This window comes from Argiope bruennichi, chromosome 6 (assembly GCF_947563725.1).
Source record: "Argiope bruennichi chromosome 6, qqArgBrue1.1, whole genome shotgun sequence".
NCBI classification, from domain to species: domain Eukaryota; kingdom Metazoa; phylum Arthropoda; class Arachnida; order Araneae; family Araneidae; genus Argiope; species Argiope bruennichi.
The window spans coordinates 134703173-134991530 of record NC_079156.1 but is presented as its reverse complement, the minus strand read 5'-3'; the positions used below and the strand labels follow the sequence as shown (position 1 = coordinate 134991530).

Here is a 288358-nt window from a genome sequence, read left to right as displayed (position 1 = left end):
TCTAACGTTTCCATCTTTGCGGCAAATCTGACCGAGTTATAAAGCCTTGAATATCCTTATTTTAGGACAATAAAAAATGTAATTATTTTAGATTGATCAATCTTGGGGAAACTCAGGGCACTGATTTTGTATCTTCGAGGCAGTCAATGGAGTTCCGCATTTTTATAAAACAGTGACATTCAAATTGTCATAATTCACTCAGTTTTGGTCACAAAAGGGCGAACTTTTTTTTTATATAATGTAACAAAATATACATAGAAAAATTATTAAAAGCATGCCTCATATTTAAGTCAACTCAACATGGGAAAATAAACCAAACCTTCATATCAGTGGGAAAAGGCTAAGATGAGGTATTAGGAGCAACAATGTAAATGGTTTCAGTTTCTCTTCAGTAATAAAATACAATGTTGTAAAATAAACTTAAAAACTTTTAAAAAAATAAAAAAAAAATTATATGGCAAAAAAATTTTCATCATTAAAAAGATAATGTTTTGAATTTTAAGATGCTGTACAAATTGTTTTTCTGCTATAATATTTTCAGAAATTATTTCAAAAACACCAAAATTTCACAAATTTTAATTAACTGAAAATTCAAAAAATCCCACCGAAATTTCAAATTTCCGCACTGAATATATGTGCAAAATTTGGTTGTTATAGATCAAACGATTTTCCCTGTACAGTACCAATACAAACACACACAAATTTATCTTTATAATTAGTGCAGATTATATGCATTATGTAATTTAAAAATAAATTGTTTTTTTTTCTCATATTCAGTACCGGATGACACTACTCATGTGAAATTAAAAATTAAGTAAATTGACAAGTTAATTTCTAGCAAAATTATGTATAGTCATAGAGAATACAAACGTGTAGTGCAATTTTGAACTGTGTCACTTGAGAGGGTGAATAAAAATTCCATAACAAAACTTCATCTTTACAAACATGAAATGCATTATCTACTAATAATAAAGCGTATTATTAGTAGAGCGATCTCTACTAATAATAAAGATCAATATGTGTTTGCGTGTCTGTATATATGGGCGTTGACGCTCTATTAATCAAACCGTAAGACATATAGCTACCAAACTTACTATGTTGGGCGGATGAAACGTGCACTTCGGAGCAATTTTTTAAAATTTCATTTAGAATTTTAATTAATTAAAAATTAAGCAAGTTCTTGATGTTTTTTCCCCTCGATAACTTTCGAAAATATTACAGTATAAATGTTATTTTTATATATTCAGAAATTTTTTTTTTCAATGATTGTAATTTTTTGCAGTATAAATATTTTTTTCATATTTAATCAATTTTCTAAAAATATTTTAGGCACATTTTCCTGCAAAAATCTTAAGAATTCTGAGCAAATAGTAAGCGTATCAAGAATAATTATACAAAAGCATAAGAATTCTTGATGAACACCAAAGTTATTATTAAATTTGCAAAAAAATGTTCAGTTTTCGTTTTACTGTGCGAATTATTATTCTGCCCTTTAAAAAAATTATGACTGGCAAAGCTGATCTCAGGAAAATAAGCAATATAATTATCTAATTCTGCAAAAAAAAAAAAAAAAAAATTCTGAAAAATTTACATTTAAAATATTTTTAATATGAAGAAAAATGCCAATTTTTGTTTTGCTCTAGGTTAGAAATTAGATTGTATTGTTAAAAGACTAAAAATATCAAAGTGCATCCACGATGGTTAGTGGCTTTGGCAGAAAATAAGGAAAATGCATAGTAAAATGAATAGAATCATAGAAGTCTTCTAATATAATATTTATTATAGACTATCTATCAAAATTTGAAGCTTATAAATAATTTGCTTAAGAAGCTATTAAGACCCAGTTATGTAAAGTATTTAATTGAAAATTTTAGCGGTCATTAACGTTGGCTAGCCAGTTATTAGGTGACTAGTATTAAATAAAATGTTGCTATAGATATAACTCAGCAATAGAATGGAAATCACAAATAGAAATTAATGCTAAATAGAAAATGATTAAAACGTGTTTTTCACACGGATTAATAAACCAAACATACTCGTAAATTTATATATAATTTAAAACATATGCTTTAATTTTTAATTCATGAATACACATAAGCTAGCCAACAAATGGACAAAATACTATTTGTAATAAGTAAATAGGTCACTATACTATTTATTTCAGTGACTTAACAAAGATTTATGAAAATTCTTTATTTGGTACAAAAAGAAAATTGAAATGCAAGAACATTGTCAGAAATAAATAATTTTTAGGACTTATATAAAAAAATAATTGAAAATTCATAGATCATTATTGTCGTTTATTATTAGGGAGCAATTTTTCTTGTTTTTATTTCCTTTTGCGAACTTTTTATATAAATCCGAAATCCAGTTGATTTCAGATCCAATCGATATATCTGCCCAACAATTTAAGCGTCCTTGCTGAATTAATGATCGTAAGTTTGTTTTATAATTAATGATTTAATGATCGTAAGTTTGTTTTATAATTAATGATTTAATGATCGTATGTTTTATAATTAATGATTTAATGATCGTAATTAATTTCAAGTTGGAAAACTTTCTTTCTATAAATGCTAAAGAAACTGAAACTGTCAAGAGAATCCGTAGATGAATATATAAATTTGAAATGCGTCTTATCTGTTACCACAAGCCAGAAATTTAAAATTTTCATGGTTTTATTTTTATTTTTAATTTTATTTTATTTCCAAAGGCATTCTTCAATTTTCTCACAAAGCATTCAACTATCATATTTTCATTCAAAAAAGAAATCGGATTGGGATTTTTTCCCCTTCTGCAAATTATTTCACGAAAAAAAACTATATTATTCCAAATGTTCCCATTAATGACATATGGATAAATGCGTCTTGTTAAAATGGTGATTAATAAATAAAAATGTTGATAGAATATCCATATCTACGATAATAAAAAAAAGTTTTAAAAATTAAAAAAAAAAAAACTTATTTTTGTGAGCATTTGAGCTTGCAAAAGTTAAAATAAAATTCTTAAAAATAAACTTTCAGGATTACAGGAGAATTCGAATTAAGAACAAATATCTTGTTTTTGAATAAATTCAGTGCAGTATAATAATTTCATAAATTCACATTACCTAGTTAAAAGGCTTTTATTTAAAAATTCCTTTATTCAAATTTTATAGAAAACACCACTTTTATAATGAACCAGAATCCAATGCATAAAATGCTAATTATTTTTTAAAGAAGAAATGCCTTGAAATTTTTATTTTCTGCTCATGAAAAGTTTCGCCACAGATCCATTAGTAAATAGCATGTTAAGTGGACTAGAAGTTAATAATTTCCGTTGCTGAAGAGTTTTAACTTTCTGAATTCTTCTAAATTGTAAATTCTAAAAAAAGATAGAAACAATGATAGACAAAAAACTGGTAACAATGATGGAAACAGAAAAAAAAAAAAAAAAAAAGCTGATACAAAATTAGTAGTAACATTGAAAACGGCTTTGAGCTTTTTTTTTTCAACAGTGAAATATATATTGTTGCAAAATACGTTTAAAATATATTTCAAAAAATTTATTAAATATTGTAAAAAAAATTGTATGATAAACAAATTTGGTATCATTAAAAGGATATATATATATATATATATATATATATATATATATATATATATATATATTAATTTTATAATGCTATAAAAACTATTTTTCTACTGTAAACTTTTAAAAAGTTATCCCGAATAAAGACCAATATTTCGCTTAATTTTTAATTAATTAAAAAAATTTTAATCACTCTGAAAAGCACATTTTTACCCACCAAACTAAATATTTGCCAAATTTGATTGATACATGTCAAAAAGGCTGGTTTGTAAAGTCAGCACATGTACAGACAGACAGAAGCTTTTTCCTTATGTTTAAGTATCAAAATTTAGTTAAAATACCAATACATTTTCTCACTAAACATTCTTGCCAGCAGGCTTATGCGTTTTTAGCAAAGACTAATCACTCTCTAGCCCTTTCTTCAATGAGCAAGAATGATTTATTGGACGTTTAACTCGTACGGAAATGTCTGGTCCCAATACCCTTCTCGTGACCCCCCTTTTTTTCCCCTACTAAATAGACAAAGTAGCTGTAAATTTTATGTTACGAACATACAATACCCTTCGTAAAAAGACTACTAGGATTCTTTTATGTTTGTTAAGGTCCATGGCAAGGCGGAAGAAAAATTAACCCTGTATGCAGGAAATAAGAAAGAGACCTTATGAACGTCGCCCAATTGGAAGCAATCGACTAAAGACCGATCCTGCTTAATTCTTGGTCTTATACTCAAGAATGTGTTTGATATTGTCGATATTAAACACCATTTTTATTTACTTTATTGCTGTTGTAATTAAGGAAAAAGAACAATATAAAGATAGATTAAAATGAAACCTAAAATATTATTATACTACGATATTTCGAATTAAAGGTTCGAATCACCTTAATATTTATATTTTGTAAAATTTCTATGATAAATTTGAAAAGAGAATATAAGTAGTCTATAGAAAATATAAGGATCTCTTTGATCTGCCGTCAAAGACATTTTTTTCCTTAATCTGTTCTCTCCTAGCAGATAACAAGTGGTCAAGATCAAATTACATGATGTCATTGATACCGGATAAGATTAATGTATTAATCATTGGAAGGAGTAATAGGATTTAATTGAACAAAATTAAAACACAGTGCCTGAAAATTTGCCATTGTAGGATATCCCCTTTCCGAAAACTAAGAGAACTGCTCCACTTCGGGCTCCTTCATGGTTTTTTTTTTCTATCATTTTTCCTGATAGGTTTTCCAATATCCTTCTATTGATAGCGTTTGTAAAAGTCATAACAATAGTTTTTGATGCAAATTTAATTGAATTTTTTATTTCTTAAGATTTGAAGTCTGATTGGAAGAATTTACTTGATAAAATCAAATATCATAAATCCCATTATGGGTTTGAAGGGGTTTATACATTCCAGCTTATTTTCATCAAATAATCTACAAACAAGTTCATTACATTTTCAGAGAATAAAAGCAGATTATTCAAAGAATAGTAGTTGATCAGAAAAGATATGTAGAAATTTATAGAACAATTAAAGGTCCATGCTACACACTCAACATTAATATAACAATATAGGCGCATACCCGGCTGCTGAACATAAATGCTAAATAGAGAATCAGTCAATAAATAGTAATTTTAGATTTTAAGAGGAGTCGGTGCATAATTAAGCAGGTATTCCATGTATGACATAGCTAGAGCCGAAGAAGAAACATGAGCTCTAATGTTAGCTGACTATTTAATATATAAACACCACGTTCCCCAATGATAAGTAGACTGTTTTGTTTCACATTGAAAACACATTTACATTATAAGGATGATTATTGTTAGATATATACTTTGGAAACGAAATCGAAATAATTAGGGATGTACCAGCTGCTTTCGGTGACCAGCTGGTCTGTCCATCATACATTTAGTATTACTTTAATTATGTCAATTAAAGTATTTGCAATAAATTTAATTTTTGTTAAATTAATGCATGAATTGCAAAAAAATAACAAATTATATATAGTTGTAAATTATTATAAAAAATACTGTTTATGAGAATTTTTTTTAATACTTAATTTTAGTTTAATTATTCTTTAATTCTTAGTTTTTTAGGAGAATTACTGTTTAAGCAAACTATAATATATAAATAATTAACATAACCTTCGAAAAGAATTATCTTGCAGTTGATAGAGGACTTATTTAATGATTGAGCTAAGAAGTAAATATATTAAAACTAATAGAAAGTTAATTTTTAAAATTGCTTTTCATTAAATGATAGAAAAAAGCCATAAAAAGCTGATCAAATAAAAAAATCAACTGCATTTTATTAGGAAAAAAAAAAAAAAGATGATGCTCCAGTTATACCTAATTTTTAATTTTATGTTAACCTAAAATAAATGAAATAAAATAAATAAAAAATAAATAATAGAAATGAAAATAATAAAGTAGATCTGAATCTTCATCCAAAATATTATAGAAAGCCAAGATTGTAGATTTTAATTGTTTAGTTTTATATTATCTTTAAAAAATTAAAATGACAATAATATGCGCATAAAATTGTATTGAATATCACTGCAATGTGCTCATATAGAAGTATAGTTTACTAAACCAATGAAAAATATTTTTGAAAAATAAGTTTAAAAGTATTTTGAAGAATACTAAGATCAAAAAAGAAAAATATTGAATGGAATTAAAAAAAAAAAAAAAGATAACTGAAAAACTAATTTTTTAAAAATTTAAAATGTTTTTGGTCAGTGATATGTTTCGAAGTTATAAAGAAAATGCTGGAATTTTGTTAATTTTTTATTGAAATTTTAATTTAATTTTTGAAACAAGATTTCTTAATATTGCTATCTAAGAAATAGCTAATTGCCAGCCAATAAATTTTATTAAGCTCTAAGTCCAACAACCTGCCTCGAAAGATGCAATTTATTGATGGCATGCCAGCCTATAAATTTTATTATATTAAAAGTATGAATAATTTTATCTCATATTTTTTAACAAAGAAAAATCGTTCAGCTTTGATTGAAAAATGAAAATGATTTGTTTTTCATTTACGATATTGCTAAAAATCCAAAATTTAAAAATTTGTTAAAATAAAGACTATCATAAGATTTTATAATTAAAAAGATATATGTCTAAATATACTTTTATTTTAAAGATGAATTAAAATCTTTTTTTTTTAATTTGGAAACATTTTCGAAAGTTATTGCAGAAAAACTTCAAACTTTTTCGCTGTTTTTAAATAATAAAAATTAAAAAATTGCTCTACCAAACATTACACTTTCCTACCCTAAAAAACATATTTATTCTTCTCTGCATACACAAGCGCACGCTCTCTTTTATTAGAAAAAAAATTTGCATATAGTAAAAAATTTATATATATATATTATATGGAGAGTCCTTGCAGTCAAATGTTATTTCGAATCGCAATAACATAACATTTATTTATTCAAATTTCGCATGAAAATATTTCTATTATTTTCGACTGTTGGTGACGTTTTCTTTCAAATGAAAAATAATTATACAATAATAAAATAAAAAATAATAAATAAATACATTTATATTTTCAATATGTTATTTAATAAATAATAATTTTTAACAAATGACTTAAAAAATTCTTAATAAATAAATACATTTTAATAATAATAAAGAATTTATTTACATCAAAATCAATTTAAAATAAAAAAAAATTATGATGAATTTCTGAAAGAATTTGAAAGAAACGAGTAAAGTTTCAGAAAGAGTAAAAGAAACGAAACAGTTTGACGATTCCAAGTTTTGGCGGAATAAAATAAAAAACAAAATCGCGTAATAGGAAATGAAAAAGATTGGCATAATTCGCCACAAATGTGCTTATTTGCCAAATCTTATAACCCCTATTATAGCTAATCTTGCAATTGGGATAGTTCTTGTTAGCGCCTATAGATGGCTGTAGACTGCTGGCGCCGTTTACAGGCACTAATTGGAACTTAGCTTGATCCTTCCAATACGTCCTCCGGTTAACTCTACCCACACTCGCGTATTTGTTTACATACATACACGCAATCGTAAAGAGAAGTTGAGATGTCCTCATAATTCTTGAAATAATTGAAAAATTTTCTCAAATGGTCTTAATATAAGCTATGATATATTAATCAATTTTCGAAACGTATGATATTCTTATTTTGTTACGTTCTAAAGTTAATATTCTAATAAGAATCTTTTTATTCTATAAAGATACTTATATTCTGTCTTTTTACATCAGTGGCAACAGGGAAATTTTATTTTGTTTACTTTTTCGTCATTACTTTTTCTTCCTTTCCAGGATTTTCTGGTTTCACTCGAGTAATAACCGGTCACCGGTAAATAAGGTCAGTTTTCACGTGCGATTTATCACGTTGTAAATTTTCTGTTGTGGATACTCTATCGGATATAGTTTGCCTTCAAAATGCTCTTCCTGTAACTTTATCTTTGTAAATTAATCATTCGCTCGTGAATTGTGAAGGCCAAAAGTCCATCTAGTCTTATTCTACTGCTGCAATGAAATTCTTTGAAGGTGCAGATGTGTTTCCATACACATGGCTACAAATAGCGGATATATTTTGGGTCCGCTATCCAAATCCATACAGCAAGCATGTTCGAACTGAAGATGTTTTGTTTCGGCAGGTGGAAAATGGAGTGCTACATACGAAAAGGCTTCTGACCAAAACTGTCAGGTTTTCTACCTTTGGTTATAACATTTCTATTAAAAATGAACCAATCATAGAAGAATCATTTATTGACCCTAAAAAACAAACAATTCGTACTTACACTTGGAACGTCGGTACATCTATTGCTCAAATCAAGGAAGAATGTTTTTATAGAAAGAAAGAAGAATATAATACTGTTGTCGAAAGGAAAGCTTGGATTGAAAGAACGAAACTTTACCTCCCAAGTATAATTGAATCATACATGATCAGAAGATTCCAAAAGAATGTCCAGAAAACCTGCAAAGGATTAGAATATGTTCTTGCCAACAGGTTTCCATCAACGGCTCATGTGGAGATCAAATCTTCATCATTCTTAGATAAAGATAAAATTCGTGAAAAAGCAAAGAAAGCTAAAGAAATGGCAACACCAAAAACAGTTCCTATAATTGTTGCTTAAGATATAACAAAATATTTGGCGAATTTTCGTTGTTGAATTTTTGTTCATTCTTGCTCTATTTCATAATTTGACTTTAATTAACCTAAGCTATTCAATCTGTTTTACTTGTTTCATGTTCTTTTTAATCATTCACTATGCATGCAGACTTGTGTATAATGTATCCAATTTGTTACATACAGCTAAAATGAAGGAAAATTATTATATTTAACTAATTTTGATACTATATTTAATGTGTTCAAAGATTTATACAAGAAATAATTATAAATTTATTATAATATTAAAAATGAAATATAAAAATTAAACAAAACCCAAATTTATTCACGAAAAAATGACTAAAATTGGCTATAACCTTTACTGATTGATACATGTTTTTAATTTGACTGTTTTAATGAGATATTTTTTAAAGGAAATTCCTTAATTAATTGATTGATTAATTTAGATTACTTTTACATTAATTTGATTACTTTAGTTTTAAAGTATTTGGAAAAAATGTAAAAATTGCTTTGAAATAGATGTAGAAGTTGTAATTTTGCTATTTTCGTATGGATTAATTAACATATCTTTAACTTTAGATTTGTAGAGAGGAAAATGTTTCTTTAACTTTATAATCACGCTTTTTACATATTTGAATTATCAAAGCTTCGATCAAATTATCTACTGTAATTCTTTTTAATCCAGTCACTGCTTTCTATGAAATACCACACAGTAAGCAACTGTATCAAAATTGTCTGTTACAAGATACTTTGTACCATGAATATCCAGGGCAAAACACTCTATATCTGAACTGACAGGGATAAGCTTATATTGATTGACATCACATGACACTACTGGTACTAGTTAATAGTATTTTGTATTATGTGATATCTGGCATCTAGAAAGCTGGGTAAGATGCTCTGAATTTGAATGACATGGATAAGCTTGACACAAGCATATTTCTGGATCATCCTTATGGAAATGATTAATTTTAAAATTTAATCTTGATATAATTATTGAAATTTTAAAAAAATTCCAACTACTAATGAAAAATTAAATTTTACTTAATACTTTACAGAATTAGGTTTTACATCTTTTATTATATTGCTAAGCACTCATTAAAAGTATTTATCAAGCTGTAGTTTCAGTGAACAAGAAAGTGTTTCTATAAAATGCCATTGTTTTATATTGAATTAATACTAATATAAATAAAATATTTCATAAATTCCTTAAAACCATTTTCAAATAATATTGCTTAATTCCCACATAAAATAATTTATGTGGGAAGGATAGGAAGAATTAAAATAATTATTTTATGTTCATATCAGATATATTTAGTATTATAATTGATGTGGTTATGAGAAATCTTTTATGTAGTAATTTTTCAATTTTATAGATCATCAAATGACTGACTTTTTATTATTTGATGGATGTAATGATTTCTTTATATTTGATTTGATTAGTAAGAGCTTTATATTTGTTATGTTTGTATAAATTTTTAATTGTATTATCTAAAATACTTCCTAGTATCTACTGGTCATATAAAAATCATGATTTTTTTTCTTCCAAGGTAAGGAATTTTTTCTTTTCTGTCATAAAGAATTATTTATGAATTTTGAGACGAAAGTTTTTGGCTTTTTATACGAAATAACTTCTTAAAGATTGTTGAATTTTGGATAAATATAAGGTGTTTAGTTCTTGGATTTTTATGTAGTTAATTTTATCTATAAGGGGAAAAGCTAGTCATTAAACTTAACTCTTAATTTTATCTTCTCCAAAATGTCTGAAAAAGAAATCAGATATTCCAGCAGCGCCATCGCATTAAAGCAAGGCATTTAGGGGAAGAAGTAAATGTCTTAAAACTTGTATACAAATAGCATCAGGGTAATAAAAGCGATATATATTAATTTTTTACTTTAAAAAAAGTTTTAAATAAAAAATTGTAACATTTAAAATATTAGCTTTAAACATGAAATGGCCTTAAAAATATATTTTTTTCATAGAAATTTGTTGTTTCTTTAATCTGTTTCATTGCACATTTTTATGAAAGAATGATTACAGCCACAGCAATTATTGTTTTTTATGTTTTCCTTAATAGAATGGTGATCATTATTATGACAAAAGAATAAGCTGCTTACTTCTTTTCTTGCTTTAAATATTCTGATTTTTTATAATGGCTAAAAGGGTGAATATTTAAATAAGTAATATGTCTTTGTCTTAAGAATAATATCTTAAAGATCAATTTGTTTCTTATTTTAACCACCCCCATATTAATAATCCAAATGAAATATTTAACTGGGTTCATCAAAGCCAAGAAGATTTAATGGAGCCATTTTTGCTATTCTTATAATGTGGCTGTTTGACATAAGGAAAAAAATCTCGATATTATTCTTTTTATACTGAATTGGGATGATTACAGATTTTTTTAATGATATTGGAGATGAATTTAACCATATGATAAATGAATGTGTTTCATTTTATACATTGATATATAATATGCAGATTTGAATTTAATTATTATGATGTGAAAATATCAGTATTTTGTTTGTCAAATGTTTTTATTGCAGTTTCATTTTTTTTACTTACTAGTAATTTCATAGTAACATCACTTCTTGTTATTCTACTTTTCTCTATGTTTAGCAAATATTTTGATTTAGAATATTTGGACCATTAATTTTTTACCATTCTATGGCCTCTATGTTCTTTGAATTCTAACATGTTTTTGAAATTGTCTAACATTGCTATCTGTACTGTCAAAACTAATAATACTTATATATTTTTAAGAGCGCTTATAAACGTAAAGGTGCATTAACACCATGTTATATAAATGTCTATAATATATGGCTTTCATAATTTTTTTCTTTCGGTTATAATTTGGTACTCATTTTTAGGCATAATTTGCTTCTGTATATTCATAGTTTTAATATAAGTGAATTTATATTAAAACTACAACTTGTTATAAAAGGCTAAATCATTCCATAAAGTGCCAGGTTTTATTATCCATTTTCTGCTTGTTTCGGTATGTATTCTCTAACTGTGATTTTCAGCCATTTTTACACTTTATTACCTTTCATAAGTTTACATGTAATTGGTTTATTCCTGCAGATTCAACTGATACATAGCTATTAAATAATTTTAAAATAATAAAAAAAAAAATTCAAACATAAAAATGGAGATCAATTAATTTTCATAGTATAAATATTTGATTATCTTTGTTATTATATTTGAGATACCGGCCAATTTCAGGAAGGTTGATCTCCCCGTTTCTGAAGAAATTGCATGTATCTATTACAAGTTAATACATTACACAATAATAATTACTGATCTCTTGGAGCCATCATTCTTACTATCATATTTAAAATCTTTTTAATTACAATAACTGATAAATAAATTTTACCAATTGTTGTTTATCATGTTCATTTTTCTTTAAATGAGACTGGGTCTCAGCTTTGGGGCCAGAAGATTATAGATTCCACATTAAGTTCCATTACTACATTGTGTCTGTAGACCTTCAGCATATCATATATCCATTGATATTAAATGACTTTCCACTAATTTGATGTGGAAACTTGAAAGAAGATTCTGGTTCTTGTATTGTCTTCATCTTCTCACTATATCCAAAATTTTGAGCTCCATCAAAAAATACATGTAAAAAAAGGTTTTTACATGAGGGCCATTTTTTTTCATTGATCTTGCCTAATAATATTATAACAGGATTTAATTATATTATTTAATTTTTGAAATCTTTTAAGATTGGTTGATTTTTTAAAAAATTTAAACATATATAATCTGCTACAATTGTAAATTATAGTAAAATTCATTTTTACCATAATGTAATGCTTCATTTGGAATTGTCATTTTTACTAATTTGTTAAATAACATTTGCAGAAATTTAATTATCAGTTAAAATTTACAAATAATTTTTGCAATGTTTCTTTTAACACTTGATAATATTGTTGACTATTAATTATATTTTTTCCCCATATTGTCACAGAATGTGTTGTATTTTGAGCTTAATATATCTTATGTTTAAGGGACCACTTTTTTAAAAAATTAAAAAGCAAAGGAATAAACTAAGCACTAAATCTTCAGCATAACTATCAAAATATGTCATCTACTTTGGATTGCTTGATTGAAAATCTTGTACAGCATAAATATTATTCTAAAAGTAATAAAATGGCAATATCTTAGAAAAAAAATTCTTTAAAATTACTGCATTTGTACATACAACTAAATCACTTCAAACTATAGAGGCATATTCTATATCCTTTGCAAAATAAGTTTCTTGCAATAAGCCTTGCATCAGTCTGTGGTATGCTTTATGCTTTGCCAGGGATAAGGCCATCAGACAGTTTAATGTACATTTAGAATAATTTATCAGACTTGTATGCAGAGAGCATACAAGTCTAATTTATATACATTGTAAATTTAGCACAAGTTTTAACATGGAGGAGTATCTAAATTAGATGTGGTTCTTTTTATTCTTATTATTATTATGAGATATTTAGCTATCATTGAGGTACCTTCCTCCTCTTCTTTTTTCTTAAGGGTTCCTTTCTATCCCTGCACAGACGAAGTAGTACTTGGAAATAAGATATGTCAAAAAAATAAAACTGGAACAAACTATATTTTTAATAAAGATCATAATGATTCATGTATTATATCCTTTGATACCAATCATGCTTTTCTTCTGAAAATTTCTAAATATTTATAAACAGTACTGTAATTTTACTTTTAAAACATATGATATAGTTTCTCATCTGAGTTGCAATTATTTCTTAAAATAGTACTTATTTAAAATATTTTTAGAAAATTGAATATTTTTATGTGTGTTATAGATCTCTTCTATCCCATGTATTTCACAAATGAGTTTGTAACAGAATTATAATTTGTGTTTGTGTGCTTGTTGTGCATTCATTGTATTATAAGAATTTGAACATGATTCTGTTTAGCAAATGTATTATCGTAAAATTTAGAAAACAATTGGAAGAAAAATTATAATTGTAATCTGCAATTTTTGTAGTGAGAAAAATACATTAGTCACTGGTAATGTGTTGTTGTCACTCTGGTATTCCCTAATTTTTGTGGAATAAATATATATTATGGAAATTTTGATGTGTTAATGAATTTAAGTCCAATCAGTAGATATGAAATGTGCTTATTGTATTCTTATGAAGAATTATTTACATTTTGCTGAGAAATTCTGTTGATAAACTTGGAGGATTCTCAGTAGATATCAAGAGGAACAAAAATTATAACGAAACATGATGCTGCAAATAATGTTTAAATAGTAAAAAGTTAAAAAAATATTTAAGCAATTTGTATCTTTAGAATTTATTTTTGAATCATTAAAAGGTAATTTATTAAGATATTTTAAGAAATATCTATTGAAATTAAACCATTTGAACAGTAATAGTGTCTGCTCATAATATGCACTTTTATTGAGAATACAATTTAATAATGCTGCTGATTGCTTTATTTTAAAAAAAAAAATTCGAAATGAATATTTTTAAGTTATTTCACAATGGTCTGTAAAGCAATTTTAATTTTCTTTCATTAAATTTGAATTATCAAAATAAATTTTACATACATACTTTCATAACTTTAATGTTTTTTCGACAAATTGTTCATTTGCTGCTTTTCTTCTGAATGTCTACTAACAATGCTGTGAATTTTACATAGCAGTGCTTTTATTCTTTGGAAGGAGATTTAATTTTATTAATGTTTAAAAAGTATTAGCACTTGAAAGAATTTCAAAAGAATACTGTACAAATTTTACATGTATATACTTATTTATATCTTCCATCTGACATTGAAAAGTATGTTTATTATTTTCAAAACATTTTACTAATTCTAAGACAGTTTCCATTTTCATTCCTTTTTTAGATTTATATTTATCAAAATAATCCTTACTGTATTGCAAGTCAGCAAGTTGAATTGAGACCATAACTAGAGATGTGGGGTTTCCAGGGCAACACATGATACCCAATACTACCTCTCCTTTATTGTTTCACCAAACTTTAATATTTTTTTAGTTATGAGTAATCATTTTTAATTATTAGAATATAATTATATGCTCTTTAATCAGATAATTTTTTTCAATATATGTCTGAGTGATTATGGTATATTTTTATCCGTACTAAGGCAAAAAATAATAATTAGAAATCTGAATTTACCTGGGGTATGAAAAAGACTCAATGTAATTAAGATAAAATCCTTATGTGAAAACTATTTTATTTCATTTTTACATTTATTATTCTTTTATTCTGTTTTCTAACTGTTAAGGAAGTAAATTCGTTAATACCCATTTGGGAGAAGAGTTTAAGAATTGAGTCTTCTTTGTTACTGCAAAGTCTTGTATTAATATCAGTTTTGAGAATGGCTACAGTCTTAAGGACCTTTAAATGTCTGATACTACCAGTACATACATCAGTGAAATTCAATGAAAATGAGTAATTATTTATCGTCAATTCTGCTAATTTTTTTGGCAGTATTAACATTTTCAATCCTTTCTGTAAATGACATCTTAACAAAGGTGGAAATTTTGATGGTCCTTCCTTTCGAATTTTCTCTAGGGAATCAAATAACTTTTCATGAACATTTTCTCTTTAAAAAAAAAATCCAAAATGAACTATATACTAAGTATCAAAAACATTCTTCATATCTTGAAACAATAATTAAGTATCTTATTGAATAAAACAGGGTTACACTATAATATGATTATGGATCTTTTCATCACTCACCTTCCCATAAGTCGTCATGATTTTAACTTTCCTAAATCTACTCTGACAACACATAATACTGAACTATTCTAAAACAATAGATATCAAAATTCCTTCACATTTGGTAATATTAAACAAATCATCTAGAAATCTATATGCTGATAATACAATATACTAAAAATGACCATATTTTATCTAAAATTAGATCTCAAAACAATTAAATTTCAAAAGTTTCATAAAAAATTGACTCAAATATTAATACTCAGAAGATTGTCAGTAAAAAAAAATAAAGACTATTTTGTACTAATATCCTAGGTCATTTTTAATAATGAGAGAAAAAATAGAGTCAGTATCTGAATGGGGGGGGGATAAGAGATTGAAGAATTGTTAAGCTAATTAATACTTAATTGGCTTTAATTAAATTTGGAATTAATTATTATGAATTACTTTGAAATTAAATTAGAAAAATTAGGCTTGCAACTCGTCAGTAAACCTTTGCCGTCGCCTGTGATACCAAGGAGTATATACCGTTTATATTATAAACTGAATTCTGACCAAATAATACAGACAACTTGAAAAAATAATTGCCACTTTTTTTCCATTAAGAGAGTACTTGTTATTAAGAAATCAGAATTCATATCATGGTAAATAGATGAAATTATTTTTCTTTCCAACTCTTTTAGTCAAATCATGTCAATTATGGGCATATGGTGCCATTTATTTGCAACCAGGAGAGATACTATAAATATTATATGGTTCTAAGCTATCTAATGGCATATCAAACGAATGAATATTGCAGTTTATTTTATTATATTGTTCATATTTATTCAAAATTTTAGACTCAGAATGATGCAATTCTGCTGCATTCTACAATTCGGACGATCACCTTTTTTGAAGCAACGTAGAGTTGTTTTGTTAGTAATCTCGCATGAAAAGGTTGTTTCAAAATAAATTTATCAGTTTTCAAAAAAATATTTTATTTTGGAGAAACTAAAATGAGAGTAAAGAGGAGCCTAAACACTTATCTATAATTGATTCTACATAAATAATTGAAATTAGATTTAATTACAATTCCACTATCAATAATCATTAATATGACTTCACATAAAATAGCACTACACTTCGAATATCAAACGAATGCGTATTTTGGTTTTTAGGATTTTTAAAAGTGATAATTGTTTTGAAGATATTGAAATTACACAATAATGAAGTAAACTACCAAACACTGTCGAAATTCTAGACATCAGCAATGTGTTATAACGGTGCTGATGTGTATTGCTGAATTCTGCACTCTAGCAAAAACCTCAAATGTACTTGAAAGTAGAATATTGGGATTTATAGCATCAATGGCTGTTATCCCCTGTTTCCAGACGAAGTTTCAGTCAGTTAGCAGTAACAAAGCAGTTCCGCTGATGCGGTTTAGTCCATATTCGAGATTCTGAAGTTCCACTGAAAAGAAAAGGTACAATAAGACGGACAGTTCCAGCAACACGGAATGGTGATAAAAAATTAAAAAAAAAAAAAAAAAATAGAGAGAGAGAGAGACAAAAAGACCTCAACAGAATGTGATTGATAAAATTAATCGATATTCAAGTGCTTCAATTCTTGAAGAGAAACTTGCAGATTGGTTTTGTTTGCAGTTATTTTAGCCAAAGGAGATATCTTGTTTATCTAACTGTAGAAAAGTCCACAACTTTTCTCTATAATGTGTATACTTTTTGCGCGAACGAATTATGTGTTCAATATCATTAATGCTATTACATTCATGACAAAGGGGATCATTTTGGAGATTAAAACGATTCAACAGTCCTGGTGTTTTAATTGTTTTGCTGATTAGTCTGGTCAAAACAATAGTTTTTCGCGATTGGATGGAGATATTTTTCAACGATGTAAGCGTAGAGTAGCTATCTGTAAGCATCAAGCGATCTTTTGTAGGAACGACGAAAACATCTAGTGTTTCAGAAATGACTAAACTTTCTGCATTAAAAATGGAATTGTTAGGATGGATTCGAAGCATGAATTTTTGAATAGAGAAAAAATCAGCAGTTAACTTAAATTGTTTTTGGTGCATCAGTAGTAATAATAAAATGATCGGGAAAGAAATTTCGAGCGCATTTATTAAAGTAGTTATTGACTTTAATCAAAGGTAGATTTTTATTTTGAAATTTAAAATCCATAAGAAAAATTTCGAAGTGATTAGAATTAGTCGATGCATTTTCAGACAGGGTGATAATTTGACTGGTAGAGACGTTTAAATTCTTAAGAATAAACGAAATTGGTTTATTGTCTTTGGTAATTAATTGAATTTCCCAATTATTATGGGAGTGCTCTGTTAGAAGCGGGGAATGTAAACCATTAGCTATTTGCTTAATAAGAAACTGGTAAGCTAATAGTTTGATTTCTTTCAGAAAGAATTTCCTGAGAAGTAATTTTCAGAAGAACAATATTTGGGGTACATTTTGGGAAGCCTAAAGCAATTCTCAAAGCTATAGTTTGAATAGTGTTGCATTTGCGTGCTTTAAATGGGGTCAATTCATGGTCACGTGTCAGGTACCAAACAAACCGTTCTGCGCATGTCGTGATGTCTGCCGATAACGTTGACGAAACCATTGTTTAGTAAATATTACTTTAGCCGATCGATTATTAAAAACTTCTGCTTTTTTTTAAAAAAGATATTATTTTGAATTCTTTTCTCCAAATTTTCTTAGTTATATAATTTTATTTCTTATATTAAAATTTTAATTAGTGTTTTCAATGGAATTATTGTTTTTACATAATTAATTAACATCGGTTTTTAATTCGTTTGGTGCCGCTTTATTCTTTCCTCCCCCCCCCCTTTTTTTTTATCCGAAGGATACATTTTGACAAATGACTGGCAGTGTTTTTGAAAAATTACATATGTTCTTTTTTACATATTATTTAAACATACATATTATTTAAATATATTTTTACATATTATTTATTGAATGTTGATTCTTATGAATATAGTTCCCCTAGTTAGTTCTTTTTAAAGATAATTATTAGTCTTAGATAAGTTAATATTTTAAAACTTACTAATAAAATTATTATATTTTTTTCTTATGTAATTACTTTTATAAATATTGAGACTTTGATGTTTCCAAATTGCTCAGAGGAAAGAACATGAAACTCAAATTAGTATATATTGAATAAATTATGTTTACAATTTCAAATTATGAAATGTAAAAGGTATGGATACCTTTTTTTAAATCTAGGCAACTTATGAATAAATAATTTAATTTTAATTTGTCGAAATCATTAAAGGAAAACAAACAAAATCACGCTTTCATAATTTTTATTTATACATTACAAATATATATAGAGAGAGAGACAGAGAGAAATAAAATATATGTGATAATTATTTGAAAAAATATGATCAAATTTATGTTTCAATGTACTCACTAATTCAAAAAACTATTTACTATTTATCAACATTTATTTTTTCTATGCACTTAGAAATAATATAAACACAGTATGACAAGAATGTCAATGTAAATGATGAAATCAATTTTATTCAACAGAAACATCCTAGATATTAAAGAACAGTTTTTTTTATCACTAATAAAAACATAATGGTGAATAATATACTTTTAAAGCAGAACATTTATGAAATTTTTTTAAATGCTAAAGTTACAATGATAAAAATTACATTGAATGAAATCATAAAATAAAACAAAAACATACAATACAGTAAATTTAATAAACAAGAATAAGGTCATATATCGCACACCTAGATCTAAACAGGTATTAACTCAAAAAAGCACTTTTTTCAGAAAAGACGAAAAACTGATTACTGTGTCCCTGTGCACTGCATGAGTTTTCTTTGTTGATTTATGCATTATATATGCAGCTAGAAGAAAGATATTGTAGGAATCTTGTGTTTTAATCATGTTTTGGGGCTGAAAATTAGATTTTTATAGTTATTTCCCTATTGCTTTATAATGTATGTATATTTGTTTCATTATTTTTAGTTGAGCCCTTGTTGGTGAATTTAGTTTTTAGTTGGCTTTCTTTTGAAAAGGCAACATAAATTTAAAATGTAATAGCATTTTATATTATTTATAATTAGTCTAATTCATAGAATGGTCTGTAGACCAGCAGTAGGGGTATATTGGAAGATAAATTAGCAAGAAAACACTAGAAATACTGAAATCAATCAATATTTGTTATTAATAATACTATAAAAATTAATTAATGACAGTCTCTTATGTCCCATTTAATTATAAAAGTAATACTAAGAAATAAAAGTTTCTTATAAATTTTAACGCAACATAAAAAATACAGGAACCTGACGTTCTATAAAAAACAATTTTATATGCACATAAAAAATCACATTTGATTTATATTTAAGTATGACCTTTCTCTGTTAATTCTTAGTATTATATTTTAATAATGTCATTATTACAGAACGATACTCAGGACTCTGTTAAAACTCAAAAACACTCAGAATTCTGAGGTCAACCAACCATAGCTATAAAACTGTTTTTGTACTTATTTGAATAAAGTTTTGAGTATCGTTGTGTACTATGGGCATGACAATAATCTATTAAGATAATCTTGATTTTTAACTTTAAGTAGATATTTTTTTATAATCTCTGCAGATATCGGCCAATTCTCTTGTTGTTTGAGCTCTCAAGTAGTGAGATTCAATCCTTGGAATAGAATTTATAAAATCTATAACGCTCTGTTTAATTTGTGAGTCAATAATTGGACGTGTTTGCCTTTCAAATCGGCTTGAATAACTCCTGATTCCGTTTTCTTGGAAAGTGCTGTTTTTATCGCTTTATAGCTCAAGTCAAGAGTGGATTTGAAAAAGGGCTTGCATACTCTAATTTTGGATCCATTAACTTCAAAATAAAAGGCGGTGTTAAGTGCTCTAAAATCTTGTGTGCTTGAGTATCGATATTTAGGTTTTATTTGTTGCTAGTCTCGTACTACAAATTATCTCTGTCTTTCAAGATTGTCGAGTCCCCAAAATGCATCAAATAGCTGTTGTCCCATTTCATCAATCTTATCTTTGCATTTTAGCCGATATTTTTCTCCACAGGGCGGTCCAACTTTTCTCTGTGGCACTTGTTTCTTCGATTTCGAGAAAGACTGGTAGGCTTTGCGAGAATCTCTTAGCACTTTTTCAACTTTCGATTTCCACTTCGCTGGTTTACGTATTCTCTTTCTACTCCTTTCTTCTCTCTCCTCGGGCTTTTGGGAATTAGTTCCAGCAACCGTAACATTTTGAGGGTCTACTTGCTCAGTATCATCTTCAGTGTCCAACGAACTATTAGATTTCGATGAATTCAAGCTGCTACTGCTAGTGCTGGACGACGTCAACGATGCAATAGAAGGTACGAGATTGGATGGGGTCTTATTTTTGTGAACCAATCGGAAATTAGGATCTTCATCGGAGTCTTCAATATCACTTTCATCGCTTCGGAATGGTGAAATAAAGTAGTTTGATTCACCAGTCTTTTGTTGTTTAAACGTGCTCGGAATAGAGTTATCAACCACGGATAAAGCGGCATGAGTTTCTGTAGAGGAGACTTCATCACTACTTGATGACATCTTCAAGTCATCTTCCAGAGTTGCATGTTGAGTAAATATGATAGGAGTGATATTGCCTTTTTTTCCCTTTCTAATACTATATTTATTAAAAACCATACACGTTTCAGTGTTTGTCTGAAATAGAAAATGTTTATTTCACTAAATTGTAGGATCCTGCGCGTCAAATAAATTAAAAAAGCCATCAATATAACGTTTTCGATCTCATTAGCGATGTTGTAAAATTAGACTTGGTGGAGCTCATCTAAAGAGATCTAACTCAAAAATTAATCAGTAAAAAAGGAACAAACGATGTAATTGCTAGAATGAAAATAAAATTATATTCAGATGAAAAGACTCCAATAGCCAAAAAGGTAAATTTAACTTGTTTTTTAAAGAAATATAAGAGTTTCAAAAATGACTCAACAAAACAGACTCAACTATAAATTCAAAAATGTTTCAACAATACGGCAAGAATTCTAAATAAAAATAAAAACTTTACTCACCCTGCCAGCAATACTGGTTCAACTCAGAATGTTGCATTAATTTACTCAGCACAAACCATCAAAATGGCGAGAACTCAAAAAATACTGCTTCAAATTTCGACAACACGGGTACAACTCAAAATAACTACAATTTGTTTACGACAGGCAAGTGCGCTCTGCTGATTGCAACTAGAGATGTCCTGTTGCGGTGGAGAGAGAGCGAGGCTGGCTAGTTCAACAAAAGGGGCATTTGTCGCTATCTAGCGTCGAATAGTGAAGATCATTTTTAAATCTCTTTTATTAGTCGGTAGGTATTGAAATAAGAAATTTGATGGTGTGCATAACTCAAAAATTAAGATTTTTGAGTTAGCTCCCTTTAGATCTAGGTGTGCGATATATATATATATATATATATATATATATATATATATATATATATATATATATATATATATATATATATATATATATATATATACACAGAGAGAGAGGAGTTAAACAGGAGATAAAGAGGAGTTGAATGAGACACTTTTTATGCTTTCACAGAATTTTATAATTTAAAATTGATAGGTTAAAGAAATAGAAAAAAAAAAAAAAAAAGTGAAACATGCATGTAGCAATGAAGTTGGGAATAAAAATTATATAATAAATGCTGATATGGAAATTGATTTTCTATGAAAAGACCTTTATTTATTAAAACAGAAATCATTGAGGTGCACAGTGTTATAACAGAATATTATGATAACAGTCAATTTCAGTTTAAATACAATAAACTATTGATATTTCATTTTTAACAATAGAAAAGTTGTTTGATATAAATTCACTTTGAATCCATCACAAATCTGCAAATGTAATTAGAAAACTAGTAATATTCACTTCCATCTAAGTTTATCATTATAGCGGTTGTTATTTTTGCAACAGGAGTTTGTTTACTTAGATTAATTAAATTTAGATAAAATTTTGTAAAAAAAAATTGCAATGTAATATTCATGTAAACATTTTAAAACCTTCTAAGCATATTCAAAATTAAATGCCATGCGCAAGAAGTACATGACATGGGACTTTTACGTCACATGAACTGACCCCATTGAGTCTCGGAAAACCTGTTGATTATGGTGCAACCATAGTAAAATATGGTGAAAATGCTATTATTTGTGATATTAATAATATCTTTAGTTCTGAGGGCATGTTTTTTTTATGCCAATATCTTGAGACCATTTTTTTAAGTGCATGATTTCTAAGGTTTTTAAAGATTCATGAGTTTTGATTCCTTTTTTAAAAAATGAATACCAAGAAATTTAACGTTTCATTCCATTTTAAATAGTGTCCCGCATAAGAAATGCGTGAATAAGTTGCATTTTTTTACTTGGACAATTCAGCTCTTGCACTTTTCTCTGGAGTAATTTCTAGTTTCCAATAATTGCACCACTTGTATATGTTTTCTATTGTGTTTTGTATTTTTTCGATAATGATTTCCCAGGTATGATGGTTACAGAAGACAAAGATATCATCCGCAAAGAGAGTACATTCGACCACTTCTTCTATGGTTTCATAGAAGTCGTGCATAAAAATAACGAACAGAATTGGTGAAAGAACACTGCCCTGAGGTAACTTCAGTGTGCTGTTACTAGAAAGGGAGTGCCTTCAGCGAATCTGGGAAGTTCTGGATTGAAGGAAGTTGGGCAACCACTTTGCCATGTTGCCTGTTATGCCAAGTTATAAGCATTTAAAAATAAGGATGTCTATATGAACAGAATCATATGCACTTTTGATATCGAGGTTCACATCAATGAAGTATTTTTTATTTTATTTTTTGTTTGTGAGCTTCTGTAATTTTTGCCTGTATAGTGTAAATTGCAGTTTGGTTATCTCTGATGGGTATGAAATCATGTAAGCTATTGTGTGTTACAAGTTAGATAGTAATTAATGCGTTGGGTGAGGATACTTTCAAAGACTAAAAAAAACTGAGGTTATTGCAATGGGCCGATGAGAAGAAATTTTGGTTTTGTCTTTGCTAAATTTCGGAATAATTAGAGCACCTTTCCATTGTTTGGGGATGTCGGATGAATCAAATTGGTGTTGAAATAGTTTCAAAATAATTTGAAGTTGAGATTTTTTAACCAGATGGCTGGGATGTTATCAGCTCCAGGAGCAGAGTTTTTAGTTTTATGGATAGCTATCTCAAGTTCCCAGATTTCGAATTTACTGTTGAGGAAGGAATTTATTCCAGATAAATCCAAGGAAATAAGTTCCATATTTGTATTTTGATTAGAAAAAATCTTTACAAATAATTCAGTTTGATGAGCAGGATCGCAAATATAGCGATTGTTTTGTATAATAATTTTGTGTGTTTAGAGTTCGGATTTGTGTGATTCGAAAGTTTACTTAGAATTTTAAAGAACATTTTTGGATTACGAGTTATTGTGCAAATTTTTTCCCAATATTCTCTTTTAATGTGAACTTTTTGTGTTTCATCCAATCTGTCACTGAAATGTTTCTGATTGCTTTTTTCCGAAAGTACTTATTGAGTCTTTCATAATTATGGCAAGAAAGATTCTACCAAGGAAGATAAGACTTGTACGACGATAGTTTAAATGTAATATTTTGGGTTATTATCTTAGTTGTATTCACCGTAATTCCTTCAATTCAACATTGGTTGACATTATTAAAAATTCCATGTGTTTGTTGTGTGATCCTCGCCCAATTAATTGTTTTTAAGTTGCTATTGATACTTACTATAACTGACCAGGAAACAACTATCAGGTTATGATCGCTATCGAAAGTTGAATCCATTACATAACAAGAGGTTTAATTATGAATATAAGATGAACAGAGAATAAGATCTAAGACTGAGTTCTTAAGGAACTGTGAGTGGGAATAGTTGTATTAGGAATTATGAAACGAGAATAAGTTAACAAATCAACGAAATCGTTACTCAGAGCCGATGAACGGGAAGCTCCCCAAAGATTATGGGGCAAATTAAAATAGCCGAAGATGAAAGTAGATGAAGTTAGAGAATTAAAGAAGTGTTTTGCTTGATCTATATCAAAACCTTGTGGTGCATATAAATTAATAATGTTGAATTTGGTATTCTGGAAGTGTACTTAGACTACCAAAAGTCTTCTCTAATATTGTTGAGGATAATTTTTCTCGACATGTCAGCAGGAATGCCAATAAGAAGACCACCACCCGGTCTATTTTTCCTGTGTGTACGGGAAAAAAAAATTTCGGAAAGAAAAAAAAATTTTTTTTCGGAAAGAAAAGTCACTTTATAAACCCAAAAGGGCGAGGTAGAAAAATAGGGGATTGAAAGCCAAAACTTTTTCCCTTTAATTCCCCTGCAATTCCATTGCAGAATGGTTATAAAAAAGACAGTTAAAAGGATAATTAGAAACTGATTTCAGCTTGAGACTTTAAAAAGGACAAAAAGCAAAAGGGATTCGAAAAACAAGAGGCTCGTAAATTCAATTCAAGCAATTCTATTATTTAGGAAAACGAAAAGCAAAAACATGAACAAAAAAGGAAAAAGAGCAAAACCCTTCCAAAAAGAAAACAAGTTAAAGTTTTTTTTAAAGTTAAATTTGAAGATCCGCCTGCATCCCGTTGCATCAGAATGCCTATAGTTTGAGCCACAATCTTTGTTGTTGTTGTTTTTTTCTCCCAAAGAATTTTTCATTCACCTTGATTAAACATAACATGCTGGCAACATTTTGCAGTAATTTTTTTACAATTTTTTTGAAAAATTTCAAGCAGCATATTTGTTTGTTGTTCTAATTTCCCTGAAATATTTTTGACTATAGCTTCAAATTTTTGGTTTACTGTTTCCTGGATCTCACTCACAGACATATTTGTTTTGACTGCGTTAGAATAACTTGCTTTTGAGGATTGTTGGAAGAGACGTCTGACCTCTCCAGTCGTTAGATGGTTTCGACATTCAAATTCTAGCATTTGCCGTTCTCTGATGTAATGGGAAATAGATTTCGATTTCGCTGAGTGCGAACCCTGGCAATTAATGCACTTTTCGAGACTTTGTCATTGGCCATCACGTGTTTCACCCCAATGGCATTCTAGTTGGATGAAAGGAACTGCGATATTTCAGACATTTTCTAGGTTTATCATTAAACTTCTAAATTTTTTTGGTTTGTAAGCCAGATCTTAATGGATTCTGATAACGCGGTTCTGAATATTGTAACGAGAACAGGGAAAGAGTCTCGAGTCGAGTTAGATTTAACAAATCTTCTCATTTCAGACATTTCTATATCATTATTGCGTGTTAGATCCTCAGCCGATTCTTCAAGAGAAGTTTTAGTGGATATGTCAAAAAGCAGGTTGTGCAGGTTCATATTGTTGTGTCGGTTTATATGCTGTTTAATGTAGGATTGAATAATAAACGGGTTTAAATGAGGGATTTGGGATGAAACATCTCTGTTTTTCACATTAATTTCTTCATATTGTTTTCAGTGAAATTCGAGGAATAAGTTTATTAATGGATTTTCCACTCTTCAAGAAGTTTTCATTAGAAGTCGGATGCATTTTAATGCTTGTAGAAATCTGCATTACTGTAGTGATAAGTGAAGAATCCGAAACAATAAATGTTGAGTGACTCTGTTTAACAGAGTGTAGACTTTGTAGCTTTTAAAAAGAATAAGTATATATATATATATAGATGGATAGATAAAAATATATAGTCCCAGAAGATAAAAATAAAAAGCCGAGAAAAACAAAATTATTTGGAAAAACCAAATTTTGACAGCTTGCAGCAGGAAACCAACGCAAAACAACCGTTGAATTCAAAAAATTTCTTAAGTTCCTCAAATTGATGTTCAGGTGTATTTTACTAGCTTATACTACAGTAAGAAAGAAATAAGCTTTGCCAGTGATCCTTTGAACTATAACTTTAAAATAAATTAATGCTTTGTAGAAAATTCAGAACAAACGAATGATAGTTCAACTAGAAAATGATCGCTGATAAACGTATCATTGTGGACTGACCACTTAATTTCGTGAAATAAATTCGGCGAACAAACTGAAAGGTCCAGCTATGAGGAATTGCACTATCTTGAAGTATGTAGGTTCAAAGGTATTTAAGATGCACATTTTGCTGGACGAAATCCAGTCTAGAACCACGTTTGTATTTTGACTAAACCTTTGGCTCCCAAGGAATTGGTGATGAATTTTAAAATCGCCCACACTAATAAAAGTTAAAGAAATTGACTTGAAGAGATTTTCCGAAAACTGGGTTCAAATTTTTCATGAGGAGAATAATTGTTGATGATTAAATTGAAACTGATCTCTAGGAAAACTCGGATTGTTTGAGCTTCCATATGAGAGGGGGGGGGGCAGTAAATTTACAGATAAAGAGGAATTAGTTTAGTTATATTAACGTCCCGTTTTAAAACAACGCGAGGGTTATTTCGGGACAGGTAATGAGGAAAATCTTTGTTAATATCTAGAAGACCCACAAAAGAGGAGTTGTGTATCTGTTCGATACAAAATTTTGTTGGGGAGACAGTAGTTTACTGAGGGATTCAAGATTTTTTTTTTTTTTTTTTTTTGAATAGCAATACTTTCTACTTAAAAAAATTAATAAATAAAATATAACATACTTTTTTTCACAAATATTTCATTACAAAGCTCACGGGAATTCCATTAGATTAAGTTCACCATGACGGACGATGAAAAACAGAAGAATATTAATAGGAATCGATATCTGAAGAAACAAAGGTTTTCGCCGAATAATTTGAAACTTCGTTCATTAATGATGTTAAAAAAGAATAGTTAGTTACTAACAAGAAAGGAGTCTGTAGTGACCATGAGTTCTTTGTCTCTGAAAGGTGCATACACCTTAATGTATGATTCTTAGAAAATATTTAGTTGGGTGATCTCTGGTCTTAAAATCGCTACTTCCTTAGAAAGATGACTGTTCAATTCTCTAAGATTATTCTTCTCTTGTTGGATTCCAACCAATATTTTATTAGGATTAATCTCTATATCAAGTTTTTTAATCACATCTATAAGGGTTGCGATGATTCTTCTTTAAGTTCCGTGAGATCCGGATTAATCTGGAATCCGTTTTGATTTGAAGCCCTTTTAACAATTTATGATGCAAGTGGGGATTTGCAACAATTTTATAAGTCTTGTTATTTCCGATGATGCAATATTTGTTAATTCTTTCTTTTTCTTTCACAGATATTTGGCAGAACTGGTATTCATTGACAAAACGATCCAAGCTATGACATTTAAAACAATTTTTACCATTCTGCGCACGACTTCATTGGAGCCGCATTTGAAACATCTCTGATTTTTGGAGAAATTAGTTTAGAAATGACCAAAGCCAAAGCATTTGTGGCAAATTTTCGAATTACCCTGGTATTCTTAAAATGAAACAAAAAAAAATCTGATCTTTTCGTGAAATGCGACTCCCGATTCCTTGACTAGTATAACTAAGTCGATTCTTGGGAGGTATAGTGGATTGATATGAGGGAGGATAGAACCTGGGAACTTGTGGTTCGCAGTCCAGTAACATGACCACGATGTACTGTATCTATAATAAATCTGATATTCCTGGCCCTGAGAGAAATGGTGGTTCTAGCCTTATCTTCTTCTGAAATATCTTTCAGAAAGATATTTATCCTTCTGGAATCTCTGATTGACCTTTCATTGTATTCCTCCGTTTCCACAATACCATGTTTCGTCAAAATAAAGGAAGCGCCACTTCCTATACGTGAGTGGTAAAAAAAAAAAAAAAAGAAAGAAAGAGGGGGAGTCACATTTACCTACAGGAGTCTGGTAAATAGAATAGACACACACACACACAAAATAAAAAGCCACACACTTGTAGCAGCACATTCAATGATGAAACAATGACAAGAATTGAATTTAAAAAAACAACAACTCTACATTGAATCCATAAAGTACACAATTCAGTCAACCATTGAAATTCATTGGCACTCTATGAGCAGATTAACTGATTCTTAACCGATTATTTCATTTATCTTTCATTATTGGGGGAAAGTTCCAGTGCTATTTTTTCAATAATGAAACAGTTTTCAAAAAATGACAAGATTTACACCGAGATTGCTACTAGTAACTCAGTCCCATTCTATGGTCTCATTATCAGTATTAAATAATTTTATATATATATTTGATTTCATTAGGGTACTCCCTTAGTAAACTGGATTTAAAAGTCATACCTTTTATTAAGTAAATTAAAGAGTGATTGAAGTTATTAAATATATATGTGAGGTTAATAAATTTTTGTAGTATCTTTGTGTCCTTTCTTTGGATATTAAAAAAAGGAAGTAAATTCTTTCTAACTTTTTTTTGGAATCTCTTAAAATTTCTTCTCTATAAATCAAATTTCTACGGTAATTATTTTATTGTCCTTTTTCCTAAGATGTATTTCAATATTCACAATGTATGATTGGAATCGTTTCGGACAATGTTATGTTTTGAAACCGAAAGAAGGTTGAGATTTTGTATTCTGTGTTGATTTTTCGTCTGTTATAGCGTTGATTATAGTGCGTTATTTAATTATTTTAACTACCCGTTTTTTGCAAGGTATGCAATATTCTGTTATATATCTGTTTTAAAGAAATGTACGAAATTTCTTAAAATATTTTGCTGTTTTTAACATTATTATATATATATATTTTAATATGATTTAAAATTTAGCTCATGTTTCAAAATATTGCTTTTATATTTATAATTCTAGCTGTTATCTTCCCTTGTCGTAATATTGCTAGCAAAGCTTTTTCAGGTATTTCCTTACGTAGTATCCTTTTAACACTCCATTAGTTCGCATTTTTTTCTCTCCCCCAAACAAATGTGGTTGTGCTGTATCCAGCAGATACACTAATACGTATTATTAACAAGAGTAATTAATATAGCTTTGTAATAGAATAGTAGTAAATATACAAGCACAATTTTAAATAGACACAAACAAAAATAATAAATTTTTTTCCCCAAAATAAACTATTAAGATAGCAAAAAATAGTTTTCTCTCAGACATAGCATCATCTAGTTATCGAAAAAAGGAATAATCGTGTATATGTCAGATAAGGTGCGACTGATGGAATATTAAAAATGTTGCTTGAAAATTTTATAATTAGTTAATCAAATCTCTTAGTGTTGTTCTGATATATTATTCTTTCAAAAAATTTTTTTTTCATATATCAACTTCTAAGGATTATATAAGTAGAATTTATAATATATATATATATATTTATTAAACTACATTAAAGAATGTTTTAGCTACCACTGTCAACTATTCAAATAAGATTATCTATAAAATTTGTTTATAAAATATGAACTATTATTTAGTACTGTTATATTAAAAAGTATCTCGGAAGATAAATTATTCAAACTAAGCTAAAGTAAACCGTTCTATTGAAGTATCAACATTACATCTGCTATGAAATCTGAAATAGAGTAAGTTATGCATTTTGAAACCAAAATTATCAAATGTATAAAACATCTAATTTAATATAATAATTTTATTGCATTAACATATGGATTTAATTCTCTGTTTCAGACATTTACACTTTTTTTCTTGCAGTTTTACAGTTTTCTATTAGCAGATTTCTCATTGTTAAGATTATAATATTGAACACTGATAATTTAATACCTGCACAGAATTAATCTGTTTGACTTCTTATTACATGGAAGATAGTTCTGAGTTTCTTCAGTCGTGTGCTTATAAGAAAAAACATGATTAAGTAATTCCGTATGACAGGGATGTGTAAATATTTTTGGGGAGCTGCTTAAAAAATAAAATAATAATCTAACATAATTAATAGGAATAAAATTGAAATAGCTAAACAGTAGTACACAGTAAAATTAAATCAACATTACGGAATAAATTATCTTCATATATTATTTTTAAATACTATCAAGCATTAAAGAGTTTTTAATGAAAGTTTCATTTTAATTAAATAACTAATTTATAATCAGTTAAAAATCGATATGTGTTAAAGACAGGATGTGATTCTTCCATGAATTTGTGGTTTTCTGCTTTTTTTTTATAGATCTTTTTATCTTTTTCAATTTTTAAGAAATCTGGAAATAAATTGTATAAAAAAAGGAACTATCCTAAGGTTAAAATGGATAGAAATCTCTGCATAACATTAATTCAGCAACAAGGAACACCAGGGCAGAAGTTTTTAGCAAAATAAAATGTTTATGTTTAAAAATTAAGTCCAAGGTAATTGCTAGTGTTAAATTTAAATTGCAATGAAAATATCTGGCAATGCTGTCAAATTTTAGACAAAATATTCATCTTAAAAAGTAAGTACCAGGTCTCAAAAATTTCAGCCATATTTGAATCTTGTACACAAAATGAAACTGCTTGTGACTGTGAATATTCAATCATGTCAATAAAAAATGTATAAAAAAAGTAATGTGTTTGAGTTATACCACGAAGGTTCAATGACTGTTAAAGAAATATTTCTAAAATAAGCTAGTGAGATATGTTTACAATAAAATACTGGTTTTCCCCTCATGTTTGTTGTCCTATATATATTTAAATTTATCCTGGACAATATACTTCTTCCAGTACTAGAGAGAGGATCTCGGCAAACTAGATTCAACTCTGAATTATACAAACTCTATAGGTAACAACAGATAACACTGGTTATCCAGAACAATAGGTTAAGATGGCTTGGCCATATCTGGAGAAGCCCTGAAAACAGCACCCTCAAAATATCCACTTTTAAAAATCCTGTGGAATCCTAGGCCAGAGGAAGACCTCCAACTAGATGTCTGGATGATGTGGAAAGAGGCCTGAGTATTCTGAGGGTAAAGAATTGGGAAGGAGTTGTGCAGGATAGAAAGCGCTGGAAAGTGTGCATGGTTTAGGCAGCCAAGGTCTGAAAGGGGCTGTTCTGCTCTGGAAGAAGAATATACTTATTAAAGTGTCTTTTGGAAAATTATAATCATACTTTTTTTTGGAAATCATACGCAAATTTTCATACTTTTATAAATGTTTTGAAATGAATAAAAAACTCATTTTGGATATAGTTTTTATAATTTTTTTCTGTACATTAACTAATTCATATTTTTACATGTTTTCCACCTCTCATTGTTTCATCTAACTTTTGGGATTTTGCCTTTTAATCAATTGCATTCCTTTGAGGGGACAGTTATATCAAGGGAATTTCAATAATAAAAGTCCACTGAGCCATTTCCCCCCAACTCTCCTGGTTATAGTTAGAAAGATACTTAATTGCAAATTCTGTAATGTTTGATCTTCTGTTAAATTTTATTTCCTTATTTTCTTATATCTAGTGTTAATTAACTCTTTGCAAAAATATGCTTTTTTAATAATTTAATAGTTTTTGATAATTTAAATATTATTGAAACTGTAAAATAAACACAAAAAAAATGTTTTAGTATATTTTTTATTTTTGTTTATATTTAAATTTTTTTCTTTTCTGTATCACTATCAGCATCGTAAATAAGGCATGCAGAAGTGATTGATTGGATTCAGATGATTTTGTTTTTTAAAATTAATAATATAATTAAATTTGAATTTCTGAAATAAGTTGTATTCTATAGAAATCCAAATCACACAAAAGATTTTCCTCATTTCCTTTACTTGCTAATACCATTAAGCATAAGAAAGAGCCTCAGTAAAAGTTTTGTGCCAAGTTCTTAAATAATAATTTTTTTATCAACTAATTTTATGTATTAAAGATCGATGTATTAAAAGGTTATTTTATCCTTATTGTTGCCATTCTTATTAAGTGAAAATATATAGATATTTGAAGTATTTATCTTTCAAGATATTGCCTTCAATATTCAGTCAAATTTTAGCATCGTATATACATCAAAACACTAACAACATGAAAAAATAAGCTTCTGTGCCTAGTTTTAAAAATTGTTTTGTTGAACTGATGTGCTTAATTTTAAAAACTTTCAAATATAAAATGTTTGCTTTAATATAATTTATATATAATTCATTTTTACTTTAAGGATATTAGTTCTGAAAGTATCTTTATACTTAGCTAATATATATAAAAACGAGTTTTTTTAAGAGCAGCTTAAGAAAGTGAGTAAATGAAAGAAATTCCATCTAGTATTGTCTAAATATTGTGTTATTAAATTCATGTAAGTTTTATTATTTATTTTCCTAACTCTTTTAAGCTTTTGTATTTTTAGGTATTAAAACGGATATCTTATTAATGACATAATGGAATGTTTTAAAGCGTTATGCTTCATATTGGTTCTTGTAGCTGTTGCTGGTGATGAAGAAGGTAACTTCCAAATTTGAACCCGATATTATTTAACTTCGAATAATTTTCAATTCTATTTGCTGTAATTTTTATCTTTATTTATTTTAATTTTTCACAGAGGCAGATGTCACTGTTGAATTTAGTTCTCATCTGACTGATAGACCTATTGAAAATGCCAAAAATGCCAGCATTGTTACATCAGATGAAATTGAAACTCGTGTTCCATATGACAATGATCACCAAAAGCTCTCTGCAGTCTATGGCATAGATCCAAATACTTCAAGTCTCTATGAAAACTTTGAATTATTAAATACCGAAAATAACACTGTGCAAGCAACAGAAACCAATTCAACTTCTAATGCAACTGACACAAAGAGTAAAATGAAAGTAGAATGTACACCTAGAGTACTACCTGAAAATGAAGTTTGTATATATATATATATTTTGAATCTCAAAAAAACCTTTTCTTTAACATATTGCATCCGATTTCACATTACATTTCAATGTGAACTTACACATGTAGTTCACTCTTCAGTAAAAATCTACTAAATATATATTGTTACCTGACCCATGCTGCAGTGGGTCAGGTAACAATATATATTTAGTATATATTGTTCAAATTATAATAAACATGAAAGTATGTTTTCTGCATGCAATGTGTTAAAGGCATTACACATACTATACCTTTGTATTTTAGTATGTTAATATTTTTAAGTTGATACATGTTGCATAAATTGTGTGATATTAAAATCATGTAAATAAATGAAGTTGTATGAATTATGAAATCCAGTACTCTACAAGGCTGACCATTTAATCTAAAACTATTAAATTAAATGCATAATTGCTTGTTTGATAGTAGGTACACAATTAAATAGGATTTTTTTTTTTTTTTTTTTTTTTGCTAAATTTTGATTTTTAATTAAAAAGCAGTTGAAATTATGTTTTTCAACAATGTTAAGCATGTTATTGCATAAATCTATTCTTGCATTACTTTCAAATTCAAGGCATTAACATTCCACTATTGCTAGTTTTATTTCTGTGAATTCAATTTTTTTAAACACAATTTGTTATAATGTTTTCAATGTTGCAATGAAATTTTAATTGTTAGCATTATTTCATTGAAAATACTGTGATAATAAATTATTCTCTTTAGACATTAATTCTAAAACATAGTTTCGACTTTCTTCTTTTATTTACATGATGATTCTTGTGTAATATTGTTTCTTTAACTGTGTGATGTCGAAATCATTATGCTCAAACTGTAATGACTGATGGAATCAAGCTTAAAATATTATCATGCAATATTGTATATACAAGCTGGTGGTACATATAATATACCATTTGAATTTCACTCTTCCCACTGTACTAATTTATTATATCCCTAATCAATTTATGTAGAGTTACTCTCTTATCTGATTTTATCATGCTTTTCATAGTGGATGCTTTAGTAAATCATAGTTAATAAGGGATTGCATGGATTAATAATGTCAGTGATGGACTAAAGAAACAACAGATCTAATTTTCTTATATTTTGAAAATTAAGAAAATACTTTCTTGTTTCTGCCTGCTGTCATTCTGTCTTATCTCATCATAATCAATGTTACTATCTGACATGGGAGCATTTAAGATATCTTCCCAGATGTAGCTTTTCTTCACCTGGCATTTGGCTTTAGAATCGGAGATATTTTAAGGAATTTATTTAATAATATTATTATTTAATATTATTTAATTTAATATTTATAAGGAATCTATTTAATATCATTTTCTATTCTTGGTTAAAGTTGATGAATTTCCACCTTGGGAAGTTATCAAATTAAGTTTTACTAATATTTTTGTGCACTTGCCAAATTCTATTATATCCAGTTTAGTATTTAAAAGTTTATTTCATAAACAATATAATGCATTGTTCATAAACATAAAAACAACAGTATTTATACTTTTTTTTTTTAGTATAAACCTGTTTTTACTGATGAATATCATGTAAAAACAGCCATTATCATTGGAAATTCATTTTGTATCAGAAAGAATATACCTATAATCAGAAAGGCTATAATGGTCAAAGACTATATGTCATTTATTTAGCTATATGAAAGGTGGTCAATTTTATTTTATTTACAGATTTGAAAAGTGCTGCAAAAGTACTAAGTATCTTCCTTTTAACCATCTTTTAGTGCTGAAATGTGCTGAGAGTTCAATTATTTAACTAACAAACATCATTTTTTGAGGGATTCATAGTCATTCAGTTTTTTTTAAAAAGTATTTGAGTAGAATAACCAATCATCCAACGCTGATATTTGAAGACTTTGTCGCATTAAATAGTGTTTGCTGTTTGTATATTAATTACATGCCAATAATTAATGGCCAAAAATTGTTACTAATTCAGTCTATTTTAACTAAGTGGCATGTTATTAACACACAAGCACCTAATGTTCTACATGCCACCAAGAGTTGATGGTGAAAAAAATGCATTTGGGATAAATAGCAGTCTAATAAATTTCATGCATTCCATTTTTCTACCAGGCATTTAAGGTATTTCCATATATTTCAGGAAAAGAACTATCTTATTGATTTGTTTCAGAATTGGCTGTTTCCATCTTGCACACAAACATTTACTTAATTCAAAACCTCCTACTAGTTTGCATTGCCAATGCATTTCATCAGTAAAATATATTTTTATGGAATATCAATATTTTAGTATCTGTAGACTTAAACAGTTTGGAGCAGTAACATGACCTTAAGAGACTTGATTAGAGAAAACCTGCATCTAAATTTTTTTCTGTTTCTAATATATATTAGTTTTGGAAACTCATTTTTTAATCTTTTTTTTTTAAATTTCTATCCTATTTTATTTCTATTTTTGTATATACTTTATTTAATACATTGTGATCAAATGTGCCTCTTGTGCCAGAAAACATAGCCTTTCCTGTTTGTCGTAAAGTGGATTTCTTTTGTTCATGATATGAAGAAAGGAAGATTATATTTGAAAAATTCTATAAAATTTTGTTTAAAAAAAGACTTGTATTGCATTTTCTTGTTGACAATATGTAGCAAAATTACTGGCAACATTTAAATTATTATCATTTATTAATTTTGATTTACTTCAATACTATTCATTAAAATTCTTGCATAAAAATATTATTATCATTCACTTTCATAAGCTGCGATTCTGCTCTGTGGTTATTTGTATTGCAAACTTTGATTGTGGTTTCTGCATGGGATAAAAAATGTTCTTTTTACTTTTGATTTATTATTATTTGTATTAACAGCCAATCTTATTAATCAATATACAACTAATTTTTGTTATTAATTTTATAATTTTTTTTTTCATTTTAAAAATTAGAATAGGCTTACTTATATATGAATTTAACCACTAACTTTTTTATTTCCTTTACTATCTAATAAGATGACACCTTTTATTTTGGGAATATTTTCTTATTTTGATTCAAATGGAAATCCATTGAATGCTTGACTTATTTATGTATTCGAAGTAATTTTAATATTGAATTATAATCGAAGTAATTTTAATTTTGAATGGTTTATTTTTTACTTACAACTATCAAATTCGATAAATCGATGCACATATGGCGTACAGGCAAAACAGTTAAGCGGTTAAATGACATTTTAAGTGAATTTTAAAATGTAACATTTTTATTTAGCATGTATCATTCTACACATTTTCTTTTCAAACATATTGTGTGAAGATACATGATTTGATTTTTAACCAACTTGCACAAGCAGTTCATAGATGCATGTGCAAAAACAGTCCTCTGTAACTTGCAGTGAGGACACACAAAGAATTCCATACCTATAGAAATCGGAAAAAATTTTATACTTACTAAATGAATTAATTTTTGACATAAGATTGTGCTCCTGTAAAATGTGTTCTGATAAACAGTCTCAATCGAAAAATTACTAACAACTTCCATGATAGTTGCCTGCTGATGTATGCAACACATTGGGGATTTTTTGACAAAAATATTTCGACATGTTTGTACATTTTCCCGCAAGTAGATAAAAATATTTGTATTAAAAGTTTTTATGTATGAAAAAAGTTACTTTCAATTAATACTTAAATTAAAAGGCATTTAAAATTCTAAACTTAAAAAGAGAAATTTAAAAAAAAAACTAATTCTTAAAAAAACATTTAAAATAGTCGGAATATAGCAATTGAAAATAAGGCAAATGGAAATGCCTTTTTAAATTTATACATAAGTTTGGTTATTTGAGCTTGATTTCTTTTTATGTTTCAAACTAATTTAATTTATTGATATATTTTTATTTTATAATTTTAGTGCTATAAGTAAACAAAAATGTAGAAATGTTTGCTGTAAGTAAACAAAAATGTTTGTTCTACATTTACATTTTGTTCGATTGTTTTTTTTTGTATGCCCTCTATAAAAATATTAAATTATACTTAGGAAATACTTTTAAAAAAAACTGAAATGCTTATTTTTTGCAATTTTATTTTAATGTCATTTTTATTTCATTTCCATGGTTGTTTTCTTTTTAAATTTTAGAGTGAATTTATTCTTGATGTCCTTAAAAAATTTTTTAATCTTACCAAGACTAAGTGTTTTATAAATACATATCTTACTTCAGGTCCCAACAGTTACAGTAGCCAACAGTAGTACATTATTAAAAGTATTGGCACCAGTTGCAAACAAGAACTCAACAATTGGGGATTGTGTAGTTGTGTTGTTTTACTCTAATCAGTGTGTATTCTCTGCAAGAATGGCTCCCCATTTCAATGCCTTGCCTCGTGTTTTTCCTGATATAGCCTTTTATGCAGTTGATGTCATAGAAACTGGAAAGTAAGTTCTTGTGTTGTCTTTGAATTTATAGAATATTTATAATTTAAAGTTTCAGTTATTTCTGAATTCAAAACTATTGCTCATAATGACCAAATTTTCTGAGAACATTTGAAGCAACATTTTTTTTTTTTTGGGGGGGGGGAGGGTGTAAAGGGATTAGGGGTTTCCCAAAAAATTATTAATAATTAGTATCCTGAGGGTCATTATATAGAGCAGGAAAAATGCTTTGAATGAACTTTAAAAACATAGGAATGTTGTCAGCCAAAGTAAAACAATCAGTTAAGGAAAGATGATTGTATCATTATTAAGTAGCAATAAGATATACATATAACATTCATTATTGAAATTTTTTTTTTTATTTCCCTAAAAAGTATACATATATTGTCCACTGTTTTTGAAATAAATATACAGTACTGTACAAATTAATTGGGACAAACATATTTTTTAAGAAAATTGTTCCTTTCTCGAAGATTTTCTGCCTGAAAACGGTTTCAACTGCATTTTCTTACAATGTGTGACTGCCCTTGACTAGTCTAAACCGGTTTGACCCCGTGATCAGGACATATTGAAAATTTTTCCCTTCAGTTGCTGTAAGAAGTGATCGCTTTGTGTGAATTGTCTCCTGACGTGTATTTAAAAAATGGATATCACTCCCAGAAAAAGAACTAGAATTGTTACCCTTAGTCAGCATACTTCTATGACTATGAGGGATATTGCTGCAGCAGTTGGAGATGGAAAATCTAGTGTTTCTAGGATTATTAATCAGCAAAAGAATTTTGGGACAGTGTCTCCAAAACAAAAGAGTAAATGTTGACGCAAATGTAAGATCACACCTCAAACAGACAAATTTCTTGTATAAAATAGTACAATGCATCCTTACAAAACAAGTAGAGATCTTCAGAAAGAATTATTAGCTACTGGTTTGAGCATGGATTCATCGACAGTTCGACGAAGGCTTATTGAAGCTGGGAGATTTGCAAGAAAACCAATCCAAAAAGAGTTATTAACACCTGCAGTGAAGAAAAAACGTTTGGATTGGGCCAGGATATTTCAATCCTGGACTGCACGAGATTGGAAGAAGGTTGTATTCAGGGATGAAACGCATTTTCTTGTGCAGGAGTTTTGACCAAGATTTGTCAGGCGAAACAGTGGAGAACCCATCAGGGAACAACATCTTATTCAAACAGTTAAGCACCCTCAGAAACAGATGTTTTGGGGTTATTTTACTTCTGGAGGAGCTGGCAGCTTAGTACCAGTTGAAGCTGGCAGTTGAAGGGAGGATGAACTCTAAACAATACATATCTCTAATAGAAAGTAAAATTGTGCCTTTGATGCAAACGTTCACTGATGGTGTTGGTTGCTTTCAACAAGATCTTGCTTCATGCCATACTTCTAAGCTAACAACGAATTTTTTTCAAAAACAGAAAATAGCGGTTTTGGATTGGCCTGGTAATTCTCCTGATGTAAATCCCATTGAAAATTTGTGGAGCATTGTAAAGAGACATTTGAGTAAAGTAGACTGCTCGGCAAAGAAAACAATGATTGAGAATGCTATAAAAGTTTGGTTTCATGTTGACGAGATCAAAAATTTATGTTCTAATTTAGTGGAATCCATGCCAAACTGTGTACAGGATCTCATTCAAGCTAGAAGAGGACATATTTTGTATTAGATTGCTATACCATGCATGTAAGTTAACCTATACTAATTAAACAACATTTGTGAAAATTTTTGTGTTTGTCCCAATTAATTTGCACAGTATTGTATATATATTCTTTTATAAAGCAAAATCCCATTAAATATATTTGACAATTTTAAGTCATTCTGACTAGAGTTCTTAAATTTAAACATTTTAAAATTAGAACTTTGATTATCCTTGTACATAGTGAGAAAATTCTTTTCATTAGGCTAATGAAATAACATAATATAATTTTATAAAAATGAAATTACCATCAGTAGAAACCTGAATGAAGAATGTCATTATAGTTATCTTTGGAAGAAAGGTATAATTTTATGAAAAATTATGGTTTTTACTAATTGGCATTTCTATACTAGTTAAGTTATAAGCCTCTTAAAATGAAACTTTATCAAATCCAAAATGCATTTTTGTAATTAAGACACTCTTCTAATAATTATATGTTTAAAGAATTTGCAAAAAAAAACAAAACAAAAAAACATGAAGATATTTATTTTTAGTTGATATTGCTGGTATTACCTGATGTGAAGAATATTTTCTTGTCTAATATTTTTAAAGTAAGAAGTCTTTTCTGAAAATATTTTAGTGCACAAAATTCTCTTCTCAATTTTATTTTTGTTTAAAAATAAGAGTATCAATTTGCAATGAATGTTTTTTGAATTCCTTATCTTCTTGAAAAATTAGACAGCATCAAATAATTTTTTTTATAATGTTTATGAAAGTACTTTTTTCTTGTAAATATACATATATACATTTTTTTTTTTTTAATGTAAATACATTTTATGAAATGCTAAACAAAATCCCCTTGATGTGACTACATTATCAAATGATTTCTGAAAATCACTAAAAGTTTATTTTATCATTTGTTATTTATAATTTGTAATGATACATAAGTTCAATTAAATATTGCAAATGGTAGCTTGGAGCCAATTAAAATGATTAAAACAACTACATTATTTTCTTTTTATTGGAACAGTAATGGAAAATGTTCATACTAATAAAGATAAAGTAATGCTGAAATATTTGGAGGTCTCAGATTTAATGTTATATAATAAAATTCATTAATAATTTGTAAACTATAAAAATCCTATTACTTATTAAATTTTCTTCTAATTTTACTTCTTATAAAGCATAATGAAGGTCTTGGTACAGATTTCAGGAAAATTAATTAATTATGCTTCAGGACAATTAATTATTATTAATTAACTATGCTTCCATGTCTTACAAATTTGTAATGTTGCTTCCCAATTTAGTAAGTTTCCCGGTAAAAAAAAGACAGTTTCAGAGATAGCTCTGATGGATCATGAGTATATATTAGATGAATGACCTCAGTCTTTCTGATCATTTAAGGAAAAATTTGATTACAAAATAGAATCTCTATAATAAATAGGTCCATTAGAATACAGGTTAAGATGGTCTTTCAAGAACCTTCTTTGTCTTGTTACAGAAATTATAAAAAACTGGGAGGCAAAAATGAAATCAGTCAAATATGGAGACAACATTGAGTCATATTCTGAGTAACCAATTGAGTTATATAGTTAGGAGTAGCTGCGAAAAGAGAAGTAGCTGCATTTTCTCTGAATGTTTTGTCTGTTGCAATTGCTTACTACAGATTTGTTGCTTGTATGCTGCTATTTACTAAAAGTGCTGTTCTTGTGTATGCTTCAGCCATGTTTCATTATATATGTGTTTCATGTCTTTTTGTAGAATAAAATGTCATCTTAATTAATAAGCCTTTTAAATTGTTTCTCTGTACACTCACTGTACCAGATATCTTCAGATTAACAGATTAAAATTTTCTATAATATATGTACAGGGAATATTATTAAACCAAATTACTATTTATGATATTTTTGGAAATGGCTTGAAACTTTATTTAATATATAATTAATATATATCACTTTAAAAGAAGTACTATTGTGAGAATGGGAACAAAATAACTAAATGATGTTATTTGTTTAAACAGTTATTATTTTTTAATCGTTCTTACATGAGGTTTTTTTTTTCTTCCCCCTTCTTAAAGCCTTTATGTTCGATATGGATTGGTATTTGTTCCTAATGTGATGCTGTTCCACAATTCCAAACCATTTGCAAGATATAATGAGACAGCTTTGAATTTAGACCAGTTTGTTAAATTTATTAACAAATTCACAGGTAATTATGCTTTGTATTTCTTTTTCAGTCAGTAATTTATTGCTTGTATTGTTATTACTATGTGTATATATAATAGGTTAAAAATTTTTGTTTTAATCAACATATTGGCAATATACCTAGTTTAAATAATTTATCCTAAAGAATATTATTTGTGGTTCAAATTAACTGAAAATTGTTTTTATTTAAAAAATGTATTATTGAAAGATTTATATTCTTTCATTTAATTTTTGACAAATTAATGTATTAGACTGTTTTTCTTTTTTTATATGTGTTCTTAATGTTTTAAAGAATTATTGTTAATTATAATAGCTTCCAAGTTTACTTATTGATTTTTAAATTGCACCAAGATTGACAAGCTCTGTTATATGTAATGAAATTACATTGGTGATAAAATCTGGGCTCTGCTGTGAGGCACAAATATTGAATTACTTAAGAGTTGAATACAATTTTTACTTTTATTATCAAAATCTGTTGAATTGTTACATATGCATAAAATTTGTTGCTTATTTACATTAAAAAAATATTAAGGTTTCAAACATCAAATTGATTTCTTTAAGTAGTAAGAGAGGGTTCATCACATAAATGGTTGAAATTCATAAAAAGATATGAGTTGACAAATGGAGCAAAATTTTTGCTAATATTATTAAAAAGAACAAAATGCTTAAAAAACATTAATATTTTTAAAATGTATGTAGTATTCTTGGTTCCTTTCATTTGTGATAAATCTTACATATGGTGATAAAGCTGGATAAAGGAATGGGATCTTGGGTGATTTGAAATCAATCCTCATAGATTGGAAATGACATTTTTCTAGTTGATAAGTATTGTATATTTTTTATGTGGGTGACCAAAACCTGGAAATAATCCTATTTAATATATAGGTTTAAAGTGACATTTCTGAGAATGCACATATCTAAATAAATAAAGTATCTGTTGATTCGGTGATTCCCACAATTTTTCTAATTCTCAGCACCCTTGGTGAATCTAGATTTTTTCCGTAGACATCCTCTCTGAAACTCCAAATGGTGCATAACTTAGATAAAAAAATAATAATAAATAAATAAATAAAAAATAATATGCATAGTAATCATTGAAATAAACTTATTGATGATAACATGGTTTCTCAAATCGTTGAATTAAACTAGAATCAATTCTTCTTTATTAAAAAAATGGATTTAAATTTTACTGCACTTTAACACTTAGGAGTGAGCATTTGTTGTTTATTAATAATCAGCCTAGTTAGTTTCAAGTTACTTAATTTTGTTTAATGAATGTTTACTAGATAAGTTAACTAGATTAGCAGCAGTAAATACAGATAGAACTATAGCATTAAGTGGATCTTGAATCCATGAAAAATTATTTATATCATCATTTTGAAAATATATTTCTCTATGATAAATGTTTGATAAAAAAAAGTCTGTCCCTATAAAATGGAACTAGAAATGTAAATAAAATTATTAACATCTTGCCCCCCCCCCCCCAATGAGGAAAGAAAGTCTTCCTACAGTGACACAATGTCAACTTTGGAAACCATGATTTTAACTCTTAATTGTTGAATACTGCCTACATTTAAACTGCTGACTGGGACCATTTTTTATTTGATATATTATTTATGATATTTCTACTAGTTTATAATTTTATATGTGTTTAGTGCAATTGTCTTTTCACTTCTGTTTGAATGTTATACAGTGCTTTATAGCGTTTATTTTACATTTGCAGGTTTAACACATAACGGAACTCTCAATGTAACATCAGCTGATATGATTGGCCCAGTTCCTTCTACTTTAACTAAGAGAATAGATTATGTTTTAATATTGGCATGGGTTTTCACTCTATGTTGTTTTTGTTTTGGCTTTGCAAAATCTTCCTTTTGTAAATGCACAGTTGAGTTTTTCAGGAACACTTGGTATGAAGCTAATGCAACACAGCATGAGCATGAAGAATAAAATCTTTCTGTCTGGAAAAATTTTCCAGTGAATAAGCATCTTTTACTTTATGGTGAAATCATTAACCACATGTTGAAATCATGTTAAGTCTGTGATACTTTGTATGTTTTGTTATAAATCTTCTTGACGATTGTTTAATTAAAATGATAAATTTATTAAAACCAAAAACGTTTATTTCAAGCCATTGTGAAGTTATTATCTATTAATCTTTTCCCCCAGTTAATAATATTCATACAATATCATATGTTGTGAATTTTTCCCTTATGAGGTACAAACTTTTTCTTGTATTATATTGCTTCTATTTTATTTTAATGTGGTTTTTCTAGAGAAAGTGATTTAAATCTTTTAAAATGTACTTAATAGATATTAATATGTTCTGTTTAATTACTTGAATCTTGTTCTATAAGTTATTGCTTTGTTATTATTTTAAATAATAAAGCATATTGGCCATTATAATTTAATAATTCACGTGGTTTGTTTTGTATTTTAAAATTTTATTTCTATAATACATTTTTGCTTTTTCTCTACTGATCTCTTTTTCATATTCAGAGTTTTGTTTCAGTTGTGTAAGTACTATGCAAACTTTTCATTCTTTTTCTTTTTTCTTTTTTTTATGTATAATCCCCCTTCCCCTCTTAATGTGTGGAAATTAATCTTGATTTGAGTATAAAAATATAATGTCGTAGGACTTTTTATCTATCATTATTTTAAGGCTACTCGTAATATCTTACTGTCTTCATTGGTGTTGATATCATTTTTTGCCTTTCTGAAAAAGTTTATTTGCTATTTTTACTATATAATGCATTTATGTAGATTTTTAAAAAAATAGTTGGTGTTTGTTAAACATCATCAATTTTTGGGGTTAGGGAATTTATTCTATGTGACCAGAGAGTTTTAAACTATTCATCAATTTGGAAATTCTAATGGTATTGATTCCATTATAAACTCTACTTTAGTATAAACAAAAATAATTAACCAAATCATCTTAATAAAATTATTTAATTGCAGTTTTATTAATGAACATATTTGATAGGCTTTGTGTGTGTATGTGTACCATTATTTATTTTTGTTTTCTAATATGTAGTGTATTTAGGATTCCAATTTTGTTTGCTTGTTCATTGTAAAGCTTCAAAATAGTTTTGTATCTAAATATCAAAAAAATTTTAAGCTTGACAAAAGCCTTTGATAGAATAAAAAATTTTCTTGCTACTAAATATGACCTTTCATGCTCAAGCTATTTTATTCTAATTTATTATTTTTTTTAAACTTCACTTTGAGAATTTTTATATATGACCACTGGCATGCAGTATTGTAGGCTTCTGATCATATTTGATTTCTGTACTTGCTAAGTTATGAAATGATATATGGTTTATTTTAATTTCATCACCAATGTGAAATTAACAATATATATACAATATCTATAAATTTCTTTTTCTTGTAAAAGCTATAATCATTGCAATCTAATGACATCAGTCATTGTCATCCTGATATTGTATCCCTCTTATAACAATTCAAGCTGACAACATATGGGGAGCTATCTGTGACCCATCACTAATGAATGATGATGTCATGTATATTTCTATATGTTTATTTGCTGTAAAAAAGAGCTCTATGAAGATAAATAATAAATTTAAAATTTTGTTTTAAATAGTGATTTTTTCATTTTATTTTTCTCAATTGTCACCAGAAAAACTATTCTGTCGAAAGGGCATGTGGTGTAATTGATTCAGTAGACTACCACATATAGTACACATCCACTGAAATCTGAGAAATAGACTTCATCTTGTGCATAGACCTTTAATAAACCTGTCATCTACATTCAAAATACCAAGAATCTCGTTAGTTATAGGACAAATTTAATGATTGTACTTGAAGTAGACCTCCAATGAATATTTTATTTAAGTATATGAATTATTTCTAAATGTGCTTAATCATATTTAGAATTATTTAATGGATGCAATGAGGCTCAACTTTTTCCTTTTTTTAATTGTTTCCTCAATAGAGAAATATCTTAACTTTGTCTTCATTTGAATATTTTTTTCTTGTTACTGAGAAAAGTGTATGAAGAAGTGCTTTGTAAATACTTATTGGTTCAGAAAATGTCACTGTACCGAATGTTTAGAACATAAAGGAAAATTATGATATTTTGTTATCATTTGATGTTACAATCCATTTGGAGCAAACAGTTCACAGGTTAAAAAATGAAAATTACCTTTTTTCTGTTGTACTTCGTTTGCATACTTACAGGATGTAAAAATTTCTTTAAATAAAATATTTTTGTTTGAATAAGAATATTTATTTAAAAAATTTATAAACATTTTGAGTATTTGATTTATTCTTTCTTTTTATTCATGATAAGGCATTGTGAAATCCATAATGAATGATATTATTGTGGACTTAACAAAACAATAAAGAAATCATCAAGTATTTTTTTTAATTAAGTAAATTATTAAATATATATTAGGAATTTGAACACTTGCTAGTATTTCTTAAAGCATATTTTCTATTTTGTTATCGGTTTATTCAGATCTTTATTGGTATAATGTAAGTTCCACTATATACATATGCAAATCATATCATTATTCTTTTATAATTTTGGTAATCTTAAAAAATCCTGTTTGAATTGTTATGGAAAGTTCTACTTTATTTTATTGACTTTGCACAAGTGTAATCAGTTTCCAGCAAGTTTAACTTTAAAAATGTCGATAAAAATTTAAATATATCCTCTTTTTATTGTGCTTTACCTAGAACATTTTTACCTGAACAGGGGAAAATTTATTACAATTAGTGCTGATATATATTAATTTCTGTTTTTATTAGTGGTTTATTTTTACTGCAACAAGTTTTGTTATATTGAAATCTTATTTACAATGATGTGATAAATTAATATTTTTATTTCCCAAGCGTTCTAGTATTATTTTTTCATTTTATTTTAAAACATGAGCCTTTGCTTAGTTGTAATTAAAGTGCAATGAATGAGATAAGATATTTCTCAGAGAAGTAAATTGCTATTTCTGTATGATGGTTTGAAATGACTCCCTCACTTTTGTTATAGTGTCATATATATTAATAATGCACTGGAATGACTATGTTTAATTTGCATATGAAAATCCAATGATTAAATATGAGCTGTCGGAAAAATGTATGTTTCAGTCATTTACCACATTCACATATTAGGTTGCTTCTGAATTTTGTCGAATTCTTCCATAGGTTTTCATTTCAAGGATTGTCTCTACATCTCGAGAGCTGCAATTCGACTGCCTGTTTTACTATTCAGCTAGTGATGACATCAAAAAGTGGGAGCACCATCTCATGAAGAATGAATTCCCCCACATGCTATGTTATAATATTATCTGCCGATAAACTGCATAGAAAAATTGAAGCTTTTTTCCTTTGTCCGAGACAAAATTAGCTTGCATCATTTCAGCATTTTTAAGAAATAGATGATGTTATTCGATGATTTTTGTAAGTGATGACAAAATTTTAATGGAGATTTTTGAAAACTACTTTTAATTTCTAAAAACGAAAATAAATCTTTCTCCAAATTTGGAAGGTGAAGAAGAAAGGCGTAGAACAAAAAACATTTGAAGTTAGAGACTATAAGTATTTTTTTCAGCCATTATCACTTAACACTAGATTTACAGTAGCGTTCATTTGAAATAAAAATCGAATTGAATTTAGATTTTTCATATTAATATATATATATATTTTACTTTCCATAAAAAAAAACTTCTGAATATTACTTAAATTTATTTTTGTTCGTTTTAAATAATTATTTTTGTCATTATAACTGTGTAGACGAGCAATTACGGCTGTCGGACACTAACCATATCAAAAAAAAAAAATCATATAATTTTTATGTCTTTCTTATAAATTTCCATATGTTGATAAAAAAACAGATGCGCTTGTTGAGATGGAGGTTTGTGTATTTCACAGAAGCTTAAATAAGTGAGGAGAGAAGGGAGCAAAACATTTGTTTGGAAGTTTCGCGTGGCATCTGACTGAGCATTTCCTTTGTGTTATTTATTTTATTTTTAAACATATACTGATGTACCTAACTTCATTTCATTTTGAATAATTTTATTGTTTTTCTGAGCTTAGTATTTTGTGGCTAGTATATCATATCGCATTTCTTTAGAAACAATCTAACAAGAAAGTGAGAGATGCTGAAAGCGTTTGAAAATCTTTTTGATAATAATTCTGATTCAGAAATGGAACCTGATAAGTTTCATACCGAAAGACATCCGATTTATCCGACGAAGATTGGATCGTTCCTAATTCTGCATCAAATGAATTCGGGTCATGTGATACGGAATCTCTTCACGAAACAACAAATGAAATTCATACCAAGAAAATATTCAATTACCAGCTGCTAGTGCGTTTTCAAGAAGCGAAATCTGTAGTGATATTCAAACAAAAGGAAGTAGTATAGAACCATAAAAAAGAACTCGAGAATGAAGAAGACGCATTTAAATTGTTAAAAATGATAGAGAAAAAGAAACAGCAAATGATCATTTTGTTTGGAAGATGGGAAATATTTCGTCAAGTGTCACAGGAAGACTTTCTCACCAAAACATCTTACGAGCAGTAGCTTCGTATACAAGGTGCAAACTATTTGATGGCAACATAAGCAATGCATCAGCGAAGAAATATTGCGCCACATTCAACAGTGCACTGAAGAAGAAACCCGTAAGAAATCACAAATTCCAAATGGGTGTTTGTCACTCAATGAGTTGAAAGCTTTTACATCATTGCTGTATGCTCTTGGGACGTCGGCTGAAAAAGGATAATTTGTTTTGGTCAAAATAATGGTCAAAATCCTAGTGCTAGATATTATTCACTGAGGAAATGGCTTGGGACCGATTTGTGGAAATTATACAGTATCTACGCTTTGGTATGAAGTCAACTAGATCCCAAAGATCTTAAACATTCACCCTTCTCCCAAATGTTTCGAATACATTTATAGAAAATTGCTTGCTGTGTTATGAATCGGGTGAAAATGCAACAGTGGATGAACAATTGTTCCCGTGAAGACTCGATGCAGATTTATTCAGTATCTGACTAGATGCCCGATAAAGTCGGAATTGGCTTGCTACTGATGTGAAGTCAAAATATTTGTTGAATGGATATCCTTAGTTGGACAAAGATGAACATGCGGCCTTTCGTTTGATGGAACCTTATCACAACTCTAAAAGATACCCGACAGCTGATAATTCCTGCACTTCACTGAATTTAGTGAAACGAATGAGGAGAGCAGGATTAAGCTATGTTGGCCAAATGAATTTTTCAAAGAGAGAAGTACGTTATTCATTTTTTTCTTCTTTTTTTGAATAGAGATGAACTCCATTCTAGTAAGTTTGTTAAGCATAGCAGTATATCATTTACTTTTTATCAAGGGAAAAAAAAAGAATAAAAAAATTCTGCTCCTGAGTATCTTACACCTGACATTGAAAATCATATTTAATGAAAAAAATATACCCGAAGTTAAGAAATATTACAGATATACAAACGAAATATTAAGAAATAAGAATTGATGTTTGATCAGAGGGCAAGAAAATACTCACTGAAGTCCTCATCTAGACGTTAATAAATGCAAGTTGTTTAGAAAAAAAAAATTGTTGGGCTGCGGTAAATGTCTGGATTATTTACAAAGAGAAAATTGGATATATGAACATCAACCGCCATGATTTTATTTTGGACACGGATGAGGAGCATCGAGCGATGCTCATTTCCTCAAAGCTCCCCAAGATTTCTTCTACTGGAAAACGAAATTTATGATTGTCAGACTCTTTCCAGTAAGCATAAAAATGCTAGATAAAAGCATCAAAGACTACAAAATTTTGGCGATTTGTAAAAAAATATGTTAGTAGGCGTATGTAAAAATATGTTACAGATAAAATTAAGAAATCGGTTATCTACGTACACTGCCGAACTGAATAAACACATAATTCATTTATATAGCTTTTAACAAATTTATTTCTCAGTGGAAACTGTTGTGAGTCATTTTATAAAATGTTGAAAATTTAATGACAGCTAGAATAATTTTTGATTATTTCAGTTTTTTACTGATCTTCTTTTTACATATGTTGAAGATTTAAATACATTTAAAATAGTTTTTGATTGTTTTTTGTATGTTTAATTAATCTTTGTTTACAAATACTTATTTATTAAATAAATGAACTGCATACTTATAAATCTTAATTTACATAATATTAGCAAAAGGCTGGTTTTGTCTTTTAATAGGAACAAGCGGTCAAAATGACCGCTGATCGTGGTTATATGTATAAGCTGTAACCGCAGCCATTGAAAATCTGTCAGTGCAAAACTTGCTGCTTGTGGTAAGACGATAATTCGTATATTTTAATTATAATGTTCTATTAATATTGAATATTAATATATTTAAGATGACCAGGGATTTCAGCGACCAGCTGTTTACCCACCATAATAATAGCATTACTTTTGTACAGTTAACCAACTTTGATGAAGTACAAGATGAAAGAAATTGGGGATAGTACAATTATTGAGGCTCGGGGCTGTTTAAGTTTTTATTTTGCGATATTCAAATGGAGGACGATGGTGAGGTGACATAATGTCAGACATAAATATGTCTAGACATTATAAATTTTGATTATTGATGTTTAGACATTATAAATTTTCAAAAGAAAAATTTAAGAAATCGGTACCTTGATTGCGTTTGGGAAGATTCCATTTTTTCCTCTAGAGAAAGTGCATTGAAGTGCCTTACAAATATCTGTCAAAAATAGAGGGAAGACGAATATCAATGTCATCTAAACAAATTTCTCCTTTTCTCCTAAGAAATCTTGAATTTTTTTCTTCTTCTGATCCAGTTTGGTCTCAAATAAGCTGGATAGACGGCACTCTACTATGTCTACACATTTTTGTAACTGTTGTTTGTGAGGTTTAATTTATTGAATCAAAGCTGAATATTTTTTTATGTTTGAGGCTTTTTTTAACTTAATTTCTAAGCTTTATTCAATTATCGAAATTGAATCATATCTGAATCAGCCCAATCTACGTTTAAATGTAATGCTTTGTGATGGCGGCTTGGATTCGGAGTCGTGAACTGGAGACTTGATTCCCCAAAGGATTCGCTCTGTATACATGTGCTTGATGCTGGTTAGAACCACAAGAGAGAAGCAATCTTCTGTAGGTGTGATATGGAAGCTCAGGATACAGGCTGAACTGTCATCTTCTGTCCTTATTCAAATTGATGTGACGGTATTGAGGTAATTGCTCACATTATTGCAGGAATTGGATGGAGCCCTATCGTACTGAAACCACATGGTAACAACAACTGGAACATTGTCAAGTAATTTTGGTAATACCTCTTCCAGAAGGGTTAGATATGTTCTGCCGTTAAGTCGATTTGGGAGCAAGTATGGGCCAATAAGGAAATCGTTCACAATGCCCGGTCACACATAAGAAGAAAAAAAGTTTTTGTATATGAAATTTCATTACTATTACATCTTTTCACGCATATGTAGATTGTTTTTAAAGAGTTTCGACATTATTATCAAACTAAGTAAAAAAACATTTAAAAAATGCCAAAATTCATAGGATTACTAAATTGGTATCATTAAATTGAAATATTTTTAAATTTTGAAACGGTATAAAATTTATTTTCTGCTGTAATATTTTCGGAAGTTATCACAGAAAGGCCAAAAATGCAGCTTAATTTTTAGTTAATTAAAATATTAATTAAAATTTCCAAACAATCGCTTCGAGCTGCACACTCCCACCCTCTAAGGTATATATGGGCCAAAATTGGTCTGGCTTCTAGTGAGCCAATACACGCAAGCCCGCACATTCATCTTTATTATTAGTATAGATAATAGTTCATTTATACGATTTCATGGATATGAAAATAAATACATTCTGTCAATGTGGATAGACTGATTATAAAATTTGGTTCACACGTTTTATATTAAACAGCGACAAAAATGTAGGGAATAAAAATGGATTAGTTGAAGAAAAAGGAGGGGGGAAAAATTCATAAAGCTACTTGGTTCTAGATTTAAAAAAAGAAAAAAAGCATTAAACCAATTACAAACGGTTTTCGTTTTCCATACCTGATGAATAAATTTCATATTCATTTTTTATTCTAAAATTCACTTTATAAGCATAATCAGGTTAAGCATCTTTTCTCATCAAATTTTCCTTTCCGCTTGTTTTTAAATAATGCCACGGTAACCTAAAATCGTGAAAGGTAACTTTGACCTTAACCGTGATCTCCGTTTCGTTTTACAAAAGTCCGGGGGAAGGTCATCGACCAGATGCTATAAATCCATCTCTTTTTTTACCTGTTCATTTTTCATTTTTGACCTTTTTTTTTTTTCTTCTTTCGAGTGAAGTTAATCACATGTCGGTCATGTTTTGCTATTCCAAACAGCACCGACATTTTGGTTAAGTATCTCTCAAATTAAATCAAAAATTATTTGCATAAAAAAAAGATTTCAGCTGAATTTTAATTTTTAAGCTCCAACAATTGAAATATTCGTAATCTATTGGAATGGAACTCTCTCCATTGAGGGAAATTAATTTTTATCAAAAAATAAGAGTCCAACATTCATAAAGTCAATGACAGATATTTAAAATTTTCAAGAACAAAGAATCAATAGCTACAAAATATTATCCACTTTTAATGACCACTTATTTAGTGGTACCAGTGATTGAGATTCATATTGGATCTCTTAAGCATTATTTGATGCTTATGGTTACTTTAACATTGTATCTTTAAATTTCAAATGCTGATAGACATTTAAGATATGTTATTAAAGTAGCTTTGCATTTATTGTATTTATTATGAGAACATCCATAATGAAGTTGATTCATAAGACATACTTACTGTCCACGTCATCTATCATCTACACATTCTCCGTTCTCTCATATTTCCCCTGCCAAGTATGTATTTTATGTCATTTTTAAAATGGCGTGACGTATTTTATGTACTATTATTTATTTAACAATACGTTTGCTAAAGTAAAACCTTGATAAGAAGAATCAAGCAGTAGCAACCATAATCATTCAGCTTATTTTGAGGTATTTATATTATAGAAATACTCTATATAAATTTAAATTTTAAATTTATTTACAGGAAAATTTTTTATGTTTGAAGAAATTTTCAAAATTATTTTTCTTATAATATTCACTGGGTCTTTATCTCCACTCTTTTATCTTTTATGATCGTTATGTTAACCTTCAGATTTTTATTTAAAAAAAATATCTGCTTTTGAGTGCGTTTAGAGAAATGAGTTTAAATTTATTTTTATCTTCATTATTTCTTCTTTTTAAATCGGTAATTCAATTTTTAATCAATGATTGGAAATATTATTGAATTTTGCATCTCATTTTTTCTCAGATTTAATCTCAGATAAACACTTTTGGTATGAAATTAAAATGAGTCGATTAAATAATAATAAAATTCTGAGAAAATTGTAATATCTTTGAAATATATATTAGAACATAAATTCAGGAACTAGTTCATCAAGATGTTAGTGAAAAATCGAAATCGTGCTGTTTCATGTGTCGTTCTCGTCATCTGACCGCGGTTCAAAATTACAAGGACCCTCCCAGAATATCCTGAGTGTTGCTTTAAATTGGAAACGGTACATTAATGTAACTAAAAACTCAAGTAGTCACGTAACGGTAGGGCGTGAGATAGATCCCAAATCGTTAATGCACTAATTAATTAAATAAGATGCCCATTGGATTCAAAATTAATTTGAATGACTTAATTCCACTAAAATTATCGGGAAAAAAACTTAAAAAATTAAATTGAAATAATTTGCTTATTTTCATATTATTATATACAGAATGTTCAACACTAGTTAAGGGAAAAAAAGAAAAATTGTTGATAAAGATTTCTGTTTTAGGTGATGAACATTGAAAGTTACAGAATGTAGATATCTTTAGTGTAACCCTTAAAACTAATAATAACATTTAAACGGGGTATTTTTCTGTAGAAATCGCTTTACAGTTCTTATATATAGTGTGCACGGAACGCTATTGTAGCTTTGGATATAATTAGGGATGAAGAATAGCTCACAATTCTCAATAAAAAAAGTAAAGAAATTAACACATTTAAAATAGTATTATGGCTCTCTGAAGACTGACCATTTGACTAAGACAGTTTAAAGATACGCTATTGTGGTTTAAAAGAAATGACTATTCACCTAAAAAAGCTTTATTAAATTTTGGATCTCTGTTTTAAACTAGATACAATAACACTAATGGCTGACAGCAAAGTCATGCCACCGTACAACAGTTTGATTTTTAAGTATTTCTAAACTCCACTGATTGTCGCATCCTGCTTTATCTTTGTTTTTGTTCCACATCAGAAATCATTGGGGATGGTCATCTATTCTTGTAATGGCTAATTCTCAATCCAAGCTTTGTTTTTTAAACAAAAACAATCCGCTAGAAGACAGAATGTAGCCACTTACAGATAATGCTTATTTTATTTATTTATTTCGGACACAGCGTATTCGTTTTAAAGGAAGAAAACAAGACTTTTAAAGAGAATTAAGAGTTTGGAACAATGAAAATGCAGACTGTTAGAACTCTGTAGTAAAGCACAGTTAAAGGAGAATCGTTTGGCGTTGATCGTTAGAACAACGTAATAATTTACCAAACAAAGAGGTCAATGCATTTCATTGTCACTGCTTAAAAACCGGCATAACAATAGACATATATTTTTAGTTTAATTAGGATCATTTTAAATCAATAAATTTTCGGAGATCAACGTCAACGAACTCGTAAGCGGAAAGGAAGTCTTTTGCATGGGAATTAGAGCTTCCGAGAAAGAAAAACGAAAATAATAAAATAAATAAATAATGCAAAAAAATTCTAATAAATTTTATAATCAAAATTCAAATATATCAAGGAAAAAATGACTTCATTTTAATCTAGTATTTTACCAACCATAACTATTCTTAACCATATTGATGTATAAATCTTTTAGTATTTTTATAATTATTAGATATTACTTAAAAATTAATTTTATAGATGTGAAGTTGGAAAGTTAACTGCAATAAAAAATAGTTTAGTTTACAATGGTTTTATTTTTATAGATATAAAAAAGAGCTTTCTTTAAATATCCATTAATCCATTCCATAAATCTGTAAATATCCATTAGATGTGGTTTTTCGATCATTCATTTAATGAATTCGGTTTTACATAATGAAACAAGATCATAGGGTTTTGATTGCCTTTTTTTTTTGTAATTGTAAACAAGCTTGATAAAATCTGTTCCTTGAATAATTGTAAGTTTTTAGAAACTATCTGGAATTATTTCTTCATTATAAACATCTTATTCTTTATAAGCTGATACAGTATTCAACTTTGTCTAAGTTTTAAAAGCAGGTTGTATTTTGATATTTTCGGAAACAACAATGGAAGAAAAATTCAGAATAATATATTTGTATTAATAAATAAATCGGATTGAATTTCATGTCAATAGTGAAATATGTTGTTGTAAGATAAATTTAAAAATACTTTTAAAATTATTAACTAGACAAAACTGCATAGCTGGGAAAATAATTTTTGAGCTTTAAAGTATTTTATGCATTTTTAAAATTTATTTTACTGTTTTATATTTTCTGCCATTATGGTGGGAAAGCGTTAAAATCTTACTTCATTCTTAATTAATAAAAACTATTTAAAAAAAACTCAAAATCGATCCAAGTGCATATTCTTAACTTCCAAAATGTATCTGTTGTCTATAGTTTTATTTAGGAGGAGGTAGGAATGGTAGTAAATTGGTAGCTATAGTAATAAGGATATGTTCTGAAGAGCGTCAGTACAGGCACACACATACATTCTCCTTTGTTAATAGTAGAGTTTGAGTGTTTAAATGAATACAATATACTATTTCCCGTATTTCACAGAAAATGTCAAACTATCCTGTCTTTCTCCTCTAGTGGGCTAAGGTTGTATGCACATGTTAATTTCATATATACTAAGAAAAGCTGGATTTTTAAAGGAAAAGAAGAGATGTTTTTATTTTATATGACAATTAAAAATATTTTTTTATAAAAACCTTATGAAATCTCAATTGTCTTCTTAAAGTTTACGTCAATTTACGTGGTGCCAGCCATGACGGTTTCCACTCTGGTACCTCCTCTTTCTTTCTTTGGGTTAAAAAATACATCATTACAACATAAACAATCAATGTTTGACTTGTTTATATTGTGTTCATAGGAAGATGTTATTCAAAGGAGCTATGAAAGCCCCATCTAGCTGTTACACCCAGAGAGTGATGTGATGGCTAGCATGACAAAGCAATATTGTTTTCTCTAGACCGTTGATAAGAGTGAGCCTCATCGTATATGTCACGAGAAGGAGATTTGTGCTCCTCATATAAATTCTAACAAATTAAAAATTGCTCAATAATCTGTTTATTGAAACCTGTCGTTCTTCAATGTTGAAGTGCTTTTTGGAAACCTTTTGCCAATGACTTCAATGGGATAAAATGTGAGTGAAATTGTGTTAATGCTGAAAAAATGCGAGGAATCAATTTGCAAATTATAACGCTTTCTACAATGACGCACTGAAATGACAACCGTCAATCAGTTAAGGATTTTGATGTAGCAACAGACATTAACCACCCCTATACCGTTGAAATGCTCTATGAATTCATTAGCTTTCCTATCAAAATCTTTCAAACCAACAATCTAACTAATGACAATATCCTTATTCTCCATTGAGCGGAATTTAAAAACTTCTTAAAGTTTCACATCTGGCCTACCTCCTCAATTTTTGCCAAGGCATTGATGACGAAGTGAAAAGATTTGCTGGTGATTTTTTTACAGTCATTAAAGAAATCCCTTAATAATCCCAGCCAACTCTCCATAGTAATTATTCTAGTAGAGCACGATATTGTACGATGTTGTTTGACATTTTGAATGCCGGACAATAACAATGTTATTAGACCTTTTGTGCTAATAGTATAGAAATAAAATGCAACAAGAAACAGACTATGACTTTTTGATGTTGAAAAGCAAAATAGGTGGTTTGTCCATATTAGCGAATCCGGAAAAATGATTCTACTGTGAAAGAAAATATTTCAATAATGTAGGAATTTCACAAAGAACTGTCCACTAATTCTTTGGAAAACCTAAATGACAAAACAAAAGTGAAAACATCACTATTATGGAAATAGAATTTTATGACCCCAATTTCCCGAAGAACTCGAGAAGATCTGCCCGTCTTTTATGTGACTAAAACTTTTCCAACAGCCTTACCACGCCAACCTTGACCCTGAACTGAATTTTGACGATCAAATTTTTATGTGAATTAACTCTTTTTCCTTTTTTTTATCTTATAAGTAAATATTAAATGAAAATAAAATCCGACATTTTGAAGCTGATTACAACAAAAAAGACTCACGCGACGTATTAATCCAATACAATAAAAAAATTGTAATATATTTTTTGTTATGTAACTCATTCAATATGTTTATAATTTATTATAATGAAAGATAACATTTACGAAATTTATTTGAATGATAGATTTTAATGTCTTATTCCTTGATTATAAACTTCCCATTTAGTCTGAAATCAATTTTAATCAGAACATACTTTTATGATGGCGTACTTTTTATTATTTATCGGTACAAAATTTAACAAGATCAAATATATCGAAACAGGTTACAGCAAAAAAGGCTCATTTGTCACAGTAATTCTCATCAATAAAAAATTTTAATATCTGTTGTTACATAATTCATTAATATAAAATATGTTTATAATTTATTATGATGATTGATGTCATTTACCAAATTTAATTGAATGATTGGTTTTATGGTTTTATTCTTTTAATATAAACTTCCATTTAGACTGTATTGAATTTTAATCAGAAAATACTTTCATAATGGTACTTTTTTTTTATTATTTATGGAGTACAAAATTTAACAAGGTCCAATATATCGAAACTAGTTGCATTAAAAAAGACTCACTCGTCACATTAATTCTCATTAATAAAAATTAAAAATAATATTTGCTGATATGTAACTTATTAATTACTACAGTATAACGTATGATTATAATTTATTATGATTAAAGGTCATCATTTAAGAATTTAATTGAATAATATAAATTTTAAAATATTTCATTCTTTGATTGTAACCTTTTGATTTAGTATATCTGAATTTTAATCAGAAAATATATTTGTAAAGGAATATTTTTTATTCTTACAGCATCTTTTATTCTTACTTTTTTAAATTCTTTTTATTTTTTATGTGTTTTTGTTTATTCTTTATGTGTTCTTTTTTTAATTCTTTTTAAGTTTTAACAGTATTGAGAAATTCCGTATTACTTAGTAAACGGGGCGGCTGAAAAGAAATGGCACAGTAGCCGCTTCATCTCTAGAACCGGGCAGAAATGAAACATAAACATTCGAACTCGAACTGGGTTGAATTAAATTAAATATTTCTGATAGTCGAATGAAAAAAAAATTAATTAAGAAATCTACATTCTGATAGCCCAATCTTTCCAATGAATTTTATTTTCCCTTTCCTTATCATGAGCGGGGATTTGGATTCATTTTCATTGGAAGATGGGACACTCAATCCGTTCCAGTTGGGATGCGGACACCTGTGGGGGAAAGGGGAAATTCAAGTTCATTGGCGAAGGTCAGGAGTTGAGGAAGGACCTGCGAGTGACCTGCATTCCGAGTTTATAAGATCCAGGAGAGTCACGTGGAGGGGAACCCACCAGATCAGCAACGACGGCTCGGCTGTTCACTCACTTCCCTGCCTCGAGGAAGCGGATATAAAGCGAGAAAGGTTAGTTCCATTTTATATCGACCGTTATTCTGTTAACATTCGTTCCTTCGATTTTAAAGAATTAATATTTGTATAACAATTTCTTATCATATAAATGTAATATTTTTATAGGAAATTTTGGTTATATTTAGATTGTCTGATATACTTAAAGAATTAATATTATTTATCATTTAAATAGAATATTTTAATAGGATATTTTGATTATATTTAAATTGTTCTATTCTTATTCGCTAGAGACACTTAACAAAGAATTGTTAAAGTAAAGAGCCACACACACAAAAAAAATGGATGTGACATGTGTAGTGAAATTTGGTTGATTATCAGCAAAAAGGACGTTAAAAACTCGATTTATCTAAAAATTCAAATTAAGAAATGTCAAGTGTAAAAAGGAGTACAGAAAAGAAAAGAAAAAAAAAAAACATAACATTTTTTTTTAATGTGGAGCAATTAAAAGTTCTTCTCAAATAATACGTAACTAATAAGTAAATAAAAATATTTTTTGAAAAATGAATATTTACTTTATTAAATAATCAAAAAAATAATAATTTTGTTATATAAACACGTAATTTTCATTAAAAAAAATGCAATACTTTTACGCATCACAAATTTCAAAATAAATAGTATAATATGCAATTATGCTTTCAAAGATTTTTAAGTGAAATTTTTTAACGCTTTTTTTTTTTTTTTAGTTGAATACATTAAACAACGCTGAATTCTTCGAGTGAATTTTGTGTCTTTAATAAATTATTCACTCTTCACTTAAGAAACTGATATTTTAAGGCTTTTCATGTCTAAATTTTTCATACCGATTGAAAATGTGATTTATGTTTTTCCATTTTCTTAATTAACTTAATTGAATTTCATTGAGAAGAGTTTTAACATTGATATATTTTTATAAGATGCTTAGCTGCTTTAAATAGTTTCATCATTTTTACTTTAACAAATCAACAGCTGTGCAATAAAATATCAACTATTTGCGGATTTCTGATTCATTATTTTATGCTAATCATAAAAGTATATTGTTTGTTTGGTAAAATCATACTTATTTCACTTGTTAATTTGCAAAGAAATTATTAATTTTGGAAAAATAAAACACTAAATTGTTTTAGTTATATTTTATTAAACAATTTTATTTCAATATGTTTTTATTTGGATCATTTCTTAATTCTTAATTTCATCCAATTTTTGGGAAATTTCAAGTAATATTTTTTTTTATAGCAGAAAGGTTGAAATACTTGATTTGGCAAACGAGTTTAAATTATTATTATCTTTTTTTAAATTCAATGGTACTGAAAATGACCTTCAGTTTCAAATTTATATTCTAAAATCGTCAATGTTTTTTCAAACCAGTTAATTTTTATTGGTTTTGGCCAGACGGAAAGAGAAATATAAATATAAATGAAATTGCATTGTAAAATCTTCTCGAATATTCTGACTCGAATTCATGATTCAGCTTTACATGAAGTTATTGTCACGTAAAGCATGTTATAACAATATAAAAGGAATCATCAATCGAAATTTCAAAAATAGTTTTTGCCATCCTTGAAATGATTTCACACATCGTCTGATTCATTTTCCCAAATCCCAAACATTTCTTCAGAAGAGCTTCTTTCTATAACAATGTATAAAAATATTCGAGAATCATTAATATATACAGAGCGTCTTAAAAGATTTCTTACGACTTTTAAGAATGGGTGGAGTGTAGGGTGAGAAGCCATTTTAGAGATAAAATATATAAATGCATACCCTCTTGCATTTATGACACAAGAAAAGGATGCATCAGATAAAAGGTACAACACAGCTTTAATGGAATACAAATTCATAAATGCGAAAGACACATTTTCAGTCACATTTCTGCCAGTTGGTCTCTAAGTACGATAATTAAAAATCGCAATTTATTGCAGACATAATATTTTGTAAGTCCTCTTTTCACTAAATGAGTGGATTTCTATCAATTTTGCATGAAATTCATCTGTTAGTCCGTCCATGTGAACACGATAACTCAGAAACATAAAACCGAGATGCACGAAACTTTGCATATGGATTTATTATTAATCCTCCCATTCCTAAGACTATTTTATTTCAGGTGTTACAGAATACTGGAACACCCGAGTTTCCCTTTCAAAGATAAGAAAATTTCCCTACCTTATCAAAAGCAGCAATGACAACCTATATTCTCAAAAAATTGTTGTACAAAATAAATCTCAGCTTATTTAATAATAATATTGATACATAATACTGATCGCTATGAAGAAAATATTTGCTCCGACATGTTTTGAGTGTTCTTAGAAAGCATCACTCTACCTCAAACCCATCTGTGCCAGCGTCTGTGACGAGCAAAGCACACACCACTGGTCTTCAATCAATCACACATAACGATTGAGGATGGAATTTTACAGTGACATTCGAGTGACTCGAATTCAGACGGGATAGTAGCTTCGTTGAAAGAGAGTTTGGGGCCTTTCCTTACTGATAGAATAAAATTTAAAAAAAAAATTTAAAAAATCGAAATTTGTCTATTGAATTAAAGAATCGTCTGATAACTCGAAATGAGCTATTTAGACAAATGGAATGGGATATGTGATCTTGTAAAGTGTCACTATTGGTCTGTATCTAATTTTGGACCTTGATCGATGGACAGAAAAACATTCAACGTCCGTTCTGTTTCCACATTGTGTTATGAATTATAAAATGCGACATGTTGCGTTAGCATACGAGAGAGTCGAGACACTCATTCATTTAAGACAATTTTGTTTAATTCAGTTGGCAGCAGTATTAATGCTCCTAAATTTACTTTTGTTACAGTTTATGTTCAGAGGAGATCGATTGTATGAATGTACAGAACAAAAGTGAGAATAATTTGTTTTGCTGTTATAAAGCTGAAATTGTGGGTAAACAAGATATATTTCCATTATGATTTACACTCATTTTGGAGATTTTGTATCGAATGCAATGTAAAAATACATTCGTTTCAAATATATTTAACCATTAAAAAAAATGCCCCAGAAAATTTTTCCAAAAGTGTATAAATGATAAAATGCAGAATTCTTTTTCTAGTGTAGAAGAAAATTGAATAAAGAATGTCAGAAAAGAAAAATTAATTTCAGAAAAAGCAAAAAAGGGTCAATATTCTCTCTCTCACACACATACACACAAATAATTATCTAACCACAAATGTTACATCATTTCTTTACCGCTGAAAGAAAAAAAAAAAAAAAAAACTGTATTTAGTCGAGAAAATGAAAAAAAAAAAAAAAAAAAAAAAGAGGCAATTACCTGAACATTTCGTTTTCTGCTCTTGCTAAACAACCTTTATAGTTCCGGTCTGGTTCAGCCCAATTTTGGCGGGAAAAAACAATCACATGCACAGTGGAATGTAAACACTGAACGGGGTACTTTTTTAATTCTTTCAAATGAATGTCTGATTATTTTTGTAAGATTTGCAGAATTCGTTACATCGTTGCCATACTTCCTAACTAATTTTGCACGTTCAATATAGGACAAACCACAGCACTCGTTTTTCGGTTCTTATTATGGGTCAGTGACGCAGTTTCAGTAAATCATTAAGTAAAACTATTCGTCGCATCGATGAGTTTCATTTCTATACGCTTCAAAATTTTTGTTGTAATTAAACTTCGTTAGAATATTTTTTTTTCTATATGATCTATATTTATATGATCTATTTGTAGCTTCGTTTAAAAAAGTCTTCTAATAAGCAACCATAAAATTATTTTAAGCACATATTCATTATATCCTGTCAAATATCATATGGCTCGCATCGAAATAATTGTCATCGCTTTCTTAAATGAAAGGACCTGGAAGTAAATTATCCATTTAAAAACATTTAATTCGTAGTTATTGGTAGTAGCATTATGTCGCTAACGATTAGAAGAAAACGTGGAATGAATTTTAAAAAATACATTTTTATTAACTCCTTCTCTCTACTTTACTTGTCTTCTCGATACCAATTTTCTAAAGATTTTAAACTAACAACCCGATGAGTTACAGATATTAAATTTTAAATATTATTCAGAACTGGATGATAATGCAATATTAACTCTCTTTATTTTCTATCTGTTTAATGTTTGTTCGGTAATAATTTTGTAATGAATTAAAAACTTTCATTAACGGTAGATGGCGCCCTGCCACATCGTTAGCTCATCGGAAAATTATTTAAAATCGATTGCAAAATTTCATATTGACAAGATTGAAAACAAAAAATAATCATTTAAATTTTTTTTCGTATACCTTAAAGTATACCATATTTTAAAAGGGACTAAAATATAAAATAATTTCTTCTAGCTCCATACAGATTCGTAAACTAATTAATATATTTAAAATTGGTTATAATATATTTTAACGTATTTATAACATATAGCACTGAAAATTTGTGGCAGCGAATTTTAAAAATTTATTTTTGTATTGTTTAGCATTTTTGCTTAATGTTAAGTTCGTTGGTTGTTGTGTGTCTTATGGCGCTGGTGTCAACGGATGATCCAAAAGTGAATGATTAAAAAACATCACATAATGTTGGCCTAAAATATTATAAAAGTAGCTTAAGTACTGTTCAATAAGCAAAGCATATCAAGTGCAGGGCATATTTTTCAAGTATTTATCATCCTAGGAATATGCAATGTTGTATAAGATGTTTTAAATCAACCCAGTTAAATGGGCTGTTTTTAAGTCACGGAAATCTTTTTTTCAGAAGAGTTATTGCTGTTTGAGAGATGTTTTTCCAGAAAAGGCGCGTTTCAACTGTTTCATTTATGTATTAATTTATTGCATTTTCAATTGCAAATGACGTAATTTCTTCGCCCATGAACCATGTTTCTAATACCATGAACTGAGAGGTTATCTATTGGCATGGGTTCAGCGCTGCAGTGCAGAGCAATGGATTCATTGCTATCAATAACTATCGTATCATTTGTTTTATTTTGCTAAGTTGGAATATTATCGACTTACATTGAAACTGAATTCGATATGTGAAAAGATAAGACTGTCCAGAGGGTTTATATATATATATATATTATCTTGTATACGAAATATAGTGAAAGTATTAAAATCATCAAAATATTCAAACTCGAGATTTTAACGAATCTTCTCGTTTTAGACCTCCCTAGTTTGAAAAATATATTTTTGTAAGATATCTCTCTCTTTGTCCATCCATTTGTGTGTGACAAAGATAACGCAAAGAACGCTTTGAGCTAGATGGATAAAATTCGGTCTATGGTCTTTACACTAAATTTGTAGATTTTTATCGAATTTTCAGCAAAATGTGTTCAGAGAAAGTCTGTCTGGCTGGCTGTTCGAATATAAGTTAGCACGTTTATTACAAAGTGAAGAGACCTAGATGGATAAAATTCGGTATACATATTTACCATTTTAACATAGACAACTGTCAAATTTTGAGCCGAATCCAATGAGAAAACGACCGTCTGCCAGTCTATACTGTCTGAAAAATAGTCTGTACTGTCTGTCAGTCTGTATTTGTTTGTGACAAAGATAACGCAAAGAACGCTTTGAGCTAGATGGATAAAATTCGGTCTATGGTCTTTACACTAAATTTGTAGATTTTTATCGAATTTTCAGCAAAATGTGTTCAGAGAAAGTCTGTCTGGCTGGCTGTTCGAATATAAGTTAGCACGTTTATTACAAAGTGAAGAGACCTAGATGGATAAAATTCGGTATACATATTTACCATTTTAACATAGACAACTGTCAAATTTTGAGCCGAATCCAATGAGAAAACGACCGTCTGCCAGTCTATACTGTCTGAAAAATAGTCTGTACTGTCTGTCAGTCTGTATTTGTTTGTGACAAAGATAACGCAAAGAACGCTTTGAGCTAGATGGATAAAATTCGGTCTATGGTCTTTACACTAAATTTGTAGATTTTTATCGAATTTTCAGCAAAATGTGTTCAGAGAAAGTCTGTCTGGCTGGCTGTTCGAATATAAGTTAGCACGTTTATTACAAAGTGAAGAGACCTAGATGGATAAAATTCGGTATACATATTTACCATTTTAACATAGACAACTGTCAAATTTTGAGCCGAATCCAATGAGAAAACGACCGTCTGCCAGTCTATACTGTCTGAAAAATAGTCTGTACTGTCTGTCAGTCTGTATTTGTTTGTGACAAAGATAACGCAAAGAACGCTTTGAGCTAGATGGATAAAATTCGGTCTATGGTCTTTACACTAAATTTGTAGATTTTTATCGAATTTTCAGCAAAATGTGTTCAGAGAAAGTCTGTCTGTCTGGCTGTTCGAATATAAGTTAGCACGTTTATTACAAAGTGAAGAGACCTAGATGGATAAAATTCGGTATACATATTTACCATTTTAACATAGACAACTGTCAAATTTTGAGCCGAATCCAATGAGAAAACGACCGTCTGCCAGTCTATACTGTCTGAAAAATAGTCTGTACTGTCTGTCAGTCTGTATTTGTTTGTGACAAAGATAACGCAAAGAACGCTTTGAGCTAGATGGATAAAATTCGGTCTATGGTCTTTACACTAAATTTGTAGATTTTTATCGAATTTTCAGCAAAATGTGTTCAGAGAAAGTCTGTCTGGCTGGCTGTTCGAATATAAGTTAGCACGTTTATTACAAAGTGAAGAGACCTAGATGGATAAAATTCGGTATACATATTTACCATTTTAACATAGACAACTGTCAAATTTTGAGCCGAATCCAATGAGAAAACGACCGTCTGCCAGTCTATACTGTCTGAAAAATAGTCTGTACTGTCTGTCAGTCTGTATTTGTTTGTGACAAAGATAACGCAAAGAACGCTTTGAGCTAGATGGATAAAATTCGGTCTATGGTCTTTACACTAAATTTGTAGATTTTTATCGAATTTTCAGCAAAATGTGTTCAGAGAAAGTCTGTCTGGCTGGCTGTTCGAATATAAGTTAGCACGTTTATTACAAAGTGAAGAGACCTAGATGGATAAAATTCGGTATACATATTTACCATTTTAACATAGACAACTGTCAAATTTTGAGCCGAATCCAATGAGAAAACGACCGTCTGCCAGTCTATACTGTCTGAAAAATAGTCTGTACTGTCTGTCAGTCTGTATTTGTTTGTGACAAAGATAACGCAAAGAACGCTTTGAGCTAGATGGATAAAATTCGGTCTATGGTCTTTACACTAAATTTGTAGATTTTTATCGAATTTTCAGCAAAATGTGTTCAGAGAAAGTCTGTCTGGCTGGCTGTTCGAATATAAGTTAGCACGTTTATTACAAAGTGAAGAGACCTAGATGGATAAAATTCGGTATACATATTTACCATTTTAACATAGTCAAATTTTGAGCCGAATCCAATGAGAAATCGACCGTCTGCCAGTCTATACTGTCTGAAAAATAGTCTGTACTGTCTGTCAGTCTGTATTTGTTTGTGACAAAGATAACGCAAAGAACGCTTTGAGCTAGATGGATAAAATTCGGTCTATGGTCTTTACACTAAATTTGTAGATTTTTATCGAATTTTCAGCAAAATGTGTTCAGAGAAAGTCTGTATGTCCGGATGTTCGAATATAATGTGATGCAAATTACAAAGCGAAGAGAGCTAGATGGATAAAATTCGGTGTACATATTTACCACCTATAATAGAGACACTTGTCAAATTTTGAACCAAATCTAATGAGGAATCAACCGTCTACCAGTCTGTGCTGTCTGAAAAACAGTCCATACTGTCTGACTGTCTATCAGTCTGTACTTTCAATAATTATAAACCCGGAAATTCAAAAATGCAATGATTTAAATATGTCAAATTTGATATGAGATTTTGTGACTACAAGTATATCAAATTTATGTATTATGTATCAAATTTTTATTTCAATCGGTTGGAAAAAATGCGTCTGAAACACAAATTCGATTTTCGAATAATATTAACCGCTCACCGAGGATTAATCGCTAAGGATGATAGATTCAGTAAAAATTGTAAATTCACGCTAAAGGGTAATATTTTTAACTACTGTAAGCCAATGCCATTCACGGCGTTTTCTGGAATGGTACATTTGTAAGAAAGTATACGAGACAATTTTAGTAGGCCACTCCAGCTGGTTTCTGTTGTAAAATCTTAGATTTTTGTTTGTTTGTTTATTGTTTTAAAACCCCTGACATTCTGTGAATTCATAATTGCTGAAGCCACAACTTCGATAGAAACAGGATTGAACTATTTCATTTGATAAGAAAGAGGTCAAAAAGAATATGCTTCTTGGTTACATACGGTTGTTGTGGGAATAATTGTAGATTTAATATCTTTCCTGCAGGTTTACCTTCGTTCTGAATGACAGCTGAGCATTTAGTCAATACCGTAATTTGAGTATAAGATGGATACGTAGGTCCTTTTATTAATTGTTTTGCTACAAAATATGATAAGTTTCTTTCAGTCTTCACATCCTGCATTCGTTCACCGTTTGCCTTTGGGGACAGGAACGTGAATTTGATGAATGAGGCGGCTGAAATTTGAAGCATTTTGTTTCTGCCTCAAATTCTGTATTGGTATGATCAAACAAAGAACATTGAGAACAGATCTTTTTTGCGTGGTATTTTTTGATATTTAAAACAACGCAAGATATTTGAAATATACGGAAGGACTTTGAAGTTATCTTTTTACATTTCGAGCTAACTGATAAGGGATATTAAAAATCAGGATCAAATGTTAAAATGATATGATTACAGTACTTTTTCTAGTGTCATTTGTTTTATATTTGTGATATTCTGATCTGCCAAACCTTACAAAATCTAAAATCCTAGAGCAAACAATAATTCTGTTTCAGAAATTACTTCACGTCACGAATTCAGACTTTTAAGGGAAACAATGGTAACGGGAATTTCAAAAAGTTGCTTGGCTGCAAGGAATGATTTCGTTAACATCACCGAGACTGTTTTGATTTAAAGATCTTTCGACTGGAATTTATGAGTATTTTTTGAGTGATTATCTATCCTAGATGCACGCGCGGGGTGGAGGAATCATCCCACAGGACGGGAGATTTGTGTCACTAAGCCTAACTTTGAAAAAAAAGTTTAAGTCATTATTGTTTCTACCTTTTTAGATTATTAGTCATTATTATTAGTGATTCTTCCTCTGACAAATTACGCTTTTTTTCCATAATGAATGGAAACCAAGGCTTCACGTAATGAAAAGATAAGTGCGCGAAATATATCCGAAAGCTTCGCCGAATACAATAGACTAACAGTAAAACCCCAAAAGACTAGTTTTACAGTTACACAGTAATAACAAAAAAAGAAGAAGAAAAGAATTTGGAGATTCTATCAAGTGGAAAGTTACACAACCTAGTTCTATTTACATTACTCTTACACCCCCCCCCCCCCGCAACAGCTGAGGAATGAAATACCAAAGGCTGGATATGAGCAAACTGAAGGTCAGGGTATAACTATATTTATTTCAAAAGTAATGTACACAGGGAGCCATCTGTATAGTAGCGTTTAAAAATTGTTTCAGCTTAAAATGCACATATGCATCATCCGTCCCCTAAGCTCGATTTCCAGAAATGCATGGGTGGTACGCCCGGCTGTGAGAGATGCACACATGACACGCCCGTCGCGAAAGGGTTTTAAATTCAACACGGTATATAATACTTGACTTGACAATAGAAATTATTTTTTATTTTATGGTACTGAAGAAATTCTAGAGATGATGAGGGATGCAAGAAAAAACCCGTAGGTGTTTTTTTTCCAGTTTCAATGTATCTCTATGCTTCGAAAATGTTTCATTTTAATAATGTTAAGAAATTGTTTTACTTTGTAATTATGTATTAGGTGTGAAATCCTGTAAAAACTGCAAAACATTCCATTTATTTACTTGAAATTAAAATTTTACATTAAAAATATAATTCCAGACATAAAGGTCGCCAGGCATTCCAGGCGACCTTTAAAAATATTTTTTAAACAAAGAAAAATCTCTGATTCTCCCTATGCCACAATATAGGAAAAAGGGTTTTAGAATACGATTATTTCTGTTACCTGCCGATAACTCCTCATATGACCTGATTTACAGGAAGCATTTTTCCAATTTATCGAATACTTTTAATTTCTAAATAAAAAAAAAGCAATCCACCATCTTTTAAGAACACAGAGACACATTTCTTTTTTTTTTTTCAACATTTTATCAACAATCTCATTTTTTTTTTTAAATTTTTCCCTATTCATTTCTGAAGACGGTAAGAATTCATGACTATAAGCAATGAACTGTAGAATAATAAAACCACCATTTCATCTGACTTATAAAATGCTCATAATTTAATCTGGCAACAGAAAGTAAAGAATAGTGCTTCTATTTTGAACTACTCTGATCTGGTATCTTTGACCTTCATACAATTTTCTGTGGATGGCTTTCTTTCAAATGAAAATGACCATTCTTCATACGCCCTACGGAATCGCCCTTCCACAGAATGCCTGAACGCTTGTAGACGGCCATTTAAATTACTATGCTTTACCTCGTTTGAAGACTAAATGAACGTCATGAATGTCAATGCGAAGCTTGGAATGACCTCAACCTCCAAAGGTACGTGCTTGTAAATGAGACTGAAGCCTAAACGATACCGATTCGATGGTCCATTTTTAGCTATTGTGGAAACAAACGTCCTTTTTTCTTTGATTTTTTAAAAATTTTTAATCTGAGAACGCACTTGACGTTCTAAATATTTTTTTTGTGAACTTACTAAATGCATATCTTATAAGTAAGCATAAAAGAAAATAGATCGTATAAAAGTGGAAAACACTTCCAAGTTCGCTTATTTTGTAAGATTTATAAATATATAACATTCGAAATATTTTTTAATATATGGATATTTGACAATGAGTACATTCAAGATTCATGCTTTCGCCAAAGGGACAGTAAATATCTTTAAAATAACCTTATTCTGCACTGAATTAATTAAAATCAGCTCAACTACATCGTTTCTGTTTGGCTGTTATAAATATTTTGTTATCATCAGTTGCACAGTTCATTAACTTCACAATTCAGTCAGTTTTTTCTTTAATTCTTTATAATCGAAGTACAGTTTTCTTGAATTAAATAGGCCTCACTTCTCCAGAAAGAATTTTATTTTTGTAGATTCACGTCATTAAACGCAGATTCTATTCTTCGTTTGCTGTGAAATATGTGTAATGACGTTAAGCAAAATATATAAATAAATAAAGATGTTTATTAACTTTTTCTTTGTATTATACATCCTTATTTAAGAACCAAATAGGAATCTTATGGATATACTTTTTTTCTAGTGATTGGCCATTAAACAATATATTTGTTTACAATCGATATCGGATTACAGTTAGAGCTTGTACTGAATGTTTCGTAGTTTGTTTGTTTTTAATTCAAGTTTAAAATCTTCAAACAAATGAAACTTTTGGGAGACAGAATAACTCATCCCTTGAATAAATTATGAAAATATGTATCTCTAGTTTAGTTTAGTTATATTAATGTCCCATTTTCAAAGCAACACTTAGGATATTTGGAATGGACCTAGTCATTTTGCAATGAGGCCAGGCGGCGAGGACGACACCTGAGCTGGCACCCCCTCTCCAAACTTCCACACCACACTAGCTGGAGGACGTTTGGCTCCGAATGATTTCGCTTGCACCAGACCTTCTTACACGACGTGAATCTTGTGAAATCGGCTATCCAGCCTGAAACCCACCAGTCCCGTAACCGAGAGCCTACCACCAGGCCACCGCGGTCCGATATGCATCGCTAATACAAGCACAATTGAAAAAAATTTTGACTGGTTAACGTGTATTTTCAAATCTCGTTGTAATTTTAATGATAAAACCGAATGGCTAGAATTTAATAGAATCCCTATTCAGAGCGTTGTGGAAGTAAAATAAATAAATAAATATTAACAATCGTCAGAACGTTTAGTCTTCGTCGTGTTCGTTTTAAAACATGAAATAACGACTGATTGAAAAAGGTTAAAAATAAAATATAATAATATTAAATTTTAAAAAGAGTGGAAAATACTGACACAGAGTTATGTTTAAACTTGATATTTCTTTGCCTTCTATTCTCTAATTGTATTGATCTTGAATATGAATGAACATTTGATAGTATCCTCCTCGCTCTTAGACAATTCTTAATTATAAAATGATTGAATTCGACGGCAATGGAATACTGCTTTAGTAAGGAAGTGTGCGGTTATTTTAATTGTTTATTCATTTTTCGGAACTTTTTGGACTTGTTTTTCAGTATTCCAAGATGATCCGCAGCATGGTTTGGCTTCTTACGATTACTTTAGACCGACCTGAATCAGTACATTTTTCTATTTTTTCGGTTACGAAGTATAAAGCAAGCATTGTAATGGTAAAAAAAATTATAATTTAAGATTTTAACGAATCTCCACGTTTTAAATCTCTGTAAGGTAGAAAATCCCATTTTTGGCATTATATCTGTCTGTCCGTTTGTCTGTGACAAAAGATAGCTCAAGAACATTTTGAGTTAAATGGACGAAACTTGGATGAAAAATTCCTGTTGTAGGTAATCATTATAAGATTTAGAGGAAAAATTAAATATCTTATTTAAATTTCACCCTTGTTGTTATAAATTAAACGATTAAAATATACGGGACGGAAAATTACAAAATAAATAAATAAATAAAGAATTATTTGCAGAACAATTTTTAATTTGATTTTGCCCTTCATTCTAACAATTTTTCTTTAAATCTAAAGAGCAGGGAAAACTTTTTTTTACTTCCATTTCTAACAGTTTTCACTGTTCCAGTTCTCTGGCCGATAATCCATTATTAATTTGTATTTTTATGAAATGTGATATTGATTAAATAAACATTTCTAATTAAATAAATATTTATATTTATAAATATTTATTACATTTTTAATATTTATTACATTTTATATGTATAAATATTTATTAATGAAATAAATATTTGACATGGTAAAGACATGCTTAGATAATTAATAATTTTCTGACAATCTGGAGCGGAAAATTTACTTTTATATTCTGTTTTTTATAATTTTTTTTTTTTACTTTACTTTGGATATTTAAATCTTACATACAGTTTTAATATCTCTCATTCTTTTCATAGAATTATTTAAAACAATTGTTACTGAAATTGTTTGTAAAATGTATAGCTTTTGTTTAAAATGAAAGGGATAAGAAATTGGCAACGTTCCATTTAAGGGAGAAAAATTGCATAAGGAACTCATTTTCGTTGTTAATATTATTCTTTATTTTCAAAATGGATGTGAAGAAATAAATTTTTTTTAAATATCATCTATAAATTCAAAAAAAAAAAACGCTTTGAGGATATATTACTCAAGAAGTATTTTATAATAATATTCAATACTATTAAAAATTTCTATTTTATATTACTGAAATAATTTTTCTGTAGATTTATCTACCCACATTATGCTTAGCCAATTTTCGTCTTAAAAAAACTGCAAAAATTAGTTATAGATGTGGATGGTTACAATAGGATGACAATTATTTTATTTTAGACTTGCTTGATGCGACAATAATATTAAATGAATCAAATGATTCAGTAAACTTTCAGGTCTAATTTTAAAATCTGTTTTTTTTTTTTTGTTTTTTTTAGAAGTGCAAAGGGTGCTTTTTTTTAAATCAGTTTTATTAAAATATTTCTGAATTATTTTGATAAACTTTTAACTATGACTTTATGAATTTCAGATGATGATGCTCGTGTTTCTGATTCTTCTCACTTCATGGACTGAATGTCTCCATGCTGATGTAGGGATGGAGCCTGAGTACTCCCCTGCTTCGTCACTGCACATCGAACCCACTCTGTATGCATCGGCATCCGAAATGTCTCCTTATCCGCGGCATCTGGACATTGATGCGCTGAAGAACATGCCGCTCGTCATTTTGCATTCTCGGACGCCCATCAAGCTGAAGATGATTCGAGGGGAGAATATGCAAGACGTTCACAAATCTCTGACACCGGAGAGAATAATCAAACTTTTGAAATCTGCGGCATCAAGTTATTCAGAAGAAAGTAAATCAACACCCAAAAAGGCATCCCTGAGAGAAGCCAAGAACATCCATTTTGACTCTTCTCAAGCTAGATCTCTCTTTTCGCTTCCATTGGGTGGCCATCAGAGTTTACTGCCATCCAGTAGCAACCTTTTTTCCAGGCCTTTTGTAGCTCATGAAACAGGGAGCGGTTGGCAACAACGTTTCAGAAATTCATTTTCGAACATGTTTTCATTTGCCAAACCTTTTAGCGGAATGGCTGCTACGAATAGACCAGTGTTTATGTCTTCACCTCAACCCAATTTTCAGATTCCTGGTTCTTATAACCCTTTCCAACAGCCATTTCATTCTTATCCCTCAGGCATGTGGAATCAGTTCCAACCAGTTCATTCATTCAGTTCAGGCGATTTTTCGACAGCTGCTTCTGTTTCAAATCCAGCAAAGCTGCAATTGGGTAGTTATTTTAATCCCTATCATCACAGTGCCATACATCAAGGTCAGTTGGGTGGCGATTTGGCGATGTCGGGAGCCCATATGATGCCCCACCGCATCGTTCCAGCGCCAAACCATGCTTTTGCACATTATGTTTCAACCGTGCCACGCCATAAGCCTCTTTTCAACAACGTAGGAGGATTGAAAGCGGCTAGCTTGGAAATACGAAATGCATTTGCAGATTTCACGGCTTCCGATGAGCACGGGCCGGAGGTGAGTCAGAAGTTTGGATCAGTTGGACACGTTATGAATAAATTTCTTGACATGATGGGTTTGGGAGCGGCTGGTGGAATAACAGATGATGGCGAAGGAAATTTTGGCGGTGCTGGAAACTGGGCTTCTATGGAATCGTCGCCAATTTCAAGATCCCTGGATTTTTATCCAGGATATGGAAACCAAGCTCACTTAGACGACATCGAGGATTTCCCTATCTTTCTCGAAGACATTACAGAACAGTTTCTTACAAAAATGAATTTAACGCATTTGTTGAAAAATGATACCAAAACTCCTGATTCAGATTCAAAGAAAGATTCAACAAAGGCAAAATCGTCGTCCTCCGATGTTAAAGAAAAGTCAAAAGATTCTTTAAAAATGAAGGAAAAACCTGCTACGAAAGAGAAAATGGCTAAACCAGATGCACCAACCCATACCGAAAAAGATTTGCCGAAGTACTCTGACTCTCTTTACGTTCCAGCACATACTCTTGAAATGATGCAGAATAAAAATAAGGATAAGGAGTCTACCTCGAAAGGTAATGCCAAACCAAACCCGAACAGCAGTATGAAGATGGATGCATCTTCTGATAATAATAAGAAAACATCCGACTCTGTTCCGGATGCTCCACTCGTTAACTACAGAGTACCGTCAACACTATCTACGGTTGCTCCTCATGATAGAATCCCTCCTGTTGCAGTTTTCAGCTCATTTCCTCCTAAATCTAGTGATGAACCAGCACCTGCGCCACCATCGTATTCACCAGCCATGCCATTACCTCAACATGAATTTGAGGACAATCCGAATAAACTCGTCGATGAAGATGACCTTCGCCCATGGGTTCCAGTCACCAATGGACGCGGGTATGTTGAAAAGAGGCCGAAACCCTTTATTGATATCACTAAAACTTCGGACCAGCCAAGAAGTTTAAAAATAGTGGAGCAAGTGCTTTCAAGTTCCTCGAGAACATACTAAAAATGCATTCCATTTTATCTAAAAACTTTATTTTTCTCTGGGAAAGGTGCAATTCGATTGCGATGATCATCCAGATAGATAATAACCATCGTTTGCATATCAGAGATCATTTATACTAGATATCTTTTCTTTTTTGCTGTGGACGAATGCTGCTTTGCATAATATTTATTAGGCATAACATTTTGCGAAGAAATTCGTTTATGTTTGTTCATTCATCAAGTTAATTCAATTGTGATATGATATGCCAGTTGAAAAAAAGTGTTAATCTTATGTTTCTGTTTATCATCAAGCGCAACATTTATTGAATATTCTCTGCTCTGTTTATCACCAAGCTCTTATCTCTTTCTGCTCTGTTTATCATCAAGCTCTTATCTCGCTCTGCTCTGTCTATCATAAGGTTGCTCTCATCTCTCTCTGCTCTGCTTATCATAAAGCTCTTATCTCTTTCTGCTCTGTTTATCATCAATCTCTTATCTCTCTGTTTATCATCAAGCTGGTTATCAAGTTATGCCGCTCTTATCTCTCTCAGCTCTGTTTATCATTAAGCTCTTATCTCTTTCTGCTTTGTTTATCAACAAACTTTTTTTTTATATCTATCATCAAGCGCTTAAGCTTTTTCTCAAGCTGTTTATCAAGTTATGCTACTCTTATCTCTGTCTGCTCTGTTTATCATCAAGCGCAACATTTATTGAATATTATCATGTCAATTTGGAAGAAATAAAAAACGTGTTTATTAATCTTTGTTGCATGTAATGTTACTGAATGTTATTACTGTTTGTTATGTAATATTACTGAAAAACTTTACTAGTTTTCAACTAAACTTGACTACTAAAACTAGTTTTTGAGTTGTTTTTGTTTTTTCCAGAGAACTATTACGAAATTTTTTTAATAAAACAGTTTCTAAATTCTTGAATAATTTTTTAACAATGAAATTTCATGAAAAAAAATTCGAAATTTATAATTTTTATATTTTGTATTACCTAAAAATTGAAAATATTTGAAATAATAATTGTACCCTGTTGAAATAATAAGCTCATGAAATTTGTTTCTTCATTTCATTTGTTCTTTGTTCAATATATTTTAAGAAGCACTTCAAAAGCACACAAGTTCTGGTAAGATGGATTAAAAATGATACTTTTATTAGTGTTCTAAAAAGTCAAATTTGTTTATTTTTTAACTTTTCAGAATCAAAATCTAAAGAAACTAGATGTAAGAGTGAATGAAGGAAAAGACGACGACAATTTTTGAACTAAAAGTAGAAGTAAAGATCAAATTTCAATGAGTAACAGTTTTAATCTTTTGCACTCGGATGATGACTTTCACTCACCATTCAAGACGGTGCATTATTTTGACGTTTTATTTGTTTATTTTTAAATTTTAATTATTAAAAATACCTGCAAAATGGAAAGAAGATGTAGAAAATAATTCAGAAAAATATAAATTAAAACAATTAATTATATATGTATTTATTTTTCGGAGCAATAAACTAGTCTTTGTATTAGGTGAATAATTATGCATCGAATCCATTTTCCGCGTGCAAAGGGTTAATAAACAAGACTTTAAAAGTTCACAATTTGAAATAAATTAATTCAAAATATATTTAAAACAAACCTTTTTATGAGTGCACTAAAAAGTAAAATGTGTTTACTTTTCACTTTTTAGTCTTTAATTCAAGTCTTGACTTATTATAAATAATATTTGAACTCGTACATGAAATGTTTTCTTTCATTCATTTAGATCTGGCGTTCCTCACAAATTTGATTTGAATAAACCATTAAATGATAACTAAGCTGGGGAAAATGCAAAATGGAGCATCGTCATCAGAAATATGCAAACTTTCAGAATTCATGCACGCCAGGAAATATCAGCGCAAAATCAATTGAAGAATTCCTTTTTTGCAAATACCTCAAGTTGAATAAGTAGCACTAGTCTAATTCAAACCTATCATGACCGCGATAAAAATTCGATTTGTCTAAAAATCCGAATATATAAAAAAAATTCGATTTAAAGATTAATAAATGAAAGGAAATGATTTTTTTTAAAAATCTATCAAAACAATTTTTGTCTCAAACTGTTGCCCACTAAAGTAACATTAAAGATTTATTTTTAATAGGTAACAGTTGTAGTAAACAAGACATAGATTTTTAAAAAATAATGTTAATATATAAAGAAAAAATAATTCCACAAAATGAATAACTTTAAGAATGATTTTAATAAGTAATTTTAATAAGCAAATAATATACAGTATTTTAAATATAATAATAATAATACAATAATTGTGCTGAAAAATTACAAAGCAAACACTACAATTCACATCTAATAGGATAAAAGATATTTAGCACTTTCTCTATTGTATACATTGCAGTAGTAAAGTCCTCGAATGCAACAATTGCCTAAAAAAATTCATTTATGGTCGCTGAAAAAGGCATTAATAGGTGCAATTCGAAATATATTTTTAAAAATAATGGGGATATTTTTTTGCAGTCTTTAATCGAATCATGGGCGAAATTTTAATTTTATGCTAATGAGAAGATTAAGGGATCAGAGAAAAATAATAAAATTGTCGACGAATTAGAATTACAAGGGGAGTTCAAATGAAAAGGTACGAAACGTCGTAACAACGTAAACGTTAACATATTTGCCTATGTCGCTATGGGAGAACGTAGCGAGACATCTAGGAATGCGATTGGAGTCTCCGGCGAAGATCGAAGCATGCGCGGGCGTCCACATTCACAGGAGAGAGGAGAGCCTCTTATAAAGAGCTCCGTCCAATTGACGTGGCATGTTGAATTTCTCGAGCACAGAAGAATCATTAACTCCGATGTGTACTGTGAAACACTCCGAAGACTATGCAGGTCCATCAAGAACAAAAGACCGAGGCTACTCACGGAGGGTGTGGTTCTGCTCCATGATAACGCGCGTCCACACGTCTCCAGAGTCACACACGTGGAATTGGACAAGTGGGGGCAGCTCGACTATCCACCTTACAGCCCGGACATGTCACCCTACGATTTTCATGTCTTTGGTCCCCTGAAAAAACATCTGAAAGGGAAGCGCGAAAGACGCGAACTCAAGGATGCTGTGAAGGATTGGGTCTCGTCACGGCCACAGGAGTTCTGGAAACAAGGAATCCTTCGGCTCGTTAATCAATGGGATCGTTGTGCCCAGGCCTATAGTGTATACTTTGAATAAAGTCTCCATTTATACCCACAATGTCGTTTCGTAACTTTTTATTTGAACAACCCTTGTAGAATTTTCTAACTAATGAAGTTCCACTGTACAAGGTGTCCATAAAAAAACTCTGGGTTTTTAAAAATCTTATCTAATAAACGTTATGAGTTTGGTCAGATTAATTAATTAATTTTGAAGAAACCATAGCTCATCAAATTTCATTCACCCTAGTTCAGTTGTTTTTTCAACATTAGATAGCATCGTATATCATTGACCTTGAAGTAACGTAGCAGAGGCTCATTTCATAGGGCAATACGATGACGGTGCCACAACAAAAGGCTCAGTATGTTATCTGGCTTATAGAAACTGGGTCGGTTACCAATGTACAAGGAAACTTTCGGCGTGAGTAATGGTGGTAATGCGCCTTCGAACAAACCAATTCCCCCCGTCAATGGCTACCTGCGTTTAAAGAAACGGTAAGTATATTAAAACGAAAGTCGTCTGGTAAGTCAAGAGTGTCTGAAGAGAATGTCCATAAAATCCTTACTTCATATCAACAAAATCCGAAAAAGTCATTGAGACGATGCAGTCTTCAGTTGGGTATACCCAAATCAATTGTTTATAAGCTGGTTCACAAAAGTCTAATTTGTCTAGCAGCGTACAAGGTACAACTTGTACACGAAATCAAACCAACAGACTAAAATAGGAGGTTAGAGTTTACTGTTACTATGTTGGACATGATAGATACTAATAACGATTGTTTAAAAAAATGTGATTTTAACTGATGAGGCCACCATTCCTGTAAGTGGTACTATGAATCAACACAATTATAGAATTAATGTTTCATAGCTGACTCATGAGTTCGGGGAACATCAACATAATTTACCGAAATTGAATGTTTGGTGCTGCCTTAACTAAGTTATAGGTCCTTTCATTTTTATGGAAAAATTCCATAAATGGTGATGTCTACTGTGAGATATTAGGGGACTATGCTTTCCCCCAATTGGTTGATATTGAGGCGAAGAAGGAACCTGCTTAATTTCATCAAGATGAAGCACTACTAAACTTCAGTTTGCGAGTACGGAAAGCATTGGATACTCGATTCGGCAACAAGTGGATTGGAAAGGCCTGGCAGATTTCTTGACTTCCAAGGAACCCGGATCTGACCCCATCAAATTTTTTCTTTTGGGGACATGTCAAGAATTTTGTTTACTCTGAGAAAATTCAGGATGTAAACCATCTCAGACAAAGGATAATCTTTTGTGTGGCGAATATCATTCCAGACAAGCTGGCCAGGACATGGGAGGAGATTGAATACCGTTTGGATGTGTCGTGCCATAAACGGGGCACATACTGAAATCTACTATATGATAAAAATCTTGATAAATTTACCCTTAAGTAAAAATCTATAATATTAACCCTTAACTGGGGAGGTAAAATTTTAGGACTTAATTGGATAGGTGTGGTCTACGAGACCGCATTTCATTTATACTCAAATTAAATTTTCTAATGAATGAATTAGTATAAAAAACTGCCAAAATATTTTGCAGACATTTTTCTGGATATTTAGATATGTTTTAGAAGTTTTTAAAAATATATTATCATAGAAAAAAGTAAATGCGTTGGAACATACATTTTCTTCTTAAATTACATGTTACAATAAATAATATTCTTGAAAAAACATATTACTTTTTCCTTTTTAAATCATATTTAATTTTACAGTATATGAAGACAATATAATGTAAAAATCAACAATTACATAAAAAAAAATGACAATGTGTAAAATTGACCCTTTTTTGTATCGGTTTGTATTTCTTGGGCATTTTAAACATACAGGTTAAGAACTAGTATAAAAATCAACCTATAAATTCTGCATATATATAATTTGGTATATTAATATATTTTATAAATTTTTCAAAATACATTATCACTAGAAATAATAATTATGTTTTAAAATACATATCAGAATCAGTTGAATGCGAACTTTCATCGAAAAACTCTTCTGTACAATTATCCTTATCACTAAAATCACTTTTTGCTTCATTTAAAAGTGTCTGGAGCACTGCTTCATAATAGGATCAGTAAATTGGATGATATTTCGGGGCCGAAGTTTTAGCGCCATCTGCTAAGTCTTGTTTATCACAAGGACACTAATAGGGAGGTGCGGTCTTAGAGACCACGCTTAAAGAAATAACTGAATTACTTAAAAAAAAGCATCCGCTGAAATCGGTTGAAAAAGTGCACGTGTATTGAAGGTCACAAAACAGGAAGCTACAGGGTCAATCCATTCAATTGAGCTAAAAATAGAATAGGGGTGACCGATAATCCATCGCTAGCGGTCTCACAGACCACACGTCCCCAGTTAAGGGTTACCCTAATTTTATGATTGAATTTAAAAAATTGCATTAAAACGACGAAGCTCTTTTATGGGCCCCTGTAAATCAAAAGGATTATTTTATAGGCGGCGGGAGTATATTTTTATAGCTTAGATCCTACAATCTAGACGGAAAGTAAGGATACAAAAACACAAAATTAAATTCCCATTCTCATACCAATCTTTTTATTCATCCTTTGCTTTATCCTTTTCCGATTTCCAGATTCTCATCACCCACTGTTTCGCTTTTTCCAAAAATTGTTTAATATTTCGAATTTCTAGTGTCTTGTTCTTCTTTTTGTCAACGGATATAAGTAAGAGTGACGAAATGGTGGAAGACCCAATATGTGGTTTGCTGGTGGCAGTCCCCGTGGGCTGTTTGGTGGTGGCAGTTCCAGTGTTCTGTTTGGTGTTGGCAGTCACAGTGTACTGTTTGCTGGTAGGAGACCCAGTCTGCGGTTTGCTGGTGGAAGTCTCAGTCTTCGATTTGTTAGAAGAAGCTTGGAGCTGATTTGAGGCCTCCATTTCACTATCGGAGTCGGATTCTGAGTTGGCTAGGTCTAGATAGGCATTCGCTAAAGAACAATTCTTATTTTCTATACTTTGTTTGACAAGCGTTGCTTGAAAGACCAAAGAAAAAGCACACAGAACCTAAGAATATTGATGTTATTAGTACTCATGATGGAAAAAAAAAATAAAAGGACTCGGTACCCTGAAAATTTTGGAAAATCGACGAAAATATCGATTTTCCAATTTCGAATGAAAAATTATCCTTGAATCACTGATTTATTAATCTGAAAATTTCAAAACAATCGGACAAGTATTTAGTGAGATATGGAAATATTTTTTCTAACGCGATATTAGGTGCCACGCTCACTTCCAGTGTTTATTTCAAACATATTTCATGTGCAAGTAACCAAGTTGTTCAGTTTTTTTTTTTTTATGAAATAAAAAGCAGGACAGCTGTTTGATACTGTAGAGGTTAAAACTTTGTCTGTAATTTTACTTCTTTCGCTTTTCTTTTCGACTGAATTTCTCACTGTTTATTATAATCAACTTAAAAATGACTCATTTTATTTGAATTTCAATCAGATGGATTTGAATTTTTGCTGTGTACTAATAGATATTTGATAAACTGAACTGTAGGTAGTTTAATAAATAGTTTGATGAAAAAAATGTTATCAAAATAAAAAAGTGATATTTAAAAAAAAATTCTATTAATCCTTATATATGATAAATGTCATTAATAAAAATGAAAATAATATATATTATTAAAATTCCTGACTTAGGACTTATAAATGCAACATTATAGCTCTGAGAAAAAACCAGCTTGATGCGAGCTGTTTTTATTGCACTTTTATTGTGCTGCAAAATTTAAAGCTGTTTATCTAAGTTTGCTTTTTTCCCCAAAAAATTCTGTCTGCTATACAATGTTAAAAGTCAGAGTTTTTTATAATTGCATGACATTTTTTCTGCTCGCTCTTAAATTCAAGCTTAATAGAATAAAGGATGGATTTTTAAAAAAATTGATTAGATTTTTTTCTAAAAATGTTCTAAGTGAAAAATTCTCATGTTTTCAAAAAAAAAAAAAAAAAAAAATTGAATAACTTATTTTATTCAAAAACTAATATAGATATCAAAAATTCCGATAGATATCAATCCGATCCTAATTCTGTTAAATACATTGTAAAGTCCCTGTAAAGAAATATTAAAAATTGTGTAAGAAGAAGCATTTTTGACGAAGGTCTAATTTTTTTAAAAAAATTTAAATATTTAAGTTTGTAACTTTTGAAACTTTGTAACTTTGTGTTTGTAACTTCTGAAAAATATTTTCGAAATTTAAATTTCTGCATAGTTACCATCTATTTATCGCAAAATTTGAAAAATTCGTCGGACATTGTGTAAAAAAAATTTTGTAGGTACCAAGTCCCCTTAAGAGAACATTTGAAGTTATCTCTCTCTAAATAAAAATATATATAGCTAGAAATTGTCTGTCTATATAATATTTTCAAGTATTTCTTTTAATTAAAATAATGATAACATGCTTACAAAAATGCATATTTAATATCACCGTAACATACGTGTAGAGAAGTGCAGTAGCTAAACCAATTTTGTAAAATATATGTGAAAAATTTCAAAAATAAAGGAAAGAATTGTAAGTAAAGAAAATTGGCCTCATTAGAAAGCTAATCTTTCTTTTAAAGTAATTGCTTCTGTGTAGTAATAGGCTTCGACTTAATGGAAAGAGAAGTATTAAAATTTCGATCAATTTTTAATTAAAATGTTGAATAAACTATTTTTAGTAAAAACACTGGCGGAACAAAAAATCCCAACACCAAGAAGGACCTGTACCAGATAAACAAAATTTGGTAGGCATGTTTATACATCTGAAAAATGACATCGATTCAAATTTCGCGCTTCTCGCATAAGTGTGGCGCTAATAGCGCCACTCAGAATTTACATATCAGGTTTGCTCTAAATGCGTGCTGTAAAGTTCGTGAGCGTTATTTATCTTTGAAATCTGACGCATTGATGTTAGCCAATAATGCCTTTAAGAAGACGAAAAAGCCATTATCAACAGCTCTTCGAGTTTGAACGAGGTCGTGTAATAGGGCTACGAGAAGGTAGATTTTCTTCCACCTTCATTATCCACCGCCACCTTCCACCACCCATTTGCAGAAAGACTTGGCCGGAATGTATCCATTATGAATGATTGTTGGGAGGAGTGGTCAAGGGATAATACTGCCTCAGGAAGACCGGGTTCTGGTTGGCCAAGTGACACTACTGAGAGGGAAGATCGCCATATTCGGCGTACGGCTGTGGCGCATCGTTCTGCGTTTGCGGCAGAAGTTCGAGCTGCAGTTGGTACCACAGTGACACAACGAACTGTTAGAAATCAATTACTTCAAGGACAGCTCCCAGCCAGGCACCCTGTAGCTTGCATTCCACTGACTCCAAGCCATTGCCGTTTGCGATGCCAGTGGTGCCAAGCCAGAGCTCATTGGAAGACGAAGTGGAGATCTGTTTCGTTTTCTGATGAAATCCTCTTCTGCCTTGGTGCCAGTGATGGCCATGTGTTGGTCAGAAGGAGGCCAGGGGAACACTGCAATCAAACTGTGTGCAGCCTAGACACACTGGACCTACATCTGGACTCATGGTCTGGAAAGCAATTTCCTATGACAGCAGGAGCACTCTCGTGGTTATCCCAAACACACTGATTGCAAATTTGTACGTGAGACTGGTAATTCAACCTGTTGAGTTGCCATTCATGAACAGCATTCAAGGGGGAGTTTTCCAACAGCATGACGCTTACCCTCATACCACTGTTGTAATGCAATGTGCTCTAAAGAATGTTTACATGTTACTTTGACCTGCAAGATCACCAGATCTGTCTCCAATTGAGCACGTATGGGATATCATTGGACGACAACTCCAGCATCATCCACAGCAAGCACAGAACGTACCAGTATTGGCAGAACAAGTATAACAAGTATAGAATTCCATACCATAAAGTGACATTCGGTACTTGTATGACACAATACATGAACTTTTGCAGGCTTTCATTCAAAATTCTGGAAGATACACCGGATATTAATGTAGCAACATTTCACATTTGAAAGGCATTTTCTTGAGCTTAAATTAACCTGTGATCTTGAAAATTTAATTAATTAAACATGTTAACTAGACAAATACTTTATCCAAATTTCATTACTCTACAATAATTTTTTTCTGGTGTTGGGATTTTTTTCCCCGACAGTGTATCTACGGCTCAAGAAATAGCAGCTCAACAAATTTAATAGCTTTAAGTTCAAGGATTCATTCTGTACAGCATTTCGAACTATTTGTCGATCATGCAAGTTGCAGTTTTCAAACAGCATCCACTTTTAATCGTCATGTTCCAAATGTGTAATTGTTAACAATAATTGTTTCATGAAATGAGCGGATCTATTTGGTGATTCACCATAGATATTTATTTTTAAAAAAATTCAATCATTTCTGGTTTTAAAAAAATTTATTTCGCGATAACTTTGGGAATAAAATGATAGTAAATTATTTTAAATGAAAGATATTACATAGTTTATATACGATATTCCATGAAAATGAATATATTTTTGTTGAAAAAACAATACAAAAGAAATTCTCTGGGGTAGTCGAGAAGAAACTAGAGCTGTAAAACGAATTCTGAAGCAAAAAATTAGAGTTTCTTATTTTTCCAAATCAGTTGGTTATAATGATCAGAAATTAAGACAGGTGTTCCTAATTAACCTATAATCTCTGAAATAATTGGAAACGTACTGGGATAATTCTGGGCGTCGTTGAAACCGAGGTGTGTTGATTCATGAATTAATTTGAATTAAAAAAAGCATTGTTTAATGAGCCCACCAGAAGGTGAAAGGGCACTCACAAAAATTATAGATTCATTTCCCTTTTCATATGACCATTTCAAAATGAGAAAGTTAGCAGAATTATTTTCCTACTACTTTGTTCTACAGGTTGCTTCAAATGCTTTTCTAAAAACTTTTAAGGTAGGACAAGCAAATGAAACTACAGTATATTCCTGGGTATCCGGCCTAATGTGGCTGAAGGGCAGGCCGGATAACAAAAAAGCCAGACAGGCCGGAATTTTGCTTCTTTACCAACCAATACCAGAAGAATTTTAAACCAAAATTCAATATTATAAAACGTACTTTCTCACTGCTTATTAAGTACTAAGCCCTCCATTTATCTCAATGTGAAGGCAGCAGCGGCCCGATGAATCATAGAGGTAGTTGCTGCTCCCTTGTCAACTTAAAATAGAAGGCTCTTTATTGGTAGTTTATATATGTTTATATACTGCACTGCACGTTTCAAGAATTTATTAGAGAAAAAGTAAGTTAAAGGATATAAACTGCTCACATTTCAACATAAATTCTGTAATGCCTAACTTAAATGCAGGAAACATAAACAAAACATTTACGGAAATCCTAGGTCTATTTCTTAAGAAATTTGACTCAAACTGATTTTGCTTTTCCCTAATAAATGATTACACAGATGTGAAAAGGTAATCCTAGATTTAACTCTTTATGCTTATCTTTCAGCATGATTTTTCTTACTTTTGTTCCATTTCCACCAGCTTGTACAACACGCCACTTTACAATTTCTACTCGATTTTTTTGCCAGTCCTCCACTGTACTTCCCCAACTCATAATTCCGAAGCTATATTTTTTGCTATTACACCAGGGTCTAGTCACTGTATTAGTGCGAGATTTCTCCTCCACAGTAAATACAACTTTTTTCGTCTATCACAAATTTTAAAATTTTCATTGTGGTACTTTAAAAAAACATTAAGCTTATTCCAAGAACAATTCAAGAATGCAGTACGTACTGTGCAGTAATAATCCTAAACAGCGGCAACAATTGAGAACCGCTTTACATTGACAAAACAATGAAAAAAAAAAAAAAAAAACAGAACGCTGCTCTTTTCCGTCACAATTTGTATTTTGCACACGTCACGTAGGAGGATCATAACAGACGCCGGCTTTCAATGCCTTTGTAATGTAGTCAATGCAACACCTTGTATTCTACATTTAATTACGATAAAAGAAAACAAGGCCGGATAGTCGCGAACTGGATACTCGGGAGAATACTGTAAATCATTTTCATTATAAAATATGGGATCGCAAATGTAACGGGCAGTCTCTACAGGGGGCTGTTTAATAACGAATTTAATGAAAGGAAAGAATACACGAAATGAAGTGTACAATACAGGTACATTATCTTTTAGTTAATTCTCTGCACGAAGATCTCTGTAGAATCCTCCTTTACGTTCACGTCTTTATAAAAATTCTTCTTGTCTAACCTACATATAAAGTTCGTGTCAATACTTTTGAATCACCCTGTATTGAAGTAGAATAGTTTTTAATGGAACTTAATATTACTGAATTAATTTAGAAAAATGGCTCATTTCATCTCGCAATCTTTCTATAACTTATTGTTATGTTTATTATATTTACACTATTTCAAAGCACTTGAGTTGTAAATGAAGTATTTTTAAAATATAAGGAATAAAGTAAATACAAAAACAATTCATATTATTCGTACGTCATTAACTAGATTTTAGGTAAATTAAGGAAATTCTTTTGATGTACTGGCAACGAATGAAAAGAATAATAAAGCAGATTAAAGATTTTTTTTTAATGGAAAAGAAAGTCGAAAAAAAATGTGAAGCGTTTCCTTACCAGAATATTCATAGTTGATTTTTTCGTCTGATATGCCACAAAATTTAAGATGATGAGGAACTTTGAAAGCTATGTAGTTGCTCTCGTGTTAGAAGCGTGGCACATTTCAACTTGGAAGGTTCTTCACAAACTATTTATGTGCCACTATTATTGGGAACGATCTAAAAGAAAACCATGACATTCGTTCCGCAAACAGATGGTTCAAGTTGTGCTAACCGATAATGAGAAATAAGGCGGAATACGTGCACGAAAGTCAGTCACGAATGTTTAACAAAAAATGAATGATCCCACATATTTTATTTCTGTTTACATAATTACGCCACTGTGAATACTTTAAAATATGTTGAAATCGATTTATCTTTATTGTCTTCATCTAGTTTACTATTAGGGCTGGGCGATGACGGAACTTCATCATCGCGATATACCGTCCAACATATATCGATATTTTTCGATGTATCGTGATATCATTATTTATTTATAGCTATTATAAGTTATATATAGCATCTCTTGACATTTTAACTGATCAGAACGACTCCAAATAAAAGATAGTTTCAGTTTATATCATTAAAATATTTGTTTTCTTTTGAATAAAAATAGTTAGAAAATAATTGTGTTAAAACACCCCTTTAATAAAATGTGCCTGTGCCAAAGCAATGTCTGCATATTACAATTTATAACATTGTATTTTTTCAACATAATAATTTTTATAACTTTTTTTACTGCTGACTTAAAAAACTTAAGTTCTTTCATTCTTTATAGGAAAAAAAAAAAAAAAGGAAAACAACGTAATAATGCTTTTAACAAGTAAAATTAAATAATTTTAATAAATCACGAATTCAAAATCTGATGTCTTCGAAAATTAATTTTGTACATGAATAAACGCTAACCGATAGCCAAAACGAAATCGAAAACGTAAATTAATTATGAATATCGATTTATTGTATCGCGATTTATCGTGAACTATTATTCATGGTCATGATTTCGATAGATCGATATTTTTCAAAAACTGGCATCAAAAAATATATTTTTCAAAAATATCGATTTTTTTTCGATTAATCGAAAATCGCCGCAGCTTTATTTACTATATGGGTATCATAAAAAATGTTTAAGTGTGAGTTTCTATTAGACTGTAGCTTACAACTGAATTCAGATAGTTCTAGAAAATACCTTTTACCTTTTTACTAAAAAAACATATAAAGGTTATTTAATAAAGAATTTTTTCAAGGTGAAAATCTTTAGGAGCAATACAGAAACGCATCTTATTAAAGAAAAATGTTGAAATGAACTTGAACATAACTAAACTTTTAAGTTTTCTTGTCAAATATTTTATCACATGCATTTTTAACGCTGAAGATAGCTTCTTCAGATATATTACTGAATTTTTGGCATTGTCTTGTTGGAACATGAATTTTTTTCTTTCGCATGTAAGGCCGTTTGTTACTGATTTCTACATTCAATCGATCAAATTTAATTTGGTTTACTTTAGATTAGTTATATTAACTTCCCGTTTTAAAGTAACACCAAGGATATTTTGAGACGAACCTCGTAATTCCGAACCGCTATCAGATGACGAAGACGACATCTGATCTGACACCCCCCCCCCTCCAAACGTCCGCACCACACCAGCGAGAGGGCGTTTGTCCCGGAAGTGCACTTGACTTTTAACGTGCACCAGACCCGCTTTCACGGTGGTTCTTCTCTAACCGAAAACCCTCCGGTTCCGCAGTTGAGATCTTACCACCAGGCGACCGTGGCTATTCAATTGATCAAATAATGCCATGTAATTATTCGCTATTGATAGTTTTACCTTTATCAAGACAGTCAAGGAACAAAATACCATGCGCATCCCAAAATATAGTTGTCATAATCTTGCCAGCTGACTTTTAAATTTGTGGTCGTTTTGGACGACTTTGAGTGCTGTCCACTCAAATGACGATGTTTTTGATTCAAGAGTATAGCAGCGGAACCACGTTTCATCCATTGTTACATACCGACGACGAAATCCTTTTTATCTCGCTTGAATGGCTCATATGGGCCGCGGTGGCAAGGTCTCGACTTTCGAACGAGAAGGTTTCAGGTTCAAGACCCGATTCCACCAACAAATCGCAGTATAAGCGGGTCTGGCGCATGCTAAATCATTCGAGGTGGAAAGTCCTCTTGTTGGTGTGGTGTGGTGTGGAAGCGTGGTGAGAGGGGAGATGCCAGCTCAGGTGTCCTCCTCGTCATCTGACCGCTTCTCAAAATGACGAGATCCGTCTCAAAATAGCCCTCGTATTGCTTTAAAACGGGACGTTAATATATAACTGAACTAAACCTTGAATAGCTCCAAACAACACTCTAAATCTTCGAAAGTTGTTATTTTTGATCTGGTGTGAGCAAACGTGGTACTCATTTTGAAAGCATCTTCCGCAAGTTCAAATTTTCGTCGAAAAATAAAAATGCACTATCTCCTAATATCTTTAAGGTATCAGCTATCTCACACAACTTTATTTTACGGTTTTTGGAACAACTGCCAATTGTGAGCAATCTTGAGTTCAGCATCATCGATGTTTGTACGATCGCGTTTAAATTCAGCATACCAGTGAAAAATAATTAATTTCTCTGGTGCAGACCCCCCATAACGCTCACCAAGCCATTGTTTGGCTTCAACATTATTTTTCGACATTAAAAATAAAATGTTTAATAAATATACGAAATTCCTTTATGTCCATTGTTTTGAAAGTACAGAACTGGGTCATTGAAACCACTTTCACCTGTAAACAAATTGTCAGAATGTCATGACATTTTGCATGTATCATTTGAAGATTGATACTTCCCAATAATCATGTGGGTCTGTCAACAGAATCGCCATATTTGTATCAGATCGCAGATTCATTGAGCAATGTGTTATAGCATCCAAAAGCATGCAGCTAATACACAAGTGCCGGTTTTTTTTCTAATATATTACAAAGCACAGAATGCTTGCGTGCGGATTCAATAACTAAAAACTTAAGCGTTTGTAGCCTTCATGATTTTGATCGAGGGTAAAATTTAATATGAGAGAGGAGGCAGGATTCAAACTTTTATTAGAGAGTATATGCAAGAACGTTTCGGGGAGACATATCATTCCCACTGTTTAAAATACTTTTACTTAACTCGCCGGTTTCATTTTTGAAAGGATGGAAATTTGTAATCCATTTTTATTTTTCATTTACTTTCAATTAAGGCAGAGTCTTGTAATTTCCCATTCATGTATCTTAGATGAAAATGCACTGTTATATTTTCAGAAATTCATTGTTAATTAAACGATTAATTTTATACTTTTTTATTTTACATAAGTTACCGTCATATCAGTTTCAGAAAAAAAAATTATTTTAAAATGTGATAATAATGAATCATAAATGCAAGAACCAAAGGGTAGGGAAAAAAACCTACTTTTCAGTGTACTAACAGAAGTGTGTTTTAAAAAACAATTTTGGTAAAACTTAATACAAATTATATTCTGCCATTATAAATAATTATAGTCCTTAAATATATGCCTAACATACGAGGTTTGCTTGACATCATTAAGTTATAGAACATTCTTTAAAATATTTTCCGAGTTTTTGAAAAAAACAACAACAATATATATTTCTACAGAGTAAATTTAAAAGATGCGTTAACGTTCTGTCTCATAAAAATGATAGAAAATACATTAATTCTATATTTCTGAAAAAATGTTGAAAAACAGAAAATTTAAAAGAAAAATAACTTTTTATCAACATGTTCACAGCTGATTTTGTTCTAGGAATGCAATTCCTTTCTGAGCTAATTTATGATTATGAAAACTTTGATTCAATCGACAATTTTTCACAGCATCATAATTAAATAATTGAGAAATAGTGAAAAAAATCCTGAAATTCATTCCGAGAAAAGAAGATTTAAAACTCTTAATTGGTTGGATTGAGATATTTGATTCCAAGAATTATTTCAAAAAATCAGTCAAGCTTACAAATAAGTCAAATTTTTTAAATAATTGTGATATACAAAAGCAGAGCCTAAACTAGTGGCAGATTTCTTTTATTTACATGGAGGTGATGTTCATACACTTTTATTTGACTTGCCTCCTTCGTAAAGAAGGGATCTTTTAATCGATTTGACATTCTAAAACATCATATGATCATATGCACGTGTTTCTCGTCTGGGAATATACTGTTACTGTGTAATATGCAGTAATAGTGTAATATATAATAATACTGTATCAACCTGATTCCTTGTTATCAAGTACGCACTTGACATCAATTTTTGGACTCGACTGATTTCGATCGGTATTTGCTGTGCACCTCTGCTACGCTATGAGAACGTGCGATCTTTTTTTTTTTTAACTATATATGTTACAATGAAAACCCGAAATCAGTCAAAACGTGAATTGACTAGGGAAAACGCGTTCTAACTGACAGCGTTAGTAAGAACCCGTTTTATTAGTGTTTTGACTGATTTATTACACAATATTATTTGTATCTTTCCAAAATTATTCTATTAAACTGTACTCAATAAAACAGTGTTTAAGGAAAGAACCTATCATCAAAGGAAAAAAAAAAGAAAAAGAAAAACGTCATTATTTACTTTTTAATTGTATTTTACTTACTTTTTAATTGTATTTTACTTACTTTTTTTATTTATACTTTATTAATACTTTATTTCACTTATTTATTTTTATCATTTCTCAAGAAGACATTTTGAACTTCGGTTTTTTTTTATTCCATCCCAGGAGGCATAATAGACGAGATGCGTCAATCTACAGAGCAATCTACAAGAGCAAAAGAGAGAAAAATAATTTTCCTGATGATTATATACTTTGAGATTTTGATAGGGATTTGTTTACACGAGTCGATTTTGGTAAGGGAATTATAGGGATCTTTTAAAAGAATGTGCTTGGCTGGACAGTTTCTTTTATCCCTTCACTAGGAGTGTGGGAACCGCCGACCTAAGTATTTTTGCAAAGCTTCAATTGAATGGATTAAATAGAAAAAGTGGAATGGGATCAGGAAAAAAGAGATCACTTTAGAATGAAGTTAATATGGGCTAAATTAAGCTAAAAAAATTAGGAAATTAATTAAGTTTAAATTTTATATATATATATATATATATATATATATATATATAAAGCCTTTCCTTTTTTTCCCACCCATGTGTCAATCACGTTAGGTTACCTAAGGTTACTGGCGCATTTTTAATATCTCTTCCGAAAATGAGAAATCCCAGAATCAGGACGATACTATAACGAACTGAACAAAATGTCAGCTGACATATAGTACCTACGTGATCCGTAGGATGAGAGTGATATTGTAACAACTTGAAACCTAATGTCAGGTTGAATAACACTTTGAAACGAAGTATCAGGATACTTGTATCAAAACGAAATAAAGTATTGGATCGTTGGAGTATCATTAAATCCTAGTCCGTTGTTCTGCTTCTATATGCATTTGTTAAGTTTTCTAACACACACACACTATCATTCATTGGAATCAAAGTATTTTCTAAAGAATTTGTGTATCTTTTCTTGCAATGTTTTTAAGATTACAAAGTGGCGTAACTAAGATGGGGCAGGCAAGACACGTGCCCTAATAACAGTTGCTAGGAGGCGCAAAATTAAGGAATCAATTAAAAACATTTTAAGAATAATTAAATTAATTTATATTAAGTTCTTATTTCTAAGATTTTTAAAAATTAAAAATTTTCAAACAATACTTTCCTAAATGGAAATAACGGCTTGTAAAAAGCTTACGGTTATTATCTTATGGCTTAGAATTTCTGGTTATTTTAAATATTAAACAGAATAAAATATAATAAAAATGTTATTAGATAACTTCGTTTTATTTATCATTTATTTTTTTGCGAAAAGCAAGGTGTAGAGATTTTAAATCTTTCGGATTTATGTGAAAGGAAATAAATTGGCTCTTCGATTTTCGCAAAAGTAACAGACGCTCGACAAACCATAAGTAGAGATTGTATAATTCTCAAACTCTTTCAATAAAAATATCATTTGTTTTCAGAAAAAGAGTCGTTTTTCAATTATCTAGTTAACAAAAAAAAAATTAATCAGAAACTATGTTATTACGAGTTTTCATGCATTTTTTCACTTTAAAAAGGCATTTATTGAGAAAAATTGGCACAATATATATCAAATCAAAATATTTTCCATCATTTTCTACTGGCGCAGGGTAGCCAAATATAGTTCTTGTGCCAGTAAACAAGAACTATCATTTTCTACAATTTTTTACCATTTTCGTTAAATAATTCTTGCAATGGATTGTCTTGGAATCTTTTTGGTCCTCCAGGCCGTTCTTTGTCACTGACCTCGAAATCCTCACTCTTAAATCCTCGAAACCAAAACCGGCAATTGGGATATGACGGAGCAGCATCACCATAAGTTTCTAAAAGTGTCTGATGGGCTTCGGCAGCAGATATCTTCGAATTAAACAAAAGAATCAATGAATGTCGAAAACGCAATTTGAAGCGTTCCATGAATGGGGTCTTTATACACCGAATAACTCGATAATACTATATGTGAAACTTTCAAAATGATATCAGTAAAGTAATAGAAAATTGCTAAAACCCAAAACCATTGTCGTTTATATAGATACTTCGCATGTTTACCAACAGATGTCGCTGATTAAAACACACGCAAGCACCTAATATTAGAAAGTGTATTTGTGATTGATATAACCGAGACATATATTTCAAGATAAAAGAATGAATGGAAAGTACTCATAATAAAACTAAATTTATCAATTTTTCTTATTAGGAACGTCAACAGAAAGCAAGTATTAGAAAAAAAAAATAAAAAATGTGGCACTAGATTAGGTGAAAGAGCCTTTATTTCATTGAACCTTTATTTTCATTCATTGAAAGCTGTATTAATTAGAAAAGAAGATCAAGAGTATTCTGAACCACTGAACTTTTGAAATTTGGATTAATGCTTCTAAATATGAAAAATCAAATAATTTTCATTAAAAAATATTTCACAGAGATTATAGGTAATAATAGCCTATAATATGATTAAAGATAATGTAGATAAAATACTTAAACATCAAACGAATATTTTCACCCTCCCTCCTCCCCCTCACATACATTTAAAACTTTATTTTCCTACTTTTATATTATGTAAGGCAGCTCTGTAGTTACTTTTGACCATAACATCAAGCCGCAAGCTGCGAAAAATCTGGCTAAGTAAAGTTTACATTTTCATATCTCAAAGCTTCAGTGCAAAAAAAAAAAAAAAAAAAAAAAAAAAGTGGGTGGGGGACCCTTTAATTCAGTTTTTTTTAAGTATAAATTTATTTCAATATTTAAAAAAAATGATTACACTTTGACATAGATAAAAGTAGAAAGGCGAATTTATAACATTTCCGACACCTAAAGTCTTCAAATTTTTTAGGAAATAATGCACACCTTTTTATGCATATAAATAATTTTTACTAAAATTATAACAAGTTACATGTCATAGACAAATTAATAATGCGCGAATTGTATTTTATTTTTTAATAAGATCTTTCAGTTTTTGTGTAATTACATATCTTTTTACTTTGTGCAATATTTTTAACTTTATCACAGAGTGCTGGATATATTATTAAACGTAATTAATTATAAATTTTAATAGGTAACGCTCGTGAAACAATTCAGCATGTTATAATAAATATAAGACTAAAAAGCTGAAACTAATTATTTAAATAAAAAAAAATTAATAAGTCACGTTTTCAAAATGGATCAAAAATATAAACTAATTTCTTCAAGCCGAATGCATATTCCTAAGCAATATAGATTTTTCTGAAAATTTGCTACTGAATTTATGAAATATATAATCGCAAATTTTCAAAACAATTTTATGGGTCTAGAAGAAATTATTATATATATTTTAATTCTTTTTGAAATGCGGTATACTAATTTTTTTAAAAATTTAAATAATTGTTATTCACTATGAAACAGCAGCTTTTGTATTTCAAAACAACTTCATTTTCCCCAAAAGAATTATATCAGAATATATTTACATTTGAAAAATTTCTTTAAATAATTTATTTTTGTACTAACAGGAAAAAATGCTGCAGGTGTTGCTACATCTTATAGCGAAATAAGGACACACAAAGACAGTTATAATTTCACAAATATATGCTTAGGATTCAAGGTGAATTAGGGTCTTGAGTGGACAAGAGTGAATTTTGCGTTTTGAATTCTGAACATCTTAGTTTTCTGAAATTAGATATGTTGAGCTCATTAGTTTTCCATGTTAAGTTGAAAAACTAATGAGTGGAAATGAAAATCTTAGGCCAGTGGAGTTTACATCCAAATTGAATTGAGTCTATGTATTATAAACATGATACGCATACTGAAAAAAGAACGCAAAGGAAATTTTTTTTTCTAGAACTTCTTTTATTTATTTTTATGATGTACACAGAGCACAAATTCAATTTTTGTCTTGAATTTATACAGAGAACATAAAAAAAGCGAACATTTTAATACTTTGTCGTAATCACAAGATAAAGTAAAACATAAAGTAGAAATTCACATACAGTCTTAAGTACTTCCAAACACAGTTCGAAATTCATTGAACAAATACACAACGAAATGCAGAGAAAAATCTCCTCTTCCAACATAAAACAGCTAAAAATCAGAGTGTGATCGTTTATTCTTTATACTGTCTCTCAAATAAAGTCTTTTATTAATACAAAATATAAAAAAATGCATGATTAAAACTTATTATTGTATTGGAAACACATTCATATGCAATAGATAAACGAATGAAATAATAATATAAACAAAATCAGACTTTTTTTAACTCAAAATTCTAGTTTATATACTGATAACAAAAGTAAAATGTATCTATAAAAGTCGTAAAACAACTTTATATATTTAAAAACAAGCTGCAAGATATAACTCTAAAAATGTAAAATGAACAGTACATACAGGAAAAGATATAGTTAACATTCAGTCTCACAATAATGAACACTATAATTCTTAGAGATAAACAATAAACGCACGTATTAAACAGAAATAAAATTTTTACAATTCATCTCATCGGATGACTGAATTCAATTGTGAAATTTCAGAATTGTCATAAAAAGAACAAGCTTCTTACATTCTGTATCAACGACTTTAACTCATAATAGTAAATAAAAAAAATGAGAGACAGATTTTATAAGTTGAGATAAGCAGAATTTTAATAAATACGGAATTTAATAATATACGATTATTTTCGGAATCTTGCTTGTTTCTGTCGATAAATATTAATTGAAAATTTCTTTAAGTGCTCGAAAACTGAGCTTGAAAAACAGCCCGATTTCATTTGTGCAAAATGATATGCAACATTCCTGTGTAGAATTGGATACGAAAGAATGTAAATGGCAATAAAGACAACATGTAAAATTCTTCACCTTAAAATGAGTTTCATAATCAAAACGTGTTCCAAAAAATTTATTATTTTGCTTCACTTCACAAAGAGTTATGTTTAAAAGTTTGTAAAATTGAGCATACTTTTAGTACGAAATTCATTTCAGTAGAAAATTTCAATAATTTAAAAATCTTCCATGTAAAAAACAAGCACCTCAGTCAAAAGCCACTAGTTAGGATTGAAAACAGCACCAACACTGTTAGTAAAACTTGGATTCCACATTTTCTGTCAGGCGATTAAAACGTGATTAAAAATAAATAAATAAAAACAATCCTTGTAACTTAAATTTACGTTCATAATTTTGTACTTAATAAGTTCCATTTTTTTCCCGATTCAATATCAAACGGTACTTTTAAGAAATTTCAAAGATTCACAATGCTTTTAAGAATCACATAAATTAAACTGAAGTGGCACGATAGCATTACATTTTTATAAGTACGAAGATATATTATCAAAATTTAGAAATGTAACAACTCTGTGATGGGTGTATCATTTCTTTTTTTAGATTCATTGACTGTCCTATGGACATACGATCCTTTTTACCCTGGTACAATCCATAGCCTGAAAGCATGAATAACTGTAATGTAATCTAGTCTACTCAATCCAACGGTCATTTACACATACATTGATTTCACTAAACACATACACTAAACAGGGCCCTGTAACATTGATTCTAAGGGTTTGAAGAAGATAAAAAAGTAGATGAGTTCAAAGCGTGCAGCAAACATGCCGGTTTGGAATCTGAAAACAGTACCGATAGCCCCAAGGGCGGCTCGTATATTGACACGGGGGAATAATAACAATTTATCTTCAGTTCAGTTCTACGCATAAAATTTAAATCCTTTAAATGAATCCCTAACAATTTTGTTTCGCTTTTAAGCGTTCATCTTTAGGACAAAATTAGAGGGGAAAAGGTCTGCTAATCTTCGTAGAGATGCAGGGAAAAATAAATAAATAAACAAATTCGAGGGGAGAATGGAAATTTCTTTTAGTCGTTCACGCACTTTAACAGACCGCTTTTTTTTTTTTTTTTCACACACTCGTTTTAAAAGAAGATTCGACTATTGGAAGAAGAAAAAAAACTTTAAAAACATCAAAATCGAATTATTAATTTTTATTATCTACTTAAAATTAATTTTAAAAGAAATAATCTAAGCTATATAGGAATGCAACACCGCTATGTTTGGTTATTCTAAATTATAACAATTCCACGGTTACAGCGCACGAGTCGCAACTGGGTTTATCCCGTCTAAAGTCACTTTTGTCCGGCATTATCGTTTTAAAAAATTTCGGTGGTCAAATCCATCAACAACGAGAGATGAAACTCTAATCACAACATTTAATAGATTTGGGTCGTGGTTGGTCCCAACAAACTCACAGGGAAAAGAGGTGGGGAAATCCCGGGAAAAAAAATCCTAAACGAATCGATATTTTCCCTAAGCACAAGATATAAGCATGAGCAATCGCGAGTTTGCAGACTAAACACAACGTTTTTATTTTTGTTTACGTACATGTACATTATTAACAGCTGCGATTGTAATCGGCGAGAGAGAAAAAAAAATTAAATGGTCGAAATCGATTGTTTGCGAAAGTGTTTGTCATTCACATTTAGAAAAAGATTGTTCGAAACGTGCAGATTGTGAAGAATGATATAACAGTAAATTGGAGTGGCATTACTTTGAATTGCTTATGTATACATACTATTTATTAATCCTAAATAAAATGGCAAAGAATTCCCATTAAAATGACTTTTTTATGCCAAAATGTCTGCTAAAAGTTAAATATTCGCTAGAAATCCGCGATAGAACAGAAAATGGACGAAGAGGCAAATACTAGCATTTTACCAAACTTATTGAACATATGCAGAATTTTTATAATTATCTGCCATCCTTCCAATAAAAAGTTTCATCAAAAAGCTTTTATTAAAAAAAGTGAAATATTTGAATTATTTGCATTTCTGGGCAAAAAGAATGAAATGCAAAAAATATTTTGAGCAGTTCCAAGTGAAAATAATCAAGTACTACAAAAAAACACACTTTCTTCCTTCAGGTTTTTCCGATTGGTGTATTTGCTATAAATACAAATATGAGCACTGGGTTTCACAAGATACATTTACCTGCAAATATCCAACAATATATTGTAGATGTCTTAATATATTAAAGAGTTAGAATTAATTCATAAAATATTATTATTACTTCCCAGCATTAAAAAAAATGAAAAATTAATTAGGAACTTATCAGAAGATATTACAAACCCATTTCAATAATAAAAGGGGGAAAACATTTATAAATGCAGAGAGAATGCAAATGAATATTCTTCAAAAGTTATTTGTAACTTTTAAAATTCTGACTTAATTCACAATGCAAATAATGACACAAATGTAAATAGAACAGGATGCAATGAAAATAAAAGCACACATAGATGCAAATTTAAACGAAAATCGAACACTTATGATGAAAATGAAAGGGCTAGACTTAAAATCGCCAAATTTGATGTATGTAACAAAAGTAAGATCTAAGAGTTAGCGGCCATCTTAACGACTGGCGGAAGTTCAGCACCAAACTTCTTGTTTTTAAGTCTTAACCAATGGTAATTCCTAAAAAATCAATGATCTCTCATGATATCTGAGCAGAGTAACCGATACAATTAACTCACAGCATATCACAGCCTCAACTTGTTAAGTGATACAGCAAAGGTATGGTGGTAGTAGTACTATTTTACAATGATTGTGGGTTTACTTCAGTGAAACTCAAAGAAACTCCCATCTTAACTGCAAATTCTAATACAAATGCACTCAAAAAGAAAATTATGTGAATAGTATGAATGTGACATGTAATTATTAATTACATTTCTACAAATAGAATAATAATAAAAAACTGGCTTATTTCACATGACACAACTGATATCAACGTTATCCATTTTTAATAATAATTAAAATTTCTTTTATAAATCATATGAATGATTTCAATTAATTTTCAGTGAGAATATATAAAAAAAAAAGAAGCTGCATGCTCTGGGTGACATGCTTTTAGGAATCGGATAACGTCGCAGCAGTCTTTACTCAAAAACACACCGAAATTTACAGTCCAAAAAAGTCCCGCGTCTCTCAGCTCTACGGTCGCCGCAGAAAGCAACTTTAGTTCATTTTTGCGTAATCTGGGTAGAAAACATCATTATTCCACAGGTGGCAGTTTTCATATGGCGTCATCCTGCTTCTGACAGATTCTCCAATCAGATTGATGAAATTGGATGGCATCAAAATTTCGCCCTTGAGTTCTGGCCTTCCCTTATGTACGAAACTGTAGAACAAGTCCTGAAGATTCTTCTGGAATGTGACGTCTTGAGGAGCCATCGGTTTGATGTATTTGTTCAGAAGTCCAAAGATGGCGGCTACATCTAAGCCGTGCACCGACAGCTTCACAGAAGCACTCTCATTGGAGAATTGGATTGGCTCACTCGGTTTGTAATCCACCAGGTACCAATAAGAATCTTTCTGAAGAGCATCGCCAAGAGCGTCAGTCAGTCTTTCGATTGGACAAATGGTTCGAATGTCGGAAACCTATAAGAAACCAACATAAAGCAAATTAAATAACGCTGTATATTGAAAGACCAATAAACATATTTTACAGCAAACTTTTATACTAAAGTGATATAAGCAGTTAATAACAATTAAGCAAGAATTCAGCGGGAGTTCCCCACACTTATCTTTTTAAAAGGCCATTTCTTTCTAATCATGATACATTAAAATATTTATGGACGTGAAATTATCATAAGAAAAGTGATTTATTTAGCTTATTAGCAAGATTTAATTTGATTAATTAATAATTAATTAACAAATCAAGGCCCATTATTTTGTGTGAAATAAAGAACTGGAGTATCTAAGTTACTGTCTTATTGAAAAATTTGTCAAAACTTATGCTAACCTACAATTCACACAAAGATTGATGAATTCGGTAAGAATCATACTTCCCGTGGCCCTAGAAAAGGTTATATAAAGTTGTCTTATGCTCTCCTTCGTCATATAACGAAAAGAATCGAGTATTACTTCGTCTACAATTTCGTTGTCAAGATCATTAGCGTAAATTTATCCATTAGCATCTTGCAGTTTTCAGCTATCACAGTCACAAATGCGACAAGAACAAATCGATAAATAATCTGATGTATTTATTCCAGAATTTTATGCGAATTTCAGTTCTAGTTCATGAGAAAGTAAAATTCACATGTTTTTTACATATAAAGAAATGTCTTACTGAATCTTAACGAAAGGACCGTATTGCAATGAATTCATCGCCAATGAGTTCCTTTAAAGGAAAATTTATACAATGGATCGCGAAGAAGCCTGTTAAATTTGCAAGTACAATTAATCATGCAACAGCAGACCCAACGCTTTGACATCGAGTTTGTCCTCAAGTTGCAAAAGATTGGCAACTTTTCTTAAGTTTTATACACTTTAACATATCTGTATACAAATAAGCATAACAAATGAAATCCTATTGCATCCCATTTTAACACCTATGGTTTAATCTTCTTTGATAGAAAAATACAATAAAGCAAAAATATTATGACTTATAATGACAACCATATAAATAATATAAATCGGGCTGTTATATGCAGATATTTACCATGGTGTGGAACTGTTGCAAAGGTGTAGACGAATTCTGTATGTAGAACTGCAACGCTGATACGGTGACATTATCGCTGATAGTCTCCAGCTTTTCGCTCACATAATCGCTGAAATCAGTCCAGCTCCACTTCTCCAGATCGTGCAGGACTTTGGATGAACCGGATTCCTGAGCAACAGAGCCTACAAGAAAAAAAAAAAAAAACGCGGAATTAAATAAAATATAAGAAGTGAAAATTAAATTTTGTAACATTAATATAAAACCATTAATCACATATCAAAAGTTTTAGAGAAGGGTGCAATTTGATCTTTAATGATTCACCCACATTCAACAATTAACTTGATTTAAAAATGTGACTGTGTTTTAAACAAAGATTTTTCTCTTTTTTCAAGTGTAAAGTAAGAAGATATTACGAACAATTTTGAGTACTTCTTTTGCAATAAAAGAAATAATCACCATCTTTTGTAACCAACAAACGGTGGTGAACAACATTCACAAAATATCTACAAGTGATTATCAAAATTATGGAAACACCTGTGAATAAAAGTGACATTTTTGAATGTGCTTCGTAAGCATTAATATATAATAATAGCCACCAGTTTTTTTTTATATATAAATATCAATGTATATATTCTGGTGGTATGTGTTAACTTTATTGAAGTTCTGTAATTCTTGGATTTTTTTCAAAGGCTTAAAATGTCGGACCTCTCAGATTTTCAAAGAGGCCAAATGGTAGGAGCCCCTCTAGCTGGAGTAAGTATGACTGAAACATTCCAATTTTTAGGCGTTTCTAGAGGTACGGTGCCTAAAGTCATGACAGCATACACAAAGCGCGGCAAGACAGGCTCGGCAAAGCAAAACAGTGGACAGAAGGAGAATCTCAGCGAAAGAGACCAACGGATATTGAAGTGGATTGTAATGTCTAAAAAGCGAACAACTGCTGCAAAAAATGACCTCAGAGCTCAATCTCCATTTGGATTCTCCAGTGTCAGTGATTACAGTTAGAAGGCACCTTCATAAACAGAATATTTATGGTAGAGCAGCAATTCCTAAGCCACTTGTTACAGATGTTAATGCTAAACGTCGTCTGCAGTGGTGTCACACTCACAAAACCTGGTCGATTGGTAAGTGAAAGAAAGTAATATGGTATGACGAATCATGTTTAACACTTTTCCCTACAAACAGGACGGTGCACGTTTGGAGGGCACTTGCACAAGCGTATGATCGTGATTGTCTCCTTCCAACTGTCAAGCATGGAGGTGAATCTGTCATGATATGGGCAGCCACGTCGTGGTTTTCTGCTGGACCAATCGTAACCCTGAAAGGAAGGATCCCTGGGGAGAAGTATAGAGAAAATTTAGCAGACCAGATCCATCTTAGGATGCAAACTTTGTTTCCTGCAAGAGATGGAATTTTCCAGTATGATAATGCACTTATCCATGCAGCAGGACTTGTCCAATCGTGGTTTAATAAATACGAGGATGAAATTAAACATCTGCCTTGGCCCACCCAATCACCCGACCTCAATACAATTGAATCGTTATCGTCTATTTTAGAGTGTTCAATACGGAATCGATATCTTCCACCAGCCTCTCTCCCAGAACTTTCGCAACATCTCCAGGAAGAATGATACAATATTCCTCTAAACACCATCCAACGATTCCTAGGCGAATCCAAGCTGTATTACATGTCAAAGGCGGTCATACACCATACTAATAAGGGATTCTTTATAAATCTAAGGTGTTTCTATTATTTTGATAGCCACCTGTATATCCAACAAAAAGAACATTTAAATTTTAAAAATGGGCATTCTTACCACTCAAATGAAAAGGTAATTTTATCTCAGTAAAAGAACTTTTCTTTTAAATGCTTTAGAATCGTGTCTTTGGAAATTCAATGTATTATGTAAAATATCAAAGATCTGATCTCTTGAATACATACGATACATAAAAACAGAGGTCGATTTTTGAAAAAGAAATACTGTACAAATCGACATTCTCATAAATGTTCGAAGTCGCAAGTCTTTGTAACCAATAAAAATATTTCTAGAATAATGGCGGATATAAACATTTTACCCTACGCAATTCCGTTTATGAGGCTTCCTCATGATAATGGGCTAATTAAGATAATGTTTTTTTTATTTATTTTTAAATATATATTTTATGAAAGAAATTACAAAAGAACCAAAATTCTTGAACTATTAACACTACTAAATGATTTTTTATTTGCCTACAAATAAAAGCATTTAATTATTATAAGCGATTATAAAAAAAACCCCGTTAAATTTTGAACAAATGAAATTATAATGAATTATTTTAGAGGATTTGTCATGCAGAATGTAAAATAATCAGTTAAATGAAAAATTAATATTCCAATATACTGTTAATAAATAATTAATGAAACTTTATTTAATAATGATTTTAGTAATTTAATGTAAATACATATTGTAGTCCTAATGTTTTATAATTAACACAATTTGTATTCTTTTGAATAAGTTTTTTTCCTGGCAAAGAGCTAATAATATTTTTGATTGACTTGTCCCCCCCCCCCAACAGAGCTGTTTAACTAGAAATCCAATTCTGTTTTTAAAAAAGTTAATAGAAAAGAGGCTAATAATAGGTAAATAAGTTTAATTTTAAATTATACCTTAATAAAAATAAGGTATATAAAGTTTACTCAAATTGTTTTAAAATTTACATGTTGTTTTCTCTCTTTATAATCTATGCATTATCTTTATTTTTAATCATCTAACATTAATTATTGTTTCATAATTCAGTTCAGTCTTCCCATATCATATTCTAAAGACATAATTTCAATATTTTCATATTCTTTAATTATGAAGAAATATTTTTGTAATCTCTTTGTGATATGCATTATTTTAAAGATGTATAAACAATCAAAGCTTCTAAGCACCAATATATGTTGGACATTAAAACTTGTTTTTATTTCAGGATTCATAATTTTAGGCAGTCTAAACTTTTCAATTTTCTGATATTTCTGTCAGAGTAGTGATCTCGAAATACGTACGACGAAGCATAGTTTTCTTCCTTTTATTAGAAGAATATTCAGAATAATACTAGATTCGTTGACGTGTAGTAACTCTGCAGATATCGGTATTATATTTTATACCCATATTTGACCATTTATGTCTACTGGGTCAGAGGCTTTATATACAAGAATTAAATTTAATTCATCAATCTAATGGTTCTAAATTTTATTTCTTTTTCTTATGCAAATAACTTATCACTAAGAATGGACAAACAATCACCAACAGAAATTAGCTCTGCACTTCATTTGCCTTCATAAAATGTAAAAGAGTAACTCTCAATAAATATTAATAAAAAAAAACTATTTTAAGTCATTGATTAAATAAAAGACTACAAGCCTCCTTTTAAAGTTTATTAAATAGATTCGCAACAAGTAAAATTTTCAGTGAGATTTATTTTACTATGAAATTTTCAATAATAACTTTGTTTTTTCAATTTATAATAAGAGTGGTATATTACAAATTAGTTTCTGCTACAACAGCAGGAAGAAAAATATTCATTTAAAGGACAATAATTAAAAATAAGATTAAAATGTCTCATGTATGATGTCAAATTTGGTCTCCCCCAATTTTTTTAAACGAAAATGCCTTAACATTTTTCTCTTTTACAGTAAAACATTGACGAACCCCAGAGAAACCGTTATTTCTTTAAGTTATTTTTTTCACTCAATTCTACGAATTATATGACATAAAAATGGATATTTCAGTATAAAAATGAGTATTCATTATGAGTATAAAAATGAGTATTCATTATGAGTATAAAAATGAGTATTCATTATGAGTATAAAAATGAGTATTCATTATGAGTATAAAAATGAGTATTCATTATGAGTATAAAAATGAGTATTCATTATGAGTATAAAAATGAGTATTCATTATGAGTATAAAAATGAGTATTTACCAATAACAACAGGTACTTGTTGAATATCACCCTTTTGCCACATGTGGTAGGGAGTATTGTAAAGTAGATTTCCTGTAAAGAAAGTAAAAGAAAAATATCAAAATCGGAAAATAATGTTAGCTTTAAGAAATAAAAGTAGAATAAGGCGTTTGGTTGATTTTATTATATGCGGTGATCATTCTGCGCTACTGGAATTCTTAATCTCTAGCTTCTGCTAATAATAAAGATGAATGTGTATACGTGCACTCTACAACACACATACACATAGTGTATGTAGTTATGTAGAGAATGAAGAATCCAGTGAAAATTTTAGTGTAAAACTGGAAAAAATTCTGAAAATTTTAGGAAAAAAATAGGGGAAATTTTAGAGAAAAATGGGAAAAATGCAGGGGAAAATAGGGAAAAGTGTTCAGAAACTACTTGGCCTAAACTACCAATTATGGAACAAATATACTTTGGAAAATGGAATACATGAATGTTGGAGCTTTTCTGCAATAACTTTCGAATATATGATTGCATAAAAATAAATTTTACATCATTTCAAAATTGGAAAAATTTATCTTTTTAAAGATTGCAATTTAATAGTCATGCGAAGTTTTCCTGAATTTTGGCAATTTTTTTTTAATATTTATTTTACTTGGTTTCTAACAATAGATTATTACACATTTGTCCTCCAATCGTTGCAATATCACGAAGGCTAATAGATAGATGAATCGGATCTCAATGATGCCATAATTAATGGTTTCTATCAAAAAAATCGCTTTCAGAATTAACAGAACATATCCAATAAGATAACAAGCATTTAGTACCTGATAATTTGACGGAATTTTGGATATGAAGTCATGTCTAAACAATTTAGTTGAAATTAAATTATAATCAATATATCCGACGAATCAGCTGGTCGTCAAAGGCGACTAGTGTTTAATATCTGTGTAATTTAAATTAAAAAAGGAAATTACAGTATAGCGAAGATTAGAAGACAGATGAATCAAATAATTACGTTTTTAAAGCACCATGAAATATTCCCCAATAGGAAAGTTCATATGCCTAATAAACAGAACATTAAGACAATGAAATTAATAAGGCTGTAATGCCTATAACAATTTGATGTTTAAACATAATTTTCGAATAGAATTAAGAATATGAAATTATGTTTAAGATATTTAATTGAAATCAAATACAATTAACACTTGCGGAGACCATCCGATCGTCAAAGGCGGCTAATCTTATGAATGAAATGAGAGGTTTTTATGTATTTTTTTAATTATGGAAACATTTAATGTCAAAATAGTAGACAATTTTATTTATTCTTTTCCATGAAAAGAGTTATGACTGCAATTGATTCATTTTATGTCCAAGAAAAATGTTTAAAAAAATTTCTTATGTCAGATATCTACATAAAGGTTCTTAAGTGGTAATGAGTGTGAATTGGATCAACAGGTAATATACTCAGTTTATGCACAAAATATTTAAACTTGTTACCATTTCAGATAATCAGTGTTTATTATAATGCACTTGGTCATTATCTGGTTTCATTTGTTATCATTTAAAATTGAACTAAATTCACTGCAATTCTTATATCTTGAATGTCTCTTAGAACTAAGTTTGCCTTGAGCAATGTATCCCACATGTTCTATACAATGTGGTAGACAATGCCATTATACGAGAGGGATAATTAAATGCATTCGCGAGCATTTCTTTCAAATATTAGTAACGAAAATTAATCCGAGATTTTATATATGAAAAATAAAGAAGGCATTTTCCATATTTATTTTTATAAAGAAAAATAAATATGGAAACTTAAATTATTAGGTACAGTTTTAAAATAAAATGTGTCCTGATACAATCTTTCAAATTATATAATTTTAAACTGCAGAAAAATCGTGCAATTATTACTAATTTAAAACAAAAGGAATATAAATTTAAAACAAATGAAATAAAGATTAATTTTTTTCATGCATGATTCTACTTCAGATTTCTTAATTATTTTTTTTTCTTCTTGTGCAATCGTTAGATATACAAATAATTATTCAGTTTCTCTATTTGATTTGCATCGTTCTTTGTATACATATAACAGGAATATCAAATATTTCAATATTCCGAGTATACAAATAATTTTCTGCTTAGTGATTTTTTTTTATTCGTTTTTAAAAATTAAATCTAATAATACCTAATATCGCCAATTTGAAATATGCCACTGTAAGAAACTTGAATGAATTTCTACCAATGCGAAATGAGCTCTTCTTATAGTAACCTGTTTCTTTAGCGACCGCCGTAAACATAGACATTTATCTGGTGATGTTCTCCTGGTGGACACACAGTATCCGAAAATTGCATTTTTGTATACATTCAGAGAAACTGTCTCCAAAAAGATGGAACTTAAAATACTTGATATTATATATAAATGACACATACTTTAAAAAAAAAAAGACTTTTGTAATATTTTTATTACCATCAACAACAACCATGGTTGGCTGCTGTTCTTCTTCAGAACTAGGCAGATCAATTGACCAGTCTGACGACCAGAATCCCGGAACCGCTGCCACTATTTCTTCAGAAGTCTTGTTTTGCAGGCAAACCAAAGTATCGCAGTTTAATTTCCTAGAAAGCGGAATTCAATCAAAATCAAAGTTCAGCGTCATTCAATGAGTGAAAACAATTTGATTTGTAAACATTCATTAAAATGGAGGGTAGCAGTTGAAGAAGTTTTCCTGTTTTAAAACGTCAGTATTTCACTTACGAACGGTATTTTTGAAATAACTATTAAGGGTTACTTGAATTTTAAAAGAGATAATAATGAATTTATTATAAAAAAAAAGAAATCCAAAATACTTACGATTAAATCAGAAAATTAAATATTTGCAATTTCTATATTATTTAGCACGGCATTCTCAAATGTCTTTTTAGCCACTGTATAAAAGTGAAGTCTTAAAATAAAAAAGACATCACGCGGCTATTTCCACAATGGTTATAATTTCAGTCCGAAACATTCTAAAGGGCCTAATAGAAGATTTTACAAATATACACTATGTAATTAGTCTTCTGCCACTTTGACTAACAGAAACTGCTTTGTGTTTTGAAAGAAAAATTATATACTACGAGTATTTACAGGATGTTCCTTAATGTTTGCATTTATTCTACGAAAGGTAATCTAATGTTTAAATTTTAGCAAAATTAGTCGATAATTACGCACTTGGTCTGCCATTATTGAAATCCAATGATATGAAAACGAAATGAGAAATTGCTCATGTTCATTAAAATTTCCAAGATACGTGTGCTTAGAAAAGGGTTTAAGGTGAAGTAAAAGATAAAATTATTCATTTCTGTTATAAAATAATTATATTAATGGTGCCAAATTTATAAAACATCAAAATGCCACTACCACGAATACAAGAAGGAAAAAATATCCATCTTTTGCTTCTTGGTAAAAGCTATCAATGTACCGAAATTGAAAAACATTAAATATCGTTAGCAGTAAATAAGCAAGACGAAATTTTTGATTCGATCCAATCCGACATTGTACTCATTCTTTAAAAACTCTAGCACAACAATATCATTGTTAATAGAATTGATTCGTTTCATTGTGCAAGGGTTACTTTTGGACTGAACGATCAGTATACGCAAGATCTGAAGGAGTAGTTGAAAGTAATAGTGGAAAACTTTCCACCAAACAATATTTACTGCCATGAGTTTTATATTTAATTTGAACAATTCATATGAAAAAATTGATGGCAATTTTCATTATCTAGATAGGATAATGCCTAATGTCAACGATTTTTGTTTGTTTGTTTATTTGAACGAATTGTTTTGCCTTATGCAAGATTTACACGGATTAGATGGATTATGTTTTTACCTGAGTATTCCTGAATTGTCGGCACTGATTTGCTCCAGAGTTCTGTTGCTGAAGCGGGCCGAGGGACCAGTCAGCCACATCTGGCTGAAGAGGCTCTCCTCTTTCTTAGCGGACAATCTAGAGGAGAGCAATGCGAGACCGGCAGTAGCGGCACCACCATGAGCCAAAACTGTGACCTAAAAGGGGAAATAACAGGAATACAATGAAAAACTATTAATGCTGTAAATGATATGAATAAATTTGAGCTACTCATAAAAATTCCCTATTTTATATTGAACCAACAAGCATGTTCAAATATAAAGAAAAATCTTTAAATATTTAGAACTCTATTAATTGTGGAATAAAAATGATATTTAAAATCAGTGGATTTGTCAAAAAGTTGATCTGCCACAACTCTGAAAAAATTTTTCTTTGAATGTATGAGCATTTTCACACAATAATTGTAGCAAGTTGTATCTAATGCAGAACTCGTGGTTGTAAACGCATCCAAACATTTAAAATATATATCTCGCCATTGGTTGCAATCCCAGTGATACAAGGTGTCTAGGAATTTCAGCGGTACTACTAGCAACTATCATGACATTATATAGTGAGACAATAGAAGCAGAAGACTGCAACTAATGATGAAGTTGCCCCTGATTTTCGAATCTTGACTATGACCGCAAGTTCTATTCTGAATTGAACATTATACCATCTCTTAACGTTTGGGCATGAATTTTGCAATACCTTGTGCAAAAATAAGTATGTATCTGACAAAAGAATATATCTTATCGCCTTACATCTAGTGTATAGTAAATTTCTTTTTCCAATTGAAAAAAAAAATTATTTTTTAACAATTCCGGAAACAGTAACGGATTTATTCAAAATCAAGGAATGGGAAGAATTTTAAAAACATTTAATTAATTATATTACCTTTCTAGGGTCACCGCCAAAATTTCTAATATTGGTCTGTACCCATTTCAGTGCTGCTATCATATCCATGATACCATAGTTACCAGAAGTCGGGGGTCTCATCCTGTTGGTCAGTAAATCTAAAACTAAGAAACCAAAAGCATTGGTACGGTAATTGATGGTAACGAAAGTGACATCCTTCTCATCAGCAATGGCTGTTGTTGGTCTCCAGTTAATATCATCAGATGAATAGCCTCTTAGAGGATGGTCGCCAGGAATATAGACAACTACGGGTCGCAGAACAGGTGGAGAAAGACTCGGTGTAATGATATCTAAATAGAGGCAATCTTCGCTCATTTGCAGATCATGTCCGGGAATGGGTTTCTGATAACAGATCGCGCTGGAGTTATAGGCTTCATAGGTTCCAGTCCAACAATCGTTGAAACTGGAGGGTTGCATAGGTGGCTTCCATCGCAGATCGCCCACAGGAGGCAAGGCATAGGGAATGCCCCTGAAAACATAAATTCCATTTTCTTTATAGCCCTTGACCGGCCCACAGTCAGTGATAGCAAGAGGTTCTCCAAGTGGTCCTCTGGCAGAATGATCAGATCCTGTGATGATGGATACCACACAGACTAGGATTAGAACCACCAAAATGCAAACTAGACTGATGGCGACTCGCTTCCAATAGACTCGTTTCTGGTCCACCTCTCGAACTTTGGAAGCCTTGCCATCCTCTCCCGAGCCGTCGTTGTCGTCCGTAACAGCAACAGTGACGTCAGTGCCACTGTCATTCTTTTCATTTTTCCCATCTTCTTCTGGTTTGATTTCGGCTGCCTTTCCATCCTTTGACAACAGTTCAGTGCCTGCCTCTACATCTTGTTTTGTTGCTTTTTTACGCCCAAAAATCCTAAAATGTAAAAAAGCAATTTAAATATATGCTAGGACTATTATGAATTAAATTTCAGAGATCTCAGATATTTATGTTTTAGCCAAAAATGCAAGCTGTAAAATTCAGCCAATCGCTAGCATATAAATTCGTACTTGAAAGCATTTTCAGAAAATAAGTGTCGATGGATGCATTTGCATTCATTCATTTCACATCTGTTTGTCCACTTCAAGAGTTTTTAGCAGTTTAAATTTATTTTCTAGAGTTTTAAAGGCCTTTTAACTTGGGCCGAGTAATTTATTATTATATCACAAAATAGCTTCATTTATCTTTCACAAAAGTAACAAGAATGCTTTAAATTTATTAGATTTCGACAATTTTTCGTCGCAAGCAGAACTGGACATCATAAAATCCGATGCCATTTATCTTCAGTTATTTAAAGCATAAATTATTTCCATAATCTTTTCTTATCGGATTAAAAATATGGCTCCAAATCTAAGAGCAAAACTTTTTTTCTATGACTCCAATGTTTTAAGGCAAAAAATAAAATGAAGGATTTATGAAATTAAAACATTAAACAGAACTTTTACTAAAAGAGATATTTGGCAAATGTTATTGAAATCTTTCAAATTAAATCAAATTTTCTTGAACGGTTTTATTCACAAATATTGATGACGAACATACTATTAAGATAATTTGCAACCCATTTTTTTTTAAATGCCTCTTGGAATCGCATGGGCTGCAGTCCATAGTTTCAGTAGCTGCACCCTAAAGTTAAATTTGCAATAAGGGCCTTGGTCACCGACTGTCAACGGATGACCATTTTGGTTCTGTCGTTGCCAATGATGAGGCAATCGCAAGCAACATCTGAATCAAAATGGTCATCCGCTGACAGTCGGTGGTGAAGGCCCTTTGTCCCGAAGTTATCGGCATGCACTTGTTTTTGAAGTCAAATATCATCTGGTGGTAAATTTTATTCTTCTGTTGCGACCAATGATTGCTGCAATGCAAATTTAAGAAACCAGAGTATATTTAAAGAATGTCGAAGTTTCCCAAATAGAGAGCAACAATTTTAGATGATAAAACGGACAATTCTACTCACTTCTGAAAGAAGCCCGGGGCTTTCTTTTTCGGAACGACAACAATCTCGTCATCTTGTTTCTCGGCCTCTCCATCAGTCTCGACCACCTTCTCCTCCTCTTCTTTAGTGGTCTTCTCCTTCTCCTCAGCCTCGTCTTCTTTCTCATCTTTCTTCACATCTCCTTTCCCATTCTGGGGAGCTTCTTCCTCTTTGGGCGAAGGGGTCTTCTCGATCTCCACCTCTTTTTCGCCTTTCTTCTCCTGTTCTTCTAATTCAGCAGTCATGGTTAAAGCAATTCAATACGACTTCACCAAGGAATCTACACGAAGAAGCAATGAATGTGGTTAGAATAGTTATGCATTTAAAAATGATTGATATTTCTGAATTGTGAGAAAAAAATTACTCTTAGTTCAACACAACTAAGTTTCATTTACAATATTGATAAATTATTGAAAGAAAAGAAAACATTGGAATAATGCCGAAGACAGGAGATATAGACAAACTCGCACACTAGGTTTGGTAGGTACCATATGAGTGAGGGAAAATAAATAAACAATTTTCCGAACATCATATATTCTTGCGCAGCTATTGATCGAAAATGGAGTGAAAATATATTATGCCCCAAGGTCCACTTATACTCTCTACACTACTGACGATAAGAAATCAGATATTGATAAAATTTCTTTTTACCGCCCTTTGGTTTCTTTTTCTTTTTTTAAAATTTCATCTAGCTTTTTTTTATCTTAAAAAAAACATGTAAAAAATCGTATTATCTAAAGAGATTAAATTCTTACCAAATTATAATTCGTAGTAAGACATGGTCATTGAAGCAATTTAATTTTTTTAATCTATCATTTCTTAGTCGGCGACAGAAGGAAATCGTAAATCTCATTACTCGATGTCTCCCGCACTGCAGAAGATTGAAGGAAATATCAAGAACGACTCTCGAAAAGGCCTAAATGTGTGAACTCTTACCAAATATCTAATTATGAGAGATCAGTTCGCATCCTGGTAAGGAGAAAGTAAAGTGGTTAGAGTGGCGCTTACAAGGACATTCTTATCTGCTAAATTTAGCCAGCAATCCCTACTTAAGGTTTTTAAGCACAGTTTTCAATTCTGTCAGATTATGCCGTCTACTCTTATTGGATTATTTAACAGTTTTAATAAAAGTTCCAATACAGCGTAGTACATTAAGCTTTTGGGACAGAAGATTTAATTTCCATCTAATGTAAAATTCTTTTATACAGCTGTGAGGTTTTAAATAAGTAGCTAACAAAATATTAATCTACTATTTCGTTCAAGTATGTTGTTTGAAATTCAAAGTTATAAGGATATTGAAGGCCGGGATAGCCTAGTTGGTAGGGAGTTGGATTCACATCCCTTGGGTTGTAAGTTCGTACCCCGAAAGCCAAAGACTCTCCGTGTACAAGGTGGTTGGTGCACATATCCACCAAAGCATGTATCCAAGTAGACCAAAGTCAAATAGGATAGAAATACCAAAAACAGCATTCGGATGAGCTAAGTTTTGTATCTGGCTTTCAGTGGTAATCATTGTTGAAAATGTATTAATATTTTATTTTATTTATTTGTTTATTTTAGAATGGCAACGTTATTTAAAAAATATTTTTTGCTGTCTCATTTTGTAGATGGCAACTTGTAGATCAATCCCAAGATGGAATAAACAAAGTTTGAATTTTTTACCGGTGGGATATCGTTTTTCTATTTTAATATAAAAAGCGAAAGAAAACGGTGTTTTTTCTTAGGCAGCTTTAACATTTTTTGGCGTCCGCGACAGGATTTTCTCGAAACAAAATAAATCAAGATGTTTCAAGCAATAAAAGGTTTTAAAAAAGAAGATCTGAAATACGTTGCGTCTGAAATTGGAGAAGACGTATCAGAAAATATTACGATAGTTGGATTAAAAGATCTTATTTTAAAAAGTTGTGAATATAAGAATGATCCAGAATTCGTTCAAGAACTTTTAAGTAATGTTATTTCGGAAAGGAAATTAAAAGAAGAAACCGAAAAAGAAGATAAAAGATTGCAGCTTGAAGCTGAAAAGGAAGATAGAAGATTGCAGCTTGAAGCTGAAAAGAAAGATAGAAGATTGCAGCTTGAAGCTGAAAAGGAAGATAGAAGATTGCAGCTTGAAATTGAAAAAAAAATAGAATTGGCAAGAATACAATCTCAAAATAGAGGTGAGTCATTTTCTGCTAATTCTACTGCTGATTTAAATAATTATAAGAGAAAGTTTACACTGCCTAGATTAGAATTTAGACAATTTGGCGACGATATTAAAGATTGGCTCCCATTTTGGAGTCAATTTGAGCAAATACATAAAGATGAGGATATCGCACCAGAAGACAAATTTCAGTACCTAGTTCAAGCAACAATTTCTGGTTCTCGTGCTAGAGAGGTTGTTGAAAGTTTTCCGCCAACTGGCGCCAACTATCAAAAGGCTATTGATGGTTTAAAATCGCGTTTTGGTAGAGAAGATATTTTAGTGGAAGTATATGCGAGAGAATTATTAAAATTAATTATTTCTGTGCAAACAAAAGAAACCTTTTCATTAACTTCTTTGTATGATAAGCTTGAATCATATTTACGAGCATTAGAAACATTAGGTGTAACCACAGATAAATGTGCATCCATTTTGTATCCTATGGTTGAATCGTGTTTCTCAGCTGAATTTTTAAAGGCGTGGAATCGTAGTAATATTTCCAGTATTAACTCTGACGCGAAAGGAAGATTGGATAATTTGATGCAATTTTTGAAAACGGAAGTTGAAGGAGAAGAAAGAATATGTTTGGCTGTAGCCGGTTTCGGTTTAGGAAAGGGCCAAGAATACAGACCTTTGAAAAAGAAACAATATAGCTCGGAGAATTTGAGAAATAAAGTACCTACAGCTATAGGTTTGTTAACGACTGCTGCAGATAAAGATGTAAAGAAATCTTGCGTTTTTTGCGGTGGTAAACATTCAAGTTCAGATTGCTTTACGGCTCAAAAAATGACTCTATCGGAAAGACAAAAAATAGTCAAGGAAAAACGATGGTGCTTTGCATGTTTATCGCCATTTCACGCAGTTAAAAGATGCCGAGCAGTTTTAAAATGCCTGATATGTTCTAAAAAACATTTTCCTATAATGTGTGATGTGCTTGATTCGCAAAAGATGTCTGTAGAGGGAAAAGAAGATAAACCCGCACTAGATGTTAATATGGCTAATTTTAATAAACACAGCCCTAAGATATTTCTTCAAACTCTCAGAGCTAAAGTGGTATCGGATAATAAACAGAAAATTGTGAGGTTACTTTTTGATTCTGCATCACATAAATCTTACATTTTGAAAAGTGTAGCTGAAGAAATGAATTATACACCCGTTCGATGTGAAAAATTGGTACATTCTCTTTTTGGTGGTGTTATCACTAATGAATTTAAACATAATTGTTATAAAGTAAAATTGAGAAATTTGATTGGAAATTTCGGCTGTAATTTTGAAGTTCTGGATCAATCTATCATTTGTGACAATATTAGACCGGTTTTTAAAGGTCCCTGGATAAAAGAATTAGAGGAAAATCAGATTAATCTAACTGATATTAGCGATACTTGTGAAGGCATTCATATTCTAATTGGAGCTGACGTTATGGGGAAAATGTTAACTGGCAAAAGAAAAGTCTTATCTTCAGGTCTTGTCGCTGTAGAAACTTTCTTAGGATGGACCTTAATGGGTAAGGTACCACAGGAAGAATCTTCGGAAGAAAACTTGGCTTTAACAGTGCTGTCCTTATTTGTAAATGAAGCTGAAATCACAAATTTATGGAAATTAGATTCAATCGGAATCAATGATCCTGTTGAGAAAAAATCTAAGAACGAGATTGATCTTCGGACCAAGGAGCATTTTCTAGAAACGGTAACAATTAATAAATATGGTCGATATGAGGTTTGTTTACCATGGTCTGATGATAAGTCACCTTTGCCCGACAACTTGGATTTGGCGAGGAAAAGGCTCGACTACACTACCTCAAAACTTATAGCTATGAATATGTATGAGAAATATGAAAATATTCTTCTAAATTGGTTAGATGAAGACATAATAGAGGAAGTTCCTACCAACGAAATGAACGCTTATGGTAATTATTTACCTCACCGTGCAGTGATAAACTAAGCAGCAGCACTACTCCAATTCGTCCGGTGTTTGACGCTTCAGCGAGATTAGCAAATTATCCATCTTTGAATCAGTGCTTGGAATGTGGTCCTAATCTCATTGAGCTTATTCCAAATATTCTTCTTCGATTCAGAGAGGGACAGCTTGGCGTTATAGCTGACATCAGGAAAGCTTTTCTGCAAATTAGTATTCGTAAAGAGGATAGAGACTTCCTTCGGTTTTTGTGGTGGGAAAATAGAGAAGAAAAGAAATTGAGAGTTTTTCGTCACACAAGAGTTGTTTTTGGGGTAAAATGTAGCCCTTTTCTTTTAGCTTCAGTAATTGAGTACCATATTCAAAAATGTGAAGGATTTGAAAAATCTTTGAAGAAAAGACTTTTGGAGAGTTTCTACATTGATAATGTCGTTACTAGTGTCGACAGTAAAGACCAATTAGATCGATTCATTGACAATTCTAAAACCTTGATGGCAAAAGGTGGTTTTGATCTTAGAGAATGGGAATGGTCTGGCGACTGTGAAACTAATTCAAAGGAAGAAACTCAGGTATTAGGTCTTATTTGGAATAAGAAATTAGACACTTTGAAAATTAACATGAAATGGCTGGATGGCATTAATGTGGAAAAAGTAACTAAAAGGAGTATGTTATCTACAGTACATAAAGTATTTGATCCTTTTGGATTCACTGCACCAGTGATGCTCTGTCCAAAAATAATGCTACAAAAGGCATGGACATTAGGTACAAGTTGGGATGAAGAAGTAACTGGTGAGCTTCGTAAAGAATTTCTACAGTGGTTTCAAGAACTTAAGCATTTGTCTGACATACAGATTCCTAGGTGTGTTCAAGCATCTTCAAAAGATATAAGCAACTGCACTATCCATACGTTTGTTGATGGAAGCAAAGATGCATATGCTGCTGTTACATTCCTTAGAATAGAAAATAATGGTCGAATCGAGCTATTTCTACTTGCAGCGAAATCTCGAGTGGCTCCGTTAAGAGGCACAACTATCCCAAGAATGGAACTTCTTGCGGCGGTGATTGGAGCGAGGCTAGCGAATTCAGTTGTTGAAGCTCTTGGTTGGAAAAATGTTACGATATATTACTGGAGTGATTCTACAACAGTGCTTGCATGGATATTACGAGAAGAAAATTGGTCTGTCTTCGTTAGGAACAGAGTCCAAGAGATAAGGAAGTTGAGTAATCCTACATCATGGAGACACATACCTGGTGATAAGAATCCGGCAGATTTACCTTCCAGGGGCTGCAAGGCAAAACATCTAGTCTCCCTAAGATGGTGGGAGGGTCCACAATGGATGAAAAATGCTTTTGAATTTCAAAACATTATGGGTTCCACCAACCATGATTGGAATGAAGAAGAGATTAGAAAGGAAAAGTCTAAGACGACTTTTATATTATCAAATAATGAAGCCTGTGGTGTTGCAAACTGGTACTACAGATATTTTTCGAACTATGATAGAATAGTTCGTCTTGTTGCATGGATCCTCCGCTTCATGAACAACTGCAAAAATATAACTGAGAAGAAGCATGGTGAATTAACCACTACAGAATTTCAGGAAGCAGAAATGAAGGTTTTATTTATGATACAGAATGAGTCTTTTCTCCCAGAAGAAGAAAAGAGATTAAAAACCCTACAAGTATTTAAAGACGATCTTGGCATCATCCGTTTGAAAACTAAAATTATTTATCGCAAGGACAGTGAAGATTTTCTTAAACCTATTGTTCTTCCTCCGAAGCATGAAGTGGTAAAGCGGTTAATCTATAATGCTCACGTTAAGAACTGTCATGCTGGAGTCCAGATACTATTGAATGCACTTAGAGAAAAGTACTGGATCCTAAATGGAAGAAAAGCGGTGAAACATGTGGTGGCCAATTGCATTACGTGTAAAAGATATAGCTCAAAGAACATAGAAGTTATAAGTCCCCCCCCCCTTCCAGAAAATAGAGTAAAGGATGCTGCGGTGTTTCAGATAACTGGCGTTGATATGGCTGGACCTTTATTCCTTAAAGACAAGAAGAGCTGGGTTCTAATTTTTACTTGTGCAGTGTACAGAGCAGTTCATTTCGAGCTTGTTACTGCTGCATCGACTGATGTTTTTTTAATGGCCTTTAGGAGATTTGTTTCTCGCAGGGGAAGATGCACAACAATATACTGCGATAATGGCTCCAATTTTGTTGGAGCAGCCAACTATTTAAAACAACTGGATTGGAACCGTATCCAAAAATATGGAGCAATAAACTCTATTGACTGGAAGTTTAATCCTCCAACTGCTGCCTGGTGGGGCGGATGGTGGGAGAGATTAATTAGAATTTTAAAAGATCTTTTGAAGAAAGTGTTAGGACATGCACGTCTCAATTATGAGGAGATGATAACGGTTTTGGCAGACTGCGAGCGTGTAATCAACTCAAGACCTCTAACTTACATTTGCGAAGAGGAAGCTATAAAACCAATTTCTCCATCGATGTTCATACAAGATGTGCATGAATGCAATCTTCCTGATATAGATGCTGTAGAGCAAAATTCTGTGAGCAATAGATTCAAATACAGACAAGCAGTGCTTAAAGACTTAAGAAATCGTTTCAGATCTGAGTATTTGGGTGCTCTCATACAGCGGAGAAATAAAAAATCAAGAAAATGTACAGTTACTGTTGGTGACATTGTTATGGTGGGAGCAGATAATAAAAAGAGACTTGTCTGGCCTTTAGGTCGTATCACAGAAATCATACCAGGTAAAGATGGACATGTACGACTTGTTCGAGTGCAAACTTCACAGCAGAATTTCCTGCGACCAATTCAAAGAATATATCCATTAGAGTTAACATCCTCTGATGACTTCTCCACTTCGATGACACCAGATGATTTGAATAAGTCAAATGACATCACCAAAACTTCTGACAGTACTTCTGGCAACGAGATGAAATTTAGTAGAGCCGGAAGAAGAATTAAATTGCCAGAGAGACTGAACTTGTGATTTATTTTGTTTTTGATTGGACATTTTCACATTAATTTTCATTTTTATATTTAAATATTAATTGAAAATTTGTAAAACGTTGCCATTTATTGAATCTCTTAACTGTGTTTAACTAATAGTATTATATTTTGATTATTATTTATAATCAAAAGGTGGGAGGATGTTGAAAATGTATTAATATTTTATTTTATTTATTTGTTTATTTTAGAATGGCAACGTTATTTAAGAAATATTTTTTGCTGTCTCATTTCATTTTGTAGATGGCAACTTGTAGATCAATCCCAAGATGGAATAAACAAAGTTTGAATTTTTTACCGGTGGGATATCGTTTTTCTATTTTAATATAAAAAGCGAAAGAAAACGGTGTTTTTTCTTAGGCAGCTTTAACAATCATTTAAACTGCCGACTTTGTATGGAGAATAAGCAACTCCTTATAAATACTCAGACGGCATACATGCCGACCTTGTTGCGAGAATCACCATCACCGTTGTTAATATCCTCGAGATGTCAATGCCCTCTAAATGATTCGGCAATCCGTGCATTGAAGTAAGAATAGTTATTTATTAGCTAGTTAGTAAGAATAATTAGTAATTATAGCTACTTAGTAAGAATAGTTAATTATCGCTAAATAAGGAATCTTTACCCTTTATATACGTGGCATAAAGGGTGGATACATTTTCGTCTATCCTTTAATTCATCTAAACAGTGTTGTCGACCACACATCTTCATGTGATTCTGGTTTGCGTTTATGCCATTTATGTTTCTTACCAGTTTGCACGCAGAATTTCGATTCATCCCATAATCAAATGCAATTTTGGTTAACTGGTATGCGTAGAAAATCACAAGCTATTGCATCACAAGTGGCTGTTGAGGGGACTTTATAAATTTTACAGAAGAACCCCATCAAAACTCGAAGTATTTTTCTAATAAACACTTTCGTCGCACAAAATAACCTTGAATGGTTTAATTTAATCTATTGTTATTTACATTTTACTAAGTGCAAACAAATCAATTACATGTAGATGACTTTAGGATCTATTCAGGGTTTTTCTTTTAATTGGACGTAACGACATGCGGTGCAATTTCTCTAAATGGGTAACTTAAGTTGTCATTGAAGACTAAATTATTAAAATAATCATGATAAATAACAATGACCTTTTTTTTTTATTTAACAGTACTTATTGGTACTTTTTAAGCACATTCAATGTTTTTACAATTAATTTTTTTTCATTGTCTCACAAAGATATTTAAAAAAATGACGTGAGGAATAAATATTTTATTAACAGCCTAACACTGACAGCACCGTTTATGAAAGTCACTTTGTGTCGTCATTTCCCTTCAATTATTTTCAGTCTAACAAAACCTGCAGCAAAACACGTCCTTAATCGAATGAAGAAGTGGATGTAAAACCATGCAGCTCAAAGTTCTGAGACAGTAAAGTACATAATCATTATAAACCTCAGAATAAGGACCAACATCAATTCAAGAACCGTTTTAAAGAAACCCAAACAAAAGAATATGCAAAATCTCAACCTTTCCTCCAACCATTGTTTCCCGTTACGACCTACGAACAATATGTGATAAGCAGAGATATTGAGGAAAAGTATTTGCAAAAAGTTCAAGTGCAACCTTAATGTCCACCCCTTGTTTCATTAAACGTCGCTGTCTCCCCGTGGCACGTACCATAATGGCCCTCATTACTAAACCATTCACGAAACGCTCTGCAGGAGGGGTGTTTCGCATACGGGAGAGGAGAACTAAACAATGAACCTTGCCGGAAAGGAACTTGCCCCAGAAGCCAGCTGTGATCGTAATTCTACCCTTCCGAGGTAGGGTAATGGGTCACTTGAGCTGCAAATTACCTTCCAGAAAGTTATTTCTGGCCGTGTGCACTGTTAGGGCATTTATTATTTTTTTATGGACAAATGTTATCGATGATTGAGTAAGATGAGAATTGACATAAAGAGGTTTCTGAAACCGATGCCCGAAAGGGTAGTTCCCCCCCCCCTCTTCAGAATGTGGGAACAGAGGATCTGACTTGTTAATGACGGATTTTGATGGCAAGTCGTTTGCGAAAAGAGGGCTTTGATGCCATAGCCGAAACTTCTTTTCAGATAAAAAAAACCTCTATAAATTCTATTTTGTTTTTAATCTGAGTATATTTGTACAGATAGAAATGAAAGGTAATCATATTATTGACTTAAGAGAAAAGGTTTGCTGCTAGTTGAGATCATCTTAAATTTAGACTCCTAACTCCGAACAAAATCTCGAAATAATGATAATGAATTCCGCTGTTATTTTTTTAACTACATATTATTTTAAAAAATCACTTTATTAGATAAAAGGAATTTGAAGAAGTTTCTTCTTGTTTACCATAATTTAATTTCTCGTCTTCCTGTTTCTTTTTCTAGCAAAAAAAAAAAAAAAAGTGATAAATAGCATAAATAACACCAAGACACCATTCAATGCCTTTCATTTGTTATGACCAGAATTTCATAAATATTTATGTATGGTACCAACTAGGTAGGTGAGCTGTTAGACAACAATTTCTCGTCGGCGTAAAAAAAAATTCAGGGCATGAGAAAAAAAAAAAAAAAAAAAGGAGGAGGAGGGGAAGAGCACCTTAACACACAATGTATATAAAAAAGTGTACAATGACAATACCACGCCTTTCTTCTTCTATACACTTCCTAATTTTCATTATTTGTGACACAAATATTTTATTTTGAGTCATATTTTATAGCATCAAGTCGAAACTGTCCACTGAGCTTGGTGAAATGAAAGATTTTTGTTATAGGGTAGATAATAATGTAGAAGTCAAGTTAACCTCTGTTTACAGATGCATCGATTGATTTGCTTTTTTAGAAAAGAAATCTTCAGAGAAAAGTCTGGTTAAGGATTTGCTACACTTGATCAACGAAAAGATAAAATAGTTCAAAACTATCAGCTGTCGTTGTATTATGGTTGTAAATATCAAAATAATCGATTGTGATAAATATAAACATAATCAGGAAAACACGTTTTATTAGTTTCTCAAATTCTTTCAAACTCTGTATTACTACATTTTCCATGCACGTGGGTATTTTTTAAGGGTAGATAAATTAAAGTGGCAAATAATATATACAGGTTGTGCATGCGGTCAATTCATTAGTGCATAAATAACAATTAAAAAATAATTTGCATTTTTTTTCATTAATTGAAAATTTAAACAATTGTGAGAATAATCGGTGGTATATTTTCAGTTGGATTTCCAGACTAAGTGAAGGGGACGGGGGGGGGGGGCACGGCAAGCAAGTCGAGCAGAATACTTTATTTTCGTAGTTGCCATATAAATAAGTTTGGGGAAACAACACAAATTTCAATGAATAAAAAAACATATTAGAATAATATTAACACTTTATCAAGTTGTTTGGTTTAAGTGTGATTACGTTCACTCAGTTAATAAATTTTTATCAACGTCGAACATCCATTTCAATAATACTGTATAAAAATGTAGGTACCGGATAGTTAACACATAAATAATACAAAAAAAATGCATATTCACTCAGTTAATAAAATAAAAGAATATTAATTTAAAATATATCATTAACATATTCAACATATGCTAAATTGCGAAATTAAATGATCAAATTATTAAAACAGAGGCCTTATCATTAGAACATTAAGACATAGTTATAAGACATTATAACATTAAGAATTGAAAAATACTTAAATCCGCCAGTATCTCAATGTAAATATTATCCATTTGATTGATCAAACAATATTTGATTTTTCAATTGATTTCTCATACAATCAACCCTACTTGGACCAACGGACATTCTCGATGCTGATACAATCCTTTAATAGATTTCTATTCGTTCACCCACAAAATATACGAAGTGGTAACATAACAAATGTAAACAATGACAGGTCGTACACCTACTTGACGTCATTTCATTCTCTTAATAAGAACTTGCATGCCCGCATCCCATTCGGTTCTATCAACCAAGCAATCCGCTCGATTTTACTGTTCATTAGCATCGAGAGAATGGCAACAGTTTCGGAATCGTTTATTGACTGCGGAACATGCAGTATTCGCAAGCAGTTTGAAACAACAGCCGCATCAACAAAAGAAAAGTTGCCGACAGCGTGTCATTCTGTCACGCACTTGTCACAGAGTGTCCCGACACGTGAAAAACTAACAAGGATATCTGTGATTCGGGAATGGAGCGAGAATAAAGCACGAGTGCCCATTGTCCCGCGAGATAGGATGAGAACTAATGAATTTTGCCGCACGTAGACGAGGTGGATTGCTTTTGCCGAGAGCTCATAATGATCGTTACAAAACACGAGATGCCTATCTGATGTTTATGAATATAAAAATAAGGCGAAATAGCATGTTGTATGTTACATTCGATGATACTGGCTGAATCCCGTCAAGATGATCTCATTCATATTTATTTATCTGGAAGTCCGTATTGAATAGAAAATAGCAGGCACGTTCTCCCTGCCGTTTCATCGCACACTTCTACAATATGTCACAATGTGTGCCCTCCTTCGTAACGTGGTGAAGAGAATGAAAATTGTATTCTCGGATATTATTTTGATCTAGATTGATCATGGTTGATCAATTTCAAAAATTAATTTCAACACATGAAAATCTCTTTACGTTCAAATCTATAATGCAACTGTTATGCATTTTTATATATCTCATTATATATCTGCCAGCTTTTTCCTAGTTTCAAATTTATTTTTCATCATCGAATAATTTTACTACCTCAACTATATCAATGATGATCGGCTAAAATTCGTGACTAAATAGGGGTGGTAACAGCGGCAGTTAGAAGGTCACGTGATTGTCATGACAAGTTCGCTTGCAAGACTATTCCAGCAAAATATTTATATTCACTGATGAACTTGAAAGCAGTGTGATCAGGATGAGGTCACGTGGTTTTAAAACTGCAACTAATATACTATCCATTGTAAACGCGATTTAATAAAGAAAACAATATACTAATACAAATTAAAAGACTTCATTACTTTTTTCCATCAGAGAGATCACGAAATTAAGCCATTAAAATGGATCATTATTTTCAACCAACGATCATTTTTTGCAAATTATCCTACACCTCAACAACTGTTAAACAGGACGAAATGAAGTGCATCCATTCAGAGATAATAATTATATGTAATAATTCAACTGGATCTAATTTATTCTAAACTGTCGTAAAGTAAGTGATACATTTACAATGTATTTTTGATAATGAAAAGTAATAATAAATACGCGTAAAACATGGCTGTAAGACATTTTCTGCTTGGAAAGAGAGGGACTGACATTTGTTTTCAATTTATTGAGTGCTCTATACACAATTAAAAATTGAAGTGAAATAAAAAAAGCTTTTACTTTCAATTGATTCGATTGAAGAAGAACAAATAATTTGTCTCTTACCATAATTTTAATATAAACATTATATTATAAAACATAAATCAATTGTAAAGGTAGAAATACGTTTCTCATGACTTTGATATCTTTCTTCCTCCTTTTATTTCGTATGTTTTGTCATTTTTTGTAGCAACTCTTGTTTATTTTTTTATTTTTGTTGTTATATTTTTATTTGCATTCCCACTTTTGTCTGTATATTATTTTGTATTACATTTTATATATATATATATATATATATATATATATATATATATATATATATATATATATATATATATACAAAAGTATTAGAAACAAGTTAATAGGAAAAACAAAAAACAAATAAAAATTAAACCAAAAAAATTATTAAAAAAATATAAAAAAAAAGAATCCGGAAAGAATATATATATATATATGCAACATTTTTTCCAGATATCAGGACGACAAGAAGGTCATTTTGGATTTCAATTTATTTTCCCACGGGAGGGCATGACTTAGACACGGAAATAACGATAACAAAGCGTCTGTTCGCACTGGGAACAAGGGAGAAATTGTGAGAACTTTTTTCTTCAACGTTATAACTGAGAGATTCCTATGGATTTCTTTGTTATTTCAAGAAAGGGAATTTTAGGTGTCTTTGAGATGAATGCTTTCGGCGTTAGGTATTTTTATCCCTTCGGTTGTACCACCCGTAATTTAAAGAGCGTGTTAGAATTAAGTAAGTAAAAAAGTGGGATTTGATTCAGGAATGAGAAAAAAAAAAAAAAAAAATCAGAAAAGAATAAAGTAATACGGGAAAATTTAATTTAAAAAATAGGGGAGTCATTAGTATTAAATTAGATTAAAAGATATCCTTACATACGCACACACACTGAGACGCGAGTTAAACAAGTACGAAAACAAAGTGAGAGAAAATTAGTAAACTGTTATAAGAAGATGTGATAATGCCTGAAGTCTTCCAAATCTCTATTTGTAAAATTCGTCGACAACTGAAGAACCGCCATTTTATCGAGCTCACTTTCGGTTGTAAATAGTTGTCTGTTCGGCTCACTGATTTCGATAATGATGAATATGACTCCAAAATGGAATAAGAAGCTGGGGATTCAGTACGTACTGATAAAATACTAAGTGCCTCGGTAGTCACCAGGATCTTTTGATAACAGTGAGCCTTAAAATTCGCGTATGATTCCCCGCCCTTACCTTCCCCTCAATGTTTTCTCAGAGGAAATAAAAAAAGAAAAGAAAACAGAGTGGGGGTTGGGGGGAACTCTCCATTCGATCCTAACCTACTCAATCATTTTTCAACATGTTAGTATTTTATTTATTGAGAAGGTCCAAAGACACTCAGAGAAATATTATTTTAAAGAGTTAAAAAAAAAGTAATTTAGACATGAAAAAAGATGGATATTAAAAACACATTCTATTTTGAAAATAATATTTTTATCCTCATTTGTTTAATGGTACACGAATTACAATTTTTGTCAGAAGTGAATACTTTTGCTTAGAATAACTGAGGAGAATAAAAATCATTAGTGAAAACAGCTGTGAAAATAACATAACATCTAATAAACTCTAAAAAATAATTTGCAGATAAAAAAATTTTTAGCTTGTAAGTTGTAACTCATTTAGTCACATGCAGATGGCAGCACAAAATATTTTTTTTCGAGGTAGGAGAATTTTTCATTTTTCAACTGTCAACTTCTCATGATAGAATTAAGTCTGAATAAATCAGTTTTATACTCTTTCTCTTAAAATGTGTTGATCATTTTGTCAATAAATGAAATGCAATCGTAAGGTATATATGTACGAGAAAATATACGCTCATAGTTTTAGTTTTATTATAATTACTTTGAGTTTTTAATAAATTAGTTGGAGACTTGTGAAGTCCTCAATAATATTTTCTACATTCACTTTTTTTAAAATCTATTTTGATAACTAAATAATATAAATACAAACAATTTTTTCAGAAATAAATAGAATAATCAGATGCTGAACATTTTAAGTAACTAATCATCAATCAAATATCTTTTCATTTATAAAACATACTTCCTTATTATGTATCACGTATATTTCTCGATACAGCTGAGGAATCTGATGCAGTTTAATTAAGACGTTTACTCAATAAAATCTATGGGAAAATATTATAAATAAAATCTTTTTAAATTATGAATAGCATGAGTCGAGAAAAATTTCATAGGGACACTTTCTTCAATATTTGTGAGGGCAGAAAGGGGGGGGGGGCTATCTTAAAAATCATACACATATAAAAAAAATTGACTAAAAGTTATTGAACAACCTAATAGAGTTGTTTAGTAACGTTTTTCAGTATTTCGTATTATTCATCATAAATTAAGGTCCCCTTTTCTAATTTGTTTTCCTGTCTTTTGGATGAAAGAATAAATTGCGATGAAAATAAGTTCTTGCTAAAATATTTCCAATACATAAAAGAAGCCATATTTCAGACCAAAGCCCTGGAAGAAACAGTTTTCGCCTCATTCAAAAATTACAAGATAATTAACATTTCACTTTCATTATATATTGCTTTCCGAAAAAAAAAAAAAAAAAAAAAAATGCTGCAATCGTCCCAAAATTTGACCTGAAAATTTTGGTGAATATTTACTTTTCAAACCTTTCTGAATCTGAAAAGATGATGTTTGAAATTTGTAACTAGAATTTAATATTAAAATTGTAGATTTCTGTCGAATTTTCAACAAAACCCATTTACCTTTATACCTTTAAGACTATCTTTTTATATTCGCAAGGATACATGCAATATGGCATATGGATTTCCTCACCACTTGAATGGAATTCACTAAAGGGTTATCAAGTAGGTTGTCTATTCGTATTGTTCATACATATTTGAAAGTGGCAAATAAAAAAAGGAATAAGCTAAAATACAAATATGATTCAGTATGCAATTTCGACGCCAAAACTAACACAGCTTTACAGTTTTGGTGTCGACACCGTAAACCTGCGTTAAGTGTTGAACGTAAGGGAAAGGGGCAAAATTTATTACTGATTTTCTTTACTACAAAACGTATCATATTGATGAATATATGAGAAATTATGGAGGGAGAGGAGAGAGCAAGCTAGATACATGTAATATAACATGTGGTTTTCATTACCATTTGAATAGAATTTTCTAAAGGATTGCCTGTCAAGCAGGTTGTCTATTGTTCGTATATACTTGAAAACGATAAATCAAAAACATACATTACAAAAATACATTTACAAATAAAATTCGACATGCAATTTTAGGGCCAAAACTTAATACAACTTCAGTTTTGGCATCGAAATTGTAAACCTGCGTTAAGTTTTGGACGTAAGGGAAAGACACAAAGTTTATAATTGATTTTCTTCACTACAAAACGCATCATACCGGTAAATACATGAGAAAGTGGGGTGAAGTGAAAGATGGGGATACCACACTCAAATTCCCTTTTAGTTTATTTTATAATTCAGTGAGTCCCGTGAGGCAGTTTTGTAAAGGATTTCGTTTTCATGCCCATTAACAAAGCGTGATCATGTTACTAAAAATTCCTATATCACAAAATTTGACATTCTAACACCCTCCTTTTATCTGCAATTGAACAAAATGATGCTTTCGACTTCGAAACTCAACTAACGACATTCCAGCATCATGTTGTAATGTATACCCAGTATTTGCACGAGGAGCCATAAAGACGACTGTCTCGTAACTCTATATTAGCGAACATTCCCTCCACCTAATCTGGCAATTAAGCGCGATCTGCTAGGCACAAACCGGCCCAGCACCACAAAATACAACTCACTTTCCGCACATCCAGCATTTTTCTGTAAAAATCACCTTCGCCACTTTTCCTAATTATCGGAAACAACAATTCCCCCTTAAAGCGAATTAGGTAATTAATTTCCCTCCAAGAACCTTTGTTGGCGGCTAACGAAGCATGGATACGCGCGGACTGCAGTAAATTAAATTTGGGTTCCGAAACCCCCTCGAGCCCTGAATGGATTCGCCGCGTTGGTACAAGCAAGAATGCCGAAATTAAATGTGATCGTTTGTGCAAGGAAGGCAACCTACCGTAAGGGTTGTGCGCACCCTTTTGACCTTTTTGTCACGATTCTTGAGTTACGAATTGCAGCAGATGGTCCGGACACCCCCTAACGTTGGCCTCACCTGGTGTTTACGTTTCTTTTTTTTTTCCCGCGACATGCACTTTCCTGGCGAAGTGTGCAGGAGCACTGGGAAGTGTTTCAGTTCGGTAATTTTCAGGTCTTCTATTTATGAATCAAATTTAATATAACGCGTTTCAATTTCACACTCCACCAAGTCTCTCTAAGCAATGCATGTTACACAGATGTTGTTTCAGATCCACGGTGCTTTCGCTAGAATTCGGAATTACAAAATAAATAAATAAATAAAAAAATAATTCCACTATACAATAATTTTAGGAAAATGAATTTTTAAACAATAAATCCACAAATTCATTTAAGATGATTCTGATACACTTTCATGTAACTTGACTTGTTTCATGTTTATCAAAACAGAATTTTGCAATCGAATTTTCTTTCATTTTTTTGGTGTCCTATAGAAATTGAAAATTTTTAGTATTGAAATTGAAAATTATAGCATTGAATATTTTTAGACTCGAATATTTTCGAATACATTTTTATAATATTTTCAGAAATTAATAATTAATTGATTAATAAGCTAATTTTTGATTCTGCAAACACGGAAAAAGTTAATTTGAGAAAAAAATTCATCACCAAATTGAATAATAATATCCATAGTAACAAATTATAAATTAATAATACAAAAAGGTGGAAATAACTGAAATAAAAACATGAATATTTTGCAAAGTAATAAAGTGTAATTCTAAAATATGTTTTTATTACATTTATCTCTATTCACACTATTATCTCTATTTTACAAAAACTGAAAAATCTGATTGCTGAGGGCCTTTTGAAAACATATAAGACAGTACCATTTTTTTGCATGTAACATTGCTTAAAGTCAAAATTTAAGAAAATTTTACAGCAAAAATTAACTTTTTCTTCCCTTATCGTAAGTCAATAATTATCGAACAAATGTTTATTTATTAAAAGAAAATACATCCTTCAAAAAAAAAAAATTCCAAAAATAGACTGAATAATACAAAATAAACAAACAAACAATACAAATAAACAAATATAGAATAAAAGGTGCAACATTAAAAACAAACAAACAAACAAAAAAGAAATAACAATGAATCTTAAAAACAGTAAAGGACTCATTAAAATTATCAAAAAAAAAAAAAAAAAAAAGAAAAGAAAAAGGAGTGAAGCTTTTTATCTGTTACTTCTTTCTTTTAAAACGACGTACTCTTGCTATAGTGTAATTCCACGTCCACTAGATAGTTTAAATAACTATTTCAGGGGTGGGCATTAAGTCGATCACGATCGATCTTTTGGACCACCAAGACATTTTGGGGTGACCGCCCTTATTAAGACCTAAGAAGAGCATACTAAAAGAAACATATTTCGTGAACCTTATATTGTCTTTATCTCTTGAAGAAAAATAAGTTTTTCTCTTTCAAAATGACATACTTTTAAAAGCATATAGTTCAGAATCTAAAGATAACTTTTGCAATCTAATGAATGTTGAATTATATGCAATTTTTTTTAAAAAAAAATTGCATATAATTCTACATCGTTCTTTGGTTCTACCTACAAGCGTGAATCTGCATTTTCAACGATGATCATAATTAAGACAACATATCGTCCCAGTTTCACAGACGACCCCTTAGAATCCTGAGCAGGATTAGTAGTTTTTAATTATATACCGAGATATTGGCGGACAGTATGGAGCTGAAGCCTTCAACTAAATGTAACTAGGAGAACTAACTTTAGATAAAAATGATTTATTTTCTAATGTATTTTGAATTGTTTGATATTAATTGCACCATTTGATATTATTATATTTGTGGCAATTATTATTATGTTTGTAATTATGTAGGTACGTACATATTCCGTATTTATTATTAAGTTATAATAAATATTGTAGGCCTACACCACTGGATGGACCGCAGTATCTTGAAAAAATTAGAAGTAGCCTGTACTCGGGAAAATTCTGCCCCCCTCCAACTATACAATAGCATTTTATAGCCACCGTTATAAAGTCCCAGAACAAAATATCAAATTACATGGGGATATAGTTATATCGAATATAGATATTTTAAAGGGACCAAAATTTAAAGAAAGCGTTTTCGAAAAAGAAACTGAAAAATATTGTTTTAAAATTTTTCTATCACAACGATTCAGTGCTTGTATAACTGAATGATTTAGTGCAGGTCTTATTAGCCTATCAAGGAAATAAAGAGATACTATTTTTTCGACATCCACTTGTTAGCCAACGCAAGTCCAGCGCCCTTCTTATCATTCGCAACCTCTCACCAACCTGATCCCGGACGCCGCTGCCAGCTGTTTCCGTCATAATATTCATCAGCAAAATGTATCCACCATTCCCCATATTGAGCCCGCCCAATTGACTCACGCCATTCGAGTCTCATAATAATGGGCAAGGCGACAACGTATCTCGGCAACCGAGGCACATAAACCTTGAAAAGGTGCCTTCGACCGTAACCTCAGGCTTCCTCCTTGATGGTGCTTGCACGCGCACCATTTTCCCAACTGATACGGAATGGCAGCTCGCACGGCCGCCCGCGCATGCACTCCTATGAAATATCGAAAACTGCAGAGAGAGGGTGAGAAAACATTGGTTTTTGTTGTTAGTGGTTGGAACAATGGCAAATTCCGAGTTTTGCGCAAGTGTTTCCTCAATAGCTGGTGTTGTCATTCCTCGTTAGTTTTGCGTTCAGCAGGCCTTAGTGTATATTCGTCGTTTTTGTAACTGTAACCTTGGTGCGGAATTTAAGTATGCATATACATAAATGATATGTTTGAACTTTATATTTGGAATTAGCCTTTTCATAATGGAATATTGAAAATCCTACAACAGAAAAAGAGAAGCATGCATTGTTAGGATATAAATTCAAAAGACACATGCAACACTGTGGAACAGCTTGACATTAATTAGTCTCTCACATTCACATTTGATTGCAAATGCGATTGGAAATAATTCTATTCATTTAATTAAGATATTTACTTTGTCTGGATTCAAATATTAATTAATCTACGAAAATATATTTTAACCAACGAATCGATGTATGAATCAGAAAATTATGAGATAAATTTACAGAAGACTGAGAATGAAAGTGGAATCAATCAGATTTCAGAGAATTTTTCTTTTCACTTCCGATTTACAACGCTTTTTTTTAAAAAAGTAGTTTTGATCACAGATTTTGTCATTTCATGCTCATTTTCTTTCGCCAACAGTCTTTTCGACAAACGATTTAGAATTTTATAATTGTCAGTATTAGGTGACTGTCGTCGTTCTATTGTGTGTTGTTTTGTGTGAATTTCTTTCTGTTGCGTATAAGTTTGTGGCATCAGTCCATATATTTATTGTATAAGTTAAAATTCAAAAAGGATAAATCTAAAGTAGTCAGAGTTTCTAATTATAAAATTGTGATACTACAGGTATAGATGGAATATGGAATTAAGACTAGAGACAGAATCGAAAACTTCTGATTTTCAGCCTCATTTGAGGCACCTAGACACTTCACAAGCTAAAAATACCACAGACTTATGCATAAAAGAAAAAAATACACGCAAAATAAAACACAACAGAACGACGATATTCACCTAATACTGATAGGAAGCGGCAAATTATCAGCATATTGTAAGAGTGCCAAGAATGAGTTAGCTTTCTTTCATTCAATTTTCCAATGTAACTACCGATATTAAAGGAGAATATCCCCCCTCCCTCTGCGTGTATCTGTAGTTAATTTAGGGACCAAATTGTTTGACCCGGAGTTATCAAATTTTTCATATACTTTGGAAGATAAAAAAAGAGAAAATTGGAGCGACATTTTTGAACTTTTGATTCATTTTTTAATTAATTAAAAATTAAACGAAATGCGTATGTTCTACCGCGACAACATTCAAAAATACTATAAAACGGAAAAAATTTTCATATCACTTTTTAAGTTTTTTAAAAATTATTTTTTATGACTACCAGTTTATAGTTGCCGTGCAATGTTTTCCTCATTTTGATAGTTTTACGTATATTTTAGAGACCTCGACCTCATTTGGGAGATTCATATGCACATGCGCACAACAAATGAGGTGCTAAGATACTAAAATAATGCGCCTTTTATATTTATCACCATTTGCTGCTTAAAAATTCTTCTGTTAAAACCATCAAGTTATGCATAAGAGATTTAACTGAAACCTATCTTGCAATGAACCAGTCGTCAAAGGCGGTGAGTTATAAATTAAAGTGAATTAAACAATCACAGATATTTTTTTTTTATCGGGTCATTTTCTCGAGCTCGCAAGCAGTATTAAAAACATGGAATATCCCAATTAAATCTTGCCATTCTTAAAACTCATTAGATTTCCTTCAGATTGCTGAAATGTGGGAAAAGAATTGGGAAGAATTTTTATTGTTATATATAATCCAAATGGCGAATGGGTGAATCGCTATTGAATATTTATCGAAAATTCAATAATAGCAAATGCAGGCAATTGCAATCAAACACAACTGCTTTTTAATCCCTATTGGAACATCACCACAATAAAATCCTGCACATGGATGGGAATGACATTTTGACAAACAAGAAAGAATTTTAAAAAAATCACAAGACATTTATTTTGCACAATTTTTCTTTTCTTTTGGAGGATATGCAATGACTTCACGTCGGGCGCTTTCAGCCGTTATTGACCTTTACAGCCCACACACAAGGGTCAAAGAACACGTGCAGTGAAAACAAATAAACAAACGAAAAAAATGAGTGAAAAAAATACAGAGAGAAATGACCTTCATGTATAAAAAGTATCAACTACATACCTTCTTCAAGCCCATGTTGTTTATTTTTGGGGAGGGAGACACAGTGACAGGACAAAAGCTGTCATTGTATGATATGTAGGGCAGATGATTTCTCGAGTTCTAACATTTATTAGGCCGTGGCAAAACGATTCTACAACTTCATGCACAGTTATATACATTTAAAGCTGACAGAACGCTTATATTCTAAATTTGTTGGATGAAATGGTGAGATGGAGCTTTCACAAAATAATTATTTTGTCATGCCACTAAAAATAAACGAAGACTACGTATATTCTGATCGAACCAAAAAAATCCGGTCCAGCTATACATTCCTAATGAAGTTTCATCTGAGGCTGATATTTATCAGGTTAGAAACTTTTGAAAAATAAGCAAGAAAAATTTCAAAGCATCGTCAACGCATTTTTTTTTTGCGTATTATTTTTTTTTATCATAGATTAATTCCGACATCTTTTGCTCTTTGTTCTTTCTAATGCGAGGTTCCCCCCCCTCTTTCATTTGCCATTTTTTCTATAGTTTTCTGAACTTAATATGTGGGTCTTTTTTTTGTTTCTTTAATTTTACCATGTTCCTTTGTGTAAATATCCATCATTTTAATACGCAGTGGGAAAAAAAAAAAAAAAAAAAAAAAAATTCAGGGACGCGAAAACGGCACATTATAGCTAAACATGGGATGCCCGAATCTATTTTATGAAATTGTGGCAAACATACATCAGTCCCTTCCTAAGCATGCGCGTCCTAACGGCCGTCTTATAACTGGCCGAGTGTAAACCCGGCATTAACCCAAAAGTCCGCTAGCCTGTAGGGAATCTTTTCTCTCGCATTCTCAATGAAATTGCCAATTAATCAGCTAAATATATTTTCTTCCTGCACACCCATTCCATAAATCTAGATTATTTCGAAAAGTAACTATCGTGTGATAAAAATATTAGGTAAGCGTTGAAAATATCAGGCCATGAGGCAGAAAAAACAAAACAAAAAAAAAACCTATAAATTGGTCATTAGTAGCGGTAGTTTTATAATCCTTCCAAAAAAGCATTTTTCATAAACGGAAAAACATAAATTCAGTGCAGAAAAACCAGAACGAAGATCAATATCAAGATTATATTTTTTTGTAATTATTATTTATCGTTTTTAAAATAAAAACAGAGGATGTTTATCCTGAATTTAAGCGATTCTTGCAGATTGCTACAGCTATTAAACAAACATCCATCATTTTTAAATTAAAAAAAAAGTTAGATGCACCATAAAAAAAAATCCCAAAAACTTTCATTTCGAAAAAAAATATTTTCAGATAAAAAAATCGGGCTAAAAGTAAAGGAGTGTCAGACCAATAGACAGAACCACCCCAGAAAAGACCATAAAATCGTCACTTCCAGTGATTCCTTTATAAATCTTCCAGAAAAGCCTTTTATAAATGGAAAAACATAAATCCAGTTCAAAAAAACCAGAACGGAGGGAGGGTCTGTAACCTCAAGAGTAGGAAAAGGATCCCCATCTGGGGACGCCCCCTTCGGAGCCCCTTCCCCAGTCCCAAACTAATCTCAAGAAGATGGGGGAGGGGACGTGTGGGAGTCAGCAGACACAACAAAAAGAGGGAGCAGGGGGTCGACGAAACCCCGCGGATCAACTGAAGCGGGGGTTGGGGCGACTCCAGTTCGAAATAGACTGTCGTTTGCAGCACCATTGTTGCTTGCAGCTGAATGGATGGCATAGAAAAAGTGCAATTTTTCCCACCCACGAGTTGACAAGGAAATAACGGAGAGACGTGTTTTGCTTTACAATGTAAATGCAGGAAGCTAAAGCGATCTTTAGCTTAAAGTAAAGGTATTGTAATCTAACATAAAAAATAGCTTTGATAGTGTAACATTGGATTGTGCATTATTTGCCTTATTTGAATTTTGATGCAAAGACTTATAGTAAGATTATACTTTTGGGTCAGTGAAAGCACGGAAAGTGAGGGCTCTTTTATTAGAGAGAACGAAGTAACTTACTGCTGAATGATTTCAAAAGAAAGTGTGAATACAAAATACTGTGATTGTGTGGTATATAAATGCGCGTTTTTAAGAAGAATCTGAGAAACACACTTTAATGAAAATAATTTAAGCTTAGATAAATAACAAAAATATGACAGTGATATCAACATGCTACAAAAGACGTAATACAAATTTTCTATAGATATGAAAAAAATACGACAGAAAAATTACATAATTATGAAAAAAAAAAAATGCATAAAATCAAGTGCGAAGAATAACTTACACTGAGAAAAATTAAACAAAAATAAAATTGCATATTTCCACTGGAAGTACGACAACAGTTAAAAAAAAAATCGCAATAATCATAATATCGATCACAACCGATCAAAATGAATCTAGATCACTAGAACATACTTAGTCACATCATTTGCTTTTGTGAACCCATGCCATCATTAAATGAATGACCATGAGACTTATTTTTACTGTGGTTACCATAGCACCAATATGCATGCATTGAAAGAAAAAACACAGAACGAGCATTAGCAATTTAACATCAACATAATCAATTATGATTTCGTGATCTATGATTCTTTAAAAATCTTGTATCTGAAAAAGATTAACTTTGGTTTTGAGGCACACGGACCAGATTTAGATTAACTTGTATCGTGTGAACTGGCCCAATTAATATCGCACGATTGCATGGAAAATACATTTTAGAGAATAAGATAAATTATTTAGACAGTATTATTTCGATAATTTGTCTGTTAATCTGATAGTCTTTTGTCACATAATAGTCCTTTGGGAGTAAAATTAGAACAAACTAAACTTGATATTTATAACCTTCAACGGGAAATTTGAACTTTTACAATAGAATGCTTCTATTAGCATATCAACTGCACATTTCAAGATGAAAAACTTGTTTCAATACTCTACAGAGCAGAGAGTTACATCTACAACAATCCAATTTCGCGTTATTTTATGGACAGCATACGCTTATTAGGAATGGATTTTTAATTAAAACTGAATCAGAATTTTTAAGTTTTTACTTCAATAACATCAAAATATATTTTTGCATAAAAAATTCTTTTACAATATTTTTTCAGTAAAATTTTTTTCTCTAATTTATTAATTTAAAAAAAAAATTACAACACTACATTTCATTGTTTTAGTTACCGCATTGCGCTGATATGAAATATACTTTTCCGCGTATTCGTGTCCGCTGATATATCGTGTCCACATCGAGATCCAATAATTATCTTCTGAACCGTTGGATAGGCATCCAGGTGGCATAAGTTCTAAATGGCATTTGCGAAATCTAAAATTTTATGTATCCTTTTCGATCATATTAACTATATTTAGTAAAATATTTTTGACTCATTGCCATTTAAAATAAAAAAGTCCACCTGAATCACTAAAATGTAATATGGGAAAAATATTTTATTAAATATGGTTAATCACTTGCCATGGAAACACGTGCCACGCATATGGAGATGCTTTTATTACAATATCGCCAACGATGTTTTACATACATTTGCAAGGAATTGTCACTGAAGTAAAAGGATTGTTTGAGCAGGCGCACCTGTGGATTTCCTGCCATCGCAAGCGGTTAATAGTACTGGGGAGCTGGATAAAAATGAAGACTCTCAGAAATACATTTATCAATTGAAATAAAATAAATTATAATTATTTTTATTTCATTTATAGAACTCTTTCAATAGCAAGTAGTGATAACTATCGAAAACTTCTAAAGTACCAATCGTTTAGAAATTAATGATCAGACCACGATTAGAAAGCCCCGTGTAATACAGAGAACATTTTAAAACAGGTCCTTCATCATTATAGTAAAATAATACATTTTAGACAAAAGCATTATCATGCTACGAAGTTCGAACTGAAGTTTCAAATCTACATTATTATTATTATTGCTGTTAATAGCTGAGATTTTTAAGTAATATTCAGAAGAAATAGAAAAAGATAGAGATGACCCATCTTAAGGAAGAAAAAGAATTCTGCAACTGTTTCATATATAGTTACTGAATAATTAAACTTAAGTAATTTACTGAAGAATTAAACTTAACCAATTTACTGAATAATTACACATAACTAATTTACTGAATAATTTATTTCATATGATCTGAACTTCAGTAAACCTGGATGACGTCATACTCATATGATGAAAGTAATCGGGTTGATCGTCATTCAATTGCATATTGTTTCGCACTATAGCGTAGCGTTACATTAGAACCAAAATGCGGATTGAATTTCAAAATTTAAATGGCGCGGCGTATTTAACTTGAGGATGCATTAATCCCATTCTGTACATTCGTCTTTAGGTGCAACATTCATTTACTTGTTCCCCAGACATGAATAATCTGCCTTGTATGAACTCTAGAAATTTTTAAGCATTTTTTTTTTCTTTCTTTTTTTCCCAAGACAGAAATAAAAACTATTTTCTTTCTCTTCGTTGCGTCTGTCACTCCTGAGTGAATTTAGTCACAGACAATTTCATTTCAAACATGTTCTTTTACGCCACTTGTCCGATTCGATTCTGGAAAAAGAAACAGTGGGTTCAACAAGTGAAATAAAAAAAATCGCACACTCCCAGCCTCATTGTGGAAAAAGAAACAATAAGACTGCTCTTCTCTTTTGCATACTTTAATCGGAATAAAAAGCCCAATTTCCTAGCTTCAAAAAAAAAAAAAAAAAAAAAAAATCGCCGCCGTGGTTTTTATTTGACTTCCTGTTTCAGGGAGGACTTCAAATAAGAAAAAAGGAATCCCTCTATTGAAATATTCAGATTCTAAAAGTTGTAATTTTCATTGTATACCATTGAAACGATCTGTTGTTGCAGGGCACAGAATCGAGGCTATTTTGGGTCAAGTTACATTTTATGTCTCATTTCTTTCTTCTGAGAGGGGCTTATTTGTGCTTGTGATGTAACATATTTCTTATACTAAATTTATCATCATTATTATCAGAAAACAAGCAGCTGAACTAAACTAAACATTAAAATCGCTACATTGGTGTTTGCTTGCGTTAACATTCCATTTTGAAACAACAGGAGAACTCTACTTGTTCAAAATAACGTACTACGATGTTTCGAGCATATGTCAGATATCGAGGATAATATCAGAATCGGCACCTTCATCTCCAAAGTCTGGAGCTACACTATCAGGAACATATTACATTTTCATAAAGCGACGTGATTTAGTTTAGTTTAGCTATATTTGCGTCTCGTTTTAAAGCAACAATAGGGCTATTTGGGGACGGACCTCGTCATTTTGAACCGCGGTCAGATGATGGGGACGACACTTGAGCTGGCATTCCCTCTCCAAACGTCTACACCACACCAACGAGAAAGCGTTTGGCCCTGAAGGATTTAGGGCGCACCAGGCCCACTAACAAAACTGTTTTTCGGTGGAATCTGGTCTCGAACCTGAAGCCCTCCGGCTCCGAAGCTGAGACCTTACCACCAGGCCACGGCGACCCCACAGCACTTTTGCGTACTTAGTTTAAGGCACTCTAAATATCTCGTAGAGGAGGCACGGAAAGATCAACAATAGCATCAAGAAGAGGGAGCAAAACGAGTTTAGATTATCTGGGCAAGGGTACTGATGCCACTAGAAGACAATATTTTACATTTATAAAGTCAGATGTCGAGGAATGAGATCATCATGGAAGCGGAAAACGAATATAAAGTTTTATACAATATTTACTAACCTTACATTCTTATTGGTCAAATACAGGATATTTGACTATCGAGGAAATCTATTTTAAGATTCACATTATTGATAATATAAAACTATATCCTGAATTTAATAATATTCATGGGAATTCCATCTTGCAATTGAGTTTCCTAAAGCAAGATAACTACATTCCATACGTATCCAAGTTTGGGAATGAAAATTCTTTAGATGCTGGATTTAAAATTGTTGTTGTTGTTTCTAATGGCACTTATCATAGACAAGCCCACGGACTTTAGAAGTCAGTGATTTTAAGCCAAGATTGCGTCTTTTTTTTTCAGTAGCGCCATCTAGGGCCAAGAGTACGACTTAGCTATGACCAAGAGTACGTTCACAGATCATAATTTAGTCCTGAATCGTAGAACAATCAACTCTGATCCAGTACTCCCAATGGTATTACTGTCGACATGGAAGACTTTGCGACCACGGCAATGAGATTTATTCGTGCGCCAGCCACCACACCCACGGACAGTCTTCGGCACGCGGGGTTCGAACTCGCAACTCAAGGGACGCGAATCCAACGCACTACCAACCAGGCTATCCAGGCATTTTTTAAAAACTTTAATCAAGTTAATCTTTTATAATTTGTTAATATGTATCCACTTAGGATCGAAATTTACTTTCGAAATCGTAATATATCCAGGATATTTTTACAATACAGGGAAAAAAATATTTGAAACTAGGATTGTGTTAATTAATTTGGAATATTTTTTTTTATTTCAAATGTACCTTAAAACTTGGAAGTGAGAATTCACTTTACAATTAAAAATTAGCTTTTATGAATGAAACACTTTTGAGAAAATTAAATTTCATTTTTCTAATACGCACCATTTACTTATGAAAAAATTCTGGACACTTTTTCAACTCGAGATAAATATTCGAAATTGGAATTATGCCGGCTGAGTTCACAAAGTTCTTATGCAGTTAGTGATAAATTTATGATATTTGTTTTGATATCACTTCTGTTCTAATATTATTGTCATCTAGCAATGCTATGAAGTCTGATATAATGACAAGTTCATCCGCGTAAGACTATACACTGGTGGAAAATAAAATTCCAACACCAAAAAGAATTTGTGTTAGATCAAAGAAATTTGCTTAGTGTGTTTGTACATCTAAAAGATGATGCCAGTTCAAAGTTCGCGCTAGACAAATAAGAGTGGCGCCAGTAATGCAACCTGCACATGCAAATCACGTTTGTTTAAAAACCCAATGGGAATTCTACGATTATTTTATCTTCCGGATTGTTAGATTTCTAATGACCAATTTAGAAGATCTATATAGCTTCCAGATTGGTCCCCTTGGAGGGGGGACACTTCGAAATGTAGATGAGAAGCTGCCGGTATGGTGACTAGTTTTCGCCACCTTTGTGGGTATATGAAAAAATGGGGGGTTGGCTCATCCCATCGATGGCGAGACGTACTTTCTAAGGGAAGGGTTGTACCGTTTCCGGTGATGGCCCTTAGAACTCAATCCCAGTTCCCGCCAGTGTTGCTGTAGCAGCGGTCATTCCATTTTCTTTTTATCCACATGCCTTCGGGCGGGCCGAAGAGTCAGTGATATGATTTACTTCCGGATTGACCTTTGAGACATAGATTTGAATCACGATTGTCTTTAAGAAGACGAAGAAGGGAGTATCAGCAATTTTAGGAGTACAGCAAACGAGGTCAAGTAATAGATGTACAAGAAAATGTATTTTCTTTTCGTTATAAAACAGGGTCCTTACCATTTGGAACGTATGAGCCAATGTTCATGAATATTGTCTACAGTGGTAAAGGGAAGGTATTGTTTGAAGAAGACTAAGGTCCGGCAGCACGTGGACTATAACTGAGAATAAAGATTGTCATGTCCGTCACATGACTGTGTCACATCGTGCAACATCTGTAGCAGAAATTCGAATTTCTGTTAATACAGAAGGGACACAGTTAAAGATAACAAATCGATTGCTTGAGGGAATTGCGGTTTCCAGTCAGACATTCTGCCGCGTTCATGCCACTAATTCCAAATTACCGCTATCTGAGACTGTGGTGTCAAACTAATGATCATTAGAGGATGGGGTGGAGATATACTGCGATCTCAAATAAGAGTAGTTTCAGTCTTGGTGCTAATGATGGTCGTGTTGGTTAGAAATCGGCCATTTGATCACTTGGAACAGTCTATGACTTAAACATATCTTAGGGGAAGCAATTTGTAATGGTAGTTGGAGCCTTGGCATTATCCCATGCTTCTTGGCAGCATATTTATTCGCCAGACGGATAACTAAACGGGTTGTTACTTTTTTTTTTTTATTACTACGCCAGGAAGCATATACCAACAGGATAATGCTCTTCCTCATACCAACGCAGTTATTCAATGTGCTCTGCATCTGTGGAGGAATCGGAACTGTTTACCATTATTTAAAGGAATACATAGAAATCTCGGAATTAAGAAAGAATCTGCAAGTTGAAAATGATGACTTAAGTACAGTATTGTTGGTACCAGAAAACCTTAAAACTCTGAAGGACATGATATTAAAAATTGTCAGTTTTTTTTACCAACTGTTTGAAAGTATTTGAATTTCTGTTGTTGTGAAACGAGAATTTGGAGGAATTTTGAAGAGATTCTCTTTGAGTGATGGCCTTTTCCTTGTTTAATAGGAAAATAGGTGAACGGGAAGATGAAGAGGAATGTCAGTGATTCACCACTTTGTGACTGGGGGCCGACTGCCTCGAAGAGGATGTCAGTTTGGTGAATCGGTCAGGGTTATGGATGGGAAAGGCTAAAGATAGCAGTCGGTCACAAAAAGTCTTGTCAATACTGCTACGTTCAGTGGTGGCGAGGTGGTCAGCTGTACACAAGAACAAGAAGAAGGATAACAGTCGTCCCCATACCAATGCAGTCATTCAACGTACTTTATAAAGCCCTTCACATGGCTTTTCAGATTATCAGACCTTTCTACAACAAGTAAGTATGAAATATTATTTGTCGATAATCTAACATTTCCCACATTGCTGATTTGATTGACCAAGTGGAACAAGCATGTAATTCCATCCCATTAAATGGCATACAGCACTTATATACACAAAGAACAAGCATCTTCCTGTTTGCGTTCAAAATTATGATAACTACTGCAATTATTTATATTTCACATTTCAAATGCTTCTTCTCATACGAACTTCAATACGATCTTGAAATTTTTAATCAAATAAATGTTACCTAGACAAATACTTTACCTAAATTTCCTTCTTCATGATGTTGATATTTCATTTTTCGCCTGTATAATAAAAATCATAACCGACATAAAGAACAACATTATATTATATCGAGTTTGCTCATTACTAAGACTGTCAAAAAAAGAAATCCATTTAATACTGATCATTAAAAAAACGGATATTATTCGATTTTAAGCAGATTCATCGGAATGAAAGGACCGCGCGTTTCTGCACTGATAAAGCTGAGAAGATTCTATCGAAAAATAAACAGGAAGAACCTTCTTTCTAATTAATCGATAAGAACAATGACATAATAAATTTTAACAATGCATTTTATTGTTCGTCGAATCATTTTTTAGACATCTTGATTGAAAAAAAATTTTTTTTTTTCGTACATTACACGATCTATTATAGCTCATGGTCGTTGTACTAGATCAGAACAATAAGATCACGAGTCATACACGTGAATCTTCATTTTGCGCCAAACAACAATGTCACGAACTGGACTCGCGGGTAATTTCCAAATCAAATAAAAATAAATCATAATCCTCGTTCATATTATAAGTTATTATATTATACAGTTCAGCCATATGTTATACCATTATTTATCATATATAAGACAGCTATTGATTTACAGGTGATGTAGTTGCCAGAATGTCAACAAAGTCAGCAATCGAGGAGTGATGATCACTTGCAGTCATGGTTCAGTTCCTTCTGTTCCTCGTATCGTGATTTTTTAAACCGATGTTACGAAATAATCCTTATGTGAAACAAATCAGCTTATAGCAGCAGGGCGAATAATCATTGGATTCATCGTAAGCCTGGTTTTCGAACGTCTCTTCTCCCCGTTTATTACAAGTGCATTTCATTAGAGAGAGTTATGGTTTCACGAGATCTAAACTGAGGCATATGAGTGTGCGAATAAATTCGAGTTTTAATTTTGTTGCTACAGATTACAGCATTTAGTACTTCACATTCATTTCTTGCCAGGAACTTAAGGCTACACTTGCGCAATAATAAGAGTGATTTAATAAATAATTAATAACACTTTGACCTGGCATAGAGATTAAAAAAATTAATTGACACAATTTCAACAAAAATATTAAGTTAAAAATGGGTTGTTTACATTACTTTGCTTTTCTTGAATAAACTCATTTATGAGTGTTTATATAACTGTGGTTCAAATATAAGAATAAAGTCATGCTGTGCATGGGCTCCAACATGCTGGTGAAATGTTTCTGTGGGCCAGAATGAATCAGATGAAACTAAATTATAACGCTGATAATAATTACAACACAAAAGGTAAGAATCTTTCACTAAAACCAATCATTCAACAACTGAAATCGGGAATTGTCCCCTTACGAATGAACCATCGGATATTATTTAATTAGGGTGAGATATTAAAGTATATAAAAATTCGAAATTATGATAATAATAAATGTTTTTAAACATAACTATTATTATTAAAAGATTGCTGTTAAATGCTGTTAGTAATACTTTCAAAGATGAAACAAGAGTAAATTTATAAGACATATTCAATCTCCTTTCGCAACTGTGAAAGAGAAATCACATCATTACTAATCATTTAAATGCCTAAAAATAGATATAAAAGTGTCATTTTCTTTCTTCCTTAATAAGTTAGAGTAAAATATTAACATGATCAAATTATTGTTCCTATCTTCTTACAATGACAGGTATAAGGACTCTGAACTTTCCAAACTATTATTAAAATAATAAAAGCCATTTAAACTGCATTTTAAACGACATGAAGTGATGCATATTTAAAGAAAAATAGAATAAGTAATTAAATGGTGCCATTGACCAAAGAGGTGTTGTTTATTAAAAAAAAAATACTCCACTATTTGGTAACAGTAAATTAAACATAAACAAATGCAGAGTGCTACAGAATAATAAAAAGAAAAATGAAAGAAAGAAAGAAGCATCCATTTTAATCAATACTTTAGATTAATTATAGAAATTAATATTATATATACGAGCTTTTAAGTTAGTTTTGAAGTCCCGGCATTTTGTCAAATTTCATTTCACCGATCGTGGATATATAATTTGTTGATCTTGGTGATGCAGCCTTTCATATGTCTCAGGGTTTAAATTGCGGGAATAATCTCCCCACAACTTTCTGGTATACACTCTGATAAAAATGAATTTGCATTTTAGACGCGTTTCTTCCAAATCGATGGAAACCAAAATTTGGCACAGAACTATCATTGTAGTCACAAATCACGGAAAGAATTTCCTAAGTTTAAGTCATTGTGTTTCTGAGTGACCACGTTTACATGTCGATGAAAGTACAGACAGATAAATGTTCAACCTCTTATTGGATTCGGCTCAAAATCTGACGGATGTTAAATGTGTGTGCTGAATTTTATTCATCCAGCTTTCTTCATTTTGGAGTTATCGCGTTGACTTATATTCGAACAGCTGGACGGACAGACCTTCTCTGGACAGATTTTGCTCAACATTTGATAGAAATCTGCAAATTCGGAGTAAAAACAGCAAACCATCTGTTTAGATCAAATCGTTTTTGAGTAATCTTTGGCACAGACGGACATAATGCCGCAACTTTGTTTTTCGTACTCAGAGAGGTCCAAAACATGCAGATTTGTCAAACTCTCGAGTGTGAGGATTATAATACTTTCTCTATGCTGATCATTGACCGCGAGCAAATCCATTCATCATGTGTAAAAGAATTTGTATCCCTCGGGAACAGGATTAGAAAGAAGCCCAATGTCGATTACAATAATGCATAATGATTTGTAACACTTATTTTAATTATTTCTTTTAAATATCTATTTCAATCAATGTGCAATTTTATATGCATTTTTTTTAAAAAATTAGAAACACATTAGTCATAAAGAAGGAAGCATATTTGAGAATGCTTGGATAGTCACAAAATAATTACAAATGACAGAAATGAGCTTTAATCTAATATTTCACACGGTCATCACTCGATGGATGTTTTCGCATGATGCCTTTTTAACTTATCATTTATTTATGTATTTTTGGCACAAGAGCCATCCTTGGCAAAATGACGCCATGCATATATGCTATCAGAGGAGCGTACACATTATGGTACACAATTTTATGTTTGAAGCACATACATATAAAAAATCCTATTGATGCGAATTTTCATGTGTGTCACAATTTAAAGCTCTCATTTATTTGCATTTTTTTATTTATTTGTAAGGGGAAAAAACTAAAAGTAAAAAGCAATTACTAGAAAAAAATCTAAATAGTTAATTAGCTAATAATAAATTTGTTTATTCTCAGACTTTAGCAAATGATTGTAAAAAAAAAAAAAATGTTTTTCTATTTCAACTACACCTTTTGCAATAATTTCCACTAATAAACAAAATTATTGCTCAATAATTTTTCTTAACTCCAACGGGGGAAAAAAAACTGTAGTAAGACTACCCATGCGCCCATCTAAAAGATTAACTGCCTAATTTCCATGAAAATTTTAAGTGAAATAACCCACTTCCATAAATAGTCCCAAAGATTTGCGGCCTATTAGCGAATGGTTTGCATTCGAAAAGTAAAAATATACCATCCTCCCCTTCCAGACACGCGCCCCGTATATAACGAGTGCATTATTGCCAAGTACATTTCCAGAGATTTCGCAGGCAGGCCTTGATGTGCAGCTGTCTGCGATGTGTTTACGTTTCGGGGTCAGACCGACGGGGGTGGAAGCAACAAGCGAAATCACCGAGGACAGATTGAGAGCAGGGGATCTCAGGGGGGTGCGAATGACTCATGAGCTGAAGCAGTAAGTCCCCACGGGGGATTAAGAGGGATATGTCACAGAGCAGAAGTGAGAGTGCAGCGCTTTGGGAACTGCAGACGTATTTTGTCGCAGATACAGAGTGAATAACGAATTTGAAATTGCATCAGAATGACGACGAAACAATTTAATATAATTTTTCAATGTAGTTTAAATGGATATTTTACCAGTTTTAATTAATCTTCCTACTGACTCTGGTTTCTGTATGTGGACTATTTAGGTTAGTAATCACTACTACTAATAAAAAAGAATGTTTGAGCATTTGTTGACGTTCCGCAGAAAGAAAAAAAAACATTTCCACTTAGATCTACCGATTTAGCACAGATATACTGTGGAGGGAGAGAATGCACCTGTATGTGTGCCATTTAAGTTAGTAATCTCTATTAATAATAAAGGAAAATGTTTGCATATCTTTTGGCTTTCTACAGGGGGAAAAAAACCATTTTCACCTAGATCAATCAAATTTAGAACAGATATACTATGGCGGGAGAGAATGTGCACCTCGAAGTGATTTTAATCATTTTAATTAATTAAAAATTAAGAGAGATGTTGGAATACATCTACGATAACACCTGAAAACCTTATTATTCTAAATTTATTTTTACACCATTGTGATTTAAAAAAAAATCCCCTTTTAATTATACCAATTTAATTATTGCACAATTTTTTGCTGGATTTTAACGAATTCTTAAAAATATTCTTCCGCATAATTTTCAAAAACAGATGTCAGTAATTTGTCAAATATTTAACCACGTGACTTTTTCTCATTGTGGGAACCCAAGGAGGTGCTCTTTAAGCAATGGACTCAGAAAGTGAAATGACATTACCGCAAAAGATATTCTGCAATTTGAAACAGATTAATCAAATTCTTAATGACACAATGCTGTCATGGATTCTCGACTTCATTAGGAAGGTCCATGTACAGAAACAGAACAGGTTCAAGGCTATTCGAGTAACACGCTTGCTATATATATCCTGCTTTGACGCTCTAAAATATTTAGCTGAGGGAATCGCAAACATCAAATTATGCACAATAGGTTTAATTGAAATTAAGGGCAATTGATATTCCCGACGAACTAGTTGGTCTTCAAAAGCGGCTAGAGATAAAAGACTACAGTTAAGATATCAAGAATTTACGGATATTAATGGTTACTAGCAAGCTTTACAATATCCAACATGAAATGAACTACTTTTAGATGCTGCCCGACTGTCCTAACATAGTCACAAAATCTGAGAAAAGGAGAACTGAATTTTCAAGAATTGAGTATTGCGTTACGCAACTTGAATAACCTTCAGTATTACTAGGAATCAAGATCAACGGTGTTCCAAAATCTTGAAAGAAACTTTTGGATTCAGACGAAGCACCACCTGATTTTGAGTCATAGTCGATAAATTTAAGCTAGCCTTTTTTTTTTAATACTTAAATTTTCAATAGCTTAGACCATAAGGAACTTATGCTCACTAAAGATTTAATGAGCATTGCCAGTTATGTATATAAGAAATTTCGGCAGGCAATTTTATTCAATTGGTAAGTTAAAATATCATTTGCAATTATACAATTTGCCAAAAAACAATAAATAAAAGACAATAAATAAAAAATAAATAAATGAAAGACAATAAATAAAAACGAATTTACTATTCATTCTCGAATTCAATAATCCTTAAAGCTTTTGCGCATGCGTAAGGGCGTATTTATTTCACCGAAAGAAGGGCGAGATGAAAAATGGAAAGATGGTATAGTTACTTTTAGCAATAGGTGAACTCCGATTATTCGCGTATTCTGTGTACAACCTCTAAGTGAAATAAATCGTCGAAAAGGGCCAGATTTGGATCCTGAAACGAATAATACTTGTATGCTGTTAGTTATAAATAAAGCGTTAATGATTACTAAGATGAATTTTTAAATTGTTTTTGTTATAAATGTTGCAATATAAATGCTACCAATGTTATACAAATTTCAAAACTCTTCATCCAGCTGTGGGCTCAACTCATTATTTATAAAGCTCAAAGCTGGATCATAGTAGAAAAATATGAGAGACAAATTGTGCTTTATTTCACAAATTTATGAAAATTCATAAAAAACGACAAAACGCAATCTCTTTTTCTTTATATTGCAACAATTAATCTGATAAAGTGAGACTTGATGTTTTATTAAATATTCAACCAGGATATATAAAGATAATTGTATTTATTTATATTTTCGAATGCGCCGTCGCGAAAGAAAAAAAAGGAATAGAAATATCTTATTAAAAGAGCCTGATCCACACAAAGTGAATTACAACGAAAATATTTATGAAAATCCTAAGAGACTGCAAAATGGAAACAAGCTGCCGACTTCCGACTGCGCTTTCGAGTTCCGCGCTTTTCTTCTTTTTTTAATCTTGTTTTTCTATACAAATAAAAATTATATAAGAAAGTATATTTTATTCACTGTTTCTTGCGAACACTGCCTTCTTTTACTTTTCTTTTTGGATTGGGGAGGGGGGGGGAAGGTTTCCAAAAGAGATGTCTAAACCGACTCTTCCATTCCCAGTCGAAAAAAAGAAAAATACACATACACAAGAAAAACAAAAAGCTAAGAAAGAATGAGAAGTGAGCGTAAAAAGGAACCGAAGAAGAAGGAAAAAAGAAAAAAAGTGCGCACTCTAGGGAGGGAGACACGCGCGTTGCCAGATGCAAGAAATAAAAAAATGCATGTCTTGAGGATGGTCGGGGAGTATCCGAAATATGTATGGATGGAGCAGAAGGTTGAGAATTCTCCCTGTTGCACAATTCCTCACACTCTCTTGCGTCGTCTGTTTCATTTTTATGTCTTTTGTTACAAGGGGGCGACCCTGGGAGAGAATGTGCCATAAATAGAATGCGGGGAAGACCAGCAATTTTCCGTGCCATCGATTGCCATGAGAAATATTTGTATGGAGGGACTACTTCGGGACTTTTTTACCTGCCTTTATGCGGGAATGCACTTCTCGCTTTGAATGCTTTTGAATATTCCAACAAATAAGCTGCAGGAGGAGGGATGATGTTGAAAGATGTCTGTGGATAAAAAGGAAAGAAATGATTTTCCTTTGAAAATAACCATGGATCCATTTACTGAATTTTCAATTCAATATTTTATAACCAAACAGGGTTTTAATAAAAGAGGGCAAAGAGGGTATAGATGCCTGGGGGACAGAGAAGAAACGACAATAAATTAATACGACAATATCATCTTTAAACCTAAATATAACGAGGGTATGTGCATGCGCATGTGTGAAAAATGATATGATTCCCCCAGCACCATTTATTCTTGTTGCAATACTACCAAAATTGCAAGCTTAGCGAAGCTCACTATGGATTTCTGATGCAATTTTATTGGTTTAAGCAAAAGGTAATGAAGGGGCGGGGGTTTGCATGGAGTAAAAATTATCTTCTCTAAAACATAAATAAAATAATAAAACTTCTGGGTAGGAGAGTATTTCTGGCATTGAATTCATTGTTAACGATATGTTATTACTGACAAATAGAATAAGTCATGAAAATAATACACCAGAGTTTGTTGCAAATGTCAAATATGTTCCAACATGATATATAACTTCGATAAAGAATCATAAATAACCAGCAGGAGAGATCTTTTCGAAACTTCCTCGCATACTCTGTAATAAATTTACTTGTGCATTACTAACCGTAAGCCAATGGCGAATTATAATTACGTAAGAACATAGTGATGTGCGATTTTATGGAAATTTATTGCTAAGACACTGCAAATACAAAAGTACCAGAAAACCGTGAGCGTCATTTTAACAGTTTCCCTGATCGATTGAAACCAAATTTGACATGGTACTATAATTACAATCATATACCAAACATCTATTTATTTAAGTTACTGCATTTTCGAATTATAGTATTTACGTGCTATGATCAACAGATGGTTAACCCCTAGATAGATTTGTTTTCAAATTTGATACATACGTACACTCTACTTGTTAAATCTGTGTTCAATTTTACCCATTTAGCTCTCTTTATTTCATAACTATAGTGATAAATTATATTTGGATAGCCGGACAAACAAATTTTTTCTTGATGATCCCGTTTACAAACAGACAGACAGACTAAATTCCCCCCCCCCCAAAAAAAAATGTGCTTTTCGGACTCGTATAACAGACTTCGTATACAAGAAAGCAAAAATTTGCTACCACCAACATTTACTGATTCCTAATAGTAACTCTTTCTGAGATTTGAGAACAGAAGATTTTGTGTTGTTTTGTTCATTTTTCATCAATCTGTATGATTTAAAACAAATGTTTCCAACATGTAGTTCTCTTCAGATATAACCCCTAAGTTGGAACAAAATACATAGGGAAATAGAAACTATATATTTTGGTATTCACATTCTTATGGAAATGAAATATGGAAAACTGGAATTTTATGGGAGAAACGTTTGAAGCATGTTTATTTAGACGTGTATCTCGTAAGATTAAGATAATAGGGTATTAGCGTCTTTGCAAAACTGCCTTCTCCGATGGTAAATACTGAATCAGACCCCCCCCCCCCCTCCCAAAGAGAACGACACATATCTGAAAATCAAATGAAGTACCACCACTCATAAACCTTCTGAAAGTAAATAGATTTATAAGATCACCTACAGAAGGAAATAAATTTACAGCAAAGGCCCATCCTAAGCCACATCAGTTTTACGACCGTCACAGCTCGCAGAAAAAACATAATCAAGTGGTTGAAGAACACGATTCCACCCCCACAATGCCGGATAAAATAATAAGTTCGCATTTTTATTTTCTTTCCGGGAAAGCCATTCACCTTTCCCTTTCTCGCATTGATTAGCCGTGCCTGCCCCCAAGTGTCATCAGCACGCACGACCACTTCGCTGTCTTTTGTTTTCTCGTATCGCTCAGATGTGACGCCGACGAATCGATAACTATTACCGAGTGACAGGTGTTTTCTGCTTCTTTTCACAATTCCGACGAAGTGGTTCAGCTCACTCACTTTCTCAGTTTTTCTGCTCGAAGGATCCATTTAGAATTTTAAAGAGTGAAGTAAGCAGTGATGCTATACTACAGACAACCTCATCAAGTTACCAATTCAAAAATCTGAACTTTATAGCAGTGATATTCTGTCATTTTGCTATAATATAATGGAGGACTGTTTGGTAGGGCTATGCCGATTTTCGATTTATCGATAAAATTCGTTTTTTCGATGCCAATTTCCGAAAAATATCGGTATATCGAAATCAGGATCATCAATAATAGTTCACGATAAAGCGCGATACAACAAATCGATTTTCGTTTTGGTTACCTGTGAGTGTTTATTTTTGTTGCTCTTCATTCTTATTGACCTTCATACAGAATTTTTGTTAATATTTCTATAAATACCATCATATTCTAATATATAAAAATACTTATTTTAAACGCAATATTATAAATTGTAACATGCAGACATTGCTTTGGCATTGACACACTTTATTAAAGGGGTTTTAACAAAACTGTTCAAAAGAAAAGGAACATTTTTATTATATAAATTGAAACTTCCTTTCATTTGGAGTGGTTCTCGCTCCTGTCATTTGGAGTCAATATGTTAAGAGATGCTGTTTATAACTTATAACCATAAATAAAAATGATATTACGATATATCGAAAAATATCGATATGTGTTGGACGATATATCACGATGATGAAGTGACGCCCTGGTTAGCGTGCATTTCGAATTGTGAGTATTTAAGCGGTCTTACAAAATTAAGAAGGAAAAAAATCGAGATTTTAAATGCTATTATAAAGTGACTTACATGGTGTACTATTAAAGTTAATATTTAAAAAATAAATAAAATCGGTAAAAGAACAGTTTCGAGTTTTGAACACTTTTGCGTAAAATTTTTTAATGAATACAATAAACACCTGTTCAAAAAATATGCACCCAATAAGAAGAACAAAGATATAAATTACGATTACGGTGCCCCCCCCCCCTCCTACTACTAGTCTCACGAAAAAAGAAATGATAAAACGAATCTGGGATACCAAAGGTTAGCAAAGCGAACTCGCCACGCGAAATCAAAACAAAAACGTGAGTGAAATGTAAAAGGACTTTACAATTCGCTTCCGGACTCTGAGGCTAGCATTTTTTGATTATTTTGATTCGTAAAGAGCTGATGCACAGTGGGCGCATTTTCATAATTCTTCAGCAAGCCTTGATCTGACATTCGTCCCTCAGATGCATTCTCTTTCAGTCCCCCTCCCCCTGCTTTATTTTGGACTATACTATTTCATTTTAATTCGAAACTAGTGTATTGTTTGTTCGTATGTCTATTTCAAATGCTAATAAGCCTTTCAGAAGTAGCACCAAGAAAAAATTATATTATTTTATGATAATGTTGTAAAAAATTTCAATTTTTTGGAATTTTACCATATCAATATTATTAAATTTATAAGAAAGTGAATTCTAATTTCAGGTACAGTCAATTCAGTCATCATTCCATGTTTAGGCTCCTTTCTCTAAATAAAAGTTGCTTTAAAATATTTTATTGTAAATCTGTGTCCCTTTTCCGGCAATTTTGATGTGGTTATTAACTCCACGAATATTCTGAGGTCACTTCTTTGCTAAATGCAAACATTTCCTATTTCATGCTTCTTCATACACGTGCGTAAAAGCGCGAAGAATTTCCGTGCTAGAAAATTGTCAGCATATATCAAAGAATAGCTTTAGGAATAAGATTCTGACAGCTGTAAACAATCTTCTTGTGCTCTATTTAGTTCATTTCTGTACTGCAGATATCTGAAATTCTGAAATTTTTAATAAAAATAAAACAGTACTATTCAACAATTGATTAATAGCATTATGTCACCTAAAATTTAGTTTTAGTTACATTAACATGCCATTTTGAAGCAATAGGAAGGTTGTTTTGGGATGGACATCGCTATATTACACAATGGTTAAATAATGAGGACGATATTTGAGCTGGCATCTCCACTCCAAAATTCCTTGCTACATCAGTGGAAGGCAGTTCGCCCCTTAATATCAAATTTAACGTCTCACCTTATTTGTTAAAATTCTAGTATAGGTTCGAGAGGACCCATACTCAAGACAGATTTTTTGGAGGTATCAAGTTTTGAATTAGGATTTCTCCTTTTCTGAAATCGAGCTCTAACAACAAATGATGCCAACTGATACCATTAACAAAGTGACGATTACAGTCAATGACAATTTAACAGTTGGCAAATATGGCGATTAGGGAAGTGTCATTATTTCCAATTAACAGTCGTAACTTATCATGATTTAAACATTGCAACCTTATAAACATATGAAGCAATCTTTCTGTATTTAGAGCTAACCAATAAATTTGAGAAGGGAATATTAAATGCCATTTAATAAAACTCTATATTTATGTCATCACAGTCTAACTTTCTTTTTAAGTCTAATTCAAAGACCATAGAAACACACATCATTCTCTAGTTATTTGGTCCATTACAGCTTTCACAGATTTTAAGATGCTCTATACACAAAGTTAACAAGCCAGATACCCGGGCCAAATGCCCGAGCACAGTTGGGTGTTCTTTAACTCAAAAATAAAGATTTCAATGTTAAGTTACTCAAAAAAATGAAGTGGCGTCACCTTCAGTGAATGTCAAAAGCAATGAAGTCTTCATTACTCTTTGCGTGTTTGTCTTTCTTCACTTATTTCCTCAGTTAAAGTTGAATAGTCGCCAAAAACAATAATTAAGCCGTATCCGATAAATTGATGAAGTACAAACCAGACAAAGACATAAATCTCTACGAAAGAAACTATTAAGCATTTTACACACAATCGATAATGGGATCTCAATGCACCATCTCTCACCTCTGCTTATGCGTTCCTATTTCAATAAGGCCGATGCCTTAATCGTCGATGCCATCACTGAACACGAATACCTGTTGCATCGCCTTCTTCCCATTCAGAACCATCAAATAAATGAATGCTTTTACAATGGTCTTCGGTTCTTCCTTTTACGGGATCCCCATCGTGTAACCTCGCAGCTTCAATAAACGGAAAACAAAACAGAGAGAGGTTTATAAATACACTTGTGCCACGATATCGATTTCAGTACAATCGGAGTATAGGATTCTCGTTGTTCACCGCGAGAGCGTGACTCAGCGATGAGTATTAATAGTAGATGCTTCGAACTGCCAGACTGCAGATCTTACCTGGGTAATTGAGCGGAAAAGAAAGCAACGCTTTTTATAACATGAGTTTGGGATTTTCACTTCAAGGCTATGATGGCGATTTTTTTTTTTTCTTTTTAGGTAAAGATAGGTAGTACAGTAGCAGTCTTGTATTACTGCAATTTCGCTTTGAGACTTCTGATAACAGGTCGAAGTGCTGGATTTATAAGAAGAGAGTAAGCTGCGTGTGATGATGAGGTTATTCATTTAAATTTTATTGCACTACAAAAGAATAAGCCAGGAACCTGTTCGTTTCAGGATCCTGATCGAGACTACCACTTTTAGACGATAGTGCTTTGCTAAGGAATGGTACAACTTATTCCACGAATAATAGGAATTCACTCTATTGCAAAATGCAAACAACTCCTCCTATCATTTGCCTCTCTCCCTCCCCCTTTTGAAGGAATAAATGTGGTAAATTAACTCTACGGGAGGGCGCTCTGCATTCTTCCGATGATAGCTAGCAGCTACAGTCACTTCAAAGTTCAGAGTTGAGAGAGGGACATCAGCCCACAAGGGTGGGGCCGGAGCTCCAAAAGATATAATCCTCGTAAAAGGCCGAAACTGAAATTCTTGCGTAGAAGAATTCATCTGCAAATGCCGAACATACCACGCGTAGGTGGAAAAGATCATTTTTGAATAACATCAACTGTCCATCTTCATGTAGTATAAATTCCTTTTTCAATATTGAATTCTCACTTGTAAAAAAATCATCATAATAACCTTTGTTAATCAAGAAATAAAACGATTATGCTAATCCAAGTGGACTGGTGCCTTTAAATCATCACATCCACATAAACGCCTTTTGACGCATGCGCAGAAGCGCGAAGGGTTTCCGAATCCAAGAATGAACAGTAATAAAACATACATATAAATATATGCCAAAATTTACGACCCCTCCCCAGCATATGTCCGCCTCCCGTCCTCGAGTGAACAAGTCTTATATGTATTAAATACTACTTAATGGACTTATAAAGGGTCTCATAGCTCATCAAATCCAAATTCGTCATCGAGAATTAGGCTAACAAGGTAAATTTAGAATGCTGTACACATAAACGTGAGGCAGTAAAATCCTTAGATGTCTATGGATGACCGCAATAGAAAAATTTGGATTCATTCTGGAATAATTAAAGGATATACTGATACATTTAGTATTAAAGGATATGCTAGTACAGTACAAACTTACTTAAAAATAAAAGCTTCTGAAGATTTTTTTTTAATATTTAAAACCTATTGTGTTTTTGAAGTTGTTATCCACCAAGTTTCTCATATTTTCTGCTATTTCAGTATTTTATCGTCCACTATAATATTGACAAACAAATTAACTGTTAGGATGCGTTTCTCAAATAGCTCACCGAGAACTTGCGATTTCTCCCATTTCTCTTTTGGCATTCTAGAATTTTATTTTTCTGAACGAAACATTCCAGCTGCTCAGCAAGGCAGAAGCAGACGCACTGTACGGAATACCAACGTATGTTCGGGAAGCAAACAAACTGGCTGGTTATGCAGCCATTAATCACTAGTGATTTGCTTTTATTTTTGCATTAAGAGAGAGTTTAAAATAGATGGTGGCGTGTAAGATTTCACGACACCTTAGGAAAATACGAAAGATAAATAAAGAATGTAGGTTTTTTTTTTTTTTTGTGTGTGTGTGTGTGTGAACTACGTGATGTATAAAAGAGTGCCCACACCATACTTAAGAAATTGTAGTCTTATGCGAATTCGTGCCCTTTAGGGTTGCCATAATTACTCAGCATCTATAAGAGATGCTTAAGTGATAAATATATAAAGCATGAGAAATGATTATTTCTCTCGGTCAAAAATAGATAGATAAATAAAAGTTAAACGAAGTAATAAAATAAACACGCAATAATAATAATACTAATAATGATGCAAGGCTAAGTCTTATTTTAAAAAGGATTTTTTTAACTATACCTTTTTCTTCTTTCACGTCATTATAGAATTGGGCGGAAGTCATTTTAAAACGAATGTAACGAAACTTGTTCTAACCTGGAGCCGATTGAATGGCTCATTGGCAGAATGCTATGAACTGAAAGCGACAGTTCGTATCTGACTTCAGGCAAGTAGCCTAAAAATTGTTTTGTTATTGATTTACTTTCTGTTATTTCTCGTTTGTTCTAGAATGTTCTTATAATTTCTGTATCTTTCTAAATCTGTAAGATCCGAGTCATTTCGTCTTGTGGATAAAAGCAGATGTAAGGTTCAGTTCCTTGAATCCAGTCTCGAGTTGAGATGAGCGAGTGTGATCTTTGACTTTCGCTAACACACGGTTCATCTACGCTGACTTCATCGACGCGACATTATAATCAAAACTGCTTAATTTATCTTCAATGACACTTGTTTCGTTCGTAAGATCATTAAGTTTCTATTAGGGAAATTATTCTAACCCTATTTGCATTTTGGGCTGAAATGACAAATACGCATTCGCACAACTTCATTAGACTGGACTTCTAATCAATGTACTTTGTATCTAACCCATTTCTCATCCCTAATCACTTCATTATTTTGGTATGTATTATTTTTCTGTAAGTATTCTTTTAGGTTCACAAACTGGTTGAACAGAATCTTAGTGTTAGTAATATCGATATTTCATATTCTGAACGATAAAAAAGGGGCACGTGTAGGACTAAATAGTAAAATACAGCGAAACTTTCATGTATACACAAGACTTATGACAACCCAAGTGATGAGACTCAATGATCTACTATCAAAAAACAATTTAAAGAAGAGAAAAGAGGAGAGAGTAAAAATAACACATCATACTATTATACTTCTAAAATTTACCGAAATACATTTGTTAACATTTTTTTCCACCTGTATGAACATTCAGTCCTATAATTTCCGTATTGAAAATTTCAAATAATATTTTTTACAAAAAAAAAAAAAAAAAAAAAAGTTGTTGCTTTAAATTGGTTGTTTTATTAGTTAAAATTTAAAGATAATTACTTAAACTCACCTAATGGTGTTTCTTTAAGCGTTTTTTTTTAAACGCTTAAGGAAGTTTTTTAGCAATCTAAAGCTTTTTTTAAAATTTTATCAATACATTTCAAATGCCATTTTTTATTTAAAAGGATGCTTAATTTGCTCTTATTCGGCAGCAAAATGCTATCGGAGGAATTTGATCTCAAATTGTTGTAGGACGGTACAGCGTTATAAGACGTTGCCTCTAGATTTCTTTTTAGCTTCCCTCACTCTCTATATGCTTTCAAATCGGAATGGAAATGACCAATGTTCTCTCAAGTAAAAAAAAAAAAAAAAAAACGTTTAAAAAAGTGAATAAAAATTAAAAGAATAATGTATTAAAAATAGTGATTTCTAAAATTTTAAATGTCATTTTTTTAAAAATGAAATGATTTCTTTATTTCACCTGTTGAAGAATATTTTTAAAAAATCGGATAACAATACACTTGCTGTTAATATTTTCACAACAGAATAGAATAATTTTACTAAAAATTCTAATTTACCATGTTTTAAGCCCCAAAAATCCGATTGGAATTATATTTACCTCGTATTTAGATTAAAACATTTTCTCTATAAACTGCTTCCCCTATCTGAAGTTATAAAAAAAGTTTCTGAATAGTAGTTTTTGAATTAAAAGTAGAAAAGAATCCGATTCTCAATAATGCATAGATTATAAAAAGTAAAATAAATAAATAAATAAAAGAAAGTACATTGCAGTAATATTAACGGAGTTAAAAATAAAAATTCTATAATCTTTTCATGCTTATTTTTTTTCTTTCCCGTTACATGATACATCTCCTATCAAAACGGTTCTTAAAAAAATCCACAGCAAAAAATGCTTAAAATTGCATGAGAACTCATAACGTTTTATATCAAAAATGTACAGGAAAAAAGAACAATAAAGATCGGAATAATTTTTACTTAATTTTTAAGCTCAAGACAAAGAAGTACAAAGTACAAGTGGGGGGGAGAGAAAATTTCAGAAATAAAACGATGGGAAGAATCCGCAATCTCACACAGCACTGCCTTTTCACTCATTTCTCTGTTCGAAAAACCGCTTTCCAATACAGTCAAATAAATTAGCTCCCCGCAACACAAAGGAAGACAGAAAAACGTTTTTTATCTTCCTTTTCTAAAAGAGCCCGCTTCCTCACTTTGATTTGTTTTCAAATAAAGCTTTTTGAAAACAAATTTGTCAAAAAAAGATCTATTTGACAGAAAAATTGTAAATGTTTTTACCGATACCCGCTGGACTAGAAAACCTGTTCCACTATACAAATAGTGCACTTAAGGAAGTGTTTCTTTGCTTTTCACGTCCGGGGTTAAAATCATTACACAACAATGCTCTCCTGACGATATCTGCCACAACGGTTCTTAATGACTTTTTATCTGGTCACTATTTCAAGATGAAGCATATCTGTCGAATCACACAATAAGTCGCTCCTCAGTTCAAGTTGAAGGACTTTTTTTTTTCTTCCTATATTAGATAGAATCTGCTTATAAAAGAGGCAAAAGGAAATAAATTTCTTTAATAGAAGTGCAATCATTTAAAAGATATCAACTTTACATGATTGATTTGTCGAGAGGACTACTAAAAGTTCGTAACACAGAATGTAAAATGCTAAGCGCAGTTAAGTACATATTATATGTCAAACTTAAAAATGAACTATCCCAATGGAAAACTGTGTCTTTGACACCTACTTCAGGTCATAAGATGTTGGCGATTTCTTTAGTTGTCTTTAGTGATATAAGACAAACGACAATGTTTATTTTCAAAATTTTTCTTTTTTTATACCCATTCCTATATCTTTCATTGTTTATATAAGTAACGTTACAAAAGCATTTTGTAAAACATTTGTCATACATTAACTTGTTTGAAAAAAAAGAAAACGAAACCGAATACAATTCCTTAATTTGTAATTTTCAATTGACAATTGTTCATACAAACGTTAAAAGTTAGATTTTTAGTAATATTAGATAAAATTAGATAATAATAATAAAATTAGATAAGATTAGATAAAATTAGATTTGTTCTTTCATTTAAGGAATAAGCAAATCGAAAAACTAAAATTCAATGAAGGAAATATTAGAAACGAATGTAGCAATTTCATCCAATATAATTGGTAAACACGTGTATTAATAAGGAAAAACCATTGTGCGTATATAGTCCTTTAACGGATATTATTTCAACAGTGATGGAATTAAATTTTTGGGCACACAAAGTAATATATTCTTTAAGTTGATTTTGATTTTGGGTGAAAAAGACCACATAATTTCTGCTCTTACGTTTCCACATTATTAGGTTGTTTACATACATATAGAAAAATATACAAAACTAAATTTTTTAAAAAAAATTTGTTTCAGAGAGATCTACAATATTCATTAAAATATCGAAATTACAATCAGAGGGTATTATAGGTAATTTGAGGCCTCAGGCAGTGCATTCTCTTTTAATAAAGCAGTCAATTTAGTTTCACATTTCAACACATTTTTAACATGTTAAGGATACATTTTATGTTCATCTTTTCTATTTCATTAATTTTGTGAAAATTAATTATTTTTTATTTATCTTTTGCACTGATAAATATTCAGGTTTGTATAGAACACTAATGAGGAAGAGGCGCTGTGATTATAAATATTCTAATAATTAAATAAACGTAATGAAATAAATAATAAATATAAAAGGAATCTGTGCAGTAATCTTAACATTGTTACGGAAACTCCACCACTAAGTCCGTAAAGTTCAGGTTTGCTTGTAATGGGTGTTTTGTAACACAATTAATAGGCCTCAATAACAAACAGCGACATTTATGAATACGAAGCCACGAATACACGGACAACAAATATACAGCCGAGACGTGCATAAGCAGCAGCACACTTAGTACAAACATCAGCCTACAAGTAGTAATCGGTAGTAAACAACAACCACAGCACACAAAGTGTCAGACAGCAGGAGGAGGGAATTCTAAGTAGTTATTCTCTAAGGTGTCTCCAAACGCCTGCAATTGTCTACTGTCTCCTCGCTTCAGCTCAACTGCAGATTCACTATTATATGACTGGCTACTCCACACACGACTCAATGATGCTTCAATACATGTCACCAAAACTCGGGGCACAGCCCGATTCACAATTGCTTGCGCTTTGCTGGATTTCGGCTTGTACAGCCGGCCTTTCCTAACGTCCGGAGCAGGACAGAGAAAGTTCTCAAACAAACAAGCAGAATCTATTGGTCTTATCGCCAAAATTCTTGAACAATCTAGCATCATTCCTTTTGTCGCCAAAGTTGCTAAGTTCGGCGCTAAGCCCTGGAGTCATTGATCCGACATCCGATCAGCATCCAATAGAGCTGATCATAAAACGGTCTTTCCTAAAATGGAACTAACTGTGCTGGGAAGCAACATTACAGATTCGTAACAATATAAATAAAAATAATTATGACTTTGTATGCATTTTCCATGTCCCTTCCTAAATAAATCGCTGATTTTAACCACATTTTGCACAGTTATTTATTGAGACAAGAGAAATAATACCATATGAACATTTACACTATCTTCAATTTGCAAATGTTAATTAATTATCTGAAAGTTCGCCGTTTTTCTGCAGTAACTTCGGAAAAAATAATCCGAAATGAAATATTTTAATATCGTCTTAAAATTCAAAACCATTTCAGTTTCATTACTGCAAAATATTTTTTTCAATTACTATTAGTATTTAAAAATTTAAATGCGTTAAAATTATCATCATTTTAACTGTTCTACCACTATTTTTTCAATTCATTTCTGCTTTATTGTAATACATATCCTTTAAGATGTCAACGAACGACAGTCACTGCAACATATTGAAAGAAAGGCTCTCCAACAGTAATGGGATAAGCCCCTGATGGAGCTAGGCGCCCCGACAACCCAACTCATACCAAGGTTTCATTGCAACAGTATTAATTTAAAAATGCTTAAAAGCAGAAATAAGTCATTGCCGCAACGAAGGCAAGAAATATTCATTTTTGTCAGCAAATGAAACAGCAGTTGCTTCAAGGTATGAGAAATTATCCAATATGTTCTTTTTTTCTCACAGAAATTCAGAGGAAATTACTACGAAAAAAAATGACACCATAATAAAACTAAAATTTACCTTGTCAATGATACCAATTTCATGTATTTATTCTTTCAATGATTGTTAATTCTTTAGAAAATTTATGACTGATTATGAAAGAAGTGGGAAATTTGCAGGAACTCAATTGCTGGAGAACATTAAGAAAATTATTTGTTACCACTATTTTTAAAATTTCTCTTTTATTTCAACACATATGTCTTGAAAAGAGTTCTGTATATTATTTTTTGTACAAAAGTAGTTTAAAGTACATTAAAAATATTATACGTGAGTTGATTTAAACCCAGTGCACTACCGAATATATGAATTAATACATAATAAAGTGTATAAAATTAATACTGAAACACTTAATAATAATATTGTCCTAATATTTTATGATTCATAGAATTTGTATTTTTAAGAGACATTTATTTGGTAACTAAGGAAATAAAGTCTTTTGATCAATCTACTTATACCCCCCCCCCTCTCAGCTTAGTGGCCCTAGGCAGTTGCTTGATCAACCTAGTTGCCTATTACCTATCCACTGATTACAGTGTTTCTCTACTAAAATGACCAAAAGTCTTTTTTTAACCAGTATAGTACTGGCATTCAACTGTTTGTCTATATTCGAAGTAGTCTCAAATTTGAATTTAATGTCATGGATTGCCCTTTCCAGTTTTTGGATGATACATTTAATCTTTAAAACAACTAATTTCGTCTTTTTAACGATTTCTCCCGAATTTTTACCATTAGGATTATCATATCATAAACAGCATAGATGATTAAGATTGAAGGGAAAATAATAAAAGTGATAGAAAATATTTTCTTATTCTAAACTATTTTCTGGAGAAATTATTCCTCATAATTAACTATCTTAATATTTCTGAATTTATTTTTTTAATTATTAACTTTTTGTATTTCACTCAGATTGGCCAATTATCATATAAGAATGATAATCAGAAAATCTGGTCTTTATATTTGCCTTCTACCCCTGTATACATAAGGGGTGGGTATTAAGTCGATTGAGATCAACCGGTGGACCACCGCGACATTTTGGGACGACCCTTTTTACTAAGACCTAAGACGCGCTACGAAACATTTATGGAACATTGTATTCTCTCTATCCCTTGAGCAAAACGAAGTTTATCTCCTTCAGAATGACAAAATTTTAAAAAAGTTGCATATTATTTAACATCGTTCTTTAGTTCTACCTACAAGTGTGAATCTGCATTTTCAACGATGATCATAGACAACATATCGTCCCTCTTTCACAGACGACAATTTAGTATCCAGGGCAAGATGAGCAATTAATAATTTTATACCGGGATATTGGCGGACAGTATATAGCGGAAGTCTTCTACCAACTATAACTATGAGAACTAACTATAGATGAAAATGATTTATTTTCTAATGCATTTTGAATTTTTTTGATATTAAATGCATTATTTGATATTATTATATTTGTGACTATTCTTATTATGTTTGGAGTCATGAAAGTAAGTACATATTCCGTACTTATTATTAAGTTATAATAAATATTATAGACATACGCCACTGGATGGACCGCAATACCTTGGAAAAATGACAAATAGTCCGTTGTCTGGAAAAGTCTGCCCACCCCTGGTATACAAAAAAGGCTATTATGACCTCAGATGCTTAAAAGGGCAATATTGCACCGCAGGGTAACTCCGTCGGATCATGAAAGGATGGATGGCACTCAGGTAGAGAGATTACAGCAGGACAGAAAGATCTTTGCGACAGAAAGCCGGGTGAATGTCCCCAGGCCCGGACGATCCCACCCGGGCCCATTACAGGCTCTACTGCCCCCAATTGACGTCCAGGCAAGCGAGACGGTTCTTAGAAGGGCCGGCTTCCCTTTTCAGCGTGACTCAGCCGGAATGCGATAACCAAGGTGTTCCGTTGACGTCGCTGAAAGGGCTTATGAGCTGCGATGCAGACGGAAAATGTGGGTGGATCATAAATTTCCTCTCATCTTTTCAACCAGGGCAGCAGAATTGGTTTGTGTGACAAAATAAAGTAAGCGTTCAACAGACGACTGTAGTTAAGAGTTATTCATCCATTTCACTTCTCTGCTATAGCACAACCACCGGTAGACAGATGTCTATCAGTGGTTGTGGCTATAGTCAACGAGGTAACAGAACATTACCATTATATCTTTTTAGAAGCAACCTTAATATTTTAATAGATGCAAACGATGATGATTCAAGCTCATGAAAAATACCTCAAATGCACTGCGACACCCATTTAATTTTGAAATCCACTGCTCCTTCCTTAGGGAAAAAAATTATAAAAACGTCAAATCTTAGGATATGGCAATGTGCTGTTTGAAGGAACAAACAATTAGGATATCATAAGTACGGATAAGTATTATAATAAGTGAAACGGGTAATTATACTGTTTGGAAACAGGAATTTATTAAATATTTTCTGGAGTTAAAATTCATTTCGTGGAGCTACCATTTTGACGTACTATTAAGACTTCTAACATGCTCACAAAGGTCTCTCGCGCAAATGTTCGTTTGTTTTCATTGCTTTCGTCGTGGAGCCGGAATTACTACGTGGAGATTGATGGAAATAGGAATGGATGCCATAAAACAGAAATAGAAAAAACCCACTTTAGTTCATTGTTTCCTTATTACGACATTTTGTCTAGGTCCTCTTGATAAATATTCATTTTAGTGTTTAAAAAAAGACTGCTTATAGTATCACAGATATTCGATACTGTGTCTCCAACTCAAAACTTCCAAAATATCGATCGTCCTATCTAGTCATCCTTGGCGATTAATTCCTGGCATGAAGTATCCGAAAATCGAATTATCGTTTTAGAAGCGATTTTTCAATCGATTCCAATCAAAATTTGACACAGAATTAAAGAAGTCGCAAAATTACTTACGGAATTTGATAGATTTACGTCTTTGCGTTTTATGAGTAGAGCATTTACATGCTCCTGAAAGTGCAGAACAGCAGACCTTCAACCCTCTGTTGGATTTCGCTCAAAATTTAATAGGCTTCCCCATTATATATATTAGAACTTTGAACAGAGTTTTATCACTCTAGCTCTCTTTGTTTTATAGTTATCGTTTTATCGTATATGCGAACAGTCGAACAGGCAGACTTTCTCTTAATAAATTTTGTTCAAAATTTGACATAAATTCTTGATTTCGCTCCAAAGACCATATACCAAATTTCACACGTCTAGCTCAAAGCATTTTCAAGTTTGTTACAGACACACAGACATTTTCCAAAAATGTGTTTATCAAACTCTGAGATTCGTCAAAATCTCGAGATCAATTTTTTTGACAATTACGAGACTGTCTCTATACTTCGTTTACAAAAAAGTGAAAAAAAAAGAACTAAAGTCAAACTATTTAAATAACATTGTTCTAATGTCTGTCACCATATGAATATTAAAATATAAAGAAGGATTCGTGAATATTAACGTTACACATAAGAGATTTAATGGAAAATAAACAAATCCGATATTCCTAGTGAATGGTCGCCGAAGGCGGCCAGTCTAAAATAACATAATATATTCAACAAAGTAAAAAAAAAATTGCTGCATATTTTGTGATAAAAATTCAAGAAAGGTGTATATATGACTCTTCAAGAAGGGTTGTTCAAATAAAATTAACGCAATAAACATTTAATAACAATTAATACTTTAATATAATTAATGAAATAGTAATCCGTTCATTGAAAGTATTTTTTATACTTTCAATAGTAATTAATAATATATTAATAAATAATAATAATATTAATAAATTAATCATGGCAAAATTATTCTGAAATCTTATTAAAAAGTAAACACAATCTTACTAAAAGTAGACATTTTAATGTACGGCTGAAGGAAGTCGAGCAATATTCGACAGTAGCTCTTCTCGTTATAGCAACATTTCAAAGTGGTCCCATGAACAACGCACAGAGGAGTGAATGAAACTGTAATCCGTTAATTAAAATCAATACTATTGAAAGTATTTTTTATAATGACACAAAATATTAATAAATTAATCATGTCAAAATAATTATGAAATCTTATTAAAAAGTACACATTTTATTATAAGTAGGCATTTTAATGACGGCTAAAGGAAGTAATTTTTTGACACTTCGAAAAAATATTCGACAGTACGCCATTCTCGTTATAACCGCATTTAGGAGCGATCCCTTGAACGAGGTTTCATCAACATGTTTAAGTTTTATTAAAAAACCTTTCATCACCCGTACTTAAAATATACGTTACTTGCATGGTGCCATCTCATAAGTGGGAAAACATGCCCGATGTCATTCATTCATCCTTTGGCTTGCAATAATAACCCGATTTGACGATCATCATGCGCTCTGGAGCGTGAGAATTCGGAATCAAAAACAGAATTTACCCACAATTCTTGACAGAAAAAAAAGGTTGATTCAGTTGTTATCGAGGAGGGAAGGAAAAAAAACTGAATAAATCTATCCCAATCGCTGCTCAACGTTGCGAGTTATTTATTGATTTAGGATTCTAAATATCTGTTGATAGCATGCAAAGTCTAGTCAAAGAGCTTTTATTTTTAACTCTTTCGTGCCTATTTACGTGATTATTCCTAAGAGGGTATTAAATAATTTTGTGGTGATTCTTCGTACAATGGCGATGGTGCGTGTGAAAGCCGAGTCATATCCTACCTCTTGCACGATTTTTTAAAATTATTTTTTATCACACTCATTTTTAATCTCGATGTTGTGAAATTTTCAAGATGGATTTGGGGTCCATGTTTCCATTTTCATTTAATTTAGAGATGAGCATTTTCAACGAAAAGTATATTAATGTAAGTCTAATAAGTTTTTAAGTCTTTTAATATGATAAAATTTGCAGGATAGCATAATATAGATATAGACAGGGTGGCCATAAAATAACTTTCCTAGTCTGACGGCATCTGCAGCTGAAACGAATGAACGAAATGAAACCGCATTTCAAAAACGGACTATGGTTAAGAATGGGAAGATGAATTCAGCAGGGGAAAAAAAAAAAAATTAAGCCCAAAAGTTGCCGATAGGGGAAATACTGGCGCTGTGGGAGTACAGTTATGGATTAATTCACGAAACTCATAGAAAATGATCTTTTATTCATCAACATTAGGATCTCTTTGACGCCATGCAATATTTTCAATATGCTGACCTTCCCTGTGTACATTATTGCATGCGGTGTATGATGTTCTCCACTGTTGCGTTTAAACTGTCGGTTTCGATGTTCACAACAGCCCGTCTTATGCTCTGTTTCTAGATATGCAGGTTTGCCTAAGAGCAGCAGCGGCATTACACTATCTAGCGTAGAACAGTTTTACTAATAAAGCGTGCTGAGGTAAGGTAGGGCCCATATTAAGCACACATCAACAATCAAACACGAACAACAGCTAAGAACTCCTCAACAGTCAAGAACGAATTGTTAACAGGTCGTTTGCTCTTCCTTTTTTTTTTTTTTTTTTTTTTACAAGGAATGAATGGCCCTGCTTTCATGCGCGCACTAGGAATTTTGTATAATCCATCAAGATATGCAAATTTCTCGTTTGTACGTGACATCAACGCCAATAATTCCCCTGTAGGCAACTTTTGATATTATTATTATTTTTTTTTTTTCCTACAGACTTTATTTTCCCATGCCTTCCACAGTTTGTATAGGAAATGTGGTTTCATTTCGTTCACTCGTTTCAGCTGCAGATGCCGCCAAACAGAGAAAGTTATTTTATGGCCACCCTGTATGTAAACTGCACGATACATAAATATCAACATCATTGCATGAAGAAAAAAAGGGGATGGAACAGACACCTGTGAAGGAGAGGGAGACATATTATTAAAAATAGTTTCTATTAGCCAGATGTGCAGAATTTTTCTTGTAAACTGTGAGACATCAAAATTATTATGCACACAATGCAATGGCTGATGCAATCAAACCGATTACTTTATCACGATATGAAGGTCCAGATTTGAGGCCCGAAAGAGAGTTTTCATTTAACCTGAAAACTAATTTTTTAATTAATTTTTTTTTATAACTTCAAATGTGTTCTTGATAAGGTATTGCTTTAAAAATAGTTCCAATAACTAAGGGGTTAACTTTATATGTTGAAAAACACAGTAATTTTATTCGCCTTAAGTGTACATGCACTTTTTTAAATATAATTTAGAAACTTAGTAAAACAATTTCAATGATTTTTTCTTTTCCTTCTGGGCGCCACCACTAAAGGAAGTGAGAAAAAATCCACCAGTGCGTGAATGAAAAATTTTTGAAAAGCAGAATTTCACTTCTTGGTGGCTATAAGAATGCCGAGATATCATATTACCTTCACTTTGATGAAGAGATGTACCTCTTGTGAATGGAATTGGGCGGTGGCAGTTGTTAGTCTTTAAAAATCCAGTTTCAGTTCCTATGTCAATGTTCAATGACAATCTTTCAATCAAAAATCGTATGCTAAATCAAATAGGAACAATTCTTTTGTGAACATCTTCCCCTTAAATATTAATAGTATAGAATTTCAGATGAGCACATGTTAACTGTGATTGTTCAACTTGTAAATTAGCAACATACAACAGTCCGATCAAGAGTTGAATGGCGCTAGGTTGGAGGAAAATATGAAAGCCCGATTTCTTACGTGATCGTAATGTTCACGTATTTTTGCGTACTAACCCTTCTTTCATGACTTTTTTTTGGGGGGGAGATTAAATCAGGGTGATATAATTCATGCTCTAGATTAAAGGGGAAAATGCTTAAAGAATCCTAGTCTAAATATATAAAATAATTTTTTAAAAACCCAGTATGATGGAAATAGCCATCAGCATGCAAATTTACATGTTAAACTCAGTACAAAATCTTCGATGTCCCTCTCTTCTAAATTTCTCCACTCATTATCGCTTTTGTTGGCAAAAAAAAAAAAAAAATCTCAAATTAGTTATCAAAAATATTCAAGAAATCGCACGTTTCTTCCAGTCACAACAAACAGCAAAGACATGTTCAAACCCGCTATAATGATTGTGACATTTGATTTTTTTTTTTTTTTGACAGCTACGTTCTTTATTATGTAATAGACGTGAAAAAAGTTGCCATCAACAACCAAGTTACAGTACACATGTTTTGAGTACAACTTTTTGTTCACTAAATGTTATGATGGAAATTTGCATCATCATGCAAAGAAGAGTTAAAAACAAAACTAAGGTATTAAGTGGTTTTTTTCTTCTTATTAACTATCCAGTTTCCACTCAGTCAGCGATGTGTTAATATGTCAGAAACATTCATAATGAGTTGGATTTTATTTAATTTTCTATCTATTTAAAAGAAATGAAAAAAAAAAAATCTTTAACCGCAGAATAAATAAATACGAAGCAAGCAAAAAAATACATTGAAGTTTCAAGTTTGATAGAATGTAAATTTTTCACTCACCAGGTGAATAAAACAGCGTTGCGGCAAAATATTTCCTTCAATGAGCCAATTATTTCGAGCAGTTTTACAATGTCTTCTTATCTGTGGGGAAAAAATCCAAGTATTTTAATACAAAAGTAAAATTACATTTGCAACTGATATTTACAGACAATAAAAATATGAATAAAAGCAATAAATCGTTTTCGAAATCGCATTAGCAAATCAGCGTTGCAAAATCAGCAATAAAGATGATTTTTTGCAGCTTCGTCGGGTCTCTTTTGCTTTCCCCTCATTGTGATCTGAAACCTTACAAAACTTACCGCAGATATTTGATATCTTTCCTCTTTGGTAAAAAACGAGAGGTAAAAGAAAGAAAAAAGAAAAATCCCGCAAAAAGTATTTCAACTTGCAATGGAACTCCTAGAACACTTTTTTGAAGTATCAGGAAAAAAGAAAGGGAACTAAAGCAAATAATTTTATTTCCCACAAGATCACTTATCGGAATTGCTTGTAGCAACCATTTCAGCTAAGTAAAGTATTATTATAAGATGTTTACTTTTGTGTTTAAACAACAAAATGGCTTTTAAGGGACCGGTGGATGAGAACATTAAACAAAGTCTTCATTTTAGTAAATTCCCAAGAGTTTAATCAATGAAATGAACTCGCAGTTCACACATTGAGTTTGTCTAAAAAGGAATCTAACTAAGAGACCGTTCAAAGGGGAAATGATTCGTGTCTTTCTATGTATAAAAGAAAACATAAATTCAATTCAATATTTTTTTTCAGTTTTTTTAAAAAATAATTATTTTAAAAAGGATGCTCTTACGAAAAGAAGCAAAATTCTAAATACTTAATAAAAATTTCACAGTCAATATTTTAACCAGTTAAAACCATTATTAAAGATTTTGATTAGAATGTTGCACATATGTAGGAAATGCTATGTCTCATTATAATATATGTATAAGCTAAATGGCTCTTTTCAGCTAATGCGACAGTAGTACAGTACCCGAATCGCGACTTTCCAGCTTGCGTACTATCCGGCGTAGTTTTCTTCTATTGTAATTAAATAAGGAAGGCAAGGTGACATTGACACGACATTAAAAGTAAGCGTCTGCTACGATCTTTCTATGTGTCGTGTGCAAAATACAAGTTGTGACAGGAAAAGAGCAGCGTTCTGCTCGTTGTTCATTGTTTTGTCAGCGTGTAACGAACCTCAACTGTTGCCACTAATCCTGATTATAATTGCATAGTACATACAGTATTCGTAAATTGTTTTGGGATATGCCTAATGTTTTTTTTAAGTGTACGACAGTGATGACTTCATAATGAGTAATAAACGAAAAAAAGTCTTAGTGACAATGAATTCATAGAACTCCGGTCTATCCTGAATTTTTGTTATCTGGTCTACCTTTCTACCACATTATGATGGATATCCGGGAGTGTACAGTATTTATATTCCTGATTAAATCTTAATTTGATGCTTTTATCATTTCTGTAAAAACAAATTAATCTGGTCTTCAAATTAGAATATTAAATATCTTCCGTCTACTCTAAATATGAAAAACCAACTGCAAGAAATCACAACAAATTATTATTTTTTATTATCTCGTCTGCCGTCTTGGAATCTAACTGCTATCATTCATGGAATATTTATAATAAAATAATTAAAAAAATAAAATCACAAGTTTTGTTTTCTCCTCCTCATTATTTTAATTTGAAAAAATAAAATCAGAAGTCAATTAGATGAGAATTTAGGAAAATTGTTCATCCCCCCCCCCCCCACTGAAATAAGGCAACGGATTTTCTTCTTCAAGAAAAGCCAGTCATTAAGCATTTTGTTCAAGTGTGATTGCATTTCAAACCATCTTATAGAGCAACACAATATAAATCGGCATAACTTAGAATAATTCAGAAAGTAAATACGATGCGCAGACTTACATGTTTATTTTAACAAGAAGACTAAATTTTCATTCATAAGAATTTTGATTAAAATTTATAAATTTTTATAGTATCTTATTTTTTACTAAGTTTTAGATATTTCATTTTTAGTTATATTAACGTCCTGTTTTTAAAGCAACACTAGGGCTATTTTGGACGAAACCCATAAAATATTGAAAATTCTAGAATAAAAATGTAACAAAATAGCCTAAGTGTAATAATGGAAATATTAGTGCTAAAAGTTTTAACTAGCACCAAATAAAATTTGTTTCATTATGCAAATAAAATATAGTAGAAATAGCGTCTTAACCACTTATTTTACATCAATGCAAGAATACTCATACGATTTTTTTCATTAAAAGTTACAGCAATATCTATTACAATAGGAAAGAAATCTAACAGAATTTAAATATGCACGTGCAGCAGCATTTAATTCTTTTCATTTTATTGACTCATCGAATGACTCATGTTGAACAATAAAATCCAAGTATGCTGAATGCATTAAAATAGAAAAAACAATGACATACACAAAATTAGTAAACTATAAAAGAATAGACATCCTTTTCATCACAATGGGAAATAATAAAAAAATTTTAGTAAATGTCGAAGCCAATTTTTAAATAATGAAAGGATTTATTCCTTCTATAAAAATGAAGCACAGTTGATAAAAATAAAAATCTCTTCTGTCTACTTTTCCTAAATAAGAGATTTAAAGTCAGTTCTATTCGCTCGAAGAAAATATTACACCGTGAGAGATGAATTTCATAATAATTTGTTCTTAAAACACATTTTTAAACGTATATTAAAACGTATTTTTTTAAAAAATTTCAATTTTCAAGTCTTTTATTTAATACTCATTACTATATACTGGAATACTGTTATATATTGAATATATAAACCAAATTTTCGGCTACTGTTCATTTTTGTATCTTCAAACGACCACTTTTCGATAATTCTATCCCACTAAAGGGTGAGATGAGAAAAGATGTGCATATTTCCGTAATTTACTTTATATTATATATATATATATATATATATATATATATATATATATATATAACCATCTCCTCCTTTTATCTTTCCTCTCATCCATATTTTCTCATTTTTATATGCTCATCCTAACGAATGCGCAAAAGTGCCGAGGGCTTTAGAATCCGTTGACAAACAATAGATGGTGCCATTTTACAAAAGATCTAAATTTGATTAAATAAATCGATTAAATCCTAATTAAGTCATGAAAGTATTAAAAATGTTTTCTGAACCAGAATACCAGTAAAAAAAATTCTAGAGATCAGGAAGTGAATGAAAAATCGATTACGAAATTTCATTTTCACAAACATAAAAGTCAAATTATTAGAAAAAGCTGTGAAAGATTTAACAAAAAAAATTTAATGTAAGAATTAATGAAAGAATCTATCATTTCAATGAAAGAAAAAAATTCAGCGCTAACCAAAAAAAAAAAAAAAAAACATACCTATTTTTTGAAACAAATGATTTGAAATCTTTTTTTTTTTTCGTTAGAAAAATCTGCAATGCGTGATGAATTAAAAGAGAAGCGGATAGTGAGAGAACGATCGTACAATATTATGGGACTTAGAAAAAAATTGTAGGGGTAAATATATGCCAGGCCGCTCTAATCGATGACATCTTTGATCACTCTACTTTGATATAAGATAAAGTATTAAGGACAGGGTCATTGTTTATTTCGTGAAACGTGATTGCTATTTGCATTACGCTTAAAGTATGCGCAGATTTCTTTTCAAAAACGCGCTAATTATTCAAAATACGTTTTTAAATTCGAATGATCGCGAATTCATCAGGTGAAGATCACAGGGAGGAACGTGAAAATGAACAGAATCCAAATATCACACAATATCATGATATTTTTGGAAGAAATTTTAAAAGCAATTCAAAGTTATATCTGCATCAAAGAAAATAAATACAGAGTCTCGCAAGCAAAACAGAATTTAGTGTACCCTAATTGTTCAGTTTTTTTTTTTTGTTTTTTTTTGATTTTAGTAAACAGGATGATTTCTAAAGTCCTGTGGTACATTTCTTACAATCTTCTATCTTTCTACAGTACACTCCCGATCATCCGCGGAATTGGGTGGCGCGGCCTCCGCGGATAACCCGAAAAAAGCTAAAAACGGGTATAGCAAAAGAGAAAACAGTCATTCCAACTTTGAAAAATCTTTTTATGTGCAATAAAACGTAAAATAAACAGCAGGAAATGTTTAACTAACGCTTAATATTTTAGTATGTCACTCAAAGCTAACCTAAAATGCATTTTGTTACTGAAAACAGAAAAGTGCTTTGTACTTACGAGAGGCGTCAAGGATACACAGAAAAATGAACACATATGTACTGTTTTAATACTGTAATGTACTATGTAATTACAAAAGCATAACTTTAAAACTACACCTTTTTGAAGAAATCAGTTATTTGTGTTTGCTTCTTGCTTTGGAAGCATTTTCTCTTTGCTTGGAAGCAAAAAAAAAAAAAAAAAAAACTTAGTGCGGCAGGCGCGGATAATCGGGGGTCTACTGTATTTTCAAATGCGAAAAAAAAAAAAAAAAACTCCCCTTAACTAGAATGCTCATTTATATTTTCTATTTCTTACTAAGCAACAGGATGAATATTACTCGTTTTCTCCAGTTAAATCTGAGCACGCGCAGAAAAACTCATTCCAGCTCGGGAAAGTGCGATCTTTCTCTTATTATCCGATTTTAATTAAAAGAAAGGCAGAGTCAATTCTCACTAAGAACTCGACATACTTCGAGAAGATCTCCTACCTCATCCTTCTTTTGAAAAGATGTTTATCTATGCGATCTCCTTTGTAAGCTTTGAGAGAATGAAGAGCGATTTTCCCATTTAAAAGCAGATTTGAAAGATAGATAACGACTTTGGGTTGCTCGCAGAGTGCCAAACTCGAGCTAGCCGAGCTTAAAGGCTCACTACTTATTTAGATGAGTGTAAAGACAGAAGCAACTGGAATTAAGAAAGGAACAACCTTGTAATAATATTTTTAGAAGTCCATAGTTCTAGGTTTCGGCAAAAATTTGTTAATTATTTTAAAATAAAAAAATGAATCGAGCAAATACTTTATATTAGATTTTAGCTTAACGTATCAATAACAATTCAAAAGTAATATATTAGAAAAACAAACACATTATTTATGTACTGGTTGTTCTCGAACTCATAAAAATGAATTAGTAAACCAAAATCGCAAGGAGTTGAAAGCACATAGAAAGCTAAATAATATCTACCATGGTATAAACAGTAACTGGCAGAAAAAGGGACTATTATCCGTCCAATTAGATTTCATATTACAAGGGGAGTGATAACAATAACCAGAGTATATGTCTTGTGTCAAAAGCTTCATGTATCCCTATATCAAGACATCTAATGGATTAAAACCTAGTAGCTTAGGATTCCCGGTTTCGTTTGAAAGCAATAATTATCATTGCAGTTACAGCAATTGGAGCTATTGTGATTCTGATGTTATGAATGAAATGAGGAAATAATAGAATCGCAGGAAGTAAGAGCAACTTCCAATGATATCAAGATGACGGTAACATTTTTTTCACCATGCCTGTTTCCAGATTTTAAAAAAAATACATGAATTCATTAAAAAATATTTGGACAAAAAATCCACCGACTAATTTATAATATTTGTTTATTATTTACTATCATAAATTTCAATTTCGAACAAATTAAAAAAAAAAAGGAAAAAAATCAAAATTATTTATAAAATTTTAAAAAATAACTATGATTAAAGCCTCTGATTAAAAACATGCAATACGATTGTATTTTTCAACATTCATTTTAGTTGGATTGGCTCGGTTTTTTGGCACAAGAGCTATAGATTTGGTCATACTGCGTTAGACTAAATACATTTTAGAAAGGTAATCTTTGTATACAAATTATTACAATAATCCAATGTCTCCTTTTGTTTATCTCATGCCGAGAGTGATCAGATAAACAAAAGTAGAAATTAAATACATCTAGAGAACTTACAGGTTACTTAGAGGACAGGTTTCCACCCTTATTTAGTTTCAAATATACTCCATTATCTTCGTAAACAAACGGGAGAGGTCTTAAAAATGCTTTCTGCAATAAAGGATTTATCCCGCATAAAAATATGTACCTTGGATAAAGCTGTGAATACCTTGCTTGGTACTGACGAACTTAGCTAACGAAATATAGATCTTTGATGAGAATTTAACATTTTTATAGAAATTATTATGCGAATATGTATTTTAGACGCCTTTTTTCTGATCAACTGAAAATAAAATGTGACTTGGAATGACAGATGTAAAAAGATCGCATGCTGAATTTCATTGCGTTTACATGCATGCAGACTGAAGGGCAACCCACAGAGTTCAAATGGTTTAAAATTTGACAAGAATCTATGCTTTAGATGTGTACTAAATTTTATCTGTCTAGCTCTCCACGTTTTGAAGTGACCGAATTCATTTGCATTGGAATAACCCGACAGACAGATGTCCTTTGAATAGATCTCATTTAAAATTTAACAGAAATCTACACATTGGGTCTAAAATTCACATGCCAAATTTCATCCATCCAACTGAAATTCTTTTTCCGTTACTGTGTTCGCAGACAGAGCAACAAACACAAGACATAATTCCAAAAATCTATTTTTTGAACTCGGGCCGATCTGAAATATGGAGATTCGTCAAAATATGGAATTCGAATTGTTTGACAATTACATACTTTCTCTATCCTTCGTATACGAGAAAGCAATAAAAATGAGAAAATTCACATCATTTAAACAAACAAAAATGACTCTACCACTGGCGCAATGCAATAAAACATTGTCGTGTGCCTTGACACAAGTGATGACACTTTTCCTGGAAACACAAGTTTATTATGGATGGATTAGATGATCAATGGCTATTTGCATATGTACAAATATATTCTAGTTTACTAGGAGTCCTCATCGGAGTTCCTACAAACGCACACTCTTACCGGTGTCAGCCACCACCTTCCTCGCAACCCTTCCTCTCTCTTCACTTCGTCTCCTTTTAGCCGTAAGGCCGGAACAGCTACGTGGAGGTTAGAGGCATGACAAACACGTTTAAAATAAAAACAATATTTAAAATATGAACAATAAATTATAAATGACAAAAAAAAAGAAACGAAATATCTTGCTATCATAAAATTTAAACAATAAGACACCAGATCCCATCGTACATAGTCATTGTTTCTTGATGGCAACATTCAGAAATGACATACAATGATTTGAGAGCAGGATTAGTGAGTGCCAGAAACAGCCGCTGGGATGAGACAAATTGTACTTCTAAGTATGCTAATGCACAGACACATAACTAATGACTAATAGCATGAGACTAATAGACTGCTATCTCATTTAGTAATCTGTAGATGCTTCAGGCACTAAGGAGACAAAATATTGGTGCTTTCATAAAGCTTACTTTGTCAGATTTGATAGATTAGATTTTTTTCCCTTAGGAAGTCTCATCTCATCTTTTAATTTTTTGACCAGATATCACATTCACTTTGAATTAGCGAAGAAAGCTAATATTGAAAATTGGTTTGCTAAAAGACAGTGCAAGTTGGAACTGAGAACAGATATAGAGAATATTTAAACTATTGAAGCAGGGAAAAATCGTTATGCCTTAGAAAATGTCAGAAATAGATAAATCAGCGTTTATTTCAATGTTGTTGCATTTAAAATCGAGCAAAATGACAGGAAACTTAAATGCAACATTTTCATTTAATTCAAAAAAGCATATTTTGATATTTATTCAATTGTAATGCCAATGAGTGCCATAAACATAAACCGAGGGCATTTACATCGTTCAAACGAAAAAAAGTAATTCTTCCTAAAGTGCCATAAAAAAATACTCTGAAATCTAAAACTACAAACTGTATGATGACAAAAAAAAAAAAAAAAAAAAACGTCGATTTTATTATTTAAACCATGAGAAAATAAAAAAAAAAAGGGGGGGAGACAAAAAATAAAGAAAAGAAAACTTAACATACGTTGCATTGGATGGTAGAAAAAAAATGACTTGCATTGGCTGGCAGAAAAACATTCAAACAATCAACTGAAACATAAATAAAATAAAAATTAAACATGCATTTAAATGGGAAATGAAAAAAAAAAAAAAAATTAATTCCTGAGGTTTATCATATAACTACATGATGGGAAAAAAAAAAAAAGAAAGTAACCATAAAAATAAATAGGGAAGAGGGAAAGAAAAAAATTCCAAAAATATAAGCGAACTTCACCCATTGGGAACGCGCTACTTAACGCTCTCTGGACCAGTTAACAAGAAAAAAAGAGGAAGGACGGAAAAAAAGGAATAAATAGAGTAGCAAGAATAAGAGAAGGGGTTCAAAAAGGGATTCCAGACGCCGAGGAGCAAATTCCACCCCGTTTACCGATGGAAATTCTGCACGTATCGAATAACGGGCCATGTGCGATCTCTCAGCACCGCGCCAGAAACTCAAGAAGTCACAGTCGATATCTGTCATCATTATGGCGACAAGAATTCCCGATGTACCCCCGCGGCAGCAGATGGACCCGCCGATAAATCAACTCGCGAAGTGCGAAAGAAGTGCCATAAATTCATTCCCGCAAATGGTCACGACAGTCGCATTCTTCCGGAGACTCAGAAAGGGTGGGATTTTGAGTAATAAATGTACAGAGTGAACTGTACTTGCCTTTGTACGATTGGGTTTTATGTTCCTGTGATACAAACTGTGTGGGTCGGTGAACACGAAATAACTTCTAAAGATAAGTAGTGGGAGTTTCCAGAATGTCTTCATGGGCAATTTGGTCCCATAAAAAAATGAGATGAAATTTTAAATATTCGCATCCCATTATTGCAAAAAGCTACTCATAACAAAGTCACGACAAGAATCTTGGCGTGACTTTGACATAATATTGGCTTAATTTTGAATATTAGTATGTCCCGTTTAAGGCAAGATTGAAATTATACATTTTTTTGGGATAAAATATGGAAGTTAAATAATGAGAATTGTTAAGAGATTCTCCTCTCAGTGAAACATAAACGTGGAAATATTTCTCGAAAGTTCTGCTGAAACGTAACATCTCCTGGTTCACCTTCACTAATAATAAAAAAGAACGTGCATTCACGTTCTTATGGATAAGCTGAAACTCTGCAGAGCTGTTTTTGGAATTTTAATTAAAAATAAAGCAAGATTTTGGCATTTTTCCGTGCTATCCAACAGTATTATTGCACAAAATGGATTTTTACACCATTTTAAAATGTAAATATTATCTTTGCAACAAATGCTAATTGAATTGGCATCCCTTTTTTACCTTGAATTTCGACAATTTTTTAAATTATTATTTTGTATAATTTTTAATTAAAGATTCATTGTTACAGTGAGACTCAGTCTTTTTCATTGTTTTATTAAATATTTAAACGCGTGATTTTCTTCGGTAGCTGAAAGTGAACGGAAGATTCCATTTATTATCTCTGCTGTCTACATGAGGAATAAGAAACAATATAGCGAAACACGACATGCAATTAATTACAAGATAAGTAGGCTGGTCTGTGCTAAATCTAGTTGGTACCGTCATGTAAATGTCTAACGAGCGCCTTTATGCAATGATAATATTGGGCTTATGTTATATAAAAATCATAACAAAAATAACGCATTTTTAATTCGGTGCCTCAAGCGCGCACGATCTTGCATATATCAACGGTGCCGGCCTGCATACTTCAGTAGCATTTAAAATTATACGATTATAAGATATGATTACCCGGACGGTTTCACCAATTGTGATGGAAAGACATGTTACGTACATCGAGATGCTATTGTCACAGAATCACTAACAATGTGCAACACACGTCAGCAAGCAATTGTCACAAAAGTAAAAATGATGCTCTTGTTTGTCGGAACACAGGTCATAGAAGCACAATCTTTAAACAAATTCATTAAGAAGATGTCAATCTTTTTCTTATTTCTGTAAGGTATCCGATACTTTGCGTGGTCTTGTTGCGAGTTACAGTGGACTGTTTTGGTACCCGCGCCTGTGAATTACTTGCCACCTCAAAGTGGTTAATAGCATTTTGGGATTTAGTTAAGAAAGTTCATTTACAAAATATATGAACAAATACGAGGCGACAAAAATAACAAAGTTCCAATGCCGATCACAATTTAATGTTTACAAAGATTCTTTTAAACAATAAGGAACAAAATAAAAGCTATGCATAAAAGATTATATGAAATTGAACACACACAATAAAATTAGCAAGCAAGCTAGTTGCCAAAAGACGGCTCATTAGAACTAAGGCACTTCGCAATCACTTTAACCAACAAAAAACTCCCGAATTTTCTATTTTTCACGAGTTATTGACTTATGTATTTGTCTAGATACACTAGACTAAGTGGGATTTAAACACCCACCATGATTTTCTGACATTTATTTTTCTTAAAACATTGCTTTTACAACAAGCCTTCTTAATAAGCAAGACAAAAAAAAATCGAAAAAAAAAATTAAAAATCGAAACAGGCTTTGATTTTAAAAAAAATATTTTTATAACTAACTAACTCAATTAGAGAAGTTCTGCCAAGACATCCCACGTTGCAGCTGAACAAACAAGATCCCGTATCACTTCGCGAAGCATGAGTAATGCAATCGTTGACCGTGACGGTCATTTGCCGAACTGTCAATATCGAAGGCTTCATTATGCATGTAATCCTTTTACTTTCACATCAATCTTCGCCTTTGAATATCTCTTACCTTCTCAATGTTTAAATAATTTGATTCGAAGACTATATAAGAAAATCTGCCCTCCCTAATAGTCATTTATAATCTCAGTGCTTGTGATATCAATTTAGTAATCACTTTGAAGGTTAAAAGCTCTCTAATGAAGTGATTAGGCATCCCAGATCAGTCCAGATGATAGATTATTTTATCTTGACATAAAAAATGAGCCGGATTCGAAATATTAAAGAAAGGCGTATTCGTTTCAATCTGAGTAAAAATAATTTTTTTTATTATTATTCAATGGTTTGATCTTGAACTATCCCAAACTTTAAAAATTCTATTATGCAAACGACTTTTGGACATATTTTCTTGCATGCATTCAATCGATTATTTTAAGCTAATTTTAAATTATAATGAGAGCGAATATACGCACTAATACAAACCCCTTGTAATTTAAAAATTAAAATTTTTTGACATGCGTGAATTTTGACATAAATTGGACCCAAGTTGCATTTTTATGTCTGAATTCTAAGTTGCATCTTTATGTTATGTTTATCTCCTTTTTTTAATCATTTTTCATAGCCTACAGCTTTCAATACATGGCATCTTTACAGACGATTTTGTGCATTTATTAAATCAAATAAAAATGATTTTGTTTTTATAATATACGCATGTTATAAGCATTTTTATAAGTTCGATTTCAAATTTAAAAAGCAATTTGCTGTCAAAATAAAAATAATGTTTTATCAAATTAAATTTCATGGAAGGCCAGTTTATAAACTACTAATTTATAGGTTTCATGGAACACAGAAGGAATTTTTAATCATTTCTTGTTGAACTTAATTACAGCACCTCATTTTAGAATCCTCTAAGTCTTATCTAAGGATGTATTCTGATCTTATCTAAGGATATATAAAATCTCCCCCCCCCCTTCTATTTAGGAACAAAAAACGGTGAAGGATCCTTTTTGAACTTATATTCATGTGTTTTAGGAATTCTTGAAAATTAATAATAAAAAATATATTTATTATTGGAATTTTGTTCTATCCATTAGATATTAAATTAATGATACAATATATAATACAGGCCCTCTCAAAAACACAGTTTATTGGACATGTATCAGAAAAATTAATCGAGCGCATAAATTTAAAACAGCAGCACTCGAAGGATTAAATTCAACTAAAGTAGCGAAAGCTTCCCTCAGACGCATTTGTTATTTTGTCCCTCAACCTTGCGAGAGCATCATTAAACCAAGAAGAGGCGAGGCGAAGTGAATAAATTAGAACCCCCGAATTTTAAGAGTTGATAGATGTTAACATCCCCCAATTTGCATAAGTTGTGGTCGATATTACCCAACCTCTGTCACGGCGCGGACAAGCAACGAACTCTCTTCCAGCGAGCAATTATTCTCTTGAAAACACAGAGGAAAGGGAAAGAAAAAGATCACAATAAAAGATCTCTGGTTCGGTAATGAAGGCCAAATCCTTTCTCGTGCGTGCACTTGTGCCCGCGTGAGGTGGGGCTTTTTTCACGTGAGTTTCGCTCACACACTAAGTATTCAGCTCACGCTAAGGCACAGAAGCCCTATTTGCTTTTTCTCTCTCCAGCGCAGAGGGTTGATGTCTTTTGGATTCTTTCGCAGATTCGATTTGGGGTGGGTATGGATTTCCGGGGAGAAAAAAAAGTTCTTTTTGGTTGTCGGGGGAGAATTCAAATGAAACTGTTTTGCTCCGTACTTTTTTTTCTGAGTATGTTTGTCTGTCTTTCCGAAAAAGTGCTGTGGAAAATAGAGCGGCTGGTTTCGGCAATCGGATTTAGAGGAGCGAGTTTGTGGTAATCGTTGATTGGAGAAATTTCCATTTGAGGAGACGTTTGTAGTGAGTGAAATACGCTAGCCTGAAAAATTTATAACAACAAATATAAAAACGCGTATGACTTGAATGATTTTAAAGGTAAGAGCAGACAACTTGTACATAAAAGTTTATTTTTCATGCCCGATATACTTACGAAATGGGAGCATAGTATTAGTATAGTTATATTATCGTCCCGTTTTTAAAGCAACATAAGAGCTACTTTGGAATGGACCTCGTAATTTTGAGCTGCCGGCAGATGACGAGGACGACACCTGAGCTGGCACCTCCTCTCAAAATTTCCACACCAAGCCCGCGGGAGGACGTTAACCCGACGGATTTAACGTGCACGACTGCTTACACGATGGTTCTTCGGTGCAATCGGGTCTCGAGCTTGAAACCCTCCGGCTTGGAAGCTGAGATCTTACCACCAGGCCACCACGGCCTCTCTCATGAAATGGGAAAAATGAAAAATTGCATATTCCAGCAAAAACCAAATTTACATAAGAAAATAATAAATGCCATATTAGAAGAGGAAAAGGGAGAAAAAACTATGATCACTTTTTTCAAAAATAGAAAATAATAATAAAGTGTGTAATTCCACTTGTAGGAAATGTAAGAATTTTAGCGATTTTTTTTTTTTTTTTTTTTTCATATTGTGCATTTATTGTCCAAGAAATTTTTACGATGACCAGATCCTTGAAATCTTCGGAGAGTACTAAATAGGAGTTGTAACGATTCAACATCTTAATGCGTCCCTCACATGTTCCAGAGCATTTAAATAAACAGAGTATGAGAGCTGTTCTATCACTGGATTCCACTGCTTCAAGATATCCGGGGAAAAATGAAGCGTGATGACAACGCACACGATTGCCCATTAAAAAGTCACTTCCAATAGTATACTTTAATAACTGAAAATGAGGATCAAAAGCCTCGTCGCGGTATATTTCAGCATTCATAGTTAGTCGGAATGGGAAAGGTAGATTAATGCAACCATTCGAAACAATGCTTGTCCATTCCATGATCGCGCCGTTTATGTGCCTGTGCTTTCAAAAATGTGAGAGCTTTATTATTATTATTATTATTTCTTTACTCTTTTAGAAGAAAGCGATTCTTCACACGAAGAAGAAAAGAACGTACTCATAAATTCACTCAGAATCCACTCATACCGAATACTATTAAAAATATGGGAATTGTACAATAAAAAGTATTTAGGGAATTAATGTTCGATTAACGTTTACCAGAGTTAATTTTGCATAAAATAAAAACAGTTTTTAAATGCAAAAATCCAACACGATGACAAACATACTTTGAATGATGTTTGGGGAAGGTTAATGAGTCATTAATAGAAGGAAACACACAAAATGATGGGAACCGAGGTTCAATTCTATTCGATAATGCAGATGCTGTATTTTCACATTCCTTGTCCATTTCGCACGTCATTAGCTTGATCGAAAGAAGTCTCCATTCCCTCAATTGGGGGGGAAAAATACAATTCGAAAATTCAACTTACTTATGATTACTCAGCATATTAGTTGATACTATCACCGTAGCATCGTTTCTTTTTTTTATTGATAAAATCGAATAAATAGTGTTCAGTTTTGGTTTGTCTTTTAGCTTACGAGCGCTAAAAATCTAAACCATTTTTATCGATTACATAAATTTCCCGAATATCACGATGAGAATTAACCCTTTGCACTCGGTAGGTTCCTCTTAGGCATCATTCGAGACGGCGAATCATTTTGAATTTCTTTTTGTTTTGTTTTTTTAATTTTGATTGTTAAAAATACAAATGCTGAGAAAAATTAGATTAATTTTTTGGGGTAAATTCAACTTAAAACAATTGTGTATATTTATTTTTCGGAACAAGAAACATGTCCTTGTATTAAGTGAATAATTATACATCGAATGACTTTTCCGAGTGCAAAGGGTTAACGTAACAATGTCCGAAACATTTTTCTCTTTATCACAAACGAAATATGCAAAGAAAAAAAAATGAATTATAAAAAATTTTCATCTGAGAGATTCTTTTTAATTCTAACATTTTAGACTTTGCTCAGTCCGAAAAAGCAAATTTGGAATTATTTGGTATCTGGACTCGAGACAAATAAAAAAAGATGCCAAAATTTCATAAAATATGTCGAAAAGGAACTAGTTTTTCGGCCCATGTAAATGTGAAAAAAGTGACTCAAAAACAGAACGATCTAAATCTATAACATTTGTAGTATTGGTTTAGCACAAGAATTCGAAACTTGTTTCGAGTTGGCTGAATATCTGAATATATATTTATCTGTGCGCGAATGACAGAACTAAAAAATAAATAAATAAATAAAATAACAAATAAAATGCTGAAATATTCTGTTTGGCCTTCATCCGATAAATCTAAGATAAAATTTCAGCCTTAAACTACAAACTAAATTATCTTCAGAATAAATAAGCTAAACTCAAAATGCACTATTTTATGGCAATGTGGCAGAAAGTTGACAAGTTGACGGGTGAAAATTTCAAGTTCAGAAATAGTTCGATTAATATTAGACAAAATGAAGTTATTCAGTTCCTTAAAGAATTCACAAGAATGAAATTCAATTTAAAGTTAAAATTTGAGGGCTTGAATATAAAAAAGAAAAATGGTCATTGCATAAAGATATTAAAATTTGAAGTACGCAGAGTGCAATTTATTCTGAGATATATTTATGCCAGTGCTGAATCCATTCCTTCACATTCCATCCTTTCATTTGACACATCTATAGATTTCTTCTAAAATTTGGTAGAAATTGACAGTTTCAGTGTTTATCAAAGATGAATGTAATCACTCTGGAATTTTACGCGAACAGTCATCAAAAAGTTGGTATCTCATTTTTTTTGGCAAGTACAATATTTTTTTCACCGTATACGAAAGCTAAAAAAGTAATTCGCAAATTTTATTTGTTTGAAAAAATTGCTTTAAAATTAAAACTAATTAGTTTTTAAATTGAAAAGATCTGCTTTTACCATCTCCTTGAATGCGAAAAACTATTACTCCATAGAGCCGATCTCATATTGATCGAATTTATGCTATTCATTTTCCAGAACCATACTTGCAGTTGAATTATGAGAAAACAAACATCTGGACAAAACAACTCGTTCTTTTCTGGATAAACAGAATGAAGAGAAAAACCAAGACGAAAACGAAACTGCTATATCATAAATCTACATATTAAATTTCCAAAGAAAATGTTTTTGTAATGGTAATACAGATTTGCTTAATATTACATCAAATACTTGATTGTTAGGTTTTTTTTAAACGTTTGGGAGTATATTAGTTAAGTTTCGTAAATCATATTACCTACTTTGCCTTTTCCCTCCTCTACTAAAAGGCATTTGTTTCTGCTTTCGTTATATTTGAACGAGTTGAGAGAAACCTCTGAAATTCAAATCAAAATGTATAAATAATTAAAATCATTTCACCGCAATTTCAGTTAAAAATGGTTATTTGGATTATCCGGTGGTTAAAATATAACATCAGTTTTATGCTTACATTCAAACCTGTACAATGAATACCCAATTAATCTTGAAAATTATGTACTGGTTTATGAAGCCTAGGTCACATATCGCATTTCGATTGATTTCATTTACGGAGACACAAAGACCCAGAGGTCATTAACAGCCGTTGTAACACAGTCTGGATTAATTAGAAACATGGGTGCAAGTATTCACATTAATCGAAGGACGACAGTTAGAGTAGCTGCTTTGATCAACCCGCATTATTTTGGGAGAGAACACGTCTTCCTCTGGGGGTGCAAGAAGTTAGCAAGGACAATAGAACTCTCATATGAAGCGAAGACCAGAGTAGAATGTTAGGATTCTCTTAGAGAATGGAATTTTCAGCATTAGCTGCAGTCAAAGTTGGAAAAAATTAAAAAAAAAAAAAAAAACCTTTGAGACTTGCATTTGGATTAATTTTCCTCTGTTTCTACTTTACTATTGTGTATTTATTAACCCTTAAATGTATATTGTTGCCAACTGTCTACATCCATTTCCACTTAATTTTATTCAAAAACCTGAGTGTATCTGTTTCCGAACGCACGTTCACAACCATAGACAATAAATCATGTGTGCAAGGAAAAAGTTGACATTACTTTTGGCGGGTAGATTATATCGTTCTTTTACATTTGAATGTGGTGAGTGATGCAGTTGAGTCTGTTACCTGAAGAAATAGATTTTAATGTCGAGTTCCTTATAACGGAGTGATTTATCTAACTGTTAAACAATCATTTCTCATCTGTTACCATGTAAGCAATTAGTTATTAGCAAAATTACCGTATGTTGCCGAAAGTCTACATACAACTTTTTTTCAAAGTAAACATACCATATTATTACCTGGATATTTTTTACTTGTTTTCTACGCCATGACTATTTTCCCATAATGAACTTTTTTTTAAAATTCAAAACAAATAATCATGCATTTAAGGGTTAATTTCGTAAATTCTGAATGAGTCTTCAGTTTCTGCACATTTTTGCAAACACATTTAAGATTCACGTTTTAGACAACTTTTTAAAAAATTGTTACTTAATTGAATACCAAAATATTGCATTAGATAAAGCTTTGTGTTTCAACATGTAATCCGTCATTTATTACGATTAAACTAAAATAACAACACACCAAAACTAAAACGTTTTGCATCTAACTATGAAAACAGAAGCCAATCTCGTTTTCTTTTAAAAACATGTATAATTCGTCTAATAAAATATAATGATGCACATAACTTTAAAACTGTTCGCATTCTTAAAAAATTTCGTTAAAATTTATTTCAATCTCGGAAATTGACGAAATTTAGCGGTGAAAATCAAATCTCAAGTAGAAAATTAAAGATAAGACAGAATCCATTATATCCTCTTTCTTATTGGTCCCATTAAGAATTTTAGATTCCAATTAAATTCATCGATAGCATTACCTACTATTTATCGATTAAGTACTTCATTCTTAATACTCCATTTTTATTCATAATAGAGCACTCATTTTGAGAAACAATTTTAATCAATATAATTAATCCTTCGCATTTGGAAAAGTAATTCGATGCAAAATTATTCGCTTAATACAAGAGCTTGTTTATTGCTCCAAAAAAAATCAATATTATATACATATATATATATAATTATTTAAAGTTGAATTTCTCCGAAAAATTAATCTACGTCTTTTTGCCATTCTGCAAGCATTTTTAACAATAAAAATTAAAATAAATAAATAAAACGTCAAAATGATGCACCGTCTTGAATGGAGAGCGAGAATGAGCATCCAAGCGCAAAGGGTTAAAATATTTCCATCTGTTAGGATTTCTATAAATTCTTTCAGTAATTAAACGCCCCAAAACTAGTACTACTTTAAGTAATATTATTTTACGTAGATGTATATCATTAGAGAATGCATTGTCTTATAAATTTTCTTCTTTTATAAATTTTAAATGTTCATTCCAATAGCCGATCACGTTTTAAATTTTTAATGAAATTGATTATCGATAAAATAGGTCAGACACGGAAGAAATATAGGCAAATATAGGTTCTCGTATATAGATACGAGAACAATGCACTGACGGTCGTTGAACCAAAATTCGAAGATAGCCAAATAAATCATCAGCGCACGCTTAGTACCAAAATTTTTCTTATTTGTCTTTCGAACTTTCTATACCTTTCTTAAAGGCCACGTCATGTGTAGCAACAAATTTTTTGTTTTAGTTTTTGTTCAGAAATCGCTCCATTGCCCTCAGGCAAACACATCAGACCTCGCTTCCGTGGTCACCAACAAGAACAACAAAAAAGGCAAACGGATTTTAAACAGGTGAGTCTAACTGACCTTGGAGGTTGGTTCTCGGGTACTTTAGCAGGGTAAACATTTAATGAGAGTGCGCCGGGCGGGCGCTATTCATGACTGGTCATTCTGGGCCAGAGTTGGATGGGGAAATCATTGGTTGTTCTGTTTACCAGCAAGTTGTCCCGAATCAATTTCTACTCAGGTAATCACATGCCTCATATCAATGCCGCGGGGGAGGTTCCTTTGAGCATTAAAAAGGGGAAGACGCGTGCTCTTGAGTGGCGCCAGCGTCCCTCTGCTTCTAAATTAAATCTTATGTCCTTCTTGAACTAATTATTCATACGAATATTACCTGTCAACTGGTGCCTAAAAGCCTAAGAATTCTGAATGAGATTTTCCCCTCCTGAATTAGAATTCATTTTGTTTCCTGAACTGATGATTAAATTAATTAAACTATTTTGATGATTCCAGAACGGTGACTAACAATCCGAGTATTTTGTTTGTGAAATCAAACACAGAGACAAATATAATAACAAAAAAGCAATTTCAATAGTGAATATTGAGTTAGTTTAAAAGAAAAACAACCTGTTTAATCACAAGTTTGGAATCCGGTAGGTGACAGTTATTTTTCTTGTGTTGAAAATGGAACAACGAAGCTCTTCTACTCATGAACAGTATCATTCCCCTCCTTCTCGTGGCTTTCTAAAATCGTATCTTAAGACATTCTTGTATTGGTTATTTACATTGATAATACTCTTATTATGTGTACATTAATAATACTTTTATTATGTGTGAGGTAATAATTATAAGGTCAATAACTCTTACAATTAACATTTCTAATTTAAATTCTCTTCTCTAATTTAACCATTTTTGCATGATGATGGAAATTTCCACCATAACATTTAGTGAACAAAACATTGTACTCAAAACAGGTGTATTGTAAATGGGCTGTTGCTGGCAACTTTTTTCACGACTACCGCGTAATAAAGACCGTAGCTGTCGGAAAAAAAAAAAGTCACAAGTCACAATTATTGTAGCGGGTTTGAACTTGTCATTCCATTCTGTGTTGTGGTTGGAAGAAACGTGCGATTTCTTGAATATTTTTTTATAACTAATCTGGGATTTTTTTGCTAATAAACGTGATGAGTAGTGGAGAAATTTAGAAGAGATGGACATTGAAGATTTTTATATTGAGCTTAACACGTGAGTTTGGATGATGATGAATATTTCCATCATACTGTTTTTTAATTAATTTATATTATATATTTATACTAGGATTTTTTTTAAACATTTCCCCAGAGCATGAATTATATCATCCTAATGTATTTGCAAAAAATCATGCAAAGAAGGGTGAAATTTCACCTGAATCATTATAGTTCTTATCTGCAAAATGATGACCGAGAATTTTTTTTAGGTGAGAATCAAATTTAAAAAAGAAAACAATTTCATTAGTAAATTTACATATTTAACATATTTCGGAAAAACCCAAGAAGGTTTTCCAGCACCAACCATTGGTTCGATTTTGTCACTATTCGTTTCTTATGAAAGCTTATTAACCCTGCAGCATTATCAATGGTCACATTTCCCCAACGACAGACCCACTTTTGAAAGAAATCTTTAAAGTATTTCATCACCGAACATTGTCAAAATATTTATTTCGCTATAGAAAAATCCTTCCACCATAACGATCGGCCTGGTATTAATTTTATTTTAATTTTTTATGAAATAACTAACAAATATCATCATCATATGCAACAAATACCATATTATGAAGTTGAATTTGGCATATTTAAAAACAAAACATACGTAATACAGTATTACACATATGTTTAATACTGTCATAATAGAGTACAGAGGACATGGTTGAAGCCAATTGCAAACATTCTTTCAAACATTATAAATTTTTTATGGAGTGTTCACGATATTAAGTAAATAATGACACGATGGAGAACTTTTTAAAATTTAGATTTTGAACGATTGCAATCCAAGATCATTTAGGAAATGTTGTGCGCGAGGTTGCGCGTACTTTCGACAAACGACAAACTGTAAAAACAGCACATCAAATGAGTGGCTGGACTTTTACTAAATTCAAAACCAGGGACATTCGTCATGAGGAATACAAATGGTGAATAACTGCTGATTCAGTGTTATAAAGTGGTTCTCGAAGGTCATCGGGAACTGATAATTCGGTTCAGACGGTGAAAGAATAATTATATTCTGAAAAAGCAAGAATCATTGTGTATATGCATCACAAAATACAGGTAAAACTTTTTTTTTTGTCATTTGAAATAATCAGCCAAGAAATTAAAAACATTTATCTTTTTAGAAAACAATTCTTTTTTTTTCCCATCTCACTCAGGTTAATGAATTTCGAATGAGAAGAAGATAACGATAAATGAATCTTTTTTTTTTTTTTTTTTTTTTTTTCGAAATGTTAATCATCGTAAAAAATGAGTTGCTTTCTCTTTATCTCTAAGTCAGAGATACATTTCTTCATATATCTGTCATTTAAATAAAGGGAGAAATAATATTTTAACCTGCTTCAGATGAAATATTTCCATTAAAGTTTTAATAAGTTTCGAAGTTAACGTCAGGGGAAAAAAATATCTTGCATATCATTTTTTAACTAAAACAGTGTTCTAGATTCGTTCGTATCTAAAAGCCTAAGTATTCCATCGAAACTATTCTGATAAAAAGCAGTGATTGAATATAATCCTTTATTTTGAATAACACCATTAGAAATAAATAAAATCTTAATACAATCATTTATTTTGAATAAATCCGTTAGAAATAAATAAAATTTCAATCACCCTCATTTTGTAGCAACCATGTTTCAAAAACTATTCTTAAGGTAGCCTTGCTTGAATGAACTTTATGAAAATGCCTTACTTAACCAACACACTTGAGAGAGCCTTATTTGGAAATCGTTAAACAGCAAAACGTATAAATAAACGCTAAGATCGTAGAAAATTTTTCAATGTCACACAGATCATAAGATCCGATTTATGAGCTATAAATGCTGCCTGGTGGTCCAAAGCATATTTTAAAATTTATCCGATTGTGTTTCATAACAGGATTTCAAAAGTTTCTTTCCATTTGAAATTGCTTATTGGATAAAAATAATTATCGCAAAAATTTTTTGTCGCAGCTATTGAAGAAGCAAGAGATTGAAATAATACACTCAGAAACATTCTTAGAAAATTTAAGTTTAGTCATTGTATTGATTACAATCAACAACAGCAATATTTTGCTAAATAAGATTGATTGTTACAATATCATTTCAATTTGTCGTTCATTGTCAAAATATGTTTCTGGCTTTCGAATGAATTTGGTTCCTAAACGACATCATTCGTGTACTAGAATTTATAGACAATTGTCCTTTTTAAGAACATCATACCGAAATGCCACAACAGTAACAGAATTTACCTTTCATTTCTTAAAATGAATAATAAGAAGCAACAAAAAGCAACTGAATAATGGAACGTTTTTATTTGTAAGTATTGTAATCGTCAAAAAATTCGAATTCGAGATTTTGACGAATCTCCCGAGTCCTACAAACATTTTTGGAATTATGTAGGCAAGCCTTTCTGTTTGTTTTTGAGCCAAAAAAATTGAAATCTGGTGTATGGTCTTCAGCCACATTTGCAGATTCTTATCAAATTTTGAGCGAAATTCATACGAGGAAATCTGTCTATCCAGCTGTCCAAGTACACTGGAATATGATAACTGAAAAAATGCAAAGAGCTCATTAGAGCACACTTGGGTCACAGGTTTAGCATCTAAAACGTAGATGTGTATCAAAATCAGCCCATAGACTACCTGTCGGTTTACACCTTTTCCATGCATATAAACATGATAACTCAAAATGGCAGTGATTTAAATCAATGAAATTTAATGAATGAATCTTGCGACTACCATGACAGTTCTACGTCACATTTCGGTTTCAATGAATACGGAAAAAGCGGTACAAAATAAAGAGTCGATTTTTTGGTTTAATAGTCCGCATGCCAGCTGTCAATAGGGAACAAAAAAAAAAAAAAAAAAAAAAAAAAAAACTACTGAATCAAGCGTGGGATTTCCTTTTAGATTGTAACACTTGGTGAATAAAAACACTAAAAAATATAAACCAAAGTTAAATCTTTAGTAGCTGTTATTCGTTAATGCTTTACTGCTAAAATCCCCTTCCACCCTGCTTGTTTTAACACTATACTACGAAGTACATCATTTACAGGTGCGGGGTTCTAAAAATAAAATCTGAACACTTGTGGCGTTCACAGCTTTGTCCACTGTCCAAATTTAAAGTGGGGAGAGGCAGATAACATCTTTATTGGACATGATGAGAGGACATTTCAGAGAGACTACTTCCAGTGATTTAATAGAATAAAAAAATCTCTTTGCAGATCAAAGGAAACATATTCATGATTTTATGAAATTTTTAACACATCGAAGTAAATATTTGTATGCTAAAACCATGTTTAAAAGGGGATAGTGGACTCCAAGTGAAAAATTCACAAAAATGCCTCACAGAGTTATAATTTTTTTTAGGTATATGCATTAAAATATAAATATGTCAAAGTTCTTTTTTTTTTTTTTAAATTGAAACAAAATGTTATTTTTAAAAATTTTTTTAAAAAGCATCATTTTTTTTTTTAAATTTTAAAATATTCCAGGTGACTTAATTTTTTTTTCTATTTTTTTACCATTTTACCCAATATAAATTTATTTAAAATAAAACTGTACATGATTTTATCATTCCAATTCAATGCTCATTTTTTAGAAATATTTTTATTCGCACTCAATTTTCATAAAAATTTTACGCCTTTCAGAACTCAAACTGACTTTTAACTATCTAAAAAAACTCGAATTATAAAATGCATGCCCTATTTTCTTTTAATGTTTAATTGAAATCTTTATTATGGATTCTATTTCATTTCCTCAAAAATGAAGATACCTGGAACATTTCAAAGATATTTAAATCTAATTATCTAATTACGATACCATTTTGAAGAAAGTGCTTTTTAAATTTTGGCTTTTGAAATATTTATTTTATTGAGGAATATATCATATAACACAATTTTAGTTGAATGGATAAAAAGTTGAATTTTAGTTGAATTCGATCATTTTAGTTTAGTTCTATAAAAATAAAATGACTCATGCCCATCACTCAAAGAGAGGACGAAAAAGCTGAATGAACAGATTATTTATGTATGCAGAAGTACTATCACCCATTGATTAAACAATCCCTCAAGATCTTAGAATAATCCCTCAAAACCTTTGACCTTTCCGCAAATCGCCTATCATTAATTGTATTAAAAGTTATTAATGAATGACATCAAATTACTTTTGCCCCTTATTACTCGTTTAAATACTTTTTTTCATATTTCTAACAATCGATTACCATCACTGTATACCATTTGATGGAAATTATTTCTGTAATATCAACTTTGAAGTAGAAATTAATAAAATGAAATAATCAGTTCTCAACACAAGTTTTTTTCCCCCTACAAATATTCAATCGGTGGAATTGTCATTACGAACTTTTTAACCATACATGATGGAGAAAAAACGAATCAGACATTGCATAAGCTTGGAGCAAAACAAGCCGAACTTCATAAAATAATGAGTTGCACCAAGTATTAAAATAAGTACGATAAGTTGAATAAATTTATACAAAAAGTGTTTGAGATACTCAAAATATTGTAGAATTATTGCATAAAAAAAGAAAATCAATCTGAAGAATGATAAAATTCGATTGCAAAAATGCTTAAATTCCTGTTTTCGGCAAAATATGTTACACTGATTAATGCATAATATCTGCAAAGCTCGAAGGTTTTTCTTGTTTATTTATTTATTTAAAACATCTCTCTACTCCTCACAGGGCCACACTATGGCAGTCATTGAAACTACTTTCTGCAGTTTTAAGGAGGGCCAATGATTTTAATTCTCCTTTAAAAGCTATATATCAAGAGGGGACGAAAAATAATACTGTGCCCATGGCACCATTTACTCTAGCAATGCTGCTTGCTAGAGCACGCATCCAACAAGTTGCTACCGTTGGTAACCGTGGTTGTATAAGAGTTCTAAATTTTCCACAGTCCGGCCACCGGCAGATCCAGATCTGATAAATGGAGGTTTAAAAGGTCTTGCGGGAGATCGTGGATCATCAGCAGTTCAAAAGAAACGATGAGGGACTGCTTATTTCCAAACAAAGGCCCAATCTAATGGAACCGTCATCCCCATCAATTTACTTTCACTCCCTCCACTCCACAGGTCTACAGTGCTGCCAAACGATCGATCTTTCAGCAATTCCGGAATCACAGCAGAAAAGTTCTAACCTCCCCCCCCCCCAAAAAAAAAACGATTTTTTTTCTCCATCCCCCCACCCATCTTCTATCTTCCAGCAAAAAGAAAAGCGTGGAGTCGAAGTTTTTGCAAAATTTTGTAAATGGTTGAATTTGTTTCGAGTATTTGAGGGTGAAGCAGGGGAGGGAATGATCGCAGACGATGACGGCGATGTCTGTCACCATGGCAACGGGAATCGGCACGAGGAAAGGATTTTCCTGCGGAAGAGGCAGGAGGATCGCCATCTTTTCGATCCAGTGCCATCGCACTCAGCCGAAGGGGGTGGTTGGGGTGGCTGTTTTCGCGTGCGGAAGTCGTCTGATTTGTAGGAAAGGGGTTGTTAAAATGTTCGTGAGAGGTGAGGTGGGAGATTGTTATCGTATCGACACTGATAACGGAAATGAATCCGGCTCTAACAGATTGGGATACCGTTGGACCGGATGAAGAACTTCTTTGCCCTGCTAAACTGCAGTATTCATGAAGACAAGTGACTCGGCAAAAAATATGAAGTCATTCATTTAGCAGAAAGTGCACGTCCAACAGGATAGTAGTTCTATTTTGCGCTAGAAACACTTTAAGAACGTAAAAAAGCGTAGTTTGAATGTAGGGCGCGGCATTTTTATAATTTAATAACCTTTATTTCAGTAATTTAAAGACTTAGCAGGACCTAAATATTTTCAAAATAAATAAATGTTTGCGTATTAAATAAAGGTAATGCAACCACTACAGTAAGAGAATTTGATTGCTTTAGTCTAGTGGTGTTTAATGGCGAAAAGTCATACCGCACCTCAGATACGGTTAAAATAGAAAACATGGGCGAAATCGGTCGACCAAGATAAGTATGGTAATACAAAAAAAAAAAAAAAAAAAAAAAAAAAAACGAAAACAAATCGGTTGTTTGTAAAAATCTAAAAAGGGCATGGATGAGATTGTTGTCCCCACTAGGTCTCGCATATTTAAAATTGGAGAATTAAAAAAACGTACTGGATGGTAATTAAAAACAGGGCATTTAATTAACTCTTGAGAAACGATTAAAATTGCATGATATGTTGAACAGCAGGGGCAGCGTTTTCTAAGTAAAAGATGCCTGGCTATTTAGTTGCATCTTCTTTGGAGGAGGAATAATTTCAAAGTGATTATATATACTTCAAAGTATCCCCATTATTGGTTCCATGAAAAAAAAAAAAAAAAGGTCACTAAATTAAGCAGACAAACGTTTACGTGTCCAATAAAATTTGGTCTTTAAAATCATTCAAGTTAGAAATAAAAATAATTTCAATTTATCAGTGGTGTTCGAATCGTATAAAACAGTTTCGTGTTAAAGTATTTATATTCTAAAGGGGTTCATTTGGTAGAATTTGTACACTGGCTAAGAATTTCGAAGAATCTTATTTATATAAAGATTCGTGCTACAGTTGATGTACATAAGTATTATTTCAAATTCTGTCGTTCCCTTTTCTGTCCATTTTTATTAGTTATATAGTGGCTATGACGAATGAGCGATTGAAAATGACCTTGGCATTGCTGAGAAGAATTAATATATCAGCGAATTTATCGCGGCGAAATAATAAAGGATATAATAAATACAATTGTGTTGAAATGGGTGCATTTTTTCCCTTCTCAGTACTGATATATTTTCAATCACATCTAATGAATGGAGCGAAATTTTCCTCCTTCAATACCATTACTTGTTTTTATAAATAAATTGGCAAATTTAAGGTTAAAAAAATATTTATTATTTTAGTTTGCAATAATAACATCATTAAGTTAATATCAGAAGGATTTTTCAGCTTTTTCGATCCCTAGAATGTAGAAATAGAAAGACATAAAATCACTGAATAATAATAATAGGTCTAGAGATTTCTCTAATATAAATAATAAAGGCATTTTAATTTTATTGTATATTAAGTGCAATAATTTCAAATATAGCTTTTAGGTCATTGCAAGTTAATTGCTAAAATATTGCTTTATAGCAATCGTTTTGAAGTTAAGTTGATAATTTTTAGTTTGCTATGCGTATAATAAGGCCTTATGTCTCTTGAAACATTCCATTGATTTGGTAACTGAAAAAATATCTGAATTTAGCAATCTGTAAAACGGCATTTGTTGTTTAGAATTCAAAGCATAAAAGTCTTTCGATTTTGGTCACCCCAAATTTCAAAAGCACAGCTCATTAAGAATTCAGTCATTATACTAAACACCTCTGGATTGATAATTCCCTCCCGTGTAAACTCGCTTCTTTTGATCAATAATTTTTCAATCATTCGCTAGTAAAGTTAAGCAACTGGAAAATCACTATTTTAAATTAACTGTTAAAAAAAGCATAATATACTTTTTATACTGCCTATAAGAAGCTACTTGAATACGATACAATAATTTAAATAATTCATAAAATACGATTTGAAAAATTAACTATCAGCTTTTGTAAGCTTAGTCCTTTTTCTCATCAAAATATATTTACGGTTTTAAATCTATAGTCTTTAATTAAATTTAATCTCCATAAAAATTTCATTCATTACGATAGCAATAGAATACACTAGCCACACTTATTTGTACCAAAATGCAGATAATTCTAAACATGCATTCTGCGTATCTGCATAAATCTAAAAGGTTAAGACTTTAAGGAGAAAAGTCATTGTCATAACTTCCCCAATCACGCAGGCTATTCACAAAAGTACAATCTTGGGAAGAGTAACAGCAGCACAATGCAATCCTCGGATTTTGTTTGCATCGGCAGCTTAACTAACTGATCACGAGAAAGGAGAAACAATCAAAAGAACCGGGAGCAGTATCTAAATCCCGGCATGAATATCAATGAGCTTCTTTCAAGAAAGCGACTCTATAACTGAGCAAAAGATTAGATCTTCTCAGGGCCTTTCATACTCAATCAATCGTTCTCGTGTTTAGCCTGGAGCCAGCCATAAGGCTTCCAAATGCATCCAATCAGGCCAAGGCTCCTAAAAGACATTTCGGAAACACCTATTTTCATAACGGGGGTGAAGTTGTTGGTTGGCTGCTGCAAAGCGAGAAAATCAAAGACCCAGGCCTGGATGTGTGAGTGTAGAAAGGACATTAACTTAATGTTTTACTTCGTCTTGCCTCAACAGAGAGACCAAATGGCCCTGGTGTAGTTACGGCCTGGCAGTGATGAGAATTTCTGCTAAGGCTGAATACGCTCGATTTCCGGAAATGGTATTTTCAAGCCAAGATATAATTTGAAAATGGAATTTCTGAAAGATGTATATTTCGTTTAAGAGCATGATCATCTAATTTTCAAGACAGACACATTTATTATCTTTCCATGCAATGCCAAGACTTTATTACAGCAACATGGATTTAAAGGAATTGTGCGAAATTATTTATTTAATTGATGAAGCAAGCAACAGAAACAGAGCATTGTTTATGCATTATATAACACTACTGTTCATTTTGAATGAAATGAATTATAACCCAGCATATATGTCTTATGTATATGTCTTTATGAAAATCAATGGAAATCTGTTTTTTTTATTTGCATTATTGCACACGTAATTTTTGTCATTCTTTTGTATCTATCACTTTGAATTGAAGACTTAACACTCTTTTAGACAAGAATAAAAATTCTCATTCAAATACTAAAAGGTAAAATTTAATGAAATAAATTTATCATCACATGAGATACGTCAAATAAATTGCCAGTTTAACTTTGGATTCCACAGCATTTTTTGCAAGAGGGGGAAAAAATGCACCGTAAGATAGCATGCACCTTTCGTTCTGTCAAGTAATTGTGTAGCCATGTGCCTTGAAAGAGGTCTTGTTTATGAGTGATGCATTCATGAATTATTTTATTGCGGAATGAAAGTTATTTGTTTTAATGACGCAAAGAATTCGAGACGTTAATCCCAATTTAAAATCGGCAATTGATTTTCTTCAGGCTTACATAAAGAACAAAGCGCATAATCAATAAATTGATAATATAAGACTTAAGCTTAAATGCTAGCTTAAAACCTTAACACCGTACAAAACCAAATAAGCATCTTTTTTTTTTCTTTCTGTTCTTAAAAAAAGAAGATTTATATCCAGAAGTCTTTGAAAATTTAAATATGTGCTCCGAGTGCGTGTATTCAGATATGTACCTATACAAGAATATTACTAAGTTTCAGAAAAATAAACTAATTCTCTCTCTCTCTCTCTTTTTTTTTTTTTTATCAGCAGTAAGTAAACACGAGAAATTTTTTTTAAAAAAATCGTACCGTATAAAAATAATTGAGTGTAAAATTCTTTCTCTGATGGCTAAATGAGCAAAAATATCTGCCTGAAATTCATTTAAATTGAGATAAAATTAATAAAGCTAGCATGATTTACAATTAAAATAAAAAAAATAAATATCTCACAAAAATTTTCCTTCAGCAAATATAAGCTAAAAAATAATAAAAATAATAATAATTAAACTACCAGTTTCTTAGAATATTGACTCAATACTATATATATTTCTAGTTCCTTTAAAACGAAAACTGACACGCACACACATGCAAAAATAATAAATAAAATTGCCCCCACCCACTCAAGAAGAGGGGGGAAGCTCCCTCTGCCCAAAACAAATTGTCTTCCTGTGGGTCTTCAAACAAGAAAAAATTGTTTTAATTCACGTGAGTGATAAAATCAGTTTTTTATTCTACGAGAGCCCTGTGCCCCCATCAGATGCATCCATTAAATCAGACCCAATTTCATATCTTTCTAACGCTTCTGAAAGTTTGTGTTCCGAATAATTTTAATCCATTTTCTGCCATTTTTCTTCAGTCTTTTTTTTTTTTTTTTTTTTTTTTTAACTCTCGCTATTTTTAAATTGGTCACGTGAAGACGATAACGCGCTTCCCCGGTGTTGCCAGATCGGAAAGGAAAATAGCATTAAATTGAATTTCAGCTTCAAAGAAAAGCAAATTTGTCTAAGGTTCTTTTTTTTTTTTTTTAATGTTTTCACTCGCTTCTTTCTGGAGATGAATCATTACAAAACGTTGCATATTGAGCATGCATCATGTAGCTCTTTATTTGATTAAATCTTAAATTACTCAGAGAGAAACAAGTAACAAGTTAACAATATTTAGATTAAAGTGGCAACATTTGTTTTTCTGGTAGCATTAAAATGATTCATTCATATTATCTTAAGAAATATATTATGTTAATTGCAACTATTCTATTTCACCCTTTTTAATTCAAATGAAATGTATCATGTGCAAAAGAAGAGATGACAGAATCTCTTGTATTTAAAAAAAAAAAAAAAAAACTAATCGTAACATAGTTTGGTATAGTTGGTAAAACATCTTGGTAAAATTAATCGTGAGCTGTTTGGATATTAAAAACGGTAATAGTATGAAAACTTGGGGCCTGGATGATACACTCATAAAACACATGAATAAACAAATTGTTACAAACTAGAGAGGTGTTGATGGTTTACCCATATAACACAGCAAACCACCACAGAATGAAGGTTAAAGTCCTTTAAAATGATTGTGAAAGAAATAGGATTATTTTTGAAAATTCATTTGGAAGCCAAATCCTTCATTTCCTCTAGATGATGGCGATCTGATTGCTTTTTAAAATACGTAGAATAATTTTTTATGATATTATTGATTTAAATTTTGATTATTCAAACAAGTTCTCGAGCATTCAATAGAAAAAACAAAGCTCACATGATAAGAGATCGAGCAATACAGTAATTCATTTTTACGGACAAAAATTCAGAATTTTGGAAATATTTCCGATATAAAAATATTTTGATAAAAAAATGCGTAAAATAATTATTAGCCAGGATTATATTTGTTGTATGCTTTAAAATTAGTAATTTAAGTTAAATATTTACATTGCACATTTTAAAACAGAAGCATTACAATGTCTATTTAATTTATTTAACACCAGATTATTCTTATTAAACTTAGAAACTTGTATGGCCAATAAAGATAAGGAATGTACAGAATTCTAAGAGGGTTCCCTATCCTCGGAAAAAAAAATTCCTTAAATTATTTTCTATAACATCGATTTAAAATCGCTAAATCAATAAAAATGTTAGCAAAGCAGTTTTATTAGAATTTTCAAATAAAAGTTTTATTGCCATGAAATAGAAATAAAAAATATATTTTAATTAAAACAATGCTATAAAATCTGAGCAATACATATACGGGTGGCATCTTAATCTCTTCTTTAAACAAAAGAATACTGTCAAACCGGGTAATTGTTTCTCCGGCAATTAAGTCGTAAATTGAAATTAACTTCGTATAATTACTCCCCGTGCCCCAGAAATGATGAAGAAAATATAATTGATGAGAGTCATTAAAGGGCAAATCAACTGCAACAGATGGTATTAAAATACGAGATGCGATTAGTTTAAAAAGCGATTAGGATTCTGGCGTCTGAACAAATAAATAAGCCCGATGGAGCAAATAGAAATAAAGGAATCTAAATAATACCCATTTTAAATAATTTCATTCATCTAGATAAGACTCAAATTTGGAGAATCGAGTTTTAAAAATTTGGCCAGTTTAAAGGTTTGGTGGGTCAATATTATAAACATAAAATTAATGCATGCTTAAACTGTGCCTTTTTTCTAGCATCTGGCTTAACCAAAAATATGAATTTAAAATTTTATAGTTGATTACTAACATCTCTCTGAACGACAATGCTTGGTTGCATTATTAATGTATTTCTATTACGTCATGAAATAACACACACGTTCCACAACTGATATAAAATAAGCAAGTTTTTTTTTATTATTATTTTCCCATATAATAAAATTCCTGCTTTCACCTCCCTTGCTCACTATTTTAATGATGAGAAACAATTTAATAAAAGCATAAAGGAAACCGTAAACTTGAAAACAGTTAACGTCATTTCTTGATAAGTCATCCAAGTCCCAATTCACTTATTGTTCGCATATATTTTTCATTGAATGTTTATAAGTTGAATTATAACATTCTATTTGCTTTATTTAGCATCCTAGACTTCTTTTTACTCCCTTACCTTCAAAATGTGTTATTTTGCTGAAAATTCGCAATTCCAAAAATTAAACAGCCATTCACATAATTATTAAATCGCTCTTACAAATGCAATAATGTGAAACTCAAACAAATAATTTTGTATCGATTTCATTTGACATACAAGATCTTAAAAATTCTTAGACCCACTTGGTATGTTTTACTGGATTCATGAAACATTTATGAACCCTAAACGAGAATGAACAAACAAATGAAACTGCTAAACGTTACCTTCATAGTTCTTTTGTCTAGCTAGGATGCCTCGAGCTCAAACCGACCCTTCTTTTGTTTTTTTCCAAAAACATGACAAACCTTTTTTTTTTTTTTTATTTATTGTAGGCACGTTTGAAAAGAATTTGAATAAAAGTTTACATCCAACAGTGAGACAACTCTGTCATTGAAATCTTGAGTTATGGTAAACAAATCAATAGAAAGCGCGAAGAAATCAACATACAAATGCTTTTCCGTTGGTAAAAAAAAAGGAGAATAAAGGTGAAATATTCTCAATGGACCTGGCCGTTTGATGCTATAGTCATTTATTTGGCCTTTCAATTCCGTGTCTTAAAAACTCTAGGCGAAGTGTGCCTTTTGTTACGTAATTTTTGAAAAGGCACGAAATATGTTTGATGTTCTTAAATAAAATCAATATCAATGAACCGCTTCATATAATGAATATGAGAGAGAGAAAATGGTTACCGCCAACAGGGTTTTGAATTTATTAAAACAAGCTATTCCTTTACACAATAAATTGGCAAAGTTCTGTTTTTAATGAATCATTCAACTATCTAAATATAAATTTCTGATAATTAAAACAATCATTGAACAAGAAATGAATACAAGAATAAATGATCCATGCACAGTGTTGTCCAGCATTGAACCCATTTCCGGAGCCCGATTGGGTTCATTTACAGGCCGGTCCATCACACGATATATCATTTTAAGAGGTCATTGAGAAAAGGATTTGAAATTTCTTCGGTTATTGCATTTATGAATATGCGCATTACGATAATATTAAATACATTTTTTGTACACATGTTATCGTTGCTATGGTTAAATTTTTGAAAATAAAATACGAAATTCAACAAGTGGAGCCTAAAAGACATCCTTCGTATTCTTATTCTGGTGCGAAGTTAATGATTTGACTCATAGCTCTAATATTTCCTTTTATTTTTTAAGGAATGAAGCAAATGATCTTTACGTTAACATAAAAAGGAAAGAAGGAATAACTTCTTCGAATGTCCAAGCCGAAGCACCCCAGGCAGATTTCCTACGGTTCTTTCGAAGTTAACCTCAGGAGGGCAGCACGAGAGTCAATTCTAAAAGCAGAGCGTAGAAAACCAAGAAAAAAAATCGCGTTTTTACAATCAAAAAAAAAAAAAAAAAAGCTACTTCACACATATAAACTAAAGTAAAGAATAACATCTCATTAGCTTTTTCTCATTTGAACTTTAAAATCATTCTATGAATAGATAAGAATGAAGCTCCGATCTCAAATCGATGCATTTGATTTAACCCCAAGCAGAGGTCTCGCATATTTAACTCAAAACTTCTTCGGGAACTGCTGATGGGGAGGAATAACAAAACAACGGCGCGAAATTTAGGCGGAAATTTATGAAGGTTAAATGACGAGTTGCAACCCAAAATGGAGTCTCCGGTTTTATTTTGGAACTGGAGAAATACTAACAAGAGCTTTCTCTGTGACAATTTTCAGTGTGAGTATTCAAAATCAATGCAGGAAATTAGCATAATTGGGTTGCGTGTTGGCTTTTGGCGCAAAGGCCTATTTGGCTATACTGCGCCAATCAAATGGGAAAAAATAAAAAAGGCATTTATTTATTAAAATATAAAAGTAGAGATATAAAGATAAAAATACATATAATATGACGATAAAAAATATTTTTAGCATCCTAAAATTTAAAACAATGACACAAGAAAATTTGGAACAATGATTTAATATAAAAAATGCTTATAAGATAACATTCGACACTAATAAAAGGGGGAAAAAATCCTTCTAAATGTAGGTGAAAAAGCCAATAGCTTTTAAAAACATAAAAAAAAAAATATTTGGGTGGTATTTTGCACTCACCAGGTCTTGTAAAGTTAATAACAATGACTTAGAAAAGTATAAACGATAGGAGTTAAAAGATGGGCTTAGAAATATGACAATTAAAATATGACGAACAGTAAAATCAAGATGCTGTTGCACATAGGGACAATTTCACCAAATATAAGATAATTATGAATAAAACGGGTATGTCCTATACGGAGACGAGTCAGTCTGACATGTCCACGTATAAGAACAGGCCTCAAACCAATGTCTTTTCACGATTCCAATGGAGTGTTCGCCTTTTTATGACGCAAAGGCTAGGTCTGACCATTCTGCGCCAAAAACAAGGTATTTGCTTATTATTAACAAAATTATAAAAATACAAATGATTTCAAATTTTTTTAATGCTACATTTATTATTTTCATAATAAATATTTTACAAACAAATTAATTCAACTTTATTTTTTTTCTATGAATAACATTAATAAATGGTCCATTGTTTTATCTATAAGTACACTTCAGATCACAAAAAAAATTGAAATGCAATCGAAAAAAACTACAATAATTGCAGATAAAAATTAAATTCAGAACTTTCTTATATTATTCCTGAATATAAGACATAAATTAAAATAAAAACAATAGTACAAACAAAACTAACATGATTTTGTCACACAAAAAGCAATTTAAAAATAACGAATTATGCCATTCGTTCCTCATGTGATTTTGTTTTTTAAATGAGGGAGATAGTAATGGCCATGTTCTTATAAATCATAAATATCTAACAAGGAAGAAGCAAAATTCAAACCATCCCCGTGCAAATCTTTGAAGTAGTTAAGTAGACAGTTGTAGTCCCTTTGGAAAATGATTGTGGACCAGAAACGAAAGCTCTCTCTCTCTCTCTCTCTCTCTCCAAAGTTTCTGGCATAAAGGCATTCTCATTCTTTTCCCGCTCCATACCATTTTAAATGAAACATAAGAATGTCCTACTTTTTATAAAGAAAAGGGGAGAAAAAGCAATATAATAATACCAGGCCATTCTAATTGATGCGAAATAAATCCACATTTAAGACTCTTATAATTGTTTATAGGGACACGGGAAACAAGTGAACATTATTCATTCAGTCAATAAAAAAAAGATCCTTGCTCCCTTCGAATCAAAAGAAATAATTCTTCGATAAAAGAAAAAAAAGAATACTTTTTTAATTAAATTTATTTTACCTCGAGGCATTTCTATGACTTGTAATAAAATTGTAACCAAACAAAAAGTTGAACTAGCTTTTAATGTTATTTCTATATTAAGAAAAATTCAGCAAAGTGGAAAAAGAAAGGAAAAAAGAATATTTTGATTTAAACTGGAAAAAATGACTCGAAATGCATTATCGAGGTTTCTCAATTCAAATATCAGTGCCCATTGACAATAATAATAATAATAATAAAAAACTGCTGACGAATTGCAATTTTATCATTAGCGGAAAGATCAACCACGCCAAAAACTACCTTTAGGGTACAAAGTAAAAAAAGAAAATATCGCCAAAAGAAAAATCCAACTCTCCATTTTTTTTATTCAATTTTATAACAGTCTTGATGAAACTTCGAGATGAAATAATCATCTCCTACACTTTCATCCCCCAGGCTGAGAGGGAATTGAAAACCCAACGGACTATTACAACACGTGCTACAAGAGGGAATCCGCTTAGCGATCCGCAGAGGAGGGGGGGGGGAGAGAAGGGATTCTAAGGGGTGTACCAAGCAATGAAAGACTGCAGAATATTATCCCCTCCGTTCAATCCCCTTGTTTTTTTTTATCTTTTATTTTTTTCGCTAGCGGAAGGTCATGCCGGACCCTCCCTTTTCCAAAATGCATGCATCAGGTTCCACCCTTGAAAAGGACGGGAGGACGGCGTTGGAGCGGAGGGGAGACATCCACTTTTCCTTTCGGATGCCGCAGTCCCATCCGATGAGTTGCCCAATATGGCCGCCGGCGTAGGCGTTTGTTTCTGTTCACTGCGGATTTCAATGAAATGAGTTATTATTCCCGGTGCATGATTCGTTTACTCCTGCGCGCACAAAAGGAGCGCAGTTTTATGAGTGCAAAAACATAAACCAGAGTTGTAAAACGTGCGCGTGGAGGGTGCACTAGCGAGAGTTGGATTTTTCTTTTTTCGGTTTTTGAAAATATAGAAAGAAGCTGATGACTATGTTGCCTAATAGAATAATTGCCATCGTTTTCTCTGCTGCTGTTTATTATTGACGGCCTTATCTTGGCGACACCTTGCCAGTTTTCTTTACGATCGTCTCCTCAAAATGGGTTTGGTGCAGGTTTTATTGGTGCAAGAGCCACCCTTGTCTAAACTGCGCCAATATATCTTCAAGACGGGAAAGATAAAACAATTGAGAATTAGAAATTATATTATTACGATATTTCACGAGTTTTAATTGGCGGTTTTTAAGAGAAAATAAAGTCGGGAGAAAACATTAAGCATTATTTTAAATGAACACATGCGTGGTTTTTAGTTTTCAGCAGACTTCTTTGATATAAAAATAGTTTGGACACATTATAAAGATTGGCATTGGTAATAAATGTTGCTAAAAAAGAAAAAGCTGAAAATGAAAAAATGCATATACTGGAAATGTTTTTTTTTTAATACTTTTGAAATTTTCTCGACTTACTTTTGTTCTCAAACTTACATACTTTGTGTTCATACTACTCTGTTTCAAAATAAATAATCCAAAAATTAAAAACATATAATAAATTTTTTTTTACTATTATAGCAAAAAAAAAAAAAAAAAAAAAAAAAAAAAAACATTGCGATTGAGTTTGTTATTAATGTTTCAAATTTGATAAAACCGAGACGGCGCTTCATTTTATAAACTGCAACGATCACCATTCCCGAACTTTTTTTAGTATAGAATTATAATAGAAAATTCGTTATAAAAAAATGGTGGAAAAAAGTATTAAGTCCTTTAATCCCTTATTTTTTTAACTTTTTTTTTACATTTATTTCTTTGTATATTTCTTTCATTTGAAGTAAATAATAATAAAGGATTCCCATAAGGCAGTTTAGCATTTTATTCTGAGTGGAATATAATAGATTTACGACGTAATGATTTACTTACATTTCAAGATAAGTTCCACATACAGAGCGTCATCTATTAATACTGTAATGTAGTTATTTCTACTTTTAAAAATAAATGAGCGTGTGTCTGTGGCTTAGCGGCGCTCTTCATGCTAGATAACTTCATGTAGAGCTACTAAATTTGGCATATACATACTTAGGAGGGTATGTATATGCCAAATTTGGCAGTAATAATGTAATATAATACATTATTACCTACTTCATTGGGTAGTAATAATGTAATACAATGCAATAAAATAATGCACTTCGAGGGAAGAATTTTTTCAAAATGTTAATTAGGATTTTAATTTAAAAATAAAGGAAATTTTGACGTTTTCATCCATAATGTCAGAAATTATTATTACACAAAATTGATTTTTACACCATTTAAAAATCTAAAAATTTTATCTCTTTAATGATATTCATTTAATTGTTGGGCAAATTTCCCCAAAATTTAGCAATTTTTAAAAAATATTTTTAATTAGACATTTTAATATTAAATTAATATATTATATTTAAAATAAATATTTATTATTTATATTAATTTTTTTAAAATTACAAATAAATATTAAATTATAATAATACATTTTAAATATTATCAAATTGACATAAATATTTAATTATTGAACAAATTCAAAATAAAATGAAATATTTTTTGCATAACTAGAAGTAATAGATTTAATCGTTGCATTGATATGAACATTATTTCATTATATATTTAATCGCGTGATTTTTCATCGATGCTTGAAAGTTACAGAAAAAAGACTATTGTGTATAGTTTGTATGAGGAAGTTGGAAAAGTTATTACAATAATGCGAAAATGAGCTAAACGTTATGTTATGTTTTAGTTATGTTTTTAATAGCACTTGAAAAATATTCTGGGATTCCATTCTGTTAACAAAGATTATGTACACAATGAACAAAGCAGATACAAGACTATCAAAATAAACTGTATTAATATCTGTAATAGTTTTCTGCTCAAAAAATAATAAAATAACGGCATCTTGAATAGGAATTTAAATATAAGAGATTTAATCGTAAATAAATATAACTAACTAGTCGCCAAAGGCAGGTAGTAGTTCATACCATAAGTAATTTTTATATATAAATTTAAAAAGAAAGTAAAAAAATTGCATCCTTTGTCAACAAACATATTATCATCCGTTTGCAGGTCAAATGCAATGTATAGCACAAATAACAATATCACTGTGCATGCGAGACATTTTATTTAAGAATATTTTTCAGTACGATATAATAAATTATTTTTTTTGTAAATTTAATGTATCTTAATTTCCTCAAGGCACAAGTCAAAATCAGAAAAAAAAAAAAAAAAAAAAAAAAAAAAAAAAAAACTTGACTGAAATATTGGTTAAACAAAATCTTAGTCAACCTTCGACGCGATGTCAATGTCAGAGATAATTAATCCTTTCACAGCATTAATTGTATTAATATAATGATTCATCAATCATAGTATTAATGTATTATAGTATATATTATATATATTTATCATAGTATCACATCAATCATAGTATTATTCATCAATCATAGTATAGTAACCAGGCAATACCTACAAAAGAAAGTTATTCTTAAGTAAATCAATAACACTCAAGTCAAGAAACTGACTTTTGATTAACAATTACAACGTGCCAATAGGATTTATAGTTTTCATGTTGAAAAAATGCTCCCCTTAAATGAAATTCAGTCATTCAAGTCACGTATTAAAGAGCATCAGGTATTGTGAAACTCATTAAAAAGAATAAAGAAATGCAAATTAGCAAAAGAATCATCATAATAGAAATTCACCGGTCAAATTCCTTTTGTTACTTTTAGTGAATTGTCTTTTCAATTGTCAAATCTGTATCAATTCATCTACTTGTCTTCGGACAAATAGCTTAATCACCCGAATTCTTTTATTATATCAATTAAAATCAAGTCACGAACGAGGTATTGTTATTCTGATGGTTATAATAATTTATCAGTGCCCTTAGATATTGCTACTTCAGCTTTTGTCTGTCAATTGTAAAAACATCTAAATGGATTGCTACTATTAAGAATAAATTGAGTAGAAGATTCCAAACAAGATATTAATGTTAATTTAAAAATGATTCATAAAATCTTATCTTTAGTTGAAATAAATTAGAAGACAATTTTAAATGAATAGTAAAAAAATATTATAATCTATTGCATAATGACAAAATATTTACAATAAGCCACTTGACATAGTGTTTGGCTCTTTTATAATATTGGAAAAAGAAAAATGTATCAATCGTTTTACAATTCATTTAAATTAATTCTTTCAGCATTAAAAAGAGATCTTAAGAATATTTTAGATTAAAGTTAAGCAAGTTAAAATTTTAAATCGGCTAAGATTAATCTGTCAATGTTGCAGAAATCTCTATTGAATAAATATCACCAGTCCATTTATTTTGCGGCCGACTCTTTTCACTCAAGTTTATTTCAGTGATAAATTATATAAGTGATTATAAAAGTGACTTTTCTTTGAACAAAATGAGATTGAATTATCGACCGTGACTAGACATAAAATGTGCTCAATAAAAAAAATAAAAAAAATTAAGAAAACCTTAAAAAAATTTCAGTCCCACGAAATTACTGTTTTCGGCAACTGATTAATCTTCTTTATCATTACTACAACTTAATAACTGAAATAGTTAAAATTCAGCAAGTGTCTTGTTTTTTTGGCATTTAGACCAATCCGATATCGAAAGCTATGGCGCAGAAAGAAATACGTGACGCATCAATAATCCCTCACCACCAAGCCACTGACAAAAAATAATCTTTATTTCCATTGAGATAGCTATTGTTTTTCCACTGGTTCGCTTGTAAAACCATTGAAAGATATGAAAAAATAAGGCCATAAATACTTGAAAGCCAATAGCTCTCCAATGCTCCATTAAAGACTAAAAAATGTAATTTAAGCGAATAAGCTTCTGAACATGGTGCATTCAGTTGTCCATTGAATAAATTGTCCAGATAATTAATCTAAGGAAGCAAAAGCAAAGCTTTATACTATCCTCATTTACAAATCTAAATTCCCTCAGAAATACAACCTGTAAAACCACGCTCCTGTTTCTCATCTCCTCCGCGACGTATCTGGACGACTGCAGCAAAAACCTACACTAAAGCACTTGAAAGATCACAAAATGCCGTGTTTATCAGAAATAACATTTTGAAAGATCAACTTGCTACATTATAATTTTTATGGAAATCCTTTAAAAAATAATCTTTATTTCCATTGAGATAGCTATTGTTTTTCCACTGGTTCGCTTGTAAAACCATTGAAAGATATGAAAAAATAAGGCCATAAATACTTGAAAGCCAATAGCTCTCCAATGCTCCATTAAAGACTAAAAAATGTAATTTAAGCGAATAAGCTTCTGAACATGGTGCATTCAGTTGTCCATTGAATAAATTGTCCAGATAATTAATCTAAGGAAGCAAAAGCAAAGCTTTATACTATCCTCATTTACAAATCTAAATTCCCTCAGAAATACAACCTGTAAAACCACGCTCCTGTTTCTCATCTCCTCCGCGACGTATCTGGACGACTGCAGCAAAAACCTACACTAAAGCACTTGAAAGATCACAAAATGCCGTGTTTATCAGAAATAACATTTTGAAAGATCAACTTGCTACATTATAATTTTTATGGAAATCCTTTAAACAAGAATCTTTGATAAATTGGACAGAAATGACACCAACTCAACTAAAGAAACTGAACTCTACCTCGTCGTCTTACCCATGTTCAAAATCTAATTTAAGCTTTACCACACTGACATAATTCTGGATATTCGCCGAAACTGCCTTACATAAAATTATGTCCTGCCCCTCCCCACTTTCCTCATGAAATTTTGTTCACGTTTTATATTTTTACTATACACTGTATCCGTTAGTCATTTTCATAATGCACCATTACTTGCTAAGTAATTTCAATACCCTTACCTGTACTGTCCGGAAGTTAAGAACTTCGAATCAAGAATTCCGTGACCCACCCCTCAAATCGGCAATGATAATTAACACGAATATTCCGAGATTCAAAATTCTTCTCCCTTTCCGGACCTCGAGATTAAAGTGCTATTTTTATAGTATTAAAGCACACAAGGCGATACAACGATGCGACTGATCGGAGTTTGATTGTAGCATGACGTATGAATACTGCACGACTTAGTTTGCCAATGAGATGATACAAACAAAATGCTAATAGTTTCTAACTAATTGAAAACAAGAAAAATAATACATTCTTTCACTTTAAATGAAAAATGAAACAATATTATTTCTCTAATTCACGCGTTATTCTTTTTCTCTTTACTGAATTTTATGCTGTGCACGAAAATTCTATTATATATTACATATTTTTATCAAAAGCAAACTCGCTCGACTAAATCACATTTTATTAATTACAATTCTGAATTACACTTCAAATTCTAATCCTTCCTTAAGGGAGAAAAATAATAAGTTCCATAAACATACGAGATGCATGTAAATATATAACATTCATAAAAATAGAATAGAAAAAAATTATATGGAAATATTTCGCATCTCGTTTCGTAATCTTATGAAAAATTAAACTCATTTAGCATAATCAGATGCATTAAAATTCATTAACTTATAAAAATCGATTCGACAAAATTAATTAAAATACTTCACAAAAAATTATGTAGAAATAACTTCCATAAAAAAATACTTTTTTAAAAAAATTTCTAGAAAGGAATTAAAATGATCCTAAAATCAATAGAAATATTTAAGCCATAATTTGATACAATCAGATGATGATGCGTTATTTGAGATAACCAATACCAAAATATCTTCCAAACTATCTTACCGGCACCATACAGAATCTAAAACTATCAACTCTCACATTCACTCCCGGTGATTCTTCCATTCATCAGTGGAATAAAATCCTTCGCTCCATCCCGGAGAAGTCTAGAAATTCTCTCCGATAAACTTTGTTCCAGAATTTTCATACGAGACAGTTTTTCCATAAACATACGAACAAAAATTACCTCACTAAAAGTATTTACACCCAGCACAAATTGAGCAAAACTATTTCATCTGAGAATCCTAATAAGTCACAGTGCTTTTTTTCAACCAGCGCAATCGATGCCCGGGATATCAGGTAAATATTGATGATTGTTCCCGGGTAAGTTCATCACCCTCACTAAATTCCTTTTAGAGGAAGAAATTCAGAGAGAAAAGAGCAAAAACAAGAGAAAGAGACGCACCTGAGGAAGTGAAGATGAATCTGCTTGCCTTATTATTTCCTGGAAAACTGTTTCAGTCTGGCAAAAACCAAAAAGCCGGCTTTTTTTCAGAGATGATCGCTTTCCACGGCTTCTCTCCACACAGATTCGCAGCAGAACGGTGAACGGACGCCGGTTCCACAGTTCAAATTCGGCATGGGATGGGAGATTTACGTGACGTCACTAAGGGCAGATCGACTGTGGCGCCATCTGCAGGGAAACGTACACATTACTTTGAAAATTAATCTATATGTGCTGTAATGCCAACTTTACACTGAAAAACTAGCAGATAAAGAAAATTTTACAGGGACTCAACGTAAAATGAATTCTGTATAGTTTTTGCAATGAAAAAAAAAATGCGATTGTAATTTTTAAAAGCATTTTCTACTAGACAACTTGCTATTTCTGCGTATAAAAAATTTGGGACTTAATAGGAATAGACATATTTTGTTTATTTTTTCGCACGATTAATATTAGAAAAGGGGGAAGGGGGACTTTTTATCGTTGAAACATTTAGTTCAAAGTTTAGTTCAGGTCTATAATTTTGTTGTGAGGTGTCTGCATTAAATTATATCCATCTACCGTAGGGGATGATGGTTAAATGGGTAGAGGGTTAAGTGGGTAGTAAAAATATTGGCAGGCTACTATAATTTATTATAAAACTCAATAAAGAGAAAACGAATCCTATTAAATTCTTTTAAACGCAAACGTAACAAAAGAGGGTGACAATGGCTCTGTAACAGCTATCCGTTACTGTAAAAATAGCTTTTTACCTTTATTATATCTTTTCCGATAGCATCATAAAATTTCTATATTCTTATCTTAAAATGTGTAGCTATCTAAATAGGGTTTCAAAGTGGCCCGTAGTTTGCACATCAGCAGCCTAGAATGCCGCGGTTTTGAGTGATCGTGTTCATATTCACAATGTTGATAGATTTGGTTGAAAATTTGATCCAGATTTACAGTCTTGGTGTAAAAACAACAGGACACATTTCATCCGATTCATTGCATTTCTGATCTATCGTGTAATAAACATTCACTCCGAATTTCGCAAAAAAAATTTGATACAGATTTACAATTTTTATATAAAGATCACACGGAATTCTTATTATCTTGTTCCGTTTCGTATTATCTTGTTCCGTTTCGTATTATCTTGTTCCGTTTCGTATCGGGAGATAAATATAAATTCTGGAAATAGGTTTTCCAGAGCCAAATAGTATTAAACCTAATCGTATTATTATCCGCTTCGTATTACTTATCCTACTAACAGTATAACCGAATAGTATTACCCTAATATTAAACTTTAAAATCTCGAAGACATTTTTTTTTAAATTAATGGTTCAGCTCCAAATGGGACTTACACATTAGAAATATATTAATATTTTATGAAAAGATAATGGAAATAACACCATCAAACCTTGTTTAATTTTATGTTAAGGGATGTTTATTGGCGCAGAAGCTACATGTGGTTATATTGCACCACACATCTTGTTGAAATAGAAAACATGAATAAAATTTCATTCCATTAGAATTTGGGATCGGGCGGGGGAATTAAGACAGAACAAGAAAGAACATATTTTCGCAAGTAGTTATAGCCATGCAATTTTATGGAAATGTCGGTATTATATTTGTAGTGTACTGTATTTGTAGTATTTAGAACCACAAGATCCAATTCTAGTTATACTGCGACAGCCATACGGTATTTAGTTAAGAAATACTTTTTATATTAATAAAAATTATTTAAATGTGAAATTGTATTAAAATATATCTAAAATATTTGTATGGTGTCTTATAATAAAAGTAGCAAGAAGTTAAAATTACAAAGTCAAATGTTCGACAAAATGATATAAACCAATAGCTTTCAAAAAATTAAAAACGCTTTGATGGGGATGTTCGCCCACCAGCATTCGCACGTCCAATGATGAGCAGTTAAAAATATCGTTAATGATGAAGACACAAATCCGGACATTCCATTAAAATGTGAACACCGGTTAAAGGGACTAAGCAACCTGAGCAAATAGGAACAGTTTAGATATCTGCATAGTTAAAAGATAGATTTAGCTTCTATATTAATAAAAAATATCTATGAGTTAGATGGTTGTGATCAATGCGAAGTCTAGTTCATTTGACATCATGGAAATGTTGGATGTTAAAACGGTTCTTGAACACCAATATAGGCGATTTATTGCCGTAAAGTTAGGACCGAATGCCGTAACAATTCCAAGAAAAAAAGGAGCCCATTAAAAAAAATATTGCAATACAAGAATTGGAAACAGTAATTGGAGATTTCGAGACAAAGCCACTATTATTTATTTTTCAAGTTACCAGCGTTCGCGTGATTGCCATTGCAGTTCGTGCGCTTTCCTTGTGTAGTCTACTGTTGATTGTCATGGCAATCAACTTTTCAGCACAACAGGCACAAATACGTGTCCTGTGGCAATGACACTTAGGGTATCCAAAACTTTGGCATTGAAAGCATCTGAACTGAAAATTATGCACTGTGAAACCGCAGTCTTATGGAGGCTACATAAATTCAGGGAGTTTTATACCATGAAAAGTAAGAATTAATGTTTGTAGGTAGAAATTGACCATCCCTCCAATTGGGTATTTGGGGTACATATGCTACTCCTTTAGGTTTAAATTTTTGATGAGGCACCTTTCCGCCTTACTTCAGGCCATTACTGTTTGCCCGCGTACTTGTATTGGTTTGTGCTTTGTGACTCTCCCTTATGTCTTCTGTGCGGAAAACATCAAATTTTTCATGCTACTCATTTTGATTCGTACTCTGCACTTGTGTTTTTAAATTGTAAAGTTCAGAAATATTGGAAAGCTAGAGATCTAATCGCATCATAGCCAATTTTCTGGTCATTTATAATAAATAAATTCTTGAGGTCTCTTCTCTGAAGGACCACCGTGGAGGCAATCGCACCCTTTGAATAGTTTAAAGAAATTTGAAGACCGATTCTTACTGGAAATATAGCCAAAACTTATAATTTGGAGGACTTACAGTTTTGAGCAAATTTCAATAAGGAAATCAAGAATATACCTCTTGAACATACTTTTCAAGAGGTAATTTTTTTCCCCCGACAATTACTGCAATAGTCTTTTGCACGAGAAATAGGAAACGTTGCTAAAAGTAGCATTTTTTCGGACTCACACTTGACGATAAAAAGAACTCTGAAGTTTTTAATCCTTTTAACATTTTATACAGTTTCATATTATGTTATTCATATTGTAATTCAATTTCATATCCTTCTTCATATCCATTATTTTAGAAACTGAGCATGTTTAAGGTTTTATTCGTCTTTTTAATAATTTTAATAACTTCTAAGGACTTGGTCATCATAAACTTTAATTTTTAGTATTTTCATTGGATCTATAATCTACGCGCCGCTCCCCACTGCAATGCGGCTTTTTCCAGATTCGTCGGTCGATAATCAAAATATAACATCACATTTATATGGCTACTTGGTTCCATTCTCTATTCTTTCAGAAATCTTCCTGCTCTCCCCCTTCCTCCTTCGCCTCCCCATGTCATCTCCCGTACCATCAACGATACATTTGGGTTTATTTTTATCTTGAACTAGAAATTTAACCTCTTTTTAATTATAGTAAATATTAACTTGAAGTTTTATCTAATCCTAGACTCTTGGTTATTTTAACTCTATCTTTGAATTTTACTCTTGTACCATCATTAAGATTTTACCGATTGAATCTTTTTGGTTAGTTTAGCTTTAGTTAAAGTTTTGATAAATCTTAGTTTTTATCTGTTTTGTGTTTTTGTTCGTTATGCGTTCGGTTTGCTGTGCCCCTTTTTTCTGTGTTTCTCTGTGTGTTTTTAGTGATTTTACCTTAATAACCTTATGCATTTTTTAAATTCCTTTTTTATGAAATTTCCATTTTATTGTGACGGACTGCGACTGTGGAGTGGTGTGCTTACTCATCTTGGGTTGAATATATACCATTTAAACTTGAGTTTTTTTTCCTCTTATCAAATTGGAACACAGGATCTCATTCTCTTAGTTAAAAACCTAGCCTACCTCACCAGACCGTGGGTTGGGTTATTGGGCTGTACACTATTTAATTAGTAAGTTAAAAAAATAATTAAAATATACACCATAACCTAAAAGTAGGGGCCACCGCAATGCTGTCCGCAACATCTTTCCTCTAAAAAGAAAAGAAAAATTAAGTTAGTCTAAATGCTTTAAAAACTTAAACACTAGTGGACCATCATGGAGGATAAGCTGTGATGATATAAAGTTAGGGAGCCTTACGTATAAAGTTAAACTAAAGTTATTGAAATAACTCTGCAAACCTATGTTCTTCTGAAATAGTCACCTACCAATAGTTCTTGTCAATAGGCACCATGCTTGCTTGCTGTAAAGTAAGCATTGACACAGCATATAGAAAAACGTATTGTCTACAATATTAAATAATAAATTTGTATTTATAATATAATATTATATTATAAATACTAACTTATAACTAAACCTAAGCTCAGTCGCTTTACAAACAGATATCATCCATCCATCCATCAAAGCCCGCTGCAATCAATGGATTTAAGCAGCTTTTCACCAGATTTTATATTGTGTCTTTTTTATTTTATGTTTTTATAATATGTTTGTACTGCTTTTAATTGCTTTCCCTCTCCCCATCGATGACGATGGGTCGATCCATGTAAAACTACATATGAATCTGCCATTCTGTAACAGCTCTTTTTATACCACTAATAATATGGACCATAAAATCTTACGTGGTATCCAAATTAAACCACTGCTAGGTGGCGTGTTCCGGATTGGATTGGATTTGTGGGTTTTAATGGCGTAAGAGCCAATTCTGACCATACTGCACCAGACGTATGGTTAAAATATATATAAAAATATTATGCGTGTAAAAATGGAATAAGTGACAAAATGCACTATGATTAAAATGTCGGCATGGTGTTTTTAAAAGAGAACAAGATGTTTAAATTACATCATGATAAAATATTATATAAAATGGTACACACCATATAGCTTTTAAAAATTTAAAAATGTTTTGATGGGGGTGTTCCCCCACCAGAATTTGCATTTCTAGCGATGAGCAGTTAAAAAGTTGTCTCCTATGACATATAAAATTAGGACACTCGATTAAAACATGAACAATAGTTAAATTTACAAGGCAATTTGGGCAAGTAGGAGCTCTTTCGCCGAATAAAAGGTGTGGATGAGTTAAACGGGTATGGCCAATGCGGAATCTCGTTAATTTAACATCGTACTCACGCATTGGATGACAAGGCCAGGGTAAAATTGTGGGTTTTATAGAATGAAGTTTATTTCTAACATGGTATTTCCATGACTCCTGCCACCGCGTATATAAACGACGCACCAAAGAATTTTTTACATCATTGCTTGGGATATCTCGTTTCAAAAGTAAAGATGCTCTCTTTTCTGCATTATCTGCCATCTCGTTTCTACCAATTCCGACATGACTTGGAACCCAACAAAACAATATCTCATAATTTCTGTTTTTTATAGTCCTTAAGAGACTCAGGATTTCCAGGGAAACAGGATGAATTCGATTATAGAAGTGGGAAAGTGCTTCCAAGGAACTCAAGCGGTCCGTATATATGCAAAATTTTCGTTCAGTAGAGAGTGAAATCGTCTGAAGGGCATAGAGTATCGCCACTAACTCGGCAGATAAGACCGAGAATGTTGTGCCGAGACGGTAGCTCAGTACATTGGTAGTGGTATTGTTTCTGACACTAATGTGACTGTCTGACTTTCACCCATCTGTGAAAATTTTCAAATAATCCGAATATTGACTACGATGAGAATCAAAACGTTTCTGAAAAAATATAGGGGGAGTTGTCGTTTTCTCGAAACCCGAGATGGATTTAGAAAACAAAATTGAGGAATATCCCATGGAGGAAACGGAAAAAGATCTGTAGTCTGAATCGCTACATCATGAAGTTCCGAATCATGAAGTATTATTTTAATTCTTTCGCAGAATGGTAGAATATGATAGGGTCGAGCCGTATAGAGTCTCCGAAGACTCTCTGGAACAACTATAGAACACAAGGGGTGCTTCGGAATAGACAGAGCTCGAAGATAGTACTGGGCAGATAATTTTAGGCCTCGTAAACTTAGTGGTAACTGATAACAGGTTACATAAAGGCTCTCTACCGGTAAAGTCCGAAATTCTCCCGAACAAATCCTTAAAGCAGAATGGTGTGTAGTGTCTAATCTCCATAAATTGATAGATCGCGCAGAGCCATACACCACGCATCCATAATCAATACGTGATAGCGTCACTGCTTGATAAATGCGGAGTAATGAAATGCTATCAGCACCCCAAGATGTCCTAGAAAGTACCTTGAGAATGTTTAAAGACCTCTCACACTTCTTCTGCAGATGTAAGACATGTGGGAGAAAAGTGAGCTTACGGTCAAATATTATTCCCAAAAACATTACTTCGTTAACCACAGGAATATTAGCATTCCGGATATGGATTAAAGGATCCAAATGGATGCCATGCTTCCTGCAAAAATGAACACATCGACTTTTCTCGGGACCGTATGCCCATTTTCATCACACCAGTCTACTAGCTTGTTAACTGCAACTTGCAGTTGGCGCTCTATTACGTGCATATTGTTCCCTTGGCAAGAGATCTGAAGATCATCCACATATAATGTGCCTTTAACAGATGGGGGGGGGGGTAACACATTAAGAATCTGGCTAAAATGAGTTACGAAAAGCGTCACACTGAGGATACTTCCTTGTGGAACCCCCTCATCTTGAATAAAACGATCAGAATAAAAATTACCAATACGTACACGAAATGTTCTTAATGATAAAACGTTCTTTAAAAACACAGGTAAATTTCCTTTAAATCCGAAATTTGAATGAGTATCAAGAATGTCAAAACGCCAAGCACGGTCATAGGCCTTTTCTATGTCGAAGAATATGGAGACCAGATGATTCCGCCGGACGAATGCGGTTCGAGTTTGGGTCTCGAGAAGGACGATATTATCTAAGGTGCGATATTATCTAAGAGCGTCCCTTGCGGAAACCACTCTGTAATGGCGGAATACAGCTTTTTTTCTCCAAATCAAACACAAGACGGGCATTAACCATGCGATCTAGTGTTTTACATAGACAACTTGTAAGGGCAATTGGTCTGTAATGCAGAGGGTTAGAGGAGTCTTTGCCGGGTTTCAGGATTGGAATCACAATAGCTTCATGCCATTATGATGGAAACTTCTGTTCATTCCAAATACGGTTAAATAGAAATAACAGGTTGGAAAGAGAAGTCGTAGACAAAGGGCGAAGCATGTTATATATGATTCCATCAGGACCAGGACTGGTATCACGTGCTTTAAACAACAAGGCCATTAATAATTCATTCATCCTAAATTCTGAATTGTAAGAGTAGGAGTTTCGGGTAGTAAAAAGCAAAGACTTCCATTCCGCGCGATTCTTAGTCATTATAAAAGCAGGCATGTAATTATCAGCTGCGGAAACCTTTGCAAAGGCTTCTTCGAGAGTATTGGCAACGTCTAATGGAGAAGACATCACCCCATTTCCAATATTCAGAACTGGGAAGAGAAATCTTTATATACTCCATTAGCAGCTTTGACTTTTTTCCATAACAATTTGTTGGAAGTGAAGGAGGTGTGTTGTTGTGATTGAGGTGATTTGTTGGTGTGATTGAGGAAGCAAAGCGACACCAGGACTCCCTCTGGCTACGCCGACGAATTCGACGAGCATTCGCTTTAGCACGTTTGAAGGCAATAAGATTCTCCGATGTTGGGTACCTGTGGAAAATATTCCACCGTTTCTTTTGTTCCCTGTAACTATCGTGGCAGGCTTCGTTCCTCTACGGTCTTCGAAATTTTCGCACACGTGGGAAACTTTTAGGAATGGTATTATTGGCGGCTTTAAGTAAACAGTCGACGACACTTTGTATTACGTCTGTAATGTCGGCCATGCTGGCAATATTCTCAGAAATTACTGCTTGTTGCATGAAAGCAGTCCAATTAGCCCTCTGAAAGACATAACGTGATGGACATTTCTTGAAATCAGTCTCAGTATAGGAGACTATTAAAGGGAAGTGATCACTATCATGGAGATCACTTCCGACTATAAAATTAAGCAAAGGCAAGATATCAGGAGAGTATATTGCCAAGTCAAAGCTGTGGAAGGTATGTGTGGGCTCATGAAAGTAGGTTTTCTCGTCACTGTGAAGGAGACAGAGACAATTATCAGATATGAACCGTTCAATCTGCCGCCCGCGAGAATTTGTTCTATCAGAGCCCCACAAGGTACTGTGGCCGTTAAAATCGCCACATAACAGAAAAGACGCCGGAAGCTGGCACATGAGATTATCAAGATCATGTTGGTTAATCGAATCGTGTGGTGGTAAATAAATGCTACAAACTGTGACTAATTTTCGAGCATGAACTTGCACAGCCACAGCCTGCAATGAAGTGTGCAAAGTGAGAGCTGTGCTCGGGTATAAGGATACAAACGCCACCAGTTCCATGGATGGTATCCTTCCTAACACTGTTGTAACCACGTAGTTTGAGAGGAATATTGGACGACAAGAAGGTTTCTTGGAGTCCAATACAAATTGGATGAAATTTGTTGATGAGATCTTTAATGTCTTGTAGTTTAGAACGGAGGGCACGACAATTCCATGAAAGGAACGTACACATTAAGAAAATGCTTTAGTAAGGGGATAAATAGAAGTTGGAGTTTCCGGAGCATCGCAACTCCTTTTTAACTCGTCCTCTTCCTCCGATGGGTGAAGGGAGATTAAGTTCATGACTTTTTAAGGGAGCACTAAAAATTGACGTTAAGTCCTGTTGGGCAACAACCTTATTTGTTAAACCTAGAGTGGCAGAGTTTTTAACTGTAGATTTTTTTAATGTTGTCGGTAAATCATGTTTTGTAATACCTCGCTTTGAAAGTCTAAGTACCAAAGAAGTCTGTGATTTAGATTTAGATTTACGCCTATGGACATTAGATAGCTCAGGAGTATCATTTGTGTCGCATTCAGAATTCGAGGATTGTGCTTGAATGGACAGTTTTGCTTTTTCAATTTGAACGTTTTGATTAACAACAGTTGGGGGATTCCTTAGAACAGCTGATGCATAACTTGAACCTTCTGTAGGGTGTTGTGTTGTGTGTGTCGAGTGAGTTTTACTGGCGCAAGAGCCAAATTTGGCCATACTGCGCCAAACTTATGGTGGATAAACAGGATCGTGGTTTAAAACATATGATAATGTACTATAAAAAGTTAAAATTCTAAAAACATTTTGAAATTACAGCGAAATTGAAAAATAGTGAAATTAAAAACCTTTTTTCATATCCGATTCTAATAGAAAAATTGTCAAATTTAAAAAACTATACAAAATATGCTTAAGAAACAGTAAGATTTCCTCACACATCCTACGTGTATTTCTTGTGGCTGTTCCAAACGACGGCTGGCGCCTACTTAACGTCTAGGCCTGAGTGATTATTTTAAATCCAGTTCAATCTTAATAATCGCCCGGTTCAATCATGTTGATTGAATAGAAATAAATACAGGAACCCATCATATTCTAGATTATTATATTATTTACATATTTACAGTAATGGTTTAAAATATAAAACATAAAAGTGAATCAAGCATCTCGTTCATGGCGAACCACGCCACCTTCGCTCGTCGTCCCTCGTCCTTATCTGTCTAGTCCACTTCCTGTTCGTCTCTCCTGGTTTTCACCCCCTCGGATACCACGAGATCTTTCCCCTCTTGACTGGTTTTGCAAGCTTCGTCGTTGGGAGCGGAGGAGCGGGTCTTACACGCCCCCCCTTGGAGAAGCACATTGTCACCTTAGAGACAATGCTGCGTCTTGAGAACTGGACGGGTTGCTTATCACTGATCATCTCTCACTGTAAAAGGTTGATCCTGAAATGAAACAGTATTTCCAAGCAGTATTTGTCGCTACAACTAGGAAAGGAGCAGGAAAGAGGTGGGAGAGCAACTGATATGCAATTCCCAAAGAAAAGAAATAACACATACACAAATTCAAAATGTAAAGACAAACAAATATATATAAGAAAAAAAATATCAAATATGCACAAAATTGGTGATAAAAGTAACAGAACAGATGCACAAATGCTTTCGTACATTTCTTGAAAGCCTTTCTTTCTTACTGCTGCAATGGCAATCTAGATAGAGAGTCTGCATTGCAATGTTTACTCCCCTTTCGATATGATATTGTCACATCATATCTCTGTAAGGCTAACGACCATCGTGCAAGTTTTGCGCTATGGGGCGTTTGTTGAGTGAGATATGTCAAAGGGTTGTGGTCAGAGATAACTTGAACACGAGCACCAAATATCCATGTGTCGTATTTCTTCAAGGCCACCAGTACGGCGTAGGCTTCTCTCTCGATAGTAGCCCATCGTGTTTGAGTTGCAGTCAATTTCTTGCTGAAAAATGCAATGGGTTTTTCCTTCCCATCATCACCTATCTGAGCTAAGCAGGCTCCAACGGCTGTTGCTGAGGCATCCGTGTATAACTGGAATGGTTTATCCAGTTGTGGGGTGTATAATGAAGGCATCTTGACTAATTCTTCTTTTAAGATTTGGAATGCTTGCTCTTGTTCTTTGGCCCATGGAATTTCGTTGGGTACATTTTTCTTAGTGAGATTTGTTAGTGGTAATACTAATGAAGAAAAGTTTGGGATATAGTCCCTGTAATAATTTGCAAGTCCTAGCAAACTACGGACTTCTTTCTTATTTGTAGGTCTCAATAACTTCTTTATGGCTTCAATTTTCTCGGGATCTGGAAAGTGCCTTCCTGATCCGACGATATGGCCAAGAAACTTCACTTCCTTTTTGCCAAACTCACACTTCTCTAGATTTATGGTAAGGTTGGACTCTTGAAGCGTACAGAATACTTCCATAATGTGCTTTTTATGTTCTTTCCAGCTTTTGGAGAAAATGGCGACATCATCAATATATGCACGACAATACTCTCGATGCTTTGAGAGGATCTTATCCATGCTTCTTTGGAATGTGCTTCCTGCATTTTTCATACCAAAGGGCATCACATTCCATTGGTACAACCCAGAATGAGTGATAAAAGCGGTATAATGCTTCGCTTCCGGCTTCATGGGAATTTGCCAATATCCTTTGGTGAGATCTAATATGGATATAAAATTAGCTTTTCCAATTTCATACAATAATTCAGTAACCAGTTTCATTGGATAGGCGTCTGCAATCGTATATTTATTCAGCTGACGGTAGTCTACGCACAGTCTGATACTACCGTTTTTCTTAGCAACGCACACTACGGGATGTGCCCAGTCACTCTCGCTATGTTCAATGAGTCCTGCTTCTAAAAGTTCTTGAACTTGGCGTTCAACTTCCCCTTGCAAAACAATTGGGACACGATATGGAGCTAGTCGCTTGGGGACACAGTCATCGGTTACCTTAATGTTATGTCCTGGCACCTTAGCTTCCCCTGGAAACTTACTGAAACTGTCTGAGTACTTAGATAAGATATGGATCAGCTCAGCTTTTTGTTGTAACGATAACTCCTCTTTTTGATTATAAATTTGAGTTCTTATATCACGATTGATTTGGCTTTTCTGATTGCAATTGGTTGGGGCAGGAAATATTTCTCCAAATTCATTGTCTTGGTCATATATCACTCCGACTTGCTCAAGTCGTGCTATGTATGGTCGAATTTTATTGTTTACATGGATCTCTTTATTCGTACCATCTTCCATCTTCAGAGAGCCATCTCCTTTTTGTAATTTTAAGAAACATTTTTTCTCCTGCAATGGACTTTCTTCTTCTTGATTTGGTTCTTCATGAACAGGTTGCTCCGAATCGTCATTATTTATCACGGGTAAGGTATGTACCTCTATTTTCTTACATAATGCTTCGTATACAGTCGAGGAGATCAGCATATCCCTTACTAGTTTCCTCGATGCTGCACAAGTAACAGGAACATTACCATGCTTCCCATCATTAATTTTTACATTCATAGTAACTAGTGGGGCAAGCTCTTCTTCCCCAAAGGCTGATATAATTTTTATGCTGCCCTCCTCTTGTTTAGCGCAAGAATCAATTATATCCTGTCTGATGACGGTGATTTCAGCACCTGTATCCACGATACCTTCAAATGCATTGTCTTCAATTTTCACTGGTATTTTCTGTGGAGGGCTGATTCGCGTTATATCTTTTTCTGGTGCCTTTAACTGTGTTGTGAGAATCCTACCTTCATCAGTCTGATTTTCAGTAACGTTCTCTGGAAATCTCTGCGATCCACTTTTCTCGCTTGTCGTTTCTACCAAACGTCTTGTCACGTGGTTAATCCTTGAGAAATTCTTTTTCTCAGCTAACTTTGGGCATTGGGCTCGTAAATGCTGCGATGATCCGCACTCAAAACATTGACGCCGATCGGAACGTTCTCGCTTCCAATTCCGAGGACTACTGGGTCTCTTATAATCGATGTTCACTGCATTTTTGTCATGGGCAATAGGACTTTTCTTTTCAAAATTCCCATTTGTTCGTTTCCTATCATTACTAGGAATATGTCCAGTTTTTGAGCTTCTCCTTACGCTGTCGTAATCATCAAGGAGATCGGCTAGCTTAGATGAAGACGAGATTTTTGTCCATGTGTCGACAAAATGTTCCCGAACTTCATTTCCAACCCTTCTTTTAATTTGATCTACAACCATAAGATCCTTCAATGATTCGAAATCCTTTACTTTAATACCATCCAACCACTCCTCCAAGAAGCTTCTCAACTCAAAGGCCAGATCCCTCCATGAACTTTCCATTCTCTTTTGATGTTGCACAAACCGCAATCGAAAGGTTTCTGCACTCAATTTAAATCGTCGTAAGAGTAATTCCTTTACGTACTCGTAAACGTTAGATTCCTCTTCAGGTTCCCTTGCTATTATTTGAACAACATCTGACGGAAGAAGTGGCATTAATTGGGTGACCCAATCTGTCTTATCAATCTTTAGTCGCTTAGCTTGGCGCTCAAATATGACTAAGTAAAGACTTATATCATCATTTTTTGAATTAAATTTCTGAAGTATCTTTTGTAACTCTAAGGAATTATGTTTATTACTCATTTCATTATTTTCTGATATTATGGATTGAGTTTCGATCGAGGTTTGTAATTTAATTTTTTCTAACTCAAATTGCCTCTCTTTTTCCTGTCTTTCCAAATTTTCTTTTTCTTGTCTCCTCTCCACAATGCCTTCTAAAACACCCTTTACAAACTCCTCCTCGTATTCGTTGGAATTTAGAATCAATTTTCTAAGATTAGCAATCGTGAGATTCCCATCAATCTCTTCACCTAATTCACTAGCTAATTCCTGAAGATCACACTTCCTAGCTTTAGCTATGAATGCCATTATTCTAATTCAACAAATTAAAGAGCTCTACACAAGAAATGAATGGTATACAATAAAAACAATAAAATCAAAACATTCGCTTATATTAAGTTGGAAAGTAAAAGATTTCGTCTATCAGTTCAAGCAGAAAACAAAACAGCAATTCTAGCTTCATTAAAGGAATTCTCCTTTTCGTTTCCTTAGAAGTATAGCTTAAATACTTATATGGCTACTATCAGACTCAAACTAAAATACTAGGTTATAAAAAAAAGTGGTGAAATAACCAAATTTAACTAATAATGAAATTAATAATATTTAACAAAACATTCAATTAACTTTAGCACTTAATGAAAATATGAATTCATACGAGTATTTCTGCAGATTAATCATGTACCAAAATCACAGCATAACTCATCAATCAAACAAACAGAAATAATTAACATTCGTTTACCTTATTAAATAAAACACAATAACATAAAAATGAATTAAAAAAATAATCCAGATTTAATATTCAACATTCAAAACAATATTCAATTAAACAGGATTTCTTGCTATACTTTTTAAGCTTGTTGCTTAAATATAAAATTATCCAATAATGATTATAATAGCAAATATAATACTAGATATATCAGAAATACACGTGGTGTAAGAATAGGTTTACAGATACACTTGATGTGCTATCTTTTAACTACTTTTAATTTATTCAAAGAGCACTGCTTCTTTCTACAAGGTCTTTCCAATTATAAAATACAATTCTATAATATTATATTATCGTTGTCTCGAAACGCACTGCCACAAAAGCTCCTTAACCAATATTTGACGCTGTTGCGATAAATATTCGAACAAATGTAACACTGACGTGTTTTAAAAAATTAACGCTGAGGCGTTCACAAATTTAACGTTGATGTGTTCAGAAAATTAACACTGATGTGTTCAAAAATTTAACTCTGATGAGTTCACAAATTTAACAATGATGTGTTCACGAATTTAACACTGATGTGTTCTGAAAATTAACACTGATGTGCTCTGAAAACTAACACTAATGTGTTCACAACAAAAAAATGGCGCTGATGTGCACGTTTCTGAGACAAACGATAAATATTTTCAATTCAATGGGAAAAGCATTTACAATAATAAAAATAAGCTCTCACCTCTAACATTTTGTAGGCAACATTCCAGTAGATATTCCAATATATCCTTGGTAGGATCCTTCCGACTACGCCAGTAAGATTTCCTCACACATCCTACGTGTATTTCTTGTGGCTGTTCCAAACGACGGCTGGCGCCTACTTAACGTCTAGGCCTGAGTGATTATTTTAAATCCAGTTCAATCTTAATAATCGCCCGGTTCAATCATGTTGATTGAATAGAAATAAATACAGGAACCCATCATATTCTAGATTATTATATTATTTACATATTTACAGTAATGGTTTAAAATATAAAACATAAAAGTGAATCAAGCATCTCGTTCATGGCGAACCACGCCACCTTCGCTCGTCGTCCCTCGTCCTTATCTGTCTAGTCCACTTCCTGTTCGTCTCTCCTGGTTTTCACCCCCTCGGATACCACGAGATCTTTCCCCTCTTGACTGGTTTTGCAAGCTTCGTCGTTGGGAGCGGAGGAGCGGGTCTTACAGAAACAATGTTGGAAAAAATTAAAATATCATTAGAGATGCAAACATATAGATAAAATGCAATATACACACACATATGTATATTATATATATATATATATACACACATTACAAAAGCAAATATAATAAATTTCAAGATGTGAATCTTCTAAGGTTAAAAGCAAAAAACAGCATCGAAAAGACAAAAAAGTAAGATGCAAATTCACTACGAGTTCTTATATTTCGTTGGAATAAGGTTTTTTTTTAACTTGGTAGGTAGAGTAAAATTTTGAAATTTTTTCAACATTGATTAAAGATTTTGTTTCCACAGGTGAGGCCTTTTTAAACTTTTTAGTGTGTGTCACTAGTTGAAAACCAGTTAAATCCGGCGAAGCTGAAGCATTGTCACTGATTGGTGCAACAGACACAGGTGAAGGATTTGGCAAGTTAACTGGAATAGGATCTCTTTGAGTAGATTCTAATGGTTTTAAAACCTTACCAGAAGATAGATCATTCAGATCCCACTGAGTGGATATGGTAGCCGACATTTTTTTAACTGCAAAAGCGCAATTTATCCCAGTCGAAGGCGTTTTCGATTTTATGAGTTTGCGAGCTTCCTGATAAGAAATTTTATTTTTGATCTTAGTTGAAATTATTTCTTTCTCCTGTTTCCAAGCAAGACAGTTTCGGGAAAAGGAAGTGTGCTGGTCTTTGCAATTCACACACTTCTCTTCGGCAGTGCAGTTAGTACTGTCATGACCAGATTCTGCACAACGGGCGCATGTTAGAGTCCCGCGGCAAGAAGTTTTAGAATGCCCGAAGCGTTGGCACTTGAAACAACGCAATGGGTTTGGAATATATTCTCGGACAGATAGGCGCATATATCCGGCTTTAATGTGCTCAGGTAATTTAGGAGAATCAAATGTCAAAACTAAATGTTTTGTTTTTAAGAGATGGCCATCCCTTCGTATAGAAATACGCCGTACATAGGTCACTCCCTGATTTTTTAAATCTTTAGTTGTATCTTCAACAGAAACATTTAATAGCTCTCCGCAGGATATAACTCCCTTGGAGGAGTTCAATGTCGGGTGGGGACTAACTTTAATAGGAATTGTAGACAGATTTTTCAGCATAGCAATTTGTTTGGATTGTTTGGAGGATCCAACTTCAACTAGCAAATCGCCAGATCGAAGCTTCTTTATAGATTTAACTTCACCTACATTACCAGAAATGGCTTTCTCGACAAGAAAAGGGGACACATTATGGAAAGACTCTTTTGCATCAGATACTCTTTGAATTAGAAAGAAAGATGGAAAATGATTAATTTCTGAAGCCCAACAAGGGCAGGCAGCCACCGGCTTTAGATATTCCCAGCCTCGGCGCTTACCTTAGTGCTGGCCGGAACCTATACGCTGGGAGTCACCCCCGGGGACAGTGACCACCCTTAACGCCAAGCCCAAGGAGTGACCCCTTCGCTTGATCCCTAGCAGACTAACCACTCAGGTGACTAGGTACCGGCCGATTGATACACCGGGGACCACAGTGCACCACCCGTCTAATGGGTCGCCACGCACGGCCAACACGTGGGGGTTTTGGCTGTCCATGAGAAGCAAGAAGCAAACAGAGCGGCGACAGCTTCTCATAGAAAGCTCCCTCGCTTGCCGTCAAGGAAAGGAAAGAACACAGCAGAAAGCAGAAGGCATAGAGGAGTGCGAACCGAATGGGAGTAAAGATCCCTGGGTACCTCGGGATTGGGACACCCGTACTCACCTATAGTAGGCGAGCCCCTGATGGATGTGGCGTGTTCCGGAGTGTTTCAGATCGCTAGGGACTTGGATCTATTGCTGTTCTGGACCCACACTTCGTTAAAGAGCCCCCCCCCCCCCTAATTTAAATTTTGGATATCGAATCTACTTTTTCAACGACAGAAAAAGCAATAATTTATATTTTTAACAGAATCTTAAAGACATTTTAAATTTAGTACCAAAAATACAATAGCAATTAAAATACATTTCTCAGATTTTAAAAAAAATATTAATTGCTACTCCCTTCTCACAAAGACATTATGGATCTAGGATGTCGATATTAGGTTATTATAGTATTTTACCTCTCATAACTGTTTTAACTTAGTCATTGGAGATTTTAATTGCAAAGCGAAATTGTGTAGTGCTTTGACTCGGGCAAATGCAGCCGCATTAAAGGGACAGAGTTCATTGCCTCCAATAATCTACATATTTGCAATATCAAAGATTATAGTTCTAATTTCCAATCTACAACACACATAGGGTTCCCCGATCTGACATCAAATAATAATCCAGTCTTCAGATTCCTAAAAAATTGAGGCGTCCTGAACACTTATTTCCACAGATATCACAAATACATTCATTTTAATCCTTTGACTACAGCATTTATTTGAAAACGTTTATGTTTTTGAAGTGCATTTAATTTTTTGAACATGTAAAGGCAGCATATTTTATGAAAAAATTCCTTTATTTTACATTATTCTAATATATGCTGCTAAATGATATTGAGATAATTTAAACTAATTAGCATTATAAAAGGAATTGAAACAAATTCAAATACAGGACGTCCTGATACGTTGAATGTACACAAAGGGTTAAGCTAGAGCATCAAGGAAAAAGCCTAAAAAAACAGCTGAAACATTCAGTTTCTGGAAGGCAGAAACTCTGTTTGCGCCGTAATAAAATTAGCAAACTGTATAAAACTTACTGCAGTCATATTAAAAACGGAGCCACTGCTGATCTGATCCTAGTATCAGGGAATGAAAACCGTAAAGAAAAAGCCACCTTAAAAAACATCTGTTACTCGCCAAAAAAATCTGTCTTCTGCTTCAATTATAATGAAAGCTGTAGATTTTTATTTAAACTCGTTTTGAATAAATCTTCAAACAATAGTGAAATTAAAATAATCCAGATGGAAATATAAATTCAAAGAAAAAATATATGTTCTAATGGACCACTTTTTAACTAACAAGACACCAGACAATGTTTTTATTTACACTAAAATAACTGGTGAAATTGAGACTCTGGATATTTTAGACTTAGAGATTATTTTCGGAGGCCTCAAAGGCAACAAAGTCTCGGATTTGAATCGTATTAGTTATCGTATGGTCTTTGATTCAGACAAGGATTTCATCCTAGCCTTTTTTAACCTATAATTTAAATTTAATTATTTTTCTGACTGGATGCTTAACTGCAGTTTTTTTTTTCTATTGAAGAATGGAAAGGACCTCCGCTTGTGCACCTCTTACCGACCACTTTGACTTAACATTGGCCAAAATTGTTGAGGGACTGTTTTTAACTAAGTTCAATTTATGGCTGGATCAAAACAGAATTTTCGATGATAACGAATTCGGCTTTAAAGAAGGTAGAAGTTGTGATCTGAATATTTATAATTTAATCGAAATCATTCAACAGAGAGTAAAGATGGAACAATCAACTGTCATATCTTTAGATATCAAGGCAACCTTCGGCAATATGAACTGGTCGATTCTTTTTTAGATTTTCGACAAATGTAAACGCATGTTTTGATGAAGATTTGATGAGGATGAGGTTAGGAGGCCTTTGGCCTAATTAATATTATTGTATATAAACTAAAACTTTATATAAAAACCCTTGGCCTTTCTTCTCCCAGATTCTAAACCTATAATAATAATAATACATAGTTACATTATGTTAACCACAATAACAAAATATCAGTAAAAATAAATTTTTTGTAATAATAACTCATTGAGGTCATCGGGAAAACCTCCTCCTCCTCCTCAGTCCAGGTATATTGCTGTTTTTCAAGTGTTTTTGCTTATTGTCGGCATTCGAGGTTGATGATAATTATTCTTTGGTGGATTACTTGAGTTTGCTCATTCCCCCCACATCTCTTGTGTTGAACATTTGTCATCACAAAATAATGGATATTTTCCCACATCGTGGGTGATTTTTTTGTAAGTAAATACTACCCATGTTACAGGCAGTGTTTGTATTCTCCTTTTTGGTTTTAATAAAGCTGCCTTGGAGAGGGGGAGATCTTGCAGCCTTTGAATGCTATGGTAAACTCTTTCACCATAGTCCCCCTTCAAACCTTTACACCCCATCCAGGTCAACCACATCATTTTCTAATTTATTCAACCTTTTAACTGTATGCAAATTTGAAAACATCCGGCCATCTATATTTTCAGAATATTACTTGTATTACTATTTTACCCTACTTGACGCACCTAGATAGATTTGTCTCTGCCTCTTCGTGACTCTGTACTCCCTTGAGTTCTTTGAGTGCATTGCCTCTGCACTTCCCTTCTTATTCTTTAGATAACCGCTTATTATACACTAATCTAGCCTTTTGTTGGATCGCAGCTGAGATGTTATGTGATTAAAATTTTGAGTTATAGTTAAAGACTTTATCCTTTTCATTCTGCATAGTTATACTTTTCATTATACCATTTGACTCGCCTATCATTCTCTCATATCATCTGTGTACCACCAAATCGAAGAAGTCTTATTCGGATTCGATTGGGATTTTATATAGAACTTTTATTAGATTCTAATTTTATTGCTGACATACACATTTGTTTCAATCTTTTTTTCGAATGATATATCAGCGTTTTGATATACAGAGTATTTATAATTAAAGTGCAAGTGTTTGAAGGACTGTAAAAGAAAAACTGCATGGAGTATGTTGTAGAAATTTGGTATACGTTATATTTACAACATGGGGAAATGAATTACACAATAAAAAAAAAATATTAATTCACCTTTTTGTCATAGGTGGCGCTTTTTAATGACAATATTTTATACATTGTAATGATAACATTTTTCTTTGTTAAAATATGAAATGCGTAATGTATTTCAATATTTTGACAATATGGGATCCTTCAAGTCCTATCAAATGCTGTAGACGCAAGACAGCGCGATCCACAGTAGCACCTAATGTTTCCTGCTGAATTTCAAGGACATGTCTTGTAATGCTGCTTTTTAAAGCAACAATAGCATATAGCATATTTTAAATACCCCCATAGCCAGAAATCGCAAGGATTCAAATCAGATGAACGAGGTAGCCACGCATTTTGGAAACATCTGCTAACTGTACGATCCTCACTAAAAGTTCGGTGAAGAAGCTGTGTAACACAATAAACTATGTGAGGTGGTGCTTCATCTTGCATGAATATTGTTGAATCGAGGCAGTTTCTGTCTTGCAAAGCACGGATCATATTACTTTCTAAAATCTGAGTATAACTAGTGCCTGTTACGGTGCAACGAACTAGTCCTGTTGGTGCAAGATTTTCGAAAAAAAAAAAAAAATGGACCAATAACGAAGTCAGAAGTCAGCTATCATATCACACCAAACTGTAACAAACATTGAATGCAAGGGTTTCCCAAAAACAGTATGCGGGTTGTATGGGCTCCATATCCTACTGTTATGGGTGTTGACTTGTCCGGATAAAGTAAAATGCGCTTCATCAGTCCACAAAATCTTTCGAATCCATGATTCGTCTTCATCAAATTTGGCAAAAATTAAGTTGGCAAAATCAATTCCTTGTAGAGGATCGCCTGTTTGCAAGAGCTGCAAAATTTTAATTTTATACGAATAGCCTCTTAAAATGTAGCGCAAGACTTTGCGTACGGTTTCCCATGGTTTTGATAAAATCCTTGCTACACTTCTAGCGCTTACAGGTCGCTGATCTACTAATCCTAAATCAATTGCTTCCCTAATCTTTTCCACAACTTCCTGATTCACAGATCTTCCTCCAGTTCCAGGGAGCACACCGAGTTCTCCTGTAGCCAAATTTATTAATTATTTTCTCTAAGCCATTCACAGACATTGGCCCTTTTCTCAAATCTTTAAAACGGCGATATTCTTTCAAAGCAGCACTATAATTGCTATTCTTTTGGTATTAACATTTTACTAACAGAGCATGTTCTACCTTTGACAAAGTCATGGCTATAACTTAGAGATGCATGACTTTTATCATAATGATTTTAAAATGGAAGTGGTATTCATTTTGACATAGTACAGAGCATGTTCTACCTTTGAATCTACCATCTCTGGAAGAGTTCAGGGTTTTGTGAGGAATAATAGCAACCGAGATTGTGGACATTGATTTCAGGTTGAGGAAAAATTTGCGATTGCTTATAAGTGGATACTTCAACGAGAAATTTCCTGATCGAAGCTCTTTTTAATTGGCTTTTAACTTCACGAACATTATCTGTTATAGAATTTTCGATCAGAAATTGTGAAACGCCATAAAAAGAATCCTTGTCCGAAGATACGAAAAAAAGTTGGATGTATGTTGGAAAAATTTGACACAGTTTTAGTTGCCTACTGAAAGGAGCACGTTTGCTTTTGCCTATAAGATAGCGATAGAATTTCTGGCCTGACGGCACCGCCCATTACATAGCCCGACAAATGAAGGCAGCCACCAGCTTTGGCTGTTCCCAGCCTCGGCGCTTACCTTAATTTTAGCCGGAACCTATGCTTTCAGTATCTTCCCGGAAATAATAACTCAAGCCGAAGAAATGACTCCTTCTCTTGATCACTAGCAGGCTAACCATTCAGGTGGCTAGCTACCGGTCGATTGATATGCACTGAATTATAGTGCACCACTCGTCTAATGGATCGCCACGCACAGTCAACAAAAGGGGTTTTGGCTGCCCATGAGTATCAGAAAGCAAACAGAGCGGCAATAGTTTTTCATGGAGAGCTCCCTCGCTTACTCGAGAGAAGGAAGAAATAAAGCGAAAAGTAGCAAACTTAGGGGAGAAAATTCGAGAGACCACTAGGGTACCTAGGGGTTGTGAAGCCCCTCACATTTGAAGAAGATGGGCTCCTCAGGGATAAATGTAGGTATAGTAAACCTTTTCATTTCATAAATGCGGCTCATCACAAGGTAGTCACAAAGTAGTCTGGTTACAAAATATTGTCTAGGAGTAGGCTGGCTGTCGGAAAAATTGTTGAAGCTTTTAAAATCAGTTTGACAATCAGATTCAGTAACCCGTATTACGTGTATGGTGTGAAAGTGATCACGTTTATTTTTATCTTTCATTCTAGATTTCAATTATTTTTAAATGTCTTTTTTATTTTGTGAAAGAAAATTTGTAAGAAACATCTAAAGTAGGATTTATGTAGTAGGGTTTGTAGGAAACATCTATTTGTAGTAAACAACTGAAACTTAACTCCTTAACCTACAGCTACGGGCATAGCCCGTAGTATTATGATCGGTGCAAACAAATATTACGGGTATCGTTCGTGGCACGACGATCGCGGATTGTAATTTTCTCCACTACTAATAGCACAGACAAGGTTTGCGATATATTCTTATTATCTCTTCGTATAGTAATCAGTTTCAAGTTATTCTTGGTCCCATTCGCATATCGAAATCTATAATTCATAAATACTAGAAAAGCATCCCCACAAGATGTTTCCAAGAAAGATTTTGCGATAAGAGTAATAAGAATTGCGATAGTAATTCTGTTACCGAAAGTGACAGTAGTGCATTTTTTCCGAATATTCTGTTCGGAAAAAATGCATGCGGTTATTTAGTGATAATACTTCTGACGACGATCAACTAACTGCCAGGGTCCTGATTTTGGAAAGGTGCAAAAATCTTGAATTATACGATGACTCCTGCCATAAAAGTGGCAGCCTTACGTCAATTAGGAGGAAATAAAAGAGAATTGGATTTATTTAATATAATATTTCATGACATATTCTAGGAAAATATTTTAACCGAAACTAACCGATATGCAGATCAAATACGAGTGAATCCACACAGAACACGAAGAAATGAGGATAATTGATTTCCTGTAGATTCTGATGAAATTAAAAGATATTTCGCATTGTCCATAATAATGATTGAGGTAAAACAAACAAACAAACAAACAAAAACAAACACACACACACACACACACAAAAAAAAACAAAAAAACAAACAATACAAATGAATTGGCTGAAGATATTGGCTGATTTTATAGAGACGCCGATATCTAAAAATTCAATGCCATTAAAAGATATCTACAGTGGCTCCCAAAAATGTGTATACACTATACTCTTTCTTCTTTAATTTTATTCTTTTTGATCTTAAAATTCCTATTTTTGGCTAATATTTATAAGAACGACAAAATGTACATTAACAAAAGTATTAGGCTATAAAACAAAACAGAGGAATCAATTATATTTTTATTACAGTAATTTTTATGCCAAAGTTATAAATTCCAAAGTCACAAAATTGAGTATACACCTTTTAAAATATGCGACTTGACTACTACTATTTATTTTCAAATGAATAAGTAAAATAGTTTCATTACTTTAATTGGCAATCATTGATTTCCAAGCGAAAACAAACGTTTTCGCTATCATAATGAGCCCCAGAAACTAAACAAATGTTGAAATTCAGAAATTTGTTATTCGATTGTCTGAAGATGGTAAATCTCTACGAGATATTGCAAGGAAAATTCAACGCAGTCACGGATGCGTTCAAAAAATTATCCAGAAGTATAAAATGTATAGCCAAATTGCTAATAAACCTGGAAGAGGAAGAAAAGAAATCCTCAGTGCCAAGAGCAAGAGAAGAGTTATTCGAGAAGTAGCAAACAATCCTTAGCTGAATGCTACAAAAATTGCTACATTTACTTCAAGAACAATTGGAAAGTGTGTTTCTGCAGAAACAATTCGAAGAGTAATCCGAAAAGCAAATTATAATGGTCGCGTAGCCAGAATAAAACTATTCATTTCCAAAGTAAATGGAGAGAAAAGAATTCAATTTGCTAAAAGTCATATTTCAAAGCCTCCTGACTTCTGGAATCAAGTAATATTCAGTGACGAAAGTAGTTTCAATGTTTTTGTTAGTGATGGTCGATGTTATGTTTGGAGAAAGCCCAATTCTAAACTTCTTCCTAAAAACACCAAACCTTCTGTCAAGCATGGAGGTGGTTCACTTCTTGTATGGGGCTGTATGTGTGCAAAAGGAGTGGGAAATTTAGTTTTCATTGATGGAATCATGGATAAAATTAAATATTTGGATATATTGAAGAACAATTTAAAACAAAGTGCCCAGAATTTGGGTTTGGGGTCAAGTTTTCTGTTTCAACAAGATAATGACCCGAAGCATACAGCTAAAATAAAGTTATGGTTGTTGTATAATTGTAAAATGCAATTGCACACCCCTACTCAATCTCCAGATCTCAATGCGATTGAAAATTTGTGGGCACAATTAGGAAAATCAGTTCAAAAACATGATATTAGGGCAAGGAACACTTAAAAAGAGTATTACAAGAAGAATGGTCGAAAATATCCGACGGAACAACTCAAACTCTTGTCAACTCAATGCCACACACCGTTTACACAAGCTGTTCTAAATACAAAAGGATACGCAGCAAAATATTAATTTAAATTTTCCTCTTTTTGTTGACAGATTTTGCTAGATGTATACTCAATTTTGCGACTTTGGAATCTGTAACTTTAACATAAAAATGACTGTAATAAAAATATTATTGATTGGTCTGTTTTGTTTTATAGCCCAATACATTTGTTCATGTATATTTTGTCGTTCTTATAAATATTAGCCATAAATAGGAATGTTAACATAAAAAAATATGAAATTAAAGAAGAAAGAGTATAGTGTATACTCAATTTTGGGAGCCACTGTACATGTCACAAGGTGTTTGCATTTCGCAAATAATAATCTGGTTAACAACGGAGATAAATTGAGAAAGATAAAACCCTGTGATCAATTTTTTGAAGAACCAAAAATTTAATGAAGTTTATATAATGAAAGAGAAAATTACTATTGATGAATTGCACATGAAACGTAAAGGGCGCATATCTTATAAGCAATTTAATCCATCAAAAAGGGCAAGGTTTGGTATTAAATTTTACAAATCATGCGAGTCCGTACTTAAGAAGAGTACTTTTTGGTAAAATAAAATCGGAATTATTCATTGTTTAATTTATATAATATTCAATGTTATCTTCAACATTACACAAAGAATTGCCTTGGGGTAAAATTTCATTCCCGGATTCTTCACATACAGTTTGTTACTTGCGATGAGGATTTTTAGTCATGCTAGAGAAGATTTTAATAAAATTAAGTTCACGATCGTCATTTGAATTTTCTTTCCTCGATTTCTTTATCGTTTTCTTTGTCACAAGTGCAAAATTCGAGGGCTGCTGCTGTGGGTTGTTAAAGGCGATTGATTGATTGATTAGATTTTAATGGCGCAAAAGCCAGACATAGCTATGCTGCATCAAACGTATGGTGAATATATAAACATACAATATAAAATTACAGTGAAGAAAGTTCTAAAATACACATAATTCGTTTTAAAAAATGGTAAATTACTTAAAAGCAAGTGACATACTATAAAACTAATGATATAAGATAAAAAAAAGCCTATCGATTGTAAAAAAAGAAAGGTATTAGAGTGAGGATTTTCTCCCACAAGATCGTTCAGCGATAAAATCGTTGTATTAAAAAAGGATTGGCGTTGGAAGTTAAAAACTGAGCACTCGATTAAAATATGCACAATTAAATAGTGTTTTTGGCATGTACTACAAATGGGTGCGGATTCACCAAAAGGTAAATATTTAAGTGTCAAACACGTATGCCCAATTCGAAGACGAGTCGGAATAACGTCCTTTCTCCTAAGTGAGGCACTAGACCATTTGCTAAGTGTGGGTTTTAATGAATGAAATTTGTTATTTTCCTGCAAATCCCATTGTTGCTGCCACATTTTGTAATTACGCTTCTGGGAACTAATCTGTTAAGTAAAGTTGATGCAGATTTAGCAGCAGAATCTGCCAACTCATTACCTTTAATTCCCACGTGACCCAACAAAACATTATGTCGAATCCTTTCTTCTCAGATCTTCCACAAGAAGAAAAATATCACAAATAATCGGATTATTACAGGAATAAGTTTGTTGTAACTGCTGGAAAACACTCATACTGTTAGTGTATATGCAGAAGCAACGGGTGCTTTCGTTCGATATGCATTGTGAAGCATAAAATATTGCTATAGCCTCAGCAGTAAATACAGAAAAGGCATGATTAAACTAGAGATATTGGAAGAGGTATTGGACAAAACCTTCAGGATATTTAAAGCTTTCTCACATTTCTTCCTCAAATATAAGATGTGTGGATGGAAAGTGAGTTTTTTGTCAAACATGTTCCCGAGGAATGTAACTTCATTTACTACAGGTATAATTTGATTATTAATATAAAGTGTTGGATCGTGGTGTAGGCTTCGCTTTCTACAGAAATGAACAGAATTACTTTTAATAGCCGAGTTAGTATGACCGTTCTGTTCACACCAAGCCATAATATTATCAGTTGCAGATTAAAGTTGTCGTTTTATATAATACATATCGCCGCACAGGTAAGAAATCTGCAAGTCATCAACATAAAGGGTACCAGTGATCGGTTGTTGAAGCGATGAAAAAATGCTAGAAATGGGGGCAATAAATAAAGTCACACTGAGTATACTTCCCTGGGGAACTCCTTCGGACTGAATAAATGTGTCAGAGAGAATCGTCCCAATCCGGACTTGAAATTGGCGAAAAGATAAAAACTGCTGAATGAAAGTGGCAAACTTCCCCGGAATCCAAAATTAAACAAGGCTCGTAAAATACCAAATCACCAGGTGCGATCGTACGCTTTCTCAAGATAAAAAAATATGGAAACCAAATGCTTTCTTTTAACAAAAGCGTTGCGTATTTGCGATTCTAGGAAAGCCACGTTATCAATAGTTGACTTTCCCTTTCGGAAGCGACTTTGATAAAAGGAGATACAGCCATTTACTTCCAGTTCGTATAACAGACGGGCATTTATCATGTGTTCCAAGAGTTTACAAAAACAACTCGTTAGAGCAATGGGACGATAATTTAAAGGGTTGCTCGGATCCTTACCAGGCTTAAGGATTGGAATGACAGTTGCTTCCCTCCATTTTGCAGGGAAAAGAGAATTCTCCCAAATACGGTTAAATAATTTTAAGACGTTACATAAGGAATAATCACTGAAATGATGAAACACACAATATGTTAATCCATCCGGTCCAGGACTGGTATTCCGGGATTGGAAAATTGCCTTCTTCAGTTCAAACATCCGAAAAGGGAAGTTATATGGCAAACTGTCTTCTGTCCTAAAACTGATAGTTGTACTTTTCTCCCGATTCTTAATCAAAAGAAATACAGGGCTGAAGGAATCTGATATGGAAATATTTGCAAAGGAACTACCAATAGCATTAGCAATGTCCTGAGGTGAAGAGAACATAGCAGAATCGGTCTTCAAAAATTGGAAAATAAAATCGCAATAAAGACTATTAGCTGATTTCACCTTCTTCCACAATTATTTGCTGGTTGTTGATGTGGTAATAGAAGAAATGTATCGAATCCAGAAGTCTCTCTGACTGCGTCGCCTTATTTTGCGAGCAAGATCTCTAGCTTTTTTAAAGGCTATGAGAATTTCTGTCGTTGGGCGTTGACGAAAAATATCCCACATTTTTTTTGTTTCTTACAAGCATTGCTGCATTCTTCATTCCGCGAAGGCTTTTGTAGCCTGTGTGAACGAGTTGAACTTTGAGGAATTGCAGCATTAGCAGCAAATAAAATTGTTTCAGTGACATGACGGACAGCTTCATCAATATCCAAACTATAATCAATATAAAACCATAATCTCAGTTATTACAGCCAATCTTTCAAAAGTATTCCAATCTGCTAGGTTGAATAGGTATTTAGGCAGTCGTTATGTTACATTGACTCCATTAGCACGGGTGACGAAAACAAGTAAATGATCGCTATTATGAAGATCATCCCCAACAGAAAAATCAAATAGTGGTATGAGTGATGGAGATCATATAGCCAAATCAAGCCAGTGGAATTTGCGAGAGGCAAGTGTAGATAAGTTTTCTCATCATTGTTTAGCAGACAGAGACAATCGTTTGAAATCATTTGTCCAATTTGCCTACCACGAAGTTGGTGTCATCGTTTTCCCACAAGGTGCTATGTCCATTCATGTCACCCAGGAGAAGGAAAGGCACCGGTAACTGATCCACTAAAATGTTAAGGTCTTCTTGACATATATTAGCATGGGGTGGAAGGTACAGACAGCAAACTGTAATCAATGTCCGTGCGTACACTTACACGGCCAGTGCTTGTAAATTAGTGTGCGAGGGAACAGTAATGCTGGGATACAGATTGGATGTCAGAATGCAAACTCCACCTGATGGAGTGGATGTTCCATTGTCAAAATCTTTTCGCACACGGCTGTACCCACGTACTTTTTCAGGAATGACAGGGGGTAAAAATGTCTCTTGAAGAGCAAAACAAACCGGATGGAAGTCATTGATAATTGATTTAATATCGTCAATTTTTGTTCTGAAACCATGACAGTTCCAAGAAGCGAAATTAATCATTTAATATTTGGGCCTTTTTCTGAATTCCCGTGTGTGATAGTAGTACTCTGTACCCTTGCTAAACCCCTCTGAGTTGGAGAAGCTTCCATATCCACGTCTGAAAAATCAAAAGCAGAAATAGTTAATGATAAAACAGTATCGCTATGAGATAAAGAATGATGATGTTTTACATCAATAGATTTTAATTTCTTTGTCAGTTTGTCCCCTTTTTTTAGGTTTTTATTTTCCTTTTTCTTTTTAACAGGTTTAGGAGTAGTTTTTGGCTGTTAAAAGGTGAAGGAATTGTTTCTGCCATCCATACGTCAGAAGAAAGAAACGTTCCTGGAATTGGCCCTGAGCCTATAGGTCCTGGCCAGTATCAAGGTGGGTACCGAGGTTGGGATTGCCCAGAGCCGGTAAGTGCCTTCCCTAGTTGTGCTCGGTGGTGGGCGGTGCCATTGGGACCCAAATTTTTGTTCCATTTACTTAGGTCTTTCATCTCAGATTATAAGAAATATGTCACACTTTGCATTACAAATGGCAAACTGAATGAGATGCGCAGATTCGTAATAAGCTTCATACAATTAAACCGACAATAGATTTCTGACCCACTTTACACAGCAGAAAACTGGACATAATTTTAACTAGGTTGAGGATTGGCCGCACTCGATTCATCCATCGACATCTTGATGGGGAACCTAAGACCATTCGGTCAATTTGTAATAATCCTATGACTGTTTTGAAAATTCTTGTAGAATTTCCATGGTTTTCTTTACAGCATCTTACATATTTTCAGAAATCTCACCCTGGTTTAGGCGAGTTGCTTTCCAAAACATCGCATATTAACATTTTTAGTTTTTAAAAAAATATTGGTTTTTATAATCGTATATAAACATTAGTTGCTCTTTTTGTGCAGTCCCATCCCTTACATCATTGTTGCGCTTTTGCATGACTCACAGTTTTATGCATTTAGATATTTGGATCTTGTAACCATTCCATGTACAGGTTTTATTAAAAATTGATAAATATTTTTAAACTCGTGAATGTGGCGCAGCTTAGCCAAAGATGGCTTTTGTGCCATAAAAAAGCCTACTGAACTCAACTAGGTGCAATATGAAGGAACTAACTTTTTCGTTTCGGAATACGTCAAATTTTGTTTTATTTTAACTTCTCAAACTTTTTTTTTTCAATGAGCTTCTGTAGGTAGGATTTGGAACTGGATGGACGCGATCCACGGCAATCAGCACATATCTTTGAGCTTGATTACAATCCGCATAAAGATGCCCGACAGAGTCACGATCTGAACAAATTAATCTTATTTGAAAAGAATTTTTAGTGTTGCTGAAACGCTGACGATTCAACAGCTTATAGGAAATTTAAATCTTCATCTTTAATCGACTTCGGGAGTTGCATGATCGGATGACAGTTATAGACTTTTTGATAGTAATTCTTTGAGCATGAATGAGTCCTTGATTAGATAGTGTTTTTTAAGGATTTTTGTCTCTGATATATTAAAAAAATAAGGCTTCAAAATAATTTCACGCAGAGAATTTAAACTTTTAAGCGAAGAAACCGAAATTGGGATACCAAGTAGATTTTTGTGCTTGTAGAAATGACTGACTGGGAAGATTATAAAGCTTCAATTAAAAAGTCTCCAGAATGAAGATTTTTTTTTATTGACTTCGGTTCACCCCCAATGGCAACTAAAACTTTTTGAATTACAAGTGGAGATAACATATACAAAAGGTTTCGTTTATCATACACGGACATAATTTAGTATCGTGCATAAACAATGTTATATCTCCCTAATTTATTAATTTCGACATTAGAAAAAGAATTTACAAAAGTACCAAGCAAAATATAAGTTATATTCGGGCCCCGTTGGCCCAGATTATCTCCGAGCCCAACAAAGGAAAGTAGCTATCAGTTCTGATCATTCCCAGCCTCTTCGCTTTCTTAGAGCCAGCCTGGTCCTTTGCCTTTAAAATCATCTCCAGGGACGTTGATCCCCCTTAACATCAACACTCAGAGATTGACTCGTTCGTTTGATCTCTAGCAGATTAATCAAGTGGTTAGGATACTAGCGGAATTGATGCACCATGGAACACAGTGCATCACCCGCCTAATGGATCGCATCTCATAGCCAACACAGGGGTTTTTGGCTGCCCATGAGAAGCAAAAAGCAAACAGAGCGGCGACAGCCTCTCTTGAGACTCCTTCGCTTGCGCCGAGAGAAGAGAAGCAAAAAGCAACAAGCTAAAGGGAGAAGTATCTGCAAGGTAGGTCAAATCGTAACTGTACTTCGGAATCGTGAATCCCGCTATACCTGAAGATGAGCCCCGGAGAAGACCCATCCATATCGGGTTCCCCGATATCTAAAGCGATCAGTTTCCTAATTGCCCCACCTTATTAAAAACTGGGCCGTCCTGTATATGGAATCCCATAGCGATCATAAATATATGTATTTTAAACTAGAATTCCAAATTGTTCCGGATGCTGATTTTTTTATAAATCAAATTAGGTCTTAACAAACTTCTACGTTTTATTTAAAAGTATTTTAAAGATGAGAAACAAAGACTAAAAACTATCGATAATATCACCAAATTAAATATTTCTGTAAAAGACTGTCGATTTTATACATAACAATGGATTTAAAACTTTGAAAAAGAAATCTAAAGAATCGACCAAGAAATTCAGCCTCCAGACTGAGTACCTCAGGGAGTGCAGAAATAAAATAAATATACTCTTAAAGAACTATTGCTGTCACGAGAAAAACTATTCCATGGAAGACTTTATTCTTGTCTTTGGAAATAACTATGATAGAGAAAGGACTATAAAAGGCAGTTATTAAAAATGAAAAGAAAAGCCTGAAAAATGGATTGGATTTTTGTGGCACATAAACCAGTTCTAACCATTATACGTCAAGCAATAGGTATTATTCTTGTCAAGGTGCCTGTGCATATACAGGGTGTTGCCGAATTCGAAAAACAAATTCAGAGAGGCAGCAATAGGCATCAAGAGGATAAAAGATCACAACAAATAGTCCCAAACGACGTTTAGAAGATGAAAAATCGCAAAAATATAGGGTGCCAGAGAATTTTTGAAAACTTAAAAATTATTATTATTATTATTTTGAAAATGGGCACTGCACCGCCTCCCATATAAATACGATTTTTAGGAATGTATTATTGAGTATATGTGTGTACCTCAGTGATCACTCAAATAAAATCGTTAGCAGAACTGCTGTTTCCTGTTCTTTCCTCGGTAGCTGTTGGAGTGAGTTTCAGTTTTGTATCACTTAATTGCAAACATTTATTTTGGTGTCAGGAGTGGATGTTGAGTGTGGTGCTTTTTCGGTTGTTTGCATTTGAGTTTTGAGCTTGTCGTGGTATAATTTTTTGTTCTAGTTTGTGAATTTTAATTGTGTTTTTTAGAGGTTAACTGGTCAAATTTGTTTGGTGATATTTTGAATGCCTCGTTGTCGGGTAGATTTTACCGATTTTATTGATAATATTTTTGTGCATAAGTGTAGAAAATGTGGTTTGGTAATTTAAGGCAGCGTTTCTCAACCTTTCAGTATTTGCGGCCCAGTTTCAAATCATAATTTTCATCGTGCCCCTCCCCCTCTTACAATAAAATGTATACAACAATGTATATTGAGTATTTTGGATTCTGTTTTTAAATTATTTTTAACTAACTGCCAAAACAAGAGTAAAAGTGAGCCAACGCTGGCGAGAAACCACATCTGGCATTTTGGACAAGCCGGCGGTAAACAGATGAAGCGAATGAAAGCGGGGAAAATTTAAATATTATATTTGAAATGAAAGCCAAGCAGGGAGATAACGTTAAATGAATGTGAAAGTAAAAAAATTCGCCAATGAAAGTTAACCTAGACCGGTGAGCTAAATTTAGAAATTGGGAATACATTTTTTTCGAATAATAAAAGAAATAAAACAGAAGAATGACTAAATAAAAGTGAAAAAATAAGCAATGTTTGTGGAAGGGAATCCACACGACCTATGCCGTCTCGAGCATGCGCGGAGCAAATGTTTTCTCATAGGAAGAAGGAAAATGATCGATAATGAAAGTTTCAATTCCAGTCAGTCTCATTCGAGTCGATCCTTTTATCACTATCGAATATATCGCGAATGCGTATGTTATATATGTGTTCGTGTTAATTGCAATTCACCATATAAAATATTCACGGCAGTAGATTTATGCAGACTCATGGATAAATTTTTAAGCGGAAGTCAGCAAGCATTAGACGATAGTCAAGTATCAACAAGTACACAGACGAGCGTGGTTCCGAAAATAAAATCAAGAAAATATTCTCAAGAATACTTACATTTGGGTTTACCAGTGCTGAAGAAGAAAGGCCCCTGTGTATCATTTGCTCAAAAATGTTGGCCGTAGACAGCATGAAACCAAATAAACTTAAACGCCATTTGGAAACGCATCATAGTGAGTTCGTCAACAAACCCAGAGAATTCTTCGAATTAAAATTAAAATCATATAAAAAGCAAAAATCATTTTTAAAGAAATTTTGTCTGTGAATAAAAAAGCTTTAATTGCATCTTACAAAGTTCATATAAAATAGCTAGATGTAAAAAAACTTCACACCATTGGTGAAGAGCTTATTTTGCCAGCAGCAATTGAGATTGTAGAAACTATGTTTGGAGATAATTTTTCAAAACAATTGCAGTCCATACCTCTTTCAAATGATACTGTTGTTCGAATTTGCGATATAGCCGAAAATGTACAGTTTCAGCTTTTCTCGAAGTTGCGCGACACAAAGAAGCTTTGGCTTCGAAAGCAATGAGTACTGATCTGAATATCGTGTAAACTACGGTTGTAACCGTAGTAAATTACACAAAAATGAGATCCCTGAAATCGAGAATCTTTTCCGCACTTTGTAAAGACATGGGTTTCAGTACATTCAGCATTACTATTTTATTGCGAGGCAAGATGGTCATCACTTGGGAAATTTTTGCAGCGTTTTTATGAATAAAGACAAGAAATCGCCAATTTCCTAGCAGAAGAAAACAGACGGGAAGCCGAGAATTTTCGCAATGGTTAATTTGTGATGAAATTGAGGTACTTGGTCGACATATTCGAGAAATTAAATAACTTGAATCTTCAACTCCAAGGAGCAAATACACATACTATGTTGGATACGAGTGATAAAGTTAATGCTTTTTATAGAAAATTGGAATTATGGAGCAGAAATTTAAAGCATAAAAACCTAACAATATTTGCAAATGTGGATGATTGTACTAAAACTTACAAGGCTGCAGAAGAACATGTAAAAGGTTTTTTGTAACTATTGAATCTTTTAGCCATGCTGGTAAGGAATTTTAAAAAGCATTTTCTTGCTGACGACAAACTGATAGCAAGTTACGAGTGGGTTAGGGATCCATTTCATAGGACTCCCGAAGGACTCTCAATTGATAAGGAAGAAATTCATAGACTTCACGATAAGTGGCGAAACTAAAAGACAATTTAGTAATAAATCGCTATTTAAATTTTGGGCAGCAGTAAAGATGATTTTTCTGCACTAAACACAAGGGCATTTCACATTCTATTACCACTTTCAACATCCAACTTTTGTGAAACTGGATTTTCTGCTGCGGCTTCTTTGAAGACAAAATATATAAACAGAACTGAGAGTGGCTATTTCTAATACTAAGCCTTCCTTCGAAAAACATTGCTTTTCAAGACAGGCCCAAGAAAGTCACTAATAATAATAATTATTAAATTTGTTTTTAATTTAGTATGTTTTGATTTAGTTTTACTTTAATAAGTTATTAAATATGTCGAAATATATTTTGTTTTCTATGTGTATGTATGCTTTCCTTTCAGTCAGTTAATCAATTTTTTAAAATAATATTTTCTCTTGGATATTCTCGCGGCCCACAGGTTGAGAATCGCTGATTTAAGGAATGACGAGTTGAGGTTAGTTGCGGAGAAGATTGGTTTGGATGTTACGGAGGACCTAAAATTAATTGATTTGAAAAAAATTAATCGAAAAGAGCTAGGTATTTAAGATAGAACCAGATTTTGTACGGGGTGTAATTGATAAAATAATCGAGGATAAAAAATTAAAGAAGGAAAACGAAAATGAGATAAAAGAAAATAAGGTAAGGAGATTGGAAATGGAATGGTTAAAATTGGCACAATTAGAAAGACAGTTGGAGTTTCAAAATGGGTTGAATGGTTCAGGCCAATGTGATTTGGTTGCATCAAATCAAAGTGTTGAGAATTTGACTAAAAGTATCAAAACCTTGACCATTCACGTACCTACTAGAGCAGAGTCTTTTAATTTGTTCTTCCAGTTGTTGGAAAAAGGGTTTAAAACCAAAAACTTGCCAGACGGTTTGAAAGCGGAGATCTTGTTAAATATGTTAGGAGAAAGGATTTCAAATTTAATGGTTTATGTAAATGAGGAAGACATCGCAAATTACGATAAACATAAAGCTATCCTTTTGAAAGAATTTCAGCCCCCCTCCCCGGAATGTTTGGATCAGTTTCGCAACTCGAAAATATTTCCAACAGAGAATTATGTGCAATTTGCATCTCGATTGAGTGCTAATTTCGAATATTACTGCAACTTGAAAGCAGTTGAGGATTTTAAATCGTTATGTGAATTGATAGTTTCTGATAAACTATATAGTGAACTTGATCGCGAGTTAAGAACTCATGTGGCGGTAAAGCAGGGAGAGACATTGTTTAGATCTCAGGTTTTAGGCAAGGAATGTGATATCCATTTGGCTTCAAAGGGTAGACAAAAACGGGACCATATTCAGGCGTTGGAAGTGGGAGAAGTAAAGTCTCTTTGGCTAATAAACACCATAATTATAACAACCAAAACTGTATCTAATGTGTATCTATCTAGTGCGAGGAATATGAAGTGTATATTTTGTAGCACTGAGGGGACCTGTCTGTTATCTAATTGTATCGGGTTTAGAAGACTTTCAGTGAACGATAAAGTAAGCTTTGTGAAAAGTAATAATTTGTGCTTCAAGTGTTTTTCTTCGAAATGTTGTGCTAGAACTTGCAAATCGAGAAATTGTTTCTGTGGTTTCCGCATCACACGCTTATTCATTATAAAAGAAATGGTAATGAGGGTAAAAGTATGCAGCCTGATACTGCAAGAAGTACTCAGTGCGATTTATCTGTAACTAGCACAGGTCTACCAACAGTTATTTTGCTTACATGCAGTGTTTATGCTAATAATTCGGAATTAAATTTGAGTAAAATGATAAGAATTTTGTGTGACAATGATAGCGAAAGAAGTTGGCGTACGAGATCATTGGCTAATTGCTTAAAATTTTAATCAATTCGGAAAGAAAGGTTGTCTGTTTTTCCTTTGGTTCTGTCGAGCCTGTGGAGAGAACATATGACGTCGGAGTAATAACCCTCATCAGCCGATACGACCCTAATCAGCTAATTTCTTTACAAGTACTAATAGCCGATACAATCACTACAGCTCCTGTGGCTATTCCGAATGAAGGTATGCAGTCGCGAGGCTTAAATATTGGCGACACGTGTGAAAGCAAAGCAAAAATTGAGATTTTGATTGGAGGAGATGTCTTTTGGTGGATAATAGATGAATCTTACGTTGAGAAATTAAACAACACAGTGACCTGTGTTCCTACTATTTTTGGGTTCGTATTACAGAGTACTCAAAGCGAAAGAAGTACCTTTTCAGCAAATTTTTTAGTGTCTACGTCAGATGTTCAGGTGCTATGGGACTTGGAAACATTGGGCCTCATAGATGAGACTGAAATGAATGCAACCTATAGGGAATTGTTAGGCCAATTTAATAGGGATCTAGAATTTAAAGATGGAAAATATGAAGCCAAGTTGCTGTGGAAGACTGATCCCAGAGAATTGGAGAACAACTTTAGTCTGTCCAAGAGGCGATTCGACAAATTGAAAAAGGGGTTCAATAAAAATAAATGGATAGCTAGTGCTTATCACGAAACAATTAGGGATCAGGAAACTAATGGAATAATTGAAGAATGTGGTAATGATGAGAATATTTCATGGGAGCATATTCTCAGAGCAGTTGTCAGAGCAGATAAGGAAATAACTCAAGTTCGCATGGTTTTCAATTGTGGCTCCAAATATGGACAAAATTTATCACTTAACGATTGTTTAGAGGCTGGTCCGAATTTGAATCCTAGCATTCTTGAGGTAATGAACTTTAGGAGATTTAAGGTTATATTTCATGTGTTGAGTGCAGGTAAATTGATTCAGCTTAATCCATTGTTAGATAGTAAAAGACTTCTCAGGGTTGGGGGAAGAATTGAAAACTCCAGTTTGCCAGAGAGTGTAAAGCATTCTTTGATATTGCCAAATGAGCATCCAGCAACAACTATGATTATAAGACTGTACCATTTAAACTATCTTCATGCAGGAGTTCAATCAATTCATTTTGCAATTAGACAGGTCTATTAGATTTTGGGAGCCAGATCATCCATAAGAAAAATAGTAAGAAACTGTGTCACCTGGGCACGGTTTCGTGCAGAATTTTCAAGTTCTGAATTTCAAGGTTTCAATTCAATGACCAATTTGTCTTCGTCCCGTGTCATACCAGGTAGAGCGTTCCTGAAAGCCGGTACAGATTTTTATGGACCATTTCTGATCACTCCTTGTCGCAGAAGAGGTGTGAGACTCGTGAAGATGTACGTCTGCGTCTTAATTTGTTTCATCACGAAGGCGGTTCACCTGGAGCTCGACAATGATCCGAGTACTGATGCGTTTCTTGCATCTTTCGTTGGACGCAGAGGGAAACCCGCCGAGATATCCAGCGATTGTGGAAGCAATTTCGTAGGTGCTAAACAAGTGCTGAAACTGTGGACTTCGGAGGCGATTGGTCGGTATCTGGCCAACGAAGGTTTTGGCTGGAGAACAAATGTTCCATCGGCTCCACATTTCGTCGGACTCTGAAAGATGTCTGTGAAATCGATGAAGTGTCATTTGAAACGAATAATAGGATGTCAAATCCTGACTAATGAAGAGTTTTCAACCGTTCTAGTGGATACCGAGGCAGTACTAAACTCCAGGCCATTGGTCGCTGCGTCGGATGATCCCGATGATTTTTCAGTAATTACGACTGGCCATTTTCTTATAGGGTCAGAATTACAGAAAATCCCGGAGCCTGATCTGACGGATCAAAAGATCTCGATTCTCGATAGGTTGAAATTGATAAATCAGATTTCACAATCCTTCAGGAGATCCAGGTCCAAAGATTATTTAACCCAGATGCAAGTGAGAAACAAGTGGAAAACTCCTTGTGCAAATTTAAAGGTCAACGATTTGGTGTTTATAAGACACGGCAATCTACCTCCAATAAAATAAAAATGTCAAGAGTCTTCGAGACCTTTGAGGAAATTGATAACTACATTAGAGCAATTAATCTAAAAACTGCAAATGGAGAGTTAAAAAGACTCATCCATAAACTCGTCAGACTTCCTGTTGACATTACTTGATTCATTTTTGTGTATTTTTTGTATTTTAAAATATTTTAATGTATGTTCAATTCGTTTTAGTAATCTGTTTGATTATAAGTGTTCTGACCTTATGATGACATTCGTCAGCGGGGGCCGGTGTTAAGAATTATCCTTTTTCTTAAAGAAGGCGCTGCCCCGCCACCCATATAAACATGATTTTTAAGAATATATTATTGAGTATGTGTGTGTACGACAGTGATGACTCAAAATCGTTAGCGGAACTGCTGTTTCCTGTTTTTACCTCGGTAGCTGTTGGGGACGAGTTTTGGTTTTGGTTTCCTATAACTCAATTGCAAACAGAAACTCTAAAAAAAGTTAATAAAAAATAAAGGATGTTTCAATTACGAATTTTTTTAAGTGAAAATGCATTCTAAAGTTTTTTATGTAGCTGATTTGATAATCCAAGAGGTCATAAATTACTGAAAATGAAAACTTTGTTTAGAACCATTATCTGCAAAAATATTAAAACCTGAAGAAAAATAAAAGCATGAAAATGTAAGGAATTTTATATTCATTAATTTGATATAAGCGTGTAGTGTGAAAACTGGGGAGTTTCTAAGATATTCAAGAGAAACTAAAATGGGCACTAGAAAACACGAATTGGTGTCTGCTAATCGGTAGCAACATCGCTACCGACGTTTGCAGAGGGTGTTGCCAAATTCGAAAGAAGTTCCAACATGTGATAAAGAGATGAAAAATTACCATAAAACAGAAGGTCGCAGGCGACGTTTATTATGGGAAAATCGCAAAAACGTCAGGAAGGCAATGAGTGAAGAGAATGGCCATATGCATTCGAAGATTAGGAACAAAGTAGTTGAAAGGAACCCTTTTCGTATGTAAATTTTTTCCATCCGTTCTTGGAAAATAAAAGCAGCGAGATGTATTCATTAATGAGCATTGCAGAATTGATGGTTGTTAAACTTCATTCGCAAATAACATGTCAAATTTCGCGAATAATGAATATGCGGATATGCATTTAACTTACGACTGAGCGGATGACAATAGACGCTTAGCACAAAAAATGTATCAAGAGAAATATCCGAGGTGGCGTTGTCTGCACCCTATCACGTTTGCAAACATCGATCGATGGCTGAGGGAGACGGGATCCTTCAAAATAACGGGACAAATGCAAGGCAAGAACGCAGTATGCCTGACACAGAAAACAATTTTGTAGCGCTTTACCAATACCCCATCGACAAACACACGATCAGTTGTACCTAAACTAAGTATTCGGCACGATACGGCTTGGAAAGTTTAAGCGTGCTGAAAATATGCACCCCTTCAACTTGAAGAAAGTTTAACTCCTATGCGATGATGTTTACCCACATCGGGTGGAGTTTGCACCCTGTATGCTTGATGCCATACAGGAAGATGCACAATTTCCTGCTAGAGTTTTATTCTCAGATGAAGCCTGCTTTAATAGAAAGCGTCTTCAATACGCATATTTGGTTATCCGAAATCCCTATCTTGTCAAACATACAATACAAGTTTAATATTAAACATCTGGGCAGGAATTCTCAGAGATCATCTGTTAGGGTCGTATCTTCTGCCCGAACTTCTCAGTGGAGCAATATACCTGGTTTACTTACAGCACTTCTTTCCGGATTTATTGCAGGGAATATCGACCAGTACACGTCAGAACATGTTAATGCATGATGGAGAATCAGCACATTTTTCAATTGTAGTGCGTAATTACCTTGATAAAACATATCCCCGGAGGTGGATTGGACGTGGTGGACCTACTCTTGGTCTCCACAATCTCTCGGATTTATTCTTTTAGGGCGACATAAAATCGCTTGTTTATCAGACGCCTTCAAATATAGTGGAATATTTCGTGGGTTGGATCGTAGTCGCTGCTGCAGACATCGCAAGCACACCGGGTATGTTTGAAAGCTTCCAGCGATCCTTTAAACATTGGTGTCGGCTGTGCAATAACCTTCCCTTCCGCAACATCCAGAAATTTTTATAAAAGTTTCTAATCGTCTCCTTTCTAACTTTAAAATGTCTATGATGTATCTGTATTGCAATTTATTTTATAAATTACTTTAAAGACAAACCTGGTTATCGTAACTGAGCTGCCATTACGACAATTCATTGTGAACTAACTCTGCTAAAAGTTACCTTAGATAAAGAAAAACAAAAGGGGTATGGGCCGTTTGTAAAGGCAGGGTACGCAGTTTCCAAATATGTCGTTCTTTACTAGTTCAGTATCCAGAATAGATTAACTGTTAGTATAATCGCTGTCAAGAGATGCAAGAGTTGAAAGTTAATAATTCAATTCCAGATTTGATTCCAAATAATTAGAGAAAACGTGGAAGCTTGATATGCAAATCATACTTATGCACTATGGATGATTGTAATTTATTATAAAGACTAAATCGGTGGATCCGGTTGTGAGACCAACCTACAAGGAAAAGTAAGATTTCCTGGTAAATAAAGAGATTTCAGAAGATGATAGTATACATTCTATAATCTAGGAAATTAAAAGTCAAATCTCCGAAACAATTGATGGTGCAGTTGCATGGAAGACACTAAAAGAACATTTTGAATCTGTAACAGAACCAAGGGTAAGCCAGCAATTAGATGAATTCTTCGGTACCAAGTATCAACAAGGAAAGGATGTTCGAATCGTTACGTCAAATAAAAACAGTGGCAATTAGACACGAGGCAGGCCATAAAGAGGTCGACCTATATCTAAGCTTTCAGATGATCAGCTACCTCCAAGAATTCCAGTCAATAGTTCAATGGATTTATAGATAGAAAGACGAGGAATTTACTGCCTACAAGATAGAGGCAAAACTGATACTAGAATCCAACTGTTTACAGATCACGAGGAAACATCTCGACAAAACGGAGACTATTTTCCTTAGTGGTGCTTTAACCTCTAGGAAATCAAGTGCAGCTCCTGGAGATTCCAGCGGTAAAAATTTGAACCAGAAAAAGAATGATAAAGTATTTCTTAAAGCAAGACTATAAAAAGGTCTATTAAGAAAATAGATCCTGGTTTCCTGTGCAGAAAATGTGGCAATCTTAAGGTAAATTGTAAATTTAAGAATCTTCGTTAAATATTCTTTAACATTTCAGCACAGAGTTTAGGATAAAATTCCATGAGGCAGCATGCAAGTTGATACAGCTCAGTCAGAAATCAGCTGTAAGAATACTCTGAAAAAAGTAGTTTGGGTAATAGATACAACTGAACGATCCATTTTCGCAATTGTAAAAGTTTATTTTTAGATATTAGGCCAGTTTCAGAAGTGCAAATGTTGTTAGCCATTGGAGACAAAGAAAGAATGTACGATAGAAGGGATCGAAATAAGATTTTTTAGTTAAAGATTCTTTTAAAGAGATAATTTTGTCAGACGTTTTATATAATCCCAAGTTGAGGAGAATCCAATCCAAGTTGCTATCTGGTTTTAGTTTAGAAAAGAAAGGTGCGTTCTAAAAGAAATTATTATTATTATTGCGAGTTCTAAAAGGAAACTTAACGTTTATAATAAAGTTTGGAATAAGCTATTCTTGGCTGAACACTGGGAAAACTTGTATTTCTCTTAACATGCAGAGTATGCTACTCAGGAACCTAAAGAGAAATTCTGTTAGTGATATAACTAGTAAAACAAAAATTGAATCAATTTCCATTTAGCACAACGTTTTTTTTCCATATTAATAACGAATATTTTGGGAAAATTAGCAAAAATAATAGTGTGAGAGCTCTTCCGATTTTAATTGATAATAAGTCGCATTATATTCCATGCAAATTAGCTAAATCTAGGAGAGTTTCATTTAGTCTGTCATTTTGGGCCGTCAGATCCAAAAGACTACTGAAATTGCTACACATGGATATTTGTGGGACAATGCCAGTTTTGAGCCAAGGCGGGAACAAATATTTCTTTACAATAATAGACAACTATTGTAGGAAAATTAGGTATTTCCAATTAATAAAAAGGCTGATGTATTTCATGTCTTCTTGAGATTTCAGAGACGAGCAGATCGGTTTCGAGGCAGAAAAGTAATCTCAGTCTAGATTGATGGGGGACTAGAATTCTGCAATAAAAATTTTGACAACTTCTTAGAACAACTGGGTATAAATCATAAGAAAGCAAACACTTATATAGTCGAACAAAATGGTGTTGCGGAAAGTTATAATTTATCAACTTTAAATGGAATTAAAGCATTTTTAAAATCTAGTGGATTAGAGCAAAAGTTTTGAGGCGGAGCTTTACTTTGCTCTGCTTCACATATACTTGGAACAGAGTATGTCCCAAAAACAGTAATAAAACTCCTATCGAAAAAGCCATCGGTACCGCATCTTAAATCCTTTGGCTGTTTGCATATATTGGTGTGCCCAAAAAAATTAGAAAGAAACTAGACATGCGAGCCAAACTAAGTATAATGATGGGCTATGCGTTGCATATCAAGGGTTATCCGATGTAGATGAAAGACAAAATAAAATTAATCGAAACCATTAATGCACGATTCAATGAGAATATTAAAGGATTTGACGCAAGTCGAAACTCGAATCGATACCCCAAGTTTAATTTTACAATCTCTAGTTACTCGGAGAAGATTTTGTTACAGCTATAAATTCATTATCTGGTCGTTTAATTTCAGAATCTCCCTTTCCATCACTCGAAAACCCTAGTACATCTACCGACAGTAGCTTAATTCCATGTTTAGAAATTAAGTGGATTCGAAAAATGGGATGGGAGGTTACTGGAGCAAATATATATTATGGTATCGAAGGTGCAGCAACCCATTTAAAGACGTTTAACGAAACGGTATTATAGAGAACAAAAAATTTACTTTAATAAGAATTCTATAATTTTAAAGGGAAAATACCAGATTCAAGAACTTATCAGATTCAGCTGAAAGTCATTAAGAAGCTAATGTAGTTGAAGTGATAATTCCCATCTGTTATCAACATCAATTGGATCCATTGAAGCATCCGAATGGAGTAGTGCAATGGATAAGGAAATCAAAGTGATGATCGTGCCTGAAGTTACTGATTTTGGTTGATCCTCCTGAAAATGCGAAAGTGTTGGAAAATCTCTGGATTTACATAGTTAAATGAGACGAGAATAACAAAACATATACAAGGCACGTTTAGAGGCACTGGTTAATACACAATTAAAAGGCGAATCTTTTGATAAGGTATTCAATCCGGTCATGAAATTTGTAAGACACTTTTCAGTATCTATATATTTGTAGAAATGGACTCGTGTTCAAGTGAACATAAACAAAGCTTATTTATATGCTAATTTAAATGAAAGAGTATACATGAATCAACCAATTGGATATGAAACAAAATCACAAAGTTTGTTGCGAACGGCAATATATGATCTTCATCAAAGTGACCGTCAATAGTTTTTAAAGTGAGAGATATCTCAAATTAAAATTTAAGAAATTAAATTGGTGAAATTGTGTATATATTTTTAAAGATAATGTAATTCTATTGTTTTATGTTGATGACAATCATTTTTGGTAAAGAGATTCAAATTGCAAATTAATATATTAAATTTAATGCATGACAATTTTGATCTTAAAGTATTGGATAGAATGAAGAAACTTTTAGGGATAGAGTTCAAAGAACAAGGAAATAGTTGGTTTATACTCTAAAGGTCTTATAATATGTATTAAAAGAGTTTGAAAGTCTTATGAAAAAATATAATTTCCATTTAGTTCGCTACCCATATCAAAAGGCCAAGTTCTTTCTAGACTTGATTCACCCAAGACTAGTGAAGAATTGTTAGATTTTCCACATTGAAATTTGATAGGTTCTTTAGCATTTATTGCTCCTCGAACAAAACCAGATATAGCGAAAATCTCTTCTCGGTTTCAATCCAACCCAGGTATAAAACAATGGAATTGTTTGTTGAGATTATTAGTTTGCTTGAGGTATATACAGGATTATATGCTGTAGCTTTCAAAAATTAAATCATTAAAATTGAAAGTTAGGAAAGTTAAAGAAGGTATTGTATAATGAAAATTTAAATTTGAAAATAAATGAAAATATTATGTTTTGTAATAATCAAACGGCCATAAATTTCTCGAATTAATTTGTAGAAAACTATAGGACGTAACATGCTGATGTTCATTAACAATATCTGAGAAATTTAATTCATGACAATGTATTTAAGATTAAATACGTTAACACTGAAATTAATTTGGCAGATATATTCGCTAAACCTATGTTTAAGGATAAACCAAAACTTTGTAGAAAATTCTTTCCTATAAAAGATAGAGGATTTTTTTTTTTTTTTTTTTTTTTTTTTGTAAAAATTAGTTTTTATTGTCTTTTGCAAAGCAAAGATATAATTTTGGTCGAATATTATTTTTTCCCATGGTGCGGAGATTGTGAAAAAAAGGTGGGGGGGCAATTGGTTATTTTTATAAAATTTAAGGCGAAACTTAATTTAGGATTCGAGGTGCATAATGTACCTGTGTGGGCTTTTTTTTTTTCAATTTCCCTGACCTAGTGATTCGAGCCCGTTCTCCGCACGTTTCATCATCTGCAACTGGCAAAGATTCAAACGAAAAGAAATCGCTTTTTTTCCCTCTCTTTTCTTTTCTTTGTCGGTTGTGGGAAGAGGTGAAACGCGTGCAAGATCAGGGTTACTTTAACACTAACGAAATATGTTAGAGAAGTATGATTTTTAATTTAATATTTTTCTTTCAAAGTGTAATTTGGACTATGTTTTATTTTATGATTAATACATTACTTTAAAAGAAAAACCTGATCTCGTTACATAGCTACCTTTACGACGATTCATTGTAAACCAACTTTGTTAAAAGTTGTCTTAGACAACACTTCCTAATAACGTGTCGTACCTCCTTTTGCCCCAGCGAAGTACAGCAATTCGACTTGGTATGGACTCTTGAAAAGTCTTGAAAATAAGTTGTCGAAATATTGAGCCATGATGCCTCTATAGATGACCATAATTGCATAAGTGTTACCTATGTAAGATTTTGTGCAAGAACTGACTTCTTGATTATGTCCCATAAATGCTCGAAGGGATTCTTATCGGACGATCTAGGTGACCAAACCCTTCGCTGTAATTGACCAAAATGTTCTTCGAATCAATCACAAATAGTTGTGGCCCGATGACATGGCGCACTGTCATCTATAAAAATTCCATTGTTGTTTCGGTATATGAAATCCATGAATGGCTGCAAGTGGTCTCCAATTAACAGTTCAGTGAACCAAGTAAATTTCATATCAAACCAGCCCATACCATTATGGAGCCACCATCAGCTTTCACAGTGCTTTGCTGACAACTTGCACCCATGGCTTTCTGGGGTCTGTGTGTCATATTCGAACCCTACTATCAGCTCTTACCAACTGAAATCAAGACTCATTTGACGAAGCTACATTTTTCCTGACATCTAGAGTTTAACTGACATAACCACGAACCCAAAAGAGGCGCTGCAGACGATGTAGTGCTGTTAGTAAAGGGCCTCAAGTTGGATTTCTACTGCCATAGCCCATTAAAGCCAAACTCCGCCGCAATGATCTAACTGACACGTTCATTGTACAACCCACATCAATTTCTGCCGTTATTTTATGCAATGTTTGTCTATTAACACTGACTACTCTATGCATATGTCGTTGGTCTCTGTCATTAATTACAGTAATGTTGAATTCCCTAACGATTTTTGCAATGAAATGTGTCATGTGTGTAGTTCCAACTACCACTCCGCGTCTAACGTTTGTTTGTGCCCAACATGCGGAGATATTTTCACATGAATCACTTGAGCGCAAATGAAAGCCCTGCCAATGTACACCCATTTATACATTTTGTACACTATACTACCGCTATCTATCTGCATATTGCTACCCCAAGACTAATGTCACCTTAATGTTTATATTAATGGTATCTTAATGGAATAAAATGCTCCGGCAGTTCATACAACAAGTATCAGGCATTCGCCAAAGATCTGGAACGTGTTATTGGTGACCGATCATCAGATATTTTAACAGTCAATGTTAACATATTTTGGTCACCACGCATAATAAATTATTAGACTTAAAATTAAAAGTCTAGGTCGACAAATGCCAGACGATTGTATTCAGAAATTGGCTCCCAGAACAGAATCTAAGAGAGAATCGATTACCCTGAGTAAAAGGTCTGCGTATCGAATGAAAGATACTTCAATATAAATTGGCGACAACTTGAAGATTCTGGCAATCACTATCGATAATAAATTTACTTGGACAGCTCATATTTTAACCCTAACCGAAAAAGTTCTAAATACAACATCTAATTTCAATAGGTTGATCAATCATAATTGAGTCTTGGACAGTAAAATTATTAAATTCCGGCATAGCATAATTGAAAAGATCTGCTCTATGGATCTAGCATATGAAGCGGGGCCTTGACGAAAACGCAGATCTCTAGGCCTCATACAGTTCAAAGAATCTTCTCAATTCACCTGCGTCTGTAGGACTGCATCCACCAATCTCTAAAATATAGTTACAAGCACCCCCATCCCCTGTAAGTTGTGACAAAAGCAAAATTTATTAGGTTCCAGATCTAGGTAGCTGGCTCTCCTCCTTTTAACAACTTTTTAGACTTCATAAACTAAGACAAAATATCTTAATTAAAAATCTATCGGTCACGGAGAAATTAATTTTACTCAATGAAACTCTACCTGAAGAGGCCTACAGTATGTTCACAGCATGACCGAGATAGGATAACTCAACTAGATACGCCATTTGAGCCTTTAAGAACAATTTTAATTTTTAAAATTTTTCTTTTAAACTCAGTATTTTAAGCAGAGTTAGTCGAAACAGACTTGTCAGCCGCTTGGTTGTTGGTGATAATACCACAGCTAACATCTACACCGACAGCTTCTCATCAATAGCTACCTTGAAGAGCCATCATTACAGGTCCGGATTTATCAACTAAGTTAAAACTAGAATTTAAATAACAAAAGAACAGGTCGGCCTAAAATGGATAAAAGCTGCTACGGGTATCCACGGAAATGAAATGGCCAACCAATATGCATAATAAATCACGGCATCGAAGGATAAATTTTCAATCTCTCATTCATTTTGGAGAAATAGAATCCTTACTTGGGCTCATTAGGACTTTCTGCTATCCAGATACTCCTTATCCAGGGTGTACCTGGATAAGGAGGATGTAAAATTAATAAATAATAAAAGATTAATTTAATTTGTAGGTGGACACCGTCCCTTCCCAACGCATCTTCATTTCCTTAAAAAAACTCTTTCTTATGCACTTGCAAAGAAATCGGAGACGCGGATCAATTCTCATGTGCTAGAAAATATCACCTTGTTAAACCCGCGTTTCCCCAAAGGTTTAAACATGCCTTGCGAAACAAACATGTTCTCGCTAAATTCGCCATGGCTTACAGGGTTAGGGCAAGGATCTGTGAAGGGTTTACCCAATAGGGAACACCATTACAGAGTTGATGAGTTTTTCTATTTTTAAAGATGTATTCATTTTATCAATGTTTTTATCTTATGATATTTTACGTATTTTTAATCTTTAATGAATTTGCATACAGCTCTACTAAACTATAATACTTTAAAGTGCCATACTTATTCACCTATTAGTTCATGTTCCGAGTTAGGATTCTGGCACCTCCATCCTCCTCGACCTCAATTACGTGCTACTCGATTGCAGGGTGGTATGCTTTTCATCTCAAACGAAATGGAATTAGCATATTTCAAATCGGAACACAAGACAGACTTCTAAAAACTATTCCGGTCGGATTCACTAAGCCGAAAAGGGATAGGGATATTGTGCTTCATATTAAAAACAAAATTACTAAATAGCGCATATCCACCATCACCAGAACTCAGGGGCCTCATGTACCCAATAGTCTCATCCATCCTGCAAAAAACACACACACAAAAAAAACGGGAAATTAGCAAAAAGCATTAAAATTTTATCTATGGGTTCTTGGTGAAGGATGAATCGCAATGAAGAGTTAGGAGACTTGCATATTAAACTAATATAACATATAATTGAAAATCCCTAACACCATAAACCTGTGTTTTCCCGAATCCACTCCTCTGATTCAATTTCGCCAATAGCTTTATAAAGCAATATAATTTGACCCAATGTCCTACTGGCCGATCCGTTTGCTCTGAGCAATGAACAGAGTATTGGTCAAACTAGTTCCCAAACGCTTCCTTTATCATTGCTATTCGAACAACTTGTTGAACTCCCTTCAATATGGTTTCCGAGCTGAAAAGTCCTGTGAGATCGTGGGCTTTGCCCTCAAAATTGTGGTGACAGAGAATGCAGGAGAATCGAGGAGTCTGCATGATCTCATTGGACGTGGTGAGGAGTTCAACAAAGTTGGCGGGGAGTCAATATTATTTCACTTGGCCAGATCGGACAGCTACATGAACATCCTTAGGTTGGTGAGAAAATATCTCAGTGTTCGTTGTATTTGTACGAAACAGACTAGAGCTCCGAGAATGTAAAGAATGACTGCAAGCATCAAGTAGTAATCCTCTGCTGTGGAAAATTGTAGCGAACACTGTTGAGCGAAAAATTCCTCGCTCAAACATGTGTCCAGGTGTCCATTAGTCAATTGAGGTTCTAAACAATCTCAGATCGAGGTCCAGGACAATCTTGGGGATTGGAGAAAATTAATCCTTTCGGGACGGAAAGCCTCTATCCTAGACGCACGCCCAGGGCAGAGCGTACGCGAAAGGAAACATTCCACAGGACAGGGGTTTTGTGTCGCTAGGCGTAACATTGAAAAAAAAATCACAAAAAATAAAGTTTAAGTCCTAACTTCGTCATTTTTTCTACCTTTTCAGATTATTAGTTCATTCATAATTTGAGCACATTTTTCATGTACAGAGGCTATTACAATACCTCGTCTAGAATTATTGGCACGCTGCATTGGAGCTAGGTTAACTTCAGATATCAAAAATTCTATGTCTTTGAGAGACGTACCTACTTTTTATTGGACAGATTCTTCCGTTGTTCTTTATTGGATTAAAAAAAAAAAAAAGATCATTGTGGTACGTTCATGAATAACAGAGTAGAAGAAATAAGAAGTCTTTCTTCAAAGGATGCTTGGAAGCATCTCCCAGGGACTTGCAATCCTGCTGATCTCCCTTCCCGTGATTGTTCAATCCAAGGATTTTTGAAATCGAGATGGTGGGAGGGTTCACAGTGGTTGAAACTTGCAGAAGAAGAATGGCCAGCGACAGACTCATATACAATTTTGAAGAGGTTTTCCGGGAAAGGAAAAAGAGGGTCGTAACGTTGGTCAACTCTACAGATCTGAATAAATCCTGGTATTTGCACAAGTTCTCAAGATATTCAAAAATTGTGCGAATGATAGCATGGATGCTACGATTTGTACAAAATTGCGAAATCCAATTAACAAGATGAAAGATCTTTTAACTGTTGCAGAACTAGATGCCGCCGAAAGGAAGGTGATACAAATCGTGCAACAAGAAACCTTTAATAACGAAGATGCAAGATCAAAACTTAAATCACTCTGTGTGTTTAGTGATTCTGATGGACTAATTAGATTGAAAACTAAAATTACTAGACGAGATGATGAAGAAAATTTTAGAGACCCTCTAGTATTACCTTGTAAGCACCCATTAATGGAGAGATTGATTTTCGAACATCATTTGATCTCTTCCCATGCTGGATTTCAAGTTGTCCTAACAGATATCCGTCAAATATTTTGGATTCTGCAGGGCCGAAAAACTGTCCAGAAAGTGCTCTCAAGGTGTATAAGATGCAAAAGATATACGAGCAAGAAAATTGAATCAATTCCCGCGCCACTACCGGAAGATTGTGTACGGGAAGCCTTGATATTCGAAGTCACTGGAGTGGATTTAGCAGGGCCGCTTCATTTAAAGGATGGAAAAAAGGCCTGGATCTCGTTTTTAACTTGCGCTGTATATAGGGCCATTCATTTGGAATTAATACAGAGTCTTTCAACTAATGGATTCCTTCTAGGTTTTAGAAGATTCGTCGCAAGACGAGGGAGATCTAGGACTATATACAGCGATAACGGAACAAATTTTACTGGAACAAATAATTTGATGGGTTCTCTTGATTGGGACAAGATTGTCAATGACGCCTCCGTCTTAAGAATTCAGTGGAAATTTAACCCCCCAACAGCTGCTTGGTGGGGCGGATTTTTTGAGAGCATGATTAAGATGGTGAAGAAGCTTTTAAGGAGATTTTTATGAAAGGCATCGCTTCATTACGAAGAAATGTTCACTATTCTTTGTGACGTAGAAGCCAACATCAATTCTCGACCTCTGAATTATCTATCGGAAGATCCGAATGATTTAATTTCACCGACTCCCTTGATGTTCATTCAAGAGACTAAAAAGGTAGGAGTTCCCGATTTGGATCCTTTGGATAAAGTAAATATCTCCAAACGATATCAGTATCAACAAAAATTACGAGAGGACTTGAGGAAAAGATTTCGAAAAGAATATCTAAGCTTGTTAATCCAGAAGAAGCCAAAAAGAAAGGAATTTAGACAAGTGCAAGTGGGAGATATTGTTATAATTGAAAGTGACATCAAAAAGCGACTAGACTGGCCTTTGGGAATGATAATCGAAGTGTTTCCTGCAAAAGATGGCTGTATCCGAGTAGTAAAGCTGAAAACAACGAGTGGAGAACTTGTGCGTCCAGTGCAACGTTTATACCCCTTGGAATTAGACAATGACGATCCTGTAGTTGCGAGAAAAAACGAACCGGTTGCTTCGTATGAAGAAATCAAAATCCCGAGCTCAGAAAATAACGACTATGAAACAAAAACTAGAAGTGGAAGAAGAGTGGTTAAACCTTCACGTTTTAACTAACTTTTGAACTTTTTTTCAAATATGTGCATTTCATGTTTTGATTTTTTAATATTTTGAATGCAATATTTTGTCAATTTTGAGTTTGTTTCCTCCTAATTTAAAAATCAAAAGGTGGGAGGATGTTACGAGCGCCTTTGGCTAAAAACTAATTTTAACTTGAATCATACTAGAGCTGTAACTTGCTTTTAGGACTCTAAAGTCAGAATTAACTGCGCGCGAAACCAATGTATGTTTTTGTATATGGCAACTACGCAAAGCAAGTAACTATATATATATATATATATATATATATATATATATATATATATATATATATATATAGCATGTAAATGGAATTGTAGATAGAGAGAGAATAAAATGGAGTTAGATTAACAACGAGTGTGGATTATTTCACATTACGAACCCACATCTTTGAATCTTATTAGCCGAGAAACGACTGAATGAAATGAAATTCAGGTAGAGTCTCAACAAACAATTTGGGACACGATAGTACTAAAATTACCCCACCTTTCAGATCCGCGGACATGCATGGGATATTTTTTTGACCCATAACTATATCGAAATTCTGAAATAGTTATGTGCTGCTTAGGGTTTATATTTAAACTTGCGCAAAGCAATTGGTGACACCATCAACAAATATTATAAATGTGTTCGTTAGTTTCAATATGCCAGTGCAAGTTCATCAAGCAAGTTTCAAGCGGACGCTTTGAGAATTTTTTTTTCCTGGTTTTGTGTTTAAAAACTATAAATATCTTAAAATATTAAAAACTGTTAATATTTTAAAATATTAAAAACTTAATATTTTAAAAGAAATTAGTTCTATATTAACGTCGGGAATTTTATATGGAAGATTAACACTTGAACGTTTAATTTTTTTAAATGAAAAAAGCATGATGCTTTATTTGTCCCACAATGCAATTTGGTGAGTAATGTAAAAAGATTTATGTTTTAATATTCTTAAAACTAATTGTAATTAGAATATGTGTCAGATTCAAGATAAACAGAAAACATCCATTACGTTCTTTTTGTAAAATTTAATATAAAACGTTAAAAAGTTTAATATCAAATCATCAATAATAATCTTGCGGCGATTCCGAAACTACCGACAATAAATTTTTTGTTCCGAAGAAAAAAAAAACTAAAGAATGTCTACTTTCTATTCATGACGAGTCTGAAAACGACATTCCTATGAAGAGTTCAACATGAAAAGATAACTAAAGGATTTTAAATAGACTCATTAAAGACACAAAATACCAGGAGTATTTTTTTTAATTTGAAAATTACATTTTGGTCGGATTTATTATGCACCAGAACTGTCATACTCGTCTCTTATGACGTACAGTGTCTCACAAAAGTGATGGGACATTTGTGCTTTACCAAAGGAAACTGTAATAAAATAAATAAACATGTATAAAAAATTTTTGGGTGTGTTTCATATTTAAAGTCAGTAGCAATTATTACATAACACATATTTTGTCAAAATATTAAAATATTAATTTAATAAAAATACAATTGTTTAGAACGGAGCAAAAAAATGGCTCACATAAGTGGTGGGACACTTACTTTTCCATCAAATATTTATCCAAAAATTTTACTTTTTAAAAGGTTTTAATATTTTGTTGGATTTCCTTTTACTTTTAAAACATGATTTAATCTTCTTGGGATGGATTCGACTAATTTTTTGGGGATTTCTGGAGTGATTTTACCCCATTCTTCTTGAAGCACCGATTTTAATTGTTGTTTTGAAGAAATGGTGTGTTTGCGAATTCTTGATTCCAATTCTTGCCAAATATTCTCTATGGGATTTAAGTCTGGAGATTGTGGTGGTGTTTTTATTATTTCAGGACAGTTATACAGCAGCCAGAGTCTAACGTTCAAAGCAGTGTGCTTGGGTTCGTTGCCCTGGTAGAATTTAAAATCGTTATGAAGGCTCAATTTTCGTGCTGAAGATTTCAAATTTTGCTTTAAAATGTCAATATATTTGTACTGATCCATTATACTGTCAATAAAAACAAGATTACCAACTCCAGCGGACGACATACACCCCCATACCATAACTCCTCCACCACCATGTTTTACTGTTGGCACCAAGTTCTGTTTGCTAAATTCTTCCCTGGGTTTTCTCCACACCAAGATTCTACCGTCAGAACCAAATATATTCAATTTACTCTCATCAGCAAATATAACTTTATTCCAGTAATCAGAATTCTTATTTATGTTAGATTTTGCGAAAGTTAGTCTGAGTTTTCTATTCTTTTCACTTACAAAGAATTTTTTCCTGGCTACTCTACCGTGATATCCTGCAGATCGAATTACCCCTCTAATAGTCTCAGGATTAACAATTATTCATATAATGCTTGTAAATCAGCAGCAACTTTAGGAGCACTCTTTCTTGGATTTTTTAATATTTCGAACGATAATTCGCTTTATTCCATTGGATAGCTTTGACGGTCGACCAGGTCTTCTTTTATCCTGAATAATATGATTCTTTTTATATCGTTTAATGATATTGAAAACTGTTGAATGACTCAAGTTAACTGTTTCAGCAGTTTTTCTAATAGATTTTCCACGTTCAATATGCAAATTAATAGCTAATTTTCGAATTTCAGGCGAAGTTTCTTTTCGTTTAGCATTCATGGCTGCACAGAGCTAAAAAACACAAAAATTCGAAAACAAACTGGAGAGAAATACTGCAGACAATTTTATAAATTATTGCCAATTGCTTTTGAGTAAAAATAAAACCACCAAAAATATTTTTATTGCTTATTTCAGACGATTTTTGTTGCATATCTAATGGTGTCCCATCACTTATGTGAGCTATTTTTTGCTCCGTTCTAAACAATTGTATTTTTATTAAATTAATATTTTGATATTTTGGCAAAATGTATGTTATGTAATAATTGTTACGAAATTTAGGTATGAAACACGCCCACAAAAAATTTGTACATGTTTTTTTAATTTATTTTATTACAGTTTCCTTTTGTAAAGCACAAGTGTCCCATCACTTTTGTGAGACTCTGTATATTGTAAAATTTTAACTGAAGATATTGATTCCAATGTTTTTCAAACTAATTTATGTGCAGAATAGCAAGAAAACGATGCACTAACTAATGAAGAAATTCACTATCATAAATTTTATAATGTGAGCAAAAACTCCCAAGCTAAAGATGCCTGGAGCTCTATTCCTTATTTATATAATGAATATATCTATTAGTTAATGACTGTAAATCCTTTCGGGTGGCGTTTTTGTCAAATTCACTTAGATGCTAATATCTTTATCTAGCAGAAAATTCCAATCGTGGCAAAATATAAGAAATTCGAACATTCTTGGACAAGGTGCAAGAAACATTACAATCCTGGTCTCAATCTAGCGATCCATAAATCGATAAAATTTAAAGGATATAATTCCCTCAAACTATCTTCCAAAAAAAAAAGATACACATTACGGATTCTAGCAGATAAATCGAGTTATTACGGATTTGATAAATACGCAGGAAAACATGCCAATCAAGTGTTCATCTTAGTGAGAATATTGTAAATCTTCTTGCTTCAGATTTTGAAAAGAACGCACAATTTAATTTGACAATCGTTTTACCAATGTGAATTTATTAGGAAACGAGGATATGAATACAGTAAATAAGTTTTATAAATTAATATCTGATTATAGCTTGATCATCACAGCAGGAAATGCGGTACCGCAGACTGTTGACATACTCCTTCGTGTTGTCAGTGCTGTATTTTATATAAATAATTGGATAAAAAAGATTAAAAAGATTCAAATGTCAGTGTGCCGAAGGATTTGCTAGTATGCTAACAACTTATATACCTCGTTTATTTAATTAAAATATTACCAAATTCTAAAACGAAATGTGCCATATCTTTATTAACAAAAACTTCAATTATCAAATTTTTTACCGGATAAAAAGTTGCTTTCTCTGACATTCTTTTAATAAAACTAAATTCACAGGCTAAAAAAAGATTACAGGGATTCGCTTCTCACCAAAAAGCTAAAAGATTCACTTAGAAAAATCAAAATCAATGCATTTCTTTCATGATAAAAATTACTGAATGTTTATAAAACATTTTTAGGAAGGGATCAAGTTTAAAAGCTAGATTACAAAATATTTTGAAATATATGTTTAAATTTATTTGAAATGCCTTCAATTTTAAGAAGGTATGTTCACATTAAAGATCAGTTACGCTAATTTTTCATAATGACAAAAAAAAACCCAAAAAAGCTTTGTTTTGTTATTAACAAATTGAAATTTACTTAATATATGTCCTTGGTAAATTGATTATTCTGACGAAGTTTTGAATAAATGAAATTTGTTTTACACCGAGAATTACTCTGAATCGAGAGCGAACGATGATAAAAGTAGGAAAAGGTTCGTTTGTTTATCTGAAGAAACTTGCACTTTTGAGAAATCTCCATCGATACCACTTTTGTAAAGAATCGATAATAAATATTCAAGTTACTGCTAAACTCCAAAAAAATCCACAGATAATCTATCAACAAATAACACTTCCCAAAAGTTAAAGGACAACATCATACTTTAGGGCTGGTTCATCTATCTTGCATTCGGTTGGCTTGATTGTAACAATCATTGAATTCTGCTCGTTATGGATTTTACAAGGCTGTAAATTGCAGAATGTATGCAAGCTTCAAAAAAATTATGTTTAAAAGAAACTCTAGTGTTTGGAAAATATGTTAAAGCCTTAGTTAGATATAAAGTGAAATACATAATACAGTTTATAGGTTACAAGTAAAAAACAAAATTTATGAATTTTAATGCCTACTGAACTTATTGAGAAAAGTAAGTATTTTAGCATGCACATTAAAGTAGGGCAAATTTGCTCAAATGAAGTAACATTGCCTTTTCAGGGAAGTGAAGACAAAATATGTGTTTGCATTTATTGTGATTAACTTTCTAATCCTAGCATCACCTCCGAGAGTTATTTTACTTAAAGTTTCAACGTAACCAATGAAAGGTTTAAAATGTTATCAAATAGTTTACATTAGCTACTTACTACAAAATGTATCAAAAGTCATTAATTGACAAATTTTTTAAAGAAAAAAATTAAATGTTTTTTTTTATTTTTATCTATTTAGAACAATATCACATAAAATAATAAAATTAATAATTCAAAGATAGTATCAGGGCTGAGAAGAATATGCTTATTTATATAAAAGGAAAAAAAATTGGGAACATGTAATCTCGTAGTCGTATCATATGTAAAGAAAAAAAAAAGATTCGTTGTAGGTTTTAAAAAAATTCAAATACTTTCCATTGCAAAAACTGGAAAGTTTCGGTAATTGGTGTTGATCGTTAAGGATCAATATATTTAAGTTTGGAGGTCGTTGTGCATTAAGAACTTACATCGAGTGATAATATTCAATACACATTCTCTAATTTATTAATCCCCTGAAATGCGAATTTAAACTACTAATTAGATGCCACCATTTATTTCGGATATTTTTGCTATTCGAATCTATATAAAGACGGAAAATTTTATCCAAGATATTTGTGTACAATTTATTTTTTGTCTTTTAATAAATTGCTATTCTAACGTAAATACAGATATAAACATTAAAATTCACACTTGATATCTAAGATATTAGATGCAAGAGTCGGGTGCAATTTCAATACATGGTGCTCAGGTTACCTTATTATTCAAGAAGCATTCTGCAATGATAAAAATCAATGTGTGTATGTTTAAATATTTTCTTATTGGATGCAAAAAATGGCTATAAAGCAAATTGCTTGCAATTGCATTCATTTAATTTATATTTCACTAAACCTTCTCTACAGAATACCCTATTACTTACCATGCACATAAGCAGTCATAATAACCGATATTCTGGTTAGAGTACATAGAATTGATTTTATATTAGAATAGTTTTATATAGGGAGAAAAATCACTTTCCCCCACCTTATTGAAAGATATATACAAAATGGTGTCATCCATATAACTAACTTTATTATTAAATGCCATTTGATAGTATTTATAACTTCTCGATTGATTAAAATGGCACAAGGAAACAAATTTTTTTAAACAATTACATTGTAAAGCGAATCTTTGAAAATTTTCCTAAATTTCAATTATTTAAAAAGGATGCACAGATTTTTTTCTTAAGAAACTTTGAATAAAATATTGCAATATAGTCCTTTAGAGAACTCTATGGCAGGTAATTGCTTCAGAGAAAGAAACTATTACAAATGTCAGCAAATGGGTATGTACCAGTGAAAATTTACTTACATATTCAACTTAACATGAAAAACAAGTAATATATATATAAACAAAATTTTAACTCAATTCCTGCTTTCGCAAGAATTGAACTCGCATTCTTCACATGAAAAATACTGAAATCCTTGCCTTTTACAGATTGAGCTACTGCCTGTTGATTTCACTTTTCATTACAAACTGCTAAAACTCTATTTAAAGTATTAAAAATTAATTATATTTAATAAATAATAAATTAATATTTGAAAAAACTGTATTAACATCAAGTGTCATCCTCTACAAGTTTAAAAAAAATGTATTTGAACTTGAGTGGATGAATAAAAAGTATTTTATTAACGACTGAAAATTTGAACAAGATATATAAATATATATATAGGGAGAGTGTGACTAATAATGGGAATTAAATGAAAATAGCTTACCTTGTTACTATCTTCCATCTCATAAATATAGTATGCATCCAATCACCAAACGATTACATCTGATCTACTATATCATTCGAAGTACAAATTATGTATAAACTAATGTTGCTATGTTATAGAAATGGAACGTCATTATTTTAATCATCCTACTAAAGGATCACTAGCATATCCTGTTTTACCTTGTAGTATAAATCAATAAAAACAGTCATCAACTTCAACTAACCTACTGCTGAATACTTACAGGGGAAAAAAATCTCTCAGAAGGCAAGGCAATTAAAGAACAAAAATACTGGATTAAAACTTAGATGAAGCATATACGGAACTTGAAGAATTTTTTAAATGTTGATCAGGCTTAGAGAAAAATATTTGGCAAAGATCAACAGCTTTAAAACAAATTGATCAATGTTTAAATATAATTACAAAAATGGAAGTAAAGATTATTTAATATCATCCTGCATTTTCAATCACATTTGGAATTGTTTTCTCTCTTTTTCTTTTAAAGACACCAATAAATTCTCTTGAATTCGAGATTAACGAAGAAACGCCAAGAAAAGACCAACTATTTGGGTTCGAATCCTGGCCGACCCTTCATCCTTGAACTCGCTTGCATTTGGGCAGTTATGTTATTTAAATATCACTTATTTTTGAAATCTTCACTTTTAGTCTAGTTGAATTTCGTTGCATGTGAATTTCATTCATTATTATCTGATGATCAAGTTAGAATATTGACATCATGATCAAATGACGTGAATTATTCTACAAAATTTTTATTGAATATAACTTTGGATATGAGGTTAGTAATTGAATGATAAATGCTTCAGTCAGAATCTATTATATTAATTTCACAATCAAATGAAAAATTCGGGTGATATTAAACTTTAACTTAAAGATGAAATTTAGAGACTCAAATTATAATGTTCACCTCTATTGAAATGGATAATACTGAAAAAAGAAATTCCGATAGTAAACAGTAAAAACTTTTGATATTTATCTGGTTTTTATTTTGAATGAAAATTTTTATCATTTCTGCTTTCGATCCACAGGACTCTAGTGGGACTTGATTCCAATGCATTTTCTAATCTTTCATTTTCAAGTGAAAGGAAAAGAGTAACTGAATATGGGATTTAGTAAATAAACATATCTTTGTGTGTTGACTGTAAAAACATTCTTCAGCTTTGACTTGTTCGGGTGTTTGTTTCTACATATCATTTTATAGTTTTCAAAAAGTAATGGAATCAAAACAAGTGATATCTCTTCCTATACAACAGAGAACCCCGGCAGCTAAAGGTGGCGGTCCGAATAGCAAACAAAATGCTACTCCAGAAGCCGGTGGTCGTTTAAAAGGCGTGCAAGTGGTAAAGCCCATTGTTTATGGAAATGTTGCTTGGTATCTTGGTAGCAAGCGAGATGAAGATGGTCATACGCATCAGTGGAATGTGTACTTGAAACCATACGATAATGAAGATATGTCCGTTTATGTTAAACGTGTTCATTTCAAATTGCATGAAAGTTACGCCGATCCAAATCGAGTCTGTCATGCTCCTCCTTACGGAGTAACTGAGACTGGTTGGGGTGAATTCGAAATTGTTATTAAGATATTTTTTCAAGATAGCAATGAAAGACCTGTTACCATTTATCATTTTCTAAAGCTATTTGATCGTGAAAAAGACGGTAATGTCAAAATGGGAACTGCTCCTGTTAATTCTGAATTCTACGACGAACTGGTATTCATGGATCCGACTGCCAAGATGTACCGACTTTTAACTCATCCTAAATTGAACACCCCCGCACCACCCAGCCATAAAACTGATTATGAGGAGAAAAAAATTCGCGATCTCCAGAAAATTCTTAACGCAAAAAAGAAAGTGAAACAAGAAATTGCAGAACTGAAAGCTGCACTTGCATCCGCGAAAGAAAACATATTGAAATTAAAATCTCAAGTTTCAGGATAATTTGAATGTTGAATAGTTTTCTGTCATATACCAATCATAACATTTCATACTTAGTACAACCCTTCCTTCTTTTGAGCGATTTCAACACATCTGTATAAATAAAACTTGTTTTTATTTTACCTCATGTTTTTATTTATGAAAATCTTTCAGATGATATAGAAACTTGTTTTTTAAAATCATCTGAATTTTTTTAAAGTTTATATGTATTAGTTTACTGTAAATTTTATGATGAAAAATAATTGACAGTTTTTTGGTTTTTTTTCTAAATAAATAAATATAGAAATAGGATTTGGCAGATTGTTTCAAATTCTTAGATAGAAAATATTTGTTCTGCAGTTCAGACATTTTGATTTTTTTAAAAGTTATTTCAATTTTAATGTATATATATATTATACATTTTGCACATAGACAAAAGCTGGAATTCGACTTAACTTTCTGAATAGTATTTATTCTTTGTCTTATTCTAGTGGAATATTATATAATCATTATCTTAGCAATTTTTAGTTATTATAAAAATTAAATATTTTAATTATAAATTAGAATAACTTTTTTTTAAAATTAATAATGCAAAAATGCATTTCACAGAAACCTAAGAAATTATTTTCAAAAAAACATTTAAAAAAATTACTGCATTGAAATAACTTATAGAATATTCGATTTTTTTCTGTTAAACTCGTATCATTTTGATTATTTTCATATGTTATTTAAAAGGATGATTGGTTTCCTTTCTTTCCCTAGCTTATATATAGCTTTTCAGTATTATTGAACCAATTTTAATTTCATTGTAATATAATTTTAAAAAGCTCTTTAACTCTTGTATTATATTGATAAAACATTTTTATTAAATTATGACTTATGTAAAATAATACTGGATTACTTAGCTCTGATTTCCTCCAAATTCCTTAATGTTTCTAAGCAAATAAAATTATACTGTTTTGTCATATTTTAATTAAATTTATAAATTAATTTTTCAAAATTAAACTTTTGTTTCTTAATTAATATGGCTTCATTTTATTTTTTAGTTGTAAGAAAGGGGAAAAAGATCATATGGAGTTTGCTAGGATTTTTTTCTCCTCTGCTTTGGGAACAGGAAAGTTTAATAAGGACTGTGATACGATTATATTAAATGATGATATCTATTAAAGATGCCTTTATATTTTGTGTGGTGAATTGTGCCATGTTGAATTTAATGCTACACATTCTAATGTTAATGGCTTAAGAACAAAATTATTTTTAATTTATGTATATAACCAAAGATAGAAAAATTAGTTTGGATCACATCTTTGAATGTTTAATCTAAAAATTTATGAAACTTAAATTTTTAATTGATGGAACAATGCAATAATATCATAAGTATGTCAGTTTATTTCAATTTAACTTCAGAAATGTAATTAAATCATACATTTAGAATGATGAGTCAGATTTGAGATGAATGTGTAGGGCAATAAATAACATTATGGCTTTTCAGAATATTTTGAATAATTTATGCATACTATTGTCAAAGTATATTTTATCCACAAAATATTCTATGGATTAAATTTTAGTAGCTTATTTTATGCATTTATTAAAATTTATGGAATGAGAGTATTTTTAATTCGTTTCAAAATACATAGTTTTTTTATTGTTAAATTTCTATTAAAATGGTCATATACAGATATTTTCAATAAATTTACATATATAGATATTTTCAGTAAGTTTTCAAACAACACTATTTAAAATTTTATATTCAGAAGTATTTGATAAAATACCTCATTAATCATTGTAATATTATATACATTATATCACATATTTACATAATTTCCTGATAATACATCAAGAAATGTGAAAAGTGCAGTAAGTCATAGATGTCAGCTGAGTACAAAAAAACCTTTTACTTTTTTTTCATGGGCCATTTATCTTATTTGTTCAGCATTTAGAAAGCATTTTGCTGAAAGATTCATGTGTTCATTCTGTGAACAAAATATTTGTTTTTATTTTCATTTTGTTAGTGTTATTCTTTTGTTTTTTATCCCCTACTCATTGCCAATAAATGTTTCCTTATTTTATTAAAAATTACTGTTTTATTTTGTGTTTAATAATATAAAGATATACAATAAAATGAGGAGATAATTTTTACTTTAAATAAGACCTCTATTTGTTACTTCTTTGAGGATTTGATTATTTGTCAGCTACCAAGGAATCATATTCTTCAAATGGAAGTATAACAAGAGTATCCGTTTATTATCAAATTATCATAGCGCCAAGACAGATACTGTAAGTCTTTTTGAGATTGAAATGGCTCCTGTATTTCTTTCAGAAAACAATGCATTTGTATTTTTCATAAATAGATATTTCTTTTTCTTTGAGATAGTGCCATTCCACTGTTTCAGTCTTCATCTTCAAAGGAAATTATGATAATGGTCCAAAAGTATCCATTTTCAAATTTTCTAAGGACGAAAATTAAAAGCACTATAGACTTGCAGCTTCTTTTTTAGGATTTCAAACTAAGCAAAAGCTCAATGGTAAATACAGCTATTTAGTAACCATCCCAAAAGATAATATTCAAAAAATTTTCAATTTGAATTTATATTGTAAAATATAAATACTCTTTATTTTTAGTTTTCAACAGTGAATAGTATTATTATTAACAGTTTGAATTGCTTTGTTCATTTTCTTTTTGTTTCAGCTTAAATTTATAGAATTTGTTTTTAATTTGTTAATAAATTGAAAGATTGATTCAATAACAATCTTGCATATCACCAGATAACTATAGACAAACATGCAACAACATAATGCATTCCTAAAGTATAATTTTAATTATGTTTCAATATTTTTTCTTGTTACAAGTTAATTTTATATATTTAATAATAAAAATTTTAATCTGTTTTAATTAGGTTTTAAATTTTAATTAATTGTTAACACAATGCCCTATTATTTTAACTGCAATTATTAAATCAGCTATATAACCAAAGAGTAACTATATGTACAAATATAATCTCAATTCGTCAAACATCTCAATTCATAAATTTTGAAAATATACATTAAAGAAAACAAAATTATAATGCAATAATTTTTTTATTTGTGGACATCTATCTACAACTTAAAAATAATTATATACAAGGGTTGGACAAAATAATGTGAACACCTGTAAAAAGAGATTTTTTTTTTTTTTTTTTACTGGCCCACCTTTTGCATGAATTGCAGCTTATATCCAACATGGGATTGTCAAAAACAAGTCGCATAGAACATTCAGGGGGATATGCTGCCACTCTAATTGCAAAAAGTCACTAATTCAGAAAGTGTCCTTGGAGGGGGGAATCAACTGTGCAGCTTGTTTTCCAAAATATCCCACAAAGGTTCAATTATATTAAGATCAGGGTACTGAGGGAGCCACATAAGTTGCCCTAGTTCATAAAACCAGTGTCAGGCATTTCCAGAGATGTGAATGGGGGCATTATCATCTTGGAAAACTGGTCATTTATCAGGAAACATAGTTCGTACCATTGGGTGCAGATGGTCAGACAGAATATTGACATAATCCTCTCCTGTAACATGGACCACAAGTGGGCAAGACTACGATGTGATGTCTCCCCAGATCATCACTCAACCGCCACCATGCTTAACCGTAGGCTGAAGACAGTCAACTTTATATGCTTCTGGCGACATTCTGCAAATGCAAATACTTCCATTTGTTGGGAATAATTTGAACGATGATTCGTGTGATCATATTACATTCCCCCATTGTTCTTATGACCAGTTTTTATGCTCGTATCCCCATATTCATCATTTTAAGACATTGCATGGTGTAATCAATGGTTTTGAAATAGCCACTCTACCATGAATTTTTGCGATGTGCAGTTCATGCTGGATAGTTTTTGATGAAATTGCTTCCTGTAGATGTGTATTCATCTCGGATGTTATCTGGGATGCCATTGTCATGGTCTTCTTCTCTGTTCTTTCTGTCTCTGTCATTCAGTTTGGACTTTTAACCACTGTTGTGCTTTTTAGATAATATTTTTCTGTGTTTCACATATGACAACTGCTGGCATTACAATTGATACTGTACTTCTCCCACACCTAGAAGTGTGCCATTATCATTACTGAGGCTCCAGCAAGATGGACCCAAACAAACATGCCTCTTTCAAAATCAGTGAGGTCAGCCGTAAATCAATTTTAAGACAGAAATATATTTCGTATCTGACTTCTATCACTGCTGCTATCAGACTATTGTGTATATTTTCTCATCCAGTAGGTGGCACCCTACACTGCTAGAAGAGAGGAGTATATAAGAGGTTTTTTTCAAGTTCTATCTTTTTTACAAGTGTTCATATTATTTTGTCCAACCCCTATATATAATTTCATCTTTAGTTAATTCTAACTTATCTTCTAACTTTCCCAGGTCTGTGAACTATACTTTAGAGAGGAAGACGTAATACGAAATATGGAACAGAAGACTGAAACCTGATGCTATCCCAGTTCATATTCAAGATTACCTCCAACCTACTATATCCCAAGTAAGAAAAACACCTGAGGATAAAAAAAAAAAAAAAAAAAAAAAAAAAAGATGAGTTTGAGATGAGGATAAGAAAAAAAGATGAGCTGTTTGAAAAGCTATCCCTGAAAGTAAAATTAACAAAAGCACCTATGATAAAAAAAGTTAACTTGAATTCAATTCCAGGGCTCAGCTACTGCCTTAAACATCAAAATTTAAATCCATTTTGATCCATAACTGAAAAAAAAAGGATAAAATAATTATTGTAATATTTCTAATGAAATTCCAGAACTAATGTGTTCTTTAATCATAAAATTAGATTTAAAGTGTGAAGTTTATTTAAATAAAATAAAACAAATATTTAAAAACTGGATAAATGAAAATTTTCTTCAGTTTTTAATAATATAAATGAATTATATGAAGTACTTAATTACTTAACATCATTTGCAAATATCAATAATTATCAGGATAATAAAGTTCGCTTTCTTTTGGAAATTATAATTGAATTGTTTACCAAACTAAAGATATTTGAAAGTGTAAAAAAATATATATACAATTGATTTTCTCATTAAACAGGTTGAAAAATTGAATTTTTCTAAACAACGTCTCAGATACTCAACTGAATCGATGATTTTTTTGCAATCTTTTAAACTCCATTTTGTCTCATTGTTACAAATGTTTACTAAATTCTGAAAATTTCATTCTTTTTCACCCCGAAACTCTTAGAAAAACTTGTTCTATCATAAAAGTAAATTCATAATATGAGCAGACAATTTCAAACTTTTTAAATTATACATGTCAAAAAGTTTCTTGTTATCTGAGAAAGAAAAAATAATTGGAGTAATGATTGATGACATCCACTTTCAAAATCATTTTGATTATGTTGGTGGAAAGATAACAGATATGGTTTTTAATAAATCTGAAACAGCCTCAAGTGCTTTTGTATTTATGATTAGAAACTTTCTTTCACCTTATAAGGATGTTGTGCATATACTAGTAGTTAAAGTTTAACTGCTGAAGATTTATATGCACTTATTAAAAAAGTTACAATTGATTTTGAACCTATCACTTACAAAGTTATAGCTGTAGTTCTGGATAATAATTCTATCAACAATAAAGGTATGCCATATTTTTCAATACCACCAAAAATAAGTATTTTATACAAACATCCATATGATTCTGAAAGATCTTTATATTTTCTAATTGATTCTGTGTACCTGCTAAAATGCATATGGAACAACTGATTAAACTAGAAAAATTCTGGAAATTGCATGTATTATCGAGATTTCAATTCAACCTTTTAAAATTGCTTGTTTTCTGCACTAAAAATAGTACATAAAGCTGAAAATGGAGAATTTGTGAAGTGTGCATATTGTCTTACACTGAAAGCTTTATGTCCTTCTATAATCAAAAGTCAAAATGTCAAATTGGCATTACAAATCTTAGAACCCTTACTTGTACAGAATTTGTTAGTACTTGGGGGGGGAGGGGTAACATTGGACATTTTAAAGAACCTGCCGAATATATTCAAATTATTTGTAATTGGTGGTCTATTGTAAATGTGAAAACTGTTTACAAAAGTTTTCATAAAAAAGATAAATTTAAAGAAAAGTTTATAAAATGATATTACAGATGTAAAATACAGGTTTTTAAATCAATTCTTAAAATGTCTTGATGGGTGGGAACTCATGAATGTCGCAACAGGAGCACTGACAAAAGAAACTCATAATGCTCTAAAAAAATTCCACAATGGCACTATTAGAAATTGCCAAATATTTTTTTGAAGAACTAAAGTTTCTTTATTTTCTTCCTTATAATATTCAAACCGATACATTGGACACTAAATTTGGGAAATATCGCCAGTGATCTGAATTGCATTATCATGTATCAATTGGACAAATTTTTGAAAATGAACATAAGTTAAGACATGAAAGTATTCTTTCACTTACTATGAAATCAAATAAAGAGGGTAAAATTAAATGAGTACCTTTAAGGATAAAGAAAGTTGGGAACAAAATGAAAGCTGTAAATTTAATGAAAGAATTTCTGTAAACAGTGATGACATAGTTGCCTCTAAATCTCAAATGCCTATTGTGACCTACATTGCAGTTTATTCTTGTCATATAACTCTCAAAAAAATTAATTGTCAATATTGTAAAGTTTTCCTTGTGACTGATGAAACATTGAATGCAGGTGTATCTAATGAATGGATCTCTGAATTTGACAAAGGAGGTTTAAAATACACTCACCCTAACATTGTATATAATTAAAAAAGCTTCTATCTATAGAGTCTAAAGGGAAAATTTCTTTATGTTAAAAATCATCAACTTTAGCAACATCTGTTATCATTAATGTATTAGAAGAACAAGGAATTTTTCTAGAGGCAGAATGTTGTCAACATGAAACATCAGTTCTTGTTAAGCACATAGTTTGAGTTTGCATTAATATATTTCTTATTAATTTTTGAAAGAAACAAAATGATGAAATATTGAAGGAAAAGAAAAATAAACAAATAAAAAATAAAAGAAATTTTATTAAAAAACATAAACTCCCTATTTGAATTTTAAAACTACTTTAGTGATTTCATATTTTAATTTTTGATAATTGAGTTTTTCTTGTATGTTAATAAATGGTCTTCATTGTTGATTGATGTAATGTATTTTTGTATAGTTTGTTGTAATGTATATATAATACCATTAAGCAGTGATGTTGTATGCATCTTCTAAAATAATATATATATATGCTATTATACATTTCTAACTTACCTTGCTAATAATTTTACTGACACAGTTGGAGTTCATTTAGAAATTTAAATAAAATTTATGAGAAATTGTAATTATTGCATTCCAAGAATATTTTTTGATTAGTTTTGCATCTTGTTAGAGCTTGCATACTTCATGTAAAAATGCTTTTTGATAAAATGTTTTAAACTGTCTTATTTATGACAATTTCTTTTAAGATTTATGAGAGAAGTTATATAAATATTACACACAAAAATATCCTTTAATATGAGTTTTTCTTCTCGTGAGAGCTTTCATACATCACGCAAAAATGTTTTTAAATAAAATTGTAAAATTATACTATGCATGCTTATTTTTTTTAAGGAGAGAAATAATATATATTAATTCTACAGAATATTCTTAAATTAGAGTTTTATAGTTACTTTTAAATGGTGCACTTTATCAATATTTCATAATATAATATCTAGAATAAAATTTTAAAAATATGATTTGAATGTTAAAAAGTATTATGGAGATAAAAATGCTTTATATTTAAGTGAACCAATATTTTATAACAGCCAAACGATGTGGTTACCATGGGGAAAGCATGAAACTACATCACTTTCCCCATTGGGCTGTTGAGATCGGCAGACTACTTTGGATGACTTATTTCAGCCGTTTGGAGGCTTTGTACTTTAAGAGGTGTTGAATATACTCTATTCAATACATAAATCAAGAAATAGCAGCACAGACTATTCTTTGCAAAATTTGAAATAATATATGTCAATGCCTTCAATTTATAAAGAAATTCATGGAGAAACTTTTGAAAGAACTTGGCAATGGGATTAATTACTCTTTGAGATAACCCAGTAAAGAAGAAGAATTTTCATTTGGTTATCACCATGCTATGACAATAATAATAATAAATATAAATAACAAGATAAAAGAGCAAATTTTCTATGCCCAAGAAACATCAGGAATCAAAATTTAGAAGAGCTTTGGCTTTATTCTGCAGAGGATTCATTTAAAAATTTATAAGAAAGGGCAGAATTATTTTAAGAAGTATAACTTCAAGTAGTGCATTTGAAAAATTGTGGTTGAGAATTTCATTTCTCTCAGATTATCCTAACTTTTATTAGTACTTCTGTGTATCATCTATATAAATAATTGTTAAAATACTGTAAAAAATATTCCACTTTTTTGGGGCTGTTCTACACCAAGTTTTGTGATGCAGAAATAAAATTAAAAAGTAAATTAGAGACATAAAGCATTTATTTATATTAGAAATGGACGATTTATCCATGTGAAATGTGCAAGAAAATCTGTGGTAGTAAAGCCACTCTTGCTGTGTGCTACCAAATTCATGGAGGTGAAAAACCTCTTATTCTAAAGTTTTACATATTGGCATATCTTATGCCATCATCTTAGTGCATTATATGTAGGTGCAAAGTCCTTTACATGTGAACTATACAAAAGTTTTGTTCTATTAGATTATCTCAAATACTATTCATAAGTCATACTCGAAAAATTGTTATTTTGAAGATGAACAACATAGTTTTTTTGTTCTCATTGGTCTCTCATGCAATCTAAAATGACATTATTTGGATGAAAAACCTTATATTTAAGAAACATTCACCATTAAGATTCATATTATGTTGCATTTTAAAGTCTCAGATCTGTGAAGTATGTCATAAAGCTGTCACAACTTCTAAAAAAATTAATACACATATCATGTTTTACAATAAGGGGAGGGGGACTATTTTCTGTTAATTCTACAAAAAGTCTGTGAAGTCAAATTGAATTAGTTTAGCCATTGTAGGGAAGGGTATTTTTTTTATCTTAAGCATATTTTATGAATTTATATTCAAGAATCTTGCATCAGTGCTAATATTTTAATTTATTAAATGAATACCTTAATCAGCATGTTAGAAATTTATTTTTCTACTTTTTGAGCTGTGATTTATTTGGACACAATGCTTTATTATACTTTTATATACTAAAAGGGTTCATGATGATATCAGCGGAGAGAAAAGTTTTGCTAGATATACCAGTTTGTGTTATATAGGATTTTAAATAATTAGTTTCTTATATATTGTGTGTTTTAAATGTTCTGTTTGTATGCTTATTGCTTAGTATTCGAAAACTACTATTTATTTCTAACATCAACTACTAATGCTTATATTTGGAGTGAACGAAACCAAAGGGCTTATTACTTCTGTACATGGTCATTCTTATTTGTTTACTGCTTAGTGATTAACCAGATGGTTTATTAACATCCTCCATTATGTTATTTATTTTGAAGAATATAATCGAACATTTGTAATATTGTCAGAATCTGTCCTGTGGCTGGGTGTTTTCAGAAATATTTTGCTGTAGCATTCTTCTGAAATGTTGACTTATGTTCTGAAATTTTTTCACATAAATATCTTACACTTATTTAAAAGCGAAGCTGAATTGTCAAATAAATCTAAGAGGCTACTATTTAGGAATCTTGTAACATTAGAGGAACGGGCAAGATATTTTGTGCTAAAATTTGCCAAATTTGTTCAAGAAATTAGAATTAATTAAAAATAACTAGCCAAATGTGTAAATTGAGACAATTTCAATTGCAACACTAAAAAACGAAAATTGAATGTTTCTTAATCTAAACTTTAAAGTTGTTGTTGTTTTTTTTTTAGTCATTATCTAAGGTGGATAAATTTTAGACCTAAGCATTAATTTGTCCTCATAACATTTAAAATAATTTTAGAGAATCTCGACAATACATTTTTAATAATTCAATTTTTGCTGATTTACTATGATAGATAGATTTGGGATGAATATATTTATTAAATTTATTAGGAATCTTGGCTGGTCAATCGAATAGGAAAAGAAAATAAATACATTTCCAAAGAAACAAGCATTAAATGATTCTATTATATGCTATAAAAAAATAAACTCTAAAGAAATATCACAACAGTTTGAATCTTGTTCTACATTGTAAAGAAACAACTTTCATTGTTTAGATAAAACTGTTAAATATGATTTTAATTAATTCAATGTTAGACAAAAAAGAATTAAAAATTAAAAACCATCAAGTATTGTTCAGTTGGATTAAACAATAAACAAAAATAGAAAATACTAATGTTATGAACTTTTGGGTTGAAGTATACAAACTAAAAAACTGATGCAAAATTGGGTTATTTATTCTTGCCAAAAACTAATTGAATCTATTTTACTTTTTTCCACGGATCCATTTTTTGAAGATCCATTGAATTATTGAGTGAGTGCTAAAGTTTTATTATCCATAAAGAAGAGCAAATAAACGCAAAAGAACAGTACCTATTATTGTGCATAATCCCCATTGCTATATATGACTTCTTGCCATCTTTCTGGTAGGTGATGAATCCCACGGCGATTCCGAGTAAAGAAAAAGTCTTGGATGGCAGTTTTCACAGCATCAAGATCATCAAAGATTTTCTGACTGAAGGAATTGTTCAACGCACGAAATAGGTGATAGTCAGTTGGTGCCAAGTCAGGAGAATAGGGTGGAGTGGGGGTAAAACCTCCCAACCAAAGCCTAGTAACTTTTGGCGAGTGATGACAGCAGCAGCATGTGGCCTGATGTTATCATGATGAAGGATAACACCGCGACGATTGATGAGACCTGGTTGCTTTGCTACCAAATTTGAATGCAGCCTGTCTAACTGTAGAGAGTAGAAGGCAGGATTGATGATTTGGTTGAGTGGCAGAACCTCTTAGTGAATCATTCCCTGCACATGCCACTACACACTCAATAACACCTTCTAGGGATGAAGTTTAACTTTTGAAGTAGATGCAGGCGGTCAGAAGGGCGACACACAGTCTTACGACGCTTTATGTTACGGTGCATAACCCACTTTTCATCTTCTGTCACAATTCGTATAAATAATAAGGTGTTTTTTTATTGTTTGTTTTTTTATTGTACCGGGAAGCAAGGAAACACAAGTGGCGATTCGGTCATCTCGTTGATTAGCTGTCAGGTTATGTGGAACACAACGGTCCAACTTTCTCGTAAACCCAACTTAACTAGCCGTCTTCCGACCGTTGTCCTGTGTATGTTGAAGGTCTCCGTTAATTCTTGCACGGTTTGGTTCGGGCTGTTCCTTATGGCTTGGTCAGTATCATCTTCTCCAACTTGTGATGGCCGTCCACTTCTAGCCTCACTTTGGCAGCTTCTGTCTCCTTCCCTAAATTTACGAAACCATCGACGACATGTGCTTTCATCTATTGCACTCCCCATAAACTTCACAAACATTGCGACATGCTGCGGCTGCCACACTCTTTTTATCGAAATCCTTTAACAAATAATGTATTATATGCTCCTTCTTACTTTCCATATTACACCTTCTAAGATTTTTTTTTTTTAGATGATTAATTTTGTGAGACACGATGCATTTATATGTAAGGCATCATCCATACGTTTGATTGGCAGACGATTTGCGTAATTACAAAGTCATGAGTGACGTCAATTTCATTGCAAATTTTCATATCCAAAAACGGGTAGAACTTTTGCACTCACCCAATATTTGGATAATATGATAAACTGAAAAATCTTTGAGAATGGAAAATCTGTATGTTGTGTATATCGTAAAATATCATTTAATTTCTTTAAATAACTAGCTGGAATAGCCACCCCAGAAATTTCGCTCATACACTATAATAAACTTGTCATGCCAGAGAATGAATGCCTTATTACAATAGCTACGAAATATTAACTTTTGGCGGGAATTTAATATTTTTACTGAAACACTCATATCATCCTTGGGGAGTTATTTGACGATAAATCTCTGGTAAGCATAACAGTATCCAAAAATCGAATTTGTATTTTAGAAACATTTTTCGCATCCAATTGAAACAAAAATTTAACACAAAATTGCATTTGTAGTCACAAAATCTCATACCATATTTGATATATTTAAACCATTGCGTTTCTGAACTATCCCGTTTATTTGTTTCTGAAAGTACAACCCATAGTTGGATTTGGCTCAAAATTTGACAAGTGCCTACTCTATAAATGTTAGATCTGTTTACTGTATTTTATTTATCTAGCTTTCTACATTTTGTAATTACTGTGTTAACTTTTATTTGAAAAGACGGACCTCCTCTGAACCAATATTACTGAAAATTTAATAGAAATCTGCAAATTCGGTATAAAAACCATTTACCGAATTTCAACCGTCTAGCTCAAATCGTTTTTGAGTTGCCTTTGTCACAGATGGATATTTTCCAAAAATGTATTTTTCGAGCTCATGGAGGTCTAAAACATGGAGATTTGTCAAAATCTCGAGTTTAAATTTTTTGACCATTATTATGTTTACTTATATGAGAAAATAAAATTACATGCGACCAGAAATTTCAACAAAACTCTAATAATCAAGATTTTATTGAAATTTATTAAATCTCCCATCCATGGCACCTTCCTATGAACATTTCTGTTCCTGGTTTCAATTTCTCTCTATTGCCCGTTTATATAGATGCTTGTAGAAGCACTTTAGATTCGAATAGAATTTCATAGTTGTACAGTAAGTACACTGTAAAATACCGAATTGCTAATAAAAGCGATGAAGTTTTCTGATTTCACAATGGATATCGATCCTAATGAAGAGTTTATTTAGTTTAGTCTAGTTATATTAACTTCATATGACAAGACGAAGAGTCAGATAACTTCAGATGACGAGGGCGACACCTGAGTTGGTACACGCTCTCCAAACTTCCACACCACACCAGCGAGAGAACGTTTGTCCCAATGTATTTAAAGTGCACCAAACCCGCTTACACGACGGTTCTTCGGTAGAATCGGATCTCGAACCTGAAACCTTCCGGTTCCAAATCCGTAACTTTGCCACCACAACCTCCTAAGGAAGAGAAAAAAACTCTTAATGAGAGATGTTGGAAAATCTCTTCGTCTATTTTTTTTTTTTTCCCCTGACAGCAAATTTCTCTTTGACTAGCTAGAGTAGGCTCACTGAAACTTTCTCTTAAACGCTCTGATAACGATATTAAACCCGTGGAACTCCACGAGTGCTCAGATTTTTCTTTTTTAGAGTCCCGCAAGTGAGAGTTTTGTATTTTTTTGAGTCTGCATTTGGAGCCCTTTTATCGACCGACTGAAGTCAAAATGTGATACAGAACTGCAATTTGATGTAAAAAGATCACATTTAAATTTCGTTAACTACATACATCGATTTATCGAATTTTGATAGTTGTTAACAAAAAATAAACTATCCATAACGATTATAATTCAGTATTAAAATTACTACGAATACATAGGTAAGTTAAGTATTCAATGGGTTTCCATCTGAATCAAAATAAGAAAATATTCCCAAAATAGAAGGTGCCATCTTATTAGATAGCAAAGAAAATAAAACAGTTAAGTGGTTAATACAAACCGTTTCGGTTTTGAGCTATCACATTTGCATGCATGCGAAAATACAGGTAGACAGACAGTCAATTCTTTGATGGATTTGATTCAAAATTTTAAACGAATCTACGTATTAGATGCTAAATCTGTATTCCAAATTTTATTCAACTCATTCTTAACATTTTGTAAGGGCTGCGGTGGCCAGGCAGTAAAATCTCAGGTTCGGAACCGGAGGATTTCAGGTTCGAGACCCAATTCCCTCGAAGAACCGTCGTGTAAGTGGGTCTGGTGCACGCTAAATCCGTCGGAACCAAACGACCTTCCAATGGTGTGCTGTAGAAATTTGGAGCGGGGTGCCATTTCAGGTGTCGTCCTCTGACTACGGTTTAGGATTACGAGATCCGTTCCAAAACAGCCCTAGTGATGCTTTAAAACGGCACATTTACATAACAAAACTTTTTGTAGTTATTGTTTTACTGGTAATTGGACAGCCATATAAACTTTCCAATAATAGATTTCCTTGAAAATCTGGTAGAAATCTACATATACTAAATTTCATCTGTGTAGCTCAAAGCGTTTTTGAGTTATATACGTCACAAATAGACATAATTTCGAAAATGTGTTTCTCGAACTCGGTCGGGTTTAAAATGCGGGGATTCGTTAAAATCTCGAATTCAAATTTTTTAACTATTGCAATACTTTCTGTTTATATACGAGAAAGTAAAAACAAGATGTGGATTTTAAAAGTAAAAACAACAGTTTCTACTTTTATTCACAGTAAAGGTGAATTATACTTTACACACTGAAATTCGATTCGAGTCATTCATATTCGATGCAAAATTATAAATATTTGATTATCCCTTCTTACCTATTTTAGTTTTATTATTTGAACTATTAATTATTCAACAAGACAAATGATATTTTCTATTTTGGGAAAGTGCTAATTAAATTATCTATTCAAATAGGTTTAAAAATTTAAATTAAAAGTAAATTTACGAAAATATTTTCTTCACGACTTTGTAATATAGTATATTTAGTATGTAATTTAAAAGTGTAGCGAGAAGAATCAAGTATATATTTTAGATCTCTTTCGGATTATTGATTAGGTTTGAAATTTTGTACAGATATGCAATTTAGATGTCAACATTACATTCCAAATTTCACTTCTCTATGACTTTTAATTGACGTTTCTAGATAAGTATCAACCGGCAAAGTGGCAATCCACCTTCCGGACGGATTTAGATCGGGCAGATGCGTTCGAGTATGAATATCATATTCTAAACTTAATTTGTGTATGAAAATCGCATTCCAAAATTTATGCATCCTTTTGTAGTTTCTTATAAGAGAAAATAAATATATTCAATTACATGTAATTAAAAGTTACAGGTTAATGAGTTATATGCAATTTAATTGTAGCTCGATTTTTCTATTCACTAGTTGAATAAATATTAAATCACAGAAATATACACTTCAACTATTTAAATTCTTGAAAAATAGATGGCAATACAGAAGTCCAATTTACTCTAGTTTCAAAATTTATATAGAGAAATTAGAATTAAAAATGATTACTTTTAATTTTGATCCTTTTATTTTTCGTTGCTTTTAGCTTCATTAAGAACAATCACTTAGATTCTATAATTCTTCGATTAAAATTTTAAAAATTCGATATCAAATTTTCGATTATCAGATCAAACTATATAGCAATCGGTTTTAACACTTTCTGCGCTACCGACGAGATATCTCGTCTTTCAGATGCTTCCAATTACAGGTTTCTGTGGACTAAAATTTCTCTTATACCAGTTTACATAGGTTGAACTTTCTAATACATATCTGAAGAATATCTTTAAGACCCTTACCTGGAATAAGAGAAATTTTAGTCCAAAGAAACCAGTCATTGGAAGTATCTGAAAGACGAGATATCTCGTCGGTAGCGTTGAAAGTTTTAAACGAAAACAATATCAGATTTAAAAAACGTATCCAAAGAAACATAGAATCGATTTTTAAAAAATTCTAAAATTTTATTGAAAGAATTGCATTTTTATCTTACTAAAAGTTGCAAAAACATTTTAGCATTAAAAACACTACAGCATTTTCAACTTCTGCTCCTGACATTTGACAATAGAACTGAAAATTTCTAACGCTAAAGCAGGCTTATTTTTCTTCAAAGCTATCCAGTCTTTCGCCTTCTCTAAAGCAGAAAAATCAGTGCACTTATTACAAATGAAATCTATTGCAAAATTTTTCATATCTGGCGAAACAAAGTCTCCAATAAGCAATATGCTTGCAACATTTTTCATGGACATGTTTCGCATCAAATATTTACTGCAAGCAGATTCCAGACATCCAATCTGGTATTTGTTGGCAGCGAATAGCAAGTCAGAAGCTAATGATGGCGCGAGATCTTCAACTTTTCCTGTGTACATGTATTTCAGCATTGCCTGAAGAACTGGCACTTCAATATCTTGTATAATAACCTCATTTTCCTTAGATTCTTTCATGGGACAAAGGAACATTGCCTTGAATACTGGGGACCTCGCGGCCAGGACATTTTTGTGTGCTGGTATGGAAACAGGCCCACATTTCAGGGTCACATCGGCTAAAAATGGTTTTTCCAACAGCGACCTTTCCATGTCATTCGAAAGCTGCCTCAAACACGAGTAATTGGTATTCGTCAAGTGGACCAACTCAGCCAAATCCATTGAATCTTCTGTGCGGGAGCTGACAGTCATCTCCCCGGTGATTAAAAACATTTTAGGAGCTGTTTTCGCAGCCTCTGGAGGGTATAGCAAATCTATTCGCGCAAACAGGCACCTGTCTTCAAGTAAACAGATAAATTTTTTCTTCAGCAGACACTGCCCTTTTCTTTCGTCGTGGATTTCCAACGCTCCGGAGACGATGCATTCACCTGCGGGTGATTTTCGATGGATTTCTATGAAAGCGGGATTTCTTAGTTTATTTTGCTCACACACACACTTCATCTTCCATTCGGCATTCAATTCGTACTTCCAGTAACAGCAGCGAGTTTTTTCATCATATGAACGATCCTCGCTGCATACCTGCCACGAAATAGCGAATTTACTCATTTCTTTCTCTTCTTTTTTTTTTTTTATTGTGCTAAGACTTCATTATCAGTAGAGCTCACACGAAAGAAAGTGTATTCACACTCGTATTCATTAATTTAAAAGAGCACCTTTGCAATAAATACGTGCATGCTTATGAGAAGTTGAGGTGTTGCATCTGCTTATATCGTCAACACTTATAATAAGCCGGTCTAGGGGTAGCACGTCTTCTCTGTGATCCGGGCGTCCCGGGTTCCAATCCTGGTTCTGGCATCGTTGTTCTCTACCCTGTTTCTATTTGTCAGGTGTGTGAAAGATTCCCCCCTGTAAAAAAGGGTTGTGCAAGCGAATGTGTGTGTCATCTTCATATGAGCTAAAAGTCAGACTTCTGCCCTTGAGCAGTCAGGGGCTTTGACCCTCAGAAGTTACCGCACACGCGGCTTAAATCGCTGACAGTTCTTCAGCAGGCTTGTAAAGTGCCAAAAGTAACAACAACATTTATAATAATCTTTGCCACCTTAGTGGCACATTGAGTAAAGTAGTTAGTTATTATTTGACTATATCGAAGCAGTTTCTGATTCTGTTTCAAATATTTTGCAAAATCTTCTGTTCTTTCTTTCAGATGTGGTCCATAGTGAAGTTCTAACAAAAAGTGAATCAAATTAAATTGGCTGCTTTATATTGCTATTTTGAGAAGCTGAATATTTGTACGAACTTATATTAACCGAATATTTGTACGAACTTATATTAACCCTCTGGCTGCTTAATTCTTTAAAATCATTATTTAGATGCGATGTTTGCAAATAAGCTCAAATATGTTTTCAAGCAAAGTGAACTGATACAATATGCTACACGATAATAATATAATATAATAAAAATCTGTAATTTTAAAAATAAACACTCTAAACTGCGAAAAACACGGGATGCAACAGAAAATGGACTGATGGTCAACCAGCGGAAATCCCTGGATACGCAGCTGGTGGGTTACAACTCTAAAACCTTGTAATTTTCGGAACAAATATAAAAATGGTTAATGAGAGATGTGCTGTAGCAAATCTTTTGATGTCATGTAAAATGACATTATTTAATTCAACTTTTGAAAGAGGAATCATTGGAAAAGATTCTCCATTTGTTTAGTTTAGAAACATTATTTTCTTATTTTGAAGCAATAAGCTATTGTGGAACGATCCTCGTATATCCGGACTGCATTCAAAAAGCGAAACTGCCAACTATATCAAAGTATTCCGGAAGTCCAGAGGTAAACCATTCCATTGAGCATCGAATACATTTAGGGGTTATATATCAAGGTTTCATTCGATTCATTTGCTTTTTCTTTTTCCCCCAATTTTTAAAATCACTTGAATGAAATTGTCGCATAATTGTTTCAGAAACAACAAACGAACTGATTCTTCATAAACTAATAAAGTTAAACTTCAGTTTTAACTTTATTCCTGTTAAACTAGATCACATACACGAATAGAATAAAAATAATACATAAGAACTCGGAAATACTATATATATATTTGTTGCCTTAAAATACAAATATAAATCTGTCTCATTCGTTATAGAATAAAAGACTCTTTCGATTATTAGGAATTTATAATTTGTTAATTTTAATTAATCATAATTAAAAATTTTCTATCAAAGTTAATTTTTTTAGCTGAAGCAACGCATTCAAACTCGTATCCAGTTTTAAAACTTTTAAATTTCAATGTAAATAAACACCATAATGCGAATTTTTTTTTAAAAAAAATTTATTTGCTGAGCAGTCTTTTTTTTTAAATTTTTTTTAATCGCTCTGTAGTTTGTAGTTTAATTTAACAAGAGTTACTTTACATTTCAAGGCTGCATCAGAGAGATTTCGGAGCTGTCTTTTTAAATTTGAATTGTGGTTAGATATTGAAGATGATATCTGAGTTGGCCCTTTTAGAAGCTGTTTTTTTAAATTCAAAATTAAAATTTGATAAAAAAAATTTCACTATGGTTACATATTTACCAAGAAAAGTACGAGTCAAAATGAAAAAGATATATGTCTTCTGCCATGAGCCTAAGATTTCAGTTTTTGTCTAACGTCGATTTTTATTTAAAAAAATTAATATAATATAAATTTTCATTTTTTAAAAAAAATATATGAAATTCAGAATAAAAGTATATTGTTAATGATTTCATTGGTTTCTAGTTTAGTTCTTTTATTAGAAAACTTATTTAGTCCTTTTATTTATTAACTATACTGAAGTACATAATACTGAAATAGCGAAAAATTTATTTTGCGAGCTGACGAATAATTTAGCTCAGATATAAGTATTTCGCTTTACCTTGGAAAGAGGTATCTAAAGATTCTATCCCCTTTTTCTTGAGCACGTCACCTCAAAGCCATATTCAATAGCTATCTTTCATGTTATCTAGAAACTTATCGTTTGATAGATTTAAGTATTATAACGCAAGAAAATAAATTGATAATAGATAAATGGAATGTCTTCCACAAAAGGGTGAAATATTGTTATGATGTGAATAAAAGTGGCACCTAAGAAATAATCACACTTTATTTCGATTGTTGGAAAGATGAAACTATAAGCAAAAGATTATAAGTGATCAAGATAGCCATTGAAGACAAGAACACAATTCAAAATGTTTTGAACTCTCATATTGAGAGAAGTTAGTGCAATATATATTTATTTTCTTAAAAATACGTAGACACTAAAAGTAAAAAAAAAAGTAATTAATTGAATAACAATAGTAGCAAGGGTGATGCCACTCAAGCTAAAAGTTATTGTGCTAAAATGCTTGTTTGTCGCATGCTTGTTTTTTTCCTTCTACACGTAGGATGCAGGTACGAATTTTTCCGTCACGACCATCGATTAATTTCACTACGAGAGCTTTCTTCCACATTTATCGCGGTCGTAGATCTTCTTGTGGTAGGACCAAGTCTCCTACTCGTACTCGATGATATGGACGTAATTCCAACATATTCTTCGGACCATCTTTTCCGATACGTATCTAATAAGTCTTGCTGTTACCTGTAAATATTTGTGAGCTTGTTATTTTTAGGTTCAGATCCGGATGGGTTAGTGGTCAACTTTCGATTAGTTAGGAAATGAGCTGGGGTCAAATCTTCTTTTGCGTCATTCACACCATGCTCATAAATCAAAGGTCTACTGTTGATTGAGGCTTCTATTCCCATCAATACCGTACTTAAGGCTTCCTCGTCTAGTAATGGACTACCAAGCGATTTTCGATGGCATCGTTTGGTTAAATCTATTAGTCATTCCCAAAATCCTCCCCACCAAGTTTCTCTTGGTGCAATAAACTTCCGCTTTACACTA

At 32.1% G+C, this 288358-nt stretch overlaps 8 protein-coding genes across 8 annotated transcripts; 5 read left to right on the top strand and 3 right to left on the bottom strand.

The window, feature by feature from the left end:
- The first annotated feature begins 7815 nt into the window (after positions 1-7815).
- LOC129972321 (PRELI domain-containing protein 1, mitochondrial-like) lies at positions 7816-9020 on the top strand. Its single transcript, XM_056086417.1, has one exon. It carries the CDS (start codon positions 8060-8062, stop codon positions 8663-8665), a length of 606 nt encoding a protein of 201 aa, XP_055942392.1. The 5' UTR covers positions 7816-8059; the 3' UTR covers positions 8666-9020.
- A 19801-nt stretch (positions 9021-28821) lies between these two features.
- On the top strand, positions 28822-44882 carry LOC129972661 (thioredoxin domain-containing protein 15-like). Its single transcript, XM_056086876.1, has 6 exons — positions 28822-28958; positions 32556-32650; positions 32748-33052; positions 37229-37440; positions 41158-41288; positions 43008-44882. The coding sequence occupies exons 2-6, from the start codon at positions 32587-32589 to the stop codon at positions 43232-43234; spliced, it is 939 nt and encodes a 312-aa protein (XP_055942851.1). The 5' UTR covers positions 28822-28958; positions 32556-32586; the 3' UTR covers positions 43235-44882.
- Positions 44883-57958: 13076 nt separating this feature from the next.
- Positions 57959-74544, top strand: LOC129971052 (uncharacterized). The gene is made up of 2 exons (XM_056084522.1): positions 57959-58034; positions 71711-74544. Exon 2 carries the CDS (start codon positions 71711-71713, stop codon positions 73691-73693), a length of 1983 nt encoding a protein of 660 aa, XP_055940497.1. The 5' UTR covers positions 57959-58034; the 3' UTR covers positions 73694-74544.
- A 19300-nt stretch (positions 74545-93844) lies between these two features.
- LOC129971537 (neurotactin-like) lies at positions 93845-209177 on the bottom strand. The gene is made up of 9 exons (XM_056085405.1): positions 209042-209177; positions 167007-167087; positions 110167-110464; positions 108197-109085; positions 107285-107460; positions 105884-106032; positions 103432-103503; positions 99485-99666; positions 93845-98421 (listed from the first exon to the last, which is right to left on the bottom strand). The coding sequence occupies exons 3-9, from the start codon at positions 110427-110429 to the stop codon at positions 97999-98001; spliced, it is 2154 nt and encodes a 717-aa protein (XP_055941380.1). The 5' UTR covers positions 110430-110464; positions 167007-167087; positions 209042-209177; the 3' UTR covers positions 93845-97998.
- Positions 111449-118928, top strand: LOC129972076 (uncharacterized). The gene is made up of 3 exons (XM_056086056.1): positions 111449-111612; positions 114297-115893; positions 118758-118928. Exons 1-3 carry the CDS (start codon positions 111449-111451, stop codon positions 118926-118928), a joined length of 1932 nt encoding a protein of 643 aa, XP_055942031.1.
- A 10056-nt stretch (positions 209178-219233) lies between the features above and the next one.
- On the bottom strand, positions 219234-222464 carry LOC129972075 (uncharacterized). The gene has a single exon (XM_056086055.1). The coding sequence runs from the start codon at positions 222462-222464 to the stop codon at positions 219234-219236; it is 3231 nt and encodes a 1076-aa protein (XP_055942030.1).
- Positions 222465-267574: 45110 nt separating this feature from the next.
- LOC129972292 (YEATS domain-containing protein 4-like) lies at positions 267575-268522 on the top strand. Its single transcript, XM_056086376.1, has one exon. The coding sequence runs from the start codon at positions 267681-267683 to the stop codon at positions 268401-268403; it is 723 nt and encodes a 240-aa protein (XP_055942351.1). The 5' UTR covers positions 267575-267680; the 3' UTR covers positions 268404-268522.
- A 15466-nt stretch (positions 268523-283988) lies between these two features.
- Positions 283989-285162, bottom strand: LOC129972398 (speckle-type POZ protein B-like). The gene has a single exon (XM_056086523.1). The coding sequence runs from the start codon at positions 285057-285059 to the stop codon at positions 284058-284060; it is 1002 nt and encodes a 333-aa protein (XP_055942498.1). The 5' UTR covers positions 285060-285162; the 3' UTR covers positions 283989-284057.
- Between the last annotated feature and the right edge of the window lie 3196 nt (positions 285163-288358).

What these genes read in the sequence shown, in the direction of transcription:
- LOC129971052 (XM_056084522.1), top strand. Translation starts at nt 71,711, where the DNA reads ATGATGATGCTCGTGTTTCTGATTCTTCTCACTTCATGGACTGAATGT.
- LOC129972292 (XM_056086376.1), top strand. Translation starts at nt 267,681, where the DNA reads ATGGAATCAAAACAAGTGATATCTCTTCCTATACAACAGAGAACCCCG.
- LOC129972661 (XM_056086876.1), top strand. Translation starts at nt 32,587, where the DNA reads ATGGAATGTTTTAAAGCGTTATGCTTCATATTGGTTCTTGTAGCTGTT. An exon ending in TGTTGCTGGTGATGAAGAAG is followed by an intron (nt 32,651 to 32,747) that starts GTAACTTCCAAA and finishes AATTTTTCACAG; the next exon opens with AGGCAGATGTCACTGTTGAA. An exon ending in GAGTACTACCTGAAAATGAA is followed by an intron (nt 33,053 to 37,228) that starts GTTTGTATATAT and finishes ATCTTACTTCAG; the next exon opens with GTCCCAACAGTTACAGTAGC.
- LOC129972321 (XM_056086417.1), top strand. Translation starts at nt 8,060, where the DNA reads ATGAAATTCTTTGAAGGTGCAGATGTGTTTCCATACACATGGCTACAA.
- LOC129972398 (XM_056086523.1), bottom strand. Translation starts at nt 285,059, where the DNA reads ATGAGTAAATTCGCTATTTCGTGGCAGGTATGCAGCGAGGATCGTTCA.
- LOC129972075 (XM_056086055.1), bottom strand. Translation starts at nt 222,464, where the DNA reads ATGGCATTCATAGCTAAAGCTAGGAAGTGTGATCTTCAGGAATTAGCT.
- LOC129972076 (XM_056086056.1), top strand. Translation starts at nt 111,449, where the DNA reads ATGTTGTTTGAAATTCAAAGTTATAAGGATATTGAAGGCCGGGATAGC. An exon ending in CCACCAAAGCATGTATCCAA is followed by an intron (nt 111,613 to 114,296) that starts GTAGACCAAAGT and finishes CTCACCGTGCAG; the next exon opens with TGATAAACTAAGCAGCAGCA. An exon ending in TTCAGGAAGCAGAAATGAAG is followed by an intron (nt 115,894 to 118,757) that starts GTTTTATTTATG and finishes TATAAACCTCAG; the next exon opens with AATAAGGACCAACATCAATT.
- LOC129971537 (XM_056085405.1), bottom strand. Translation starts at nt 110,429, where the DNA reads ATGACTGCTGAATTAGAAGAACAGGAGAAGAAAGGCGAAAAAGAGGTG. An exon ending in GCCCCGGGCTTCTTTCAGAA is followed by an intron (nt 109,086 to 110,166) that starts GTGAGTAGAATT and finishes TTTACATTTTAG; the next exon opens with GATTTTTGGGCGTAAAAAAG. An exon ending in TTGGCGGTGACCCTAGAAAG is followed by an intron (nt 107,461 to 108,196) that starts GTAATATAATTA and finishes TTCCCCTTTTAG; the next exon opens with GTCACAGTTTTGGCTCATGG.